General features: G+C 47.9%; 4 protein-coding genes across 10 annotated transcripts; 1 reads left to right on the top strand and 3 right to left on the bottom strand.

Moving 5' to 3' along the window:
- The first annotated feature begins 35,824 nt into the window (after window positions 1-35,824).
- CTSB (cathepsin B) lies at window positions 35,825-57,496 on the top strand. 2 transcript variants are annotated; one of them, XM_061132786.1, is made up of 10 exons: window positions 35,825-35,963; window positions 48,343-48,493; window positions 49,118-49,203; window positions 50,115-50,229; window positions 52,035-52,153; window positions 52,958-53,043; window positions 53,341-53,484; window positions 53,938-54,054; window positions 55,177-55,305; window positions 55,918-57,496. In XM_061132786.1, exons 2-10 carry the CDS (start codon window positions 48,368-48,370, stop codon window positions 56,001-56,003), a joined length of 1,008 nt encoding a protein of 335 aa, XP_060988769.1. In that variant the 5' UTR covers window positions 35,825-35,963; window positions 48,343-48,367; the 3' UTR covers window positions 56,004-57,496. The 2 variants fall into 2 exon arrangements, with proteins under 2 accessions (XP_060988769.1, XP_060988770.1); XM_061132787.1 differs by lacking the exons at window positions 35,825-35,963; window positions 48,343-48,493; window positions 49,118-49,203; window positions 52,035-52,153 and having other exon boundaries at window positions 50,156-50,229.
- Window positions 57,497-61,237: 3,741 nt separating this feature from the next.
- FDFT1 (farnesyl-diphosphate farnesyltransferase 1) lies at window positions 61,238-84,556 on the bottom strand. Of its 2 annotated transcripts, XM_061132785.1 has the most exons (8): window positions 84,372-84,556; window positions 74,889-74,986; window positions 73,685-73,868; window positions 69,867-69,995; window positions 68,897-69,088; window positions 66,874-67,050; window positions 65,418-65,570; window positions 61,238-62,109 (listed from the first exon to the last, which is right to left on the bottom strand). In XM_061132785.1, exons 1-8 carry the CDS (start codon window positions 84,468-84,470, stop codon window positions 61,888-61,890), a joined length of 1,254 nt encoding a protein of 417 aa, XP_060988768.1. In that variant the 5' UTR covers window positions 84,471-84,556; the 3' UTR covers window positions 61,238-61,887. The 2 variants fall into 2 exon arrangements, with proteins under 2 accessions (XP_060988768.1, XP_060988767.1); XM_061132784.1 differs by lacking the exon at window positions 84,372-84,556 and having other exon boundaries at window positions 74,889-75,296.
- An 8,058-nt stretch (window positions 84,557-92,614) lies between these two features.
- NEIL2 (nei like DNA glycosylase 2) lies at window positions 92,615-102,648 on the bottom strand. Of its 2 annotated transcripts, none has more exons than XM_061132788.1 (5): window positions 102,500-102,648; window positions 100,159-100,298; window positions 97,671-98,008; window positions 95,349-95,548; window positions 92,615-93,661 (listed from the first exon to the last, which is right to left on the bottom strand). In XM_061132788.1, exons 2-5 carry the CDS (start codon window positions 100,294-100,296, stop codon window positions 93,348-93,350), a joined length of 990 nt encoding a protein of 329 aa, XP_060988771.1. In that variant the 5' UTR covers window positions 100,297-100,298; window positions 102,500-102,648; the 3' UTR covers window positions 92,615-93,347. The 2 variants fall into 2 exon arrangements, with proteins under 2 accessions (XP_060988771.1, XP_060988772.1); XM_061132789.1 differs by having other exon boundaries at window positions 102,452-102,614.
- Window positions 102,649-107,573: 4,925 nt separating this feature from the next.
- Window positions 107,574-185,589, bottom strand: GATA4 (GATA binding protein 4). Of its 4 annotated transcripts, XM_061132128.1 has the most exons (8): window positions 185,440-185,525; window positions 167,225-167,274; window positions 154,328-155,421; window positions 115,921-116,090; window positions 114,836-114,961; window positions 112,441-112,528; window positions 110,516-110,664; window positions 107,574-109,277 (listed from the first exon to the last, which is right to left on the bottom strand). In XM_061132128.1, exons 3-8 carry the CDS (start codon window positions 154,941-154,943, stop codon window positions 109,095-109,097), a joined length of 1,332 nt encoding a protein of 443 aa, XP_060988111.1. In that variant the 5' UTR covers window positions 154,944-155,421; window positions 167,225-167,274; window positions 185,440-185,525; the 3' UTR covers window positions 107,574-109,094. The 4 variants fall into 4 exon arrangements, with proteins under 4 accessions (XP_060988111.1, XP_060988112.1, XP_060988109.1 ...); XM_061132129.1 differs by lacking the exon at window positions 167,225-167,274 and having other exon boundaries at window positions 115,921-116,087; window positions 185,440-185,589; XM_061132126.1 differs by lacking the exon at window positions 167,225-167,274 and having other exon boundaries at window positions 185,440-185,589.
- Window positions 185,590-276,887: the final 91,298 nt, after the last annotated feature.

A 276,887-nucleotide genomic window follows, 5' to 3' on the forward strand; every position in this document is an offset into this window, starting at 1 on the left:
CCCTCCAGTAAAGTGTGAACCCCAAAGAAGGCAGGGATCTGTTTTGATCAGTTATATTCTCTGTACTTACAATGGTATCTGTCACATAGTAAGTGCTCAATAAATGTTTGTTGAATAAATAATGGATTTGGGGAGTATGCGATATCAGAATAGAAGCCAGACTGGGGGTTCCTTGTCCTCATAAAGCTCCTCTGTTCTACAGAAGGCTTGGCAAACTCCTATTTTCAAGTTTACAGACTCTAGAGAGGAAATTACGAGTTTTGCTCTTTTAGAGGACAGCTTAAAAGATGCAGAGGTTTAATTATACGTATGCTATTGACTTCAATACATGCAAACTCAATGGACGTGTTTTGTGACCGAGACTCTCTCCTTGACCAAACTTTATAGCCAGGATCTTCTGAGCCCTCCTCCCAACTGGGTCTCCACCTTGGCCCCCATCCTGTCCTCAGTTGAGCAAGAATCCCCCCATTTTTGATAGTTGAGCACCCTGATATCTTATCACCACGAGTGTCTGATCAAGTTCCTCATGCCCCACCCTTGCTATCTAAGTCCTTGTCTATATTTTGCAAGAATCCTGTTACATCAGTTTAGCAAGAATCCCCCTAACCTTGATGTCTCCTCTTGGTCATTTTCCATTCATGACCCCCACCCTGCTCCTTGGGTAGAAATCCCCTTGTCCTTGTTGTAGTAGGAATTGAGCAACATCTCTCTCTCCTGCTGCTACAGTCATGGCCCCCTTTTGCAATAGTCTTTTTTTTTTAATATAATGTTATTTATTTTTGACTGTGCTGGGTCTTCATTGCTACACGGGCTTTTGTCTACGTGAAGGCAGCAGGGGCAGCTCTCTGTGTAATGTGCTGGGCGCCGGCTTCTCTTTTCGTGGAGCACAGTCTTAGCTGCTCGGCTTCTCTTTTCGTGGAGCACAGTCTTAGCTGCTCTGCAGCATCTGGGATCTTCTGAGACCAGGGATGGAACATATGTTTCCTGCATTGACAGGCAGATTCTTTACCACTGAGCCACCAGGGAAGCCCTGCAATAGTTTTGAATAAAGTGTGTCTTACCATATTTTTCATTTTCGTTTTTTAAAATTGAAGTATAGTTGATTTACAATGTTGGGTTAGTTTTTCTTACCCCATTTTCAAAAATTAAAGTCAAGACAGCAGAAGCAGTGGAGGTGACTCTAGCTGGCTTGTGTGTCGCCCTCAGACCTCCATGTGGGGAGGCCCCCCGGCCGGCCTGGGATGGTTTGCCACCTGATCCATCCGATCCGGACCCAAGCGGGGCGCTCCCCGCCTCTCCACGCCCAGAACATCCTTCCCTTTCTCCAGGTAGTGGCGACTGTTCCCAGGGGGACCGCTGGGTGGCGCCGTCGGCATTAATGGAGGGCGCCTTTCCAGAGGCTGGAAAGGCGGCTTGGGGCTGGGCGAGAATCCTGGAGCGACGCATGTTTTCATTATTTTGATTAATGTACCGGTTTTCATGGTGCATATTCATGGGTAAAAATTTATCAAAGTGTATACTTTAAAAACATGCAGTTTATTGTGTGCCAATTATAGCTCGATAAAAGAAGTTGTTTAACTTTGTAAAAAGAGCAAAGTATGGATACACATAATAACACGGGTAATTTTCAAAATCATTATGTTGAATGAAAGAAGCCAGACATAAAAGAGAATGCACTGTATGGCGCTTAAAAATGGAAACTAATTCTCAGTAACAGCACGTCAGTGGTTAACTGGTGACAAGTGTGAAAGTAAAGATGAATTTAATTACAAGGGGGCATAAGGAAACGTTTGGGGGAATGGAGGTATTCACTGGAAGGACTGATGCTGAAGCTGAAGCTACAATACTCTGGCCACCTGATAGAAATAACCGACTCACTGGAAAAGACCCTGATGCTGGGAAAGATTGAGGGCAGGAGAAGGGGTCAACAGAGGATAAGATGGCTGGATGGCATCACTGACTCAACGGACATGAGTTTGAGCAAACTCTGGGAGATAGTGAAGCCTGAAGTTCTGCAGTCCATGGGATCACAAAGAGACATTACTGAGAAGTGAGGAAGCTGCCGAAGAAAAGTGAAGCTAGCAGAAGTTCGTTCATAAGGCTTAAGGAAAGAAGATAAATTTTTACCCATGAATATGCACCATGAAAACCGGTACATTAATCAAAATAATGAAAACATGCGTCGCTCCAGGACTCTCATCCAGCCCCAAGCCGCCTTTCCAGCCGCTGGAAAGTGCAAAGGGAAGCAGCCCGTGCGGATGTGGAAGCTGCAGCAAGTCACCCAGGAGATCCAGTTAAGATCATTCATGAAGGTGGCTGCATAAGGAAGAACCTTGCTTTTCTGTTACAAGTCAATCACTGAAGGAATGCTGCCTATAAGCTTAAATGATGCATAATGGACCATCTCTGAAACCCTGCCTCCCAGACAGTGAGTATTAAACTAAAATACTTTGTTTGGCTCACAGGAAGCACCCTGATCAGGCACACCCATGGATGCCTACAGGAAGGAAGAAATTAACCCATCCCCTTTGAAGGCTGGCTGGAACCAGGGCTTTACCCCTTCCCCTTTGAGTACAGAGGAAGTCTGAACTCTACCTTTCAGAAGATGGCTCCTTAGGGCACAAGTCGCTCACCTTCCGAAACCAACCAGGAGCCTTGCTGCTCGTGGCCAGAGGCCCCCAGATTGGGGAATTGTCCAGCAAGGCCTGAGCAACTGCTGGGACCACTTGTCCTCAGAATCTTCCCTTCAGAATTCCCTGAAGCAGCACTGGCTGCAGCTTGGCAATTAGAGCAAGGAATTGACATCTGGGAGCCAGCCGACAGGCTCAATAAAGTCGCTCTGGTGTACAGCCAGAAACTTTATTTCCTCTCTGTTTGGGGCTTTTTCTCCAGAATAAGCCAGTTTGCTTTGTATTTGAGTGGGCTATCCTATTGGAGAGAGGAATGAGTTACTGGCCTTTTGCTTGATTTGTGAACCAGTTCATTAGTTTCTTTGCATGATGGCATGCATGTGTGCTATTTGTGTCTTTAAAAATTGAGGAATATTTTAACTGTCCCTAAAGAATGTACTCTGGGGTGCATTTTGGCTAAGTGGTCTGATTATATCTATGAACCCATGACGGAGACGAAGATATTTTATTCTAACAATATGTGGCCACAGTACCTGTAGGATCTCTGCAAGGGGTTTAGGCAGGGCTATCTTGGGACCCAGTGCACTATGTACTGTCATCCCTTCTGTGTTAATTACATCGTTTGCATCTCCTGTGTCATTGACCTGGCCAAGGACTCACATTGCATGGGGGCTGAGTGGATGGTTCTTGGGGTAGATAAAACCCCAAGACCAAACTTGAGGGTTTGCTTAGGGTTTCCTGTTTGTTCTTTGGGTTCCTCATTTCTTTTTTTTTTTTTAATTAAAGATTTTTTTCCTGTGGACCATTTTTTAAAGTCTTTATTGAATTTGTTACAACACTGCTTCTGTTTTATATTTTGGTTTTTTGGCTGCAAGGCATGTGGGATCTTACCTCCTTGAACAGGGATAGAACCCACACCCCTGCATATGAAGTCTAAGTCGTAACCACTGGACCACCAGGGAAGTCCCTCATTCATTTTGCTTCAGTACCATTTCTCCATTTACAGACTGATGTCAAATGGAGGAAAGGAAGAAAACAAACAAACAAACAAAAAAACCTTGTCTGCTCCTGTCCTAAAGTGGAGCATTTCCCGGGAGAAGAGAATGCTTCCACTTGGTTCCTACAATCACCAAAAGCCCGTCACAGAATCCAGCCCAGTTGGTTGATGCCAAGGCAAAAAGGCATCCTTTCAATGGTTAGAGATAATCAGTTGCTATTGATCATTTTACGGTGGTCTTTGAATGGTTCTATAGCTATTCTGTGAAGAAGGATGAAGAATGATGCAATCCTCTATATGAAAGCATTTGTGCCGTTACATCAGGGTGGGGAAAAGTCTGACAGTTGTCACCTTATGGTACAAGAAACCTGAAGGAAAATCTGTGACGTAGGCAGACAGAGGAACAAGGGTGAGAATACATTGCTCCAACTTCTGGCCGAGCTAGCTGTCCCAGCCGCTTCAGCCATCATGCCGGACCACCCACTCCTCCACCCCCTCCAGTTACCATCTGGCCTCCGTTCCCAGACACTGGGGCTCGGGAAGCTTTGGACCAGCTCGCCCTCCTTATATGAATCAGTTAGAAAGTCTTGTGTTAGTTCCCAGGACAGAAGGACCTGGCCTCGTACCACCATCTAGGACAGGGCAACCAATCTGGGCCAGGAGCCACTACTGTGCATGCATGCTAAGTCTCTGTAGTCGTGTCCGACTCTGTGACCCCGTGGACTGTAGCCCGCCAGGCTTCTCTGTCCGCGGGATTCTCCAGGCAAGAATACTGGAGTGGGCTGCCATGCCCTCCTCTAGGCATCTTCCCTACCCAGGGATCCAACCTATGTCTCTCATGTCTCCTGCACTAGCAGGCAGGTTCTTTACCGCTGTGCCACCCGGGAAGCCCATACAGAAGTAGAATTTCTTTTTTATTTTATCTAACTTTTTCATTTTAAATTGGAGTATAGTTGATTAACAATGTGATAGTTTCAGATGCACAGCTGAGCGACACAGCCATACATACAAATGCATCCACTCTCCCACAAATTCCCTCCTATCCCGGCTGCCACATAACATTGAGCAGAGTTCCCCGTGCTGTACAGTATAGGACCTTGCTGTTTATCCACTTTAAATAAAGCAGTGTGTACACCTTGATCCCAAACTCCCCAACGATCCCTTCCTCATACGTCCCGCTCTCTGCCAGCTATCATAATTTCCTTCTTTAAGTCTGTGAGGCTGTTTCTGTTTTGTAAATAAGTTCATTTGTATCATTTCTTTTTAGATTCACATATAAGGGATGCCATACAACATTAGCCTTTATCTGTCTGACTTGCTTCACTCAGGATGGCAATCTAGTTTATGTGAAGGGTCAGGCATGTACAAAGCACCAGTGCAGGGTGAGACCCAGGGAAGAGACTTAAAAAAATGCCAGCATCTTCTCTAACCACATTTTCCCCCACCCTATTGTCCCATTTAGCAATGGACCATCCTCTCCACCAAATGCGCTTGAAGGGTCTTCCCCTAGGGTTGCTGCGAAAGTCAGATGGGAGTGTATCTGGAGAGGCTTTGTCAGCTAACGCATCACGTGGGTGCTGTCCTAGCGGGTCAGGGCCCATCTTGGGACAATGTGCAGTGTGGCTTCCTGTAGGGAGGGTCAAATCGGGGCACCCTAGGACTCATCAAGCTCACATGGACAGATGGCAAGCAGCTGAAAGCCTTGTCCCCACTGCTGACATCACCCCCACCTTACCTACTGCCAAAGCTAGGGATTTTAAAAAGCTCAAACTTCAAAATAGAGAAAAGCATGTGATTCCACAGTCAGGAGATGCTGAGGTCATTTCATGGGCCAAAGATGCAGAGAGGAAGCAAAAATGCCACACACAAAAAAATCCTTCCTAACCACTTCTGAAGAAAACAGGGGCGTTTCGCTAGGCTGTGAGTTCTATTCCCTGCCTGGAGTCATCCAGGGACTCTGCCCTCCACCCCCCTCCTGCCCTCGGGTCCTGCTGAAATGGCCTGGGGGGCTCGGGGATGGTAAACAAGCAACCCTCTTAAATCACATCCCAGCAGCAGACAAGGAAATGCAAAAACCAGAGAAGGAAAGAGGAAAGAAAATAATGACCAAATTTGACCAAATATGATTTGGCCAAATCATACCACAAGTCTTATTTTAAAAATTTTAACTCTCTGAAAATTTTGCCTCAAAATCTGAATTTCCTCCCCCCACCCCCATTCCTGTATTCCAAAATACCTGGACAAAGCCCTGAATGAACACATTTTAAAAGCAAGGCTGTCATCAACAAAGGGCTTCCCTGGTGGCTCAGTCGATAATCTGCCTGCATTGTGGGAGACCCGGGTTCAATCCCTGGGTTGGGAAGATCCCCTGGAGAAAGGCATGGCAACCCACTCCAGGATTCTTGTCTGGAGAAGCCCATGGACAGAGGAGACTGGTGGGCTACAGTCCATGGGATCGCAGAGAGTCGGACACAACTGAGCAGCTAAGCCCAATATCCATCAAAGAAACTGAGTGAAAGACAGCTATAGAAATGGATATCGATGAATGTTAGCTGTGTAATATTGAATCAAAAAAGCATGTCACAAAACTAGTATGTACAACCATTCTAATAAACCTCATAATAAGTAGAACCAAATAATCACCATTTATAGATTTGTAATTCACAGTACTATTTTTTTAAAGGCCAAATAGTGATATATGTTCAATTCTTTAAAGATTTCCTTTGATGTGATCCCTGGTGGCTCAGAGGTTAAAGCGTCTGCCTGCAATGTGGGAGACCCAGGTTCGATCCCTGGGTTGGGAATATCCCCTGGAGAAGGAAATGGCAACCCACTCCAGTATTTTTGCCTCAAGAATCCCATGGAGGGAGGAGACTGGTGGGCTACAATCCACGGGGTTGAAAAGAGTTGGACACAACTGAGCTACTTCACTTTTCACTTTTTCACCTTTGATGTGGGCCATTTTTATAGTCTTTATTGAATTTGTTACCATATTGCTTCTGTTTGATGTTTTGGGTTTTTTGGCCACAAGTCATGTGGGATCTTGGCTCCCTGACCAGGGATGGAACGTGTATCCACTGCATTGGAAGGGGAAGTCTTAACCACTGGACCACCAGGGAAGTCCTAATATAAGTTTCATGTTGAGTGTTTGTTCCCTCTGGAAGGTAGGAGATAGAGAAAAAAATATACGGGTGATGCATGCACATTCATGCTAACAGTGTTGTTACTGACGTGGGTAGTGGTGTCACTAATTCATTTCACTAGTATGTTTCACAGCCTCTCTTAAAATCTGAATTCCTTTTACACAGTCTGCTATAATATTTTCCATAGAAGTGAATGTAAACACATCAAAGAATTCTGAGAAATTAAAAGGGAGAAAAGCCGCTGCAGTCCTACCATTTATTTGTATTTCAGCTTTCCCTCTGCAGGGGGTCTTTTTCTACTAAATCACAGTCACACTCTACATACTTTTGCTTTCTGTTCTTAATTTAGAAAACTGTTTATAACATTATCTAAAATCTTCAAAGTCATCCTTCTTCATGGATGCATAGTGACATATTGATACTTCATGGAAATCCAAGAATCTCAATGACTTCTGTATAATATTAGCTTGTTGTTCAGTCGTGTCCGACTCTTTGCATCCCCACAGACTGCAGCACACCAGGCTCCCCTGTCCTTCACGATCTCCTGGAGGTTGCTCAGATTCTTGTGGGTTGAGTCAGTGATGCTCTCTAACCATCTCATCCTCTGCTGTGCCCTTCTCCTCCTGCCCTCAATCTCTCCCAGCATCAGGATCTTTTCCAGCGAGTCAACTCTTCACATCAGGTGGTTAAAGTATTGGAGCTTCAGCATCAAGCCTTCCAATGAATATCTGAGGTTCTAGATGGACATGAATTTGGGGAGACAGTATTTGACACTCTGGCTGCTGTCTGCAAAATTCTGAAGTCAAACACTGCTTTTTAAAAAAAAAAAACAAAACCTTTTTTTAAATTCATTTATTTTTGGCTGTGCTGGGTCTTCACTGCTCTTCGGGCGTTTCCCTAGTTGTGACGAGCAGGCTTCTCATTGCTGTGACTTTTGTTGCACAACACGGGCTCCAGGACACTCGGGCTTCAGTAGCTGCAGTTCGTGGGCTCAATAGTTTGGATTCCCCAGCTCCAGAGCACAGACTCAGCCACTGTGATGCACGGGTTTAGTTGCTCCTTGGCACGTGGGATCTTCCCGGACCAGGGATCTAACCCGTGTCTCCTGCATTGGCGAGTGGATTCTCTACCACTGAACCACCTGGGAAGCGCCTCAAACACTGCTTTTTAAATGAAGCATCAGTGGGTTGCCGTAAGCCAGCCAACCCAGGTGTGCTGGCTGTGAGCTCTTAATCATGTTATAGGAAGTTGACACCAAAAGAGACCTTGGAGATCTGTCCAAACTTCTCAGCTCATTAGTGGGGAGTTTGAGAGTAGGTGAAGATGTGATTCATCCCAGGAGCCTCAAGTTTTCCAGGTACAGTTGAGGAGTCTGCCTCAGGCCAGTGCTGACTGGGCCTAGGATTAGCTCCGGTCTCCACCTCAAAGAGCTTTTTTCAGGACTGAACTAATTATTTACTGCTGAGTAACATTAGCACACAGCACTTTGAAACATGTCTATCATCAACCAGCTTCTGTGGGCCAGGAATCTGGACACAACTTAGCTATCCTCTGCTCGGGGTCTCTCACAAGGCTGTACTCAGCCAAGGCAAAGGTCTTATCAGAAGGCTCAGCTCAGGGAGGTCCACTTCCAAAGTCAATCACGGGATTGTCAGCAGGATTCAGTTCCTGTGGGGCTGCTAGGCTGAGGGCCTAGTTCCTAGCTAGCTTTTGGCTGGAAGCCACCCTCAGTTTCTTTCCATGTGAGCCTCCCCACACACTGGGTGACTTGGACAACAGAAATTCATTTTAGACAATAGAAATTAATTTTCTCACAATTCTGGACCCTAGAAGTATGAGATCAAGGTGTCAGAAACCTTGGTCTTTTTGAGACCTCTCTCCTTGGCTTACAGATGGTTACTAAATTAGGTTCCTGAACCCAGTTCTAATGGGGCGCTGGGTATTCCCCTACACCAACAGATAATCCTCGGACACCAGCAAGGTGCCTTACAATTCAACTCTGTTCTGACACTGTCTACCCAGAGAGTGCGCCAGACCCCACAGGGTAAGGGTTTGGTCCTACAAAACTGTCCCTCCTTGCCACTCCAGATGCTGTCGATTTGCTAGGGCAGCTCTCAGAACTCAGAGAAACATTTTACTTACTAGATGACTGGTTTACTACAAAAGGATGTAACGCAAGTAACAGTCAGGTGGAGGAGACGCACAGGGCAAAGAACGTGCCCTCTTCAAGCATACTGATCTCCCTGAATTTCCAAGTGATCACAAACCTGGAAGCTTTCCAAACGCCACCCCTTTGGGTTTGGGGGATGTTTCATTATATAGGTATGACTGACCAAATCATTGGCTGATAGAAATTGATCCCATCTCCAGCCCAGAGGTCCGGGGTGGGACTGAAAACTTCCAAACCTCCAGTCACTTGGTTGGTCTCCAAGGCAACCAGTCCCCATCCAAAAGTCACCACATTAACATTTATCACTCTCACTTAGGAAATTCCAAGGCTTTGGGGAGCTTTTAGCCAGGAACTGTGGACAGAGACCAACTATACATGAGGGGCTTCCCAGGTGGCACAGTGGTGAAGAATCCGCCTGCCAGCACAGGAGATGCTAGAGACACAGGTTTGATCCCTGGGTTAGGAAGACCCCCTGGAGTAGGAAGTCATACCCCACTCCAGTATTTCTGCCTGGAAAATTCCATGGACAGAGGAGCCTGGCGGGCTACAGTCCATGGGGTGCAAAGAGTGAGACGTGATATATATGAGATATATATTTTGGTCATCTACATGACCAAATATATTTTTTTATAAATCACGTTATCACAGTCACCTTCTCACCACGTTCTCATGTGCCTTCCACACGGTCTCTACAGTTCTTTTTTTATAAGGACACTGACCAGACTGGATGAAGGCCCACCCTAAAGCCCTCCACAATTAAAGAAGCACAAGGATCCTTTTAAAAGCTATGAACAATAATGTCAGCCTCCAGATGGCTTCCACCTTACTTAAAATAAAAATTCATGTCCTGAGACTTCCCAGGTGGTCCAGACTAAGACTCTGTGCTCCCAATGCAGGGGGCCCGGGTTCGATCCCTGGTCAGGGAACTAGATCCCACATGCAACAGCTAAGACCCAGCAGAGGAAAATTAATTAATTAATTATTTTTTAAAAAAGCTCAGTCACCTCTTTGAAGACCTTATCTGCAAATACAGTCACACTCTGAGATACTGGGGCTTCAACATATGAATCTAGAAAGGAATACGTGCATTCAAGCAAAGTTGCTTCAGTTGTGCCTGACTTCTTAGGACCCCATGGACAGTAGCCCGCAAGTCCCCTCCGTCCCTGGGATTCTCCAGGCAAGAATACTGCAGTAGGTTGCCAAGCCCTCCTCCAGAGCATCTTCCTGACCCGGGGATCAAACCCACGTCTCCTGCATTGGCAGGCACAGTCTTTATTGTCCGAGCCACCTGGGAAGCCTGTACTTCAAAAAAGTAGATTTTTGAAAGAAAAGAAACTATGGAGTCAAGGCAAGAAAGGTGGTACCATCTTAAGAGGAAAATCCTGCAGTTCCTGCCGGAAAGAGTGTCCCCATCACCTGCGGTAGAACCTCTGACTACAGTTTTCTTTCTCTGTGAGGAAGGTGAGAATTACTCAGGTTTATGCCAAGGATCTTCCAGAACTGAGTAAAAGTTATCCCTTTCTTTAAGGCTTACATGCTCTATTTCTCCCTATTCCTCACCACCCTCTTTGTTTCTCTCCAACACACAGGCCAGGTATTAATCACCACTGTCATAATCCCTGAGCTGTTTTTTTCTTAAGATAGAGAAATGGTTCTCTAATGGTTCTTCCCCAAAACAGGAAAAGATCCTCAGAGCCACCAATTCTAGGAAGTCTCTCATGGACTCCAATATGGCAAAGACAGGACCCAGGACCCAGGACCCTTTCTAGGGGCCCATGAGGCTATTGTGGACCTGTGTGCCATTCACCTCCTCATCTCTGCGATGGTGCCCCCTGGGGTTGTGCAGTGAACAACCCGCACAACTGTTCAGTGCATTCTGGAGGCACAAGAAAGATCCAGATGCAGCGGGCAGACGGCGGCCCCCAAATGGGACTGGGGAAGTGCACTAAGGCTGACATAGGAGGTCTTTCAGCTGTTCGAGAAGAAAGAAGAGGATCCCTTGTGATGGCAACGCAGGAAACAAAGACTTTTAACTGCTTTCAGCTTTAGTCTACACCAAAACATGTGACCCTCAGAAGGGCGGGAGCAAAGCAAACGTCAGGAAGCCTCTGACATCCAAGATGAGCAATGTGCACCTTGCACTTGCCAGAGCAGTGGCTGGACTGGGGTCTCGGAGGAGAGACCTGCTATCCATGCCTGCTGTCACAGTGAGAGGCGCTAAGAGACAGAGGCCAAATGGTTTTGTGTTCCCTTCACTTCCTGACCTCCGGGCCCTCCCTGGGCCACAGGGTGAGGTGTGACGGGTGCCCAGGCCCTGTGGTCAAGCTCTGGGGCAGCTGCCAGAGAGTAGCCTGGACCCGCTCTGTCCTGCCCCGGGACAGGAAGGGGCCCCCTGAGATGCCCTGCATCGGTAATCATGGAGGGCAGGAGTCCTGGGTGTGAGCTGTCCAGCTGAAACAGTCGACTGCCAGCATCCTTTGCAGACCCTGAGAGGCTTCCCCAAGAGGTCCCCCGCAGGAGGTGTGGCCTTCCCCTTCTCTGCCTGGCACATCTTCTGGGAAAGGGGAACACAGACCCTGGGAGTGGGGGGTTGGTCAGGACTCGACAAGGGTCACAGTTTAGCGCCATCTGCCCCCCAGAGAAGAGAAGCTGAGTGCACGGTGAGTGTTGAGGCCTCCTGGGGTCCTGGGGAGCGGCCAGTGACCCCCAGGGCAAGTCTATGGACTAATTCAAAGGAATGGCTGGGATGACCACCATGGCAGGGCCAGAAACAGGGTCTGAAAAAGGACAGAGGTGAGCAGGGCGCCATCCCTCCCTTGGGGAGCTCCCAGGCCACTGATCATGAGTGACCACAAGGCATCAGCTCCAGCACAGGGGGCGGAGAGGGCAAGGTCTCTCCTGCCACAGGTCAATAAATGCTCAGGGAAGAGATGCATTTACTCTTAGCCTGGAGCTTAAGTGGAGATGAAGAGCTGGAGGGCTTGGGAAATGGAGGGCGCTGCAAAGACAAACTCCAAACTCCAAAGGCACGGCTGGCTGGCTGGGATAGAGCCTTCAGGAGGCCTCGAAACAGAAGCCTCACTGGGTCTCCTGGTTACCCAGTCCTTCCTCTGCTCCCCTGCCACCCCACGCTCCTCCTCCTACTGAAAGGACTCTTTCCAAGTCTCACTCAGAGGTCTCTCTGGGTAAAGCCTTCCCAGATTCTCCTAATCATAGTTCTGTCCCTCTCCCCTTCTGTTCCACAAGGCATGTGTGTGTGGGATGGGTGGTGCTGGTGTGTGTTTGTGGTGTGTGTGGCATGTGTATGTGGTATGTGTGGTGTGTGTGTGGTGTGTGTGTGTGGCGTGTGATGTATGTACAGTGTATGTGTGTGTAGTGTGTGTGGTGTGTGTGTGTGGTGTGGATGTGTGTGTGGTGTGTGTGTGTGTGTGTGTGTGTGTGTGGTGTGGATGTGTGTGTGGTATGTGTGGTGTGTGTGGTTTGTGATGTGTGTATGTGTGGTGTGTATGTGTGTATGTGTGGTGTGTATGTGTGTGTGTGTGTGGTATGTGGTTGTGTGTGGCGTGTGTATGGTATGTGTGTATGGGGGGTGTGGCTGTGTGTGGAGTGTGCGTGTTGTGTGTGACATGTGTGTTTGTGCTGTGTGTGTACGCATATGTATTTGTGTGTGTTGCAGTGCAGCTCATCCAGCTCCTCAGTAAAATACCAGCCCTGGTTGCCTGGGCCCTGGGGCTCCTCTGCTTTCTGCTGACTTCATTCTCCCAGCACTTGGCTCTAAGAGAATCTCTGCCCTGAATGGCTTTGGTCACTGCTCCTGACTGATTTGCTGAATTGCAGCCAAATGAGCTGAGTTCATGTCCCAGCTGAAGTGTTGACCAGCTGTGGGTCCCTGACAGATTACCTCACTACCCTATGTCAGTTTCCTCATCTGTTAAAAGATCTTACAGGGTTGATGTAAAGACTGAATGATATTGTGCAATGAAAGTGCATGGGACAAATATTATAGTTTTTTATTTTTTTTATTTTTGGCAAAGCCAAAAGGAATGAGGGATCTTATTTCCCATCTAGGGATTAAATCTGGGCCCTCAGCAGTGAAAGACTGGAGTCCTAAGCACTGGACCACCAGGGAATTCCTTTTTATTAATATTTGTATTTACTTGTCATATATGTATAACATACATTTTAAAATCTGTCTTTGAGAATTCCAAAGTCCATTTCACTGGGATGCAGTGATAGGAATCTGCTTCAGCGACTGCAGTTGGGCACAGGGCACTGGCCTGGGGCCCACAGCGACCTGGGGCTGTTCTGGAAAGATAAAGGCATTCCTGTCATCCTCTTTGCAGCTCAAACCACAGATCAGGCTTTTAGAACCCTATAAAATATTTAAGGCACACTTTGGTACACCAGACTTTCCATAGCTGGCCAACATTACTATAAATAAATGAATATTATCATTCATAACAGCAAAAGGGGTTAGAGGCATGATTCCATTCTGTTGCCCTACCCCTGACCCCAAACTTAATGCAGCGTAGGGAGAAGTCAAGTGGCTTCATGTAGAGTCTGAACATTACAAACCTGGGAAAAAAGACTCTTGCCTTTAGAAAAACCAGCCATGACCCACTGCTCCTGGAGGAAATGGCACTTGGGTCTTGGTGGGGAGGACTGTTCCCCACGGCCACCCCAGGCACTGCACTGCTCTCCGTGGGGTCCTCTCCAGAGGCCATGCTTTCAGGAAAAGAGTGGCAGACAGGAAGAAGCCCAGCCAGGCAGGGGGAGGTCAGGTCTGGGAACTGAACCCCAAGAGCATGAGCTGGTGGAATGCAGGCCTTCGGCCCAAATCGAGGGATGTGGCAGCCTCATGTGGGCAGAAAGCGATATTTGAACGGTAGGCTGGGACAGGTAGGGCAGAGAGCTCACTCTGCATTCAGACGTCAGGGTGCCTGGTGCAGTTGCCAGTGTCCAGGAGCCCTCTCTCTAGGACCGCGGCCAGCGACCACGAGCCGGGGTTCCCATTACAGACACAAAGTGCTACTGTTTTGTCACCTTCGGTGGTGGGCGTTCGGGACACTGGAGAAGGTTGGCCTCCTGGAGAGCAAAGAGCCTGTCAAGGCCTTCTCTGTGTCAACGAAAAAGCATGCACAACTTGACAGCTGTCAGTTAAGTTTTATGTGGGGCAGAATGAGGACTGCAGCCCAGGAAGACCTCACCAGTCAGCTCTGAGAGACGGCTCCTAGAATGGAGGAGGGCAGTCAGCTGTGGACAAGCGCACAACAGAGGGAGCAGGCAATCTGAACGTCAAAGATCAGGTATCAACATTCGCGGTATGCAAAGAGGCTAGACTCTGGACTCACTGAGTTCATTCCTTTCACGTGCACCTCAGTTATCTGCGGCCAATCCAGTTTCCTCATTCACCTTAAGGAGTGGCAGAAGGATGCTTCTTGCATTCCCCCAGTTCCTCTACAATCACCTTGGGCGGTGGCGGCATCTGCTAGATGGCAATCTGGGGAGGCCTCATTCACATTTGGAGGCCAGAAACCACTGATGGCTGTGACATTTCTTGTTTATTGATATGGCAGGAGACATTTTCATTTCACATCGGTATCCTCAACACCCAGAAAAGTGCCCAGCCTTATCAGGCCCTCCATCATGTTTAGCTGCCTTTCAATTTTAAGATTACTTAGACTCTTTCAGCACTATAAAAAGAAATAATAATGCAAGACTTCCCTGGAGGTCCAGTGGTTAAGACTCTGAGCTTCCAAAGCAGGAGATGAGGGTTTGATCCCTGGTCGGGGAGCTAAGATGCCGCATGCCAACATGAGCATGTGTGCGTGGTCGCTTTAGTCGTGTCTGACTCTTTGGAATCCTCGGGACCACAGCCCACCACGTTCTTCTATCTGTGGGATTCTCTAGGCAAGACTACTGGAGTGGGTTGCTGGACTGGGTTGCTTCCTAACCCAGGGATTGAACCAGCATCTCTTATGTCTGCTGCACGGGCAGGTGGGTCCTTTTACCACTAGCACCATCTGGGAAGCCCCCACATGCCAATAGGTGTGATCAAAACACATGTTTTTTTAAATAATAATAATAATAAGATTTCTGCTGAGAGAAAACTTCTCACCGCAAAGGCTCCCCTAATATTGATATATAAATATCCACTCAACACCCTTTCTTCATCTATGCAGCAAACAACCCATCACAAAAGGCACAATAGGTGAGCTGTAATCACAGCATGTTTTTGACTTGGGAGCAATGCATCTTCCACAGATTCAGAGCCAGCAGACTATGTCTCAGTAAGACTAGCCCAAGGGAAGTCCCTGAGGATGGACTGTTGGTAAAGCAATGCTGAGCAGGCTTGTCACTGTTTCCAGTCCATCCTAAAGGAGATCAACCCTGAATATTCACTGGGAAGACTGACGCTGAAGCTGAAGCTCCAATACTTCGGCCACCTGGTGCAAAGAGCTGACTCACAGGAAAAGACCCTGATGGTGGGAAAGATTGAGGGCAAAAGGAGAGGAAGTGGCAGAGGATGAAATGGTTGGATGGCATCACCTACTCAGTTCAGTTTAGTTCAGTTTGTTATGCCCGATGTCCGAATCCCCGAGTGGGAAGAGAGAAGGCTTCCAAGACAATGCAACTCGCAAAAAAGGGAAGTTTATTGCTGACTCAAGTCAAGGCTTACTGCCTCAACCAACGCAGTGGCGCAGGGTCAGAAAGCCCTGAGCAGAGGCAGTTACCCAAATTTATAAGGTATGCATAAGCGGTTAGTAGCTGGCTTAAGCAGATTGGTTACATGTTTGCAAAGCAATTTTATTGGTACAAACTTTCGCGGGCTTTTGTTCAAACTTGGGCGTTCGCAGGCTTTTCAGCTTTCCCCTGATAGGTTCCCTTTTTCTTGCTAGGCGCATGTTGATTGGCTGGCTCCAGGTGGCCTGATAATCATGTTACCCTGGAAAACCAGGCCTACTCCTAATCTAGGCTGCCTGTCATGGTGCAGCCTCACATAGTTCAGTCGCTCAGCCGTGTCCAACTCTTTGCAACCCCACGGACAGCAGCACGCCAGGTTTCCCTGTCAATCACCAACTCCCAGAGTTTACTCAAACTCATGTCCATAGAGTCGGTGATGCCATCCAACCATCTCATCCTCTATTGTCTCCTTCTCCTTCCACCTTCAATCTTTCCCAGCATGAGTCAGTTCTTGCCAATGAGTCTTTCCAATGAGTCAGTTCTTCACATCAAGTGGCCAAAGTATTGGAGTTTCAGCTTCAGCATCAGTCCTTCCAATGAATATTCAGGACTGATTTCCTTTAGGATGAACTGGTTGGATCTCCTTGCTGTCCAAGGGACTCTCAAGAGTCTTCTCCAACACCACAGTTCAAAAGCATTAATTCTTCGGCGCTCAGATTTCTTTATAGTTCAACTCTCACATCCATACATGACTACTGAAAAAACCATAGCTTTGACTAGATGGACCTTTGTTGGCAAAGTAATGTCTCTGCTTTTTAATATGCTGTCTAGGTTGGTCATAGCTTTTCTTCCGAGAAGCAAGCATTTTTAATTTCATGGCTGCAGTCACCATCTGCAGTGATTCTGGAGCCCAAGAAAATAAAGCCTCTCACTGTTTCCATTCAGGTATGACCTATGTCAAATCCCTCACAATTATGCAGTCGAAGTTACAAGTAGATTCAAGGGATTAGATCTGATAGACAGAGTGCCTGAAGAACTATGGATGGAGGTTCGTGACATTGTACGGGAGGCAGTGATCAAGACCATCCCCAAGAAAAAGAAATGCAAAAAGGCAGAATGGTTGTCTGAGGAGGCCTTACAAATAGCTGTGAAAAGAAGAGAAGCTAAAGGCAAAGGAGAAAAGGAAAGATATATCCATTTGAATGCAGAGTTCCAAAGAATACCAAGAAGAGGTAAGAAAGCCTTCCTCAGTGATCAGTGCAAAGAAATAGAGGAAAACAATAGAATGAGAAAGACTAGAGATCTCTTCAAGAAAATTGGAGACATCAAGGGAACATTTCATGCAAAGATGGGCTCAATAAAGGACAGAAATGGTATGGACCTAACAGAAGCAGAAGATATTAAGAAGAGGTGCAAGAATATACAGAAGAGCTATACAAAAAAGATCTTCATGACCCAGATAACCATGATGGTGTAATCACTTACCTAGAGTCAGACATCCTGGAATGCGAAGTCAAGTGGGCCTTAGGAAGCAGCACTACGAACAAAGCTAGTGGAGGTGATGGAATTCCAGTTGAGTTATTTCAAATCCTCAAAGATAATGCTGTGAAAGTGCTGCACTCAATTTTCTAGCAAATTTGGAAAACTCCTCAGTGGCCACAGGACTGGAAAATGTGAGTTTTCATCCCAATCCCAAAGAAAGGCAATGTCAAAAAATGCTCAAACTACCTCACAATTGCACTCATCTCACACACTAGCAAAAGTAATGCTCAAAATTCTCCAAGCCAGGCTTAAACAGTATGTGAACTGTGAACTTCCAGATTTTCAAGCTGGCTTTAGAAAAGGCAGAGGAACCAGAGATCAAATTGCCAACATTTATTGCATCATCAAAAAAGCAAGAGAGTTCCAGAAAAACATCTACTTCTGCTTTATTGACTATGCCAAAGCCTTTGACTCTGTGGATTACAACAAACTGGAAAATTCTTCAAGAGATGGGAATACCAGACCACCTGACCTGCCTCCTGTGAAACCTGTATGCAGGTCAGGAAGCAACAGTTAGAACTGGACATGGAACAACAGACTGGTTCCAAATAGGAAAAGGAGTACGTCAAGGCTTGTCACCCTGCTTATTTAACTTATATGCAGAGTGCATCATGAGAAACGCTGGGCTGGAAGAAGCACAAGCTGGAATCAAGATTGCCAAGAGAAATATCAATAACGTCAGATATGCAAATGACACCACCCTTATGGCAGAAAGCAAAGAAGAACTAAAGAGCCTCTTGATGTAAGTGAAAGAAGAAAGTGAAAAAGTTGGCTTAAAACTCAACATTCAGAGAACTAAGATCATGGCATCCAGTCCCATCACTTCATGGCAAATAGATGGGGAGATAATGGAATCACCCACTCAATGGACATGAATTTGAGCAAACTCTGGGACATAGTGAAGGACAGGGAAGCCTGGCGTGCTGCAGTCATGGAAGTTGGACATGACTGAGTGACTGAACAACCTCTTGTCCTTCGATTAATTAGCTTTCACTATCAATTCTGTGAAAAATACTGCTATTATCCCAGCATAATTATCAGCTCCCAAACCAGGGAAACATTCTAGAATGAGGAGCAGGGAGAAAGAAGCGGGGGAAAGAAATGGCAGGGTTTCATAATAATGAGGGAGATTTCCCTGGTGGTCCAGTGGTTTAGACTCTGTGCTGCCAATGTAGGGTACATGGGTTCGACCCCTGGTCAGGGAACTAAGATCCCACGTGCTCCCATGTGCCAAGTGGCCTGCCCAAAAATAAAGTGATGATATAGAATAATGAGGATCTATGGAGGCCACTACTTGGCTAGAAGTTTCACTTAGTGTCATGGGCTGAATGTGTGTGCATGCAAACTCAGTCGTGCCTGACTTTTCGTGACCTCAGGAGTTATAGCCCGCCAGGCTTCTCTATCCATGGAATTTTCCAGGCAGGAATACTGGAGCAATATACTGCCATTTCTTTCTTCAGAGGATCTCCCCAACCCAGAGATCAATCCTTGTGTCTCCTGCACTGGCAGGGGGGGTTCTTTACCAGCTGAGCTACCAGGAAAGCCCTATGGGCTGAATTTCCACCCCAACCCCACCCCCAACATTCATATGTCAAAACCCTAAGCTCCATGCCCTCTGAATGTGACTGTTTGGAGACAGAGCCTTTAAAGATGTGATGAAGTTAAAATGAAGTCAGGCCTCCAGAGTGAGCCCTAATCCAATCTGACCTGTGTAAAGAAAGTGGAATTTGAACACAGAGAGACTGCAGTGGTGCTCAAGCAAAGAGGAGAAAGCATGTCGGGGCAGGGAGAGAGGGCAACCACCTGCAAGCCAAGGAGAGCGGTATCAGAAGAAATGAACCCTGCTGATGCCTTGAGTCAGACCTCCAGCAAATACCATCCCCATCACTCAGATGACACAGAGGATAAAACCAAGGCTCATCAAAGCCCAGTGACTTCACACACCGACTAAAGGCCAGGGGCAAATTCCAGCACCCAAAGCCTAAGCCTGTCTTTCCTCTACATTGGCTGGCCTCACCCCAAGGAAGGTCAAGGGCCACACGGGGATGCCTGTGCACCTCACATAGCTGCTCCTGGGACCCCTGGGGAGACCCCTCCCTACTGAAACACCTTCAGTGCAGGGACCACTACAAGAGCCAGAGACTCCAGGGGGGCCACCCCATTACCCGCCTGTTTACAGTGGGCACCCAGAGATGTCCCTTGTGGTCCAGTGGCTAAGACTCTGTGGTTCCAATGCAGGGGGCCCAGGTTCAAGACCTGATCAGGAAACTAGATCCCCCATGCTAACTAGATCCCCCATGCTAACGTGAACTAAGAGTTCACGTGCCACGACTAACAATCCTGCATGCCCCCAACTAAGACCCGGCGCAGCCAAGTAAATTTTTTAATTAATCAATCAGTTTAAAAGGGGGGGACCAGCTGGGAAGAGACCAAAGGCAGCTTACAGATAGCTCATTCCTGCCCAGCCGTCTCCCCGGCTCCTAGCAAATTGTTTGTTTCTCTTAGCCCCACACTCCAACCTGAAGCCAGGGGCTTGGGGAAGCAGCCGTCAGCACATTATCAGCTTGGCATTTGCTAACTCTGGCCCTGGAAACACCAGCGTGACGATGAGCCCCCGCAGGCGATGCCTGCATCACCTTTGTCGGCACCTGCGACAAGTGGTGATGTCAGTCCTGTGGGTCCTGGAGGGGCGGGCGTCACAGGGGGTGGGTCCAGGTCTGTGGTGCTTATGAAACTCAGGCTCCAATCAGCTCCAGTCCAGATGAGCTCACGTCCGTGCTATTTCTCCTCACCCTCCTCTACTCCCCACTAATGGGTTCAGCCACATCATCTCTGAAGATCATTAAAGACCAGCATTTTGGATTCCATTTGCTGGATTTCATCTCTAGCCTGGAGTGAGTGTACAGCTCACATAATCACTAGGATTCTCCAGAGAATAAACCAAGAGGTGTACATATGAACAGAGAGGGAGAGAGGAGGGGAGATTTATTCTAGGAACTGGCTCCCGTGGTAACAGAGGTCAGGAAGTCTCATAGTCTGATGTCTGCAAGCTAGAGAACTAGGAAACCCTGTGGCATAATTCAGCTCAGGTCCAAAGCCCTAAAACCAGCAGCCTGCAAACTATCCAGCACCGCCAAAAAAATTTTAAAAAAAAATAAATGTAAAAAGAACTAAAGAAACCTTCGGGACAACCTTGGTAGGAGTGTCTAGAATATGTTTCCTGAGCTGGGAGGGCTTCCGCCACACCAGCACCTCCACTGCGCCGAGGACCAAGGAGCTGTCTTCACCTCCCGCCAGCTGCAGGGCTCCCCAGGGGTGCACCCCCACTCTCCCCAGGTGCACCCAGAATTGGGAGGCCAGGATGATCCCACAGCGGCCCTCCTCTGACTCCCTTACATCAGCCGAGCAAGGTTGGAATTTCCAAATGAAACCTCTCTGGAGAAATGAAATTAAAAAGAGAAAGAATACAACTGAACCCAGAATTCCAACCAATACAGGAAGGATCTTGAGTTAGGTCAGGCTGGGGCATGTGAGACATTGTGGGATGAATGAATGTCAGCAAGGACCCCAACATCAGAGCAGGGGGGAGGCTGCTGTTCTGCCACTGAAAGGGAAGGAAAGACAGATTTGAAGAAGGAGGGAGGGGTCGGGGTAGACATGAAGTCCAGCATGGTGGGGTCGGCAAAGAACATATTCTGGAAGAAGAAACCCTATGTTCTGGGTGAGTTTCTGCAAAGTAGAGCCCTCCTTGTGGCTTCTCCGCCAGCCTCACCATCTATTCCTAAACCTGCAGGTGGGTTTACTAAACTCACCAGGTTTAGTGGGAGCTTCAAAAATCAACAAGGGTGGCAGGACTTCCCTGGTTGTCCAATGATTAGGACTCTTCTTCTACTGCAGGGGGTGCAGGTTCAATCCCTGGTCGGGGAACTGAGATCCCACATGCCATACGGTATGGCCAAATAAATAAATAAATAAAAATAATAACAGTCAAGAAATCAAACAATGGTGGAGCTTTATGTCTTCAGAAAGCAAGCACAACCTTTTCCCCCAGCATCCTCCTTTACCTGGGGATTTATAACATCTAGGGACACCTTTAACATCCAAAGATTGTCACAGTGGAAGGTTTCCATCCATTTTACCTGCATTTAAAGGGAAAGGAAGCCCCGATTGACAGCCTAAAGTGCAAAAGAATGACCAAGTATAAAAGGGATAAGTTAACAGAGCACAGATATTTTTGCCTTGATTAACTCACGCTTGTCTCAGACATAAGGACCCTGGTTCTTCTTCCACCCTGGCTTTTTTTTTTCAATTTTATCTGTGCTGGGTCTTTGTTGCAGAGCTCAGGCTTCTCTAGTTGTGCTATACAGGCTTAGTTGCCCCATGGCATATGAGATCTTAGTTCCCCAACCAGGGATCAAACCTTCGTCCCCTGCATTGGAAGGTGAATTCTTAACCACTGGACCTCCAGGAAAGTCCCTGTCCCTGGTATTGAGCTGATGTGCTGGTTCACAGCGACAGCAGGCCCCAGGCTTAAGCTCAACCCGTCCTCCTGCCCTCGATTTCCTGACCGACATCTGGCCCAATGCTATCAGCAGACTGATGGCAGCCAGAACCCTGCCTCCCACAGGTTCTGCTCCCTCTGTTGGCAGGAGGCACCACGCTTTTATGGGTTCAGGAGCCCACTACCCTAGCCAGTCTTCCATAAATCTCCTGCTCCTGGACTGAAAGCCACTCCTGACTGTGCTTATGCGTGCTTAGTTGCTCGGTCATGTCCAAGTCTTTCGCAACCCCATGAAGTGTAGCTCTCCGGGCTTTTCTCTTCATGGGATTTCCCAGGCAACAATATTGGGGTGGGTTGTTGTTTCTGATAGGGTCCACTTGGGGTCTCACTGATAAAATGGCTCATTATGTTGACCTCGCAAACAGAGAATAAATCACAGTGATCCTTGAGACTGACCAAATTGCCCAAATGGGATCCTGTTATCTCACTGGTACCTATCTTCTCAAAGCTGCGAGACCACCAGATTCCAGACCTCCAGCGAATCCCTTCAGAGAATTTTTCATTGGTGGGGTATAAGAAGGACTCCGTCAGCAAAGGAGGACACTGGTTCTCTTTAAGGGCCAGTCACCCTCTTTTCCCCCTAATAAGTTTCCCTCTTCTTGTCTGACTGCAGGGCTTGCTCTCTTTGGCTCTGCACTCGCCTTGCACTCTGGTGCCGAAACCCGGGAGGGAAGATCACCACACCTGGGTGAGCTCCTCTCCTGAGCCCACCTCCCGTGGTCCCCTCCCTGGGACCCTGCGATGGGTCCCTGAGATGAGATCCGGGACAGGACTCTGCACTTGCCTTGCTGGACTGACATCCACACCCCGGCCCACTTTTCATCCATCAGTTACAAGGGTGAGTGAAATCCCATTCCCTCCGACACTCTCTCTCTTGCTTCCTAAGTCCTAGCGCTGGCGGGAGGATTCCCACGGCCCTCGGCCTTGTGCCCCGTCTGACTTTGAAATAGGGGATGCCCATTTCAAAGCAGACTATTATTACTGTCTGGGAAAGTCCTGAGAACAGGGACGCCTTTTCTCTTGGACCTTTCTCCTCACTTTCTCTCGCCCATGTCTAACCTTCCTGCTGCTGCTGCTAAGTCGCTTCAGTCGTGTCTGACTCTGTGCGACCCCATAGATGGCAACCCACCAGGCTCCCCCGTCCCTGGGATTCTCCAGGCAAGAACACTCGAGTGGTTTGCCATTTCCTTCTCCAATGCATGAAAGTGAAAGTGAAGTCGCTCCATCGTGTCTGACTCTAACCTCCCTATTCAGCCACAAAGGGAAATTCTCTATCCCAGCCCTCAAAATCTACTCTTCTAGGATGCCTTCTCCGAAACCTGAAAGCTTCAGACTTCCAAGGGGAGATAAGACCAAAATGACTTGTTTACTATTCTAACACTGTCTGTCCACAATACAGACTTGGTAACAGGTTTCAATGGCTTCCAATGGCCAGAAAACAGAACTCTTGATTATAATACTTTACAGGACCTCGATAACTTCTGCCACCACAGTGGCAAGGGGTTAGAAATCCCTTATGTTCAGGTTTTCTTTGCTCTTCGCTCTCTGTGAATCCTGTTGTACTTCTTAAATACTCTTAGCCCTCTCTGGGCCACATCCTCCTAATACAATGTCTCCTGATCCCTGTTGAGACTCTTCTTCTTCCTTCGACCCTTCCGACCACAGCCCACCCCCTATCGCTCCCAATCCCCTTGCAGCTGCTCCAGATCCAGTTCCACAACCCCCACCTTATGTGCCCCTCCCTCTCCTTTTCAAGAGCAGGCCTCCCCCACCCCAGCTCCCAAACCCCTTCCCCAGCCTGTGCCTGAGATAAGCTCTAAGACCTCAGCCCCATCCTCTACCCCGACCTCCCTAGATCCCCTCGCCGAGGGTCCCGAACAAGTTTAAAGCAGGAAACTTCACCGCAGGGCCCCGCCCCTGCCCCTGCCCCTCTCCTCCCTTCAGGGGAAGTAACTGGAGCAGAAGGTATTGTTCGGGTTCATGTCCCATTCTCCCTCACCGATCTGTCTCAGGCTGAAAAGCATCTTGGCTCCTTCTCCTCAGACCCTGAGAATTATCTAAAAGAATTCAAGTATCTTACCCAGTCTTACGACTTAGCCTGGCATGGTATTTACATCATCCTCTCCTCCACTCTTCTCCCGGAAGAGAAGGAATGAGTAAGGCAAGCCGCTCAGGTGCCTGCTGCTGAGATACTCAGGACGGAGGACACTAAGGCGTAGGGGCCACGGCTGTCCCCCGAGAGACCCCAACTGGGGTGATCAGGCAGGGAGACCCGGATGAGCAGCTGGTAATCACATGGTTGCTTGCCTCACTGTGGGCCGTCAAAAGGCAGGGCATAAAGCCATCAGCATTGATAAGCTCCAAGAAATAACTCAAAGACTAGATGAAAACCCAGCACAATTTCTAGCCAGGTTAACAGAAGCCCTACAAAAATATACGAAATTAGACCCCACTTCAGCAGAGGGCACCATTGTTCTTAACACCCATTTTATTTCCCAGTCATCCCCAGATATCGGCAAGAAACTAAAAAAGGCAGAAGAAAGCCCTCAAACCCCTCAACGAGACCTTTTAAAGTTAGCCTTTAAGATTTTCAATAACTGGGACGAACAGGCAAAACTAGAGAAGGCCCACGGAGATCAAGCCAAGTACCACCTTTTAGTCACTGCCCTACGTGGCTCCAAGCCTCCATCAACCAACAAAGAAAGGAAGCCACCTGGGCCCTGCTTCATATGCGGCAACGAAGGCCCCTGGGCTGCTCATGCCTAAACCAAGGCCCCTCCAGGTCCGCGTTCCAGCTGTGGCAGAAAGGGACATTGGAATGTCGACTGCCCAAAACCCCCTCCAGGAATCCGGACACCCCCTCCTGGTTCCCAGCAGGAGTCCTCCGACCCAGTTCTGCCCAGCCTCCTCGGACTCGCCGCTGAAGACTGAAGGTGCCCAGGGCCCCAGGCCCCGACTCTCATCACCGCCACGGAGCCCAGGCTAACTCTTACAGTGGCAGGTAAGCCGACCTCCTTTCTCATTGACACGGGGCCACTTGCTTTGCTATGCCTGCCTACTCCAGAAAAACCAAGGTCTCCCAGGCCTCTGTTATGGGGGTTGACGGTTTAATATCTACACCACAAATAACCGAACCTCTACCTTGCACACTTCAAGATACTCCATTTTCCCATTCTTTTCTCATACTCCCAAAATGCCCCACTCCTATTCTTGGGAGAGACCTCTCTCAAAATTCAAAGCTTCTATTACTATCCCAAGACCACCCTCTGATCTAGCCTGGTTACTGCTCCTTAACACCCACCACTTCTGATGTCTACAACAGGCTTCTTTCTGTTTCTCCAGACAAAACTCCATCAACAATTCTTAACCCCAACTAGGAACTATACCGCCACACCTCTGCAATTACACTTCACACCTCTCCTTCCCTTCAGGCCGATCTGTCTATCATGTCTCAGGAACTGCAGGGCATTCTTTTGTTTCTCAGGGAGACTCACTTCCGCATATCCTGTAAATACTCCTCTTGTAGGGGCTAAATGGTGACTTCACTGTCAGTTTCAGAGACTACTAACAAGTTCCCAGAAAGACTTCTATTTGCTTTTGATTTCAGCTGTTGTCTTCTTACTCCTGGAATATTTTTCTCATGTGGAACCACTACTTATTTATGTCTTCCCACTAACTGGGCAGGAACATGTGCCCTGGTATATCTGCTCCCAGATATTTATATTGCTCCTAACAGTCAGACCCTTCCTATCCACTAACAGATGGGCAATTCAATTCATCCCTCTATTAATCGGTTTAGGAAGAGCTGCTGGGATTGGGACAAGGGCCACAGGACTCACAACCTCTTTAAATTACTATAAAAGCCTTTCTAAAGACCTCAATGACAGTCTAGAAGAAGTAGCTAATAGCCTTATCACTATCCTAAACCAGCTAGATTCCCTGGCAGCCGTGGTCCTCCAAAACTAGGCATAGGATTAGACCTCCTCACAGCAGAAAAAGGAGACCTATGCCTAGTTTTGGAGGAAGCCTGCTGTTTCTATGCCAATAAATCAGGCGTTCTAGAGGAAGCAGCAAGAAATCTGACAATCAGGGCCTCAAGAATACCCCACCACCTCAGTAATTCATGGGAAAACTGGTTAAGCAATTGGAATTGGATGTCCTGTGTCCTATCTTTTCTAGGCCCTCTCCTTCTACTTACCCTTATTCTAACTTTCAGTCCATGTTTAATGTGTCTTTTTTCAAAATTTCTTCAGGATCGTTTACAATCCTTTACCAACTGAACTATCCACAAGCTACTTCTAACTCACTCAGATTATCAAAAACTTCGACCCCACACAAATCCCCTTGACCCACATTCCAGTCTTTTCTTATCTCATCCCCATGATACCCCTGTTCCGCAGGAAGCAGTTACAGAAGATTGACCTTCGGCCCTTATCCTAAATCAAAAAGGCTGGAATGATAGGGTCCACATGGGGTCTCACTGATAAGATGGCTCATTATGTCGACCTTGCAAATAAAGAATAAATCACAGTGATCCTTGAGACTGACCAAATTGCCCAAATGGCATCCTGTTATCTCACTGGTGCCTATCTTCTCAAAGCTGCGAGACCACCAGATTTCAGACCTCCGGCTACTTGACCATCCGTTCAGAGAATCTTTCATTGGTGGGGTATAAAAAGGACTCCGTCAGAAACGGAGGGTGCTGGTCCTCTTTAAGAGCTAGTCACCCTCTCTTTTCCCTCTAATAAATTTCCCTTTTCTTGTCTGACTGCGCAGCTCACTCTCTTTTTCTCTGCACTCGCCTTACAGTTTCCTTCTCCAAGGGATCTTCCTGACCCAGGGATGGAATCCCATCTCCCGTCTCTTGCATTGCAAATGGATTCTTTACCCACTAAGCCATCAAGGAAGACTTGCTCCTGGCTGAATGGAAGGCAGAAAACTGAGCGGGGACTTGGGCTGTATATCCTGCCCCCAACAAATGTTCAAGCCCTTCTCAGCTCTTGTTCAAGCTCTTGTTCAAGCCCTTCTCAGCTCTTGTTGCAAATTCACAAAATTTGGAAAATCCTCCCTGATGACTGACCCACTATTTCCCTTCGCACACACACAAATTAGATGATTAACAATCAAAAGATACTTTATTCATCCAGTCACACACACATGTGCCAATTAGAGGAGGTTTTCTCACCTACACAGAACCCAAGATAAACAGAGGTTGGAGAGCTCACACAGGTCAACATCTGGAGGAAACAAAGGACTCTTTCTCACTGTGGATTTCTAATATCTGAAGACATTCTCAAGCAAAAGAATAATTCATGAGAAATTAAAGATCTTCTTGGGGACTTCCCTGGTGGTCTAGTGGCTAAGACGCCATGCTCCCAATGCAGAGAGCTCGAGTTTGATCCCTGGTCAGGGAACTAGATCCCACATGTCATAACTGAAGATCCTGCATGCCACAACTAAGACCTGGTGCAGCCAAATGAACAAAATATATATATATATTTTTTAAAAAAGATCTTCTTGGAAGATTAGTTGATTTTTGAAAAGTACTTATTGGGCATCTACAGCAAGCAAGCCTTCTGTAATCCATAGAAAAATTAGACCATCCTCCATGGTGATCTCACTGGCCTCTAACACCAGCCAGGGCAATGACTCTGCATTTACATGGAAACAGTTTACTCTTTACTTCCTCTTCGCAAAAAACAATCTCATACTCAGAAACGATTTCTGCTGGCGTATGGAAATAAAACTCTTCTCCCATTTGACCCCCAAATGATGGAGAACCCTAAACTTGGGTACTTCCCTGTGGTCACTCTTCTTGATGACTTCACTGACTATATGTTCCGTATTGACTGCACGGCATGGTGTTGCTTTTTCACAGAGAGTGAAGTCAACTGATTTATCTCTAGGGGAAACTTAGTACCGAGGACAGAAACAGTCTGACGCAGTCCAGGAGGCCCCCAAGTATGGGACCCCAAGAAGACTGGTCACTTCTAACTTAGACCTCTCTGTGAGCTTCTCGGCAGCCTTGGAGTGAGTCCAGGGGGCACACTGTACTAAAGTGGTGCCGGTGACCTCAGAAAAAGAGACAGGAAATGCGTGGGCTGAGTCAGGAGGCTTAACTGCTTGAGTGCATGTGACTTTGGCAAATAGCCCAGCCTCTCCTTGGCTTTCTCATCTGGAAAAAACCTACTTCACAGGGTTGCTAAAAGGCCCCCAGTGGAAGAGTTTTGAGGGTGAGGATGCGCTGTGAACCGTAAGGAGCTGTCTGAGTACTAACACACGTGTGTTGTCAGCACTTTTGAATTCGATCATGTTTCTGGTGCTGGGTGCTCAGTGTCGTCCATGTACTAACAACTCCTGCCGTGGACTGAATCGTGTCACCCCAGATCTCACAAGTTGACGCTCTAACCCCCGGTGGGATGGTATTTGGGATGGGATCCTTGGGAAGTAGTCCGGTTTAGATGGGGTCATGATGATGCCTTTATCATAAGAGAAACCAGGAGGCTTCCCTGCTGGTGCAGCGGATAAGAATTCGCCTGCCAGTGCAGGGTTCAATCCCCGGTCCAGGAAGATTTCACACGCCATGGAGCAACTAAGCCCGAGCACCTCAACTACTGAGCCCGAGGTCTAGAGCCTGTGGGTCGCAACTACTGAAGATCGTGTACCTAGAGCCTGTGATCCGCAACAAGAGAAGCCACAGCAATGAGAAGCCCGAGGACTGCAATGAAGAGAAGCCCCCCCTCTCCACAACTAGAGAAAGCCCACACAAAACAATGAAGACAAGCACAGCCAAATATAAAATAAATTTATTAAAAAATTTTTTTTAAAGAAGAGAAGCCAGAGAGCTTGCCTCCCCTCTCTCTCCACCTACCTGTGTGGAGGAGAGCCCACAAGAGGACACAGAAAGAAGGGCCATATGCAACCCTGGTGGTTCAGCTGGTGAAGAATCTGCCTGCAATGCCAGAGACCCCGGTTTGATTCCTGGGTCGGGAAGATCCCCTGGAGAAGGGATAGGCTGCCCACTCCAGTGTTCTTGGGCTTCCCTTGTAGCTCAGATGGTTAAGAATCTGCCTGCAATGCGGGAGACCTGGGTTGTATCCCTGGGTTGGGAAGATCCCCTGGAGAAGGATAAGGCAACCCACTCCAGTATTCTGGCCTGGAGAATTCCATGGACGGCCCATGGGGGTGCAAAGAGTCGGACACGACTGAGTGACTTTCACTTCACTATTTACAACCCAAGGAGAGCACTTCGCCAGATGTCAGCCCTGCAGGCACCTTGAGTTTAGACTTCCAGCCTCCGGAACAGGGAGAAATCAAGTCACTTTATTTAAGCCTCCCTATCTAGGGTATTGGGCTTCGCTGGTGGCTCAGTGGTAAACAAAGCACCCGCCAGTGAAGGAGATGCCAGAGATGAGGGTTCCATCCCGGGGTTGGGAAGATCCCCTGGAGGATGAATAGCAGCCCACTCCAATATTCTTGCCTGGAAAATCCTATGGACAGAGGAACCTGGCAGGCTACAGTCCATGGGGTCGCAAGGAGTCAGACAACACTTAGCAACTAAACACACATACATAAATAAAATGTATTAATATCTATAATGATGAAGTGTACAAACGTGAAGTGTATATTCTTCAAGTGTTGAGAAGGCAGGTCGTAAGTAGATAGGTTAGGGGCTCCTGGAGAAAGAGAAACAGGAATGGCCTTCCTGACATAAGAGAATCCATTTTGGTCTAAGTCATTTTGTGATCTAAGCCTGGCCACAATGCTTGCTTTTGAACAGGTCTCAGTAATTAAGGGAAAAAAAGGAATCCAGGAACAGAGAAATGGCAGTCAAACGACAGTGCAAGGGTAAAGCAGAGCCCTAGTTCCTCCTTAAAGGACACATAACAATGCAATGTGTTACCTATAATCAATAAGTATACATAATGATATAACATACGGATAATAGGCAATACACAATAATAAATCTTTGAGTTCTACAGGAACTAAGGCCTCCACTAAGTAGGGGTGGAATGGTAATGTTGATCCTCCTCCTGACTTCAGTCTGCTAAGACCTGGACTCTGTCAGCCTTTGCTCTGATTCTACACTAATTTACCTGGGCTCAAGCCCCTTCATGAATATGCATGTACCAGTTTTGCTGCTCTGGGAGACACACTTTGGGGAAGATCCCTTGTGTTCACCTTTGACTCAAGTAATAACACATCCTCCTCCTGATCTTTGGCTTGGTTGTGTCTATTGGCTCAACATCCATCAGGAGGTGAACCTAGTTCTCATGTAACAAGATCTCTGTGCAGGAGACTGTCGTCAACACTTCCCATCAGTCAGGGCCCTCTGGGAAGCTCAAAAGATTCTGGTTCATGGTAGAATCCAGTGCTTCTGCACTGTAGGTTTGGATGAATTGGAGACAGGGCCTAAGGGGGGAAAAGAAATCCTCCTTCAAATCCTTCCTTCTACTTGCTAGAGGTTTCAGGATTAAGCTTTCAGGCTCACAAAAGCCCTAAAGGAAGAACTTATCTGTGCTGTCAGCCTCCCAAGAAAGGGACCTCTGGTGCTAAGGATGCTGGTTGCAACACAAATTCCAATTACAGTTCTGCTTGGCTTAAATAATATGGGCTTTTTGACCCAGTGGGAGCTAATTTGCCCATTGGGAGCACCCAGATTTATTTGAGGGGTTGCATGGGGTTTGGGATGTAAATCCTAAGGGAATGAATGGATCCCCACTCACCTAGTCCTTACAATTGTATGCAGTAAATACAACCATCTTACTAGCCAAAGAGGAACCTGAAGAACAGAGGGCTTGAGTCACTTAACCAAGTAAAACAATAAGGAAGAAGCTTTGTATTCTATTATATTACAAGTTAATCACTAAAGGGATGTTGCCTATAAGCTTAAATTATAATAGCACTTCTCTGGAACCCTTCCTCCCAGGTAATGAGCATTAAGCTAAAAATAACTTTGTTTAGCTCCCAGGACACATCTTGACCAGACCCACCAGTGAACTGCTGCAGGAAGAAATTTAACACATTTAACGCATCCTCTCGGGAGGCCCTCCAGCACCAGGGCTTTACCATCTCCCCTTTTAGTATAAAAGAAACCTGATTTCCAACTCGCAGAGGATGGGTCTTTGGGACTCTAATCCACCATCTTCTGGGCCTGCAGGCTTTCTGAATAAAATTCCTATTTCTTGCCCCAACAACTCAGCTCTTGACTTACTGAATTATTGGCTTGTTGTGCAAGCAGTATGAGCTTGGACTCAGTTCCACGTGGCAGGCTCCAAACTCTGTCTCCTCCCAGCCAGAAACACTGATGCAGGGGCTCCATGATCACAGGCTCAGAGCGGCCATGCTGAGAGTGCTCCCACCCAGATGGGAGACCCTCATGCCAAGATAACTTTCTCAACAAGGCAACCTGAGCATCAACCATACCCACTCTGTGTCAAGTTGCCACCTCTGAGACAAATGCCGAAGCTCTTGGATCTGAGAAAAGAAACTTCCAAGCAGGAGGGATGAGAGCCTAAAGTAGAAGAGCTGTCCTGCAAAAGGACACATGGCAAACTTCAGAGCTACACCAGACTGACAGGAATTGTCTGTGGCTTGGGCTACTTCTCCAGGTGGTCTATTTGCATTTTAACTGCAATCTCCTGAGGACAAAATGCCTTAAGCAGAAAAAAGCCACTCTTCCTAAAACCCCACCACAGATGTGAGTTATGGTGCCTCCTATTGCCTGAGGAAGGAGGAGGGACCAGGGCTTCAGGGTCACACTACTGTTGTCCTGTTAAAACTGCTGCTCGGCCCTTAATAAGCCAGGGTAACATAGGATGTATCAGGACTTCTCTGAGTTCCTTCTTTTTTTTTTGTTTTTTCTGAGTTCCTTCTTCATGGAGGAAACTCTTCTGTATCACAAGGCTGTTGAGAATTTTCTTTAAAAGGTGTGTATTACATGATGGGTGATCCAGGGATTTCTCTGGTTGCCCAGTGGTTAGGTCTTCACCTTCCAATGCAGGAGTGTGGATTCCATCCCTGGTTGGGGAGTTAAGGTCCCACATACCTCGAAGACAAAAAGCCAATATATATATATTTTAAAAAGCAATATTGTAACAATTTTGACAAAGACTTGATTTTTTTTAAATAGATGATTGATCATTCATTTTTCGTTCTCCTTCCAACCTGAAAAAGGTGAAAGCTAGTTGCACAGTCGTGTCCAACTCTGCAATACCATGAACAATAGCCCACCAGGCTCCTCTGTCTGTGGAATTCTCCAGGCAAGAATTCTTCAGGCAAGAGTGGGTTGCCATTCCCTTCTCCAGTCAGCTACTAAAGAACCCAGTAAATATCAACAGAACATCCATTAAAAATCTCTCCACCACCAGCCTAACCCTCTGGATTTAGAAGCTGGCAGAAAGACATCCGAGAAAAACAGAATTTACTAGTGTTTACAAATAAGGGGGGGAAGATCAGGCATTTCTTTAGAAATGGAACTTTTTTTAAAGGATAGCCAAAAAAAGTAGGGGCAAAAAGGATTGCTCTTTTGCAGTACTTCCCTAATCAACCCACTTTAAAATTTTTTTTTGTAATAGGTTTATTGAGATATAACTGACATACCATAATATTTATCCATGTTAAGTGAACAAATGGTTTTTTTTTTTTTTTTCCCTATGTGTAAAAGATACATAGAAATGTATCTTGGGGCTTCCCTGGTGGCTCAGCTGGTAAAGAATCTGCCCGCAAGGCATGAGACCTGGGTTCCATCCCTGGATTGGGAAGATCCCCTGGAGAAGAGAAAGGCTACCCACTCCAGTAGTCTGGCCTGGAGAATTCCATGGACTGTATAGTCCATGGGGTTGCAAAGAGTCTGACATGACTGAGCCACTTTCACAAGATACATTCCTGGAGAATCCCCATGGACAGAGCAGCCTGGTGGGCTACAGGGGTCGCAAAGAATCGGACACCACTGAGCAACTGTGTACAGCACAGCACACTATATATCCATCACCAGAGTCAATTTTATAGCACTTTTGTAACTCAAGAAATCTCATACTTTTTTTTAAAGATTTTTTTTGGTGTGGACCATTTTTAAAGTCTTTATTGAATTTGTTACAATATTGCTTCTGTTTCTTGTTTCAGTCTTTTGGCCTCCAAGCTTCTGGGCTCTTAGCTCCCACACCCCCTGCATTGGAAGGTGAAGTCTTAACTCTTTGATCTCCAGGGAAGTCTTTCCTATATCTTTCGGAAGTCTTTCCCATATCTTTTGGCTATCACCTCCCAAATCTCCCATCTCCCTGTCTGTGTCCCCAGGCTGAGGCACTCACTAATCAACTTTCTATCTCTACAGACTTGCCTGTTCTGGACACTTCATGTAAGTGGGATCATGCAACATGTAGTACTCCTCACTGGCTTCTTTCACTTATCGTAAATGTTTTCAAGATTTTTTCCATGCTGTAACATGTACTGGTATTTCATTCCTTTTTATAATGAGTAACATGTACCAGTATTTTGTTCCTTTTTATAAATGAGTAACAGTTCATCGTATGGGCACATGGCCTATTGTGTATCAATCTGCCACACTGGGTTTATGGACACTGGGTCATTCTACTTTTCGGTTATTGTGAATAATGCTGCAATGAACATCTGAATCTGAGCTTTTGTGAGGACATGTTTACATCTCTTCTGGTGTGACCCTAGCCTCTTTTCCAGAAACTCAGAAGTCAAATAGCTTCTACACATACAGGCCAAGGCCCTCTATAAGTTCTGAGGGCTCTACCCTGGACCCAGACCTGGCAAGTTAAGCCAAAATTCTACTAATCCTTCTATTATTCATTCATTTATGAATTCACTCACTGAACACGTGTACATCCTCTGTTACATGAGCTATGATGTATTACATGAGCACACTGCTATGTGCTCAGGATGGTGAGGGAACAACACAGGCTAACTCCTTGTCCTCATGGAGCTTAACAGCCAGTGAGAGCAAAGAGAAAAGTAAAATAAATTCTGTGGTGTATTTCTCCAAGAAGCACTCTTGGATCTCCCAGGAAGGGTTCAAGTCTACTCTTGCAGTACTTGTTTATTTTTCTTTTGTTCTATTTCAAAAGGAATTTCTACCTCTTAATGAGACAGAGATGTATCACCATCATGTGTGTGTCCTCCCTATTCATGCCTCCTCTTATGAGCACTTCTACGGAATTCAAGAAGGACTGATGTCATACGAATGTGACTTGGCAAAACATTGACTTGCAGTCTGGAGCCCAAGGCTGGAGCTTCTTCATCCCCCCTGTCGCCACTAAGTTCCTTGGATACTCCACGCACTTGCGGGTATACCAACCATGGGTTCATTTCTGTTCAGTCTCTCAGTCGTGTCTCTTTGCAACCCCATGAACCACAGCATGCTAGGCCTCCCTGTCCATCATCAACTCCCGGAGTCCACCCAAACCCACGTCCATTGAGTCAGTGATGCCATCCAACCATCTCATCCTCTGTCCTCCCCTTCTCCTCCTGCCCTCAATCTTTCCCAGCATCAGGGTCTTTTCAAATGAGTCAGTTCTTTGCATTAGGTGGCCAAAGTATTGGAGTTTCAACTTCAACTTCAGTCCTTCCAATGAATACCCAGGACTGATCTCCTTTAGGATGGACTGGATCTCCTTGCAGTCCAAGAGTCTCTCAAGAGTCTTCTCCAACACCACAGTTCAAAAGCATCAATTCTTCAGCACTCAGCTTTCTTTATAGTCCATCTCTCACATCCACACGAGTCTTTTTTTCCTTCCCCTCTTATCCTTAACTGGGACCAAACAGATGAGAGCACACGTGTCCACAAAGCTGTCTGAAGGGCCGTGGAAGGCACAGGGAGAGTGTCACAGCTTATGGCCAGGCATCTGCAAGACGCAGCAGCCAGTCAAGGCCTCTTGGATTTGGTCAGACCTATAGCTCTCTTACTAAAGGAGCAGGAGGATAAAATGTCAGACTTTCCCTGAGTCCCTTGAACAAAACTGGGATGATACCAACCTGGCAAGGTTGTCATCCGCATTAGAAACATCTGTGGATTCATGGAGCAGGGTGGGATTTGACCTCTCCCCTCAAACATCTCCATCAGCCTCTGCACCACCCCCATCCTGAAGTAAACTCCAAATACAACATTGTGCTTGCTATGTACGTCCTCTTTGGGACAGGCCACCTGGCACCCTTTTTCCGAAACGGATTTTTGCCTGTCATGCCTTTATAGAAATTCTGATGCAGTTCTTGAAATTAGTACTCGGTGGTAATAACTCAGGCTTCCCTGGTAAAGAATCCATCTGCAGTGCAGGAGACCCCGGCTGCATTCCTGAGTAAGATCCCCTGGAGAAGGGATATGCTACCCACTCCAGTATTCTTGGGCTTCTCTGGGGGCTCAGGCGGTAAGTAAGAATCCACCTGTAATGTGAGACACCTGGGTTCGATCCCTGGGTTGGAAAGCTCCCCTGGAGGCGGGCATGGCAACCCACACCAGTGTTCTTGTTGGGGTTCCCTGATGGCTCAGATGGTAAAGAACCCGCCTGCAACGCGGGGCACATGGGTTTGATCCCAGGGTTGGGACGATCTCCTTAAGAAGGGAACCAGCTACCCACTCCGGTACTCTTGCCTGGAGAATTCCATGGACAGAGGACTACTTAAAAAAAAAATCTTACATATCTGATAGGGACATTCTATTAAAGCTAACAGCCTTTTAAGGCTCTTCTGGGAAGCTTGAGGTTTCGATGCCCCCATCTCTGGCAGTGGTTTCTAGATCAATGAAATAAGGAAAAACTATCCTCTCCACACAAGTAGGGATCGAGGCTTTGATACGCTGCGTCCCGTCCAGGGCGGCCCCAGGGAATTTCGCCAGGCAAGGTGAGGCCCTGAGGGCCGCCTGCAGCCCCCTTCTTCTCTGCAAGGGTCCCAGTGCGCCGGGGATAGGCAGGGGGAACTCAGAACCCCTGCTCCCGGGCCCTGCGATGAGCCGGTGCCTGCAGGGCGCCGGGTCAAAGCAGAACCCCAGCGAAACTGGGCGCGGGAGGCCACGTGACGCTCCAGGGCTTGGGGGGGGGGGCGCGAGCGCGCGCGTGGGTGGTCACGTGGTGAGTCAGCTGGTCACGGGGCGGGGCCCGGCGCTGTACTTAGCGCAGGGGCGGCTGCGGGAAGCTACGGCGGCTGCCCAGGCACCAGCATCAGCGGCTGCCCGGACACTCAGGCTGCAGGCCCAGGCCCTCTGCGGCTGCGGAGCGCGGTGAGTGCGGGCGGGCGACGGGATGAGGAACGTCCCGGGCCGTTGGAAGCGAGGACCCTCGGGGAGTCGCAGCCCAGCGAGCCGAGCGGCATCGCGCCCCCCCCCACCCCGGGACGTGGTTGTGATGAGGAAAGCAAGCTCTGCGCGCGGGCGGCCGGAATGCACTGCCAGTCTGGCCGGGAGGCTCGTGCCCCTTCTCGGGCGCTGTTCGGACCCCGGGCCGGGTCACCCGACCCCACGGTCCGCCGTCTCCAGAGCAGGAGGCGGGGAGTTTGCCGGCGCTCCCGAGGGAGGAGTCTGCGCGGAAGAGCTTGGCCTGGATCCCTGCTAGCTTTCGACCTCAGCCTGGCTCCCCAGCCCTTTGTGAGCTTCTGGTCCTGTTTCCTCAGCAGATCACTGAGTTGATAGTAAATACTATCAACATCTGTCTTACTTGTTTTCTTTTTGTCGATGATTTTCCTGGGCAACTTTCTGCACACCACCATACAATTTCAGGGGCCCCAGAAGACAGAAACTGGAAAACCGGAATCTGGAACTGGGTGGAGCGGGGTGGGAGCCACAGGAAGTTTAAATCCATAGATGGAGGAGAAGCTAAGTAGAGGGGAGGACAGGGAACTTTAGGGCACGGGGTGCCAGCCCCTTCCCTGGGAGTGTGAGGGGAGTGGAATGCCGGCCCCAACCCTGCACTGCTGAGGAAGGGAGTCAGGCTTGGGTCCAGGGTGCTGTGGGAGCGGAGAGGCAGGGCAGAGTCCCTGGGGCATCGCCTGCCCCTCAGCTGATGACTCTGGAGGTCTGGGAGAAGGAGCATTGTAGGGTGACTGTATTTGGGGGTCAGCCAGCCTGTTCTGGTAGATATGAATTGGAGTTGCTTTCTTTATGGGCCTTGGTCAACCCCTTCCCCAGGCAGTGAGGAAGCCAGTGGGCAGGCACAGAGGAAGGAGAGGCCCGTATCCTCTACCTGACTGAGACTCATACCCAGTTGGAGGGGCATGGGGTTCAAAGGGAGACCTAGCACCTTTGGTTATCTTGGAAAAACTGCCCTTCAGGCGTTTTCACTAGGAGTATATCTGCCAATGTACCTTCATCTAGTTGAATCTTTAGGTGATGCAAGGTGATAAGACAAAGAGCCTTAGGGGTGTGTCGGTTTGGTTAAAGGCTACTTTCCTTTTCCTCTCTCATAACGTTGTTAACTTCATGGAAGATTGTTTCCTGTTGGCACTGGTAGTGGTGACCCGTAAGCTTTGTGGAGAAAGAGTTTGGGCTGCCCCACCCTGTGTGGCCTTCCCGAAGAGAGTTGAAGGTGCCCTGGGTTTACTCAGACCTTCTTAGGGGCATCTGTCCTAGAGCTGGGGTACTGCCCAGTGGAAAGGTGCAGATCCCTCATCTGGGGGCGTCACAGGCCCAGGGGGAGGCAACTCGGACCAGACAAGGGCTCTGACTCCAATTACTGCCACAGCGTTAGGACAGCCCTTTTTCTGAACTGGTCAGGTAGTGAGGGTGGAAGCCCTTTGTCTCCAGGAGGCACCTGCCCGTGTGTTGCTGACTCAGCAGCTTTAGCCGAGGCCCTCCTTGTGGACTGGGTTTTTCCCCAGCTGCTGGCCCTGGGAGTTGGGAGTAGGAAGTTGCATGCATTTTAGGGCTTAAGATTTTTTTTGTTACCACTGGTAGTTGCATTTCGGGGTGAAGGAAGAGTGCTTTCAGGTGAACCTTGGAATGTCGGTTGGGTGGTTTTCTTAAATGTGGTGATGAGTTGTGGTTGTGTTGAATATCCCTGTCCTTAGGAGAGAAGGACTGAAATGTTTCAGGATGAAAACACACAATGTCTGCTGTTTGTTTTTGACAGTTTGGCAGAAGGAAAGTATTGGAAATATGAGAGGTTGAACTGTATGAAATGGTAATTTTTGTAGGTCAAGGAGCATTGAGATCAGGCACCTTGATACAGTTCAGTCTTGTGTGTAGGGTGGTCGGGGTTGACAGTAGGTTGGTGGATCTACTTGAGCCACATGCAGATGTGTGTTGGACTCACTGGGTATTAGGAGGCAGTTGTCACTCTGCCCTTGGTCCTGGGTCTTCATTTTTTTAGGTTTACACTCAGTGCCCTGGATCTTCATCTTTCTTGGGTAACACTCAGGGCCCACTCCAGGGCTGCTTAAGCCAGGTGTTTGAGAAATGACTCCTGAGTCCCTCCATGGCTGATATGTTCACCTTCCACCCTAGTTTGGGTAGGCGGGGGATCTAGGGATCAAACACCATTAAATATTTAGACTTCAGTCCCTTTTTAAAGCCCAAGCCTCATCCCCAGCTGCTTTCTGCAGCACCCACAGCTTCCTTGTCTCAGCCTTGTGTGTCTGGGTGGGAAGGAGGGTGGGTGGTGGAGTCAGAGCCTTCCCTCCTGGTCACAGACCCCCTCTGCAGGCAGCAACTTTCAGCTTCTTTTCTGCAAGTCTGTGTCTAGTTCCTAAGGGCCGTTGTAACTCCTATCTGCTTTCTCTCCTCTCTCTCTTTTTTTTTTCTTTTGATGTGGACCATTTTTAAAGTCTTTATTGAATTTGTTACAACATTGTTTCTGTTTTATGCTTTGGCTTTTGGGCCACTTAGGTATGTGGGATCTTAGCTCCCCAACCAACCAAGGATTTCAAATCCCTACCTCCTTGCATTGGAAGGCAAAGTCTTAACGATGGACTGCCAGGGATGTCCCTGCTCTTCTCTTTCTAATTTTCCTGCATGATTTTTTTTAATCCCCTTATTGTTTTTTTAATCCTTGTATCTGTATCAGTTTATGAATAGTGTTATCAAAATGCACATGACTTTAATTATATCGCATGTCTCCTTTTCCACTGGTGTCTATGAAATTGATTTACATTGATACGTACAGATCCAGTTCATTCATTTTAAATGCACAGTGTATTCCTCTCCTGAGGGACAGTTAGGTGGGTTTTGCTTTTTCACTGTCCTCACAAGGCTACAGTATCCTGTCTCTCAGACAGTTGCAAGGGTTTCTCTGGGGGAGAAGCAGAAGTCGGGAAGGTGCTCGGTCCTAAGGTGTGTGCACCATCCATTTTATAGATGTCAGTGCTGTCCACTGAGGTTTTACCAACATATTCTCAGGGCCGTGAGGGTTCTTGTTCCTCATATTTACCAACACTAGGTATTACCAGACTTTAATTTCTGCCCATCTGTTGTGTTTGAAAAGCTGTCCTTGTTTTAATTTGCATGGTTGGGAATTCCAGTTTAATTCTCTGCCCTAGGAAATTGATGATGAGGTTTTTCTATTTTTGTTGTTGATCAGTGGTAATTTGTGGGTTTTAGTATGTTTGTCAACAGCTGAAACTTAAGAAGGTTTCTTTTGATCCTAACCTAGGCATCTGGACTCGTCTTCAATTAGATAATATTCTCTGGTTTTTTTTAACTTTGAGGACACGTGTGGGTTTGGGGTACTGGCAGTCTGAATCTTCTGAGAAAACTGAGGCATCTGCAGGTTTGTGACGTGATGGGGGGGGTTGGATCACCCAGATGATGGTGGAGAAATCTCTGCAATTCCATTTCCTGGCAGTTCTGTCCCTATCCAGGTACACCATCCAGAGCTTGCCATTGGTCTTTTCTCAAGCTCCAGGTCCCCTCACCTGGGAAACAAAAGCCTTAATCAGGACCAGGGGCCCTTTTCCAGCGTTACTATGTTATGAAATGCTGGGTGCTAGGAGGGATGTGCCCGCAGTCTGACTGTGGTTACATGTCTCTTACCTGGCTGGTAAGTCACTCAGTGTGGCCATCAGGATAACCTAGAATTGCCAGCAAGGGTACGGGAAGGAGAATGGGACAAATATCTAGATAGTGAAAGGACTCCGTATAGAGCACAGTGGGAACAGCTATTCTGCCAAGAGACCCAGCGAGGCTGGGCTTCTCCATGACCTCCTGACCTGGAGTTGGGCAAGATGTGTTCATTGGAACAAACAAGTCCCATGGCTTCTGGGCTTGTGTAAGACCTGGGAAGGCGATATCAGCCTAGAGGTTGCTCCAGGGTTGAGGCCTTGTCACACATCCACTGGGAGCCTTCAGCCCCCACCTGTTCTGCATCTACTTAACTCTGCAGATATTTAGGGGGTGCTGTGTTCTGGTGGTTAAGAGCAAGATAAACCATCATTTGGGCTTACCTGGTGGTGCAGTTGTAAAGAATCCACTCGTCAATGCAGAAGACACTGGTTTGTTCCCTGGGTCAGGAAGATCTCCTGGAGAAGGAAATGGCAACCCACTCCAGTATTCTTGCTTGGAGAATCCCATGGACAGAGGAGCCGGGTGGGCTTCAGTCCACGGGGACACAGAATCGTGCACAGTTGAGCGACTGAGCATGCAGGCACACACAAACCATCATTTGAGGAAGATCTTGATCCCCCCCACCGCCCACTGGGGTGTGTTTGAGGACAGAAGGAATTACCCTGGGGAGGGAGGAGTTAACCGGCGTGTGCACAGGGAGATGTGTTCCATGAGGAACTGTCCTCACGTGGCCCCCAGGAAACTGTCTTCCTGGGTGGCTCTAGGGCTGTCTGCTCCGAGCCAGGCAGCACCCTGCTGAGGGGCAAGTGTCTTCTCAGGGCCACGGGGAAGGAAAGCAGGCCCACGTAAGAGAGGTGAGGCCCTTCTGCCGCCTGCTCTTGTACCTGCTGTCTTTCTGTGCCCCCAGTGCCCAGCCAGCAGGGAGATGTCGTCTGGCCTCGAATTAAATTAGGGAGCTGCTGCGTTCCTGCGGGCTGGAGAGGCTTGGAACACTAATTTCGTTTGAATCTTCAAGGATTTCTGAAAGCTTTTATAAAGTAGCCTCAAGGTCCTTGAGAATCTAGGCAGCATGCCCGTGTCAGTAACTGAGACCAAGTGGGGATGGAGTGACCCCTTCAGCATCTCAGAAAGTCAGCGTCTGAATCTGGGAGCAAGCTGGCAAGCAGAAGCTTCTACAGCTTTCCAGAACCTTGCCCAAATGGTCCTGCTTTTCAAAAACACAACATTTTTTGACTGCCAGGGACCTTTCTGGGGGTCCATTTTTTTAGGCCTGTTGGTTAGTGGCTCAGTCGTGTCCAGACTCTTTGCAATGCCATGGACTATAGCCCACCAGGCCCCTCTGTCCATAGGATTTCCCAGGCGAAAATAATGGGTTGGGTTGCCATTTCCTCCTCCAGAGGATCTTCCTAACCCAGGAATCGAACCTGCATCTCCTGCATTGGCGGGTGGATTCTTTAACACTGAGCCACCTGGAAAGCCCTTTTTAGCCCTAGACTAGTATTTTTCTTCTCTTTGTAGGGTATGAGCTGCTGTGACTGATCTTAACACATTATTGACTGGGGAATTTTTGCAGAAACTGATGCCTGTGACCGTAATACATCTTTGGTCTATGGTGTGTTAAGTAATGTTCCATTTGTGGGCACTGCAGCCATACCGTTTTCAGGCACCAGGGGAGAGCAGCTTGAGAAAGCCACACCATGGAACTTGGTGTGAATTAGTCACTCATTCTGGGCAGACAATTGGCAAATGGGGAGCAGAGAGAGTCCCCATGAGTGTCCTAAAGAGTTTAGGGTGGGTGAGGGTGGTGGGATCCCTCTCATGGCTCCTGGATCCCATGGAGCCTGCAGTGATGTGATAGATGCCTTTTCTGGGTCTCACAGCACTTGCTTTTAGGGGCATTCAGCTGCAGGGGGCCTGGTTCTAGGGGCCAGATAACCAGCTTGTGTCTGACTATCTGTCTCTTTAGCGCTGTGAAGATGAAGACTGGCAGCCCTTTTGGCTTGGTTTTTTTTTTTTTTAATGTATTTATTTTTAACTGAAGGATGATCGCTTTACAGTATTGTGCTGGTTTCTGTCAAACATCAGCATGAGTCAGCTGTGGGTTTACCCATGCCCCTTCCCACTTGACCCTCCATCTCACCCTTCTAGGGTGTTAGGGAGCTCCAGTTTGAATTCAAAGCAGCTAAGCGCATTTCCGTTAGAAACCAAGACATCAAACAGAAAGACCACATCAAGGCTGTTATTCAGATTCAAAGAGGAGGGGTCCCCGGTGTCGTTCAGTGCAGTCAGAGCCCCTTTGAAGTCGAGGCGCTTGAGCTGCTCCAGCGTGGAGGTGGCGGTGAGCAGCTGACATCCAGGGGCCACGAAGGGGTGCCTGGCTTTGGTGGGTGCCCTGAAATGGCCCCAGCTTTGAGGTCACAAGTGCTCATGACGAGAGCGAGAAGCAGGAGTAGCTTTTGTGGGAGAGAAAGAAACACAGGCTCTAACGTGGCCCCACTGAATGTTCACAGCCCTCCAAACCTTCCACCTTACCCCTACCTAGAGCCACTCAGCTGCATAAGAAACAGCCTCCGTTTGTAGCTGTTGGCAGAATGTAGGCACTCAATTCTTTTGAGCCGACTGTGAAAGCCAGCTGTCAACAGTATTTGAGTGGCAGCAATGGATAGGGGGCTTCCCTGGTGGCTCAGTGGTAAAGAATCCGCCTGCTAATGGAGGAGACAGGGGTTCGATCCCCGGGTTGGGAAGATCCCCTGGAGAAGGAAATGGCAACCCACTCCAGTATTCTTGCCTGGGAAATCCTGTGGACAGAGAAACCTGGCGGGCTACAGTCCTTTGGTTTACAAAGAGTCAGACATGACTCAGAGACGAAACAACAGCAGTGGATAAGGAGGAACACAGGACCAGATGAAAGACTGGTTGGACGTGCATCCATCTTTTTCTGGATTAGCCGGTGGATTGCAGGTGGCCAGTTTGGAAATTTCAGGTATATACGTCCTGTCTCCTTAGGATTTAGAATCCAGTCTGCAGAGGGCTCTTAACCACATAAGAAACCTGTTTAAAAAATCGAGCTTGGGCTCTTGTCCTAAAGGCCTGTGTTCTATCAGCATTTTTGTGCGCCTCCAACTCCACCAGCTCCCCATTCTCATGGAGGCACCCAGGGCAGAGGGTGCATCTGTAAGCCCTGGGAGGGCTGTTTGCCCAGCTGTTTGCACAGCTGTACTCATAAATAAATGACTCCATACATTTCAACACCAACAAAAATAAAACTAAATTAAAAAATAAATAAAAGATCAGGCTTGGCTGCATGTCCCTGGGATGTCAGGACTCCCGTGTGCAGTCCCTTCCTTCCTGAGTCCCGGTCCCCGGAGCCCACAGCTGGCTGCAGGGAGGTGTGGCGGGCAGCTGTGCTCTCGGGAAGCTGGACACAAAAGTGCTCTGGGGTCTGGAGCCGAAAGACATGAGACAGCCCGTATTTTTAAATGCTAGAGATTAGCTTGGAGAAGGGCCAGAGGGCGTAGAGGAGCCCATGCCCTGGCTTCCCAGGAAGTCAGCTGACCGAGGGCTGGAACTCACATCTGCCCACAGCTGCTCCTGCTCCGTCCACACCCTGACGGGGTCTGGTGACTTGCAGGTGGTGTAATCCTGCATGGGGGCCTCTTCCCTCACCGTAAGGACTTTCTGTTCTTTCTCCCTGGTTTTTAAGGGGGAGAATACCCCCACAGAATGAGAAAAGGGAAATGTTTGCCCGAAAGAGGGGAAGTGAAAACTGACTGTGTTTCGTGCTGAGGCGGTGACCCTGGCTAACAGCACAGCTTGGGCCTCCAGCTGTTTGCGCGTCGTTTGCCCCATGTTCACGATGCCCATGGAGGTCGGCACCCCCAGGAATGCAGTTGCCAGTGCCCTGGACATCGGTCTGTCCCCTTGGGAGGAGAAACTTGACTCCATATTCTCTGGGATCTCAGTAGCTTCCCGACCCTCAGAAAGGGGGGCCCATTGGGAGGTCAGCTGGAGTTAACACCTGTTTTAATTTCGGGCTCTTTGTGATGTGGCAGTAGGTAGGTGGTTTGTGCAAACTGGGCTTGTCTGGCACGGGCTGTGAATGGGGAAAGGAGAGAAGAGAAGAGGGAGGAGGCTTTGTTGCCTTCTGACTGTGGCAGGTACCCTCCTCTCACTCTGGACTTCCACTGGGGAACACGAGTGGTCATTAGCCCCATTTTACAGGTGGTGAGACTGAGGCTCAGTGAAAGCAGGTACACAGTTAGGAAGTAAGTGGAATCCAGGTCTCCGGACTACACGCCTGGAGCTCATCCTTGAACCGCAGCCCAGATGCTGTCATGTGATACTGCAGCCCCAGTGGGCGAGTTGGCGGTGGTTCGTACATTGCTGTAATCCCCAGGTTCACGTGTCTGGTTCTCACTGAGGCCGGGGCTGAGCTGGGAGAACAGTTGCTAGGAGCCATGGGGTAGGACCACAGAGCAGGAAAGCGGGGTGGGGTCCCGGGCTCAGGCTGGGAGCTGCCCGCGTTTCCTGCCACCAGGAAACCAGAGAAATCTTAGGTGTGATCAGGTTGCACGGAAGCACCCCATTCTGCGCATCAGGCAGCCGGCTAAGCCCGCAGGGTTCCTGGGGACACTCCGGTTTGACACACATGGAGCATTCACAAGGATGGCCTCTGGTTTCCTGGGGACCCAGCTGTGTTCCTGGGACCCGGACAGGCTGTGCTGAGGCCGAGGGTGGCCACCCTTCCAGCCACGGTTCTGATGGGCCTGTCGGCCCGGCCTCCAGCTGCAGGGGTGGGTCAGTATGCAGGGGGCACACCTGTCTTCTCAGGGCAGTGTTGAGATGGCAAGTGTAAGTCAGGGCATCGATAGGAGCCCTCCTCGTCTCTGCCCAGAAGCCTTTTTAAAAGAAGCCCTGGAGAGCCCCTGTGTCCCTTCCTGGCACATGCGTGTACAGTGAAATATTTCCTGACAGTTTGGAGGCTCCCTGACTCGGGGTCACGTGAGCAGCAGCCTCCCTATGAGTCACTGAACATGGGAAGGGTAAGCATTTTGAGCGGAAAGTCACTCAGAGGCGGCCTCTGACTGGAAATGCATCTCGGGCCTCCTCAGAACATGTTCTTTCAGTTGGGTGGCTTTCGGTCTTTGGTAGCACCAGTATTATTCTTCCTACAGAAACAAAACTTAGAATATAGCATGTTCACTCAAGAAAAATTAATAGGGAAAAAAAAGAGGGAAGGCTATATAGTGAACATGGGCTTCTTTGGTGGCTCAGTGGTAAAGAATCTACCTGCCAGTGCTGAAGACTTGGGAGCCGTGGGTTTGATCCCTGGGTTGGGAAGATCCCCTGGAGGAGGAAATGGCAACAGATTCAAGTATTCTTGCCTGAAGAGTCCCATGGACAGAGGAGCCTGGCAGGCTGCAGACTGTGAGGTCTCAGCGTTGGACGCGACTGAGCACGCACACATATAGCGAACGTAAGCAGTTCCCTGTGACTTGTGTATGGTTTTCTTGACGTTTTGCATGTAGTGACAGGAATAAACGTGTATGCGGGTTGAGTGCCCACACTTGCCATGACTCACCTGCTCCTTTGCTTTCTTTCACTTACTGTATGTATATATATACATACATGTATACACACACATATATGTTATTGTCAGTACGATATGGTTCACTTCCACAAGTTCATTTCTTAATGGCTGCTTTTGTATTTCATTATTTAACCATTTGCAACTTAACAGTTACTATTATAGATGCTTTTCTTTCTGGTCTTGTGTGAACACCAAGACTGTTTAGTGTACCTGTGTCTTTGCGTTTTGAGGCTTGTGGGATACATTTCAAAAGGTCAGATTGCTGAGTCAAAGGGTGTGTGGACTGAAGAGCTGATAGAGGCTGGGCGGTACCTACTGATGGGTAAGCAGCAGCAGCGCCTGGTTCCCCACCTCTAACCCCACGGAAACTGATCAAACCCTACAGCTCCTGGCAGTGTGGTGGAAGTTAAATACCTCTTTGATGAGCAACTCTAAATATCTATTGGCCCTCTGTAGCTCTTTTTCTGTACATGTACTGTGTATATCCTTTAGCTGTTTTTCTGTTATGCTGTTTCTCTTCTGATTTTGGGTCCTTTGCCTACTAGGGAAGCAAAGCCTTAAGTATGTGTAAGGGCTGTTTTTTGTCTGTCACTTTGCATTTTGTTTTTTTTCTAAAGGGAGGCTTTACTTTCATGTAATCAAACATTTTCCCCTTAAGGGCTCTGTTTGATGTCAGTCTTAGGCCTTCCTCACTCCACTATTATGTTTGTTTGTTTTAATAATCTTAAAGATTATTTTATTTTTGGCTCTGCTGGGTCTTTGCTGTGCACGGGCTTTCTCGTGTTTGGCAGACCGGGGCTGCTGTCTAGGTATGGCACATGGGGTCAGTATTTGCAGCTCCCGGGCTCTAGAGCGAAGGCTCAGTAGTTGTGGCTCACGGGCTTGGTTGCTCTGCGGCATATGGGATCCTCCCAGCTCAGGGATTGCACATGTGTCTCCTGCATTGGCAGGCAGATTCCTTATCCCTGAGCCACCAGGATAGTCCGAATATGACTTTTTTTTAAGTGTGCTTATTTTCTCATACAACTTCTGTGTTTTTATGCAAGATCTTTGTTCCACGTAGCATTTGTGTGTGTGTGTGTGTGTGTGTGTGTAAGAACTTGAGGGTAAAGATTCAGTCTTATTTTTTTTCCTTTTTCTGAATGCACAACCAGTTGTGCAAACCCCATCCACCGAGAGGTAGATGTGCGTTTCCTCCCCTGCCTCCGCCACACATAGCCTGTGCCTCCAAGTGGCCTGTTGTGTTGATGGACCCCTTCCTGAGCTGGCATTACTTGGAGTTCTTCATACCTTTCCACTCCAGGGGTTCAGGCCTCCGTCACTGCTGTTTTCCAGAACTGCCTGGCTAGCCTCACACATGGATTCTTCCCAGTGGCTTGTTACTTAAGCAACAGATAAATTTAGATTTGTTTTGCTTAAATATAATTCACTGTGTGGGAGGCAGCCTGTTCAGTGCTGTGAGCCACCTCATCTTCCTGTTCCACTCACGGCAGCCTGTGACCTGAGGAGGTGACGCAGGGACCAGCTCCTGAGGTTGGGGACAGGAGGGTCCCCAGTGCACACATGCGCGTGCATACACACGCATAGACACACTCACTGAGAGGGCATCTCCCCAGGCCTGGTGGTGCTGTGGCACTTGGATCATATTTCTTGCTTTCATCAGAGCCTCTTGCCTAAGAATGTGACTCAGAGGCCTAGCTAGAACTCGCCTGTCTCCTGAGCTGTAGGCCAGTCCAGGATCCAAGGCCGTAGTGGTAATGGGATGGCTTACCTTCTCAGGAGCCCCGTCTCTGAAGCAGAGTCCTTGTCTGACTGGAAAAACCACAGACAGTTCCAGGAGACCTGTGCCACCGGCCAAACCAGCTCTGGTTCCCAGCTCTGGTTCCCGGCTCTTGAGAAAGGCATGCGGAGCTGGAGGTGGACTTGTGTTTGCTTGTCTGGTGTTCAAAACGTGGCTCGTGAGATATATCTTCAGTTTCATTTTCTCTCTCTGACTGGTCTTCCAGTTGAGACGTGATTGTGGGGAAAGGTGTGTACTCTTTGGGAGCTCAGACTTGAGAAAAGCCCCAAACTTGTTCCAGAAGTGCATGGAGAGGCAGGGGCATCAGGGGCAGTGGACTTGACTTTGCGTGAAGATTTGGTTTCATCTGTTTGTTTGGGATGGACTTGTTGGCACGGCTTGTCGCCTGGGCCCTGGGGTGGGTTCTGACAGACAGCAGGCTGCCTTTGCACCAGCCTCATAGCTCACGAGATGGTTGGTTCACAGACCATGCAGTGACCAGCACCATTTCAGACCGTGAGCCCTTAGCTGGCCCTTCAGCAGCTTTGGAGATTAAGTGACACGGTGTCCTGCCCACGTCAGGGGGCCTTACGCGCGTGGCACAGCCCGCCCTTGGCTCGCTGTCTTGTGTTCCTGGACGGCACGGTCTCTCTTAGCCAGCCAGACAGGAGCAGCAGAGCGCCACAGGCAGTGGCTTCCAAACAAACTTACTGCTCTCAGTTCTGGAGATTGGGAGTCCAAGATCAGGGGCCAGTGTGGTCCACCCTGCCTGGTCAGACTGCCCTGTGTCCTCACATGGAGGAAGAGGCAAGGGAGCTCTGTAGGGTCTTTTTTATAATCGGGGCACTAATCCCACTCATAGGGGTTCCGCCCTCATGACGTCATCATTCCCCCGAAGGCCCCGCCTCCTGACACCATCACCTTCTGGGGTAGGATTGCTGCTTGAATTTGTGGGTGGGGGACGCACATTCAGTCCATCGTGCAGTCCTGTGTGCTGTGGGCACAGGCTGGGACTCTGAGACAAGGCATGAGAGCCCGCGGGTGCCGGGGTCCCTGCAGGCACTCTGCCGACAGCCTGGCTCCAGAAGGGGAAGCCGAGGAGCATGAGGGGGCAGGCGGCGAAGAGAGGATGGGACGAGGCCCCCAGAACAGCACATCCTGAGGTGACGCCTGGTGTGTGTCAAGCCCTTGAACCGAACGAAGAAACATACTGATGTCTTGTGTCCTTTCCTCTCCAGGTGAATCTCTAATCCAGTTTCCAAAATGTGGCAGCTCTTGGCCACCCTCAGCTGCCTGCTGGTGCTGACCAGTGCCCGGAGCAATGTGCATTTCCCTCCTCTGTCCGATGAGCTGGTCAACTTTGTTAACAAGCAAAACACCACTTGGAAGGTAGGCTGGGGGCCCCTTTTGTGCGTTCTGACTCCTGAGGGAGGGGCTGCAGCTGTGGCCCACGGGCTGGTGTGTCCTGGACAGTTGATCTGATTCATGGTCCTGGCTTGCTTAGGCCCAGCCCACTGCCCTGGCCCTTCCGTGTGTGTGTGTGTGTGTCAGTGAGAGTACGGGCAGGTGCATGGGGGGTAAACCAGCCCGTGGAGTTCACAGCTGGGCTGATGCTGAGAGCCCACCGTGATTAGGGTGCTAACGTGGCCAGGTTCTGGTGGGGGTCCTTTCCAGGTGGCAAGTGGTGACTTCTTGTGTCCTTACCTGGCCTGAGGGGCAAGCTTGATCTCTGGGGTCTCCTTACAGAAGGGCACTAGTCCCATTCTTTAGGGCTGCACCCTCATGACCTGACCATCTCTAAAGGCCCCCACTGTGTAACAGCATCACGGTGGGGTTAGGTTTCAGCATGAACTGGGGGGGAGACTCCATTCTGTAGCAGTGCCCCAGCACCCTTGCTCTCTGGGGTTGAGGGGCCCCCTGGCCTTGTCAGGCCCTGTGTGGGTGGTGTGCACATTCCACACCCCCAGCCCCCCAGGTTGGTGGGTGACTGCTCTGGGTGGGGCTCTTTTCCAGGCCGGACACAACTTCTACAACGTGGACCTGAGCTATGTGAAGAAGCTGTGTGGCACCATCCTGGGCGGGCCCAAGCTGCCCCAGAGGTGGGTACCCGCTCCCGGGTGGGGCACCCGGCTGCACCAGCACCACTGCCGTGTGAGCAAGATTCTGCCTGGCACAGGGGAAAGGGGGAGACAGGAAGGCTTCCCTGGCATCCAGAGGCCTCACCCGCCCTGCCCCGCCCCCCCCACCAGGCTGCAGGGACCCTGCCAGAGGTGCAGGGCCAGCTCCCAGCACCAGAGTTTCCTCCTCTGCTTCTCGGGTGTCCCAGCTGCAGAGGGAGAGGCCCCAGGTCTGAATGGTCTTGAATAAGGAAAATCTGAAAACAGCCATGTGATCTGCCATTAATGTTTTATTTTTCTTCATTTTATCATTAATGTTGCATTTTTCACGTAGATACTTCCCTTGAAGGAAGCATTAGAAAAGTCTGTGAGGCTGGGATAGTTAAGTGATGGGACCATTACACAGTTGTGAAGATGTTTAAAAAAAGATGAACATCTGGCAGATGTTTGATTCGGGGAAGCATGGGGAAAGCAAGAGATGTAATTATCTGGACCCTGAGGTTAAAACTCTTAAAAAATAAGCATAAAATAAGTTTAGGCAGAAGTATACAGAATGGTAAGTTATTTGGAGGAATAGAACCCAGTTTTGTTTTTATCAAGCTCCAAGTGGGAAGTTCCCTGGCAGTGCAGAGGTTAGGACTCCATGCTATCACTGCTGAGGGCATGATTTTAATTCCTGGTTGGGGAACCAGCATCCTGCATGCTGCTTGGCGCAGCAAAAAAAAAAAAAAATTCTAATGAAATTCCAAGGGGACATCCTTGCACATGGTCCTTGCACATGGCCTCCTCTGCACATCGTCATGCCTCTCCCTGCAAATGACAGCTGAGGCCACAGGGGTTGGGGGCGCGGACTATAGGGTGACGGCTTGTGATGGAGACCTTTCTTTTTTCAGAGATGCATTTGCTGCGGATATGGTTCTGCCTGAAAGCTTCGATGCCCGAGAACAGTGGCCAAACTGCCCGACCATCAAAGAGATCAGAGACCAGGGATCCTGTGGCTCCTGCTGGGTGAGGCCCTGCTGGCCAGAAGGGAGGGTTGAGGCGAGGGGCTGGGTAAGGGCGGGATCAACCAGGGATCTAAGGTTAGACAGGTTGAGTTTAGGCAAGTCACATAAACTTCTCGAGGCTCAGTCTCCCCTAGTGTAAAAGACAGACCCCTGGCGGTTGTGAATCACTGCAGGACCAGGTGGAAGAATTGACAGGCAGAGTGTCCTGTACAAGGCATGTCCCACATATGGGTTGTGAAGCAGTTTTGATTTCTGTTGAACAGTCTGTCCTGGGCCATCAGCAGACACCATTAGCTTTGACCCCTGCTCTGCCTAGCTACAGTCCAAGGTCGCACAGAGTTGGACACGACTGAAGCGACTTGGCATGCCCGCACTGCTTCATGAAGTAGCAGTGCATCTGTACCAGTGAGCTGTCTTGACTGTGTTTGTGTGGGTAAAATACGTGATATAAAAGTAACTATCTTAGTCATTCATGTGGCAGCCAGTGGCACTGGGTTCATTCCCATTGCTGTGCAACCATCACCACCTGCGTCCACAGAACCCGTCACCTTGGAGGGCTGAGACTCCATCCCCACAAAACACAAACTCCTGCTCGCCTCCACCAGTCCCCAGCGACCACTCTTCTACTTTCTGTCTCTCGTGACTTTTTTTTGTTTCTTTTAATTTTTGTTGGAGTGATGGCTCAGACAATAAAGAATCTGCCTGCAGTGTGGGAGAGCCAGGTTTGATCCCTGGGTCGGGAAGCTCCACTGGAGAAGGGAATGGCTACCCACACCAGTATTCTTGCCTAGAGAATCCCAGGATAGAGGAGCCTGGTGGGCTACAGTCTGTGGGGTCACAAGCAGTTGGACACGACTGAACACACATATACGTAATTGCTTTACAATACTGTGTTGCTTTCTCTTGTGCAGCAAAGTGAATCAGCTACATACATCCCCTGATTTTTTGATTTCCTTCTGATTTCGGTCACCACAGAGCCCTTAGTAAAGTTCCCTGTACTATGATTTTTCTGTTTTGTTTTTTTTTTAAATCAGCAAATCAGTTGATTACAGGGTGAGTCACAGGGTAGGATCAGGATGGGAGATGTGAGTGGGGACAAGAGTCCGGAACCATTTGCAGCTGTACTCCACACCGCTGAGGAGCCTCTGCATTTTTATAGCTAATCTAGGGTATGGGAAGGGGTAGTTAGGAGCTTGAAAATGGGAAGTACATTCTTAAGTCAAGATTCATGAATGGGTAACTAGGCATTATGTCAGTCAAGCCTTTCATCATTGTTTGGGGACTAACAGAACATAGAGGCTACATGGTCCTAATGATTATGAAACAAAGTGTTAAATACTAAAGCCTTTGATGACGTAGAAGTGATTTCACTGCATCATGCAGTCAAGGTATATCAGCAAAAGGACGGGAGAAGCTCTACGGGCCCAACGTGGCATCATTTATGTCAACAGTCATACACTCCACCCCTGACTTTGTTATTTTGGGTGGGGGAGCTCTTATAATACTAACTAGTCTGGGTGTCTCATATAAGTGGAATCATAACAGTATTTGTCCTTTGTGCAAGCTATACTTTTATGTTAAAAATCCCAAAACTGCCATGTTTCAGAAATAAACCAAATGCCCAGGTAGAGGTCTGGGGTGAACTGGTCTCTTGCTTTAAAGCCCAGCTTGAGCCCCGGGACCCCCAGCTGCCTTGAGAGAAACCAGCCACCAGGAGGCCCGAGGTGTCAGCTGTGGCCTCCTGGGTGCGGGCTGGAGGGACCGCAGCGTGGAGCGGGACTCACCTCGTGGGGCTTGTTCCTGCAGGCGTTCGGGGCTGTGGAAGCCATTTCTGACCGGATCTGCATCCACAGCAATGGGCGTGTTAACGTGGAGGTGTCTGCTGAGGACATGCTGACCTGCTGTGGTCTCGAGTGTGGAGAAGGGTGAGTCGGAGCCCCTGGGAGCTGCCCCAGGAGACCTGTGGGTGGACTGGACCGGAGGGCTCCCTGTAGGGGGCAGGCGTGATACTCCCTCGGGCAGGACGATGTCTCCACTGAGACACATTGGGGCCCCCGGGCATCTGGAAGCAGGCCCTGGGAGATACTGCTTTTAGGAGGCTCCTGAAACCAGGCTGGCCCCCCACAGGGCTGGACTGGGGGTTGGTCGGGGGGGAAAACAGATGTTCCTGGTTTAGTTTCTGGGTTTTATTCTGCTTCTTCTCCTTTCCTGTTCCTTGGGGAACAGCTTGGGGCCTGTCTTCTCTGTAATTGAGGTTGATGGGTTCCCAGATAAGCCACATTAGGAACACAGCTCCCTGTTTTCCGCCAGTTCTGGCCTTGGTTTGGTTCTCAGATGTGGCTGCAGATGAGAAAAATCTGGGGTTGAAAAGAAAGTAAAAAGGGAGTGCCTAGGTCTCAGCCCACAGCAGTGAAATCCCTAGAACTGGTATTTGTAACATAGCCCAGGGATTCCCATGTGCTGCCCTTTGAGAACCCCTGTCCAGACAGAAGAGACAGCCTCCTGGTGAGCACTTGATTATGAAAGTACTTCTGATTGTGAAAGTACTTGGTGGGCAGGCCTGGGAGATTCCCGGCAGGAAGTGACCATCAGGAGAAGAGTTGGGGACTTTTGGGGATCTGGGAGAACCGATGGGCCAGTTGCTGAAGGCGGTGATGGGTGCACTGGGTGGTGGTCTGGGAGCAGCCAGGACAACTCTCACACTGTTTAATGAGTGGCTCTTTTCTCAGCTGTAATGGCGGTTTCCCCTCTGGAGCCTGGAACTTCTGGACAAAGAAAGGCTTAGTGTCTGGGGGCCTCTATAACTCCCATGTAGGTGAGTGTCTGCCTTTAGCTCCCATCCAGCCAGATGGATTTTATAAGCAGGAATAATAGTGGTCTCATTTTCCCCTATAAAGTGAAGATCAGGGTTGAGGGTACATTGAACGCTGGGCTGAAAACTCAGGTAGAAGACAGGGCAGCCCTGTGTACACAGAGGCAGCAACTGGAAGAGGACAGTGTTGGCGCCACAGACTCTGGGTGACTTCTGTGCTCATGAGCTTGCGCCCTGATTCTTCTCTCGGGCCTCTGAGGGGCTTCCTGCTGACGCCCACCTTTCTCCTTGGCCCCTCAGGCTGCAGACCGTACTCCATCCCTCCTTGTGAGCACCACGTGAATGGCTCCCGGCCCCCATGCACCGGTGAGGGGGACACCCCCAAGTGCAGCAAGACCTGTGAGCCCGGCTACAGCACGTCCTACAAAGAAGACAAGCATTTTGGTAAGCGGGGTGGGCGATCCCCGGCCCTGGGCCCAGGGAAGCTGAGGGGAGGAGGCCAGGGCGCTGGAGTCACAGGTCAGGAGAAGCGCTGCGGTTAATGCCTCTGATGGGAGGGAGCAGCACACTGTTCTCTGCGCGTCTCCACCCTGGCGCCCGTGGGATTGGAGCCTTAGACCCTCAGACTCGGAAGGAAGAGACCAAACCCCTCAGTCATGGGGAGTAATCTGGCCTAGGAGCCTTCTGCTCCTTGCCTGCGAGCCTTCTGCTCCTTGCCTGCTTCTAGGGCCTCATGCTTACTGCGCACGCACACGCAGGCACGCACACGCACGCACGCACACGCACGCACGCACGCACGCACACGGCAAGGTCCCGCCTGCTGCGTCCCCACGAATCGGGAGGTGGCTGGCCCCCTGCAGGAGGCCCCCTGCACCCACTCGGCTGGTTTCTTCGCAGGATGCAGTTCCTACAGCGTCTCCAGCAGCGAGAAGGAGATCATGGCAGAGATCTACAAGAATGGCCCAGTCGAGGGGGCCTTCTCTGTGTACTCGGACTTCCTGCTGTACAAGTCTGGTGTGCATCCCCCTGACCCCACCGACGGCCCCCGGGGAGGGACGTGTGGGTTCCTGGCTGGCAGGACGTCCCGGATGGGCGCCGGGCCTCCAGCAGCGCCGCCCGCCGCTGCCCACTCTCTCGGCCCCTCGCCCGCCCTGTCCATGGCCAACTCCTGCTCCTCCCAAGCGTCCCCTCCTTTCTGCTCCTTCTGGAGCCGCCGGCCCCATCTCTCCACCTCCATCCCTTCCCCATCACGTCCGCAAGTAACTGTAGGTTTCCCGTTCTGCACCAAGTGACCTCCTCCGTCGTCTTTGTCTTGATAAAGTCTTAGCCTTGTGCCCGCCCCCAGTGGGTGAGGAAACGGGGAGCACCTTCCTATGAGGACTCAAAGGGGGACGGGGGCAGGATGGTCCCCGCCCAAGAGCTGTCTTAGAAATCCCCCAGCCCAGACAAACGGTCTGTGCTGAGGACTTCTGTCTCATTTCGTATTCTGCTTGTTCAAAAACTCAAAGCTCTCCAGTCATTTAAAAAAAAAAAAAAGACCAAGTTGCCTGGCGAGAAAAAAATTATGAACCTGGCAGTTCTTAACTTCCACCAACGTTGTATAAGAGAACACATTTCCGATTGGACAGTCATTCATCAGTAACCTGGTGGTCCTCTGAGCACCTCAGCGGGTGTCTCTTCCCGTCAGTCAGCCTTGCAGCTGCCAGCCCAGTCCTCTCCCATGGCGCCCAGCCTGCACGGTGTGCCCCAGAGTAGCACTTTAAAACTCTTAAGCCACAGAATGCCTTTGACAAGTCATTGCAGGGAGTCCCAGTATGGAAAACAAATGATCGTTGATGTTTTAATGTATCAGAATTTCTAACTTAAGAGGCAGGCAACAAGCACATTGCATTGCACTCCATCTTAGTATTTATCCCCCGTGTTTGAGTGTGCTGGGCTTTCAAAAATACATTTAAATAATTCCCGGATGTTACGGGACTCCCTGGAGTCTTCCCATGGAACACCCAGGGCTTTCCTTTGGCTGTCCTTTCCTCTGGCTCCATCTGTCCTGTGTGGAGTTGGCCAGCTGAGCGGCTGGGCTGCTTTGGGAGACCAGCGGTGCCCAGGCTGAGTCTGAAGGGCCTTGTCGTCCCCCAGGGGTGTACCAGCACGTCACGGGAGAGATGATGGGAGGCCACGCCATCCGCATTCTGGGCTGGGGAGTGGAGGATGGCACCCCCTACTGGCTGGTCGGCAACTCCTGGAACACTGATTGGGGTGACAATGGTGAGCACAGTCCCTGCTCAGAGGGCACCCAAGCCAGGGCACAGTGGGCATCGTGTCCACCCGCTGTGCTGGGGAGCTGGGGTTTCCACTTGCCACAAGGGCAGCCTCTGATCCCAAGAAGGGGTGTGGGTGGGGGCATGGCCTCGAGCCACATGTGCTCGTCCTGGTTCCTCAGGGCAACAGGTGCAGGGGGCGGGGGGCCATACCGTCCAGAAGTCTGATACAGGGCTGGGTTGGAGGGTACGTGGAAGCCCACCGAGCACCTTGTGTCCCAGTTGGTGACAGCTTTGGGGCTGGTTTGTGACTTCCACTCCCCCATCTTTCAGAGGCGGGTCTGTGGCTTCCCAGGTGGTTCAGTGGTAAAGAATTCGCCTGCTGGTGCAGGAGATACAGAAGATGTGGGTTGGATCCCTGGGTCGGGAAGATCCCTTGGAGAAGGGAATGACAACCCACTCCAGTATTCTTGCCTGGGAAATCTCATGCACAGATGAGCCTGGCAGGCTATAGTCCATGGGATCACAAAGAATCAGACACGACTGAGCATGCACGCTGGCTATGTTGGCAAAGGTCAGAATCCAAGCAGACTAAATGGGTCTTACTTCTGCTCTCCAGGCTTCTTCAAAATCCTCAGAGGACAGGATCACTGTGGAATCGAGTCGGAAATCGTGGCTGGAATGCCGTGTACTCATCGGTACTAGAAGATCTGATCTGCGTGGGGGCCTGTTTGCTGGCCCAGGGCCAGTTTTCCCCTAAATACGGCCACTTAGACTGGGGATGAGGTGGGGGGTGGGGTAGGGATGTCTTTTATTTTTTGAGTTATGATAATATATAAGGGTTTTTAGACAGGGTCTGAAGAAGACTGGGTTGGGCCAAGCTGCGTGTCTGCCATCGGGTCTGTCTTCCAAGGACACACAGCCAGGCCTGCCCAGGGACAGACTGCTGCCCCAACACGAACGTGTAGACACAAAAGCCGCTGCCGAAGCAGAGCGAACCTTTCCCTGTAGACGAGCTGTGTAGTGCCTGCTACCCCTGCTTCTGCCCTGACCACTTCTACACTGCCCCCTGCCCCCAACCCCCCACCCAGCCCCGCCTCTGCATCACCAGGGAGCAAGACCTTAAAGGGTTTGTAGATTTCTGAGAGTGGAAAGCAGAGTTCCTAGTTAGATCCCTGCACAAGCAGGCAGCTTTCTAGATCTGGAATAGGCTGAGAAGAGACGGTGGGGAAGCCCTTTGGAGAAAGCCCTGTTCTGCCAGGTCCCCTGCATCTGTCGAGCTTTGCAGCATGGCTCACCCTCTCTCGTCCCGTCCTTGCTGTGACCCTCTAAGTTTTGTTTTTGTGCACCTTGGCTAATCATGTGAGTGAGAGTCTACTGCTTGGAAGAGCTGTGCTACTTGTACGGATTGTCTCCTTCAAACTAGGCGGTTGTGACTTGACTGACCTTACTGCCCTCTAATCCACAGTGAAACTAGTTTGGCAGGAAGCCAACTTTTACCTTTTACAATCACTGCTTCACCCTGTTAAATACAAGGGATGGCTGCCAATAAAAAGCCTCTCCTTCAGTGTGAAGTCTGTGTTCTGGTGGCATCTCCAAGATTGTGTGTCACTGTCTGGACTTCGAGCTGCTGTCTCTCCTTATCCCCCAGAAAGAATCATGTTCCCATGGATCTGAGTGCCCTCGAACCTCTAACCAGGGATGTCTTGCCTCAGTTGAGTGGAACAAAATAAATACCTAATTTTAACTACATTGCTGCTGCTGTACTTTCAAACCATGGTGCCTCATCTCTTATTTTCCTGTCATTCTCATCAACCCTTTTCTGTTGATTAAGCAGCTCTGTCCCTGTTATGTTAAGGTAAGAACTCTTACCTCTTTTTTAGCAACCATACACCAGCAGTGACCTGAGGAGTCCTGCAGGCATGGTGTATTGGTGGTATAACCAGTCCTAGAAGGACTGGGGCCCTCCAGCGTTGGATCTGGGTGAGAGCAGAGTCAATCTGTGGTTTTATGAGCTCCTGGTCTCTTGGATTTACATTACTGGTTAAGAATTACTTATTTCTGGGAGTTCCCTGGTGGCCCAGTGACTAAGACTGCGTTCCCAATGCAGGGGGCCGATTCAGTCCCTGGTCAGGGAACTAGATCCCACATGCTGCAACTAAGATCCAGTGCAGCCAAATAAATTTTTTTGAAAATTACATGTTCCTTTGTATTCTTTTGCATTGTCCTAGATAGTACACAATAACAGTTCAGTCACTCAGTCATGTCCGACTCTTTGTGACCCCATGAACTGCAGCACATCAGTCCTCCCTGTCCATCACCAACTCCCGGAGTCCACTCAAACTCATGTCCATTGAGTCAGTGATACCATCCAACCATCTCATCCTCTGTCGTCTCCTTCTCCTCCTGCCCTCAATCTTTCCCAACATCGCAGGAACATACATACACGAAGGACACCAGTTCTTGAGGGATCAGGAGGCCATTAGAATTGGCAACATCCACTCCGCCCGCCATCACCGCCATCACTGGCCTGTTGATACCGCAGATCACTTCCCTTCCACGACTGGGAGCTGGACCACTGCTCTTCTGAGAAGCAGGGAGGTTGGACTTTGGATGTGCCTCAGAAGTTAGGATTAGAACTACCTCATACAAGCTCTTAAACTTCTGGTTAACATGTAAGAAAAACTGGTGGAACCCAGTACTTACGGAATGTTTACTGAGGTTTAAAGCTGTAAATATGGCTTTACATTGTTTGTGCAATTTCAACTGGGAAACATGCATAACCTTGGCTCTAACATTTTCTGCCCACTCCCAAGCTGTGTGGAATAATTCCATTTCCTACTTTCTCCCATCCATGCTATGTACCCACCGGCATCTCCATCCTCACCCAGAAGCTAGCAGAGATGCACTAAGTGGACCAAAATGGACTTTGGGGCATCTCCATGTTTGGCCTAAGGAATCGTTGCTAGGAAACAAGAATTTACGACTGGGACTGATGTCACTACTTCAGTAAAAAATTTGCCACACTGATACCACCTTGTCACCTCGGCTCATTTTTTTCTTGGGTAGCTCCAAGCAAGGGGACGGACGGTTGGAAGTGACAGTGCCTTTTCGTTCTTTAGGTGGAGGAGGGCATATTTTTGTTAGAAGTGGGAGCAAACGTTGATCAGCCTGTCCCACTCAGAGCATGCATCAGAACACTACACTTAAGAGCCCTGCTACTCAGGACTGGCCCATGGGCCCGCAGCATTGGCATCTCCAAGGTTATAAGAAATGCAGAATTTGGGACCAGATCTGAGTCTGCAGTTAAAGAAGACTGCCAGGGGACCTGTTAAAATGCAGGTTTTGAGGCACCTCCCCAGATGATCTGAGAAAGCATCAGTTCAGTTCACTCAGTCGTGTCCAACTCTGTGACCCCATGGACTGCAGCACGCCAGGCTTCCCTGTCCATCACCAACTCCTGGATCTTGCTCAAACTCTTGTCCACTGAGTTGGTGATGCCATCCAACCGTCTCATCCTCTGTCATCCCCTTCTCTTGCCTTCAATCTTTCCCAGCATCAGGGTCTTTTCCAGGGAGTCAGTTCTTCACATCAGGTGGCCAAAGTACTGGGAGTTTCAGCTTCAGCATCAGTCTTTCCAATGAATATTCAGGATTGATTTCTTTTAGGGTTTATTGGTTTGATTTCTTTTAGGGTTTATTGGTTTGATCTCCTTGCAATCCAAGGGACTCTCTAGAGTCTTCTCCAACACCACAGTTCAAAAGCATCAATTCTTTGGCACTCAGCCTTCTTTATGGTCCAACTCTCACATCCATACATGACTAGGAAAAAACTGAGAAAGCGTGGTCCTAGTAATCTGGAACCTTCAGGCAGTTCACTGAAGTTTAAGAATCAGCCTTAGAGCTCTGTTCCCAAAACTAAGAACCTAGAATGCCTGTTAATTAACAAACATCCAGCCACTCCTCCTGCTACACCCGCAGCTCCAGAGAAGGGGCCCAGTAAATAGAAGAGGGGGGCTTCGAAGCAGTTTCCAAGGGAAGGGTGGGTGTGTTTGTGGGTGCAGGTCTTAGTTACAACTCCAGAAACTGCCCAAATGGGGTTGGGCTCTGTGAGCTTCTTGAATTAAAGCCCTAGATTCAGATTTGTCAGAAACTCCTGTGAGGACAACTTAAAATTTCTCACTGGAAGTAGGAGCCAAGTAGACTATACCGAGGACATATAATCACAGTGCAGAGAAGAGGGCAGGGCAGGCAGAGTTAGACTAAAAATACAGGATGCTCAATTTGAATTCAGAAGTCCTTTTAAAAAAATCATTTATTTTTTGGCTGATGCTATGCACGTGCTTTCTGTAGTTGCAGTGAGGGCGGGCTACTCTTCTTTGAGGTGCATGGGCTTAGTTGCTCCGAGTATGTGGGATCTTCCCAGACCAGGGATTGAACCAGTGTTCTCTACACTGGCAGGCAGATTCTTTTTTTTTTTTCTTCTATGTACAATAGATAAAAGTTTTACTAGACTGCAGAGTGTTGTTTCATGGAAATTAAGATGAACATGTTTCACACATGCCATGAAGTGAAGTGAAGTCACTCAGTCATGTCTGACTCTTTGCAACCCCATGGACTGTAGCCTACTAAGCTCCTCGGTCCATGGGATTTTCCAGGCAAGAGTACTGGAGTGGGTTGCCATTTCCTTCTCCATGGCAGGCAGATTCTTAACCACTGAACCATTAGGGAAGTCCCAGAACTCCTTTTTAAAGCATAAACATGTCCTGTGTGATATTTGGGATATAATTATACTAGAAAAAAGTTTATCTGGAATTCAAGTTTAACTGGACATCCTGTGTTTACCTGGGAATTACATCAATAGTAGATAAACATTTAGAAGGGAAATGTTCTTCCAAAGAGCTTAGGAGCGTGTACCAGAGCCAAGACCCCCATAGCTTTACAGCTGGGAGGGACCCACACCACCCAGAGGTTCAGAAAGCCCCATGGCCCACGGCTGAGCAAGGAGAGAATCTTCCAGTGCATCCTCAGACCAAGGTTGTTGCCACCAGCTTGTCCCGTGTCCTGTGTGAACTTTAGCAGAACTAATAGGTTTCAACATACAATTCTTAACAACCTACCTTGGAATATCGAGACTAAGTTTTGATGCTTAAATTACACATACTTGGAAAATCTGTTGAGTCTGGCTTAGAGCCGTGCTCCCAAGTGGCAAGTAACTGAGTCAGCGTGATGACTGGTTTTAGTCTCAAGTGAACTGAGGACCTGCAGCCTCCATGAACCCCAAGTCTATCATCAAACTAACCATCAGTGTATCATCAGACGGCCAGCAGCGGCCACATGACCAGAATCAGTGTGGGTATGTGTGGAGCAGTGCGAACCCAGTTATTGCTGGAACAAACCTCTTTTGGCGACTCACTATATAAAGAACCAAAGCAAAATAGGACTATGCACTGTATACACCAAGAGCCCGGCTTCTGGAAAGTTCTATCATGCCCTCCAACAGGGATTCTCGGGCTCTGTGTTGAGACTCATGGAGTCACTGGATGGGCACGGCCCAAACTCCAGCAACGTCTGGGGGAAAAGGGAGACAGACCGTTGTGCTGGGGGAGTGGGGCTAACTGCCACTCAGCTTTCAAGCCAGTAACCAGAAAAACATCTGCCTTTCTTGAGAAACAAGAAAAGCCCAAAGCTGAAAATAACCTCTGAATTCAATAAAATGTCTGAACACAGCTAACAGAACTGGCCAGAAGCACAGCAGGCCAGTGGAGGGGACGCCTTTGCTCCCTTCCTGGCAGGAACAGTGTAGGGCTGGGCAGCCCGGTGGTTCCAGTTTTCTGGGGGCAGCAGCCTGCCACCGTTCCTCAACCACCAACTCCATACCTGAAGTCCCACGCCTGCCATGCCTGTCCAGGCTTCAAGTGAACTACCCTTGACAAACACTAAATAATTCAATTCTTTATTATAAAAATCTCAAAAACGTTAGCTTTGACTGGAAACCCACATGCTACGAAGGGACCAACGGCAATCCTGGAACCTAAACTCCCTTTAAACAAGGAAATGATGCCAACTTCACCAGAACTTGCCTCCTAGGCTTCATGTGCAGCAGACAGACTGTATTCTTAGGAATATTTCCTAGAACTCTACAAATATTCACACCTGCTACATTCAAGTCCACTGGAGGAAACAAAATGATGAAAAAAGCAAGAACCAAATGGAAAGAAAACTCACTTCACTTTCTACTTCGATAGGTATTCCAAAGTTGTTTCGAATTAAATACATTTAATTGTAACTCTAGCCTGTATTCACACTAAGTATGATCTCCTCTGCAGGCCCTGATGGCAGCCGTGAACGTTCAGCGTCAGTCACCCCGCACAGGTGAGTACAGGTGAGGTGTCCTTTCCCTTTAATCCTATCTTTTTCTCCACCACAGGTCACAGTTTCTAAAGGTCCAGGCCCACAGAACTCTTTGAGGGATTAAAACAGGAGGGGAGAAAAGAGGAGGAGCCCACATCCATCCCTGAAGAGAAGGTCAGTCTGTTTCCCAGATGGGGGCTGGGGAGGAGGGGCGCTCAGTCTCCAGACCGAGCCAGTCAGTGCTCCCCGGTCTGAACGTAGTCCTCCGTGACCTGGGACATGGTGCTCAGGTACTGCCAGCTCAGGGCCGCCAGGAGCATGACGAATGACAGGTAGATGGGTGAGTAGTGGCTCCGGGAGACCAGCTGACAGTTGGGGAGATTCTGTGTCCTGATGGTGGAGATGATTTGCCGAGTTTTAGTGGAACAGGGGTCATAGCTGGGAATTCTGTGATAAATCTGTGGAAGCAAGAGGAAAACATAATAAATCCTAGAAACCTTATAAACATCTGTGCTCACTTCTTGCGACAATCTGCAACAGCTAGGCATTTCATGCCCATTTGACCAATGAGAAAACTGAGGCTCGGAGAATACAAAAGTAACAACCCCAAACCACTTCACCAGTAAGGCAGGATATCAGCCTAGCCTGTGTGATCCCCTAGCCTTTCCCAGAGCAGCAGGGCCGCCCCATTGGGCTCTATCCCAGCACCCCGAAGAGCCAGTGGCATCCACATTCCTTGTTGAGGCTGAAGCAGAGTGACGTGGTGCAGGGAAATGCTACTGTGATGCCGCTCCTGTTCCCCTCCTTATTCACACCATTCCCTCTGCCCAGGAACGCTGCTCCCATATTCCGTCCCCAGTCTGAGCCCCACCTCCTGCCCAAGTCTCGGCTTAAGTTTTTCTAGAACACCCGCCCTGAATGCCCAGGTCTGGCCAAGGGCCTCCTCGGGTACCTTCTCAGCCATCACCCTTGCTGGGGTGGAGTAGCCAGGGAGGAGGGCAGGAGGGAAGGGGCACAAGCGTGGGGGTTGGGATGAAGAGTTCAGACGTCCAATCCCCTGCCTGCTCTTCAAACTGTGCTCACAGGCGCCACCTGGGCATCCTGCGATAGACACATTCTGACTCAAGAAGGAAAATGCTAGCCCACTTGCGGAAGACACGGGTGGGGGCCACAGGACCGCGCTCTGAGTCGAGAGGATCCACAGGGTGTGAAGAGCACGGACCACAGCCAAACAGGAAGCTCCACCTGCTAGAAAAAGCTGGTCCTTGCAAAGGAATCATCTTTAGCAGGGAAGGAAGTAAAAGTTTCTGGCTGTTTGCCCAAGCATTTGTTTTTGTCCCAAAATAGCTGGTGGAGCTTCTCACCAGCTGCCAGGTAGCCAGACTGCCTTCCAGTGGAGGCAGCTGCAGGGGACGAGGCCCTGAGGAGCAGCTGCCCTGCTCAGGGGGTCTGGGCTTCGCTCCACCTCGTCCTTCACACTTCAGACTTGCGAGAGCCCTGGATTCCCCGAATGTGCACTGCTGCTGCAACCAGGGGCCTCAGGAGTAAACGTCTTCCCGTCTTTCGTGCTCAGCCAGGAGAGACAGGATGTGAGCTAACATCCGGCCACCAGCAAAACGCCCAACAACTTGTGCACTTCATACTAAAAGTCTTCACCTGAAACTTTATTGACAAAATGTCCTTAAGGCTGACATTAAAACCATTTCACATTCCATTCCTTGAGACTCAGAAATCTTCAGTTTTTTTTTTAAGTCAAATAAACTTATGGCCATTAATATTTCCTCTAAAATACCTTAAGTTTCACTAGAGTAATTTTAAATAAAATAATCGATACCCTGGATGAAAGGTCTGCAAACTTTTTATCTTTTTTCTATTTATTTATTTGACTGCAACAGGTCTTAGTTGTGACAAGTCAACGGGTCAACATGTGGGATCTAGTTCCCTGACCAGGGATCAGATCTGAGCCCCCTTGCATTGGGAGCACAGAGTCTTAGCCCCTGGACCACCAGGAACGTCCCTGCAAACTTTTCTTAAAGGGCCTAAAAAAGTATTTTCAGCATTGTGGGCCCTGTCCGTTATAGCTGCTCAGCCCTGCTGCCGGGCAGCCCTGGAAGCCACGAACAATAACAGGAACAAATGGATGGGGCTGTGTCCTAATATCAAGTCATTTATGAGATCAGGGGGTCAGCCAGCTGCGTGCGGCCTGCCCTGCTCTGCCCTAAGTCAAACTGTGAATCCCAACTAGGCTTTAATTCCAGCAGTGATGGAAAATACCTAATAAAATATGAATTCTAATACAGCAATGGAACTGCCTACATTTTAAAAACATGGTTTTCTAAAATCAGTGATCGGAATAAAATTATAAAACTATTCTCTGAACTATAAACTACATAGCATGTTTCTAATTTATATAAAATGGGAACAGTACCTAAAATGTCACTATTTAGAAAGGGTAATTCAAGCCTTTAGAATTGTGGTGAATAGTGGCTCTGAAGTCAGCCAGACCTGGGTCCAAATTATGGCCCGAGCCATGGCGTTAGGGCCTCAAATTTCCTTGATACTAACAGTACCCACCTATTTGGCTGCTATGCCAGTTACAGAGTAAGTCCCAAGTAAGTGCTGGCTAAACAGTGAACCCCAATGTCCCAAGTCTCATCAGCAGCTATTTTTTGGTCAATGGCTGGACATGTTCATCTAGTCAGTAAAAGAATTTGGGATTTTTAAAAAAACCTGATCTCTTATACCTTATAAGTGCCTCACGCAGAAATGCAGAGGTCTAAACTTGGCAGATGGAAGACAGGGAAGAAATACAAGGAAAATGTGTAATACGCAATGGAAATCAGAGGAAATCATTGTCTTATAGAATTTTTAGATAAAACCGCTCTTATAAATCTTATCCCTATCAAAACATAACCCAGGGACTGGAAGAATCAGAAAACTAGGGGCAGTGGTGACCTGTGGGGAGGGAGGTCTTACGTTTTCATCTACTTCTGCAGTAGTTCAGCCTTCAATCAGAACAAACCGAAGCCTCTCGGGTCTCTATGCAGAGGAAGGCAGTAGCCACCCACACCCCCTGTGACAATCAAAAATGTCTCCAGACGCTACTAAATGTCCTTAGAAGAGGAGGAAACTGAATCACCTCACTTGAGAAGTAATGCTCAGGGACTGACAAGTAGAGAGCCCCAGCCTCTAAGAAAAAGTTCTTTTGAACCAATTCATATATTACACCCTCCAGTGCTGGGAGATTTGCCTAGAACAGGCATGCTCTGTTTTATGGGATGCATTGTGGCATATGAAATGAGATCGACATTACAAAATTCAGAAATAGGTGCAGCCTGACGGTTTTCCTTTGTCAAAATCCCCCACGACAGCTTTTCCACTGAGGTCCTTGCCATAACATGAAGTACTGGACGGGGTGTCAGGAAGTGTGGCCTGCAATCCTGGATCCCCTCAGAAGCTATGTCATCAGCCACAGGCCTGGCTTCACATGCCTCCGCCGTAAGAGGAGAAGCCTGGTTGGCCTCTAACTTCATGTTCCAGCTCAAATATGATTCTCCTAGGAGCCCCATCGTTAAGACCTGGCTTCCTTTATCCCCTCTGACCAGGGTACCAGGAGGCTCCCAGCTGTCGGCTCCCTGTGCATATTCTTCTGGAATAAAGACCACCAACCCAGGTCTTTGTGCCGTAACGTTGTGAGCAGCTAAGACCGTCTAGCACCCCACTGTGAAGAAAGGCTTGGGCGGTAACATTATCGCACGGAGCCCACCTCCTCCATGTACTGGTGTATGATGGCTTTCACGGCTGGCATGTTGGTGGCGTCCATCATCAGGGTGACTGCCTGCCCTTTGCGAATCTTCACCACCCCCTTGAACACCTGCTGGTTATTGTAGCAGGCAGCCAGAGTAGCAATGGCCATGACCTACGGATAATGAGAGACAGAAAACACATTCATCTCATTTCATGAATACATGTGAGAAACAGCACTGTAACCAGTCATCGTGAGACGGGAAGAGAACATGGGCAGAGAGCACCGAAGGGCCAAGATGCAGCTAACCAAGAGAAAACACCCATAAAGAAAGCATGTCAAGACGACCCCGGCTCCCACACCTCCCTTTCTCAGCAACACACAGAATCAAGCGCCCTTTGCAGTCCTGAATAATTCTATAATTTGGTCACGAAAGTTCTTTTCTATCTGAAAAAAACACGCAATCCAATGTAACATTTTCCATGCTAAGGCAATGAGTTATTAGATCTGAGAAACATATATTCCAAAATAGTATCTGAAAATTTTTCACTATTTTTTTCTATTTTTCCTACAATGAACATAATCATTATACATTAAAAAAAAAAAGTACAGGGGGTTGTGGGGGACAAAAGTAGGGTGGGAGGGGGTATGGTCTCCCATACGTAAAGGTAAATTATTTCTAGGATAGATGGAAACCTAAGTCCAGCATATGGTTTCCCAGTGGTAAAGAATCAACTTGCAATGCAGGAAACCCGGTTCGATCCCTGGGTCGGGAAGATCCCCTGGAGAAGGCAATGACAACCCATTCTGTTACTCTCGCGTGGGAAATCCAATGGACAGAGAAGCTTGGCAGGCTACAGTCCATAGCGTCGCAAAGTGTTGGACACGACTAAGCACACACACATATATAAGTCCAGCATAGAGATTTCAGTTCCATCAACTGGGCAAGACTGGTCATTAGAATAAGACTAAACCCAGTTTCCAAATCAGTTAAATCCTGTAACTTTCTTCGAGTTAAAAACTGAAACAATTGGTGAAGGGATTTAAAAATTAAGTTCCTAGGTTTCAAAGGCTCAGGTTTCATGTTCTGTTATCCCAAGATCTAGGAAAAGGACAGCAAAAGTTAAGTATTTAATTATGACTTTTTAATAACAGCTTCATCTGTGTTTCACCCAGCACTCCTCATAAAATCTGGAGTTGAAGCCCTCGATTTAAATCGTGAGGATAAGAATCAAAGTAACTAGTTTAGAGTAGCTGATGGGAAAATAGGTTCTAGAAGGTTCTGGAAAAGCACAGACTAAATTCACCTCAAGGCTGAGCTGAGTGTGGCCGTTGTGGGGCAAAGAAAGAAAATACACTAGAGTCATCTTTTAAGGAACTCTCCGTTCCTAAATACACAGACCAAAACAGTAAATGCCTTCCATTATCCCCACCCCCGGCATCCCGCCCTCTCCTCATCAGCCTCCTCGCTCCGTACCTGTGGAATAGCGCAGAAGTTAAATATACTCTGGTTCCTAAGTCGGGACAGGTAGGTGATGACGTCGGGGATGTGGTGCAGTGTGTTGGTGATGAGTTCGTTCAGACACTGCACAGCCAAGTCAATGTTCTCAGGCTTAGCAAAGTCACCCAGCTTCTTCACATACTTGCTCCAAGTCTGGACATATAAGCAGATTACAGACAAGTCAGCATATGCATAACGGAACAATGTGCAAGCCACATGAAAGGACCTGTGCGAATAAGAACTATGATATACAAAGTCCGTCTTGCCGCTGCCTCACCTTTCATCAAGACCGAATCTGTTTTAACCACCACACAACAGCTGTTATAACTACACTCAAAAGTCTAACCACAACCAAGAGTAAGTTATGTGTTTGGGAAAGTGTCCCTTTGGGACAATTAGTACAGCACAGATGGAGCAATACTTTGATGACCTCAGGCCAAAAAGACCTCCTGATTTTCGCAAGGCAATTGTCTACTCCTGAAAAAATAACCAGCTATGACAAAATCAGCTACAACGGCACTGTAAGATAAACGTTAAACATTCTCAAGGCGGCCAGGCCTCAAAATAATTAATGATTAACGTTATGTTCCCAATTCTGATAAGAATACGACTGAACAAGCATATCTCGCGGAAACGAGCCGAGCGTCTACTATAACAACATTACCCTCCTTGATCTTAGTAACTTGAAAGTGAAATAACAGCCTCAACTTGAACAAAAGGATTGGTTTGATGATCTTTAATGATATTATTTAGAGGGTTCTCTGAAGCTAGCAAATATTTTACTTTTATTCTTAGGTATTCTTAAGCTTCCTAAAGAATAACACTTACTGTAAATTTATACACTCCCCAAAAGAAATGACTGGGCCTAAAAGGACTAACAGATTTAATGGAAAGTCAAATTTGTTTTCCATTCTTAAACTTGCACCTAAACTCACTCAGATTGATGGTATTCAACTGTCCTGCAGAACCTGGAGAAAAAGGTTAATGAGCACCTATGTAACCATTCGCCAGCTTCAACAGTTACTGACACTTGGCTTCCACCGCCCCAGCCCCCAAATTATTTTAAAATCCCGATAATCATTGTATTTATCATTTTATCCTGCTATGTTATCATTTAATACTTTATTATGAATTTCTAAAAGACCAGGAACCTTTCTTGCACATATATCTTATCACAACTAAAAGTTAACTAAAGATAAATGTTCAATACAGATTATCCAGTCAGCAGCCATACTGTCCCACTGTCTGACTTTTTCCCACTTAGTTTCTTCCAGTAAGGATCTTAAACAAACAAGGTCCATGCGTTATATCTGGCTGATGTCACTTAGGTCTCTCTCAGGCCTAGCTGCTCAGTTTTTATTTCACTCCTCAATGTGGCCCAATCCGGGAAGAGAACCCTGGCTGGTCAGTGTCCATGTCCAGTTCAAGGGGGCCAGTCCACTCCGGCTCCTCCAGGCTTGGCCACGGCCCTCGTGGACTCACACCCAGTCTGACCAGGAACACCTGTCTGATCTGAGCTCTGGCTTTGTCCTCCGCAGATTCTGCCAGTTTCGTTTGTGGAGCTGGTGTTTTGTCTGCACCCATTTGCGTCTTAGAGTTCCTGGGGATGTTCTGTCACTTGTGCTTTTGGACACGTTATCCATGAGCTAGGTTTTGGGTATAGCTTGAGTTTTTCATCTTTTTTTTTTTCCCCTTTGGTGAGAACCTGGGAAAATCCAAAAACAATGACATAGGAACGAAGCCTCTGAGTGAGTCACGGGACGCTATACCCACCACAGGAGAAAGCCTGTCCAAGAGAAAGGGGACACAGCCTGAACCCCAAGATGGATGCAGCCAGTCTCCCTGAAGCAAACTAAATCCTATCCTAGTCTACACATTCTCCTGTGTTGTCTAAGGGACCTTGATTTGTGTTTCTGTCACTTGCAACCAACAGGATTTAATGGTTTGTTGTCAGACAGCGTTCAAAATTCTTTCTCCCCAAACCCCCTGAAGCTGTTACCTCTTGAGGCCAAAACTCTCTTCCTTCTCGCTGGTCTTCCAGATAATCACGGATGATGTTTGTTTTCTGCAGGAAAAGGCCCATAGAGTTGGCTCGCTCTGTGTCTTCGCCAATTAAGGGGTCTTCTAACTCTGAGGCCGAGAAGAGACGGGAGAGGCCAATTCCCACTAGCCCAGCAACATAGTGACAGTACTGTAAAAGAATTTGTAGAGTACTTTAATAATGAAGCTTTTACTAAACTGGAAACACTAGAAATCATTAGCTGTGAAAAACCAGGTTCCAAAGAGAGTGTAAAAGATCTCACTTTGCTTTAAAAACACACACACACACACACATTATATACCATGTACATGTAAGGAGTAAAAGATATTCCAAGAAGGATGAACACAAAAGACTTAACAAAAATGATCTCTGGCTCATCAGAGATCTGTGATCTCTAGCTCATGTGATAGTTCTTCTTTTTTTTTTTTTTTACTATATTTTCTATATTTATATATATATATATATATATATATATAAAACATGTATCTGTACAATGCACATGCACTGCTTCTAGAATAAGAGGTTATTGGAAAAATAACCGAGTACAGTAAACTTTCTGATATCTGAAATTGGGAGTGAAGGCCCTGAGGGAATAAGGAATATTCTAACAGAAAGTAGAATACTAAGTAGAGTTTAATCTTGAAGACATTTTAAGATCTTGCAGTGTCTCAAAATCTTCATTTTGTAGAATGTCATGGTAGTACTTTGCTTTTTGGCTTTTCTTTTTTAACATAATGAGGATGTGTTTTAAGCTCTATGTATTAAGTCCTCAGAAACAACCCAATGGTAACATAAGACTGTTAAGTGTTTTTGAGACATTACCACTGGATTGTAAAATCACCACTTCTTCTTCATCCTAAACACCATGGTGGGCACTGCCAGCTCATCGGTGCCACCCACACCGACAATGCTCCACAGGGACACGAACCTTGTCCCACTCCCGTTCAGATGTCACGTGCTTATCCAGAAACTCCGCCATCCCAAAGCCCATCTTCCGGCAAACGTCGACAATCACTATTTGATATTTCTCAGCCAGATTTCGAAACTCCAGGGAGATCTGAAATGGAGGTCATAAAAAAACAGAAAACATGAAACACGTAGTAAAACTGGGAACCAACATGGTACCTACAGATCGTAAAGCAAAGCTGTAACAGAACTTGTTAGTGAAGACTCCCAAATGATCCCGCTATAAGCCTAAATCTATGTTATGTTATGTTTCTACATACTGAATAATAAGCCCAGCAAACTTCACAAATGTTAAAATAGAAAGGTATAAAAATGCTAGTTTCTAGACTCAAAAGAAGATGCAAAGTCTTATTATAGGCTCATCTTCCCCATTAATGAGAAACGAGATGCTTCAACATAAAACTGGACCTAAGTGTAAGAATTTTAGGAAGAACACCTCATCTTCAGACAAGCCTCATTATAATGAAGATTCGTTTGTGCAGTCTTGGGTGCTCCCTATGCAACAAGCACTTGTGGGTGCTGGGGTGCACAGTCGGCAGGTGACCTGCCCTAAGAGCTTATATTCCCCTGAGGAGACCAGACAACCATTTTCCATCATCAGTTTCTGAATTCATGCCATGAAGCTATAGTGTCTTCCCCATTTTAAAGGCTACACTTTCTAATTTCTTAAACAACTCAGTTTAGTTCAATCTGAGACAGGCTATCAAATGTTTTTTTTTTTTTTCCATAGCCCAAGGTTTAATATCAAAAAGTATTATTGATGCTTTTAAAATTCATTGCTACTGCATAAGTATCTTGCTTAAGTTCAAAGAAGTGCTTGTAGGTTGTCAAAATACAAAATACCATGACACTTCTCAAATAATATACTATCCACAAAATATGAAAAGTAGTGAACAGACTTTGCTAAGGATCTGAAGAGTGAGAAATACTTGGTCTACATTTATAGAAAGGTTAGAAAAACTCCCTCAGGAAACACCTAAATATAAGGACCTGAGGGAAACTCAGCTGGTTGCAGGGCACTGAAAGAGCTCAGAAGCCTAAGATACTAAGGATTATTCTGATGAAGATTGACTGTTAAACCCCTAAAATCTGTAAAATCAATCCCATCTCTCCAGAACTGTTCTTTCCAGAACAGCTGTTCCAAGACAAAGCCCAAAGGCAATTCCCACGTGGACTGAAGCATATCAGCGACTCTACCAAAGGTCATCTGAATCCCTGAATCTCGGGAGGACCTGGTCTTTCAACAGCTAACTGGGCTGGATCAGTTCTATTTATAAAAGGGGCAAGGACAGCCAGCTGGGGGAGGGGCAGCTTAGGCTTGAAAACAAACCCTCCGAGACAAACACTTCACTGCTGAATGTGAACCAATTTCAGCTCTTTGGTACTTACTACGTCATTGTATAGAACATGAAAACAAATGTCTGGGAAGGAGTGATGATGAAGAGCTCTCCATTTTCCCAGAAATCTGAGGGAGGGACCTCTGCCCAGCGAGGTCAGCCAGGAGGTGCTTCCTCTTGTCCCTCCAGGTAATTCCGTTTCCCACCCATAGTACACTTTTTGGTCCCCAGGTTACTCTCTAGTGATGCTAAGTATGAGAAGAGAAAACACCAAAGAGAGCCCACTGTTATCATGGAGAAAGGCCAGATCCCCAGCAGGGGTAACAGGAGCATGTAAACAGAACCCTCCCTAATAATAAACCATGGGATGTTATGATAAAAACACTTCACCTATATGCAAAGTTTTACTTTCTTTAAAATTTTATTTTTAATTGGAGGATAATTACTTCACAATATTGTCATGGTTTCTGCCATACATCAACATGAATCAGCCATAGGTATACATATGGCCCCTCACACTTGAACCTCCTTCCCCAGCCTACCCCTCTAGGTTGTCATAGAGCACTGGCTTTGGGTTCCCCGCATCATACAGCAAATTCCCACTGGCCATCTATTTTATATATGGTAATGTATGTGTTTCAATGCTACTATCTCAAATCACAAAATTTTCCTCTTAACCATCTTTTAAAGGGACAGTAAAGTGTACCAGGAATTGAGTACGAGGGTTCTGGAGGCAGGCCTTCTGGATTTGAATCCTGGTCCTGCCACTTAACTTCACAGGTAATTTCAGGCAAGGGGCTTAAAACTAAAACTGTGCCTCAGTTTCTTCATATATACAAAACATGGGGAACAGTGTATCATAGAGATTACATGTTAAACTCCATTAATATAAAATAAAGAAGATGATGAATTGATAATGAAATGCATTTCATAACTCATAGCTCAATAAATGAATGCTATTGTTGCTATTATCATTTAAAAGCAAGCCTTTGTTATTCCTCAAGTTATGATTGGAGGTAGATCTCTAAGACTACAAGTCTCCACTAGCACCAGGTGAAAAAGATGCACTGTAATGTAACCCATCACACACAATGGTTGTTCTAGAAAGCCTCTGCTGCTCATCCTAAGTCACTCAATCGTGTCTGAGTCTCTGTGACCCCATGGACTGTAGCCGACCAGACTCTTCCGTCCGGAAGATTTCCCAAACAAGAATACTGAGGTGGGTTGCCATTTCTTTCTCCAGGGGATCTTCTGGACCCAGGGATCAAACCCTGCAACTCTTGCATTGGTAGATGGATTCTCTACCACTGAGCCACCTGGAAAGCCCCTACGGAACATTGAGATGTTGCCAAATCAAACCTTTATTTATCAGGTATGGAAGAATCGCTTATTTATGTGATAAGATAGGCAAATCCTAGAAAAGTAGGATCTAGGCACATGCATAAAAGCAATCTGTGGAATTTTCTAAAGCTCAAGATTTTAGTTAGTACCCACTTTACTCCAACAGAATGGACTACGTACCTAATGTTTACAGAACACTCAGTATGTACCAGACACTACTCTAAGTACTTTCCATGTCTAAACTCATTCAGGACTCACAGCTCTCACTTTACAGGGGAGGAAACTCGGGCATGAGGAAGTTAATGAGCGCACCCAAGCTCACACAGCTGCGGACGACAGAGGTCATCCTGCTTCAGTGCTCACTCAGTCCAGGCGCAAAGAGCCCCCTCCCTACTCCACAGCCGCCACCCACTGTGAGCTGCACGGTTTGCCACCAGACTCGGTGCTCCAGAGGCCAGCAGTGTGACACACCCAGGCTGCATTCGTGGGTGCACAGACTGGACAACGCATCTTTCAGGACACCGGCATTTGAGAGCTCTCTCCACGGGAAGAAAGGCTGGACTTACCAACAACATCCTGGTAACCATAGCAGCAAATAACATCTGCCTAAGAGCGCCACTTCATTAACTCTTTCCATCCTCAAAAACATACTAGGAGGCAGGGACTTTTAATCTATTTCATAGATGAAGAAATGGAATCCCAGGCAAGACTATGTGATGCTGCACCAGTCGTGAGCAAGAGTGTGCGGCCGCCAACCCAGAAAGTCTGGCTTGATGCACCATCGCCACGTTATGCTGTGCTGTCCTGAGACTGCTGGTGTGTAGTTCCCTGTAGGCTCACAGCTCAGTAGTAAAGAATACGCCTACCAATGCAGGAGGCACAGGTCTGATCCCTGGTTTGGGAAGATCCCCTGGAGGAGGAAATGGCCATCCACTCCAGCATTCTTGCCTGGAGAATCCCACGGACAGAGGAGCCTGGTGGGCTACAGTCCACGGGGTCACAAAAGCAACTTAGCAAGTAAACAGTGACAACCAGGCACACAAGCTGGCTGACAGCCACCCCACCAATCATGCACACGACTGCACCCCACTAGTCCTACTACCGTTGGAAAGTCCTCCAGGACTTGTCGGTCCTTTTCCTGGCTCTCCGTGAACCGCCAGTCAGGCTCATAAAGGTATGAGTGGAAGTTGTGTAGCAGTGGCACTTTTCTTTCTATACTGATAGTCATGTCATCTTCCAGCGTGTCCAAAGCTCGGAGAACCAGATAAAATATGCATACTGCATGGCTGTAAGAAAGGAACAACTACTAATACACTGGAACAAACATTCAAAGATACTGTTTCAAAATCACATTTCATTTTTGCCAGGCCATTTTGAAAACCTTCCTACACTCTTAACTCTAGAGACCACTGAAAGGATATCCAAAGCTTTTCCTAATTAACGCAACTTCTTAGCTTTCCTTTCTTAGATGGGAGCAATGGGCTTCTGTAATTTATAAAAATAAAAATAAAAAATGTATCAGCTGGATGTCACTACTACTCCCAGAATGAGTTACATTTAACTACTGAAGAACTGTAGAAAGACCAAATGTATAGACAGAACCATTATTCTGCAGATAAAATAAACTCAAAAGACACAATAACATCTCAAGTCTAAATACTATCATGTATGGCTGGCTGGCTCAGTAGTGTCTGACTCTCTGCAGCCTCATGGACTCCAGGCTCCTCTGCCCATGGAATTTTCCAGGCAAGAATACTGGAGTGGGTTGCCATTTCCTTCTCCAGGGGATCTTCCCCACTCAGGCACTGAACCTGAGTCTCTTGGCAGGTGGATTCTTTACCACTAGCACCACCTGGGAAGCCCAGATACTATCATACTTAAAGGCAATTGGTCTAAATCATGTATATAATCTGCACAGAGGTAATTTCAGAAGAATTAACCCAATATACTAGAAATGCAAAGTAGCCTAAGTGAAACCAAGGAAAATACATGAGTGAGCCGCTCAGAGACAGGTCCAGCGGCCAGGACTAAAAAAAGTTAATAAACATCACCCCCCCCCCACCCCCGCCCCAAAGAACTGGGCAGGGACACGATGAGATGGCCAGGTGCCTGGAAGGGCCCAAAGTAAACACAGGCGCGTTTCAACCGCCAACATTTCCTTCACCCACTGGGGCACGTTCTGGCAAAGCCACAGCACCAAGACTGCAACGCTACGAGTTCTGCCAAAAAGTAGCTTCGAATGACTCTGCAGGCCTCTGGCAAAGTTTTCCTCCCCCAAGTAAAAAACTGCAGCCTCTGCCACTCACCGCATTTCCCCATCCAGCGCCTGGATAACAGCTGCGAAACTGCGACTGGTCTGATTCAGGTACTTGTAGCAAGTTTTCAAGCTGCTGCTGAGCGAGTCCTGCGGGCAGAGGAGACACACGGCGGTGGGAGACACGGAGGTGCTGGAGTGGGGCTGGGGCGAGCGGCCGGCTGCCGCGGGGCTCCGCAGCCGGCCGCACACGCCCTCTCCCCGCGGCCGGTCCTTGGACGGCCAGGCGGCGGGAGGCAAGGGGCAGCCGCGCGAGGGGGTGCCCGCGCCCCTGGGTGCCGCGCCGGGACTCAGCACCAAGGTCCTCTTGAAGAGGGACATGGCCTTGGTGCTGCAGGCGACTGCGGCCATGGGAATCGCAGGGCCAGCGCAGTTTTTCCTCCATAGACCCGAGCCGAGCGAAGAGGCGCCCACCGCGGGGCGGGACGGGCTCTCCCTCCCCCGCAGTAGGCATGGGGCTCCCCAGCACCGAGCAGGCGCCCGCCGCCCGCCCCCTGCGCGCCCCGCCCACCCCGCGGCCAGCCCCTCTCACCCCACAACCCCGCCCGCCGCCCGCCCAGATGTAAGCCCCGCCCCGCGCCTCCGGCTCAAAACTCGGCCACCTTGCGCCTTCCTCTGAGTTCCCCTTCTCCCCAGAGCCCAGAGGCTGCTTAAGGGAACCCAGTCCTCTTTTGAGAAGTTGGCTCTTTCTCCTTCAGCGGAACCTCCCCTCGGCCAAACTTTAGCCAGGCTCCTCTGAATCCTCAACCTTTGTACTTCGGTGCTTATCTTTGCATCGCTCAGCTCTAGCAAGAACGCGGTTAAATTGGTTTAGCCAGAATCCCCCATAACCCATATATGATCACCCTCACTATCTGGCGGGGTTCCTCTTCCCCCACTTATCCTAGCGCCCCAGCCTGCCTCCAGTAAAAATCGATAGGTAGTTCAGGCAGAATGCTCTTTACCCCATAGGTTTCCTCTTAGTAATTTTCCATCCACCCGCCCCTACACTCTGTTCGGAACTGAGCCCAGTTTTATCCTGAAGTCTTCCTCTACTGCAAACGCTTTTCTGAATAAAATCTTTTCTGACCTCTTTAACGACTGTCCTGTTCTAGTTTTACTTTAACACCTGTTAAAGCTCTATTAGGGGCTTCCCAGGTGGCTTAGTGGTAAAAACTCTTGCCTGCTAATGCAGGAGACAAAAGAAACCGGTTTAATTCCTAGGTCGGGAAGATCCCCTGGAGGAGGAAATGACAACCCACTCCAGTATTATACTGTTACATTCCAGTATATTATATATTATTTATATATAATTGTATATATTATTTATATATGTGTATATTATATATATTACATATTATAATATATCTTATATTCCAGTATACTGGAAAACTTCATGGACGGAGGAGGCTGGCAGGGTACTAGTTCAAGGGATCGCAAAGAGTTGGACACGACTGAGCACGCACACACACACACACAAACCTCTATTATCCTCTGGAAAGCTAATTATTCCTTTTATAAACATTTCTAATCATCTTTCCCCTTCAAATCAATGAACTGTAATGATCTTTATGAACTTTTTATTTTTTACTCTACCCCCATGGCATCACCCACTCGATGGACATGAGTCTGAGTAAACTCCAGGAGTTGGTGATGGACAGGGAAGCCTGGCATGCTTTCATGGGGTCGCAAAGAGTCAGAGACGACTGAGCGACTGAACTGAACTGAACTGAACTAAAGGAAGACAGAAACTGTTTCTTAAAAAAAAAAAAAAAAAAAAGCCACCTTATCAGAAAGAATTGCTGTTTTGTATTTATTTTTATGGAGACTCTATTTTAGAGCAGTTTTAGGTTCAGAGAGAATTGAGTTCCCATATACCCACCCCCAACCAGTCTCCCTGCACTCTCTTTTTAAGAGAGAAACAGGAAATAATTTGCAATACCTAACAACAAGGGGATTGTTTAAAAAAAAAAAGAATATGTGTGTGTGTGTGTGTGTGTGTGTGTATAAGTAAATCCCATAGTCACTTTGGAATGTTAACAGTGAAACTTGGGACCTTGCTAGGGTCCAGGTAACCTATGTTCTTTTCATTTGTGTGTATTTCCTAAATTTACAAACATGGATACATATTCTTTTGTCAAGAGAATAAAGCTTTTTTTTTAATCATAAGAATTTCACTTTATTGTGAAATTCAATTTAAAATTGTTAGTAAAAATTAGTATTTACTAAGCACCATATATTAGTAAAATCATTTTGGACATACAGTCTGGCATATAAAAATACTCAGTGAAGGGCTGATGAGTAAATTAATTAGTTCAGAGAGTATTTTAAGAGCAATTCATCAACTCCTCTCTCAAAATGTGGAGAGGAAAGACTTCACAATAAATAAAAGGAGCTCTTTTCTGAGCTCTGAGCCAGCTCTTCACAAACAACTTGATTCCTTTCCCTGCTCTGCCAAATGTTTCCATCCTCAGCTACACCTAAGGGTTTGGGGGCTGATGTCAAAGTTAGATTGCACTCCTTCTGAAGAGCAACACTCTTTAAGAACACGCCCCTCCTTTCCAAAAACACCCTCTCCAGTTTTAAAAGCGACCCAGGTCACTAAATCACTTCTCATCTCCTTCTACCATCAGTCTTTTTCTTGGCACCTATTTGTTTCAATACATCTGTAACAATTTCCTCAAATTACCAAGAAGATACAGGGAAGATATAACTAAAAAACACACTATGGAAAAAGTCACTGTTACAAACATTTCTACTGCTTGCTTCCCATGAGCTAAGGGGGGTTGGGGGAGGGAGTGGGAAGCTGTCCCTTGAGCTTCCTGTTGTTCTCCTTTGCTGAGATGAGCATGCTCCCAAGAACTCTCCAGGGAGAGAGAAGAGGGATGAAGGGCATTGAGGGGAAGAGTGTGCAGTGGTGAGAAGTACAGGACTGTACTCCCAGGACACAAGTGGACGGTGACCAACCTTGCCCACAGCCTTCCATTCAGACTGCATGCAACAGAGGTTTCCTCAGAAGGGAGGGAAAACCCCACAAACTTGAGAACTGAAGTTACGAAACAAGTGTAGTAACTACCACTTACTGGGCAGTAACTATATGTCAATCACAATACAAACAAAATCCTTGATCCTCACACAATCCTTTAAATAAGATAACATACAGACCTGCAGTCCACCCAAGGACTTCAAGGCCAGATGTGTAGCAGAACTCAGAATCTGTAGTGTTTTAGAAGACAGGCAATAAAATGCATACATATCGTGTCTTTGTGGAGTGGCTCCCTGTAACTAGGATTATGAACATTTTTTCAACAGTGAATAATTATCCTAAGTGGGATGACTTTAAATCAAAGCACATTATACCACCAAATGACTTTGGGCCAGACTTATTAAAAACCTGTTTTTAGGCCGTTTTGGAGTTGGGAAATTGTGACTGAGAGATTGTGAGCCACTATGTCTATTTTATGGATGAAGAAACTGTTGCTGAAAGTTAAGCGACCATAAGTAATAGAGTCAGGATTTGATTTAATAGAGAAGATGTTAGTCTAAATAATAGTATTTAGACTTGATGGAAGCCAGAACTTCATGATTAGAAAACACTTTTTCCATTTTGTGCTAAGTGACGTCACACAGCATGCAGCTGGCAGTATGTCTCCAGATTTATTGGTGTGCTTCTAAAAATTCAGGATAAATCAAGTGTAGGGAACCCTGAACTCCTACAACCAAATCTATGATTAAAATAATCTCAGCCCTCCAAGTCTGCTAAGTATAAATCTTTCTCTCCAGCGTCCTTGTTACCTAAGAGAAAAACTAAGATAATGTTTAGTGAAGAAGTCATATGTGGCCCTTTTCTGAAATTATTTGCAAATATTTTGTTATTAATTTTATGGGCTTCCCTGATAGCTCAGCTGGTAAAGAATCTGCCTGCAATGCAGGAGACTCTGGCTCGATTCCTGGGTCGGGAAGATCCCCTGGAGAAGGGACAGGCTACCCACTCCAGTATTAATGGGTCTCCCTGGTGACTCAAACGGTAAAGAATCTGCCTGCAATTCGGGAGACCTGGGTTAGATCCCTGGGTTGGGAAGATCCCCTGGAGGAGGGCATGGCAACCCACTCCAATATTCTTGCCTGGAGAATCCCCATGGACAGAAGAGCCTGGTGGGCTAGAGTCCATGGGGTTGCAAAGAGTCGGACACGACTGGGCAACTAAGCAGCACACACACACGTTATTATATGTTTGTGTTTTGAGGGGGGAGAAAAATTCCGTTCCCTATTATCAGATGCTGCCAGGGATCTGTGACCCAAAACAGAAAAAGAGTCACTGCTTTACAATCCAAAATATACAGTTTCTGGAACACCTCCCAGGACAGGTAATTCACTACCTCTGGAGACTGCCCACCTCAGTTTGGTTTTTCACTGTCCCATAGGTATTCCTATGTTTTCTCTGAGGTATACTCAGCCATTTAAAAAAAAAAAAAATGCTTCATACAGATTAAAACTGGCTCAGAAAACCTACAACTAACAAAATAATCCCTGGAGAAGGAAATGGCAACTCACTCCAGTAATCTTGCCATCACTCCAGTAATCCCATGGACAGAGAAGCCTGCTGGGCTACAGTTCATGGGGCCGCAAAGAGTCGGACACAACTCAGCCACTGAGCACAGTAAAATATCGTGCTCTGTGCTCACCAGACCTTAGAGCTAGGAGAGGCAACAGTCCGGGTCTCACTTTTCAAAAAGTTAAAACCCAAATCACAACCTTATAAATGATGTCCCCTGACTTCAAACATTCAGCTCCCTTGTCCTGCTATCATTTCTTCTTTGTAGTACTTCTCTCCACATGAAATACTGTATATTTGCTTTTTTTTTCATTCTGTCTCTTCTACAAGAATGTAAGGTTTGTAAAAGCAAGGTCTTCACCTACTTTGTTCACTTTAATCTCAAGCTCCTAGAACAATATCAAGCACGCAACCAGTGGTCCCATGTCTGTTAGATGAATATAGTAAGGAAGGAAAGAAGGAAGGGAGTAAGGGAGGGAGGGACTATACAGCAGAATTGCAAAGAATTGGAAAGGGAAGAAACCAGAAATTGTTGCGTGCCTGTGATGTGTCCAGAGCACACATGACAGTGTTGGGATGTGATCCGCTGTCTGGGGCCAGTCCAGGCCTGTGCTCTTTATCCCGGGGTGACCTTCAGAGTGGAAGCAGGAAGGTCTTCAAAATTCAACCAGTTTATGTCACAGTTTTATAACCTGTAAAATGGTAGTACCAATAGCTCTTATGTCTTTAGGGTTGTTGTCAAGATCAACTAAGTGTGGTAAATTACAAAATGGCCATAAAGTTTGTGGCTCTTTCCATCAGAAGGAGTCTCTCTCCACCTCTTTGCATGTGGGCTCCCCTTTATTTGGCCAATAAGACAGTAGGAACTGTGAGTCAAGCATAAAGCTCAAGAGTGTGTGCACACGAGGGTTTGCACAATTCCAGTCAAGAACGGAGAGTTCCCAGGCTAACAGGCTGCATGTGACACAGAGTCCCCAGCCTACGTCCTGTAAATCACACATGGTCCAGCCACATGCCAACTGGCCAACTGAGCAAACCCGGGAGAAATCAACCCCAAGTTGGAACAGACCAGAACCCCCCAGCTCTCCTAGAGAACTGTGAACTAAATAACAGGTGTTATTTTAAGTCACTGAATTTGGTTTTTTAAATTATGGTGAAATACATTGTTGTTTAGTCACTAAGTCGTTTCCAACTCTTTTGCGACTCCATGGACTGTTGTCCACCAGGCTCCTCTGTCCATGGGATCTTTCAGGCACGAACACTAGAGTGGGTTACCATTTCCTTCTCCAGGGGATGGTCTAGACCCAGGGATCTAACCAATGTCTCCCACACCGGCAGGTGGATTCTTTACCACTAAGCCATCAGGCAAGCCGTGGTGAAATATACATAACATGAAATTGACCACCTTGGCCATTTGTAAGCAGGCACTTCAGCAGTGTTAAGTGTAGTCATACTATTGTGCAACCAGACTCCATAATTAAGTCACCCTGTTTTGGGGTGGCTACCCAGTGAAAGCTAACTGATAATAGACTTCAAGTCTAGCACATAGAAGAACTCAAATGCTGTCTATTATTAATTTGATTAGTTTAACTCACAGTATAATCCCCTAATCCCATTCACCTGCCAAATCACTGTTCCCAAAATACTGCTTTCATCATGTCACGGGTGCATTTGACCATTGCTTGCTTCCACGAATACAGCTCAGCTCCAGGATTCCCACATGCACCTACTGCACTTCATACTTCTTCTTTTTTTTTTAAAGTTAATTTATATTGGAGTACAGTTGCTTTACAATGTATTTCTTTTTTTAACAATTTTTTTCTAAACCCCTTTATCTATTTATTTTTTAAAGCATTTATTTATTTACTTAGCTGTGCCTGGTCTTAGCTGCAGTACATGGGATCTCTGGACCTTAATTGCAGCATGTGGGATCTAGTTCCTTGTCCAGGGCTGGAACCTGGGACCCCTGCACTGGGAGCAAGGAGTCTTAGCCACTGGACCGACACCCTTTACAATGTACTTCTAACTTGGAATCCTCAGCCCCACACACTGTGCACAGTCTTACCAAATGACTTGGCTCATACTGGCTTTATACACGGATGATCCCCACCACTAATCTAAATCTAATACTTCTTCAAGGCCCTACACATTACAAAGCATTTTTCCGTAAAACTTTTTGCTGTAAAATGGTTCTACTTCACTAAAATTTCCTGAAATCTCAATGAACTTAAAAAGACTTGGCATTTCCTAGGTTAACTTTTTTTTTTTTTTTGCCAAACTGCACGTGTGCCTGGGGTCCCAGTTCCCCGACCAGGGATCAAACTCTCAGCCCCTGCACTGGAAGCGCAGAGTCTTAACCACTGGACCACCAGGGAAGTTCCCTAGGTTAACCTTTGTAACCTGTTCTCCATCAGGGATGGACTGAGGGTACACAGTTTCCTGTCGGTGTCCATCACACAAAGTGTGTTCAGCTTTCAGCTGAATCTGCACCACCCTTTGCGTAATGTGAATCTGTTGCTCATCACCTTAATGACTGTCAGTATGATGGAATGAAAAAGTTTGTTATAGTATTTTCAGTATTTTTTTTCTTCACTTAAAATATTTTAGGGACTTCCCTGGCAGTCCAGTGGTTAAGACTTCAGGCTCCTAATGCAGGGGGCATGGGTCTGCTCCCTGGTTGGGGAACAAAGATCTCACAGGCTGCAGAACATGGCCTAAAAAAATAAATAAAATAAAACATTTTATAAATAAAGTATATTTTAAAAAATTAAAGCAATTATGAGTTATGTTAATTAGAAATACAGCATCCATAAGAAAGGAATTGAAAGTTCTGAAATAACCAGATCACACCTAAGGAATATTGTTCAGTTTTGAATACTAGACTTTATGAAGTGAGAGAGGCCAGGTTGGTTAATGACCTGGAAAAAGTAACATATAATGAATAACTACAGGCAGAACACAGAACATTTGGCTTGTTTATCAGTATTCTTGGAGAGAATGAGACTTGTCTTAAAATACTTCAAGTGGCATATTACAGAACAAGGATTAGACTCTCTTGACTCCAGAGGGTGAACAAAGAGTAAAAGTTCAACTCATTGTTAAGAAACACTTTGTAAAAACCAGAACTGTCAGTCTCCAGAGGTAGTGAATTACCTGTCCCAGGAAGTATCCAGAAACTGTACATCTTGGATTGTAAAGCAGTGGCTATTTTTCTGTTTTGGGTCACCGATCCCTGGCAGCATCTGATAATAGGGAACAGAATTTTTCTACCCCCTCAAAACACACAAATATACAATAAAATAAATATTTCCAAACAATTTCAGTAAAGGACCACCTGAGAGCTCTTAGCCAGAATCTCCTAATTAAACAAATATCAACCAAGGCATAGGGGCCGTTTAAGGCTGTATTTCCTTTAGGCATCCCTTAAAAAATTAACCCCCTTTCCCAATCAGAGGTGACTTTTCCCTTCTGTAAATTTCTTTAGGGCATGTACTATATATAATCTGCCATAGTTACTTGAGTTTCTTTTGTTTTCAAAGCTAGAGGTTTCTTGAGGGCACTGCATCAAGGTACATCAAACAAGACTCCTGTTTTCAAACAGCTTAAAATCTGGAATCAAACAGACTCTTAACTCTGAAAGGGACTTTGGGAACATAAACCTATCCACAAATAACCAGGATACAAGACTATGGGGCTGATACAAGATTAAACAGTGCTAGAGAAAATGGTTGAGGGAGGGTCAGAAGTAACATGAAAAGGCATCTCATTATGGTGCCTGCCTAAGTTTTCTATGAACAATTTTATAACATTTTATCGACCTGACAAGACAATGAGCTCTTTGGGTGTCTAATTTGTCTACACATGTTATCCTGCCTTTCTGCCCCCAGCATAAAGCCTAAAAGAGAATGTGTGTTTAATAAATGTCTGCTGAGTGGTCAACAGAGGTAGCATTCACAGAAGCTAGACTGTGAAGAAGAATTCTGAGTTACATCACCAAGGGAAAATTTTTCTGATGGAAAATTACAGTATTTTAATAAAGGACAACTACGAGTAGATTTAAACAAAGAACAGTATTTGTGATGTTTCCATTGGGGAAAAGAATTTATAACTTTTGATATAACCCCACTAATTCAGTTGAATGTGTCTATTCATTTAAAAATCACTTAATGAGTTTCTTGTTGGAATAAATACCGTATTTATTCATTGTAAATTCACTGAACAAAGGGTACAGGAGTGAGACAGATGAAATATAAACAAAACCAAGTCTGGCCTTCAAAGAGCCAACGGTGTAGCTAATCGACAGACAGACAACTAATTAGAACTTGCAAGAGTAGATAAATGTTCTAAAAAACTCAGGGGGCACAGAGGACGAAGGGACTGCTCAGACTGCAGGAAAGAGGGGGGAGAAGCGTACGGAGGTGGTGCAACTGAAAACTGTAAGAATGAGTAAGGTTTCATTCCAGAAAAGGTATTCCTGACGATATTTGCACAGTTCATTATGTTCACAAAATTCTTTCACACGTCCTCTCCCATTTAATCTACCCACATAGTCTCGGTTGTGTAACCCACGTATTAAAACACATAAAAAAATCAATCTCAGGGACAGAACGAAATGTGAAGCCAAACTACTTGAAAACCAATGCCTTGAACGAATATACACATTTTAAGCAACAAGACAACTTGGGGGTTGGGGGAATGCCTAGGAGACCAAGGGCAGCCGGGCCAAATATTGGGGTAACGGAAGATGAACCAAACTTGGCAGGTGGGGCCGCCTGACGTGATAGGGGTCTGCTCCCCGGAGAGAAGGCGGGAGCTAGAGGGGTCTGGCACTCGCTGGCCGCCACCTCTGCGCTCGATTCTGGGCCCTGCGGGTCAGACCCAGAAGTCAGCGGTCGCGCGCAGCCTCCCCACTCCGCGAGGATGCAGGGATGCTCAGCCCACCTGGTCCATTTTGGGTATCACCTTCCGCCGGCCCCCCATCTGGAAGCGCAGAAGGTTGTAAAACTCCTCGGGGTGCCCCAAGCACTTCACGAACTCCATGCTGGCGGCAGCGGACGGTCGGATCCCTGAGCTCACCTCGTCGATACCTCAGCCCGGCCCCTTCCCGCACTCTAGGAAGGATTAGGCTGCGGAGGTGTGGCGAGAAGGCGGGGTGGGGCGGAGGCGGGCCCAACGCGGCGGCGCCACGCCCATTTCCCCACCAGCTTCAACGGGCCTCCAGCTCTCGCGCCGCTCCCTGTGGGCGCGCGGGGTGGACTGACGGGTGTCGATTGGCTAGGGCCGCTCGCACCAGTAAGACGCTGGCCAATCGGCGGCGGCATGAGTCTGGCGTGAGGACCACATCCTAGACGCTAAATGGAGGATGAGAAAGGGGCGGGAGAGCGGGATTGGCGCTCGTAATAGAGGCGGGCCTTTGTTTTCCTCTGCTTGCCCACCGCGGACCTGAGGTGGTGAACCCTCGCTTTGCGAAACCCCGAGGCGGAGCTCAAGGCGTTGGAGACCGGCACCGGCCTGGCTTCATCTTAAAGCGCAGCGGGTGGGAGTCCAATATGACTGTCAATAAGCCCTCCACATGTTCGTCCTGCCGACCAGACTCGCTCTTCCCGGAAGCACTCGGCGCAGCCGCACCTCGCTGGGTGGGATCAGCCTGAGGCTGCCGAGCACACTTAAATTTAGTCCCAGAAAAAGATTTTAAGAATCTCTACACCGTATCCAAAGATGATATGGAAAGTGCTCTCACAAGCCCTAGAAGGTGCTTGCTATCCCAGCCCCGAAACCCCATATCTATTTTAACAGCAGTGATCCTTTTAAAATTTTAAGGCAGATCAGATCACTGCCTAAAAACCTGCAGTGTCTCTCCATTACACTCATAAAAGCCAAAGTTCCTATGAGAGTCTAAAAGCTATATGTATGAGTAGCGCCCCATCCTCATTACCTCTCTCACCTTTATTTTCTATCCCTCCCTCCTGTTGTCTACAGTTCATTTTTCCTGCAGTATGTCCTCCCACCCCAGATATGCAGTTGGCTAACTCCTTCAAGTCTTTGCTAACTCATTTAGGCCCACTCTGATCACCCTGTTTTACAGGGCATCTTGCCCGATTCCTCCCCCACCACTGCTGATGCCCCATTCTGCTCTAGTTTTTCCCCTGGACTCTTTAATCAATAGAATTGATAAGAGGCCAGACCAGGAATTCAGGCAAGGCTTTACTGGGACACCAGGGGGAGAAAACAAGTAGTAGGTTCCCTAGTTCATTCTCTGTAGGGGGCCGAGCTTGTTCCTTAAATGGGGTGAGGGTAGGGGCAGATCGGTGGGTGGTGAGTGGAAGGGGAGGGGGTGGCTTAGGTGGTTGGCTCACCCCTCTGATGGTGCTGTGTGCAAGGATCATTTAGTACCTGCTTTTGTTCCTGGCACCTCAGAAGTGCTAGCTGGGTTTTGGTCTTATTGTATCTTATTGTTCATGTGGAGCCCTGTACCAAGGTCACAGAATAAAAATCTCTGGAAATGACCAAACCCCATAGCAACTGTTGCCCTCAGCCTCCAGATCTAAACCAGCCAGTTCTCTGACCCCACATTATGTAAAATGCCCACCCTACTCTCCACCCTATAGCATCCTAACCAATCACCTAATGCCACCATTCCAGTAGGAATTTTCTGTCTTGAGGCTATAAAAATTGGCTGCTAACCTGCAAAGGGTTTCGGTTCTCCCTTGAGCCAGCCCACCATTCTAACAGCGTCTCCCACTCTATTAAACTTTATTCTCCTCTCATTCTGCCTCCTATCTGGAAATTCTTTTCCAACCCATGCATGGACCACAACAGTTCATAATTTGCCCAAACTGCCCAAACATGCAGTTATGTTTAGTCCCTTCTAGTCTCTCTGCATTCTGCTGCTTGGGGAGACATCTGTCCAGGTCTAAGCACTACAGTTAAGGGTCCAGGTCCCGGCCTATCTCAGTACTGATTACATTCTGATATATAATATATCATTTACTTATGTTTAGTGTCTGTTTGTTCCTCCTCGCTAAACTGTAAGTTCAACGATGACAGACCTTTGTTTAGTTCACTAACATAGCCTCAAGTCTTACAGTGCAATTCTTTGATGTCCTCTGAACACTGCAAACTTAACATTGTCCCTAACTGGAATCTCTTGCCTGTTGAAACTCCTCCTTCTCCACTAACAGCCTTCCGGTTGCCTAATTACAAAATCCACAAGTCATCCCTAAGTCCTCCTTGCTCTCCCTACACCCAGTCATTCATCAAGTCTCTGGAGTCCAAGAAACACACATCTCTTATCTTAACCTCTGCTCCATCAAAGTTCAAGCCCCATCTTCTCTCTCCAAATATTTTGAGGACAGTTTCCCATCTCTCTCTCTCCATCCAATCCCATGTGACAGTTTGGGTAATGTATCTAAAACATATATTTGATTATATTACTCTCTTGCCTACCATCTTTCATTTTATAAGGTATTATGATTTTAATTAGCTTAAGGTGAGACCTTGTGGGCTTTTAGACTTTGGTTCCATGAAATTAGTCTGGCAACACAGAAAAACAAACTGAAGGGAGTTTTCACAGAGAGCTCATGTATCCACAATTTAGTTTCGTCTTACCTGGTGTTTGGTCCTGCTTGAAACTCCTGTCCTAAAGGAAATCAACCCTGGATATTCATTGGCAGGGCTCATGCTGAAGCTGAAGTTCCAATACGTTGGTCATCTGATGCAAAGAGCCAACTCATTAGAAAAGACCCTGATGCTGGGAAAGATTGAAGGCAGGAGGAACAGGGGATGACAGAGGATGAGATGGTTGGATGGCATCACCAACTCAATGGACATGAGTTTGAGCAAACTCCAGGAGATGGTGAAGGACAACAGGGAAGCCTGGTGTGCTGCAACCCATGGGGTCACAGAGTCCGACACAAGAGCCACTGAACAAGAGTAACAAAAACTCCTGTCAACTTGTAACTTTATATCTCTACTTGCATACTGCTTTTCACCAGAAAACACAAAGCTAAGGGTTTTAGCACTCCCTCACTTCCCTGTTACAAGGATCCTATAGAAAACATTCCCTTCTTTCAATTTTAAATTCCACAAAGGAAATGTTTTCAAGATAAAATTGAGGATTCTGGCATAGAATAAAAATTCCCTCATCATTTGGCACCTAAATTCCCTTTGGATTTCAGCTTCCTATTAAGTCACTTGACTACTCTGAAACCTTTTTTGAAGCTTTTTTGAAGCTCCCTGGCCTCTCCTTTGTCTGTTCTTCAGATTTAACAAGCATCCATTGAACACCAACAACATGGCAGACACTTGGAATAATGACAAGGTGGATGAGGTTCTACCCCAAAGAGGGAGAGGCAGAAGTCCGGTCCAGAGTAAGAGACAGATGTGTCTGATGTGGTGATGTTGCTGTTCACTAGAGACACACCTGGAGCCTCATCCAGCTCCCCCAGTCTGATCCAGGTGCCCAACCAGAAACTGAGTATGGACAAATGGACAATGGCCAGAGCAAAGAAGATAAAAGAATTCTTACCCATGACCTCTGCACCAGTCGGCCTGGAATAGTCAGGACTTGATCAACTACTTCTCTATTTTCTGTCCCTGCTTCCGACTCAGGACCAACCACAGAAAGCCGAATATATTCCCCAAACCAGTCACGTAAGACACCCCCACTTCTAGTTAGCTTGCTTCCAGCATCCCATTGCCAACCTCCTCCCATCAGAGCAAAATGATGATTTCATTTGTTTGTTTGTTTGTTTTGGACTATAAAGCCTTCCCACTCCCTGCCTGCCTCTGAGTTTCAGCCACATGCCAGTGATGGGGGCTGAGGCCCTTGCTATAGCACGCTCTGAATAAAGAGCCTCATTTGCTTGTTCTTATTCCAGTGGACTTTTCTATTTCCACAGACCTCGTTACTTCAGTCATGTTTACTGGTTACTCTCATCCTGAACTTTCTGTATGCTAAGTATCCTTTGTCTGACCCTTCACCTCACCTTGAACCCCTCAGGGTCAGGGGCTGTGTCGAAACAGGGCAGCTGGCACAGTACTAGCCACATCACAAGTCTCCACTACTTTTTATGGAATACCAAGGCTTGAAATAAGAGACTGTACTGGAACTTTTACACCACGGATAGGCAGTCACTTGGCCCCCACCCTGACACATAAAGCACTTTTTCGTAACCTACTAAAATGCTTCCAACACTCTTGTAACAAGCTGGCCTCCTCCTACTAGTATAGAAGATTTCTTGTCTTGTTTATCATTGTATTTCCAGACCTAGCATTTAGGAGGCATTTACAAAATAATAACTGGGGACTCTCTATCCCTTCTCAGTGTCTATCCTGAGAGATTTGTGCTTTCCTTCTCTTTAATAAATCCTATTCACTTGCTACCATGAGTTTCTGTGTGTTCATGAAGTTCATTCTTCGGCTCTGTGAACAAGAACTCAGATTCTCATTTCATCTTTTGGGGGCTCATCTGGGATCCTTCAACACCTATGTACGATCTGAAAAGTCAAGCTGAGGCAATGGCTGATTCCACTCCTCCTTTTGGGACCACCTTATGGAACTGGGTATCAACTTCCACCTGGTGGAAACCCCTGGTCCTGAATGGAAGTCTTATTTTGCTCATATTGTTTTTCAGCCCTTGTATTCTAAATTGTCTCACTCACTTTGTAATGTCTCACGTTGAAGCTATCAAGCTTCAAATGGTTATGGAAATAGAGCCTAAGATGACATACCGAGGTTCACTAGATCATCCCAGTGGTGAAGATCTAACTGCCATCCTTCATGGTGCCCCTACACAGCTTGGAGAAGCCAGATTGGTCATTGCCCCTTTCCCCATAATGGCATTTAGAGTCTCCATCTCTAGAGGTGGGGATTGAGGTAGAAATTGCTAGGCAGTCAGTGTAGGACTCTGAGACCTTGGTCTTGTTTTCAATAACCATCTCACCCCATTAGCCTAAAGCTATACCCTCTGTCCTGAGTTCTTGGAATGTGTCCTTTTGTTGTTGTTCAGTCGCTCAGTTGTGTCTGACTCTCTGTGACCCCATGGACTGCAGCACTCCAGGCTTCCCTGTCCTTCACCATCTCCCATAGTTTGTTCAAACTCATGTCTGTGGAGTTGGTGATGCCATCCAACCATCTTGTCCTCTGTCATTCCCTTCTCCTCCTGCCTTCAGGGTCTTTTTCAGTGAGTTGGTTCTTTGCATCAGGTGGCCAAAGTACTGGATCTTCAGCTTCAGCATCAGTCCTTCCAATAAATATTCAAGGTTGATTTCCTTTAGGATTGACTGGTTTGATCTCCTTGCTGTCCAAGAGACTCTCAAGAGTCTTCTCCAGCACCACAGTTCAAAGGCATCAATTCTTCGGAACTCGGCCTTTTTTATTGTCTAGCTCCCACTTCTGGACATGACTATTGGAAAGACCATAGCTTTGACTATATGGACCTTTGTAGTAATTTCTCTGCTTTTTAATATACTGTCTAGGGTTGTCATTGCTTTTCAATGTGTCTTTGGTCTGATAAATTATCAGCAATCAGATCCAGGGAAGCAACCAAAAATGTAATAAATACTAATAAAGATATAAAACTGCTATATTTGGGGGGACTCTTTACCACCCTCAATGTCCATGCTGAGAGCTTTGTACTTTCCTTCTCTTTAACAAATCCTTACTTGCCAAAAATTTTTTTAAAAAATTAAATAATCATTGAATGGCTAAGGTCACTGAGAAGAGACTCTTGAGAGTCCCTTAGACTGCAAGGAGATCCAACCAGTCAATCCTAAAGCAAATCTGTCCTAAATATTCATTGGAAGGACTGATGCTGAAACTGAAACTCCCCATACTTTGGCCACCTGATATGAAGAACTGACTCACTGGAAAATACTGTGATGCTGGGAGAGATTGAAGGCAGGAGGAGAAGGGGACGACAGAGGATGAGACGGTTGGATGGCATCACTGACTCAAAGAACATGAGTTTGAGCAAGCTCCAGGAGTTGGTGATGGACAGGGAAGCCTGGTGTGCTGCAGTCCATGGGGTCACAAAGAGTCAGACACGACTGAGTGACTGAATTGAACTGAAGGCCACTGAAGCCTCACATTTAAATTCCAAGCTTTTTACAATGTCAAGCATCATGAAACTCCAGCTCTTAAGTAAATCTTTTCTCTAACTTCTGTGGAGTTCAAATATCTCACCTCTTACTTCTAAGTGAAACCTGGACTCCCCACCCCTCACCTGCAGCCTATCAAGCAAAGCCTTTCCTCCCATCCAACAGGCACACGGGCCACAGGAGTCATTCCCACTGTTCACCCCACCCTAGCCCTGCAGGTTCTGTAACACCATCTTCTCTCATCCTCATTCAGTCGGCCTCTACTGGCTCTTCCTTTCCTCCTCGCAGAACCTACCTCAGACTTTCGGCCAAGAACCTCCTGCCGGATGACTGATCATGATGGTGCCGGATGGAGGATGAATGATATCTCAGAGAGGGCATGGCAGCTATGTTTTCTGTGCTTCTGTTTCTTTCATGTTTCTGCTTCCCTGTCACCTCCACGTGGAATCCAGTCCATGCAGTTCTGCTGCAGAACTGACAATGTAGTCATCAACCTTCACAACTAGGTGTTACTATTTTCCTCATTACAGACTGAAGTCAGAGAAATGATGTCAGTTCCTGAGAGGACAGAGTAGACTGAGGATTCTTCTCCCATGTTTTGCTCTATGAACTTTTATATGGCTTGAATTTCAACAACTTAAATGATAAAATAAGGAATCTCCTCTGCCCTCTTGTCTTTCTACCATTCATACCCTGACAACCTTCCACTGTGGGTTCATCCAGCATAGCTCTTCTTTTTGACCCTAAGCTACTGGAGACTGCTAGACAGGTTGGGAAATGGAGCGACTACTCTGGTCTCCAGCATGGTTCTACGACCTTCCCTTGAGCTCTAACTTCCGCTCACAGCTGTTACAAAAGCTCCCTAACTCCTACTCTGTGCCTCAAAAGACCTCACCTCCAGCTGATTCTCTCTGTGTCTGTTTCTCTTTTCCTACTCAAGCCCAGGCTTCTCTACATGCTGGCACTGGTATTTCTCTTCCTCCCGTTTTCCCCCTCACCTGATCATACACACACCCTCACATCACTTATGTCTGTGACCCTCTTTCTCATTCCCTTCAAGGACCACCTTCTTGAAGAGTGGGGCTCCCTCACGGCTCACTGGGCTCCCACCCAGTCCTCCACCCCTACAGACTGGCTGCCATTCTGCACAACTGGCTCTTGAAGGTCATGACCTCAAACTTGCCCTACTGTCAAATTCAGAGGCCTCTCCTCTAGCGTGTGCACCACTGGCTGCCCCCACAGTTCTCTCCTCCTGTTCCATCTGATCTCCAGCTGGCTTCTGTCATCTCTTGCATCTTATGCAAAAGATCTTAAGGCTCTCCTGTGACCTCCATCCTTCTCATGCTGGACAAGTACCCTTGTTAACCTTCTCAAACTGACCCTCAGCTCTAAGGAAAGCTCCCAAATCCATGTCTGCAAGCCTGCACTAGCAGGGAGCTTCCTGGCTGTTGTCCCCCTGCTTAGGTACAAGTACCCCAAGCTCAGTGCACAAGGTCTGTCTCCTCATGGAACCTGCTCAGTTCCCCCAACCTTCTATCTCAAGGGCAAGGTGGGGGTGGCTTCCTCTAGCTCTCAGCTGCCAGGCCTGAGCCATCCTCAGCCCGTCCCCAGCCTTGTTTCCATGTCCGGTCAGCTGACATCCATCACCATGGTGACCCTCCCATCTCTCCTCCTTTCCACTTCCACTGCTGTTTCTAGTTCTGTGGCTTCTTTTCTCAACAACTGCCAACAGCACTTTCCCTTTTCTATTAATCTCACTGAGTGTCTACTCACATGCAGGCTGTGATGTCTGCCCAGCCCAGCCCTTCTTGTACTCCAGCCCCTCACAGACACTGACTTATAGCAAATGGCCTGTGGGTACCACCTTGGCCCCCAGCCAATGCCTGCCATCAGGTGGCTTTCCCCACCCCACCGTGGGCAACTCAATGACTTCAGAAAGACAAGAGTGAAGAGTGCATGGCTGCCCTCCTCCCAGCCCCGTTCCTTGTAAGTAGACCCATCTGACCAACTCAACACGTCTCACACGGTGCGTTCACAAAGAGCTCAGTTACGTACGGTGAAAGAATCTTTCCTGCCAAATAAAGATGACAACACAAAGTAACAAACAGCTTTATTTTCATGCCCTGGTTTCTTCGAGGTTTCACTAACAACTTTGATCCCTGTACTGGTGAGCATGTCAACAGTCACAAATACATCACCTTGAGGAGGAAACAAGCAGGTTTGTTTTGTTTTTTTCTATAACCCACTGGACACACCAGGAAGGTGGCCAGCTCCCTGATCCTGTCTCTCACCTCCTGGGGTCTCTGTCCCACAGAAAGGGTCCAATCGGGAGGCTAAATTAGAGCACTACTCTCCTGTTACTTCCTCCTCAGCCCTGGATCCCTCTTGGGGGAAAAAGGAAGATAATAATTCCCTTTTCCTGGTTCTCAAATGGAGGATCTTAACTCCAGCCAGTGTTTCAAAACCAAAACCAAACCAAATAAAACATCTGCAAAGCAGTGCTGGGCCGGGCTGTCTCCCATTTTCTCTGCCACACTGTCATTTTGTGAGGTCTCCCCTAAAATGCCATTGTGACTTGTCTCATCTTTCACAATGGGGATCAAATAGAAAGAATTAACCAAAACCAGCAGAGAACAAAATCAAACTCCGTGAAAACTGCCTTAGACTGAACTCCAGTGAGATGGACATCAACAGTACTCGCATCCCAACCACCCAATTCCTGTGCCCAGTCCCAACCTCTGCCCACAACTCTGTCTGCAGTGCTCAGGCATCACAGTCCCTTCAGGGCAAAGCTCCATGCAGAAGGAGGCTGGACGCTCTAGGAGGGCTGCACCTGCCTGGGCTCACCCGCTGACAGCCTTGGCTGGCACTGGGGGCACCACCACGTGAGCCTCTGGAAGCCCCCAGGGGGCCCCAGGGCCTCTCTCACCACCGGGTGCCCAGCAGGGCACTGCTCCTTCTGGTAGATCTGCGTGTGCTGCCGTGTGCCTTGGAATTTGCCCAGCAGCCAGTCCGCACTGAAGGCCTCCACGTGGTCCACCAGGGCCTCAAGGCGCGGAAGACCCAGCATGGAGCCTGGAGAAAGCGGGTGGATCCCGGCTCTGAACAGGACCTCGTTCTTGATGATGTTCCCTAGAAGAAGGTGGGGAGGGGACGAAGGAAGGCAAAAGTCCATAACAATAGCTGGCCACAAAATTAATAAAACAGAGCAAAGCTAGCGTAGGGAGCACCTCAGGAGCAACCATGCGTCCTTGGGAATCTCAAGGGAGTCACTGCACTGAGTCGGTCACCCCATCTGCGAAGGATTTGCTAACACTTACCTGTCCAGTGGATTACAGTCCATAGAGTTGCAGAGTTGGACACAACTGAGGCGACTTAGCATGCACACACCCCAGAGGTGGTTGTAAAGATGAAATGACATACAACTCACACGTGGCCCATGTAATAGCAAAGAGATTAACAAAAGGGGCTTGAATCTGAGTGCCTGGCTATGAATCCTGGCCCAACCAGACCCAGCTACTTGACCCTAGTGAGTTTCCTGCCATCCTTCAGCTTCTGTCTCCTTCTCTCTAAAATGGGGGTGGGTTACCTGGTTTTCGTGGGGAGTAAATGAGAATTCTCACACATACATACAAATGTTGAGCACTATGCTGGTATGTGGAGAGTAATAATAAATACTAGCTGCTATTATTATTTAAAATGTCAAGCTTAATGCCTGAAATATAGAAAGTGTTCAGAAGGTGTTATTTTTTGCATTTTAATTTTTGAAAATATTTACTTATTTTTAATTGATTGCTTTACAATACTGGCTTGATGAGAAGGTGTTATTTTATTATTTTTCTACTCCTGTCTCATTTGCTGTGAAGTCAACCTTGACCTCTCCTTTCAGAATCAATAAGTTTCTTCAAAATGTCTCAACAGTGCATTTTCTTTAACCTCCACTAGGCATTTATCACAGTCTATCTTAAGTTCCAGGAAGTTGAGTCCAGGTCTGCTGGGTTATTAACACTCTCCTCCAGGAGAGAAAGTGGGTTTGGTGGCAGGCAGGCCCTTAGTATGTGTGGAGTGATGGATGGGTGAAAAGACTGCTCTTTCCAATCACTTCAGACAAAATTTCTCTCTAATTCACTGGTGGACTACCTGATTGGTATCTCAGCTGTGCCCTTAGAGCAAAGGGTCTTCTGCTTCAATTTTTTCATCTGAATGAAGGAAAAACTGGTAAGTGGCCATCCTGCAGAAGAACAGTAAGGATAGAGCCGTGTGCCTGGCAAGGTGGAGTCAGTCACCTGAAAAAGTCAGCTGTTATGATTACTGTCTGTAATAGCAGCTAGTTATAGAGCATTTCTCTTGCTAATTTACCCCAAAGGCTGCTCCTAGAAGCCTGTGCTCCTCTGGGTGCAGGATCTGCCATGATCCTACTATATACTACAATTTAAAAAAAAAAGGATGGAGGGATGTGACCCCTGCTCTCTAGATGGTCATGCTCCAGGAGGCTGTCAGGCCAACTATGACTAACAATATAATCAGGGTAGGAGAGAGGTCAGAAATGCCTGATCAACTCCCTAATTTTAAAAACAGGGAAGGGACTTTCTGTGGTGGTCCAGTGGTTAAGACGCTGCGCTTCCAATGCAGGGGGCATGGTTTGTCTTTAATCCCTGGTCGGAGAACTAACACCCCACATGCCACAAGGCAAAAAAAAAAGAGGGAAGTAGAGCCCAGGAGCCCTGACACCTGCGGTGGGTCCCAGTGTCCCACCTCCCAGACAAGGGACTTTCTCACTAGGTCCGTCACGGGGACCACCCTCTGCCATCAGCCGTACCTAAGCCTGAGAAGTATCGCTGGTCCAACAGTGTATAGCAGACGGGCTGCTCCCGGCCCAGAGCCTCCAGGGCCTGTCCTCGGTGAAACTTTTCTGACAAGATGTCAGAGGCAGGACTGAACACAGGGGAAGAGACGCGCCATGTCATCTGACAGTTATAGAAGGCCAGGAAGCCGCTCCCGCTGAAATGTAGGACCAGCCTGGGAAGAGAGGAGAGGCCACAGTCCTCAGGGTTATGCCAGCGGCATCTGGTCCTACGTGCACACACGGCTCCCACTCCACGCAGGACAAACCTGGAGAAGCTCAGGTCCCAGAGGACAAAAGGGACGGCTCTGCCAGAACTGTCAAACTCTCACCACCAAATGGATTAATTAAAAGAAAACACATATACTCTCCTTTTTCCTGACCATAACAATACATAGAAGACAACTTGGGATGTACAGAAGAGTCTCAAGTTCAGGAGGTGTGGCTACGGCACAAAGCAGGGCTTGTTAGGAAGGAGGGCAGAGAGCCGATGCTAAGGAGACACCTCTCCCATCCTGGGCAAGATCACACTCGCTCCCCTGGGCTTCCTAAACTGCAGACACAGAGGAGAAACCTCCATGAACCCCGATAAGTGACAGGGGGTCACTCTGTGAGGGGAGAGAGGCTGCAGCTGGACTCCAAGACTCACGCACCTTATGTGGAAGTTAAGGGGCAATTTGAGAGGAACAGGACTCAGAAAAACACCTCTGCATGGCATCTGAGGTGACTACTCAAGGAAAAATACATCCCAAATGGGAATGAAAGCAGCAGGATCTCAAGGTGGAGGGAGATGGAAAGGATGGATGAAGAGGTCAGCACAGGGCCCTGTGACTCCACTGTGCGATCTGAGGTCTACAGTCATGGCAGAGCTCCTGAGAATGTAAACCAAGTATGGGGGAAGCAGGCTCCTAACAAAGGACACCCTTCATATGTTTTTAATACACTTAATTTAATTATACATAACTAACAATTTAGTTAATTAGCAATCTGGAACTAAAATTCTAAACTAGCTCAGCAGACACAGAAGATGGGGTAGAAGTGACAGAAAAGTATAGAAGTAGAAATACTAATATTTTAAAAGTCTCAACTTGGAGGGAGGGTGGCAAGAGAGTGAGTGAAACACCAGTGTTAATAATACAGGAGAAGATTATTAATTTAATGCTATCAAAAAATTGATAGTTATTAACCCAGGGTGGGGGGGACAGATATCATTTAAAGATAAGATTATTACCAACAGGATGAAGATGAATAGCAGTACTTCCAAATTAACAGGGGTTTAAAAAAAAAGGAAGAAAAGAAACATGATAAATCCTGATAAATCCAACAGAAGAAAGCAAGCGACAGTAAGACTGCAAATGAAAGAAAATCCAAATAGCCTAGTTACCCAATTTCAAAACAAGGATCTTCAGTTTGACTTTAAAGAGATACAGAAGCCTGCTATTCACTGTTGATAACAAACATACCTAAAATAAGTGAAAAAAAAAAAAATGAACCTATAACCAAGTGGAAAAAAGTCCAGAAAGTGAGCCAACCAAACATGGAACAGCGAGAAACAGAATTAGGTCTAAAGGCAGACAGAGGGCACAGGATTATTTAATAATGTAGCTGCAACGAAACTGTGAGTCAGGGACCCTGATGCCTGCGACCCAGGGCAGCAAAACAAAGCCCCTAAAGTGCTTAGAGAGACAGAGAGAAACTATAAAAACACAACTACTGTGGGGGATTTCAATGCTCCTCTTCCCGAGTTTGGCATATTAAATAAACAAAAAATAAGCAAGAATGGAGAAAATCTGAGCGATCAAAACAACTACCTGTTCTTAACATTTACAGGGTATTTTACTTTTTTTGGTTGGTTGGTTTTTATCAGGATGTTTTACTTTTAATGAACATTTTATCTTCATTTATGCATATAAAATGTAAGCAAAGATCAATTATGTTTTTGGCTGCAAACTTTGATGCCAAAAGTAGAAAATGTACAGGCTGTTGTCCTGATCATAATCCAATTAAAAACTTAATGACCCCAAACACTCAAAGAAAGTAGATATAACTCGGGCCACGTTCGTTGGGGAAATTATCCCCACTTTCCAAGCTGCCAGGTGGTTCTCGCCCCTCTCCTGGGAACCACAGTCTCCCTGCCATCACGGTGGCCAGGGTAGTGGGTTCTCTCTCCGAGAAGTGGGCTGCCAGGGCGCAGGTGGAGACGACCACGCGTGCCTGCAGAGTCTGGCCCAGGCAAACCCCTAGACCCTGCACAGCCGCAGAGAGTCACAGCCCATGGCCTACTCGATCATGCCTCACCTGGGAATAGGGTCCCTCCAGTCACCCCTCTTGTTTGCCTTCTTCGCTCTGGAGAACTCGTTCACCCAAATGCTGCCAAACAAACCAAAGCGGACCTGCAGCCACCTCTCAGCCCCTCCTGCAGGACTGTCTTCTCCCAAACACTGCAGACCATCGTCTCCACTGGGGACAGCACTGTCTCCTCCAGGGGACCGGGAGGACTGGTCAGAGGCTTCCTGGTGGTGCCTGGCCTTGTCCTTCTGCTCTCCTTTTCGTAGAGGCTCTGACAGTGGGGAATTGCCCAGGGACACAGTTTCTTCATCTGGATCAAATCTAAGGAATAATTTCTTTCCATGGACCTAGAAAAAGATGAACATGATCTAAGGCTTGGTATAGAATTACTTGTGTCTTCCCAAAATTCATGTTGAAATCTACCCTCAATATGATGGTGTCTGGAGGCGGAGCCTTCAGGAGGTGATCAGGTCATGGGGATGGTGCCCTCATACATGGGATTAATGCCCTTATAAAAGAGACTGCAGAGGGCTCCCCCACCCTTCCTCCACATGAGGACACAGCAAGAAGACAGTGGTCTACAAACCAGGAAGTTGGTCTTCACTAGACACTGAATCAGCTGGCACCTTGACCTTGGACTTCCCATGCTCCAGACTGTGAGAAATTTCTGTTGCTTATAAGCCAACTAGTGTGAGGTGTTCTGCTACTGCAGTCCACAAAGACTGAGCCTTTTAGACCCAGAAAGGGGAAGACTGGCAGAGGTGCATCCAGCCATTTATCCTAATATAAATGTCTCCCCTCCTGCCTCTTCTATGAAGCTTTCCCAACTTGAGTATTCGGGACTTGCCTTTTGCTTTTTGCTCCAGTCGTATGAGCACTTAGTATACAGTTTTCAAAATGATAGAAGCAAGTGGAACAATCATATCAGCAGTGAAAGAGATGCACGCTGGATGCAGGGACACTCTAGAATGCCCAAGAGGAATGGCTTCCAATTTTTTCATGGATTAGCCAGCCTTCTGAGTCTGTTATAAAAAAGTTACTTTCTACAAGCCAGCTCTGTGACAGCAGGTGCTAAGATGCAGGCCTCTGGGATCCAGAGACAAAGGGACATCAATCCTGTGTCCTGCAAACTTTGCAGGACAGTGTGGACAAAGAGTACAGGTGCCCTCGTGCAGACGTGGAGGTCAGAGGGCGTGGGCTCCAGTCTCTGCCCCTTGCCAGCCTATGTCAGCTTGGGCCAACCACTCTCCCTTCCCTGAGCCCCTCCTTCAAATGCAGAAAACACATGTGAAGGTCCAGCAGACCTCTCACAGACATCTTTCAGTTCTAACTGAGGTTTTATAGCCTGGGATGTATGTGTGAGACAGAGAGAGAGAAAGGAAAGAGAGACAGAAGGGCACGGCGGAAGACAGAGAACTAGTATTTACTGAGTGCCTATTATGTGCCAGGTATAAAGTCTACTTAATTCAATTTTACCTGGTAGGTGGTTTACCCCATTTTACAACTCAAGCAGACACTAGAGCTGAGAGCCTGAGTAACTTGCTTAGGAGCACACAGCTAAGCAGCAGCAGAGCTCGTTAGTTTCTCGACCACCAATTACTATAAGTCTCCTAAGCACCAGACACTCAAGTGCCAGGAATACAATAATGCTGAGGTCACAGCCCCTGTCCTGTTTGTCTCCTCCAATCAAAAGGCAGGACAAATTCAGGAATGAGGGGCCAACAGGAGGACAGATAAGGTTCCCTGGAAGCACAGCCGGGTCACTCCCCCAGCCCAGCACAGGCAGAACAGGCTTCTCAAAGGATGTGATGGCAAGGCTGAATCCAAAGGAGACTAGGAATTATCATGGTAACATGAAGGTACAGCAATGGGGGTGGAGAAGGGAGAAAAAGGAAGATCAGCATGTCAAACCATGAGCAAGAAGGGCTGAGAGAGGAGCTCCAAATAGTTCAACATGACTGGGGAGAGATCCAGGGCAGGGTGAGCTGCAGGCCAGAGGGGGAGGCATGAATCAGACTGGCAAGCAGCTATGTGAGCCCTTTAGGGAATACTGACTGACGTTCAGGGCAAAGACGAGCCAGGCTGAAACCCAGAACAAAAAAGGCTATGCTCAATTTTCCACCAATGAAAAAGTAAATTAAAAAAAAATTTTAAGACAATGCTCTTTCCTCACCTCCTTGCTGGCCCCAGAGAATTAAATACTGTTCCCAACCAAAGGTGCACAATGGACGCAGCGAGAGTCACCAGAATCACTTCAGACCCTGAATGTGAATATCCAGCTCATGCACAGTTCCACGGGCCACTGGGCCGCTGACCTGCGGCTGAGAAACGTCAGAGGAGGAGTTGCATGGACTCTCAGCGTGGCTACCCTCAGGGACAAGGGGCTAACAGCAGGGAAAGTCTTGAGAGAAACCGAGGGGAGGGGCAGGCTGTGCTGATGGAGCTGGCCCACTGGGGTGAGGTGTGGAACGAACCTGCTGGAAGTCGGTGAACTCACCTGTGTGTCCTGCAGCCAGAGGGACTGGAAGCTCGTGGGGTTTAGCTTCTTGCTGCTGCCTCCTGTCTTGACCACCTGCTGCCCCACAAAGGGGGAGACCAGATGGTGAAACTTCCTCACGGATGGCCCCTCTGGCATCCCTGCAGGCAGAAATGGGGAAAGAGACTGCTGACTTAGCTGGTTTCTCCAGCATTTCTGGTGGGTTCCAAACTTTCAAGTAGCCACTGTTTTTGCCATCAACTTTAAGAGCATATACAGCCAAAAAGGGAATGTGGTTGGGGAGGGAGGTGGTCAGTTCAAAGAGAAACCCCAGGAATTCCCTGGTGGTGCAGTGGATAAGAATCCCCCTGCCAATGCAGGGGACATGGGTTCGATCCCTGGTCTGGGAGGATCCCATATGCCACGAAGCAACTAATCTCGTGAATCACAACGACTGAGCCCAAGTGTTGCAACTACTAATGTATGAATGCCTAGAGCCTGTGCTCTGTAACAAGGGAAGCCCCGGCTCACTGCAAACAGAGAAAGCCCATGCAGAGCAAGGACCCAGCACAGCCAAAAAAATAATAAAAATAAATTAAATGTCCCCCAAAATTTTTAAAAAAGAAAGTCCAGCTGCAGCAGGGTGTAGGCCAGTTTCCCAAGGATGGTTGCCTCATCCAGACCCTCACCTTTCCCCAAGCAGCACCAACAACATGCCAGGCACCACACCACAAGCGCCCTCTGCTGTGACCCTGCAGCCTGAACAGAAGCCAGCCCTTGTTAACTTTTTTCCTGGACTGCAGCCCTAACTCATCTCCATGCTTTCTCTGTCGTCCTCCGTCTGCCTTCCCAAATCATCCCAGTCCATTGCTAGTACTTATCTCCCCTCTTTCAGTGGAGAGACGATTGGGACAGAGAAAGCTGGAAGGGACAGAGATGTCGATTTAGCCTGCCAGGACCATCCTGTTAGCAGGAGCATTCTGTAAGCAACAACCACGCAGAACTCAGGACCATGACAAGTCACGGCGTCATGTCAGGTCAGATCAGGGAGAGGCCACATCCAGCTTAACTAGAGAAAATTACCCCTGATAACTGAGAAACTGCTAGGGTTTCATTTTAACCCTGATGTAGGTCACCTGGGACCCCCATCTCTTCCTGCCCCAAATCATCGCAGTCCACTGGGGTCCTGTGTGGGGGGAATTCACATGTTTGAGTCTTAAGTGCTCAGCACCCCAGCTTCTAAGACACTGAAGGCATTCACCCCCACGCTTATACTTCTTATCCACCGATTTCCTCAACTGCAGAAACCTGCAAATGATGACGAAAACCCAAGGAACTAAGCAGCTTCCTGGCATGGTGGTAGCTACTGCATTTCAAAATCCTGAAAAGAATTTAAAAATCTCAGAAATGGAGGTGTCTCTTACAACCCATGTTTTCTCACTGTTTAATTAGCACCACATTCCATAACATTAATATGTATTTTTACTTTGATGGTGCTTTAGACTCACTAAAATGGAGTGTGGTTGCCCCTAATCAGACCTTCAAGACACTCGACAGAGTATCCTGACAAAACTGCGCGACTGCAAGGAGACCGGCCGCCGCAGTTAAGTCGACCTGAACTTCTGCCAGCTCTGCGCCCTGGTCCTCTCCCACAGAGGAAGCTTCTGGAAAAGCTTCCGTCTGAAATGCACCTGATCCTTAAGCTCTTTCGACACAAGGGCATGTGTTTTTTAGGTTTACTTATGGAGATGGGAAGCTTGGCCGCGAGCTGCCTCAGTTACAGCCTTAAGAGGCTAGAAGCCCAAGGGACGCCGGTTCCAAGGGGACACCCCGCCCACCCTCGAGCCCCTCCCCCGAACGGCGAACCGCGCGACGCTGGTTAAGGGGCTGGCTAGCGGACCACAAAGAAAAGAGGAGAGGAGGGGGCGTCGCCGGCGTCCCCTTTGCTCTGCAGACCGACCCTCCTTCCCCACCCCTCCCCCACTCCCCAGAAGTCTAAAATGGCTGCTTTTCCCAACGCCTCCTCCGGGTGACGTGCGGGAGAGGCGGAGAGTGCAGAGAGGGGGCAGACGGTCACTGCAGGAGCGTGGGGGGTTGGGCGGGGCGGTAGGCTGTGGGTTAAAAAGTGGTAAACAGCCGAAAAGAAAGAAAAATTGGACCCGGGTACAGGTTTTCATGAGGGATGCTTCTAAAATGTTCGGTAACGGAGTGTTCACGCGGCTCACAGGTGATGAGAGTAAAGCTGGGAAAGCCCTGCATTTCCAACTGGGCGTGGGGGGGCGCTACCGACGAGGACGCGACTTCCAGCCCTCACCCGCGCTGGGCGTGCGACGCCGCCGGTGGGGCTCGCGGCTGGACTCACCGGCTCTGGGCCCATAGAACCCGGGACCCCAAAGGACCGCACGCAGCCTCGAGGAGAGGCAGAGGCGAGGTGAGCTCTGCGGCCGCGTAGAGCGACGCCTGGTGAGCGTAGGCGGCGGGGCGGGGACCGCGGACGCGGACGCGTAGGGCGAAGCTCCGCCCTCGGGGTGGGGTCGCTCGGGGCTCCGCCCCCTGGTGAGCGTAGGAGGCGGGGCTCTGGGCTCCTCGGTCCAAACAGGTGCAGTGAAAGAGCTGGGGGTCCTGAACCGCGTCGTGGAGGTTTCATGTGTCTCCAGGGGAACTTGGAGGGCGGAGAGTGAGGCTCCGGGCGGGGGTCTCTTCCAGTTGTCCTCTTCTTTGGACTTGTGACTGTTGATAGTGAGCCATATTCCCCAGTGGACCTTCTCTCATCGTGTCTCAATTGGAGAATTTGGAACCAAGGATTCTCCCCAGCTTCTGAAGAGAAGTTGAAATTCGACTTCATCTTGGAGTGGGACCTAGACCCAGGTTGTGCGGGGTTTCCAGCTCCTAGGTTTCCACTCTTTGGGAGTGGCGGGGGTGGGCTATAATAAATGTTCAGATTCTGGAGACAGATTTGAATCCTGGTTCTGCCTGTACTAGTTTTGTACTAAGCAAGCTATTTAAAATCCTTGGGCTGAGGAATTCCAAGGCTGGCCGTCCAGTGGTTAGGACTTCATCTTCCAACTTATGGGGTGCAGGTTCGATCCCTGCTCAGGGAGCTAAGATCCCACATGTCTCGCGGCCAAAAAGCCGTAACAAAACAGAAACAATATATTGTCATTCAATTAAGAGTTTTTAAATGGTTCATATTAGGGAAAAAAAAAAAAAAAAACCTAAGAGAGTACATGTCTATGTTCTTCGTGTGTAAAGAGTGCTTTGAGGATTTCGGAAAACTTGAATAAGTATGTACAGCTGCTAGCGTGTCTGACGTGCAGGAGTGCTCAATAAGTGGCAGGAACTTTTTAAAGTCGAATTTCTCGGCTGGTCTCAGATGGAATGTTTGAAAATCAGGCTGTTGCATACAAGAGAGAGAACGCTGGCGCCCCCTCCATGGTGAGTGTGTTAACTGCAATGGCCGTATCTGACAACCTTTATGCCTAGTGAAGACTTCCTTGGTGGTTCAGATGGTAAAGCGTCTGCCTACAATGCGGAAGATGCGGGTTTGATCCCTGGGAGTAGTGAGGAGGTGCTCAGGAAGCACCCCTCTTCATGCCGGCTCTGTAACCTTGGGTGAGTTTTTTTTTATGATGAGTTTTTTATGGGTGAGTTGTTTTTTTTTACGATGGTGGGACAAAAGGGTTTGCACCAAATGATCCCTGAGATCCCCTCATGATCTGTAAGTGCATCAGGCATGGTCTCCCAATCCAGGTATCCTGTTTCTAGATGGGTTGTTTCCCTTCCATTTGACTCTCCCTAACCAGCTACTGGGAGGAAACCTTAGCTATACTACCCCTAATATTTAGCAGCTTGTGTCTTGTAACTCCCCTGTACTCCCGCAGACCCCAGACTCAAATCCTCCTGTAAGGAAGGGGCTACCAGGAATTCCTCACACTTATCCCTGTGTGATCTGGTAGTACTTGTCAGCAGAGATGAGCAGTTATGCTTTTTGTTCTTTAAAAATTGAAGTGTAATTTATATGTAGTTATGTTTTTGAGCTAAAGTGAGGAGAAGCCCAATAACTGTGCAGGCAAAATAATTTCAAAACATGGGCACTATTGCAGGGTGGAATGGGGAAACTAGCTGTGGTCAGGCTGGAAGCCACATTAAGGAATTCTGCAACGATGTCATTGTGGGGGGCTGGACCAGAAGACTTCCTGAAAGTGTTTCCAGGCCACATCCCTACAGCGAAGTCTGGGGATTGTTTGAATAACGAAGTGACAACTTTACCTTCTAAAGCACATTAGCTGGCATCACTCGTTGCTTTGTTCGGCAGAGAACAGCAATCCTATTTAGGATTCTGTTATTTCAGTCTTAGCATTTTTATCCCACATCCCAGCCCCAAAGTCTTAGGTAATCAAGAACCCTAGAAGTAATGAAATTTTCATTTTTAAAAAAAATTTTCATGAGTTGTAAAGCAAAAGGACAGAGGAACAAAAAATCTAAATGTATCACATCTCTAATTACAACCCATTTCATTGGACTAAATCTTTTTTTTTTGGGGGGGGGGGACTAAATCTATCTTAAAAGAAGCAGCACAAGAGACTACAATATCTTTGTTGTAAGAGGGGCCTATGTGTATTGTTCACGGGTATCATTTACTAGTATTGAACTTCATCTGGATGAACTCCTTGCTGTCAGAGATTCAGTGATTTGGAAACTGAAACCATGCAGTGATTTGAACTTCAGGTGCATCTGGTTAACAACCTCTGCGGTCATGTTTATTTCTCAGGTGAAGCAGGGCCACCACAGCTGCAGGACAGAGGGCAGTCACCGCACAGCGGGGCGGGGATACACTGTGAGTGTGTTGGGGGGGCGATGATGGTTCTCATTTATCAGCCTTCACTGGAGATGCTCCCTCTTTGGGTCCTTCTGAAGACCTCCTGACACCACAGGAGGCCTAAGTCAGGGCCTAAGAGCACCAGCAGGCACCTTACAGGATTTTTCTGTTCCCACTGTTCCTGTGAGCCCAGAACACAGCTGTGTGTGGTTGCCCCTCTCTCTGTCCAACTAAACCCACAATTTCCCAGGCTTCAGCCAGTGATCCAGCCATGCCCAGACCCAAAGAAAACTGGACTTTGAGAACCTAGGTCTGCTTTAGTGCCATCTTTGCTTGGATTATTTAGCTCTCCTTGTCACTGATGTCTTTTTGCAAATTGGACTGCCGCAGCTACTGGAGGGGAGATGATAATCGCACAGGAGCCAGGCTGGCACAGAGCAGCTGTGCCCCCAGGAGGCCACAGAAAGAGGCCCAGTCACTGAACAGAAAGGAACAGTGTCCAGGGCCCGGAGCCCCCAGGAGCACGGATTCCACTTCCCAGGCTACACGTGGAAGCTCTGAGCCTTGTCCTTGGTTCTGGGAAGATACCTATCTGTGTGGTTAAGGATGGAGGCCTGTTTGTGTTCCAGCTTCAGGCAAGGCAAGGATGTAATCTGAAGAGTTGTCTCCAGTGTCAGAAAATGCTTTAAAACTGAAAACCAGTCACCTCCACTCTGATAGCAGATTGCCAAATGACCGCATTTCTCATGCACTAGTGTGCACATCAGTAAGTTCCGGGGGCCTGGAAGAGGGGGGCATCAAATAACCCCCAGCCCTGGTCTAGTTGGTGCACGCTCAGTGAATATAAACTTGTGTTCACTACTGTCACCCCAAGCCAAACATCTGGGGTGAAGCACATAATCATGGTTAAATCTGCTACTACTTACCCTCTAAAGGTATCGAAAAGTCAGATATTAAGGACTGATGCCCCTGAATGTTAAAATGATTTGATCTGCGCTTCAAAATTTTTGTCATAGTGAGGGGTGAGCCTGAAAGGGACCATGAGGGATGTCTCAGCCTGAACAAACACCCCCTGCAGACTGCACTCACCATATTAGGGCAGGCATTTATTCTAAGGACGCCATTGCTGTGAGTCCACCTCCCACCCCCACCTCCCCATCCTTCCTCTAGCCACTTCCCAACCATCTGGGAATTGCATCCTTTCACATATCCTGATTGGTAGCAACCTGACCTCCTCTTGACCTCCTGGGGCATCCCTGGTGGCTCAGATGGTAAAAGAATCTGCCTGCAATGCAGGAGACCCAGGTTGGTAAGATCCCCTGGTGAAGGGAATGGCAACCCACTCTGGTCTTCTTGCCTGGAGAACTCTATGGACAGCGGAGCCTGGCAGGCTACAGACATTGGGGTCACAAAGAGTCGGACACAACTGAGCGACTAACATTATTATTGACCTCTTCTGAGGATACATTTGATTTGAAAAATCAACCCAGTCTGGTGAGCAAGGAGGCTGAATAAAGCTGGATTTTACCATCTGGGGTGAAGCACAAGTTATGACCATATAAGGAATGAGGTCAATCTTCTGGTACTGTGTGTGTAGGTATATATATATCCATCCTCTGAAAGCCATTCCTAAAGGGAAGTGGCAAAAATGTTTTCAGCTAAGACTTCATCATCAGAAAACACATCCTCCCCAAGGCTAATATAAATCATAGTAGCTTTTATTTTTGCTTCTGAATCTTTTCTGCTACTCTTTGCCAGAGTTATCAGCTACTCATCTTTCTGGATGGTAGATGCATTGAATAGGTTTGGCTATTTCATAACCAGTTTAAAGGCTTTTCCAATTTTATATCAAATGCTTGTTATAGTTTTTTATCCTCACTTGCTCAAAAAATAATAAGGGTGCTGTGAAAGGTCAAAGACCTTCAGTTACCCACTGGATATAAGCCATCTGAGAGGCAGGAAGCTGCTACCAACAGTTCTGAGCAGGAGCAGATGTGCCTGTCTGGGTTCTGTTCCACAAACCTTAGAGTCACCCCCTCAACCCGCCTCCACTTTTAAGATGAAGCAAGTAAGCAAGTCTGTAAGCCTACAAAAGTGAAGACAAAATGGACAAAGGAGAGGTTTTCCCCCTCCTCTCCTACTGGTATGGAGCCCTCGGGGAGCTTGTTTGGATCAAACCATAATGGAGAAGGTGGCAAACAACTCAGTGTGACCCTCCAGCACATGTTGAAAATAAGATGGACTGGAGAGGCTACTACCTCGCAGCTCTCCTTTACACTGAGCTACCAGTGTTTGCCAGCAGCTTTAAAAATGTCCCCCTTCGTGGGGGTGGCAACTTCTAAGAGGCCACAGGAACTTCAGTTAAGGGCTGGTTCAACCCGCCCTAGGAAACCAAACCTAGAGGTTGCCTGTCGAGGTCACACACTAGTCAGTAGCAGGGCTTGGATGCGTGTCCTTGTCACTAACCCCCAGCACCTACAGAGGAAGCCTCGGCCAACTGCCAAAAGGAACGGAGGGAAAAGTGATTCAGCAAAGGGGCCTCGGCGGCTCAGGATTGCCTTGCAATGGGCAGCAGTGAACCTCAGAAAATACCGCAGAGGGAGGAGGAGAAGGGAAAGAGGAATACAGATAAATTTATTAGTTAAATACTGATTTTACAGCCATTTCACCTTAAGACAACGTTAGCAGTTTTGTGGGTTAGGGAAGGGTATACAAGGGGTGAGGGGCGGCTTTCGTAGAAGAAAGCCAATGTAAATGATGATTAAAAACAGAACCTGGGTTTAAAGATAACTCTGCTACCGCCGGGAGGACTGCGGGGCGGGGGTTGGCTGTTTGGCGTAGCACAGAGGAAGGCTAGTCAGCTACACTCTGTTGGCAGCCAGGGCACGGAAGGCAACATCTTCACGAGCCCCGGGTCACGGGTAGAGAGCAGATAGCAACGCGGAGAGGAGGCCGACTGCCAAACCGAGGGAGCGGTAAGGCGCCCCCTCCCGCCCTTGTATCTTCTCTCATCGCTCGTCGTCTTTCTTCCATGAGTTGTGCTGTGTTTAAATATATATTGGAAAATCCCTAGCATTTTTGCCTCCTGGACAGACGCCTTCTGCTGGAGAAAGGACGCGGGTACAGGCAGTGCGCGCCCCTCAGACGGACTCAGCCTGCGGCCCAGGCAACAGGTGCGTTTCCAGGGAACCGCAGCGCATCCGCAAGTTCCAGGCCAACAACCCCGCCCCACGCAGCGCATCCCCAGCCGCGCTGGCGGAGGCCGTCCACCAGACATCCTGTCCAGAAGGATCTCAAGTCTCAGATGAATGCTGGTGAAATTCGCTTCAGCAGCAGAACCTTTTTTGTTCTTACTCAGGAACGCCCCTGAGCGTGATGGGGCGGAAGGAGGATTCGGGGAGTAGTTCAAACTGCAGGCAGAGCAGAATCACCGAGAACAGCGGAGGGGCGTTTCTTTTCAGAGGCCTCGCGGAGGGCGGGGGTGAAGAGAGGGAGCGATTTGAGCCTTAGGAGGAACTTGCAGGGACGCGAGGTTGCCACGTAGCGAGTTTGCGGAAGCCACTCTCCCCACGCAGCATCTGGTAACACTGGCCCTACACGCAGTGTTTCTGGAGTCAAGATTCAGTATGAGGGAGGCGGGTGCACTAGGCCCGAAGGGGAGTGTTGGCCGAGGGCAGGACCGGCCGCGGGGCGAGGCATCCCAACACACGTCCAACAGATGCCCGCTCTACCTGCCCTGGGATCCCCGGTGCCCACAGCACCGTGGAAAGGCCACCATCGTGGGTGCAGTGGTGGAAACAGGGGAGAAGGACTTCTCGTCTCTTGTCGGGGGTGATGGGGCAGAAAAATGAGAAAAGTCTGCAGCTCCATGGGAGGGGCTGAGGTGTGCTCCTAGGGAAGGGGGTGGGCTCCTTCTGATCAGAGTCTGAGCTCTCCAGTCCCCCCCCCCCCCCCCAAAAAAAAAAAGGTATGTGCGCTAAAATCCCCTAAGCAAATCACTGACTTCAAGTTTCTTCCCAGTTGTTGTCTGGAGTCATTCCCAGACAGAGCAGGCCAGCACCCCGGAGCCCAGAGCCTCATCTCTGCTGTCCCCCGTGTCCCCAAGTCCGGGCAGGATCCGAGCAGGGAAGGGGTGACATTATGCAGTGATTATGTCCCCATGATTGTCAGCTAAGGCCAGGCTGTTCCAAGGGTCCTGCTTGGAGCTGGCCTGTGGTGACTGGCTGACAGAAGCCGCATAGCCTTGCGGGGAGAGCTTCAGAGCAGAGAGGACCGGGTGGATGGAGGACCCGTGGCCAGACATCGCACTGACCGAGAACGTCTGAAAGTGAAAGGTATAAGATACCATCAGTGGGATCCTTCCTACCGGAGAGGGGAGCCCTGCTCTGTAGCTATACCCAGGCTGGCTCCCGCCCCAGGAAGGGGACCAGAGGACAGGGTCAAAAGACAAGGGCAGGAGAGGTACCATGCCGCACTGCTGGCCCCCTGACCCCTGAAGGATGAGAGGCAAGGGGTCTTCCTGACTGACCAGCTGCTTCTGAGCACTGACCCAGGAACCCTGTGACTATTCTGGTTTCTCAGACGCCTTCGATGATTGCATCAGACATTTTCTACAATCTTAGCACCATCAATCTCTGTTTTCCAAAGAGAGGCCATTCCCCCTGCCCAGAAGGGGCTCCTGGCTCTCCTGGTCCCACAGGATCAGTTTCTCTTCACTCTGACGGCAGAAAGCTCATTAGGACATGCTCACCTCAAGTACAGGAGAAGAGATGAGTTAATGGGAGACCATGACCAAGTTTGGAGGCATTCTGGTCCCAAATGGGGGAACCACAGAGGGAAGAGGGTGGAGGAGCAGGGTTGCCATCATATCTGACAGAGGGACACGAGGGTCCCGCTGGCCCATCTTCTGGACACACGTGTGAAGCTGGACCTGCAGCCAGCTCTCATTACAATAGCATCCTGCCTGTGACCCCTCACCAACCCCAAGCCTCCCACCTGCCCACTGCAGCTTCCACAGGCCAGGAGGGACCTCATCCTCCTGTTAAAATCTACCTACCGCCAAGGTCAAGCCACCCTCACTGAGGAGACAGACTTGCTTAGAAAGCCCCATTCTGCCTCCCACAGCCTGCGATGGGTTCACCACTTCCCCCAGCAAGCCCACGGTCTGATTTGGGTTGCAGTCATGCTGTGTGCCAGCCCGTCTTCACTGGTCCTGGCACAGTTGTTGCTAAGTCGTGTATGACTCTTTGCAACTCCCTGGACTATAGCCTGCCAGGCTTCTCTGTCCACAGGATTTCCCAGGCAAGAGTACCAGAGTGGGTTGCCATTTCCTTCTTCAGGGGTTCTTCCCAACCCAGGGATCAAACCTGCGTCTTCATCATTGGCAGGCATGTTCTTTACCATTAAGCTACCAGGGAAGCCTGGCACAGAGTATATCATGGTTGTATATCCAAATCGCTGTAGCTTGATCAGATATGCTGAAATAGACCCCTGTGTGGACAGCCGCTTGCCTCAGCTGGGGGCCTGGCCACCCGGAGTCTACTCCCGCAAGGGCAGTACCTGCGACAGGGAGCTGCTGGGCCCATAGTGGGACGACAGCCCCGGCTCTGTTTTGATGGGGCGCATCTCCTCACTGCTGCTGGTGGCCACACTGCTGGAGCTGCTGGAAGCACTGGTGGTGGGAGGGAGGCTCTCACTGCCTGAGGGACCTGGAACGAGGCAGAGTCAGGACACCTAGCCCAGGGGCCGGGACACACGGACGGTGGCCCTTGGAGCCAGCCAGGGCAGATCAGCGCCAATGGCTCTGTCTACACTTGCTGGGGATAGGGGAAGCAGGGCCCTTCATCAGGGCAAGGTGGCAGTTCTCATGATGAAGCAGAAGCAGCAGAATTTCAAGGGAACTTTTTCAGATGACTGGCTCATCCACCCCTTATCCCAGATCCTTGGGGCCACATATGTCTCAGGATTCAAAACTTTTGGATTTTAAATGGGGCAAGACCTGTATATGATAGAATATCTGCGGCAGGGTCTGGGACAACACCCAGTAGTTAAACACATTAATAGTTCTCCAGCAAAATGTGAATGTTCACACATGGGATAAATAAAGATTATAAATAGCCTGTGTCAGTTCAGATTGTGTCTTGCTGCCAAATCTAGCTCCCTGGGTTTGGAATTTCGGATGGGGGATCATACACCCAAACTGACCCGTGGTCCCCCAGGACTCCACCACGTAAAGAGATGAAGTTCCCAGGGGAAGGTGCTGGACATACACCCAATGTGCAAGGAGGGAGAGAGGCTGAGGACCAGATATGAGACACTGCAAGTTCTAATAACACGTGACTGCCAGAAGGGGCAAGCCACTGTGGAGCCTGGAAAAGGAGCACGTTGGCCATGTTCTCAGTAGTGGGACAGGGAAAGTCATCTGGACTCGTCGGGCCTTACATTAGAAGACGAAATTTCCATCAGATCAGCTGACATATTTTCTCTGCCCCTGCCACATTTTCCAGTAAAATCTGTGACAGTGGCCCTGACTGAAGGAAGTGCTCTTTTTTTAGACTTTTTATTTCATATTAGAGTATAGCTGATTGACAATGTGGTGATAGTTTTAGGTGGACAGCAAAGGGACTCAATCACACATATATACGTGTCCCTCCTCCCCCAGACTCCCCTCACGCCCAGGCTGCCACATGACATTGAGCAGAGTCTCCTGTGCTATACAGCGGGCCCCTGTTGGCTATCCATCTTAAATATAGCTGTGTGTACCTGTCAGTCAAACAGGCAATGCTCTTGGTAGGGGACCCAAGTCCTCACCTTGAAATCTAGAAACTGAGAGGCAGAACGGATATTTAACAGAATATCCATATTTCCTAAGTGAAAACACTGGGCTTTTAATTCCAGCTCTACCCATTCACAGCTCATTGCCCTCTCTGAGCCTCAGCTTGCTCATTAGTAAAATGGGGATCATAAATGGGATCTAGTGAGGGTCTTTAAGGATCAGCGAGACAGTACTTGGGAAGGAGGTTTGTAAAGCACAAAGGACAATGTTAATTATACACCAGCTTACAAATCAACGTCCAAATCTAACTGAACACAACTCATGGGCCCTGAGTTTCTTGACCCCATTTAGCCCAAAGCGGACCAAAAGGACTTGAGTTCTTGAGTAGCTGCAGCACTAAAGATGGAGGGACTGAATAATGTTCCTTTTTCCTCCAAGACCGAGAGGTCTAGCTGGACCTCTGCAATCTTTGCAACTGGCAAAAATCAGGCCATGACAAAAGTTGAGCCTGCTTTAAAAGTTCCCAATATGTTCCATGGCAATGTTACTTTTGCACTAAGTTGTTCATTCTGCCCTGAAAGGCAGGGAATGGACGATGCCATCATTACACCTCTGCAGCCTGGGCTGGCCCACCTGAGCATACACGATGCTCATTCACTCTGAGGGCTACTGAGTTATTCATAGAATTACACAGAGATCTTTTTCTTACCTGCTGGTGTCTTTGATTTGTTAAGGTTCTTGGGCTTCCGTTTTCTGGTTTGAATCCCCTCTTTCCGCATCGCAAGGGGCCTGGGGACCTAGGAGGTTGCAAGTCAACATACATGGTTTTCCAGGTGTACATGATCTGTGACAGTATTTACACAACACACAAATACACACTGGGAAGGCCAGATCTGTGCAATTCCTCTACAAACTTTGGGACTGAGTCTAAGTGAATCAGGCCTGGAACTCCTTTTGAGCAAGAAATCAATTCTACTAAAAAGATGAGTTGAACACTTATATTTTGGGATACTGTACTAGACCCAGGGGAAACAGACTTAAAGACACAGTTCCTTCCCTGTAGAGTTCACAGTGTGTTGGGAAAGACACAAATAGAAAATAACCAGATTTATAGGTGACGTGGGAAAACAGAAAAATGAAAACACTGAACTCTGTCTTGGGTTGGGGGAGGGAAAGGGGCAGACTGGCAGGGTCCTCTTTTTAGTATTTTAAAATAGTGTGCCTTGCCCATATCTGGCTTCTTTCAGGCCTGGCCAACCAAATCTTTTAGTTCCTGGTCTATGCTAGTCTCTCCTATGGGACTAACACAGGCCACACCTGTAAATACCGAAGGAAAAGCCACAACCACTTTTGAGATATGAACATGGAATTGTTAAAGAAGTGTAAGGAATTCCCTGACAGTCCAGTGGTTAAGACTCTGTGCTCTCACCACCAATGGCCCTGGGTTCATTCTGTGGTCAGAGAACTAAGCCACCAGAGTGGCTAAAAAATAAAAGGGGGCAGTAGCATACGTGAACTTGAACGGCCTTCCAGTCAACCTAGTCAGATGAGACAGCACCTCCACCTTTGGAGGAAAGTGTCCTTCCCTCCCAGCCCTCCTCCCCTCCGCCACCTCAAACCTTCTTGAACACCATCCTGATTTCAGAAGAATCCTGCCCTCATGTGCACCCCCACCCACATCAGCAATTTAACAACATTGTCATAAAATGCCCATCACATAAAACTTACCATCTTAACCATTATTAAATGTATAGTTCAACAGTGTCAAGCATATTCACACTTTATGCAACCATTCATCTCCAGAACACTTTCATCTTGCAAAACAACTCTCTGCTCATTAAACAAGAACTCCATTTCCCCCTCCCCTTACCTCCTGGTTTTACTTTCTTGGGGTATCTTTTTCCATATACTAATAGGAACAGGTATACAATCAAATATATCTTTCTCTTTTATGGCTTAAGAATTTTGAAAATTTGCTGAAGAAAAGTTCTCCTCCCATCCCCAAGGTTATATAACCTCTCCCTCTACATTTTCTTCTAGTATTTTTACTGTGCCTTTTAAAAGAGGTTTTACATTTCATATCTTTAATACACCCAAGTTTACTTTTGGTTTTTAGTAGGAGGCAGAGGCCAAGTGTCATTTTTGTGTTCCAGACTGTGTCAATATAAGCATTCTTAAAAAGCTATTCTTTATGCACTGAATTGTTACCTTTGTTATATATCATACTACCACATACACAGACTACTTTTGAGTCTCTTCATCTGTAAAATGGGAATTAGACTTATGTTGTGTTAAAGATGGAAGTGATGCTCCCTAGCAATGTCTCTGCTATGGTCTGAATGTGTATCCCCCTCTGATATGTTCACAAGCCTATAGTCCAAGGTGATTGTATTAGGAGGTGGGGCCTTTGGAAGGTGATGAGGTCATGAGGATGAGCCCTGATGAATGGGATTAGTGGCCTTATGCAGGAGACCCCACAGCATCCTTGCCCCTTCCACCATATAAGGACACAGTAAGAAGTATGGCACCAGACAGGGGGTTCTCCCTTGATTTGGCCTCTGATCTCAGACCTCCAGCTTCTAGAACCACAGAAATGAATTCTTGTTGGTTAAGCTGCCCAGTAGGTCTTCCCAGGTGGCTCAGACAGTAAAGAATCCACTTGGAATGCCAGAGCCCTGGGTTAGATCCCTGGGTAGGGAAGATCCCCTGAAGGAGGGAATGGCAACCCACTCCAGTATTCTTGCCTGGAGAATCCCCCATGGACAGAGGAGCCTGGTGGGCTACAGTCCATGGGGTCGCAAAGAGTCGGACATGACTGAGTGACTAACACACACACACACACACACACACACACACACGCTGCCCCGTGGGTCTCCCGGGTTGCTCAGTCAGTAAAGAATCCAGCTGCAACACAGGAGACCCAAGCTGCCCAGTCTATGGCATTGTTACAGCAGCCTTAATAGACGGCTGTAAGACAGTCTCTGGACGCTTCCAGATTTAACTATATTTAAGAAGGAGACAATGAATTATGATCTGTGGGCAAGAAGAGGGATGAGACCCGAGCTGTGGAGGAAGGTATGGGACGTGGTGCGCGGGAGCCTTACGCCGTGGAGCTTCATGTAGAGGCCGCAGGCATTACACACGGGCTCGCCCTCGGCGTTGCGGCGCCACAGCGTGGTGGTGGTGGTCTGGCAGTTGGCACAGGAGAGGCCCACTCGGCGGGAGGCAGACTGCAACACAGGAGACAGACCCTTCAGGCCCAAGGCTGCTGCCATGGCATCTGCTTCACCGCGAGTGATCGCGGGGTGGGGCCACGTGAGTCTCAGACTCGCTGCCCCCACAAGAGATGCTCTGATGCTGCGATGCCCAGATGCTGGGAATCGGGTACCCCAGCCTCTCATGGGTGCATGGGACCAAGGGCTGGGCTGCCGGAGACAGCAAATCCTGGTCGTTCCTGCTGCGTCAGCGACATTATCAGTCACTCACGTCAGGGAAAAGCTGAGCGACCACTGGGCACTGTAGGCAGAAAATCTTCTCCCCAAAGTAGAATTAACCTGGACCTCAGGGCCTGGGGTTGGCAATTACTGTATCCCAGAGACTTCAAACACTGACTTCAAGAGAGGGAAGCAAGCGCCAGGGTTTATCCCCTCTGTTCTTCCTTCCCTAATATCTGTGAAAGCTACTGGTCAAAATTAAATCATGGTAGAAATGATCAGGAAACTAGGAGCCAAAAACTTGCTTCTATCTCCTCCCCAGCTACAGGGCCCAGCACACCCTCACATAATCTCTGGGTTTGTCAATGGATCAACTGAAAACTGGGTAAGTCACAACAAAAAAAGGAAGAGTCAGCTTTCCTCATGGGGCTGACGTGAGCTCAGGAGACACACCACACAATGCAGGCAAGGCATAGTGTTTCTGAGCCTCACTTTTCACTTCTGCATAATTAAGGGGTCGAACTAAATGGGCTGGACCATCCTCACAGTTCAAACTGACTCTGAAGGGGGAAGAAATGACTTTGCCACCCACCCAATCCTTCAACCTGCACCTTCTTTGAAAGATAACTTGAAACCCCAGATTCAAAACCGGGAGCTTCCCACCGAGGCTGAGCCCGAAGCCAGGAGCTGAGAGAAGTGGAGAAGCAAGCCGCCTGCCCCCTGCCCTGGCCACGCGGCACCAGGCCCTGGCTTACCAGGCGGCGCTGGGGCTTGATGAGGGGCCGGTTGATGCCGTTCATCTTGTGGTAGAGGCCGCAGGCGTTGCACAGGTAGTGGCCTGTCCCGTCCCGCCGCCACAGAGGGGTGGACATGGCCCCACAGTTGACACACTCTCTGCCTTCCGAGAAGTCGTCAAACATATCTACTGGGTGGGAGACAACACAGACGATTAGCTCTCTGCTTAGGCCCAGAAATCTCACATCGGAGAGCCTAGAGACCACAGAAACAATGGCCTTTCCTGGCAAGGAGTGGAAGACGGGTCACCTTGGGCTGCCACGTTATTCCTCACTCTGCCCTCACCATGGAGAACCGGCTCCAAGGCCTGTCCTGGGGAGTGGACATCCTACCGCCGGCCTCACAGACGCAGCAGGGCTCTCCCTGGTTCTGAGAATGGGAAGGGGAGCGGCAGAAACCAGCAGCTCCTTCAGAGCTGGGGGTCTCACCCCATGCTGAGCTCCCCTCGAGACCTTCTTTCTCTCTTTTTTCCCTTGCAGAATTGAGATTTCAGTTCCTTTTCAGTAAAAATATAATAAATATTTACTTCAAGAAAGTTAAATGCTGACATGTGTAAAAAGAATATAGGAATCACATGTAATCCTATAACTCAAAGATCACCATGTTATTAAGTTTGTTCTATTACATCCTTTTTAATACTTTATATTTTTTATATTGACATAGCTTTGCCTACTTGAGGTCAGGCTATATCATTAAGAGCCTGTCTTTTCACTTCATATCAAAGCATTTTCCCATATTAGAAATTCTCCGGAAACCTTAGTGTATATTATCCCATCACAGAAATGCACCATCCTTTATTGTCATTGAATTTTTACTGTCATTACCCAGTTTCTGATTTTTGTAGACATAGCTCATTCTGTAAACTACTCTTAGCATTTCTGGTTATTTCTCAGGATATTCCCCTAGATATAGAATTACTGAGCCAAAGGGACTCTCTTTTTTGAAAGTTCTTGAAATTTTCAAACTTCCCTGCATGAGAAGGTTGTAATTCATTTTTCTCATTTCAATTTCTGTATGATTATGCTGTGTCATAGTTTGACATTTTTCTTGCTTATTGGAACAAAGAAATAAAGGTGCATATTATGAGCAGTGATGCCTTAGAGTGGAACCTGTCCACAGGAATGTGGCCATCCCTGCCACTCCCCTGTACTCGCTCACATGCCCCTCCCTCCCCATCACCTTTGTCTTCCATTGTCTATAGAATTTTTAAAAATATTTACTTATTGATTGATTGATTAATTGATTTGGCCATGCTGGGTCTTAGTTGTAGCATGTGGGATCTAGTTCACTGACCAGGGATCGAACTCAGGCTCCCTACATCGGGAGCTCCAAGTCTTAACCACTGGACCACCAAGGAAGTCCTAAAGTCTATAGAATGTAACAATTGACACATTTCACTCCTGTCATCCTGATAGGTTGGGAGAGATAGGTTGGGCCAGTTTTCTTATTCCCTGTTATCTATATAAAGCCTGGCTGAGAACTCCCAGAGGTCTCTCTGACTCCATGTGTATTGCTTCCTATTTTGAAAAATTTTATATTCTTTCTAATTTTCTGTCCCTAAATAGAGCCACTCTGGTGTCCAGATTGTTCTCATCCTACTACGAGAAGCAAGAGTGGATTTTTCTCTAGTTCACAGGGAGACTTGAGGAGGACGGCAACACCTTTCTCTGCCATCAGGACTTGGCCCCCTTGCCCTGGGGGTTAGGGTCTCACATTCTGCCAGTTCTGTGGCCCCACTACCTGCTCTAAGGGAACATGAGCTAAGAGAGAAAAGGATGGTGGGGGCCCTCCCCCCAACTCTGGGTACACAAACAGTCATTTGCACCTGCAAACAAGTAACTGTGAGTCAATAGTGTGCAGGTGTGAGGGGCTGTTTGCTCAGTCTGGGGAGCTGAGCACACACAGTCACAAGAGAGGCTATTTTTGCACGAGGTCACACTGAGAACCCTCCAGCAAGGTCACCTGCCTTCAGAGCCCCACATGACATGACGACTCCTGTACTCGGCTTCCTTTCCCAAACCCAGGGGAGGCGTCAACAACCGGCATGTCACCCTCCACCACCACGGCCACCCCACCCTTGCCTGGCTCCCTCAGCCCAGCCTTCTGATGAGAGGGCTGGAGAGGCCAAGGGAGCTCATAAAAGGCCCTCGGACCAAGGAAGGCGCTTGCAATGTCCTCATTTGTAGCGTGTTTGCAAGCAACACTAGATGGCGCTACAGCCTCAAAATTGATACTCGTCATTCGGGTCTAACTCTGACAGAGGACTTTCTACAGCACCTTCCCATTCCAAACCCAGCACAACTCAATTATTCTTTTTTTTTCCAGGCCCAAATGTGGCCTGAATAGGAAAACGAACTCTTATTTAATCACCATCCAGCTTTCAACATTTTGTGGCCAATCTTGTCTCATGTATACCTCCACCCACTTTCCCTACCTGATTTTTTTTTTTTTTTAAAGAAAATCTCAGACTTTCTGCCATTTCACTCATGAATATTTCAGAACGTGCCTCTCACAGATAAAGGTTCACACTCTTTTCCTTTTAAAGATAAGCAAACCAACCTCTTTCCTATGTTCCGGTTCATCTAAAGGCTGCACAAACAGAGGTCTCTCAATCCATTCCTCTTTTGTTTTGGAGGGGACGTTCCCTTTTCTCTTCACACTTACTGTTTGACATCCCAGACAGGGTCTCATCCCAGGGGCCTCCCTAGCAGTTCCGGTCTCTCTGCTGGTTACTAGCCTGACGCGTTGAGAACCCAACACCAAGGTTTGCCTTAGAAACACCTTCTCACCTGCCACACAGAATGGGTGACACAGGCAAGCAACTATTTTACAGGCTGGGGAAGGCACTGGAGGTCGGCAAGTATGTATTTGTCACTGACAAATATTTACTGAGTACCTGCTATTTAAGCACTCTGATAGAGGTCATAGGAGCTATGAACACTAATGCCCTGGTTGGGCAAACTGGGCCAGAGTATCAGTAATGAGTAACAGTATAACTGAACTCATTTGGGCCATGTATCTTTTAAAAAAATTTTTTTTTTTGGCTGTGCTGGGTCTTCATCGCTGCACAAGGGCCTTCTCTAGGTGTGGCGAGTGGGGGCTATAGTCTCTAGTTGCAGTGCACGGGCCTTGCATGGGCCTCTCGTCGCGGTGGCCTCTCGTTGCTGAGCATGAGCTCAGTCGCTGCACGGCACGTGAGATCTTCTCAGACCAGGGATGGAACCCATGTTTCCTGCACTGGCAGGCGGATTCTTTACCACGGAGCCACCCAGGAAGCCCTGGGACACATACCTCAAGCAAGGTGGGTATGATGGTGGCAGAGACTGCTTGCCTAGAAGGCACAGAAGTCTGACCCAGATTGAAGAGTCAGGCATTACAGTAGCAGCCAAAGGAAAGCTGTTAAGGACGAGCTTCCTAAAAGCATTGTAAAGGAACCACGTCTCCCTACAACCTACCACACCTCCAAATGGGTAAAGTCTCCATGTCTTCTACCAGATCTTGTCATCTGCCCTACTCAATGGGATGTTACACAATTGTAAATGATTATGACGAAGACAACCTAATGATAGAGAAAAATGCCAACCTCCCATGTTAAATAAAACATGCAGCCTGCAAAACATCCTATATACTGTGACGGCAGCCAAGACCACCTGGAAGGACCTTCTATTTGGCTAATAAATTGTGTGGCTTTTTCATTTTTAAAAGCATCATTCTGAAATGTTATAACTGCTTAGCTTTTAAATATGATAAAAAAAAAGAAGAAAACAAAAATTTTTGATCATCTGCAGCAACTCCCACTATGCCATGGGGGAAGGGACCATTTTATTTTCTTATATCTGACACAGGCAGGAACCCGCTGGACTGAAGAAAAGAAAGTTCAAACACTGCTGCTTAGCTCCCACTCTGGGGGAGGTGGGAGGCGACAGGCTGGGAGCCCCAAACCAGCACTAACATCTGTGTGAACCTTGGTAACAACCACCTCATTAGATAGCTGTGCCCTGGGTGGAACTTCCCGAGGGCAAGTGGGCATGATTTCTAATAAGAAAGGCCATGCCCATGGCCTTGACTTTCAAAAGACCCACCCACCCAGTGCTGGGCATCTTGGGATCTGGACCAACCACTTAGAAAGGGAATCCAGCTCTCCGAAATGGGTCAGTGTTACCCCACATTCAGAGGAAAGACTTGTAATAAAAGTTGTAAAGTACTTTGCAAATAAAAGGAAAAAAACAACAATGGCTGTAAAGAGGTCTGCAAACACCCAATGAGATAACAATGATGGGTTATTGTCAGGGCTGGAGGGGTTGGGGGAGAGTGGGAACAACCAGGGAGAAACTTGGGGCTGGGATTTTGGGAGAGGGAACAGATAGAAGAGCTAGATTTGGAAATCTGACCTTTTCTCAGTTGTAAAGTGTATCACTCTTAGACTTGACCCAGTTTGAGACTCAAAGGCAGAGTGAACTTGCAGGCAGGTTGACAGGTCTGGGGCTGCTCCTCATGGGGACTCTTAATTCATGATCACTTTAGCAACCAAAAGCAGAAAATGAAATCCCCATTCCTCACCCCAGGAATGGGGGTTTAACTCCTCACTTCCACCCGTGCCCAATTAAAAAAATGTTTTAAAGGAGAGGCACAAACCCAGCCTGCTTTGTTCTGCATCCAATTTATTAATAGCACAGATATTCCTAGGAATTAAGGCAGACTACGCCCACCCAAGTGCCTGCAAGAAAAATGTGGGCCAGGAGGTTGAAGGATCCCACCCTGACTTCCCCCATGGCTAGCTGACGCAAACACGGGCTGGGAGCTGACCTCTCCTGGCCGGCTCCATCAATCTTGGGGAACCCACCCACAGGCTGGCCAGCAAGTCAGGGCTGGGAGAGGGGCTGACGGGAGAGGAAGAAAGGGGAGGTGTTGGTGGAGAAGTGAGAGGACTCCGAGACCGGGATCACAGTTGGCAACGTCCACTGGGTACTGCGAGAAAGCTGCTTTGTCTCCCTACAGCCAGAGAGAGAGAGCTTGGGCTGATGAACCTGGCCACGTGAGTGCCAGCCACTGGGTCGGAGCTGCAAAGCTGGCTCTGCTCTGCTGCAAAGCTGCCCCTCATGCCTTCCCTCTTCAGGGGCGCTTCTGCTTACTGGGTCTTGAGCCAGAGCTGGGAGGGAAGAGACCCTCCTCTCCCTCAGTCCTCAGAGGCTGAGTCCATCAGGTGCTTGTGTTTCTGGCCAGAGCCCAGATGTATGCCATGTGTGTGTGTCTGCTCTGCTTGCCTTTGAAGCAAGTGCTGGACATAGAGATATATTAGGCAGAGTGTAAAACGTGGAAGTGTCCGTTGCTCAGTCGTGTCCAACTCTTTGTGACCCCAAGAACTGTAGCCCACCAGGCTCCTCTGTCCATGGAATTCTCCAGGCAAGAATACTGGAGTGGGTTGCCATGCCCTTCTCCAGAGGATCTTCTCAACCCAGGGATCAAACCCAGGTCTCTTGCATTGTAGACAGATTCTTTACTGTCTGAGCCACCAGGGAAGCCCATATTAGGCAAAATCTCTGCCCAGCGTTGTCTTGATCTAGCTGGGGATGCACAACTCAAAGTAAACAATTTTATTAAATGTTATTGACAAATTGCAATGAAGCCTGGGCTGCAGCACTAGGCCCCACCCCTCACCCCCACCCCCAGCAGATCCTCAGCTGTCCCAGGTCACTCTGCAGTCTGTCTGGGGAAGGAAGACACACAAACACAGTGGACATTCCCCATGCCCAGGGCGCCAAGTCAATGGTGCAAAATCAAGGCCAGAGTGGGTGCAAGGCCCGGCCGGAAGAAGAGAGTGGAGGGGCCGCCCAGAGACGGGACAGAGCCAAAGGGGCTTCAGGACGGCCAGTCCCACCCAGACGTCCCCTGCTGAACCCCAGTCCCAAGTCCCATCCAAAGTTCAGCGGAGATTGTGCCTGGATTTCCTGACAGGCCAGGCTTTGCCCCTGGGCTGGCGCCTCGGTTTGAGGCACGAGCAGCAAACAAATTCCGAGGTTTTTGGGCAGCGACTGAGCCTTCGGTCTTCTGGGCTTCGTCAGGCCCAACCGGTGACAGGCAGCTGGGCGGGGAGGGCAGACACAGCTCAGGCAGCGACCGGCTGGCTGGCAGGATTACAGCACCTATTTTGGAAGCTCCTGCTAAACAGAAGCGGTTCCCTGTGGGCCGGGCTGGAGCTGCCCTGCGGAGCGGGAGCTGGGGGCCCGCCTCTGAGCGCCCAGCAGGCATGCAGGAGGTGCACAGAGTACCCACTACATCCAAACCCTGACCCATGAGGGGCGGGAAAGCGTTAGAAATTTACAAACAAGGAAGCTGAGAAGAATCTGTATGAAACATGTGACCATTACATTTCTTTTTCTTTTTTTCCTTTCTGCCTACATTTTTTTTTTTTTTTTCTGCCACGCCATGTGGCTTACAGCATCTTAGCTCCTGGACCAGGGATCAAACCCATGCCCCCTGCAGTGGAAGCACAGAGTCGTAACCACTGGACCCCCAGGGAAGTCCCTGATCTACATTTCTTAATAGCCACTAATATGAGAGACCTTTAAACTTTTCTTCAGGTGAATACTGTAATTGCACTGGAAATAGATTTCCACCAACACACATACACACTCCAGTAGCATTTACCTAGGAACCTGGCTTTGGGCTTGAGGTGAAAGTTAAAGAATGAGTCAGGTTAAGAAAAAAATCACAAGTAAGCAAGGACATCCTGAAAGGAAGGAACAAAAGCACCAAAAACAGGGAGGGAGAGAGGAAGGAAAGGAGGAAAGAAAGAACAACCTCTTGCTATGATAGACTGGAGGAAAATATTTGCAGCATGTTGCCAGAGTTAATACCACCTAATATGCTGATTACAGCCATGAAATTAAGATGCTTACTCCTTGGAAGGAAAGTTATGACCAACCTAGATAGCATATTAAAAAGCAGAGACATTACTTTGCCAACAAAGGTCCGTCTAGTCAAGGCTATGGTTTTTCTGGTGGTCATGTATGGATGTGAGAGTTGGACTGTGAAGAAAGCTGAGCGCCAAAGAATTGATGCTTTTGAACTGTGGTGTTGGAGAAGACTCTTGAGAGTCCCTTGGACTGCAAGGAGACCTAACCAGTCCACCCTAAAGGAGATCAGTCCTGGGTGTTCACTGGAAGGACTGATGCTGAAGTTGAAACTCCAATACTTTGGCCACCTCATGCGAAGAGTTGACTCATTGGAAAAGACCCTGATGCTGGGAGGGATTGGGGGCAGGAGGAGAAGTGGAGGACAGAGGATGAGATAGCTGGATGGCATCACCGACTCGATGGGCATGAGTTTGAGTAAACTCCGGGAGTTGGTGATGGACAGGGAGTTCTGGCATGCTGTGGTTCATGGGGTTGCAAAGAGTCTGACACGACTGAGCGACTGAACTGAACTAAACTGAATATGCTTTGGCCACCTGATGCGAAGAACCGACTCACTGGAAAAGACCTTGATGCTGGGAAAGATTAAAGGCAGGAGGAGAGGGGGATGACAGAGGATGAGATGGCTGGATGGCATCACCGACTCGATGGACTTGAGTTTGAGGAAGCTCTGGGAGTTGGTGATGGACAGGGAAGCCTGGCGTGCTACAGTCCATGGGGTTGTAAAGAGTCAGACACAACTGAGTGACTGAACTGAACTGAATATGTTAAGAAAAATGACACATCACACAGAGAAACACAGAGAAAGACTCCATGGGGCAACCAATGATTACACTGAAGAAGCTGTGGGAAGAGACAAGCCTTTCCATTCTGTGGACCAACTGATCCTTTCCTGAAGCTCTACAAGCTCCCAAGTATCTGCCTCCATTCCTACTTGGTCTACGTTCACAGCAGGGGCAGAGTGGGAGGGAGGCCCAGAAAGAGGTATGTTAGTGGGGTTCAGAGAAGTTAAGTCTTGTCCAGTAAATAGAGGAGCTCAGATTTCAACCCAGACAGACTGGCCAGTCTCTTAACCGTGGGCCCGGAGCTCCCCCAGGTCCTGCCGCCAGATGGATGGCTTGACCATCTTGCCGGGGGCCTGATTCTCCTCCCAGTAGCAGACAGTGATTTTTGAACATGAGCAATTCAAAAATCACTATGTGAAAGACAGTCATGACATGACACGGTAGCAGCGAGGACCACAAGAAGTCCAGCACCCACGTATGCCTGTTTACCCAGCTCACCTGCATCACAAAAGCATCTCAAGGCACGTGCGTTTCAATGCCCTTCAGCACACCAGCTTGGGAAAGGCCTCCTGGCCTGCCTCTTTGTGACTCTCAAGAATCCCCAGGTATAGGGATATAATTACCGTGTAAAGATTTCCCCATGACTGAAGCGTTAGTCACTGATGAGGGAGAAGTTTCTGGGAGCTTTACAATTTTATTTATTCATTTATTTGGCCGTGTCCTTGTTGCTCCGCAGGTTTTTCTCTAGTTTTGGAGAGCAGGGGCTACTCTCTAGTTGCAGTGCTCAGGCTTCTCTTGTTGCGGAACACGGGCTCTAGGGCACAATGGCTTCAATAGTTGCGGCACAGTGGGGGCCTCAGTGGTTGCGTCTCCTGGGCTCTAGAGCACAAGCTCAACAGTTATAGTGCATGGGCTCGGTTGCTCCATGGCATGTGGGAACTTTCTGGATCAGGAAGCAAACCTGTAGCTCCTGCATTGGCAGGTGGATTCCTTACCACTGAACCACCAGGGAAGCCCTCCGGGTGCCTTAGAATTCACAGTTGATCCTTGGTGGCCATGATGTCCTGAGCCTCCTGCATTGGGTGAGGTTAAGTCCATGAAGGATACAGACCACCTCATGATTATCCGTGGTGTTAGGTTCTGAGAATACTACTTTGTTTGCTGTATCTATAAGTGGAACACATGTAGACACCTGGGAGAGGGTCACCACAGCCCCTTTCCACTTGTGATGCATGGGCTAGGAGACCGTCTTCAGAGCAGACAAATAAAGAAAGAAAGAGTCACTCAAAAGATTGTGTGATGTTATAATTTCGATTTTAAAACCCTTCCTAACGTTGATATTTTATCCTTCTAACAATAAATGTTTTACAAACACTGTTTTGCCCAGTGGTCTCCTGGTCCTCTGTGGGCTCCCCATCCCCACCTCCTGTTCATTTTTACCCAGTGGGTGAGCTGCCCGGAGTCTTCCTCAAGGGGCTGGGGGAAGAACCCTGCAGACATGAGTGAGGACTAGCCTGGGTCTCTGAAAGCTGCTGCAGCCCCCAGCCTCTAAACCTGGAACCAACGGCTCCTCCTCTTTGCCCTACCCGCCGACTCCGTTGGACTGGCTAGGATACCACATAACTCATCATTCACAGTGGAACACTTCTAAGGGAAGGGTGCCTGTTACTAATTATTCTGGGTTACTGTTTTGCTGTTGTTCAGTTGCCAGTCATGTCCAACTCTCCGCCACCCCACGGACTGCAGCACGCCAGGCCTCCCTGTCCCTCACTCTCTCCCTGAGTTTGCCCAGGTTCACGTCCATTGGATCAGTGATGCCATCCAACCATCTCATCCTCTGCCGCCCTCTTTTGTCTTCAATCTTTCCCAGCATCAGCTCCTTTTCCAATAAGTCGGCTGTTCACATCAGGTAACTGGCTTAACACCAGACTCATGGCCACGCTTGGCAGAACTCAGGTATAAGACCTACAACCCTGACACGCTCACTCCCCTGGACTCCCCCGGACACTCGTTTCTCCCCAGCGTCAGCACCTCCTAGACAAGGTGTATGCAGAATGCAAGGGAAGAGGTGCCCAGAACCGCCCTGAACGCCGGGTCCTCTAGCTGGCCACTGACATCTCCCAGCTCCCCGGGGTCAGGCTGGGTTTAGCCTTTGGCTCGGCTATAGCCACAGGAGCCCTGGGTGGGCATCAGCCATTGAAAATACTTGCTGCTTCCTGGACTCTGGGTACTGAGCCCAGAGCACACCCCCATGCCTTCTCTGCGCCTGGTCAGCTCTGAGCAGCCCCCCATCCTGGTACTCCTGTGCTGGCTCCTGGAGGGTGGGCACACAAGCCTTGGAAACTAGAAGAGATGTCTGGGTGGACATTCGGTGGAGGAAACCAAGGTCCGAAGATGGTGAGTAAGTCATCTAAGCTTCCAGAACATTCTGTGACCTGATCTTTGCCCTCCCCAGCCCCATGCTGCTCTCAGGCCAGTTCGCTTCATCTGCAGTGCTCCACACACAACAGAAACTCAACATTTTGACTGAACAGATTTTAAAACCCAGCGCCCTAGAGCATTCGATGAGGCGGCAGTCACACCAGTAGGAGAGTGCCCATCTGAAGGCTCCGCTCCTGGCCTGCCTGATTGCCTGGTCACTGAGGTCTGTGTTCCTGGACACACATCATAGTTCAGTTGAGAGAATTATCTACACGGGGCCACAGGTTCTCCTAGATATAAATCCACATATATACATAGTGTACATATACATCCATCTGTGTGTGTATATATATATATATTATACATCCATCTGGATGGATGGATGCAGGAAAGTACTCCACGAAATGCATTAAAAACCAGCCAACTATAGTGATAAAATTGCTCTAATAATTCATTAAAATACATCAAAAAGACTCCCCAATGCTCCCGGAGAGAAAGTGAGAGACAGATAGAAAGGGAGAAATATTTATATTTTAGGTGTTAATGGCAAAACACTAGCAACAACTCAAATATTCACTTATAGGGGAATGAGTAAGAAAACTAAGGTACAGTAAAAAGAAAAAAAAACAAACTTGAGTTGATTTTTTTAAATGACAATTAGTAAACTATGTTAAGAATTTCCTCTTCCTGTAACACAGTTCAAAACTCATTAAGTCAGCAGCTAATTAAGCAAGCATCTTTGTATTTGGGGGGACAGCATTGGAGGCAGAGGGAACAGCAGTGTGAAATCCCTGAGTTCAGGGGAAATGGATGGTTAAGAATAACATTAATACCGTGAAAGAAGCCGGTCACAAAGACCAGAGTGCGTGGTTCCATTCATATGAAATGTTCAGAATCCACAGGCAAATCCACAGAGAGTAGATTAGTGGTTGCCAGGGGCTGGGGGAGAAGGAATGGGAATGTCTGTTGATAGGTACAGGGCTCTTCATGAAGTGATGAAAATGTTCTCAAGTTGATTGTGAGACAGACACACAACTCTGTGAACATACTACCATCCACTGTAGTGTACACTTTGAATGAGTGAAATTTATAGCATGTACATTACATATTACTGGCAAAATGCAAATTAATAAGGCTGTTGCAAAATAACTAATATTATGTTTAATTTAATTTTCAAAAGCATCTCTGCCTAGGCACCAGGGGATTGGAGATGTCGACTTCATTCCTTCAATTTCCCAGGATCCTCCCATTCCAGTGACCAAATGCCTTCTGCACACGGACCTCGGGGCTCAGGTATGCACTAAGGCACAGGCCAGTCTTCCCACCCCACAGATGGAGAGAGGAAGGCCCTTTCCACAGTGGGCAGGACCAGCAAGTACAGGCATGTACGGGACAAGCTAGCCAAAAGCTGCCTGCCAATCTGGCTGCGGACCAAGTCTGGCACTGGTTCTGGTTCCCCAGAGTCCAGGCTTCCTGCCAGCCTGCCTCAGTCACCTAATTGTGCCCTGGGAGAGGACTGTGGGTAAATACTCAGACCAGACATTGATGGAGAGCAGGACATGGGGATAGGGAGGTGGGCAACATGAGGATACCTTGGCAAGAGTATAAACACACTTGCATTTGTCCTAGAAACTCCACTTCCACGAATTTATCCTGTGGATGCACTGGCACTTTCATAAAATGGTTCACGTACAAGCATGATTAATGTGGCTTTTTTTTTTTTCCTGCAATAGCAGAGGATTGGGAAAACAACTTATATGTTCATCAGTATGGAACTCTTATTAACTCAATGCGGGTGTACTGTGTAGCCATAAAGAATGAAAATCTTTTATACACTGATAAGGAATTCTTTACAAAATATGCTATGAAATATTAGAAGGTACAGAACAGGGCATAGAAGACTCTCTTAAAAAAAGAAGAGGCGTCTAACACTGCTATATTTAAAATGGATAACCAACAAGGACCTATGGTATGGCACAGGGAACTATGCTCAGTGTTATGTGGCAACCTGGATGGGAGAGGAATTTGGGGGAGAATGGATACATGTATATGCAAGGCTGAGGCCCTTCCCTGTTCACTTGAAACTATCACAACATTTGCTTGTATGCACACCAAGTATCTCTAGGAGGACAGACAAGAAACTGATAATGCTGACTGCGTCTAGGGAGACTATAATCTGGTGACTCAGGAGTACTTTTCAACTGTATTCCCTTGTGAAGCTTTTGAATATTGAACTATGTTAATTTATCTCCTCATTGTGATTAAATAATTCTTTTATAGGTTAAATAAAGCAATAAAACAAATAATAAGCCCCCACCAGCATCACCACTGTTTCATGTAGTGATGTTTTTAATTTAGAGCAGGAAAGATTCCTTTTTCTGATTTTCCATCAGAACATCTTATCTCCCACCATTTCCCAAGCAGGTTCTCAGTCTAATTGACCTACTGCCATCTCTCAGAGCACCCCAGTTCTTATCCCAAGGTGCCCCCAAATCCAGTCTCCTTGACCAGCTCAGGTCCCAGCCCCTGGTAAATCCCGCTTGGTTTCTAATGCTAGGCTATACCCATGCACACTGCCTGTTTAGATCCTAAAAAAAAATTAATCCTTTTATTAATTAGGAAGACTGAGAAGGCGCTACGGCCAGGCCCTTTATCAGGGCTGTTGGAGACTTGTACCAGGCCAGTCTGGGCCCCGTTGACTCTGCAACCTCTCTTCAAGTTTGTGACAGGTTGGAAGGACGGAAAGGAAATACTGAACAAATTGCCAGACCAGCTCCCTCAGGGATCCAGACAATGGGTCTGGAGGGAAAAGCCTTTTCCTTCCAGCCCAGTGGCCGTCAAAAGGAAACAACTTCCCTTTCACCTCCTGGAATGGCAGCAGCCAGCCAGCCAGCCAGCCGGGGAGATTTATGGAGATATAATGTGACCTCTTTATTGCTCTGAATGCTAGGGAGGCATTTCAGGGAGATTTACGCCTTTTAGAAGGGGAGGGGAGCTAAGGTGTAGCACTGTATACATGGGACTACTTTCCTCCTCTGGGGGCTTCTTAGGGATTATTTAATCAAACCCAGGTTAAATTCAATCACCAGCAGTTTATATTTTCTTCTCCTGCTAATCCACCTAGTTATCCTGCAAGCTTTTTGCATGAAATGTGGATTCTAAGGAGAGTCAGGAGGGCTCTGTTTAGCTTTGCGTTCACTTAACATAAAACAAAAACAAGGATGAAGATCACTTACAGCAGGGCCAGGAGACTGCGTTCCTCCCAGGCAGTGGACCCGGATAACACACATTTTATGCACCTATGTTTAGGATCTTCTTCGTAAAATGGGAGTGTTAGACCACATATCAAGGTCCTTCCTAGTTCGAAAATTATCCAGATTAATATCAGATCAAATGTATAAATGACTCTGTCAGTGATTTTTCTGCCATTTGGGGTTTTTTTAAGCTGCAGAACCCTTTTTTCAAGGAAAATTTTATTTAGGATTGTGAAATAAAAAGACAGAAGTGCAGCTGATGGGGTGAAAGGATGGCCCAGACTTTTCCCAAATCCCCCTCCATATATTTAAATTCACACAGTGGCCTTGAGGAGGTCCTCCAACCATTGAGTATGCAGAAGTGTAGCTGCAGGAGTGCTATCCAGGACTCTCTACCAATAGTGTGAAAGAGATCCATCTACTGCTTCAATACCGCAAACTACATTTACCAAACTTAAAGGCTGGAAGCAATGAGCTCCAGAAGCATTACAAGCCAAAACATTCAAAACATTCACCAACAGCAGCTTTACCTCTCTTGCTTTGATCTCCAAAACTCAAAAATAAAATATTTGGAAAAGATGATTTCTAACCCCCTAGGTTTTGTTTTTTATTTTTTAATGTGGGCCATTTTTAAAGTCTTTATTGAGTTTGTTACCATACTGCTTCTGTTTTATATTTGCTTTTTTGGCCACGAAGCATGTGGAATCTTTGCTCCCTGACCAGGCATTCAGCCTGCACCCCAAGCACCGGAAGGTGAAGCCCTAACCACTGGGCCACCAGGGAAGCCCTGTAACTCCCTGCTTTTTGAATCATCTGACTTGGCACAGTACACTGGAACTCTTTCCATTCGTTATATGTATTTTTTATTTATCTATATTTATGTTTAAAGTGTATAAATCATTATTGCTTTAAGAATACAAACAGTACAGAAAGATGGCACAGGAAAGATAAAAGTCTCCACCATTACCACTATCCTGCTCCCCAGAAGCAATGGAGGTTAACAATTTTTCTATTTCCAGACACTTTCTATGTTATTAATTATAATTTCCATATTTAGAAATTACCCAAAATACCAAAAATAATATAACAATTCCTTTTACTCTTTATCACCATCCCTTATCCAATCACTATTTTGAATTTAGTGTATATTCTTCCAATTCCTGTTTATCCTCTTACACACATAGATATGCATCTCTGAATATTATAGGCATGGCTTTGTATAAATTGAAATTTTACTTTACACGAATACCTTCATATTGTACATCATGCTTACAAATTTACTTTTTTAAAAATGTGAAATGTTTCAGTAATTGAGAAGAAAAGAATATTACACCACTTTTGAAGCCAGCACTTGGCTTGTTAAATCTTAACATTTTACCATATTTCCTTCCAATTTTTTAAAGAAATAAAGCACTGCAGATTATTGATTCCTTTCATCCCAGTCTCCTCTTTCCCTCAGTGGATCTTGAATATGTTTACAATTCATGTGAATGCTTTTACTCTGGTAAATATATGTGCACAGTTTTTCAAAAAAGTACATAGTTTTTTTGCATGTCTTAAGCTTCATTAAGCTTCATAGAAATAACATGATATTTGTATCTTTCTGTAAGCTTTATTTTTGCCTGTTAATATGTTTCTGAGTTTTAATTATGTTGATACATATGGAGCTACTTTATTTGAGTTGCTTTATAGTTTTTCTTTATATTAACATGGCGTATTTAATTTGTCAATGTCATTATTGATGTATATTTATGTAGTTTTCAATTTTTGCCACAGTAATCACTGAAGCAGAAATCCTTGTACTTATCTCTAGGATGGATTAGGCTTGTTCAAAACCTTCCATCCCCTGTAGTTATCTACTGCATGTGTCAGACCTCTAGAAACGAGCATGTTAAACTGAACCAACTTGATGGGAGTAACTTTCCATAGGACTTATTTTCCAAAGAAAAACATTGTTTAGAGTAACAAAATTATAAGCCTAACAAGGCTCATTGTAAGGCCTCTGAAAAGTAACCCAGCAAGTTTTGTGAATGGAAATGTAGTACTCAAATCACATCTGCTTTGTAAGTTATAACAATTATAGATGCATTAAAGAGAAACATATATATTCAACAAACACTTATGTTTGGCTTGGGTGCTGTTTAATAATGTATCATCTTTTGCTAGGTTATTATGCGGTAATAAACAACCCCAGAATCTCAGTGGCTTACTATGTTGCAGGGTTATTTTCTGCCGTTCATGTTACAAGTCAGTCAGTCCCAAGTTGGCTGCAGTTCTGTTCTATGTGTGTGCTTCCATTTATCCTGAGGCCCAGGCTGACGGTGCAACCTCTACCTGGGTCACGCTGGTCTCATGGCAGGGGCAAAAAAGTGATGTCAGTGCTACACAATGACTCTTAAAACCTGTGCTTGGAATCTGCGCAAGTGACTTGTAGTCACATGGCCTTGATCAAAGCGAGTCTCACAGGCAAGCCTATGTTATCAGGGTGGGAGATGCAATCCTCCTCCAGGAAGAGGCACCTGGAAGAACAGTGCCATCTGCCCTGAACACAGATGGGTCCACACCTTACAGACCTTTCTGCAGCCTAGTTTCTTCATGGAAGCACACATATTTGGACACTCCCCCCACCCTCCCCCCAAAAAAGGCCTAAAAGTATTAGGTCTTTATTGACACAGAATAGGAAAATGGACTGAAGTTCCCTTATGCCCAGGACTTTCTCTTATAATCAACAGCCTGGGGCTGATCAAACTCAGATCCCCACTCCCCCAGAGGGACAATCCCTGCTGGAACCAATCTGCCCTTGTTATCAGGGCCAATTTGAGCACTCTCTGGTCTAGATTTTGGTTATAAAACTATGACCCTGGAAAAATAAGGTTTTTGACAGTGTAGTCACAATATTCTTTAGACTCCAGAGAAAGCTTGAAAAAAATTCTCTTTAAGAATTCTTGCCCTGAGGAAATAACTCCTCCTATGCCTTAAGAGGGGCTTCCCTGGTGGCTCAGATGGTTAAAGAATCCACCTGCAATGCAGAAGACATGGGTTCGATCCCTGGGTTGGGAAGATCCCCTGCAGGAGGGCATGACAATCTACTCCAGTATTCATGCCCGCAGAGTTCCCATGGACAGAGGAGCCTGGCGGGCTACAGTCCATGGGGTTGCAAAGAGTCAGACACAACTGCCCGACTAAGCATATAACATTAACAAAGATCTATCTCACTCTTTGAAGAGGATTTATTAGTTTTACATGGTAAAAGTACATTTACATTCTAATCCATAATTCCCACAGTTGTTTAGCTGCATTTTGATATCTGAAAGGATCCATTGCTTACTGCCAGTCTTTTTATACCATGGATTCCCCTTTCCTAATGTCTTGGCTGTCTTTCAGCAAGTAATTTTTCCCTGCTACATACAGCAGGGCTATAGTGGACATCATTGCCTTAATTTCTGTGCCTGTTTATTTTAATTTTTTTGATTTCTGGCAGGACAAGTTCTCTCTTCTTACATCTTATTCATAAAAACTATCTTGGCTATTCTTGCACAATAACTCATCCATATAAATTTTATAATCATCTTGATAAGTTGTATTTAAGAAATTCTATTGAGATGTTTGCTTGGGACTGCATTAAATTTATAGATTTTCTTTGAGGGGGAATCTGGAAGAAAGAATACTGCTAAGCTTTCCAAACCAAGAACACAATATCTTTTCCCATTTATTCACGTCTTTTTTATATGTCTTTAAGTTTTATAGCTTTCTCCACAGTGATCTTACATATTTGTTTACCAAAGCTGACCATTCTCTCATCTGCAAATAATGAAAACATTGCCTCTTCCCTTCCAATCTCATTTATTTTATTACCAGGTAAATAAATTTACACCAGCCAGAGATCTGAGAGGTACGATCAGTTCTCAAAGTCTTTCCCTCAATGTGGTTTGAATTTCCATCATATTTGAGAGTATTTCTAAAGTTGGGGGAATGAGTTTTTTCCCACTTTTCACTAGAGATGAAGACATTTTGTTCCTAAACCAAGATATAAGCACATGGATATCAGAATATATTTTATATTTATTTATTGCATTAGTTTTGTTTTCTTTCTCCTTTTTTCACTCAGAGTGTCTGCTGGGCCTCAGTGCCACCACCAAACGTCACAACTTCCTCCAAATGACTCACCAACTGGACAGATTGGACATGGATGAGGATGGGGACCCAGGCTTAATATTCCTCCTCACTGCCTGGACCTCTGCTGGGCTGTTGTCCTCAGACCTAAGGAATGGGCCAAAGACCCCTGCTTTTGCCAGTAGCTGCATAAATCATCCTTCAGAGGTTCTGATTTTTTTCACTCTATTTCTATTTGTGCTAAAGCCATTAAAATCCACCCCCTCCTACACATATCCCAAGACTGTACTCTCACTGACTTTCAGAGGGTCAGAGCTGGACATGAGGCATATAGTTCCAATCCACTTGTTTTTACAAAGCAATCAGAAGCCAAGGGAAGCCCATATGGACAATGCAGTTTTCACCTCCAGGTCTGTAAGACCCTGGATCCCAATTCCAGCCCCCAAAACCAGTCAGAGGTAGGACTGTCCAGGAAGATGCATATATTGGGTTACTTAAATAAACTAAAAAAAAAAAAAACCACCAATACACAACTCCTCCTTTTCCTCATATTCTTATCCAAACCCGCTGAGAATCCAGCAGCCACCATGGGATAGGTACATTTCCTGGCAGAAATCCACCATGCAGGTGACCTGCCCCCTGCTTTCTGGCAACCACAACTTAGCACCATGATGGTGTGAACCAAGTGATGCTGGACTTGAACCCTAAGGAAGACTCCACTGAAGCAGCTCAGTGAGGAAGGGGGTCTCACTTACTGTCAGATTCCCCGAGACAGATCCTGTCTGGGCCTTCTCAGGGCATATACTCTCTTCCTTTCTCAGTGCAACCCAAAGGGTTTCTTTGTTTTTCCCTTTTTTTCAGCTCTCGATGGAGGCAGACAACTGGCTCCAACTTCCTTAGAAGGATTTTTAAAACATTCCAAACCTATGACAAAAGTCACTCTCCAAGTACCTACAACCCCAATTAACATCTGCATATGTACATGTGGCTTCCCTGATAGCTCAGTTGGTAAAGAATATGCCTGCGATGCAGGAGACCCTGGTTTGATTCCTGGGTCAGGAAGATACCCTGGAGAAGGGATAGGCTACCCACTCCAGTATTCTTGGGCTTCTCTTGTGGCTCAGTTGGTAAAAGAATTTGCCAGCAACGTGGGAGACCTGGGTTCGATCCCTGGGTTGGGAAGATCTTCTGGAGAAGGGAAAGGCTACCCACTCTAGTATTCTAGCCTGGAGAATTCCATGGACTGTATATTCATGGGGTCACAAAGAGTCGGACATAACTGAGCAACTTTCACTTCACTTCACTACATACATGTGCCCCCATATGTAGAAAAAAATCAGATGTTAAGCTGAATATATCCAACTGTGTCCCTAAATGTACACTAATACTGAGAAAGAAGGTTAACTCCTAACAAATATTTACAAAACTCCCATTTAATTCCACCTGGCAACCTAATCTTTCATTAGTAGAACTGAAAAAATCCTATTTGAAATAATATCTGCTTAGTGATAATAGTGAATATTTATTAATAGGTGACTGATGACTAACACTTAAGGATGCTATGCTTTAAGAACATTATTTCTGTTACTCTCAATAACCTGATGAAGTGGCTTCTATTCACTACAATGGACATGACCACTGGAGAACACTGCAGTGGGGAGCAGAGCTGGAATTTTAAATCAGGTGTCTTGACTCCAGACTCATGCCCTCAACCACAAGCCTCTTCTGCCGCTCTGTTATCAGCTGCCAAATAATAAAAAGATGGAGGTCCCAACACGAAATATAAGCAAGAGTTCTGAACATGCCAAAAAAAGGTCTGGCTAATGGGCTCTGCCTTCACTGGGAACAGCTGGTCAGACGGTGCATTCGGCCAGCTCTCCCTGGCCCAGCAGATCCATCCTCCCAGTCCTTCTCCCCCCACTGCCCCTTCTGCTTTGTCTTGGGAAAAGGGTCCCCTTTATTAATGCCATTCCTGGAGATGTGTTTACACAGGGCAGGAAACTTAATATCAACATTCCCTGAAGGAGAGTGTCTTGTCACTTCTGTGAAGCACTTCAGGCAGGCAGAGACCAGCCTCCCAAATCAACAGGCACTTACGCCCTTTAAACAGAGTCTGATGGGAGAGTTTGTTTCTACAGAGAATCTTTGAGTTCCTGAGCCCGTTTGTTATGATGAGGTTGAGAGGCGGTTACCCGTATACACAAAACCCTCCTGGGTGCCTTAAGAGGCTCTCTAAAAAGGATCTCAAGGAATCTATTCACAGTGAGGAGGAGGGAGAAGCACAGATTCAGACACTCAATGAATTGCAAAGGACAAATCTGCTGAGGGAAATTCTGCAAGTCTCCATACACTGGCAGGGGGAGAGTGTATGGTTCTGGCTCCAGGGCCAGAACCCTGAGAGGATTCAAAGGCTTGGTATGTGGTGGGGGGCTGTTTAGGAAGTCAAAGAGGGCACCATCAGGGCCCAGCAGAGCATCCCAAAATCAAGGGATGAGCTCGCATGAATTTTACAAGGTGAACACGGAGAGCACACAACTATCGATTTTTTTTTTTTTTTTTTTTTTTCAGCTTCCTTTCTTGGTTCCTCTTGCCAGGCATCTCTTAACCTGTTACCACTCCCACCTCCACTAGAGGCCAGTGCTGCCTAGCCACCCCACCCCCGCCCCCCGCCCTAACTCTCCCCACAACCCTGGGGGCTCTCTCCCGTTCTCAAGGCTTCAAACAGAGTGATGGTCCCAGACTCCAGACTGGCTCACCTGCCTCCTGCCACCTCCCCGTCCCTCCCCCATGCCTCAGGACCACCGTGTCCAACATGCTGACCTACCCCTAGATCCCTGTTGCCTTGTTACCTCTGAGAGCACATCACTGGAGTTTTCTACGCTCTCCTCTCTCCCCTGGCCTACTAGTTTGGTCTGCCTGAGCCTGATCCTTTTTTTTTTTTTTTTTAATCTTTATTTGGCTGCATGGGGTCTTCGTTGCAGCATGTGGGCTCTAACTCCCTGACCAGGGATCGAATCCTGGCTCCCTGCCTCAGAAGTGCAGAGTCTTAGTCACTGGACCAACAGGGAAGCCCCTGAACATGGTTCGTACAGCTCCTCAGTGTCCTCCCCCACCACACACAGTCCCCCCAGGTCCTTCTCCCTGTAACATTGATCACGCTCCTCCCTGGACCTCTGCCTCTCAGGCTCGTTTTACAAGGATGATCCCCTCCCCGCAGTCAGAGTCTTAGTGGGGCCAGACTGCAGGTCTGAAAATGTGAGCTGAAGGGGCCACAGACTCGGATGAATTCCTGATTTTACCTTTTCAGATAATGAACGCTCACGTAGTATCTTCCCTGTAATTGTATCATGGACGGCAAAGTAAGTAAGGTGGGATTCTTACCCTGCAAACACTTCCAGTCTAGTAGAACTATAATCCAAATGAAAGGACAGCACCAAGGAGAAACAGGTTGTGTACAGGCTGAGCACGCTGGTTGTGTACAGTTCTCAGGAATTCTGTCTGTGGGCGAGTCAAAGGCTGCCTGCAGAGATGAGCCCACAGCGAGACTCCCAGCACAGAGCCTACCCCAGCTCTCCTGCATTCATGACAAGATGCAGCTCTGCTCCCTCTGGGCTACTGAGAGGCGGCGTGAACCTGATTTCTTTAATGCTTCCTTGTTTGCTTCTGGGTCTTCCATGGTCAGGTGAGTGAGAAGAAACGCTGTTTGCATTAAAACACCAGTATGAAAGACTAGGGTAGAAGGAAAAATGAGGCCATGCATGCCTAGTCGCCCAGTCGTGTCCAACTCTTGCGACGCCATGAATTGCAGCCCACCAGGCTCCTCTGTCCATGGGATTCTCCAGGCAAGAATACTGGAATGGGTTGCCACGCCCTCCTCCAAGGGATCTTCCCAACCCAGGAAACAAACCCGCATCTACTGTGTCTCCTGCATTGAAGATGGATTCTTTACCACTGAGCCTACCTGGGAAGCCATACCTCTGTGTAGACGTATTCTCAATTTACTGTTTTAATCATGTTTTCCCTGCTCATAAAGCCCCAAACTCCTCTGCCTGATTTTCAAGGCCCTCCACGTGTGGTCCCATGGTATCAACCTGGGCAACCCCAAAAGGAGAACCAGGCTTCAGGAGCACCTGGAAAAGGTCCAAGATGTGTGTGGGGGGGATATCCAAGATGCCCAAGGTGGTCCTCCCGGGTGAAGAACTGTATCAAGGAGCAAGAGGCAGGGGACGTCACTGTAAGCAACCAGCTCACATACTTGCACAGGAGCCCAGAGCTGGAAACACTGGAGGTAAACCCAAAATCAAAAGGCAAAGAATGACTAAAACAGATAGAGCAGGTTTCAGTAACCAAGCATCAGCATTAGCATTGATACTGCTTTTCTCAGACTCTATGGATGGCATAAAGCAAACGAGGAATTCTGTTGGGATTTTTGAGAGTGAGATTCTTGATGTGGATGAAAGGATTTAAAAATGTAAAGATGCATGAGAGATGTAAAATGGTGCAGTTGCCATGGAAATCAGTATAGTAGTACCTCAAAAACCACACACAACTACCACGTGATCCAGCAATTTCACTTCTGGGTATATTCCCAAAAGGAGTGAAAGCAGGAACTTGCACAGATATTGGTGCATCTGTGGGCAAACAGCATAATTCACAAGTCAAAAGGCAGAATAACCCAAGTGTCCATCAACAGGTGAATGGATAAATAAAATGTGGTCTATCCATGCAATGGAATATTATTCAGTATTTAAAAAGAAGGAAAGGGACTTCATTGGTTGTCCAGTGGTTAAGACTCTATACTTCCAATGTGGAGGCATGGGTTCAGTCCCTGATCAAGGAACTAAGACCCAGTATGCCATGTGGTGCTGCCAAAAAAGGAAGGAAATTCTGACACAGGCTTACAACGTGAATGGACCCTGTGGACATATGCTACGTGAAATAATCCAGACACAAAAGGACAAACACTGTATGATTCCACTTACATGAGGTAACTAGAATGGTCAAATTCCTAGGGACAGAAAGGAGAATGGTGGTTGCCAGGGGCTGGGAGGAGGAGGAAATGTATATAGAGTTTCATTTGGGGGAGATGAAAAAGTTCTGGAGATGGAAGTGGTGATGGACGTGTGAACATGTAGACTCACTTAGTGCCACTGAAATGATAGCCAAAAATTGTTAAAAAGGTCAATCTTATGCTGTGTATATTTTACAACAGTTAATACAAAAGGGGCATAAAGGGAAGTGAAAGCCTTTCAGTCCTAAATTTGAATTGGAAGTATTAGCTTCACCACATGATGTATTTTATCTTATCTTCAGGTGGACAGGGGAAGTATTTCCTATCTCTCTATATTGAATGACTCATCCAATAGCAAAGAGTTCAACTAGCAGAGCCAACTCTAAGAGTGGTGTCCAAACACCATTTCTCATTAAAAGGAGTCAATGTTTCTTGGAGACATGACCAAACCCAGGTCTGGGAGGAGGAAGTGCATAAGAAGAACTTGGAACATTTTATAGTATGCAAATCAGGAAAGGATCAAGCCAAGATTTCGTCAAAAGAACTCAGGAGACAATTTGAACAAGTTCCCTCTGGCAAAGACGGGACACTGTAAGCATCAATTAGGATAATAAGGACATAGACTAAAACACATCAAGTATGTTTAAATCCATGAGTTCTTAATTATACTAAAAAGCTTTTATTTCACTAGTAATCTTGGAAAGGATGCTAGTGAATGAATTCATTATTTTGAATATTGAAAAGTAAAGTGAAAGAAGCAGGCATTTATCCTACCTTTCTTATATAAACTGTATCTCAGAGTAACCAAATATTTGATCAATTAAACAGTCCTTTAGCTGTTACAGATGTATTTCAGCTAATAAATGAAGAAGGAATGAGAGTATTAGATTGTTACCATTTGCAACCCCCAATGAAATAACAGATCTAGGCAATGACCATCAGCTGTTGAATGTAATCTAGCCAATTTTTCCAATCACAGATTTACACAAAAAAACCGGGACGGGGGTCCTCTCTCATGGTGCAGTGGATGAGAATCCGCCTGCCAATGCAGGGAACATGGGTTCAGTCCCTGGTCCAGGAAGATCCCACATGCCTCGGAACATCTAAGCCCAAGGGCCACAACTACTAAGCCTGCGTGCTACAACTATAGAAGCCTGTTCACTCTAGAGCCTGTGCACTGCAAAAGAGTAGCCCCCACTCTCTGCAACTAGGGAAAGCCTGCTCACTGCAATGAAGATCCAGCACAACCAAAAACAAATAAATAATTCGTTTTTAAAAAAACCAAAAACATGGGACAGAGAAACACATTAAATGAAGGGAATACAATCAACAAAATACAGGTTGTGGGGAAACCTAATGGAAAAGCCTAGTTTCTTTAGCAAACATTGCTGCTGTTCATTTGTTAAGTTGTATCCGACTTCTTGTGACCCCATGGACTCCTTTCACCATGCTCCTCAGTCTATGGGATTGCCCAGGTAAGGATACTGGAGTGGTTGCCATTTCCTTCTCCAGGGATCTTTCCAGACCAGGAATTGAACCCACATCTCCTGCGTTGGCAGGCAGATTCTTTATCACTGAGCTACCAGGGAAGCCTAGCAAATATATTCCAAGAAAAAGAAGAGTGAAAGAGGGAACTACAGGTTAAAAGAAACTTAAGAGACATATCAACAGAGGAAATGAATGGTCCGGATTTCAACAAACTGGTAAAGAAAATTAGACAAATGGGAAATCTGAACACTAATTAGATATTTAATATTAAGATGTGATGGTTAATTTGTATCAGAGTGATGCTGATCCTCAGGCTACATTTTTTTTCAGTGTCCTCATATCTTTTAGAGATATTTACAAAGTATTTCGAGATAAAACGATAAGTTGTCTAGGATTTCCTTCAAAATAACATAGTATGAGGGATGGGGGAGATACAGATGAAATCCAGCCGGTCTTGAGTCAACATCTGTTGAAGCTAGGGGATGAGTAGTTACTCTCAATTTTGCATATGTTTGGAAATCAACATATTTTTAAAAATGTGTTTAAAAGGCAAGAAGTGACCTTAAAATCTTCATCTTCACCTCTAACCCTCCTGGGAAGTAGATGCTATGGCCTCTGGTTTTGCACACCTGCATAAACAGTCATTTCCCCTGTCATTATCTGTATTCCTATTCAGGACACTCCTGGTCCCTACATTTAGAAACAGAATCACTAAGAAGGGAGTGGGGTTAAAAAGAGGGTGGGACTCCACCTCTGAGGTCAGATTAGCCACATCCCCATCTTTCCCAGGGCAGGGAATCTGGGTTTGGGAACTAGAATCAACCTGGATTTTTCCCCCTTCTTCTACCTCGGCATGGACACAAGCCACACAGTCACACTGTGCCCTACTCTAAAGCACGCATAAACACACAACAGCTCCTCGACATCCTGTACTGTGTCTCTTCCTTTCCATATGAGATCTTTCTCTAATTGGGAACAGGTGGGTGGTCAGTGGTCCAGAATCTGCCTGTCAATGCAGGAGACACAGGAAACTTGGATTGGATCCCTGGGTTGGGAAGATCTCCTGGAGGAGGGGATGGCAACCTGCCCCAGGATTCTTGCCTAGGAAATCCCATGGAGAGAGGAGACTGGCGGGCTACAGTCCATGAGGTCCCAAAGACTCAGACACGACTGAGCATGCATACACACAGAAACGCAGAGGGAAGGTTATCATCACCCTGCAAGAGTGAGGCAAAAACAAAACAAACAAGAGCCACTCATTTTAACCTTTCTACACTATAACCAAAGTGATAGGTCCAAAATGCTACCTGAATCCTGCCCCTCCACTGTCTGAGTCTTGCCTTCCCGAGGCCAAGTCTGAACTCTCCAGATGCCTCTGCTGGCCGCGTGCTCCCCACGTTTCACCCCCAACACTGCAGAAAAGCCAACTCAAGAGCCTCAGCTTACCATGTCCTTCCCCCACAGGCAGCAAACTCCTAATCTTCCTTTCAGACCCCCTGTAGGAGTCCACGCCTGCAGGAAGCGGGTCTCCACCAGTTTAAGCATCCTGGACTCTAGAGGAACCCAGCTTTACCCCGCTGAGTAAATCTGAGTAAATCTCAGTGTGCACTCCACACACTGAGACCCTCACTTTTTTTTTTTTTTTTAAAATCTCCCCTGCAAGATGGTAAGCTGTTGGGATGAAAAGACAACCTTGTTCATTTTCAATCTCCAAAGCCTAACAAGCGCTCAGCTCCCAGGAAGCAGGGGGAAAAAAAATCTGTTGGCTGGTTGGCTGATGAGACAAATGATGTGTCTGGTACTGGTGTCGGTAGCAGAGCTCTACCCTCTGCAGGTCTCCAAGAACCTCAGGTACTGAATGGGTTTCGTTAACAACAGAGAAAAAACCAAAGGGACAACACACTGAGACCCCAACACTGGAGTCATTCAACCCATGCTTTCCCACAGACGCTTTTACCTTCTCCTAAAGTATTTTATTTTGCATAAGAAAAAATAAAATTAACCCATCAAACCTGAAATTTCAGATACCATTGCTTAAAATGGGATTCTCAGGTGGCGCTAGTGGTAAAGAACCTGACTGCCAAAGCAGAACATAAGAGAATGTAAGGGAATGTTCGATCCCTGGGTCGGGAAGATACCCTGGACGTGGGTGTGGCAACCCGCTCCAGTATTCTTGCCTGGAGAATCCCACGGACAGAGGAGCCTGGCGGGTTATGGCCCATGGGGTCACAAAGAGTGGGACATGACTGAGGCTACTTAGCACACACGCATGCAGTCATGGAGACCTACGCTACCCCAACTGAATGGAATCGAGTGGAAGCCCAGCAAGCTCAGAAGATGACATGTACCACTGCTGTGAGGAAAGATAAGGCCAGCAAACCGTTGTCACGGGCGATGCCATAGGATCCTGGATTTTTTAAGTTTATTTATTTACTTCTACCACGCGGCTTGCAGGATCTTAGTTCCCTGACCAGGGTTTTTTTGTCTTTTTAATTTGGCTGTGCTGGGTCTTAGCTGTGGCACGTGGGCTGTTAGTTGCAGCATGCAGAATCTAGCTCACTGACCAGGGATCAAATCTGGGCCCCATACACTGGGAGCGTGGAGTCCGAAACACTGGACTGCCAGGGAATTCCCCAGACCCTGGATTTTTAAATACCCTTTCCTCACTATTTCTGTGCCTGGCCGGATTTCTTAACCTTGACAATGCAGATGCTCAAACTAAGAGAGGCTTTAGTAAGTTGGCCAAAGTCACACAGCAGGAGGAGGAGAGCATGAGACAGGATTGCAGGGACTCTTGGTGCCAGACCGATGTGCTTTCACCTCGATGCCCTCCCCTTCTGAAAAGTGGGTTGAAAGCAGCACCCTCACATTTCCTGCATGTCAGAGCCTCAAAAATCAACACATCCTGTAGCTGGTCACCTCACTGAAGAGGGCAACCACTTAAAACTTAGAAAAATGCCCTAGCTTTAAAATGGCTATGCATAACATACTGTAAGATTGGAAAACTATGCTCCCATTTGATTGACTATTTATTATTGCCCATTCTTTCAGTCATTTTCCAAGTTCTCCTCTATTTAAGGCAGTGGTCCCCAAACTTTTTGGCACCAGGGTCTGTTTTCATGGAAGGCAGTTTTTCCACAGACGGTGCAGGGGGATGGTTTGGGGATGATTCCATTGCATTATTACATTTATTGTGCACTTTATTTCTATTCTTACAGAAATAATCATTTCTATTATTATTATATCAGTTCCACCTTAGATCATCAGGTATTAGATCCCAGAGGTTGGGGACCCCTGATTTAAGGGATCAGTCTTTAGGAGCCAGTCTGGGTACTAATCTTATAAAAACTTTCTTCAATGTTTAAATAACTAAACAGTAACTTTTTATGACTGTTTAAATATATAGATATACACATGCCTGTATATGGTAACTAAGAAGTCAAGGATTAATGCTTAACAGTGGTTATCTTTGGACGGTAAGATTACAAACTCTGTGCATTGGTTTATAAGAGTTTTTCATTTCTCCATAGTAAATACACACTGTTTAATAAAATAAAAATAATTAAGCTTTATTGATACTATTAAAAAAAAAAAACAGTTTTTCTGAAGCCATCTTTGACCTAGAAAATATTTTCTTTTCTCAAATAAGCAGTATTTCCCTATTAAATGTACACTCGGAAAGAACCACATTCTTTATTTAGGGTCAAGTTAAGTTCTCTCTATATGCTAGCGAAAGGTTTTATTTGTTGTTTGTTTTCCCCGCCTACTCAATTTTGATGGGTAACCTGTATTATTGCCTCTCTTTACCTGGCTTGATTTATGATCTTGGAAGTCAGGTCATTCTCTGCTGGGTCGAAGAAAGAAGGGAAAAAAAAAGGTCTCCCCACCTAATACCTGATAAAATATCTGAAAAGGTCATTGCAGACCTTGACAGAAACACATACAACTTCAACCCAATCTGATAAAACAGCAACTTGAAAACTTTTATCAGAAGAAAATGTAACTTGCCATTTCCCAGCTCAATTGACTGAACTGTTTTTTAAATCTGAAATGACAGACATCATAAGATAGGAAAAGCTGCAGATAAGAAGCCAAATTGGGTTGTCTTGAATCAGATCGGATTGTCTGCCTGGGTTCAAACTCCCACACCTGCTCCGAATGTGTCAATGAGAGTCTCTTGGCATGGTCCCGGAGGGGTTTGGAAACATTGCAAAAGTGGTGAACTTTGAGACTTCAGCGTTTATTCTGCGATTATAATTAACCTGCTCACCAGTTGCTATCGATCAATACTGAATGGTGCTGATAAAGTCTGACTGGATTTCTAAAAGTAGAAATAGAGATTTAAACTAGGAAGAAAAAAGGAAGATAAAAAAAATACGTTAAGGACAGAATTCAATTTTAAGAAGCAAAACTGGATCTGTGACTGAGAACTCTCAAAGCCTGTAGCTTAATAATCCTCAAAACTTCCCACCCGATTCTGGTGGGAACTCCCTGATTTCTCATCCTCCAAAAATAAAGTCAATCTATGACGATTCAACACAGAGCGACAGCCTTATGTTCTTTGTTCATTCCACTTGCAAAGGGTGAACCAAATGGAATGGATTACCTGTCTGGATTATATGCCTCCCTTGGCAGGGAAAAAAAAAAAAAGATTATTTAAAGACATGAGGCAATTGGAGGGCTCTTGCAAAGTACTGAAGGCCAGAAAACCCAATTCCCTTCATTCAGATAAGAGGCTTGAATATCCTGGCTCAGTTCTGATTACAGAGCAGTAATAGATAAAACCCTAGGCCCCCTGCCAGAAACAAGAAAGCTTCTACTGATGGCTTCTGTGATCAGCTCAGACCAAGTCCATGGGCTTTTCCAGCCTAGGGTTTTATCCACTATCTTGATCCAGGCCTCTATTGACATGTTCACTATACAATATAATTACTGTGATTCCCCTCTTTCTTTCTCAGCTCTGACCTTCAAAGAAAAGACAATACAGAGAAGACAACTCTAGTTTTCTTTGAGGAAAACGACTTTTGTGCGAGGCATAAGGTTTTGCCCTTCCTCTGCAGCCAACGGTCCCCACGAATAAGAAGAATTTTCTAGTTTGGAGGCCCTCAATTCTGGGCACTCTCTCTTTTAATTCTCTACACACCCAAATCAGGATGCTGAAGGAAGCTTCTCTGAAGCGGGGACTCCTAGCATAATGAGTTCTGCAGCATCCAAGTGAGATGGAGAGACGTTGGTACGAAACAGGAAAACACAGAAAAGAAACCACAGTGGGGAGAAAGAGCAGGTGGAGAACAAAGTAATACACACTCCTGAAGTTGACCTGAGATCTTTGACCACTACAGACCTTCTGGATCTGAAAGGATGAGTGCCTTTAAACTTGGCAAGTGAAAGGGTGGCAAACGGGGAGAAAGCATGTTCCTGGGAATTGAGACTTACCTGGGTTCTAAGCCGGACCTATTGTTTGCTACCAGAGAGAACTGGGACAGGTTAATCTTTCTGAGCACCAGTTTCCTCTTCTGCAAAACGGAGGTCACAGTATCTAATTCTCAAGAAGAACTTACAGGTCGCTCTCACCTGACAACTTCCTCAGGGGATGATCCAGCTTACTTGCACATATGCACTACGGGCTGTGCTGTGCTTGGTCACTCGGTCGTGTCCAGCTCTTTGCAACCCCCCGGACTGTAGCCCGCCAGGCTCCTCTGTCCATGGGGATCCTCCAGACAAGAATACTGGAGTGGGTTGCCATGTCTGCTTCCAGAGGATCTTTCCAACCCAGGGATCGAACCAGGGTCTCGTGCATTACAGGCAGATTCTTTACCAGCTGAGCTACAAGGGAAGCCCCATATGCATGATACAGGCATTGTGTGTGTGTGTGTGTGTGTGTGTGTGTGTGTTAGTATAAGATATAGGTTCCTATCCCTAAAATTTTGTTAGCTGGTTTCCAAACATTAATGTACCCAAACTTGTAAACTTCTTTTGTATAAATTAAAATACTTCAGAGGTTACTCTTATTGTAACCCCATTCATATTATCTTCCCTTACTGTCTTTAGGAAGAAACAGAAGAACAGCTCTAAACAGAAGAATAGTTTTATTAGCCAATAAAACATTTAAATAATCCTGCCTGGAGAGTATTACCTGAGACCACTTCATGGGCCATGGCAGGGCAACATAACAGAGTGATACTTTCCAAGCCATGAGAGAGACTTATCACCTGCAACTTAAGCAGGATTGCAGTCAAAGAAGTCACCAGCAGACAAACACTTTCGGATGTCAAAAAGGCCCCTTCAAGATCTTAAAACAGCAGTATCCCGGGACCTGGAAGAATTGCCCACTTCTAGAGCAAAGCAATGGAAAAACTAGGGGTCCTTTCTCTTTCTTAAGCAAACAGAAGCAACAATATTTGCAACCTGCTTCAGCTCTAAGTTCAGTACACCTTAAAGGTCTTAAAAGGACAGGCTGAAAAGAAGTGGTTAAAAGACGTACCTTGCCCTGGAGGAAGGTAATTTGGTTTTCTAACACAATCCCATCACTGCCCTGGGTTATTAGTTTTTCTGGTTCTAGCCCCAATATAATCTGAGTGAGAAGTACCCACACCAAGAATGGTGGCCAGTGTATGTACCAGTGAGGGCATCTTAGGAAGTCATGTCAGTTGGGGCGGGGGGGCAGGGAGTGGCATCTGACAATTGCGGACTGAGATCTGCTTCCAGAAGACATTACTGAGGGTCGGATAAGGGTTTTTGGACCCCTCAGTAAAGCAATCACATGTTGAATAAGCAAAAACCAGCAACATTCAATAAACAACAGTTTATGCTTTAAAGTGCTTTTCCTGTGCATCCATAAGCTCTAAATATAGAACTCTATTTTTTTGAAAGAAGGGAGACTTTCAGGAAGTTAATTCATGAATACTTATGTGTCTTTAAAATTTTACCTGGCTTAGTGTTTTCTTAAACTGGTAATATAGTCATACGACTCCAAATTAAAAAGGTTCCATGTGTATACCTGTGTCCACAGCAGTACAAGTCAAGAGGAGGAGACAACTTGTGTCCCTGACAGATGAAAAAACAAAACTCAGTACAAACACTGGAATGTTGCTCAGCATTAAAAAGAAAGGAAATTATTTCACAGGCTACAACATGGGTGAAACTGGAGGACATTCCGTTGTTGCTGTTGTTAATTACTCAGGGTTCAACTCTTTGTGATCCCATGGATTTTGTAACCTGCCATGGGATTTTCCAGGCAAGAATACTGGAGTGGGTAGCCATTCCCTTCTCCAGGGATCGAACCCGCATCTCCTGCATTACAGGCAGATTCTTTACCACTGAGCCACCAGGGAAGACCATAAGTGAAATTAGCCAGTCACACCAAGATGAATACTGTTTGATTTCCACTTACATGAGGGATCTAAAGTAGTCAAAATCATGGAGACAGAAAGGCAGTTATCAAGGGCTGGTAGGAAGGTGAAATTTGGAGTTGCTGTTTAATGGGTATAGAGTTTCAGTTTTGCAAGACAAAAAAAAATCTGAAAATCTGTTTTACAACAATCTAAAAACAACTTAGGCTTTCCAGGTGGCTCAGTGGTAAAGAATCTGCCTGTCACTGTAGGAGATGGCGGTTCAACCCCGGGGTTCCAAAGATTCCCTGGAGGAAGAAATGGCAATTCACTCCAGTATTCTTGCCTGGGAACTTCCATGGACAGAGGAGCCTGGTGGGTTGAAGTCCCTGGGGTCACAAAGAGTTGGACATGACTGAGCATTCACACACAACAACACTGATGAACTGTACACTTAAAAATGGTTCAGATGGTAAAGAAAATCAACTCTGAATATTCACTGGAAGGACTGTTGCTGAAGCTGAAGCTCCAATACTTTGGCCACCTGATGTGAGGAGCTGACTCATTGGAAAAGACCCTGATGCTGGGAAAGACTGAGGGCATGAGGAGAAGGGGACGACAGAGGATGAGATGGTTAGGTAGCACCACTGACTCAATGCGCATGAATTTGAGCAGACTTTGGGAGACAGTGGAGGACAGAGGAGCCTGGCGTGCTGCAGTCAGCCCATGGTGTTGAAAATTGACGTGACTTAGCCACTGAACAACAACAAAATGGTAAAAACCAAAACAAATAAATGTTCACTTTAACCTCCCTAGATGTAAATATATTTCTTGCTATTTAATGGGTTAATAAAGAAGCACAAAAATGACAATGAAAAATGGTTAAGATGGTTAAAAACTCAAAATGTTCCAAAGCATATATGGTGAAAGTCCCTTTCCCCTCAACCCCTCCATCCCAATGGGCAAGCATTGTTACAAATTCCTTGTGAATAGTTCCACAGAGAAATTAAATATTTTCAAATGTACATAATCTTTTCTTGTCCTTTCTTTTTTTAAAAAATACAAATACACACACATCCTGCACTTATAAATATCTCAGAGAGGATTCCAAGATTATTCTAAGTTCGTTGCATAATGAACTTTCTAACTTTTTCTGGAGAGCTTTTTGCATATTCAAAGAATATCAGTTCTTTTTTTTTTTTTCTAAACAGTGTTAATTTTTTTTAACTTCCTAATTTTTTACGCTGACAAGATATCCTATTATTTGTATGCACCATATATAGGCAAACAGTCCCCTAATAATGTGCATTTAGATTATTTCCAATTTTGCTTGGAATAATTATTACCAATGACAAACGCTGCTGCAACTAACATATGCCCTTATATTTGCAGAATCAATTCCTAGAAGTTAAATTTCCAGGTCAAGGGTATCAGTTTTGTAATTTGTCAGACATCACAAAGGGCTCTCCATAAAGGTTGTACCAATTTTCACTTCCATCCACAGGTATCAGAGTTCCTGTTTCCCGACCTCAGAGTATGTTTGTTTTCTTAGCTCATTTAGGGTAAAAAAAAAAAAAAAATAGGGAGGGATACCAAAGAAAGTGTTATCTAAAACCGTCTCCCGTGCATCATTCTACCTGAGTGCTCAGAAAATACCTAGCAAATGTGGCTTGACCTTTCAATGGGACACAATTGGGCAGGTGACAAATCTTACCAGACGCAGTGACACACCCCTGGCTCCCCCCACACACCTTCCCCATTTAATTGGTTCTCAAGCCAACACCAGAGTCCAGCCCCAGCTCTGACTGACCTGCTCGGGGTGGTAACCGGAAAGTTAAACAACTTTGGTTTCTCAAAGACTGACGAATCATTCTCTAGCCAAACAAGCTACTCACGAGTCTATCTCACAAAGTTACCTACATAAATGAACTGGCTCAGAAAGCAACGGGCTTTGTTGATAAGCAGTTACCAAAAGATTCTGAGAGTTTGTTTATGGTATAGGTTTGTAGAACTCACCAATACACCATAAATAAACTCTTAGAATACAGTGAATAAGACAAAGCTTTCAAAGAAACCTCCCACTAACACTGTTATACATGCATTTTGTTGTCTTATGTTTTCTTAATCAACCCTTAAAATGATTCTAAATTATTGAGATCCTTTAAAAATATAATCACTTGTTTTTCTATTACACAAAAGAATTATTATTCCATCATAAAATATATTTCCATAGCTTTCCAGTAACATCTATCACAATGCTATTTTCTTTAAGATATATTCACATATAATTTCCTGTTTCCTTTTCAGCCTTAAGTATTTACAAGCATTAATTGGCACAAAAATCAACTTTATTGTGGTGTAATGTACACACAATAAAATGCTCCCATTTTATTTATTTTTGGCAATTTTGTTTATTTTATATACTCCCATTTTATTTAATTTTGTATTCAAGGTCTCACAGCTTGCAGGATCTCAGTTCCCCAACCAGGGACTGAAGCCACACTCTGGCAGTGAAAGTGTGGCGTCCTAACCACTGGAACACCAGGGACTTCTCAATGCTCCCATTCTATCAGTACCTGTCCACGAGTTCTGACAAACGGATGTGCCTACCTAACAGCTGTGACTGGGTCTCTACAAGGAGACAGCTCTATCACCCTGCACAGCTAACTCACACGCACACCTACGTGGACCTGAGCCCTTGAACACACCTCCACTGGCAGATAGTCACACAGTGGATCCTTAAGAACTTTCAGTGCCCACATTCCATTTCAACAGCTACAATCCCACGTGTGACAGTGTTCTTCTCAAGCCTAGTATCTGCTCACATACAGCAACACGTTAAAAGGCCACAGATTTTTCGTTTTAAACCTCTTGGCCATGTTGTGTGGCATGTGGGACCTTATTCCCTGACCAGGGATCAAACCTATGCCCTCTGCAGTGGGAGCTCAGAGTCTGAACCACTGGGCCACCAGAGAAGTTCGTAAAGGCATAGGCTGTTGCATTTTAGCTACCTGTACACAGTCACTCTCTCTCTCTCACCTTCTCTTACCCATCCTGTGACTTCTCCACCCGAAACTGTTCCAGTGGTTTCCCAAGGCTTCCAGAACCTTCTCCCACCTCACTTACTCCTCCCCATGGCCCTCTAGTTGCCTCTAGCACCCCAAGTGTGTGGTTTGACCTGGGCAGAGGATTGTGGCAACTCCCTCTTGGATCTCCACTGAAATATTTGCTAAGTGCCCAGCCTCTACCAGGCACTTAAACATGAGTGACGCTCTGTACCTGGCCTCAGTAAGGTCACATAATTCCATTAGTGCAGCCTAATTCATGAATTCAATGGTGTGTCACGCACATATTGAACCTGGAATGAATTAAAGTCTATATACATTGCAGTCAAGGCAGAGTAATTCCTTCCCCCTTAGGTCCAGAGCTCTACAAAGGCCCTTGTTTGCTTTTATTACTTTGGGTTTTCCCTTATTCCAATAACCAAAAAAAGAATTCTGGCAAGATGTGAACTATTGTTAATATTAACGCTTAATACTTCATAGAAAATAGAAGTATTTGCTTCTTTCTTCTCACTGAAATTAAAAACAGCTTCTGAGTGAAGGGTGAGTTAGTCTGTGTGGTTTTACCTATAGTGATAAATATATTACTTAAACAAAAACCAAACTGGGTTGTATTATTTCATGGTACCAGGCTATGTGACTTGTAAATGAGGGCATATGTTTTCTTAATCTTTTTTCAAATTGCAGGCACTTCTGGTAAAGTTCTATTTACCCTTCAATGCCAAGTGCAGACAGTATCACTCTGGTGAAGACTTCCAGGTTCCTAGACAGAAGGGAGGCACACCTCTGTCATCTCTCCTCTGCTATCAGTTCATGGCCACAGCTCCCTGCTGAGTCACTCACTGGCCTTCATGTGTCTTTAGAGTGATCAACCATCCTCATTTGTTGGGGCCTCTCCTAGGTTTAGCATGAAACATTCCCAATCCCAAAACAAACAAACAAACAAACAAAAAAACCCAGTCTTGAGAAAATCAGAACTGGTCACTCTGCATGATAGCGAGTGACTGTTTAATAAAATAGCCATCATTTCTGAGATGCCAAAGCCAAGTACTTCACAAACATTACAGTATTTTTCTACTTTAAGACAACATTAAAAGTAGCTACCATCATCTCATTTTACAGAAAAAGAGAGGAGACTTAGAGAGGTAAGTACCTTGCCCAAGGTCACAGAGGCACCTGGACTTGAATCTAGGTTTGCCTTTGTCACACCTAACACTGTATTGGGTCCTAGGTGTTGCGGTTATCATTTTGTTGTCTAATTCTGTGACCCCACAGACTGTAGCCCACCAAGCTCCTCTGTCCGTTGGATACCCCAGGCAAGAATACTGCAGTGGGTTGCTATTCCCTTCTCCAGGGGATCTTTTCCACCCAGGGACTGAACCTGTGTCTCCTTCACTGACAGACAGGTTCTTTACTGCCAGGCTATCAGGGAAGCCCTTCATTGGGTCCTAGGACCTGGTGCTCATTCCACACAAGCAAGCTCTCAAAAAATATAGAATCAATCTTCATCCTTCTACCACTCAGCATCAGTTAACATGCCAGTGATGGTCCTTGATAAAGCTATGAGGCATTTACAAGAAGGCTCATGTGATGGAAGGAACATATAAAAATACATGTACATATGCTGCTTTTAACTGGCTTTGATATAAGTGCCACTGGAGAACACACTGGAGATGTGAATGCCAACAAATTCAACATGCCTCCTCCCCTCACACAGATAACATGGAACCTTTTGTAACTTGACCACTTAAAACACTTGGCTGTGCCCAGAAGAGAAACTCCAACTGCTTGGCCAGACCCAACGGCTGTCTTCAGGTGGGACTTGCTGAACTAGCAGGACACAGCACAGAGCACACTTCTCAGCAACGCCAGGCTTCTCAGCAACACCAGGCTTCTCAGCAAGGATGCCATCCCTAAAGGTCAGCTTGCTGGCACTGGAACGTGGGACACTTTACTGACTCCAATACCCTCCTGCCTGGCGGGGGTCACGTTTTCTAATCTTAATACTCACTGAGTGCACTTCTCAAACGGTACTTTTTTTTTTTTTTTTAACATTGCTGCGGCTGTAACTCTCATGACCACAAAGGACCCCCCATCTTTGGATTTCAGACTTCTCTTTCTTCCTCTAACACCAAATTCTCAGTCCAGGATCACAGGAGTTTAGGAAGCAATCTCTCCAACCCACTCCCAAGTTAAAAGAAGTAAAACTACGTGAACCACTCCTATTTTAAAATGGAAGTTCTAGAGTGAGTTCTAGAGAGAACTCAGGAGAGTTCCAAGAATGGGAGTCCTCAGGGCCCCACCCCCAGTAAGCCCACCTCCAACTGCCATTGTATGGAGATGCTGACCGGCTATCTCTCAAGGTCCTCCCAGGGGCCAGCATCCTGGGGGAGGGGGGGGGTCCTCCTCCCTGGGGATGGGAGGGGTGCGTCTGGCTCCCCCATGAGGGGGAGGGGGAAACTGGGCGCCACATCCATGGTTAATCAGTTTACCTAAGATGTGTATTTGGTCCGACACCCCTAAGGACCTTCCTAGGCCACCCAGGGTCAGAGAATAATGTAAAAACCTTCAAAGCCTGGATCCTTCTTGGAGCCAGCCCAAGACTGGAAACCTGGGAGGGACAAAGCTTTTCTCTTCAAAGTGAGAACAAATGCGAAAGGATTTAGCACTTAGTAGGCAGTCAATAAATGCTAACTTTATTTCTCAAGTCTGGGCTCCCCCTCCCCCTCTAAAGCCACTTCCATCCAAACCCGATTCTGTCCCTTCCTGAAATTCCACAGCACCAAAGGACTTTAGGATTCTGAATTAGTGGTGCCACTTCCTTTTCCTCTCAGCACGGAAGCCCTTCCTGGGACTTCATTTCGTTCATCTGTCAATCAGGCCAAGGGGTACACGCATGCTGTCCTTCTCAGGTCTGACATTCAAAGGAACTATAACATTGTGCCCGTTACAATTATAACTTCTAACCCCAGCGCTGGGGACAGCAGGAGGCTGAAACGTGGATCTGCGGCACCGCCTCCACAGGTGGGCATCATAAAGAAGCACCTGTGTGCCAGGACTTCCTATGCCCGGCTTCCTGTGTGCCAGGATACCCACCTGGGGAGCGCTTCTAACGCAGCCCTGGGCACCTCAGTCTGGCCGAGCAGCCCAAGGTCACAATACGCTCTGGCCCTGATACGTCCCAGAGACACACGCCGGGCACTGACCCAATTCAATCCATCTCCATTGCTGTGCTTAGGCGCTCAGTCCTGTCTGACTCTTTGCGACCCCATGGACTGTAGCCCGCCAGGCTCCTCTGTCCATGGGGATTCTCCAGGCAAGAATACTGGAGTGGCTTGCCATGCCCTACTCCAGGGCATCTTCCCAACCCAGGGATCGAACCCAGGTCTTCCTCATTGCAGGCCACCAGGGACGCCCTCTCCATTGCTAGGGTCCCTCATTTGTTCCCGGTGTGAAATACCCAACAGGAAAATCTGCCGCCCAGAGGGATCCTCCAACTGAGCCGCCAAATGGGGGCCAGAAGACGTTGGGCCCAAGCCATGGAATGAGTTTCCTGCGGAGGGCTGAGAGGAGGTGGGAGCAGAAAGCCGGGGGTCTCGGCGCTGTACACCAGGGGCCTCCCCAGTCACCCAAAAAATGGGCGCTGCCTGGGTGCACGGCGGCCCAGACACATCCCACGCCTGGGGCCGCGCGGAGGGCTCCCTTAGCCCCAGCCACCCTGCAGTCGTCTCTCTGGCTCAGAGGAGGATGTAGAGGGCAGGCCCGATCTCACTGAACAGAATCTGGGCTCCTTGGAACTGTGACCTTCGCCGCCACCATCGCCCTGGCCGCCCGGTTCGGCCTCCCGGTGTGCTTTCCTTGGAAACTCACGCATCCCTTCTATCTTCTGCCCCCAGCCCCACATATCTGTGAAAAATTAAATGCCCCAAACAGGGGTCGGGGCTGCCTCTATTCCGGCCCCGGTACTCGCGCGGCATGCAGCACTCACCGAGATTGGGGTGTCGCGCGGCGGGGTTGGCTCGGCCGGGCAGGCTGTGCAGGACCGGGCTGTCGAAGGGTCCGGCGGAGGCGGCGGCGGCCGCGGCCCAGGACGCGCCCACGTCGGCCATGTAGGCGGGGTAGGGGCTGGAGTAGGAGCCCGCGAAGCCGGCTCGCCCGTACTGCTCGCGGCCCGCCAGGCCCGCGCCGGCAGCCCCGCCGCCACTGCTGTAGGCCGCGGCTTCCCGGGCCGCGGCGGCGGCGGCGGCGGCAGCCAGGGACCCGGTGGTGCCCGGGAAGGAGAAGCGCGGCGACACGGGCGGCGGGGTGTAGGCGGCGCCCTCGGCTCCCGCCTGGCTCCAGCCTGGGCTGCCCTGCTGCGTCCCGGGCCCCGCGCCCGACGGCGCGGCTCCCGAGCTGCCGCCCGAGGCGGCCCCGGAGGCCGCGCCCCCGCCTCCGCCCTGGAGGTAGGACAGGCCGAGCACCGAGGAGGGCACCCGCGGCGTGGGCACGTAGACCGGCGAGGACGCGGCGCCCGCCCCGTGCATGAAGGCGCCCGGGCCGCCCGCCTCGTAGGGCCCGGGAGGGGGGCCGTGGTTGGCGGCCATGGCCAGGCTCTGGTACATCGCCCCCCGCGCGCTCGCAGCGTCCGAGTCCTCGGGCCGAGGAGCAATGCGGAGAGAGAAAACAGTAACACACAAATAAAAAACAAACAAACAAAAAAACGAATAACGTACAGGGGAGGGGCTGTCAAAAAACCCGAAGATCAAAAATCAAAGGTCAAAAAAAAAAAAAAAAAATCCTTCAAAAATATATACATATTAAATCCAGCGTTGAGCAGAAAGACTCTGAGGTTCTGGTTTACTCAGGAAAATCCCAAATGGAATTTGTGGCTGTTCCCCGAGGTGGTGGAGTTGAGGGGTGGGGGGCGAGCCCACTCAGAAAGGTCCTAGAGGATCCGAAGGCGAGGGATGGCGCCCGGGCGCGGAGCTCCGGCAGGGTGACGGCCGCTCGTCAGAACACCCCGGCCGGGCACAGGGTGCGGTAGGCTGGCTCCAAGGCTGAGGGCCGGGCCGGCTCCCTTCCTCCGAGATGCAGCCGCGTCTAAACAGGGAACGACAGAGGGAAACAAGTTCATCCAGTGCTTTCAGGGCCCATTTCCCCTAAGCCTGGATGCTTCTCTCGCCCGACAAACAGAATCGCCACTCTCAGGGGCCCAGCTCCTCGGAAAGCTGACTGCAGAGGCCCGTGGGGCCTGACTGCTGCAAGGAAGCCTCAGGGAGGGGCGCCTTAGAGGCGTAGGGCTCTCCGGTTATTGGACGTGTAAATTACTGGTTGCGATCTCGATCAGCGTTTTTCTTTTTTGTATTGCTTGTCAGGAAGGACTTTAATTTTACCTTATTTCTAGCATATTCTTGTCACAGTGTTTTAAAAGACCAAGGGTTTCCGGCTTCCACGAAGAGCCTAGAAATCTAAGAAATCTCTCCCCAACTCCTTTCTTCCCCCACCTACCCCAAACTGATCCTGACTGTGAAAGAACTTTAGATTGCGCAGGGAAGACACAAACTTTATAAAATAAAAAAACCCAGCAACCTAAGAAACTTTTGTTTGCAATCTTTTTTGTTTGTTTGGTTTTTTTTTTTTTTTTTTTCGCTTTTAAACTAGAGGCAGATTCTAAATATTTATAAATGAACACAGCGTCTGGTAAATCTCAGTGAAAAGGTTTGTGAACTCTTATCTATACAATTATACAATGTGGACATCAAATTAGACAAGATACACGTTTCTTACAAATAGTTTTATTTTGGAGATTTTGCAGACTGGATATTAAGATGAGAAAAGTAAGAGAAATGTACAATCACTTTACAGAACTACAGAACTCACTGGATCTCCAATTAATTGAGTGGGTTTTTCATATGGAATCACAGGTCCACTCACGTATGGAATCAGAACACCAATGAGACTGCTTGGGGGACAAAAACAGTTTGTAGGACTTGATTATTTCCTTGCATCCTGTGTTTGATTTCACCAGGCAATTTTTCTGATAAAAACTAAGCATGCTACGTTCTGAAGCACCTGCTTGGTTCCAGGTCATTTTCTTCACAATTCCACTAAGTAGAAGTTTCTCTCCTCATTTTACAAAAGGCAGAACTGAAGCATCCAAAAGTTTTAAAACTCCTCTAAGATCAAAGTACAATTAAAAGGGGGTGGGGGACAAGATCTGAAGGACTCCAGAGTTTAAGTTTGTCCAGTCCATGCCCACTTTTCTCCTTAAGAAAACGCAGCTACTCTTAACAATGTTTTTTTTTTTTTATTGCAATAGCAAACTTATAGAGTTATTAACTGAATTATGTACTAAATCCAGGCTCTGCCACTTACTAAATGAATGACTGTAGACACATTACTTAACCCCCATGCTTCAGTTTCTTCATTTGCAAAAATTCAAATAGTAAAGGTAATTACCTTGTAGGGTCACTGTGAGGATTATAAATTCTATATACTCGGCTATTATTACTATTACAGATAAAGAAAGTGCTTCCAATGTAGTATGTACTATAATAAATGGTCATCTTTATTCTAGTAAAAAGTTTTGGAAATGGAATTTCTAATATAATGCTTTTCATCACTTTTACATCACTAGTAATAATGGGATAGCACTATATTATATAGTCATATGTTAACTCTTAAATGGTTTATTATTTGCTTTCAAAACTCCGATAAATTATTGGTTTGGTGAACATTTCCTTCCAATAAGAAGTTTAGTTAGAGGATGGATATTAAAAAATTTGACCTGAGATAATCAACTTTCCCCTTCAAAAATGAATTAAAAAAATTAGTACCTAAAGGAATACCTAGGCTTCAATAAGTAAATTACACAGGTTTACCTTAATAAAATATTCAGTATTTAATTTTAAAATCCAATAGTTGATCTATTTCATTGAATTTTCTGGAATACCCCCTCAGTTCTAAAACAAACATTATACATTTCTTTTCTCACATAGCTGCAGGAAAGGAAGATTTATAATTTTGTAATCCAACTTCCAATATACATACAGGTGCTAACTTAACAAGCTTTAAAATGTAAACGCTGAAAATGCCATAAATCCAACATTTGTCTTTACTGCATTCTCTGCCTTTTTAAAATGGCTGATACATTACCTAAGAGTTGGATTACTGAACAATAGAAGGTGGAGAAAATACCACCCTAGACCTTTCTGTTAAGACAAGAAATTAACTACTCCCTTTAAAAGAAAGTTGCTTGTTTCTGTAATTGAGACTCCCATGCAGGCCACCCGGAGAGGATACAGACAGAACTCCTGAGAATGGCAGAAAAGGTCTGGCCTCTGGAGATTGAGGCTTGTGCCCAGTTGTCCCTCTCCTCCTGATCACTCATCCCAGTTCACCCCCGATTCACAGGCCGGACAGGAATGCTTTTTTTCCTTACTGAGTTAGCGCACAGCCCTTTTCTGATAAATTCCTGCCAGCGGGGAGGATGGAGAGTGCCCTAACGTTCCCGTCCATTTACAATCACTCCTGCTCCTTCAGTTCTGCTGGCGCCTTCACCCCGCGGCCTGCTGCCTAGAAAACTGTCACACCCGAACGCACACACTAGCCGGCAATAATGAACCTGATAGCTGAGGGGGCCGTGGAGATCCAGAAGTGGGGGGTGGGGGGTGGGAATCACCCCGTCACTCCAATAAAAACTTTCTCTCTTTTAAAGCCTCTAACCTGCTCTAGGCTGCAGTTCCTTTTATGAGAAACACAGGAAATACTTCCCCGAGGCGCTTCCCCAACCTTCCCGGCAGCGCTGGCCCGGACTCCCACTAGCCCGGGGTCCCTCCCCACCCTCTGCGACCAACCCCAAGGCCCCTCGTTCTCTCAGCCTGGGGGCAGCTCACCACCTGGGCATCCTCTGCTCCCCTAGGTGACCCCCCAGCCCTAAGTAAAGCGACAGAATTTCGTGGACGGGGTGGCTAGCCATGGCCAGTTGAGGGACATCACTGCTCTCCGCCGGGTTCCCGCCCTTCCCCACCCCCCCCCACCCCAGCTAATCGCATCCAGAAGGACTGTGGGTGGGTGGGGTTGATAGCTTCGTGAGGGGCGTTTAGTTCCCTGGACCCCGGATAGGAAGACTAGGAGGCATAAAAAGAGCGGGCGCTCAGCAGCCATTCCCGACTTCTGAGCGCCTCCCCGGGGCCCCGAGGCCCAGCTGCGCCGCCTCCCACCGCCACTCTGTCGCCCATGGGCGACAGTCCTCCGTCTGAGTCTCTCTGTGTTCGAGCCGCCGGGCGGCCGGTCCCGGGTCAGTTGGTCAGGGTGATTTCTCACGGCCATCATCGCCACCAAGGCCCAGTCCTGCGAGGTGCAGACGAGGGCTGGGAAATCCGCACGAGGGGCGGGGATTAAAAACGTCCAAGTTCACACAGAAAGAATCCAGAAGCCCTTAGATGATCCCTCTCCACTTTCCCCCTAAATCTCACTTAGTTTTAAAGAAACTGCTAAGCCAAAGGAGAGCCGGCTCTGGGCAAGGTTAGGGACCGGGGATGACCGACGTCTCCTTTCCACCCGCTGGTTACCTCTCTCTAGTCCCAGGCAAGCCCGCGCGGAGGAGATCGGGGTTCCGCGACTAGGGAGAAAGAGCCGGGAGAGGGATGGGAAAAGCCGTACCTGCCCGGGCTCGAGCTTCCTGGAGGCCCGCGCGCGCTCCCCCGGGCGCCGCGGCAGCTTGGGCGGCAGCAGAGCTCCCGCAGCCTCCCTGCCGGCCGCCGCGGAGTCCCCCGGCTCGCGGAGCGGAGCCCCTGGCCCCTGCGCTCCCGCTCGCCGGCGTTGACTGGCCCGCGGGAGTCACGTGCAAGGGAAGGGGGCGGGGGGTGCGCCGAGGCGGCTGCACAGCCACCGGGCGCCGGGCTGCGGGGCTGTTCAAAAAACTCCCCCAGCAGGCAAAGTCCAGGCGCTGGGATCTCCTCGGGAAACGCCAAAGTGCTTCCGCCGGGGCGCGGGGCTTCACCCCACCGCCCTGCCTGAGGTCGATTCGGTTTTGCGGGTTTGCCCTGGGTCAGCTTTATTAATGAGACCTCCCCCGCCTTCCACCTCGTCCTTCCTCCCCACGCCTCCTGGTGGTCGGGTTCCAGCCGAGGCTAGGGACGCGGTGGGCAAGGGGCGGGGCTGATAAGGGGAAGGTGACCTCTTGGGAGCGACCCCGGCTCGGGTGTGGGGCACTAGGTCACCGGGGAGTGCCCCAGCTGGCTGCAAGGCTCCGGGTGATAGTGGGTAGTGGGGATCCTCGTAGTCCAAGATCCCGGGTAGGTGGAAGAGACACCAAACTTGGATGGTCCTCCTCAATCAGAGCGCGGAGACCTAACCCGCCCTCCCTTTCACCTTCGCAGTAGCCCAGGGAGTCCGTGAGGCTCCTGCCTACAGTTTTGGATTTATGCAAAAAGTCCACGCTTTCATGGCGAAGCTCCCAGCCCCTGCGGCCTCCTGCCTTCAGATCTTTCCGTTTTCTCTGCAGCCCGCGGCGCCGCCGCACTAATCTAAGAGACTTAGGAGGGGCTCGGGGAGCTCGGCAATCCAGCGGGGCTTCTCCGACGAGAGGACGCTTCCAGGGGCTTAGCACCCCGCCCCGAGCCGGGACGAGAAGGGTGGCAGGCCTGAGTTTGAGTCGGCGTCAGTGCCTAGAGGCCCCAGCGCAGCGGGGCTGTGAGCCGGAGAGTCCCTCAGACAGGTCTAAAGGTTAATAGAGCAATCACAGGGCCCTATTACCGCGTAAAAATAACCCATCGATTACCGCAGCCTTCAGCTCCAGATAACAGCCGGCCGATGGCTCTCAAGCTTTCGGTTAAACACTCCCCCCCACCCGCCAAAGGTCGTGTTTCTATCCCTAGCACAGGTTTCTCATGCCAGATTGGAGGGGTCGGGAGGGGGCCAGGATACCTCCCTGCAAGAAACCTGTGCGCCTCCGAAGTAAGGGTACAAGGCGAGACCCGCTTCCGCAGTCGGTAATCGGTCTTGGATTCCCGGCCTGCGCAAGGGCGATCCGGGCGCCGAGAACCAGGCTAGGATTCGGGGCTGGCTGGAAGGAAACCCCCAAAGGGCTCGTGGCCAACTCGTGGGGATTCTCAGGAAAATCCCGGAGGAAGGACTGAGCGCGGCTGCGCGGGGAAGTCTCTTCCCTGAGCGAAAGGTGCGGAGATCTAGAGGGGCTCAGGCGAAAGAGAGAAAACTGAGGTGCCCAGCAGAGGGGCGGAAGGGCTGCGCGCTGGCTGGACGGACCGACGCCGCTCCCTGGGCTGCTGCCCGCCGGGTCCCTTCGCGCCCTAGAAACTGAGGGTGGCGTGCTAGGGGGTCGGTCCTTTCTCCAGCTTCCCCCAACTCCTCGCCAGCGCCTTGCAGAGTTCGGCGCAGCATATCCCAGGCCTGGGAACTCAAGGCGGGGAGGTGTCCTGGGGATCCCCGAGGCTGGACCTGGGGAAAGGCGATTTCGCCGGGACACTCCGACCAGCGCACTTTCAGATGCAGCCGGGAAGGGTACACGGCCCCTGCGCTCTTTGAAACGGGTCCTCCTTCCCACTGGAGTGAGCGAGAAAGCCACCAAGGAAAAGGCCTGCGTCAGGGGCCTAGGAGGGCTTCCTCAGGAGTTGAAAGGCTGAGCCCAGCCGAGCAGGAAGCTACGTCGGCATCTCTCTTCTCCCTGGAAATTTGTGGCTCCAGCGATGCCCCAAGTCTCAGAGCTGCCTCCCGCGCGCGCGACCCCCAGAGGGCGAAAAGGGATGAACCTGGAGACTGGACCTTGGAGCTTAGCATCTGGTGGAGCGGCCATCTGGGAGTCCTCCCCAAAGCCAAGGACACGGCCGCTCCCACGCAGGCTACCTCCACAGTGCCGGGTCGGCCGCAGCGCCAGAGCGCGTGCTGCGGGTCGCATTAGCTGGGTAACCAGCGGCGACCCTCGCCCCACTCCCCGCACCCCCAGTCTCCCGTGCAATGGAGAGGTCACTTAGTCCCTGCTGTTATGTGGCTGTTGTGAGACCCGGATGGAAGAGCCTGCTTTTTCTAAGCGCTTCCTTTCGAGGCAGCCGGGATTCACTAGGGGGCCGCTCCAGGCAAGGCCTTCGACAGAGCTCCTTTACCACACCCCACCCCCCAACCCCCGACCCCCGGGCCGTCCTGTGTGCTGAAGCCCGGGAGTCCATGAAAGATTCCTTGCTTCTACGAAGGCTACTGGGACCGAGTATTTTGTGTCGATGTATTCTGTGTACCCCCCCCCCTCGCTTTGGGCCCAGCGCCCCAAGTTTCTTCCCAAAGGGCCCAGCTCAAGGACAGTCCAGAGGGTGGTTGGCGAGCCGCCCGCTCTTTTAGGGTGTTTCTTTTTCCCTCACTCCCTCCCTCCTTCCTTCGCTCGCCCCCTCCCTCCCTTGGGCGAGGCGGGAGCCGCCGGGGCCGGCTCGCCGTTGCCAGGAGCAGAGAGCATTTCAAGGCCTCGCTGGCCCGCGGGCTGGAGGAGGTTTATCGGCTGCCGCTAAATTCCCAGGCTTCTCCCACGTTCAGGAGGCCGCTAGGAAGGGGGGCCGGGGTGGGGGGCGGTTGTGCTTGGAGGTTCGGACTCCTGGCTATTTTTAAGGAGAAGGCTCTGAACTGGCCTGGGATATGGCCCAACCCCGTTCACGTCCTCTTTCCGCTTTTCTTTCCCATAGTCTGCAAGGAAAATATAATACTGTGAAATTCTTTGACCTCTTTTACTAGGAGTCTGGGTCTAATGAAGAGTCAAGTGGTGAGATTTTTAGAGAAATAAGAATTACTAAGATGTGCTTTACGCTTAAAAAAAAAAAATCTCTCGAGGACGCAAGAATAAGATGCGTTTTCTTGCTCCATTAAGACCTCTGGGACTTGAGCCGGTCCATACCTTAGAGACAGGTTTGTAAGCAGGACAAAGGGATCGGAACTCTAGTTCCCTGAAAAAGAAATTAATAAGCAGTGGACGATAGGATTCACAGTGGCACCAGCGAGGGTCTCTCCGTGTGGGGTTCTCCGATTTCCTGGTGGGACCGGAGCGGGCTTGCCTTAAGCTAAGCACGAGACGGTGCCACAATCTCGGTTCTGGCTGATGCAGTCGTTGGGGACCCCGAGGAGATCAGCCTCGGCGGCCGCCAGCCCTAAAAACCATCGACGCCTGAAAGAACAACTGGCCCCCAAAGTCTTCTAATCAAGAAACCCGCAAAGAGAACCAGGGCGGGGACCGGAAAAGTCACCCTCGTCCTGTGTAGCGAGTTCCTCCGAAGTGTGGACGATACTCTGCGAGTCTGTGCAGACGGACTCCGGGCAGACGGGCAAAGGGACCCGCGCTGAAGCGTTTGCCGGCTCCAGTCCCCTCGCCGCCCTCCAATTCCCCCCGCCGGGCCTGGCGCTGCGGGCGATCCCTCCTCCCTCTCCGACAGTCGGTCCTCACTTGCGGAGCCCGCACTGAGCGCAGCGCAACCCTCCGCGAGTGGAGCACCGAGGACCAGGGTGCGGAGCAGGGCCGATCCCCATGCACGGAAAAATGCAGAACGAATTAAGCTAGTAGACCTTCTTTCCCTCCTGAGCCCTGGGCCTTGGCACTGGGAATCCTTGGTGGGAGGGGAGCGTAGAGACCCCCGCCCCCTTCCTTCGGGTGCAGTGCTCTGCACCCCGGAAAGCAATCACCAGCCTGGAGGCCGGCAGGCGTGCGGGGAGAAGGCAGCTCCGCTTCTTAATTGTCAGACTTGTAAAAATACTACCCGGTGTTGCAAGGCGAAGCCATGCTCTCCCTCACAGACCACAAACGCTTCCTCCAGCTTCCGGCCCTGAGGACTAGAGTTTTTGGCACACCCTACCATATTTTAGAGTCATTTCCAGATTACAGAACACTTTCGAATTCCTTTTTTTTTTTTTTCCTTCGAGGAAACAACAGCATCGCCGTTCTAGAGGGAGAAAGATTCGCGTCCTCGAACAAACGGGAACTCAGAGACCCAGAGCGGTTAAGACCATTGTTGAAGGTGGCAAAGCCAGTGCTCTCTGAACTAGGTCTCGAATCTAGATTTGAGTCTTAATTCTTTTATCTATTCTACTTAATGGAGAAGGAAATGGCAACCCACTTCAGCATTTTTGCCTAGAGAATCCCAGGGACAGAGGAGCCTGGTGGGCTGCCGTCTATGGGGTCGCACAGAGTCGGACACGACTGAAGCGACTTAGCAGCAGCAGCATTCTGCTTAATGCTGAGTTTCTATAACGAAACACTTTTTAAAACCCTCGTTTTGCTTTTCAAATATTTCTAAATTTCATTGAATATGTCTCACATTTAAAAATTAAAATCAAGGTTAAATAAAACAGCTCCTGTCTCATAATCTAAGAGCCCGTGGGAAGGGAAAGAAAGGCTAAAAGGAGTCTCTACGTTTTCATTAATTTTGGGAAGGATGCCAAAAGTTTTTTGAATGGGGAGAGTGATCCTCAGGTCCCGGGGCAGCAGAGGCCAGAACTGAAACCCGGTCCAGGCGCCCGCAAGTCCCGGCTTCGCCGCCAGCGGGGCGCGGAGCGCGGAGCACGGGGCGCCCTGCGGCCAGGCTGACGCCCTCTCATGCCTCCTCTTCCTTCTCCCAGCCTGGCTCCCTCTCCCCTTCCTCACAGAGGACTTCGGTGGGGGCTGGGGGCGGAAGGCAGGGGAACAGTTGCTAGCGGAAGCTTCCGGCACCCACTGCCCTGGCTGCCCTGAGCCTGCAGAATCTTTGAGCTGACTGGAGGGGCCCTACTCTTTGGGACCTAAGTTGCCACCTCTGGGCTGTCTCTTGGTGATGTGGGCACCCGTCTTTCACTTGTGGACTCTCCCTCCCTCCTCCTCTATCAGGGACTATTGAAGTTGCAGCACTGACTGTGCCCAGTACAGAGGAAGGGCACAATAAATGTTCCTGGAATACAAAAAAACGTGAATTTGCTTAATCCCTAGGCCTTCTGTTCCCCAAAGTTAGAAATTCGTTTATCTGTGGTTGCTTGTACACACCCCTTCCTCCCCCACACATGCCAGAATGCAGGATGTCTGAGGGCAGCAGGGGCTGGCACATAGTAGCTGCCCAGTAAATGTTTGTTGAATGACTACAACTACAAAAGGAATTGCTAATGGAATCTCTCAGGGTTGCTGGGAATTGGAGCACAGAACACTCTCTCAAAAGGGAGTGAGTCTCCTGGCATACAGTAGGTGCTCACAGTCACCGCCATTTCTCTAAGCAGAACCCAGGCCAGACGTGGGGAGAGGAGGCCCACTCTGAGTCTCTGGGGGGTGTTATCTGTGCAGCTGCCTACAAATCTCCCACCCAAATCTAGGTTGCCTCTAAGGAGACCCAGAGACCAAGCACTCTGGGGTCTGCAGGAAGAAGAGATTTCCAGGCGCAGTCAGGATTTCAAAGGTTGAGTTCTGCTAGGAACCGGGTTGGGCGTTGAGGCTACAGTGATTGGAGACGGAAGCTGCCAGGCTCCTTGGAACTAATGCCTCCCAATAGGGAGGGTGGAGGACCTGGACCCCTACATTCTGGAAAGCTGGAGGGACCCTGTCAGTTAGTAGGACCAAGGGAAAAAAAAATGAGGGAGGAATGGAGAGAGACAGAAAGAAGAGGAACGGGGAGAGAGACAAAGAAGGCAGGCAGAAAGGACAGAGAAAAGACTGGCCTGAGAACCCAGAAGGGCTTCCCTGGAGACTCGGTGGGGGACGGGATTCGTTCTACCCTTAAACATCTCATTCATCCAGTCATTCATCCTATTTTTATTGAGCACCTACTTGGTGCCAGGAGCTTTCTGAGGTGCTGGGATTCAACATAGAACAAAATAGAGAAAAATTCTGCCTGGGAAGCTTACATTCTATAAGAGGAAGACAGAGAAGAAGTCAGTCAAATCCAGAATGTTAGACCATGTGGAGTGTTAGGGAACACACAGCAGGTAAAGGCGGAGGGCAGAGAGTAACAGAGACCCAGGAAAAGAGGGTGTGTCGACCGGAGAGGGAAACACAGACTCAGGGAAAGAAGAGATAGGAGTCAACAGACCAGGAGACAGAAATAGAGTGAGACCCCCAGGGAGAGGGGAGGCCAAGGAGAGAACCAGAACGAGAGGCCAGGGCTGCTGGATAGAGGAGAGGGGACCCTGCAGAGCGACTTCAATTCTGAATCGTGCCCCCACCGCCCCTGGCGCCCCGCTCCCAGGAGGGCAGCAGTGGTGACAGGGATCCAGAGCCTGGAGAGCTGCCAGTCCAAGACCCCGACATGCATATCGGGACCTGTGGGGCCACCGGAGACACGGTGTTCCCAGCGCCAGCCTGGGCCGGTTTCCGCACAGGCCTCCCCCTGCACCCTTCCCGGGGCCACTGAGCCTGAGGTGACCCGGAGCTGGAGAAGACGCCCAGGCAGGCGCCGCGACGTGGCGGCAGAGCGAGAGACAGGAAAGTGTCAAGGAAGCGCGAAGCTCAAGTGCAAAAACAGCATCTCCTCCCTGCCCCCCATTCCCTGGAAGCCTCTCCACCCTGGGCAGGCGGCTCCTGGAGCCAAGGCCGCAGGGCTGAGCTGAGCGGACCTGGGGGCTGGTGGCTGGAAGCCCTGCGATCCTGCACGTGGGGGAGGAGCCTCTCTGCCCAGGCCTGGGCTTCCCTGTAATGGACCCGAAGTTCGATCAGAGGCCACCACTCCTCAATGGCAGCAGGTGCCTGAAGAGTGGGCTGCCCTCTCTCACACACCCCTGGGCACTTGGAGATAATTATATATTGTTGTTGTTCAGTCACTCAGTTGTGTCCAACACTTTGCGACCGCACGGACTGCAGCTCACCAGGCTTCCCTGACCTTCATCATCTGCCAGAGTTTGCTCAAACTCATGTCCATTGAATCGGTGCTGCCATCCAACCATCTCGACCTCTGTCGTCCCCTTCTCCTCCTGCCCTCAGTCTTTCCCAGCATCAGGGTTTTTTCTAATGAGTCAGCTGTTGGCATCAGGTGGCCAAAGTATTGGTTATTTATTAATTATTTGTAAACGATTGGTTTCTTGCAACAGCAGAAGAAGGAAGTGGAAGGCGTGGAGCTTCCCACACAGCTTGACCTACCCATTTTGGTCAAAAGAGTATTTGTTGTATTTTGACCTGAGTGAAGAGAAAGACTGGAAGATCCCTGATGTTCCATTTCTCTCGACTAGTTTCAACTTCCCTGTTGTCTATTCTCCTGCATCCCCTCCTGTTTGACTGAAAGACAGGGTGCTCTACCTTTAAAGTCTGCTTTCTTCCACAGCCCGAGCCGTTTGTAGCAGAGGTGCTAATCAACAGCAAGATGCCAAAGGGCCAGGAACTAAAGGGGGGAAAATAGAGAGGCAAGGGTCTAAATGAAATGGAATAATCAGCGCCTAGATGGGGAAGAGTTGGCAGGGTTTTGCTCTGGGAGGTGGAGAGCCCAACCCCAGGAGCCTCTGCACAGGAAGCCTGTCTTCCCTCCCCAATCTCATACCACCTCTCACAGGGGCTGGAATCATTCCCCTGTGAGGGCAAGAATCTTTGCACCTCTACCCCGGGAAGTCTCTGGAGATGCCCTGTTCCCATCGCCCACACACTTCTTGGTGTGGGGTAAGGATGGGATGGAGGGTTCAAAGCAGAAAGAATAAGACACAGCCTTTCCTGACAAGAGCAATCAAATTCTCCATCACTAGGTGAGTAATTGGTCTTTATTCCTCTGCAAAAGCCCTGAACTCTCATTCTCTTTCCTCTTCTTTTCCTTCCCAATCCCCACCTCCACATACTGTGACATCCCCTCCCCAAACTCCCTGAACATGGCTGCTCAGCAGATGAATTATTTGCGACTTGCCTCAGGAAAAAACAAGCTCAATGTAAGTTGTGTTTTAACCTATAAAAGAGGTTTGCTGGCATCTTTAAACTTACAGTTTTATTCATAATTGTCCCAAACTGGAAGCCACAGAAATGATCCTCAACTGGAAAATAGATAAACAGAGGGACATCCGTGCAAGGGAATACTATTCAGGAACAAAAAAAAGAATGAACTACAAATACACCCAACAACATGAAAGAATGTCACCTGCACTAGGGTTGCATCAAAGAGGAACTCAAAAGACTAAATGAACCCATTTATCTGACATTGTCACAAAGGCAAAACCACAGGGATAGAAAAGAGAGGTTGGGAGGGGCAGGAGGGTGGAGGAGGAAATTTGGGGGTGTGTTGGAACTAGTCTATATCTTGACTGGTGGTGGTTACACCATTTGTGTGTTTGACAGAACTGTACACTAAAAAGGGTGAATGTACTGTATGTAAGTTTTACCTCAATAAATCAGAAAGAGGGGATTTGAAAAAGTATCTTTGAAAAACCAGGGGGTTGAAGAGTATTTCTGGGACAGGATAAAATTCTTCAGACCCTGTTCTCTCTGTCTCCACACACACACCTCCAGTCTTTAGTGAGACTTCACATCCCTGGTACATGTTTCACTCCCACCTAGGATACTTCAGAAAAGTGATTTATATACAGAAAACAGCCTTGCATCTCTTCTTTTGGCCCTCCTTATTTCAGGAAGGGTGGTTGTTCTCTCATCCTGACAGTCCCTGGAACCAGGTAGCAGAAGCTCAGAAATTGTTAAGTCACTTTCAGTCACACTGCTGCTCCCCAAGGCAACCAGCTGGCAGGAAATGAAGGGTGGAGAGCCCCAGTTGGCCAGAACCTAGTCAGTCAGAGGAGACTGGGTTTTCTCCAGCTGGTCCCATGAGGTAAGAGTAAGCCAAAGTGTGCCCTTGAGAGCATGAGTTTGGCCCCAAGAGTAGAACTGTATTTCCCTTAGTCCATTTGGTGAAACATGACCTTTTCTGTAAACGATCATATTCAACCTTCACAACAGTTCTGCAGGATAAGTTGTTCTGACTCTGATTCTTATATCAATTTTTGTTACACTCAGCTACAGTTCATGACCTGCCTGTGGAAGGGCTACCATGTAGGTAGATAGTAACCGGGAAAAAACTGCACATTATTCCAGATAAAATTACACTTTTTAACCTGTATCTACAGAAATCATGGTCTAGTGGACATCACAAGCCAGCCCAAAGCCACTGACTACCTGGACCATAGGATGGCTCTGATGCCTTTCCTGCTCAATAAAAGTGGTATGAGTGTGTGTGCATTCATTTCTACCCCTTCCAAGAGTTGTTGATATCACTGTTTCTAACTCCAACCAAACAAGTGCTAATATTAACAGACACCCATTGGTCTTTGGCTTTAATCTCATCCTGTTCACTCGAATTAAAAAGCCAATAGCACCAACAATCACACAACGCCACCATCTACAAAGACAGAACAAAACCCCACAAAATACCATTTCCTGTTAGAAATAAAGCCAACAGATTGGCTCTGTCGATTTCTCTTATTCTCCTCCCCACCCTTTGATAGCTTGCTAATTTGGCAGTGGAAGATCCAAAAGGTGGGAAAGAAAGGGAAGAAGTAAAAAGCGTGCAGGAAGCCACAACTGGGAGCGCCTGGGATGGTAGCTTCCTGGGGAGAAAAAAAAACTCTGGGGGCCCAGAGAGATCTGATCCTACACCCCCCCACCCCCCCACCCCCGCCCCGCAACCTTCAGTAAATCAACTCAGTCTCTTTCTCTCATGAAATGAGACAAAACACCGTAATCTGAAAGTTCTTTCAGCTTCAGTGTCCACTGAACTTGTATTACTTGGATTCCCTTACAAGTATTGCAATTTACATAGCAAACATGTATTTAATGCTTGCTGTGTGCCAGGCATCAGGCAAACTTTGAAAATCGAAGAATGAACACAAGTCTCCACCTCCAAACTGGTTCAGACCAGTGAGGAAAAAGAACCCTGCAAACAGGCAACGGGGAAAGTGCTGCAACAGAGAAATTAGAAAAGAAACCACGCTAATGCCTGGAGGGCGAGAGTGGGGGAGTAGGTGGGAAGAGGAAGTAAATAATTCAAGGGACTCTATTATTTTTATCTGTAGGTGTCCCCCCCCCCCCAACCCCACACGTTTGCCTCATTTACTCTTCTCTTTCTAGACCTCAGCACGCTCACACTCACACGCGTATACACACACACACACACAGAGGCAGGCGGCGATCTGACTTCGGGGCAAGAAATTGTGTGGACCTTGTAGAGTTCCTGCACTAGCGGGCACATCGAGAACCTACAACACGCACGACTTCGTTCATACCACATATTTGATGACAATCATGCATATGGACCGCGGGTCCCGCCCAGTGCCCAAGTGGCCTGCGCGTGTGCTGGGGATCCAGGGTCAGGAGACCTAGGCTGTCGTTTTCATCGCCACCAGGTTGCGTGACCTCAGGCATGCCCGCTCCCCACTCTGACTCAGTTTCCTCATCTGTGAAATGGGCGGGCTGTGTTAGATCATTTCTAAGCTCCCTTGTGGCTCTTTAAAAACAAATGAGCATGTCCTTAAAAGACTCTGAAATTAAGAACTGGAATAAAGTCAGATATTTGTTGATGGATAGAAAACGCTGCCTCCGAGCTGCGCGGGGCTGCTTTCGGGCCACGTGGAGTCGGTCTGGCTCCCCGGTGACCGCTGGACTTTCCTGTCCCGCTCTCCCGAGGGGCCGTCGGCTCCTGGCCCGCGCCCGCCCCCCGCGCGGGGTGCCCTGCGCCTCAGGCCGCGCGGGCGGGTGATGGATGGCCGCGGAGCCGGCGGCCTGTCAGGCCTTATTGATGAGGTGCGCGCCGACAGCCGCCGCGTAACCCGAGGCGGCGGGCGGCGAGCGCGGGGCGGCAGGCGGGCGCAGACTCTGCGGCGCTCGGGGTCAGCCCCCGGCCGGCCGCCCCCGCCCCGCGGCGCGCCCCGGACCGGCTCCGCGGAGGGGGCGGCGGGCGCTGAAGCACTTCCCCAGCCCGGCGCCCGGCGCGCGGCCTAGCTTCCTCCAGGCTGTGGCCTGGCTTCCCGCCCCCGCTCGCCCGCGCCACTTCCCCGGGACCGACGCCGCAGCCTCCTGGGCGGAGGCCCCGCGCCCGGACCTCGGCTCTTACCCGCAGCCGCGGTCCGTGCCAGGGTCCGAGCTCGGAGCCCGCCCTCTCCAGCCGCGCACCGGGGGAGAGGAGCGCCTTTCCCAGCGGAGGGGCCGCGTGGTATCCCTTGCTATACAGCTCAGGACGGGAATCGTCAGTTTCTCGGGCATCACTCACTCCCGCGCGAGCGCAGCAAAATCAGGACCCCGGCGCACATTCCATTTGAGTTCATCGAATTTTTACATGATAAAAACCAAGACAGGTAGATAAATGAAAGTCAGTGCACCTACGTGTAAAGACGGTGAGTTTCCAACTTGGAATCCCCCCCCCCTTCCATTTTTGTACATTTCTAATGTTCCAATTGCGCTTTTATAATAGCGAATACACTTTACTTGCTTGAAAAAATACGATCCACCTTAGTTCACGCGCAACCTCACGCTCACTCTCCCGTTTCCATCCTCTTCCATCTTGTTTTTGGTCAGTTTTTCTTCCCGTCGTTGCCTTTCAGACCAGAAAAGCGGGCACTCTGACCTCCTGACAGGTTTTGTAACTAGGACAAGCTGCCTTCCTCCTCTGACTTTCTCCTGAAAGCCCCCAGGGTCACCTTCTCTGCTGGTGACACTCATGTTGGGGAGGGGTCATGATCACAGCACCTGCAAAGCACTCTCGGTGAGAACTGAAGGAGTCAGTCAGCTCGGGAGACAGCAGGAAGTGCTAAAGGCTCAGATTTTTCTTTTGTCTCCCCCCACTCCGCCCCGCCCCTCACCCCAGTCTGAGTTGAGGGCTAGCTCTGACAAGTAAGGGCCTTCATTCTACGTTAGATGTGACCTAAGAACTGGGAACAGGTAGTCTTTTCTTTGGGACACTGTAGGGAGAGTGGAAGGAGGCAGTGTGGCCCAAGAGACTCACAGCCTTGGCCAGGGAGTCGGATCTAGGGGTCAGGTGTCTGGTGGAAACTCATTGATTTGGAGTTGGAAGTTTTGGGTTCTAATCCTGACTCCGCAGGACCACAGGCAAATCGCTTCTTTGTGCTTTCGTTTTCTGTCTGTAAGTAGCAGAGGCTGGATCCTTTCCTACACCAACACATTGTGACTCTAAAACTCCCCAAGTGGGCATCTCCAAATGGTGCCATTCTGTCCCTCAAAAGGTTCTATAACAAGGGGCTCACTGCTGGTCCCACACAGAGGAAGGGTAGGAACACCAGACCGCTAAGTCTGAACTCAGTTTTAGCCACAGATAATGAGTGTGTTTAGCGAGGAACCCAAAATGTCTATATCATAGACATGTCTATGATAGAAGGCTCAGACTGCAGGTAAAACTTCCATCCATTTCCTAGACAAACATTTATTGGGTAACAGCTACCGCTGGGCACTTACTATATCCAGGCATGGTGCCAACGAGGTGGGACAGATTGACTATCTCATTTATCTGGGCAATCACTTTATTCTCCCATTTTACAGATGAAGAAACTGAGGCACAGCACAATTAAGTAACTTTGCCTAGCTTACTAGCTGACAGGGCCAAGATTTACACGCAAGTAGTTTGATTCCAGAACCCAAATGCTGCTACTATGAGCAAAGCATTGGTACTGTGAGGGATGAAAAAGGGAAAAAACAAGAGCTTTATTCTCACATTGTTGTTTTTTAGTGGCTAAGTTGTGTCCAACTCTTTTGTGACCCCACGGACTGTAGCTCACCAGATTCTTCCGTCCATGGAGTTTCCCAGGCAATAATACTGGAGTGGGTTGCCATTTCTTACTCCGGGGGATCTTCCTGGGGATTGAACCTGTGTCTCCTGCATTGGCAGGTGAATTCTTTACCACTGAGCCACCTGGGAAGCCTTTCTTCTCACATGTCCTCCTTTAAATGAAAATCCACTTTTAAAGACTTCAATTCCCAGATTTGATCCCTTCCCCCCTCCTTATCCACAGATTATTACCACATTAGTTCCTTTTAATCTTTCCACATGTCTGCCTGTCTCCATAACCCTCTCTTCCAAATTTCAGCTTTCTCAAGGGCAGAAATCCTATTTGGTATCTCTGTATTTTCCATAGCTTCTAATATGTAATAGATGTTTTTAAGTTTGTTGAATTGAGCTTAGAAAATTGAAGTTTTCAGTTTGTCTTCACACCGTATAAACCTCTATCCTTTATGACTGAAGATGTAGTCCCATGTTATGTGAGAGCTAAGTCGCTTCAGTCATGTCTGCCTCTTTGTGACCCCATGGACTGTAGTCCACCAGGCTCCTCTGTCCACGGGGATTCTCCAGGGAAGAAAACAGGAGTAGTTTGCCATGTCCTCCTTCAGGGGTTCTTCCAGACCCAGGGATTGAACCGGTGTCTCCTGTGGCTCCTGCATTGCAGGCAGATTCTTCACGGTTGAGCCACTGGTGGGATACGGCAAAACATGCGCTGCGGTCCCTTCCATTGTGCAAACACAGAAAAGCTCACATGCCGAAGATGCCTAATGAGGCCTCGCAGGTATCTTAGCCTGAGTGCCCCTGTTGTGGGAGTGACTGTGACCCATGTACCTTTGGTCTCTTTTTTTGACATTGACACTGATGTGGAGAGCTGGAGTTACAAGGAGCCTTGGGGATTCTGGTCCAATCCACTCATTCAATAGATGAGGCGATTAGGACCCAGAAAGGGCTGCAGGTTTGTGCCAAGTCACATAGCTATTTAATGGCAGAGCCAGTACTAGGTGCCTTTAGAGCTGGTCATACCCTATTCTTCCATTTCAATATGCTGCGTAGGAACTGATAGCTCCCCTCTATAAATCTGAATCCAAGGCCAAGCTTTCCTCACCCTGATGCTATCACCAGGGTGAGAGGATTAGCGATAAGGCATGCTGAGCTCTGGGGTAGCCAGAGTGCATGGTGAGCCCTGCCACCCCCACCCTTTGCAGGAAGGTGGAAATGGTGACCAGGCTCAGCCTCAGTGGGGGTGGGCGGGGGAATGAGGCTGCAGTAAAGGGTCTGGGGAGTCAGAGACATTCACAACTACAGTCATTCCTTGCATCTCCTAGACAGAGGGTAAACCAAGCCAAAAGGGGCACTGGGTACATAATATGTTTCCGGACAATGGCTTTCAATTGTCCTCATAAATATTCCAGCCTTCAAAATGAAATAAGACAGCAAAGTTGTGGGCAGGTTGAGAGGTATACTAGACAGGAGTCTGGGCTTGGTCCTTGTCATGACCCTTATTGTTTCATGGGATGATCCCATGTCCCAGTTTACGCCCCCATGTCCTGCGTAATTATTTGTAATACACGATTCACTCATCATTTCACATTTATTTAATGGTCACCTTTTGTCACTTGGACTCTCTGAGCTTCGGTTCCCCATCTACAAATTAAAGTTTGTTTTTTAAAAATAAAATAAAGTTTGTTGTTGTTGTGTTCAGTTGCTCAGTCATGTCCCACTCTGAGATCCCATGGACTGTAGCCCACCAGGCTCCTCTGTCCATGGGCTTCTTCAGGCCAGAATACTGGAGTGGGTTGCCATTTCCTCCTCCAGGGGATCTTCCTGATCCAGGCATAGAACCCATGTCTCCTATGTCTCCTGCATCCGCAAGAGAATTCTTTACCACTGAACCACCAGGAAAATCCCATAAATAAAGGGTTTTTGAGTAAATATTTTGGAAAATGCTTCCATTTTATGAGGATGGGGCTCCAAGAGGAGCCTCACAGGGTCTTTTGTCTGGGCAGCTGAGAGCAAAGTCACTATGGATCTGTGACTGCCCTGTTATTGGCACTGACCTTTGGGCCTCAAGGCTCACCCTTGGGGTACTGGGATTGACTTTTAAAAAATAATAAAATAAGCCAGTCCTTCTGAAGAACAACATGAGAATTCATTAGTGCTCACCTGTTAATTTTAATCATCATCAGCATGTGTTACAAATATTCTAACATCTGTTCACATCCTAGGGGACCCCGTCCATCTCTTCACCAGTTTGTTTGTATTTAACATGGAGCTGAGTGGAGGAAACGTGGTTTTTTTTTATTCCTTCTTAACTGGGGCAGTCAATTCACAGCCTTTTTTTTTTCTGCCCGCGATGGTTCCCAGCACTGCGCGTATGATAAAGACGTGTTGGTGGGGACAAGGTTGTGGCAAGGACATCTCCTCCGTGGCTTCCCCAGCAATCAGGCAGTGTCCCTTTCCTCTGTACCCCACTAGCTGAGGTTCAAGTGTGTGTGTGTGTGTTCTGCCACTTTATTAAGCGTAAAAGGTCCTTGATGGCGGGAATAGTATTTAATCATTCTCCATACCTGCCACAGTGCCCTGCATGCAGTAGGTGCTCAATACACACTCCAAAGGATGAATTAAGATGGGATGCATCCAGAAGCCAAATATGGAAGTCTGTATGACAAAAGTGTCTACTTGTGAAATACACAAATTTCTTTCACTTTTTTCACATTTTGGGAGACCTGGGGGCCAAGCCACATTGTAAATGTATGGCTTCCTGAACCACTTTATTTTCACTGTTTTGATCTCCCATGTGTGGGGGCTCTTAAACTGCTATTTGCTTCACTTTATAACTTGCACCTTGGAGAGGCTGGATGATAAATGAGAGATGAATAATTCCTTATTGCTACTTATCTGTTGAATCTATAAACTAGTGTCAGCATTTACTCAGTTGGGTTTAAAGCTATGCCTGGTATACTTATTAACCTGCTTAAAATAAGCCATAAAAATGGGCTTGGTAGGAAATTGTTTTAACTAATTTTTAAAAATGACATTGGTCATTTCCCACCAACTTGTGGGGTGACCTTTGGCAAATCACTTAACCTCCCTGAGCGTCACCTGTAAAATGAAAGGGAGGGGGTAGCTTTAAGAGACTTGCAGCTCTGTCATTACTTGATTTCCAGATTTCCAGATGAGTTAATTAAGGGATCCTGATGAGATCTTTTACAAATCAGTTCATACAGACCATCTCAGGAGTCCTTGGCATATTCCTGGAGGGTAGAGGAGGCAGCATTTACTAAATAGAGCAGGGCATTTTGAATTTTATTCTGTTACTTATTAGCGATGTGACCTTTGGCAATGCAACATCTCCAAGTCTCAGTTTCCTCACCTATAAAACGGGCATAATACTCTATTAATATCCTCACTGATTGCCCCAGAGAGCAATCAAACGTGAGGATCAAATGTGATATGTACATGAAAGGACTCCAATAAATGCTACTCCTTGTCCCCAATTTACAAATCAGGCAATCGATTGAAGCAGTTTGTTTAATCAGTTTGTAGTGGGGTCAAGGGAAGGCTTGTTTGACCTCTCTTGTTCTATTTTGATTATATGTGGAAATTATTTTAAAATTATATAAAGGTTGAGTACTTGAGGATACTTCCCTGGGGTCAGTGTGTGTTCAAGAAAACCTTGCCTGATGAGACATTTATGAGAATGCTAAATGGCACGGTCATAAGAAAGTCAACCTGTATCTACTGGCCCACAGATCTAGGAACTCCTAGTTAATAGAAAAATAAAGCATTTTGTAAAGGCTTTGGGAATATGCACCCTTCATAACTCTGGTTGTCCTTACTTCTTATACCCCTCACTTTGGGATGCATCCTGGCCAGCTGGAGGGTAAATATGGTCTGTCCAAGGCTTAAGTTTGTTCCCTTCAGAGACAAGGAAAATCAGTGGTTGATAAGTAATTTTGTTGTAGAGAATTCATTCAGCAAAGATGTCTAGAATGTGCTCCTGTGAGATCACTCTTCAAGACATCACCTACTACCATAACTGTGCCGTGAAGGAGGCCTGCAAATGTAGCATGAAGATAAATAGGTGCCTTACTAGGGCCCTGCTTGCCTCATAGATGGAGCAGGATGGAGAGAAACTCACTCCAGTTTACAAAAAACTTAAATTCTGCAGTTCTACCAAAATTCTATTCATATGCCTTTATTACCAAACCAACCAACCAACCAACCAAGCAAGGCTGACCTCAAAGTTAAACAAACAAACAAACAAAAATAAAGTATAGAGCTTGGAGTGGTTTTTTTTTTTTGGAGTGGTATTTTAAGTCTCTATCCCCTACTGTATTCACACTCCAATTCTTAAAATGTGCTTGTTTATTATATAATTAACATCAATGAAATCAGCCTTCAGCTCCATGCTACTTTTATCTTCTGTTGACTGAATATGTTACATTAAATTAAAAATCTCAGTACAAGACCTTTGAAGGTTCCCTGAGTTTATGGTGGGATTTTGTGTCCGTTTCTTTGTGTTACCACCTTCCCCGGCAACCCCATCCGGCACTCCAGGTATAAAGTGGAAGGGAGGCAGCCTTCTTCTGTATAAACTGCTACTTAATCCTCTACAAATTAAAACTATTTCATTAATACTTGTAACATTTTGTCCTACATTGCGTTCTCAGGGGTTAACTTCCTTGGTTTCACATAGGTCTTCCCTTCTGAAAACCCTCTCGGGTTTTTGGGCCACCACTAAATGTCTGCCTTCCCTCCTCCTCTTCTCCTGGGTCTGAATAAGCAGCATTTATTTGCAGTTGGACCAGCACCTGGCCTCACATTCCAGCATATCCTTCTGCCAGCAAAGGGAGTTTTGAGAAGAGGAAAAAGTTACAAGAACTTAGGCTGTTGTTTTCAATGTCAGAAACACTCAAGGTTGCAAGTGAAATTCTGAGACAATCTGGATGACTTTGAAAAGATTTTCTAAAGCAGGAGGGGGAATCTGTGTGGAAAAATCACTCCCACCAAGTGTAAACGTCTCTAGAGTCCAGGACTGTTTTTGGAATTTGAGTCCATTGAGTTTTGGAAATTTCAAAGCTGAATTCTCTCAAATGAATAAGTGTTTGTCATAAGCACGATAGTCATGAAATCTTGGGAAGCAAGAGAATTGGTCTTGGAGGTGACCAATTATCCCCACCCCCTCAAAGAATTTCTTTTTCTAGTTTCAAGGAAACAGGAGCTCACTGTAGTTCATTTGGAAAATACAAATGAGTATAACACAGGAAAACACAACCTATCCTTAACCACATCACCTAGAAAGAAAAACAGAGAACATTAATGTTCTCCATCTATCTGATTCTCTCTCCTCTCCACCCCACCCAGCCAGTTTCACACTGTATAAAGTATTCTATAATCTGCTTTTTATTTTTTCATAATCTGCTTTTTATTTTTTAAAAGTATATTATGAGATTTCCCATGAGTTAAATATTTTAAGAAAAATAGTTTGATGGCTACATTATGGATTTTGCAGTTTATGTAACTTATTTTTCAGAATTTATATTATTTTCTATTTTTCATTAAACTAAATATATGTTTGAAGGGTCCTTGTCAAGTTCACACAAATATTGGCAAGCAAAGCATCTTGTAAACCTCTGATTATTTCCTTGCGGTAAATTGCTACTACTGGAAAAAGTGGGTCCAAAAAATATGAATATTTGTGGTGTTTTGGATACATATTGCTAAATTGTCTTCCAGAAAGGCTGCACCCAAAATTCCCACCAGCAACACTCAATTTTGGGTGAGATAATTTTAAAACATAGTTATCAGTTTTGGAGTAAATGTCTACCCCTTAGTAGACAAATTTAACTATTGAATTGTTTTGAAGTTACAGGTTCAGAAACAAAACAAACAAAACCAAACCGTGAGGGACACTGATGGTAATGAACTACATTATGGAGATTATTTTAGGGACTGGGAGAGGTCCTCTCTGCCCTCTAAGGTCTGTGAAGATTTCAAAACACAAGAAACAGAAGCACAGAAATGGTAAGTAATGTGCCCAAGACAACATAGCCAGTGGGGGCTTCCCAGGTGGTTCAGTTCTAAAGAATCTGACTGCCAATGCAGGAGACGTGGGTTCGATCCCTGAGTTGGGGAGATTCCCTGGAGAAGGAAATGCAACCTACTCCAGTATTCCTGCCTGGAGAATCCCATGGACAGAAGAACCTGGTGGGTTACAGTCTGCGAGGTCGCAAAGAGTTGAACACGACTTAGCCAGTAAGTAGTGGAGTTGGGATTCCAATCACATTATTCTAACACAGCCTAAATTCTCACACTCACCCAGTGACAGTGTGCACCTAGTTTCTCATCAGTTCTAAAGTTTCCAGAATGTTCTCTGTGATGAGGTCATTGTCCAGAAGTTGCCTTTGGTAACTTTGAAGTTTTTAAACAGCAAATGACAATAATCTCATTATTAATGAGGGGTATTTTATCTTTAAAGAAGCTAGTATCCTCCAGTACTGAGCACATTCACATATCTTATTTCTAGAATATGCCAGAAACAGAAGTGAAATAACTTGCTCCAGGTCACCCAGCTTGTAGGTAGTTGTGTTGAGACAAAAATCCAAGCTCTGAAGATTCTTTGGCTACTGCTGACCCAGCAGCAAATACCCACTATGGGAGGGGGAGGCAGGCCAGCTGGACTAAGGCCCACAGTGCCCAAACATTACCTGGGGCTTAGTACCCTGTACTTGCAGATTCCATTCCCAGGGGAAGTCTGAAAGGAAGGTAGCCCAGCTGGTTAGCAGGACACCTGGGGGCTCACGTTAGCAGGAGGGGCTCAGCATCCTGAGCTTAGGTGATGGTAGGCAGGGGCTGATTTCTCCCAGACTTTCCAATCCTGGGAGCCACATTCAAGCCCACGCAGGCCTCCTTGCCTGCCTTCTGAGGAGGGGATTCCTGCATTGAATGGTAGGCTGGACCGGATAACCCCTGAGGCCCTTGCAACTCCCTGTGTTTCTGATTTGTGTGTTTTAGGGGAAAGAAGTGAGCAGTCACAGGGCTGGAATAGTTGATTTAAGGTTCCGCCTCTGTCGCCAGCATAGCCCTCATCTTGGGCAAATAATTTAACCTGTCAGTACGAGGCACAATGCCTGGTGGAGAGAAGCTTTGTAAATGTTTGCCGAATGACTGAATGAAAGAATGGATGGATGGATTTAGGTCTCCCAGGTCCGGGGAATCCTGGTGAAAATTGGAATCTTACAGTGCTCTGCAATTGGGGTGGAGTATGAATGAGATATTGTGAAGTGTATACTGAACTGCTTAAGATAAAATGTGTAATACTCCAAACCCAAAGGGCTCCTAATTCATCCTTACACTGACAATGGGTAAAACTGTAATTTACCAGCATCGGAAGCACACCAAGCAAGGGTGAATTGTGAGTCCACACAAACTGGGTTTCACCAGTTCCCCCCACCCCCAACCCCCACCCCATCCAGGCTCCAATGGGCCAGCTCAGTGCCTCCTAGTCCTGGTGGGGCACGCCAGCCCCTGTCCCTCCTTCCTCCCCCGCCCCAGATAAATGCCGAGGTCTAATGGATTGTTCATGCTGCTGTCCAGATTAGATAGCCGGCCCCTTCGTTATCGCAGCTGGAGCAAACCCGAGCGGCCACCACGCTGAGAGCTTTCTGAGGCAGCCCGGTGCCAAGCCTGGGGAAACGACAGGGCCCGGGAGAGCTGACAAATCCTGTGGCTTCCAGGCTATTTCCTCCTAGAACTTCTTCTCAGAACTTGCCCTGAACCCTAACTCCTGCTGCTACTCCCATAGCATTTTAGGAAGCAGGTATCCGATGTGCTCAGTAGCTACTATCTGCTGAATTCTAGGGAGAAGTCCTAAGACTTGTAGATTCTGCTTGTCAAATATCCAGAAGCTAGGAACACTTTGAACACTCTTCCCATACACTCCGCTCCCCCTCCCTTTAGTTAATACTGGAGAGATACTTTTGCAGTAACACGGTGACCAGTAGGGTAGTATTTTTCCTAATTTTTGTTGTTTTTGAATCACTGCAGAGGAAGCATAGCTGATTTCTGACCTCCACTCTGAATTCCCTGTGGTCAAGTTTTATCTGTTAATGGTCTTGTTTCTTTAGAGTTTCTTTGTTAAAATTTCTTGAGGAAATAAACCTCAATACATTTTCCCCTGGTATTAGCTATCTTTTCGTGATCTCCAGTCATTTTCTGAAAATGAAAAGGATCTATTATTAATCAGCACTGTTATAGGAAACTACATTTTCAAGTAGGCTCTAACAACAAATTCGGCAGAAAACATATAATAAATGCTCAAAATAATGACTTATCTACAAGGAGAGACTAATTGTTCTATCATTATTACACTAGAACTACTCTGATATAACAGAAAGCAAACAAAATCTTAGCTGATGAACAACTGAAAGTTATCTATTTATACCATATCAGTTTCCTGCTAAATCTTTGGAGTTAGTGGAAAGCCATAATAAATCGTGTGGTAGGACAAATCAACTGGCTCCGAAGTAAATGCTTCCACAACATTAAAAAACAACAATATCAACACCACTGCATCATGATTTTGAGAGAATCAATCTTGTTAGACATCCACCTAGAAGCTGGAAAATAATTTTGTAGGGTGCTACTTAGAGGTGGGAATTTAAGAAATTCCTTAAAGGCAAGAAAAACCGCTACCATGTAGTTCAACATTCAGGAATTAAAATAAGTGGCGAACAGGAAGGCTCCTGATTCATCCAACAAGACATCATCGGGTAATTTCTGGATGCGACCTGGACACCCGAATTAATAAAAACGAATTTATCATAAGGAGTAAGGGTCTCGGGCTGGGATGGGGAAAGAGCAAGCCAGACGCAGAGGAAAATTTAAAGGCGGAGCGTCTAAGTCAAGAAGACAATATTAAACGAATAAAGAAAATCCCTAAGAACGACGATTGGGATGGATGAGGGAGACATTACACCTCTCAGTAGCTAAAGAAAAAGCAGCAGCCATTTCAACCTCAGCCCCACGCCGACCCCCGCCCACGTCGCACCCGAGCCTGGACCCCGCCCCGGGCTTTGCAGCCGCAGCCCCCAGGTTTAGAGATGGGTCGTATGGGAAGGATCTTCCAGGAGTTTTATCCAACACTAAGAGGAGGTTCGCTGGGGAACGGTCCAGTTTGGGGCGCTGGCTGAGAAGTGATTAAAACACTGCCCCCCAGAAATCCGATGCCCAGGCCCGGGAACCCTTTATCCTCTGTAAATTCCAAGTCCAGAAGCTGCGCAAAATCTACCTCCAGCCCCCGCGCGGGCAGGGAACGTGCCTGAAACACTACGGCTCTTTGAGCCGGGCTGAGAGAGACTCTCTGAACCCGGTGTCCGTGGCCACTAAGCCTGCGGCGAGCCCGGGGTGTTTGCCATTCGTTCCCTTCCCGGATTCCCATAATCCTCCAAACCCGGCCCAAGAAATGACTGATCCAGTGCCTTTCGGAGTCTGCGGAGGTTCGCTGCGACCCCCGACCCTGGGGATTGGGGCGTGTGGATGCTCCGCACGGGAGCACGGGATGTTGAGATGCAGAGCAGCCTAACTGGGGACTTGTGTGTAAGAATAACCTTTCAGATTAAACTCCTACTGTGATTCTTGGCCTGTTTAGGGACCTCACAGGGCGGTCGCGACCGGAAAGACACCGAGGGGGACGGGGCTGCACTACAAGCCTTGCTACTCCGACCGTGGGGGCATCGGCTGGGGCCGCTAGCGCTCAGCTCACAGAGGGAGGAGAGGAGAAGGCAGGCAAAGTTAGCACACCTTCTCCTGCCCGCCACCCAACCCGTACCGCGACCCCCCGCCGCCCCCGCCATCAATGCGTCCTGAATCCTGCATCCCCAGACCCCTAAAGGGGTCTCCCTTGCAGAGGGCAGCTGGGGCGGCGTTCTGATCAGCGCCAGACTCAGGCCCGAGGTCACACGACTGACCGCGCCTGCGGCCTGGGCTTTCTCGCCCACCAGCCCTACTGCGCTCAGGAAGTTCGGTTGCGCGGGTTTCCCAGGGCCTGAGACCCGACCCCGGAGACCTCGGACTCGACACCCGTTCGAGGTGGCCTGGCCTACATAGCGCCACAATAGTTGAAATAAGTTCAAACCAAACCAGCTTCGGCCGCGCCAGGAATGCGAATAAGTTGGAGCCCCGCAGCCTCGTGGGCCAAGCGCGGGAGAGTGCAAAGATCTCAAGGGGGGGTGGTGTTTATTTGCGGAAATCCGTCGGTTCTAGCTCGTCGCGCATCTGCTCTCGTCCCAGCTTTGCACTAGACGGCCCAGCAGGAGGGACCCGATTGCGGATGTTAACTACCCCAATCGCTGGCCCAGGCTTCCATGCACCGGTTTTCCTCAGGGTTGCGTACTTATCCGGGCTCTGTCCTGGGAAGACCTTCTCTGATGGCGAGGAGTGACTTAGCAACCGGTTCGAGCCCCTTTGCGGGGAACCCTGGCGACGTGCTGTAACTTTGGGCAGAATAACCACTTCCAATCTTGCTTCTCGCCTTGCGAGGAGTGGGAGAAACAAGAACTCTATGTAAAAGGAATTTGTAAACTTTTAAACGCCATACAAAAGGGATTAAAATGGGTGACTAATGATGAACACTGTCATCCTTCTCCTAGTTTCTCTCATTTTGGGACAATTCCTTGGCTCTTTCAAGCATCCCAGAAGTTTTATTGAGTGTTCCCATTATTTGAGAGTCTCCACCTCACCCCTCCTCCGTTTCTAAAAAAAAAAAAAAAAAAAAAAATTGTTTTCCCCCCCAAAACTTTTCGTTTCCTTCTTCAAACTCGGCGAAGTTACGATTGATCGCTGGGGATCCGGTTTACTTTTCAAGGTCGCCGCCGTCACGGTCAGGGGCCCGCGCCGCGGGGACCCACCCAGCCGGGCCGGCCGACTCCCTCCTGTGGGCCGCGCGCCCCGCACCGCGGCCAGTCTCGGCCCCGCGCGCCACACGCCGGCGCCCGGACCCGGACCTCCTCGGTCCAGCGTTCCTTTTCATTTCGCTGACAGCCTCAAGATTGCTGTCTTCCCTTCCCGCCCCTGTCCTTCCCGACCCTCCGCCGGAGCCTGACGCCGCCTGGTTTATTGACCTTAGATCGGTTTCGGGGCTTTATCAGAGCCGGCGGGGGCGTCCCGCGGCGCAGGCCCGGCGGGCGGGGGGCCCACCCTCCGCCTGGCCCAGTGGCGCGACGGGAGCCCCTTTTAAGCTTTTTCTGGAAAGCTTTCTTTGCCATCCCTGATTCTAATTCGGAGGATTTAAAGAAAAATCGTCAGAATTCGCGTGGTCCCGGAAAGAGCCGAAGCAGGGCCCTCCCCGCGCTGGGAGTTTTTTCCTGTGTCGCCCGCCCCTCTATCCAGACAGTTCAGGAGAAAGTGCCTCCCCACCCACCCCCCAATTATTCGGATAATTGTCTCAAATCTCCACTTGGTGCTGTGTTTAGACAGCTGGAGATTGATAGCCTGAATTTCTTAAGGCTCTGTGCTGCCCCAACCCCAAACCCCCTGCTTTCCACTGTCCCCAGCGCTAAACCATCTCTGCACTTATACATGCTGAACTACAATTTTCCGCCCCATAAATCACTTGGCAAATATAACAAAGCATTAGAAAGTCATTTGAAATGGATATTTTATTGGGCTTGAGAAATAGAACGGGATAAAGAGCAACTTATTAATATTTCCTCAGTACCAACCACAGGAAACTGAGATTCTCGCCTCCCTGCCAATTGAATTCACAAATGCAAAGTCACTTTCAGGGATGAATTCTTTAGAAGAAACAGGATATGTCTGTTTTGCTAAAAATGAACTCTAATGAATTATGTTTAAAAAGTTAATAAAGTAGGACTTTTATATATCCTTTCATGCTAGGCTTATTTATTCAAATAAGATGAACAGAAATAAACAAGCAAACAAAAACCAACACATTACTACTAATAACAAAAAAGTCAAATCAATTTTGTGATGATAAATCATGGGATTTTAGTAGCCTTTCACAGTAGGATTTTCATTCAATTCCCTTAATTCTGGAGAACACACAGAAGCCTGAGAATAACAGCCTTTGGGAGAAATGGGGAAGGTGACAGGACTCAGAGTTGGCCAGGGGAAAGAGAAGTCAGGCAGGTTTGAACCACCTGGCTGGAAGCCGTCGAGAGGGAAACACAGGAAAATTTCCATTCTCTGCTTTGCAGAGCTAATATTTGTAGTAACTGTACAGACACCAAGAGACTTTGCACTAACTCCTTCCCAATTCCTGATGAACGCTGCTTAGTCCTCGAAAGGCTACAGAGTTAAAATCTGCCATTATCTATTTCCAACCTTTGGGCCAGCGGGAAAAGCTCAACCTGCCTGGTTTCAAACCCTGCACAGAGCCTTCATTTTTAAGCACGGATTTGCCATTCTCAACCCGTGTCCTCTCAAAGCTATCCCTCTGTCTTTACCACTGTATCTCCTTTTCTTTGCGACTCAGCCCTTTTCTCAGTTACTAATAAGATCCAAAGCTCATTTGTCCAAGCAATAGGTTTATAGGGAGCAGAGGTAATTTTGATGTGTTTGCAAAAAGCATATGCAACCAAACTCTTGCAAGTACAACCTGAACTCAGAAAAGAAAAGCATGATCATTGAGGTACACCTGCAAGACCCACCCTCACCCCCTCCTTCCCATCACAAGTCTGGCTCCAGAATTAACGAAAAATTAAACTGGACACCAAGCCTGGTTGACTTTTGATCTGTTAATAGGTAAAGAAAATTATCAGATCCTGAAGGCCATGAGGCCTGTCCACTAACTCACCAATGGAACCAACGAAAAATGCCAGTGAGATTTTTTTCTGCCCCGAAAGCATCCTGGGCAGGTCTGATCTGAGTCAGGAAGGGTTCTCCTAAGCTTTCTAACCAGGTTCTCAAGACAGAGCATCCACAGCAGGAACTCCAGGGGAAAGAAAAACCATCTGAATGTGTTGGAGGAAGCAGAGGCAAGGGGCCCAGGGGCAATCGGTCAGATCGCTTGATATTTTTGCATGGTGCATATTCACTTATTATTTTTTTCTTGAGAGACAGCTCATCCCCATCAACTTCTGATTGTTCAAGCAGGAAGCCGAATCAGGAAATGGAGAAACTAAAATGCCACCCGATTGTAAGAAAGAAACCGAGAAAATGAACCACAGAGCGAAAGTGGGAAAGGAAGCCTTGCCTTTGTGACTTGGCCTGCAAAGAATCTCATCCTTCCTGTCCCCAAGGCCCAAGAGCCCCTGTGCACCCTCACTCCAGGCTGGCTGGTCCTCTCCCTGACCTCCTCCCCGCACCGACCTTCTCTCCTCCAGCCCCTCTGCTCCTGGCCCTCCCGGCATCTCCTGCTCTGCCCTGGTGAAGGGGTCACCAGGGGGGCCAGGTGGGAACTCACCCGAAGTGGAAGCGATATTTCTGCAGCTCCTCGCAGCGTCCTTCAGTCCCGGGGACTCCAGGCTGTTCTCAGCGGGTGGGAGGGAGGCGTTGTGAGCTGTCTCCCAGCTCCCTCGGAGCTCCCAGCTTTCCCCTCGGAATTAGATAACAGGAAAAATAGATAAGAGAAGTGGTTCATTAATTCAGCAAGCCTTTTTTTTTTTTTGGGTATGTGTGCAAGTAGAAGGAAATCCTCCTAGGAACTGAAGCCCTAGTTGGACATTAAAAAAAATAATAGTCAGTGTTCACACGGTTCCAGAGATGCTTTTGAAAGTTCGTCTGCTCAGAAGGACCAGAGATCAACAGGAAAGAAACGGAAGGAATCGGAAGGAATCACTGTTCTTGGGGAGAAACGCTGATTCAGAGCATGGCTCCTCTACCCCAAGTCCCTCTCAGACTCTAGTCTTGTCCTGAGCAGGGAGGGCTGCCCTGTGTTATTTGGTTGGCGCAAGCAGTCGTCCTCTGAGGGCAGGAGTAATAATTACAGCAGTACAATTCTTCCCAGCATGGCAATAAAAAAATAAGATCTTCAAAGCACTTGCTCTGTAGAATTTTCTGGGCTCCTCAGGATAGGATCAGGGAGGCAGATTACATAATAATAAGATAATTGAGACAGCTGAGCTCAGAAAGGTTAGGAACACGTCTGTGGTCCAGTCACATAGCAAGGAAAGGGGATGGAGCCCACATAAGAACAGATCAATTGACTCCTATTTGGGGGGGCTCCAAAATCACTGCAGATGGCGACTGCAGCCATGAAATTAAAAGACACTTGCTCCTTGGAAGAAAAGTTATGAGCAACCTAGACAGCATATTAAAAAGCAGAGACATTACTTTACCAACAAAGGTCTGTCTAGTCAAAGCTATGGTTTTTCCAGTAATTATGTATGGATGTGAGAGTTGGACTATAAAGAAAGCTGAGCGCCAAAGAATTGATGCTTCTGAAGTGTGGTGTTGGAGAAGACTCTTGAGAGTCACTTGGACAGCAAAGAGATCCAACCAGTCCATCCTAAAGGATATCAGTCCTGAATATTCATTGGAAGGACTGATGCTGAAGCTGAAACTCCAACACTTTGCCCACCTGATGTGAAGAGCTGACTCATTGGAAAAGACCCTGATGTGGAAAAGATTGAAGGCAGGAGGAGAAGAGGACAACAGAGGATGAGATGGTTGGATGGCATCACCGACTCAATGGACATGAGTTTGAGCAGGCTCCAGGAGTTGGTGATGGACAGAGAAGCCTGGTATGCTGCAATCCATGGTGTCACAAAGAGTTGGATACAACTGAGCGACTGAACTGAATCCAGTAATAAAGAAATCAATGGGTTCTTAAAATTGAAAGAGACCTCAGAATTCAGTCTCTTTCACAGAGCAAGAATTCCCTGTGATGTGATTAGTTGCACTCTAATTGCATTCCCTTGGTGATGGGGAGCTCATCCCTTTACATTGCATGGAGGTACAGTTCTACTGGCCACCACACTTCCCTGTCTCCCAGGTGACCCAGAATTGTGGGCTATGCCAGGCACACAGAGAGAGAAGGAAGAGGCAGCTGCAGCAGAGTTTGAGGAATCAGGCAAACCAGGTCTCCTGACAGGTCTGCTGTGGAATTCTCTCCTGTCACGTCTGGCATTGTTTAGGGCAAGTTTCTCCCGTGGAGTCAGTGTCTCCCAAAGGCAATTCTTAATAAGAAGAAACAGAATGCCTTTATATTTTTAACATATTTCCCTCTTCCCCGTCTCCAGAATTCTTACAACAATCTCTGCAAGGAAAGGAAAGAACAAGTTATAAGTAATACAAGTTATTGCTTATTTCCAAATGTAGTCCAGAAACCCAGAACAGAAAAGGTAAATGAACTGCCAGAAATCAAAGAACAAATGTTTGGTTGAAAAGCAACTAAAGAGATGAAGGCCTGGGAAAAAAGGGAAAACATAAGGGAAGATAAATACTTTTTCCTTCCAAGAATTTTTAGTTATGAATATTTTTGGAAGTGATAAATAAGGTGTCTATTATTGTTATCTGTCTCTATACTCTTCCCCTGCCAAATGACTTGTAGAAACTATGCCACAGGAAGATTTTACTGTACAGCTCCCTGTGATGTCAGATCATTAAAATTCCTAATGTGTGGGCTGAGCAGGACAAGACGGTGATGCAGAAGTAGTGTCATACCTGCTTTCACTTTGGGGGAGTCTCTTAATTTTACCAGAGGACTGCCCTTTCCCCTGTAGCCTCTCTTCATGAAGTTTAAACAATTATTATGGTAAATACATATATTTATATATATACTGTGTGTAGACACAGGCACAGTGATAAAGAATCCGCCTGTCAATGCAGGAGATGCAAGAGATGTGGGTTTGATCCCTGGGTCAGGAAGATCCCCTGGAGTAGGAAATGGCAACCCACTCCAGTATTCTTGCCTGGGAAATTCGATGGACAGAGGAGCCTGGCAGGCTACTGTACATGGGGTCGCAGAATCAGACATGACTGAGTGACTGAGCACACACATATACATATAATGTAAAATTTACCATCTTAACCATTTTTAAGAATTCAATTCAGTGACATTAATTGTATTCAGATTGCTCTACAGCTATCCCCACCATTCGCCTCCAGAACTGTTTCATCTTCTCCAACCAAAACCCTGTCCCCGTTAAATAACACTTCCCCATTCCTCCTCACTGCAGCCCCTGTTACTCATCATTCTGCTTCCTGTCTCTTTACATTTGACTACTCTAAGTACCTCATAAAAAGTGGAATCATACAGTATTTGTCCTTTGCTGACTAGCTTATTTCACTGAGCACAGCGTCGTCACGGTTCATCCATTGCTGTAACCTATGTCAGAATTTCCTTTCTTTGGAATATTACTCAGCCATAAAAAGAAATGAATTTGAGTCAGTTGTACTGAGGTGGATGAAACTAGAGCCTATTATACAGAGTGAAGTAAATCAGAAAGAAAAAACATGTATTGTATATTAACATATATATATACGGAACCTAGAAAAATAGTACAGATGAAGCTATTTGCAGGGAAGGAATGGAGATGCAGATGTAGAGAATGGACATGTGGATACAATGGAGGAAGGAGAGGGTAGGGCGGATTGAGAAAGTAGCATTGACTTATATACACTCTCATGTGCCAAATAGATAGCAAGGGAAAACTGCTGGGTAGCGCAAGGAGCCCAGCCTGCTCTGTGATGACCTAGACAGGTGGGATGGGAAGAGGGCAGGAGGCTCAGGATGGGGGCGGTGCTGCGTGCTAAATCACCTCAGTCCTCTCTGACTCTGTGCAACGCCATGGACTGTAGCCCGCCAGGCTTCTCTGTCCACGGGATTCTCCAGGCAAGAATACTGGAGTGGGTTGCCATTTCCTCCTCCAGGGGATCTTCCCGACCCAGGGTCACACCCGGGTCTCTTGTATTGCAGGCAGATTCTTTACCATCTGAGCCAATGGAGGGGATATATGTATTAATATAATTATGACTGATTTGCATTGTTGTATGGCAGAAACCAACACAACACTGTAGAGCAACTTTCTGCCAATTAAAAAATAAAAAGAAGAATTTCCTTCCTTTTTAAGGCTGTATAATATTCTATTGCACATATATAACACTTTTGTTTACCATCATCCACGGATGGTGATTCTGGCTATTGTGAATAATGCTGCTATGAACAGGGGTGTGCAAGCATCTGTTCTAGTTCTGTTTTCAGCTCTTCTGCATTATATCCACAGAAGTGGAATTGCTGGATCATATGGACCAGTGTAAGCTAAATTTTTTGATGAGCTGCCGTACTGTTCTTGTTTCATTGTTTTGTTTTCGGCCCTGCAGTATGTGGGAACTTAGCAGGGATCGAACCCGTGACTCTTGCAGTGGAAGCACAGAGCCTTAACGACAAGACTGCCAGGGAAGTCCCCGTCATGCTGTTTTTTCCCACCCCTTGTGGAGTTCTGATTTAAAATGGGTAGAGGATGTCTCCATCCCCCCAAAAAATGAAAAGCTGAGGCAGCTGCACCCACTTACTTCAGCTGGGGTTCTATTCAGGCAGGTCGATGCCTGCTCAGAGGCTCCCAACATCAGCTTTGCTGTCTACTACCTCCATCTCCCACACAGGACCACAAGCTGGGGTCCTCACAGCTTCACTGTCCAGCCAACAAGGTCAAGGAAAGAAACACAAGTCGTAGACAGCATGCATTTATGTTCAGAAATTTAAAAAGCAAAAATAATCATGGGAGCATTAGTGAAATCTCCTGTATTTTTGTTTCAGGTTACTGAACTTTTTTGTGAGGTAGAGGCAAGCCCATTTTTGTCCCTTGTGGTTTCAAACTTTCCAAAGGTTTTGTATGTTTTGGGGAACCTGAAACTCTGTTGTCCTGAGGCCTCGCCTGGGGCTCTGCATATAGCCCAGGACAGGGCCAGCCTTTCCTGGGAGGGTGGGAGCCCTCACTGCCTTACGGCCCAAGGGTGGGGAGTAGGGTGGTGAGACGTGCCCAGGAACTCAGGTTAGGAGAGGGGTAAGGAAGCCCCCTGCCAGCTGCTCCTTCGTGTACTGGTTAGACAAAGGACTTGCTGTCCTCTGCACACCCCTGCTTGTTCTGTGTTAGGGCAGAGGGTAAAACCCAGGGATGATGAAGATGATGTTAACTGCTGATGAAACCAGCCAGAACTCTCTAAAAACCACTCAAAACCCACCCCCGGGGGAGGGTCAGAGAGAGAACTTCTGAGGAACATTCATTACAGATCTGCTCTCTCTGAACGTCAAACACACACACACACACACACACACACACACTTTTTTAGTGTTTTGTTTTTTTTTTACTAGTTTTTATTATGGAAATGTGACATAGCCACTGCTAAAAATTAAAAGTTCTGTAGAAGGTGAAAAGTGACAGTCTTTCTCACCGTCGTCACCTCCCCATTCATCAGATCACTCTGAAATTCTGACTTTTCTTCTGAAGACTGCCCTTTTTCTGGGTGATTTGACATTGAACATGTGATTAAGAAATAGCCTCCAGAAATTGCATTTCTTACTTTTGTGTGAGCAATTAATGAATATTTTTTCAGCCTCAACGATCAAATGTGTGAAATGGGTATGAAAATAATTTTATCTCATAAGGTTCCTATGAACCTGAGATTCCTGAGTTGGGAATCACTTAGTATGTTGCCTGGCACATAAATGAATGAATGGATAAATAAACAAATAAATAAAATATTACCAACTGTGGACAGAAGCAGAAGCTTGAGTTCAGCCAGTGACCCTGTTCGGGCTACCTATGCTGGCCTGTGTCCAGGCAGGAGCTCTGCGGATGGCTGCTTGGCAAGTGTTGACCATCTGTGAACCCTCTGCTTGGCCCTGGAGCTCATGGCTGTGCTGTTTGGCAGGCGGCTCCCCCACATTGTTGTGACGGGACTACTGGTAAGTGTGTCCCCTGGGGCCGGGAGGTCCCTGTGATATGGGCAGAGGTAAGGACAATTTGAAGACAAGTGGCTTCTGGGCCAGGCTCTGGCTTGGCTCTGTTCTGACCTTTGTTCTCTGTCCCAGCCCGTCAAGCTTTGATTTCTTTTTTTAAACATTGAGATACATTTTGCATATCATAAAATTCATTCTTTGAATTTAAAAAATTTTAAGTATTGTTTTATTATGATAGAAGTCACATGATATAAAACATACTATTTTAACCTTATTTAACTATACAGTTCAATGGCGCTTAATACATTCACATTGTTGTGCAACTCTCAACTTTCACCATCATCCCACCTCCCCAATTTTTCACCTTCCTAATTAAAAGACGCTTACTCCTTGGAAGGAAAGTTATGAGCAATCTAGACAGCATATTAAAAAGCAGAGACATTACTTTGTCAACAAAGGTCCGTCTAGTCAAGGCTATGGTTTTTCCAGTAGTCATGTATGGATGTGAGAGTTGGACTATAAAGAAAGCTGAGCACCGAAGAATTGATGCTTTTGAACTGTGGTGTTGGAGAAGACTCTTGAGAGTCCCTTGGACTGCAAGGAGGTCCAATCAGTCCATCCTAAAGGAGATCAGTCCTGGGTGTGCATTAGAAGGACTGATGCTGAAGTTGAAACTCCAATACTTTGGCCACCTGAGGTGAAGAGCTGACTCATTGGAAAAGACCCTGATGCTGGGAAAGATTGAGGGCAGGAGGAGAAGGGGATGACAGAAGATGAGATGGTTGGATGGCATCACCGACTCAATGGACATGGGTTTGGGTGGACTCCAGGAGTTGGTGATGGACAGGGAGGCCTGGCATGCTGCGGTTCATGGGGTCACAAAGAGTCAGACATGACTGAGCGACTGAACTGAACTGAACTGGATGGAAACTTTGTCCCTCTTAATAACAACACTAACTCCCCATTCCCATCTCCCCAACTCACCTCACACCTTGCGCCCAACCCCTGGCCAATTTGAAGATGTACTCAGAATTTTCCTGAGACTTTCTAACCGGAGATGCTTGTACTTTCTGACTCTGTGAATTGGACTATTCTAGGTACCTTGTATCGGAGAAGGCAATGGCAACCCACTCCAGTACTCTTGCCTGGAAAATCCCGTGGATGGAGGAGTCTGGTAGGCTGCAGTCCATGGGGTGGCTAAGAGTGGGACACGACTGAGTGACTTCACTTTCACTTTTCACTTTCATGCATTGGAGGAGGAAATGGCAACCCACTCCAGTGTTCTTGCCTGGAGAATCCCAGGGACGGGGAAGCCTGGTGGGCTGCCATCTATGGGGTCGCACAGAGTCAGACATGACTGAAGCAACTTAGCAGCAGCAGGTACCTTGTATAAGTGGAATCAAACAGTAACACTCATCCTTTTAAAATGTACAGTTCAGGCGCTTTTAGTATATTCACGAGACTGTGCAAACCATCACCACCATGTAAACTCAGAATGTTTTCGGGTTATAATTTGATTGGATTTAGCAGGTTTATCGAAAATTTCTTAGAGGAAGTCCCAGACTCTTTAATTCTAGTGGCCCTTGGGGTTGTGTTGGTCTAACCCCACTCCAACTTCACCTTCTGGGTCTGCCCCCCACCTGCTCATACCCGGTCCTTCCTGCTCTTCATGTTGACTTGGTGAACCAGGGCCGTGGCTTTGAATGGTGGCTCTGCGCTGGGTTCTCACCATCGCCAGGTGCCACCCTGAGCTCTCCATGTTCATGTTTTCTTATCCTTTTATTTATTTTTAAGGAAAGGTATTTTTGAAGTATAGTTGCTTTACAATGCGTTATCCTTTTCTGCCGTACCACAAAGCGAACCAGCCATATATACACTAATACATATATGTGGAATCTAGAAAAAATGGTGCACATGAACCTATTTGCAAAGCAGAAATGAGACACAGGTGTAGAGAACAAACATATCCTTTTATTTTATCTAGGTTCACAGAAGTCCCTTGAACCCTGACATATTCCTCACTGTGCCGGCTGACTCTGAACTGGCTGACTCTGACACTGTGCCCTCCTCAGCTTGGGGATGTCCTCCTATCCTCTCTGCCAAATCACGCCAACAGCTAACTGTGTCACAGGTGACAGTGACCAAGTGTTCACATTGTTCTCATTGGATCTTCCCATTAATCCTGTGTGTTCAACAGGCAAAGCCCTCTTCCTGCTTTGAAACTGCTCCTGGGCATTTCCCCCCATGAGAGTCATCTGAGTCCTGCCCCTCCCACCCCAGACAATCCAGAGGCCAGCTCAGCATTTCATTATTAATGCTTTACTGGCCTTTTACTCAACCCATGTCTTCATAAAGCTGAGATTCAATGTGTTCATATTTGCAATCTTCTGCTGCTACTGCTAAGTCACTTCAGCTGTGTCCGACTCTTTTTGATCCTATGGACTGTGGCCTGCTAGACTCCTCTGTCCGTGGGATTCTCCAAGCAAGAATACTGGAGTGGGTTGCCATGTCCTCCTCCAGGGTATCTTCCTAACCCAGGGATCGAGCCCATGTCTCTTACATCTCCTACATTGGCAGGAGGATTCTTTACCGCTGGTGCCACCCAATCTCCTACCTCTCATGTTTATATGTGAATTGTGCATTTGGGTTCATCTTGTTTTTCTTTTTGGAAAGTGAAGTCTGCAGGGGTAAAGACCACTTGGTAATTCCCCTTTCAAGGGCAGAGAGGACTCCTTTGGAGGGTTGGTCCTGGGTCTTGACTTCTCTCATCCCTTCTTCAAGTGGCAGAATCCTCTTTGCTATGGGATACTTGTTCCTTGTGGCTTAGTTGGAGCAGGTATCCCAAGTTGGCCAATTTGAAGATGTACTCAGAATTTTCCTGAGACTTTCTAACCAGAGAAAGCCATCTGTCTATTCCAGCTGGGTTCCAAAGTTGGTGGAATGTATGTCTTCAGGCTGCACATTTGGAAGAGAGCCTGCTGGATCGTGAACATGCTATGACATATTTTAATCCCCTAGATTCAACTTTGCCTTTATTAAGCTAATCTGAATTATTTTAGACTCTTGGAACTGAAAAAGTCCTAGGCTGCACAAACAGAATAATCCATGGTTCTGTTGACTTGATTGGTCCTTATAAATGTGAAGACTGCGGAATCAAATAAACTAAATTTCCTTCCTTCTTATGGTTTGACAAGCACTTTATATCAAATTCTAAATGATCAAGACTTGCTCTGACATTCCATGTTTTAAAAGGAAGAAGGTGCAGTCATTGTTCTCATCCCAAACCAGCATCTATGCTTAACTGAAAGAGAGACCTGGTACTGAAGTGGGAGGAGACTCATTACAGCCCCACAGCCCTTCTGTTTACAGGGTTTTCTCATAGGAAAGTCCCTTGACTACACCACGGATTTACATACATCATAGGAAGATACAAAGACAGCACAGAGTACATGTACCCTTTACCTGTTTCCCTCAATGCTTACACCTGACATAAGGTACAATATCAAAACCAGGAAACTGACATAGTGCCATGTGTATAGTTCTATGTCATTTTATCACATGTAATTAATGGTTGATCTTGTATTCTGCAACCATATAGAACTCATTTATGCATTCCAGAGTGCTTTCTTTCATAGGTTCTTTAGGGTTTTCTGTTTATATGATCATATCATCTGCAAATAGGCATGCTTTTATTTCTCCCTGTATTCCTTTTATTTCTTTTATTTGCTTTATTATTTTTGCCAGAACTTCTGGAAACACTATGTTGAACGGAAGGGCTGGAAGTGGAAATCCTCATTTTAGTCTCAATTCTATGGAGAAACCATTCAGTCTTTCACCATTAAGTATGATGTTAGCCGTAGGTCTCTTGTAAATGCTCTCTATCAGGACGAGAAAATTTTCCTCTATTTCTGGTTTACAGAGAGTTTTCATCATGAATGGATGTCAAATTTTGTGGAAAGCTTTTTTCTGTACCGATTGATATGATCTCATGACTTACCTTTTTTTAGCCTATTAATGTGGTGAATTACACTGAATAGTTTTCAACTACTGAACCAACTTTACATCTCTGGAATAAATCTCTTAGTCATGGTATGCAATTCTTTTGATCAGTTGTTGTATTCTATTTGCTAACATTTTGTTAAGATTTTTGCATCTATGTAAATGAGAGACATTGGTCTGTTATGTTCTTTTCATGTATTTCTTAGTCTTCTTTTGGTACCACTAGCCTCATAAAATCCTTGGGAAATGTCTCTCCCATGTATATTTTCTGGAGGAGATTGTGTGGAGCTGGTGAGATTTCTTCATAACACTTGGTAGAATTCTCCAATAAAATCCTCTGGGCCTGGATATTCCTTTGGGGGGAATAAAATGATAAATTCAGCTTTCTTAAGAGTTATAGGGCTATTCAAATGGTCTATTTTATATTAAATAGGTTGTGAGGAACTGGATTTCTGGATTTATCCTGTTTGAGCTTCACTAAACTTTTTGAATTTCTAAGTTTATATCTTTTGTCAAATTTGGAAATTTTAAGTATTTTTAATTTTTATTTAAAAAAATTTTAAATTTATTTTCAGCCTTACCTGTTTCTTTTCTCTTCTGGAGCTCCAGTGACTTGAATGTTAATTCTTTTGTTATTAGACTGAAACAGAATTTGTTATTTATCTGAAATTCAAATTTAACTGGGTGTCCAGAGTTTTTACTTGCAAATGTGGCAACTCTAAGTGTGCAGAAAACTTGCAACAATTTTGGGGTCAGTGGATGGAGGGGTGTGTTGATGGGAATGGTACGTGTATGCATGCCTGTGTGCTAGGTCACTTCAGTTGTGTCTGACTCTTTGCAAACCCATGGACCATAGCCCGCCAGGCTCCCCTGTGCATGGAATTCTCCAGGCAAGAATACTGGGGTGGGTTTCCATGCCCTTCTCCAGGGGATCTTCCAGACCCAGGATCAAACCCGTATCTCTTCTGTCTCCTGCATTTCAGGTGGGTTCTTTACCATTAGTGCCGCCTGGGAAGCCCTGTGTGTGAATGAGGGGTGGGTTCCTTACACTTGGGGGCCACTGGGGCACCCGCTCGTGAAAGAAACCTGTTCCAAGGTTTGGATTAGTCCATTAAGAGCACCGAGAGCTCAGCATAAATGCATGTGCTATGAAGGTGGTGTTTGAATTGGGTCCTGGTAGCTTTCCCAGGAAGATAATCCACATACAGACCACATGGTGCTTGCTCGTTCCACCTGCTGTCCTCAGGGTTCTTGTTTTATGATTTGTTTTTCTCAGGTCACTCACGCACACTGACTTACTGCTGCCTCCGAGCCTCCCTCCGTCAAGCTGGCCTCTGACTCATCAGTGGCGGCTGGGTCCACAGGCCAGCACACTTGGGTGTTTTGGGGCTAAAGGGGAAGAAGCCGCGCCAGGAGGGGCCAGGCTGAGTCAGTGCTTTTCTGGGAGTAAAGTCTCCCCTTAGGAAGGTGAATGAACTGTTCTCACCTCGGTCCACAGTCACATTTTCCTGGTCTGAGTGGAGAGTACATCCTCCCCCATCCTCCACGCTCTGTTGTGTCCCAGGACAGGTTGTTCCTGGGCGTTGAGTAGTGAGACTTGAGAATCTCACCCCTTCTCAATGAAAAAAAAAAATCACTACAAACATTCAGAGTCAGGTTTGTAGCTAGGAAGGTCTGGAAATACATGTGTAACTTAAAGCTAGTTCACCGGGGAGAGCAAGGTAAGAGACTGGGGGGTCACGGTGGGGTACACTTTCACACTTCTGTATAAAAACACATTGGCAAAGAGAGTGTCACAATTTAAGAGACCAGTACCAATGCAGTAACATTAGAGACTAAAATTTAAACTAAAACACACCCTCAAGCACAATTACTTCCACTCGTTTTGAAATACTGCTTTCCCAGGCACACACTCAGCACGACTGCAATTGTAGTAAATACACTGCTTTTTTGTTTAATTTTTACTGGAGTATAGTTGCTTTACCATTTTGTATTAGTTTCTGTTGTATTGCAAAGTGAATCAGCTATACATATGCCTATATCCCTTCTTTTTTGCATTTCCTTCCCATTGAGGTCACCACAGAGCATTGAGTAGAGTTCCCTGTGTCTTACAGTAGATTCCTACTAGCCATCCATTTTATACATAGTAGTGTATATACGTCAATCCGCATTGTATTCTGCTAGGTTGCCTAACACTGTATCCTTGCTGCTTCTCTGCCTTGCTGAAAATTCTAAGTATCACTCTTCAGGATAGAAGGATGGACTTTGAGCTACCAGTGACTTGTAGCTCGAACTTATCTTCCCTGGATACTGACCTGACCAGCAGAGGGAAAGTAGGGAGGGGAGTATGTGTGTTTTTCTTTTTTTTCCATTTGGAAAATGAGCCCCTGGAAGTAGGTTCTCTCTGGCGATCTCTCCAGGCATCATCTATCACCGTCCTGAAGCACATCATACATAATGACCATTTAGACATAATTCTTTGTAAATCTTTATTTAATCCACCAGTCTTCCTGTTTTAAGATCACTTGGTGAAACACAGCTCATTTATCCTGATGATAGCTACATGGTGGTACATACAGTTTTCCCTCTCATAGGTGGAGAAACTGAGTCTGGAGGTGTGGGTGATTTACCCCAGCATCAGCCTCTTATCAGGGCAGCCCTGAGTTTGGCTTCCCCATGTTATGGGTGATGAATTGCAGATAGCTTCATGGAGCAGACAATACGGGAAGGCTTAGGTATGATTATTAAATAGATTCATCATCTTCCTGCCACCTTCCTTTTTTTCCCCCTCTTTGGATTCCAATCACTAATTCTCTGATGTATTTCTCTGGGACATATTCATGAACAGGCCCTTGGAACACACACACACACACACACACACACACACACACACACACACACACACACACATGATAATTTGGTCGCACCTACAAAGCAGATAAAGCCAAAGGGAGCCTGCAAAAGAATCTATAGATAAAAAGTCTGGTATCTGAGCAGGTAACACCCAATTACAACAGAGCTGTGTTGACTTACACTTTTCCTTATCGGGGGAATCAGGGATTCATGTAAATCAGAAAAGGATTTGATGGATGCTACTTCATTGGGGTTTCCAGCCAAAGGACAGGTCTGGTTAAACAAAATATATATCCTCCTTATCTACAGTGGCAAGTCTCATGCAACTCCCGGCCTCTCTTCCACTCCTCCAAGCCTTATAAAGACCAGGGCCTTATCTAGAGTTTGTAAGAGCCCCATGTCTAGCAGAGTCTGTGCTAAAATCACTCTGACAATGCCGCAACTCTGGCCCAACCCAAGCTGTTTGGGCAGACAGACAATCTTTTCTTATCTTCAATTGTCTAGGCAATAAATGTCTTTTTCTTCAGATGAATGTTTAGACTACCCCAGGGGAGAGGACAGGTAACGTCTCGCTTGATGGAAGAAGACTTGTAGATTTGAGGGACTTAAAAATTGGTCCGTGAGGTTAAAGGGCCCTGGTGGGAAAGAACAGGCTTGAAGGGGGAAGTTGCTGCCTCATGCCAGCAACAAATTGGTGCAGAAGGGAGAACACCCCTGACAATCAAGGAGATGGCTCCTTTGGGGAGCAGGAAGCCTAAGTTTTGGAAATAAAGAAATAGGGATGGATTGAAGCAGAGAGGTGAAGGTGGTGAGGGAGGGTGGCTGAAATTAGATGTGATGGGGTGGCTGAGATTTTGCTGACCTCTAAAGTCTGTTGGTGTCAGGAAGGCGGTTGCGGGTGATGAGTGGACACGGGAGGTAGAGTCAGAGACCTGGGCAGGGCTTCGCCTTCCACCAGCAGGGAGGCCTGGCCCAAGCCCCTCCCTCCCCGGCTCCTAAGCTGGTCCTTGGTGAGTGTGCCCAGGGATGCAGGAGGGCAGCAAGAGCGCCAGCTTTGCCTGAGCTCAAGTTCATGGCCCAGGAGCTCGCACAGAGTGAGCAGGGAGTCTCATCTCATGCTTCAAACACCGCAGTGAAACAGCCTCACTCTTCCTGGATAAAGCACTTCAAAATGGCATGGGTCTGCTGGCATTTTTTCACCAGCTGTTTAATGTAAATTTATTTTCCTTTTTTAGTTCTGATTCGCATGTCCTTAATGATTCGTGACATCACTTTGTCAACAAAGGTCCATCTAGTCAAGGCTATGGTTTTTCCAGTAGTCATGTATGGATGTGAGAGTTGGACTATAAAGAAAGCTGAGCGCCAAAGAATTGATGCTTTTGAGTTGTGGTGTTGGAGAAGACTCTTGAGAGTCCCTTTTGACTGCAAGGAGATCCAACCAGTCCATCCTAAAGGAGATCAGTCCTGGGTATGCATTAGAAGGACTGATGCTGAAGTTGAAACTCCAATACTTTGGCCACCTGAGGTGAAGAGCTGACTCATTGGAAAAGACCCTGATGCTGGGAAAGATTGAGGGCAGGAGGAGAAGGGGATGACAGAGGATGAGATGGTTGGATGGCATCACCGACTCAATGGACATGAGTTTGAGTAAACTCCGGGAGTTGGCAATGGACAGGGAGGCCTGGCATGCTGTAGTCCAAGGGGTTGCAAAGAGTCGGACACGACTGAGCGACTGAACTGAACTGAACTGAGTTGTAAGAATTCTTGGCATAGTCTGAATGTTAACTCCTAATTGGGAATAGAATTGGCAAATATTTGATGCCATTCTGGAAGATGCTTTTTCACTTCATTGATAGTATCTTAAAACTTTTATTTTATTTTTTGGCCACTCCCCACATGGCTTTGCAGGATCTCAGTTCCCCCACCAGAGATGGAACCTGGGCCCCGGCAGTAAAAACCTAGAATCCTAGTCTTTAGATGCACCTAGGTCTGATGTAGTCCAGTGGATATTTTGTTTTTCTTGTCTGTGCTTCAGTGTCACCCTGTCTTAGTTTTAAGCCATCCTTGTCTGTGAGGCAACTAGGGCTTGTAACATGAGACTAGCTTGGAGAGAGGCGTTTTGTTATGTGCCTTTGAGGTGTTTGCTGCCTTTTCCCTTCAACTGACTCTAGTTTAAGATCCTCCTAAGTTACTTTCTAAGGTGACCATTTTGTCTACTTCAGATGCCAGCCTGTAATTAATTTTATTTTTGTTGATAAGAATTATATTTTAACTGTAAAATTAATTCACACTCACTGGATATGTTTTGGAAAAAACAGATATATGCAAAGAAGAAAGCAGGAACCCCTCATAAAACACGTGTTCAGATAGAGCCTCACATCACCTTCTGAAGTATTTCTCTCCAGGCTTCATAGGGGGCGAGGGGGCTGGCATGTAGACAGAGAAACAGAGCTACACAGATGTAGTTATATATTTTCATAGTTGCTGTCATCCTGTATTTCATTCCTTCTCTCTTCCTAGGCCTCCAACATCCACCCACTCTGTCTCAGCTTCTTATGTCACTGAGGGAACAGGAGCCACCCACGGGCCGCCAGCCCCTGCCCCTGTCTCTGGGCTTGTCCGCCCCTCCTCGTCTGGGCATGGCCACTGTCCTTGCTCTCATATGAGCCACTCTTCCCCTGTCTTGTGGGATGGCTTCACTCCTTCCGCATGTTCAAGGACGTGGCTCTAGCAAACCTCCCTTCTCTCTTTAGGGTCACCTGTTCTTTCCTGGATTGTCCCCACCACCATCAGACACGGTATGGTAACTCCCTTCTTTAAAACTGAATTCTTTCTTCTTTAAGTCCATATTCCCCTGAAAAAAGTGAAGAGCATACACCCATTCTCTGAAGGATGAGCAGGTGCTCTTGATTGTAGCGTGAGGTACTTATACCGAGGCCACGGAGGAAGTTTTGGAAGGGACAGCTGGGGTCAGTGTGCTCAGGGCTTCGAGTGTTCCATTCTGTGTAAGGTGGGGGATCATTTAGGACTTCTGGGCATGAAGCCCTGGAGGCTCCTGATGTTGTCCAGTGAGGTTACTATGGCAGCAGTGAGGAGGGTGGGGAGGACGGTGCCCCAGCCCAGACAGGAGGGGATGACAGCAGCATGTCTGACTATCTATGAAAAGAGGGTTTTCTCACTTTTTACAAATGGGCCAGAGAGTAAGATGCAAAGGCAGATGGTTTCTACAATGCAGAGTTGGGACATTGTCCTGGAAGTGAGCCTTCCACCACTGAGAGAGGTGATGAGGTTTGTCACCTGGGTCTTCCAGAGAGTTAGCTGGGATAACTGATGAGGGGTGTGAGAGGTCCAGGGCTCCCTGGGAACAAGGAAAGGCTGGTCCTGCTGCTCCCGCCAAACCCCCTGGGGCGAGTGGTCCACAGTGCCCCACCACCGGGCTTGGAAGGAGATGAGGAGGGTGCTTCTGGGGATGGCCTTTTGGTTTTATTCTCCACCAGTTATTAACAGCAACAAGGTGAGAGAGGCTCCGTAGAATGGATTTCTCAGGAAAGCAGGAAAAGGGAAGACTTTAGCAGTCTGGGATCCAGGAAGGAAAATGGGGTGGTGATGAAGGCTTGGGGTGAAGCCCAGAGCTGCCCCCACCCCCTTGTTACAAGTAACAAGACCGCGGGATACAGATAGGCTGGGAGATAGGGTGAGGCAGGAGAAGCAGAGGGGTCATGAAGGCGACTTGGCTTGGGGAGAAGGGCCTTTTGGAAACAGACAGGACCGGGCTCAGAGGGGACCTGGTGAGCTTCGCAAGGTCTCCTGGGCTCCTCACCTTGTTGAGGTGAAAGGTGACATTTTCACTTCTGGACTTGGAAAGGAGGACCCTCCCAACCTCTCCCCTGTTAAAGGAGCACCAACGGCCAATTGGTTATTTATTTCTTTCTAATCCTGTCGTTTTATGGGGCCGTAAACGAGGGCAGCAGGGAATTAATGAAAAAGGTGTAGCCAAGACAAATAGCAGAGTCCTTGCCCATGTGGCACTGGCAGTCTAAAGGTGTGCGTGATGCAATCCCAGGCCTGTGCTCCCAGGAGGGCAGGGTGGAGCTGCCCGGGAAGTCTGCGCAGCCAGTGGGTGGGCAGGACGGACGAGTGACCTTGACCCTCAAGGGATGGCTGACGGAGAGTCTTTTCCAGAGCAGTGAGGTGGGCACAGGCAGATTGCCAGGCAGCGGGGCTGCTGGTGTGAGGTGGGTAGGGGTGGGGAGGTCCCAGGAGTCATCTTCATTCTGGAAAAGTGAAGCGAGGGATGTGTATTTGAGTGGATGGCTCAAGCAGGCAGAAGACGAGAATAAGGGCTGCAACCGTCCAGCTCTACAGAAAGCGACCAAGAACCTCCAGATCCAGGAGTTGCTAATTAAGGATGCTTGCCCCAAGGGAACCCTACCCCTCCTCCCTATGGTGGTGGTGGTGGTTTAGTTGCTAAGTTGCTTCTGACTCTTTAGTGACCCCATGGACAGTAGCCCAACAGGCTCCTCTGTCCATGGGATTTCCCAGGCTAGCGTACGGGAGTGAGTTGCCATTTCCTTCTCCAGGGGATCTTCCCCACCCAGGGATGGAGCCTCAGTCTCCTGCATGGCAGGCAGCTTTTTTACCACTGAGTCACCTGGGAAGCCCCCTGTGGTTGGGGATGTATTTAGTTCTGATGAGATTAAGGGCCCCATGAAGCTCTCATGGGAAGCATCCTCCAAAGCAAGTTAGTGAAGAGTAATCTGGGGGAATTCCCTGGTGGTGCAGTGGTTAAGACTGTGCTTCCATTGCAGGGGTCACGGGTTCAAGCCCTGGTCAGGGAAATAAGATCCTGCATGCTGTGAGGTGTGGCCAAACATTAATAATAATAATTTTTAGAAGTGCTTAAAAAATAGAAAAGTAATCTGGACACCTGGGGGCTTTAGCAAGGCCTGGAAGGGTGCAGACACGAAGAGGAGAGGTGCTGTCATGGCACGGCTCTCTTGGAGGTGTGGTCCACAGGGAGAGGCCAGTGTGGGCTCCTGGGTGGTTATCTAGTGCAGGCCAATTGGTGTGGGATCCCTCAGCAGAGAGGGTGACTCACCAGGCTGAAGCACTTGACGCAAAGGATTCTTAAAATTCCTAAGTTCAATCTTGAACACGTTATGTTAAGTGAAATAAGCCAGCCACAAAGGGATGAATGCTGGATGATTCCGCATCCACGAAGTTCCTAGAGTAGTCGGATTCACAGTGACAGAAAGTAGAAGGATGGGTTCCTGGGGGCTGAGGAGAAGGGGGAGGGGGAGTTAGGGTTTAATGGGGATGGAGTTTCAGTTTGGGAAGATGAAAACCGCCTGGAGATGGCTGGTGGCGGCGGTGGCTTAGCAGTGTGTCCTTAACACCACTGAGCTCTGTACTTGAAAAGAGTTAGGATGGCCCGTCTTAGGTGTACTTTATCACAGCAGAAAATCCTGATTTTGAGCTTTCCTGGTAGCTCAGTGGTAAAGAATTTGCCTGCCAACATAGGGGACACGGATCAGAGATCCGGGAAGATCCCACATGCCATGGCGGCTGCTGAGCCTGTGCTCTAGGGCCCAGAAGCCGCAACTACTGATGCCCACTCACCCTAGAAATGTGCTCCACAGCAAGAGACGTTGCCACAATGAGAACGCAACTAGACAGCAGCCCCTACTCTTGCAACTAGAGAGAAGCCCACGCGGCAATGAAGACCCAGCACAGTCAGAAATAAATAAATAAACAATTTTTAAAATGCTGATTTCACTTTGCATGGACTCTCTGCATGTCAGTCTGACTCTGACCTTGATTTCACTTCCTGACCCAGGAGATGGTGACTGATTGGAAGCCAGGCATCCTGTCACCATCTGGTCATAATAAATGTATAAACACCACCCTGCTTTCAAGTCAGTCTCCTCTCAGTGGAGATCAGACCTCCAGAGACTGCTCGCTTGGAGGGGAAGGTGAATGTCAGCCCTGGGCCTGCGAAGCACTGGTCCCTGGTCTGAAGTCTCAGCACCCAAACCTTCCCCCCACCCCCCGCTTCACCATCACAGCAGAGAGGCGGGGAAACAGAAGTCGGCTGCAGCTGGCTGTTTGGAAGAAGCAGGATTTTTGGTTATGGCTGCATCTGAGCTTACATCCCCATCATTAACGAGCAAGCTGCTAACTCCTTGTAAACCTTGGCTTCCTGATCTGTAGAAGGGCTAATATTGCATATTCTTCAGGAGTGTGAGAGTTCTATGCTGTAGAATATATTAAACATAGAGCACAGTGCTTGCCCAGAGGAACTATTCAACAGGTGCTAATTACCTTTCCCTAGCCTCCCACCACCCACACTTTTTGTTTTCCAGAGGTAGGTGTCTTTTTGTTTTTGAAGTATAGTTGATTTACACTGTTGTGCCAATTTCTGTTGTGCAGCAAAGTGACTCAGTTCTATACACATATGCATTTTTAAAATATTCTTTTCCAGTATCGCGGTATCATAGGAAATTGAATATAGTTCCCTCCAGGAAAGAGTGGAGGACAAGGGAGCCTGGCAAGCCACAACATACGGGGTTGCAAAGAGTCAGACATGACTTACCGACTAAACCACTACCACCTAAGTAAAACACTGGGCACACAGGACCCTGCAGAAATTGGGAGTTCTGGAGGAAAAATACATCAGAAGAGTGAATATTTCCACTTATCACTTCTGCAGTAAGTCGAGAGAGGTTGAGACCTGTAGTGAGGAAGAAATAGCTGAGCAGGGGACTTCCTGGTGGTCTGAGGACTAAGACTCTGTGTTCCCAATGCAGAGGGCCTGGTTCAAGCCCTGGCCAGGGATCTAGATCCTGCATGCTGCAATGAAAACCCAGCTCAGCTAAATAAATAAATACTTTTTAAAAAGAGCTGAGGAAACAGAAAGTAACAAGTGTGGGGAAGATGTGGAGAAATTGGAACCCTTGTGTACGGCCCGTGGGACTGTAAAATGGGGCAGCTGCTGTGACAGACAGTATGGTGGTTCTTCAAGAAATTAAAGAGAATTGCCAGATGACCCAGCAATTGCACTTTGGAGTATAAATCCAAAAGAACTGGAAGCAAGATTTTGAAAAAAATACTTTGACATCCTTGTTCATAGCCGCATTATTCACAGAAGCCAAAAAGTGAAAACAACTCAAGTGTCCATCAGTGGATGAACAGATAAACCAAATATGGTCCATCCATACAGTGGAATACTATCCAGCCTTAAAAAGGAAGGAAATTCTGATACAGGCTACAGCATGGAGGAAGCTTGAGAACATTATGGTCATTGAAGAATCTGGTCACAGTCGGACAAATACTGTAGATTTCACTTATACGAGGTATCCAGAGTGGCCAAACTCATAGAGACAGAAAGTAAAATAGGGGATTGCCCGGGGCTGCAAGGAGGGGAAATGGGGACTTAGTGTTTAGTGGGTACAGAGTTTCAGTTTCAATTACTGCAGTTAATTTTGAAAAAGAGCTGAGGACATGGATCCAGGCAGAATTGATTCAGGCATTTGGGAGAGATGGGTGGCCCCTACTTTCCAGTAATGACTGACAGAAGGGTCTTCTCTCAAACTTGCTGGATGACACTCCTCTTGTTTCATGTCCCAAAGCATCAAACATGGACCACATTTGGGTGAGGTTGACTTTTGCTAAAGGCCTGGGTAATAGGAAAAGAGTGTCACCTCTCAGGGCAAAACACAGCAAACACATTTAAATGCAACATTGGAAAAGGAATGCTAATTAAAAGTAATAAAAATATTATAATATAGTTAATATACAGAGGAAGAATAAAGTTTTGATTTACTTTGTTATTGAAAAAATGCAACGTTAGGGGCCATCCCTAGTGGGTCACTGGTTAAGACTGCCTCTCCCAATGCAGGGGGTTTGTGTTTCATCCCTGGTCAGGGAACTAAGATCCCATGTGCCTCAGGGCCAAAAATCCCCCAAATATAAAACAGAAGCAATACTGTAACAAATTCCATGCTTTAAAAAAAACTGTATACATTTTAAAAATACATGTGGGACTTTCCCGGTGCTTCAGTGGCTGAGACTCCGTGCTCCCAATGCAGGGGGCCTAGGTTCGATACCTGGTCAGGGAACTAGACCCCTCTTGCCAAAGCTAAGACCCGGCACAGTCAAACAAATAAATATTAACAAATCTCTGAGATAAATGCGACATTGGGCATACTGTCCGGGGCTCTGTGGCCTGGACGGGAGGGTTTTGTGTTGGCAGCTTGCCTGTGCAGGGCACCAGCCGCCATGCTCTTCCCTCTCCCCGACCCTCCTCCTGGTCTCACCTTCCTCCTTCCCAGACTCTTTGTTTCCTTCTTGTCTGGTTGCCCAGAAACTCAAAATTCCTTTCAGTTTATTACGCAGGACAAGGCAGCTCCGTGCCTGGCTTCTCGGAGTGGTGGGAGGCACCTTTCTCTTCCGAGACTACTGGGTCAGGCGTCTCCCGCAAACGAGAGAATGTTGGTGTGGCCGAATGTGAGCAGATGAGGACTCAGCCACCGCCACACCCCATCACTTACCCTGACCTGCGGGTCGGCTCCTGTGATGAGGGAGTCCAGCAGGCTGTGGCCGTCTGGCCTCAGCTCTGCCGCAGCACAGGACACAGGTCTGTCCAAAAGCCTTGGGCATGGTGTTCCCAGACTGGAGGCGGACGCCCCAGATGGGAGCTCCATCATCAAGTGTGCGGATGAATTCTGCATTTTTTCCATGCTGGTTCTGGGATTCCAGCGGAGGGAAGCTCTCGGGTCAGACCACGAATCCTGGCTCTGCCCCACCTTAGTTGGGTGACTGGACAAATGGGTCCCTCTGTGCCTTCTATGAAGAGCCATCACGGCTCATCTCATGGGGTTGTTGCAAGGAGTCAGTGAGATACTGTGTGCAGAAGAGTTTTGTACATAGCAAGTACTCGACAGAACTCAGCTGCCGGTGTGGTGGTTATCCTGGTGGCTGTGTCAAAGCAGTCATGGTAATATTAATCGTAATAAGAGTAGCAGCAGAGAGGGAAGTGGCAACCCACTCCAGTGTTCTTGCCTGGGAAATCCCATGGACAGAGGAGCCTGGTGGGCTACAGTCCATGGGGTTGCAAAGAATTGGACACAACTGCCTGCCTAACACACACACACATACAAGAGTATGTAATACTACATACTCAGTTAATAGCAGCTATGGTAGTCGTGATAACCACTGGTAGTAACAGTAGTGGCAATGTTAATGGTGGTACTGGTAATAGCGTTGTTGAGTGGTCGTACTCTTAATGGCAGTAATACCTAACATTTACGGAGTACTTAATCCACCCAAGCCACTGTTTCAAGAGCTCCACACGTGTTATTTCAATGGTTAAAAGCAAGTTCTTGCAGTTAGATGTTTGGGTGTGAACTTCACCCTGCCAGTACTGGTGAACATGTGGAGAAATTGGAACCTTAATGCACTGTTGGTGGGAATAAAGCAGCTTCTGTGGAAATCAGTACAGGCAGACCTCATTTTATTGTACTTCCTTCACTACGTTTTTGTGGTTTTTTGGGGGGGATTACTATTATTTTTTCTTTTTACAAATTGAAATGTTGTGGCGACTCTGCATTGTCAGATGATGGTTAGCATTCTTTAGCTATAAAGTGTTTCTTAATTAAGATATATTTATTTTTTAGACATAATACTATTGCACGCTTAATGGACTCATCAAGAAAAAAAGGGAGAGAGCTTAAATCAATAAAATCAGAAATGAGAAAGCTGAGAAGTTACAACCAATACCACAGAAACACAAAAAATCATAAATGACTACTATGAAAAACTCTATGCCAATAAAATGGACAACCTAGAAGAAAGGGACAAATTCTTAGAAACATACAACTTTCCAAGACTGAACCGGAAAGAAATAGAAAACATAAACAGACCTATTCTGAGTCATGAAATTGAATCAATAATTTAAAAACTTACAACAAACAAAGTTCAAGACTGGGTGGCTCCATAGGTGAATTCTACCAAACCAGCATTTCTTATGTCTGCTGTATTGGCAGGGGGGTTCTTTACCACTATACTATAGTTGAAAAAAAGAGGGAGGGAAAAAAACCCCTCAGTTTCAGTTTCCTTACTTCTAAAACGGGGGGAAACCTCTTGTACTTCTGAGGTTGTCAGGGTTGAGTGTGTGAACAGAGCCGTCCCCTGAGAGAAGTGGCCAGTCCAGAGTGGCGGCCAGAGATGCTGGCAGTTACCGGTGTCATTCTGCTGGGCCTTTCTGTGTGGCCCCGGGCACACCCCTGCACCTCTCTGGGCCGCAGAAAAGAAGGACTGGCACCACTGCCAAGTCCCCTCTCACTCCCCAGCTGTGATGCTCCATGCCGGCAGCCTGCTGGCACCTCCTTGCCTGGAATGGACATCTTGGGGGTGGGGGGGACCTGACATGTCTATTCTGCCAGCACTGAGGGCTGAGCCTGCTGCTAGGACAGTCCATGCTGGGGTGACCTGTGGGGTGAGCCAGGGCAAGTGACTCATGCCCCATCACCCAGAAAACTTGTCTCCTATGGGTTTAGGACAGAAGGTCCCGGCATGTACCTGTGTGTGCCTGACTGTGGGTCTGCACGTGGAAGTAAATGCTTGTGTCCGCCTGGAGTCGGCTGGAGGTGAGAATGTGCAGAAGAGGGAGTGGTGTGTTGTGCTGAGTGTCACGCCCCTTGGGGACAGGGACAGTAAATCTCTCCACCACATGTGTAGATGGCTGCATCCCTTTGGCCTTGGCTGCCCACCAGGGAGCCTTATAAGAATCTCAGATTCTTATAAGAACCTCAGAGAGCCTGAGGTTTGAGTCCCACTCCTGAGGCTCTGATTTCGCTGATCTGTGGTGGCCTGAGCACCAAGATTTTTCAAAGCTCCCCTGGGGGTTTCCACTGTGCCCCCAGGACTGAGGAGGGGAGGCCCCGGCCCAGACTTGCCAGGGCTGGGCCCAGTCCAAGGGCCGAGGAAGTTTGTGTGGTGTGTGACGGAGGCTACCTGTAAGCTGTTTATTGCCTGCTTGAATTACTGGGTAAATATTGACCCGAGGCTCCGGTGGCCCGGGAGCTACCTGTTGTTTCCACGGGCACATCTCTGGCAAAAGTGGGGGCTCTGCCAAGCAAGAGATGGGTGATGCTGTGGCAAAAGGTCCCCCCGAGGGACACGGTGCCAGGCCTTGAGCAGACACCGGGCTTGGTGGGCAGCCAGGCAGATGTGCAGGAGAAGGCAAGGAGCGCCGCTTCTGAACTCGCTGCTGTGAGCTGTGAGAACATGGGCAAGTGTTTTGAGCTCTCTGGACTTCCGTTTCCTAGTCTCCTAGTCTCTACAACAAGGATGAGAGCAGCTGCCTGCATCCTCCTGTGAGGAGGAAATGGCACCACACATAACATACCCATCCCTCAGCAGTGGCTCAATGTATGGCATGCCTTGTTTTCTGGACTGGAGAGCCTGCTGGCTGCGTGGTCCATGGGACATCACTACAGTTCTCCTGCTGCTAAGTCAGCATCTCTGAACCAGTGGGACCCTGACCGCTTCCAGGGAAATGTTGGAGGAGACAGCTCAGTCCCTTCCCAGTGGGGGCTGATGTCCTCTCAGCCCCCAGGTTCTGACCTCCCAGGACCTTAAAATGGGACTGTATTTAAAGATCTTTAAAGAAGCATTAAATAAAAATGAGGTAATTGGGATGGATACTAATCTAGTGTGTTGTTATCATTGTTCATCACTCAGTCGTGTCTGATTTTTGTGACCCCATGGACTGCAGCACGCCAGGCTTCCCTGTCCTTCACCATCTCCTGGAGTTTGCTCAAACTCATGTCCATTGAGTCAGTGATGCCATCCAACCATCTCATCTTCTGTCGTCCCCTTCTCCTCCTGCCCTCAATCTTTCCCAGCATCAGGGTCTTTTCCAATGAGTTGGCTCTTCACATCAGGTGGCCAAATTATTGAAGTTTCAACTTCAGCATCAGTCCTTCCAATGAACATCCAGGACTGCTCTCCTTTAGGATGGACTGGTTGGATCTCCTTGCAGTCCAACGGACTCTCAAGAGTCTTCTCTAACACCACAATTCAAAAGCATCAGTGCTCAGACTTCTTTATGGTCCAACTATCCCATCCATCCATGACTACTGTAAAAACCACAGCTTTGACTGTATGGACCTTTGTTAGCAAAGTGATGTCTCTGCTTTTTAATATGCTGTCTAGCTTGGTCACAAATTTTCTTCCAGGGAACAGGCATCTTTTAATTTAATTTAATAATTAACTTAATAAGTTAATCTTTTAATGAGTTAATTGGGGTGGACCCTGATCCAGTATGGCTGGTGCCCTAAGAAGAGGGGATGAAGACACAGACATGCAGAGGGACAACTACATGGGGACACAGGGAGGTGTCCCCTCTCCCTCGACAAGCCGGGGAGAGAGGCCTCAGGAGAAACCAACCCTGCCGACACCTCCAGAGCTGTAGGACGATGCATTTCTGCCTTTGAAGCCCCCCGTCTGTGGGGCTTTGCTACTGCAGCCCTAGCAGACGTGCAAGTCCCCACTCCAGACCCCACTCCATGTCAACCGCATTGGCATGTTCCCTTCTCCCGCAATTTCTAAATCTTGACCTCTGCCTCCCCGCCTCCCCTGACAGAATCAGTCGCTAAGTTCTAAAATATCCCAGATTTTCCCATCACTGTCATAGCCCCTCAGCCAGCTTCACCCTCTGCTTTCTTGCTATTGCATCCTTTCTCACGGGCTGCCTGCTCCAGACCATCCTCCACACACAGTTCATTTTCCAAGTTCAAATGTGACCATGTGTCTGGGTTCCTCCCCATCTGCCCAGCCCCTCGTGTCTCCTTCACGACAGGCCGCGCTCTCGCTGCACAGACACTTCACAGTTTCTGGAATTTGCAGTGTTACTCATATACCCCCAGGTCTCTGAGCCTCTGACCCACTGCCTGAGTCCTCTTCCTCTCTTCCCTGCTATCAAACTCATACTCATCTGTCTCAGCCCTTTTCTAATGGTCCTTCCTTGGAAGCCTGCTTGGACCTTCTTGGGGGCAGAATCACCCTTCTCTCTGCCCACGTGGACTTGTGTGCAACCCCCATTAACAGGCAGTTTTGAGAGCTCTGTCTCTAGGTCTTTTTTCCTCACCCAGAGTGTGAGTGGATGAGATCAAAGACCAGGCCTGATTTATCTCACATTCCAAGCATCTAGTTCAGCGTCTGGCCTGGTTGGTGTCCAGTAGCTGCCTCTCAAATGCAAGGGTTAGTTGAGTAGTTTAGGCCAGGGTTTGGGGCCAGATAATTCCATTTGGGAGGAGTCTTGCACACTGTAGGACATTTAGCAGCCCCCGTGGCCTCTGCCCACTGGAGGTTGTAGACCCACTGCTCTCGAGTTGTAACAACCCATTTACCTCCATGGGATTCTCCAGGCCAGAATACTGGTGTAGAGTGGGTTGCCATTCCCTTCTCCAGGGGATCATCCTGAACCAGGGATTGAACTCAGGTCTCCTGCATTGCAGGCAGATTCTTTACCATCTGAGCCATCAGGGAAGCCTATTTACCTACAGTCACATCCAATCGTCCCTGGGCCCAGAATCGCCCCAGTTGAGAACCACTGGGAGGCCTGCAACGATATTTGAACCTCTCAAGAGTAGCATTGTTGGCACATCCAAGGTTGGAATGACGCTGACCTAGATTTTCTTAGTACACTAATCAGAGAAAAATAGCAATTTTTGGAGGCTCTATGTATGAGAAACTTGTAGCCAGGCAGGGGCACTTTCCTAGGAATAAAGCTGATGAAACTCTTATTTTCTGAAATTTTGGCTGGAGTTTCCTATTGTATTGGGTACAAAACCAGTGGGAGTGGACATACATGCCGCAAGCAGAGGCTCTGATGGCAGGTGGGATGATGATTTTCAGAAATTGGATCCATACTCATTCCACTTCCTTCCAAATTTGACCTTCTCTTCTCCTTTATGGATTTGCCCCCAAATCACTTTGGTTCTGAAGCTTCATCAGTCTCCCCAGTAAGTATCAATGCCCTCTGAGCATTCTGCATAGAGCCCATTTTATTAGATTTGTCCACTAAGCGTCTGGTCACCCCTCTGCATCCCTGTCTACCTCTGTCCCTTGCAGGCCCAGCCTGGTGACTTAAGGGAGAGCAGGTTCCTTCTCAAGATGACCCAGCCTGGCTCTGGGGGCCTGTGTCTTGGTGGAGAACTGGGGCCTGTATTCTGGTCTCCCTGCCCTCCATTTCCTCTTTTGTGAAAATGGGGTCAGAACACCTGCCTCGCCTCGAATGTCGAGTGCCAGGTGCTCAGGAACGGCAGCTTTTACCCATCCCGGGGGCCAAGGTGCAGAGTTCGCTTACTCAGCCACACAGCGGAGGACAGGGGACAAAGCTGCTCTTTCTGAATCAAAGCAAGTTCTTGGGCCACAAACACCTCTTGGCTGGTACGCCAGCACAGGCCTACAGAAGTTCCCTTCTAACCCCGTTACTGTCTACTCTTGTCCTCTTAAAAAGCAAATGCCCTTGAAAAGTAGCATAGTGGGCCTTACCAAGTAGAGTGGCAAGATAAAACTCAGGACACCCAATTAAATTTGAATTTCAGATCAACAACAAAAAACTTTCGGCATAAGTGGGTCTGGATACCGCACAGGACAGACATACTCAAAATTATTCACAGTTCATCTGGAATTCAAATCTAACTGGACATGACATGTTTTTAAAGAAAATTTTTGTTTTATTTCTTGGCCACATGTGGAATCTTAGTTCCTTGACCAGGAATTGAACCCTCGCCCCATGCATTAGAAGTATGAAGTCTTAACCACTGGACCACCAGGGAAGTCCCAGGATGTTCTGCATTTTTTATGTGCTCAATCTGACCACCCTACTTAAGAGCCATTTATGTCTTGGGTAAATTCATTTGCTAGGCCCTTTTTAGGAAGCTAGTTTGGATAGGAAGAGAGCATGGAGCTCATGGAATGGCCTCTTGGTGGTAACCGGTGACAAAGACTGCCTGACCAAACTATAGTCAGGCTCCTGAGCCTTCTCCCAGGCCCATCTGTGTGCTTCCTTGTAAAATCTACTTTTAGCAAGAACCCTGCTAAGTCAGTTTAACCCCCCAACTTTAATATCTGATCACCTTTGATATCTGATCAGGTTCCTCATTCCACACCATACCCCAGTGCTGTCTGATCGTCCTGTCTCCCCTTCATCAAGAATCCTGGCGCTTCCCTGGTGGTCCAGTGGTTGGGAGTCTGTCTGACAATGCAGAGGACACAGGTTCAATCCCTGGTCTGGGAAGATCCCACATTCCTCAGAGCAACGAAGCCCATACTTCCACAACAAGAAAAGTCACTGAGTGAGAAGCCTGTGTACTGCAGTAAAAGAGTAGGTTCCCCCTCCCCCCACCTCCCGACTGCCCCCACCTCCCCCCCCGCCCCCCTCCCTGAAACCCCACCACTGCAACTAGAGGAAACCTGTGCACAGCAACGAAGATCCAGGGCAGCCTAAATAAATAAGTAAATGAAAATTTAAAAAGAATCCTGTTATGTCAATTTATGAAGGAACTTCCTCAGTCCTGATGTTTCCTCCCAGAAATTTTCCAGCCACTGGTCCCCACCACCCTCCTCAGCTATAAATCCCCACTTGTCACTGATATGTTCAGAGTTGATCCCATCTCTCTCTCTCCCACTGTAAAATCCCATTGCAGTGGTCCCTACACCTGTCCTGAATGTCCTGAATAAAGTCAGCATCCCCACCTTTAACAAGCGGCTTTGTTTTTTTTTTTTCTCTTTGCTCGCAGTATGGTAGCCCTGATGGATCATTTTGTATGGATGGGTTCACCACCAGCTGAGTTTTATCTGTCACGAAACAGCTTAAAAAATAAAGAAGCCTAGTTCCCAATGATTTTGTGGCTTTTACATGAAACATGCATGTAAGGCTTCTGTGCTGGCCCCTTTTCTCAACATTTTTGGCAAAGATGACCAAAAAATAGCTTCTGTGGAAATTATTTATTTAGTATTAATGGGCAAAGTTAGATCTTGGCTAGACATTTCAAGTAAACAGGATCACTCCACATGAAGTTGTTTGAAACCAGAGATTTCCTGTGACCCCAAGTTTTAACAGGAGCCAGAGAAGTTATATTTATAGAAATCCCGTTAATTTTACCCCACCCCCTCCCACATTTAATCCCAAATACAACAAATCCCGGAACGTCTGCAGACAGTGGCCTGTTTGATGGATGAGACCAGGAGGTGATCCCTTGATGCAGTTGTGTTGATAAATGGAGGGCTGGACTGAGGCTGTTACAGTGGGACCGGGGGTGGATGCCAGTGAGTCGACAATATTTTCAAGAAGCTGCAAACACAACCAATTAGTAAAAACATTAACTCCCAGCACAGAGCGTCATTCGGTCAAGTTTCTTGGAGGGCTTTGCAAATTGCTTCTGACCTCAGCAGCTTAAAAGGGTTCCCAGGCAGAGCTGGAAGCACTTTTGCCTTCCCATATTTCTTCTTGAGCAACCCACTATTTCCATATGTGTGTGTGCATGCTTAGTCACTCAGTAGTGGCTGATCTTTCGTAACCCTATGGACCATAGCCCACCAGGCTCCTCTGTCCATGGGATGCTCCAGGCAAGAATACCAGAGTGGATTGCCTTGCACTCCTCCAGGGGATCTTCCCAACCCAGGGATCAAACTTGTGTCTCTTAGGTCTCCTGCATTGGTGGCAAGCAGGTTCTTTAGCATTAGTGCCACCTGGGAAGCCCCTACTGTCTCTGTATAAATCCTCAATATTTGCTCAAGGGCTTAGTGGAAGCCCCTATTGCAGGCTAACAGTTGGATAGACTGCTGCAAGATGATTATTAGAAATTTCTCCTCCTCAAGGACCTCTCCAGTCTAGTCAGAGCTTAAGAACTGGGAGAGATTTCCCAAGGAAGAGAGAAGATTCCCCGAGTCCCAACACAGAACCATCAAAATGTTGGGGAAGGGTCGTGGTGGAAAGAGCATCGGAAGACTCAGGTCTCAGCCCTGGCCATAGGTGACCATGGGCAAGTCACCTGGGCAGTCTGATTTCTACTTTTCTCATTGGTTAAACAAAGGAAAAACATCACCTATTCTGCTGGGTTGTTCTGAGGGATTTCTAGTGAGAAAATGTGAGTGAAGTATAAATTGTTACTGTAATCAAAGACTGTGCAGGCATCTGAGCTGAGGCATGTCCTTGGACCTAGGGCAGTGAGAGGACCCACGGAGGCCGTGGGGACCTCTTGGGGTCAGAACTCCAGCTTCCTGATAAGGACGTTCAGCCACACCTGAGCACAGCCTCACTGCTTACCTGACATTTCTTCCAGGTCCCTCAGGTCACCCCAGTCCTCCCTTCAGCTGGTGTTTGTCTGACTGCAAGTAGCTTTACTTTTAAATGCTGGAGAAAAGAAGACACCAAATGAGAAAACACTAGAATGCTTTGCAGATAGGATTAGTATCCGTTTGTGTGACTTTTGTTTCAGATATTTTATACACCTCCACGTGTATATGTGCATTGGACTGCAGTGAAAAAGATGCTTCTCACCATGAATTGTGCTTTAAAAAAACAAAAAACTAAAGTGCTGCTTTGTGTGTGCACACTCAGTTGCTCAGTCGTGTCCAACTCTTTGTGACCCCATGGAATGTAGCCGGCCAGACTCCACTGTCCATGGAATTTTCCAGGCAAGAATACAGCGCTGCTTTAGGCAAAGACAAATATGATTTCATCACTTGGGCAGCTTTGAGTCCAAAATAAAGCCAAGGAAGTGAGTGCTGATGGAGTCACCAAGGTGACCAGTCCAGAAATACCTTCTTGAGTCACAGGATGGGTGTCATGACACCAATGTTGTGACTGCAGACAGGTTCAAATCCCAGCTCTTGACTTAGTATCTCTGAGCCTTTCTAATGCCCAATGCAGTGGGCTGGCTCCCCTGAGCTCCAAGTGTGAATATTTTGAGGTTTGTTGCCTCTTTGCCTGTTCTCAGGGAACTGTTTGGTGAGAATCTCCTGCTCTCCGTATGCCCTCTTTTCTTTTCTTTTTGAAAATAATTTAAATTTTTTATTTATTTTTGGCTGTGCTGTTGCTGCAAGGGCTCTTTCTCTAGTTGTGGGGATTGGGGGCTACTCTCTAGCTGCAGTGCCCAGGCTTCTACCATGGTGGTTTCTCTTGTTGCAAAGCACAGGCTCTAGGGTGCAAGGGCTTCAATAGTTGCAGCACGTGGCCTCAATAGTTGTGGTGAACAGGCTTAGTTGCTCCGTGGCATGTGAGGTCTTCCCAGATCAGGGGCCAAACCTGTCCTTTGTTGGTAGATGGATTCTTTAGCACCAAGGGAAGAATCCACCCTTTTCCCTTAAAGATGCTTTTGCAGGGGCAGAACTTTCTGTTTCGTCGCTAGCTACTAGCTGCAGAATCCACAGATCAGTTGTGCTGCTTCCACCACACAGCACATGGACCTCCGTCAGTTTGGTTGCCAGCTTCGGGTGGTCGGAAAAGCCAACAGCACCGGGAATGGCTGTGAGTGAGTCAGGAATTATCGACTTCCAAGGGGCTGACTCGCCGGTGCCCCATTGATCATCCTGAGGCCATTCTTAGCTATATGTTCTCAAGGGAGATTCGGTGACCCCTTGTGAGGATGTATGCACATTTTCGGTGCCATACTGCCTGAGAGGGGAGCCCAGCCCTTGGGACCTCTCTGTTGTTGTTCAGTCGCTAGGCCGTGTCTGACTTTTTCGACCCCGTGGACCGTAGCCCATCAGGTTCCTCTGTCCATGGGATTTTTCCCGGCAAGAATTCTGGAGTGGGTTGCCATTTCCTTCTCCATCTGCCCCTTAGCAATTTAGGTACATTTGTCTCCCCTCCTGTTTCACAGCCTCGGTAAGCCCTGAGGCCTCCCGAGATTTCTGTGAATGACAGGCCTCACTTCCTTATGGACCGTGGTCTCTGTCCTTGCATTCTGGTATACCAGCTCTGTTCACCCTCCTGCCAGCTGGCACCACTTTGGGCCCTGAACTTACATGAGAAATCTAATCACGCTTGTATTTCATAAGGTTAGTAAATTGGCTGAGACTCTAGGTTTCATGGAGAGGGGTCACCACATGGACATCCTTCCACCATCTTTCTTCCCCTCCCCCCTCACTTCACATCCTTTCCCCAAACGTGTGTTTTCTGCAGCATCTGGGCCCGTGAGGTCAAACTCAGGTCCTCTGGGGAGGGTAGCCTCCTGAACTCTGCGCTCCTCTCCTGGGTGCTTCCTTACCATAAGACTGTCTTCTCCTGGACCCCTGGGTTCTGGTGAGGAAGATGATTCTCCATCTCTTTGTAGTTGTTTTTCTGTAGACCTTTTTTTTTCCCTCTTAGAATAATTTTAAACTTACAAAAGAGTTGCAAAAATAGTACAAAGAACTCCCACATACCCAGATTTCCCAAATATTAACATCTTACAGAACCACAGTACAATGATCAAAATGAAAAAACTGACATGGATGCACTTTCTTATCTAATCTGCAGGTCTTATTCAAATTTTCCAGCTATTTCACTAACGCCCTTTTTCTGGTCCAGGATCCAATTCAACAAAGGCTCACGAGCTATATTTAGTGGCTATGTGGCCTTAGTCTCTTTTCATCCAAACTCAAGGTCAGGGGTGAGCAAATATTTTCTGTAAAGGATCAGAGTAGATATTTTAGTCTTTGCAGGTCATGTGCCCTCTCTTACAATTATTTTTATTTGTTCTAAGGGAGTAGCTGTCAAATCAAGTTCAATGAATTCGGTAGATGGAAATAAATAATCCCCCCATTCACACTGCCTGCTAACCATCTGCATTTAGTCACTGTCTTTTTTTATGTTTATTTATTTTTATTTTTTGTTTATTTATTTTTAATTGAAGAATAATTTCTTTACAATATTGTGTTGGTTTCTGCCATACATCAACACAAAAAAGCCATAGGTATACATATTTCTTCTCCCTCTTGAACCTCCCTCTGTATTTATTTTTTATGTATTTTTTATTTGTTTATTTGGCTGTACCAGGTCTTAGTTTTGGCATGTGGGATCTAGTTCCCCAACCAGGGGTTGAACCCAGGCCCCCTGCATTTGGAACACGAAGTCTTCAGGCATTGAATCACCAGGGAAGTCCCTATTCAGTGGCTTTTAAGCAAACTCTTCCAGGGAATGATCTATCCATGGGAGATGCCTGAGTTCTTGCCATCCCTGTTTCTCAGGCCAGGAGGAGGAAGTGTTTTTTCAGACTGACAGCCTCAGTTTAGTTCAGTTCAGTCGCTCAGTCGTGTCCAGCTCTTTGTGACCCCATGCACTGCAGCACACCAGGCTTCCCTGTCCATCACCAACTCCCAGAGCTTGCTCAAACTCACCACCAAGTTGGTGATGCTATCCAACCATCTCATCCTCTGTCGTCCCCTTCTCCTTCTACCTTCAGTCTTTCCCAGCATCAGGGTCTTTTCCAATGAGTCAGCCCTTCGCATCAGGTGGCCAAAGTGTGACAGCCTAGGCAGGCACTGTCAAGCAGGTGCTGAGTCTAGACTGTCTGTTCTCCCTGTAATTTAGACACAGGCTCTGTCCCCAAGTGTCCCACTCCCCTCTACATGTCCCACCATCAGAATGCCTGGGGAGCAAGCTGTTCTTCAAGTTTCGCCGGCACACTCAGCCTGACTCTTTGTGACCCCATGGACTGTAGCCCACCAGGCTCCTCTGTCCATGGAATTCTCCAGGCAAGAATACTGGAATATGCTGCCTTTCCCTTCTCCAGGGGATCTTCCCAACCCAGGGATTGAACCAGGGTCTCCTAAGTCTTCTGGAAAGGCAGTCGGATTCTTTATCATTGAGCCACCTGGGAAGCCCGTTCTCCAAGTTTCCTCTTCCTCAAAGTGAGACCTTTGGAATCCCAGACAGGCGGAGTCAGCTGAGGATGGTGGGAGAGGGCAAGGGGGGTAGGGGGGAGGGCTGGAGGGGAGCCCTGCGTCTCCCTGGCAATCAAAGCCGTCATTGTTCTCAAAGAGTTAACGGCATACCAGGCTCGCAATTAGCAAGGAATAATGGGGTGTGATGGGTGGCGAACAACGGCTGGAACTGATTTTCAGTCCTAGAGTGAGAAACTGCCCCGCTGATTCCCCTTCCTTACTTCCTGGTAACTGGCAGGCAGCGGGCTCAGTGGAGCAGAAATCCTTGGGGTGGGGGAGGGGACGGCAGGGCAGCAATCTGTCTTGGAATACTTTAAACAATGCAGCCCAACCAAGCTAAATGGAGCTTATCAAATGTTACACCTCTTAAAGCTGCAATCAGAGGCGGCAGTATATTAACTGTAAAGCCCTCCTTCTGAGCAGAGGGAAACCAAGGAACGGTGAGCTTGCTACCCACTGGAAATAAAGGGGAGTTTGAGGCCCAGAAGGAGAGAGAATTGGGTCCGTTCTGAAGGCCAGATCAATAGCTCAAAGCAGATATTTGAGGACTGGAGAGGACAGCATTTACTGGGCACCTACTGTATGCAAGGGTGGCAGCCTCTTATATTCAGGATATTTTCTTTAAACTTTGTTCTGGTTCTAAAAGTCACATTCTCTTATTCATTGTTGTTCAGTCACTCAGTTGTATATGACTCTTTGTGACCCCATGGACTGCAGCACGCCGGGCTTCCGTGTTCTTCACTGTCTCCTGGAGCTTGATCAAACTCATGGCCACTGAGTCAATGATGCCATCCAACCATCTCATCCTCTGTCCCCTGCTTCACCTCCTGCCCTCAATCTTTCCCAGCTTCAGGGTCTTTTCCAATAAGTTGGCTCTTCACATCAGGTGGCCAAAGTATTGGAGCTACAGCTTCAGCATCAGTCCTTTCAATGAATGTTCAGGGTTGATCTCCTTTAGGATTCACTGGTTTGATCTCCTTGCAGTCCAAGGGACTCTCAAGAGTCTTCTCCAGCACCACAGTTCAAAAGCATCAATTCTTGGGTGCTCAGCCTTCTTTATGGTCCAACTCACATATCCGTACATGACTACTGGAAAAACCATGGCCTGTACTACACGGACCTTTGTCAGCAAAGTGATATCTTTGCTTTTTAATATGCTGTCTAGGTTTGTCATAGCTTTTCTTCCAAGGAGCAAGCGTCTTTTAATTTCATGGCTGCAGTAACTGTCTGCAGTGATTTTGGAGCCCAAGAAAATAAAATCTGTCACGGTTTCCACTTTCTTCCCATCTATTTGCCATGAAGTGATGGGACCATATGCCATGATCTTAGTTTTCTGAATGTTGAGTTTTAAGCCAGGTTTTTCACTCTCCTCTTTCACCTTCATCAAGAGGCTCTTTAGTTCCTCTTGGCTTTCTGCTGTCAGAGTGGCATCATCTGAATATCTGAGGTTGTTGGTACTTCCCCAGGCATCTTGATTCCAGCTTGTAACTCATCCAGCCCTGCTGTGCAGAAGGAGGGCTAGACATTAGTTTTGTGAGACTGGGAGTCTGTTTTTTCTGTACATCTGTAACTGTGACTGTGGCAGCCATCTTTCCCACCTCATCCTCTCTGTGATATTAGAGCCCAGAAAGGTGCTTTGCTGAGAAAGAAGAGTGAACTAGACTTACTCAGAAAAACTCAGTGGTGAGATGGAGAAAGCACCAGGGCCTTTCTGAAGCTTGGCTATGTTTTTCCTGCATTTCTGCCCTAAGATCTTAGGAGAGACACTGCGCCCTTCTCATAAATTCTCCAATGGCTTAAGTTAACTTTAGCTATCCTTGTAACGTGCAACCTAAAGTCACAACTTTCTTAGAAGTCAAGCTAGGATACAGGTGGACGTCCAGGAAGATGCATCACACCATTACCTAGAGAAGAAGTGTTAAACATGGAGTTGCCAATCCAGAAAGGACAGCTTTCCGATGTATCAGTTGCTTGCAGGATGGATACAAAAGCTCATTCAGGAGAATGAGATAGATAGCTTCCTATCTTCCCACACTCTTTATTCTAAGAATAACATGGATAATAGACACATATGCTCTTTGCAAGAAAAGTACACTTCAGTCCATACACACAAGTGACTTTTCAAATGTGTCTCTTGGTGGTTCTTTTGGATGTTGACTAAATACACCTCTAAGGACTTAAGTAGTTCTTAATAATTTTTGATAATGATTAGAACATTTCTTCATGCTTTTCCTGGTTCCTTTGCACCCAAGAATTGTTGAGTTTTTGAAATGCAGAAAAATAAACAAAATATATATCTTAACAGCTTTGATTTACCCTGGGAATAAACTCATTCAGGCTGTTCTATTAGAGTCACCTTCAGTTATGTATCATTTGTTTGTAAAACATGGGCTTCCCTGGTTGCTCAGTGGTAAAGAATCTGCCTGCCAATGCAGGAGACACTAGTTTGATCTCTGATCCGAGAAGATTCCACATGCCACAGGGCAACAAGGCCTGCACACTGCAACTACCTAAGCTTGTGCTCTAGAGCCCAGGAGCTGCAACTACTGAGCCTGTGAGCCCTAAAGCCTGTGCTCCACAACAAGAGAAGTCACCGCAATGAGAAGCCTGTGCACCGTACCTAGAGAAAAGCCCCAGCACAGCCAAAATAAAATAATAAACCCATTACAGGCAGCATTTATTTTCACTTCTAATTCAAGATAGATTATATTGTTTATATTTTAAAACCAACATATCTTTACTTTCTGCCTTTTTCTAATTCAAAGATTTACTTTCATTTTAATAAGTGAAAGCCAGGTGGTATGATTTGCTTCTTTAATCACTTTGCTTTTTTTCATACTGCTTAAGAGTGAAGACATCAAAAATAGTGGGACTATTACAAGTTTTTGTGTTTTACAGATATTCAAGAGCAATTTACCTTTTATTTTAAAATTTATTTTATTTTTAATAATAAATAATTTTATAATTTAAATAATTAATTTTAATCATTTTAAAATTTAAATTTTATAGTTGATTTACAGTGTGTTACTCTCTGCTATGCAGCATAGTGACTCAGTTATATACATATATACATTCTTTTTTATATTCTTTTCCATTATGATTTATCCCAAGATACTATATATGGCTCCCTATGATATACAGTAGGACATGGTTGTTTATTTTATTTATATAAATAAATATATAAATAATTTTTTACATAAATGTATTTAAATTTTATTTCCTTTATTTATAAACATTTTTATTTCATTAATTTTTATTTTACTTATTTTATTTTTTATTTTTACAGTTTTATTTTTATTTTTGGCCACGCCCAGGTGGCTTGTGGAATCTTAGCTCCCCAACCAGGGATTGAACCCACGCTCAGTGAAAGCATGGAGTCCTAACCATTGGATTGTCAGGTAATTGCCCCCTCCTTTTTTTTGGTACCTAAGTCTCCTTGAAGGGCAAGAGGACCCAGGTGAAATGCAGTTCCAGGGAGCAGAGGCAAGTCTATCTGACTCTAAACCTGCCTAGTCACCTACCTCAGGGAATCCCACCTGATTTCAGAAGATTTTCTCAGAGAAAGAAGGCAAGTGCTCATGGTTGAACGTGATCACCTATCCTTCGGCCTCTGTACCAGGCTCCACTCTGCCCTCCTTACCCACCAGGCACCCCTCTTTCTAAAGCCTCCTGCAGTTTTACTGAAAGGTATGGGGTTTCCACTAGGTACCCGGCGTGGTAAGAGATGACAGGGCTATAAAATTGCCCTTTTAGCCCAGAGACCAGTGGGGAAGATGTTCCTGTAATCAGATAACATCCATTTGGTGCAGAAAATGTTTTTCACTTTTAGTTGTGGTCAGTTATACATAATGTAAAATTTACATCTTAACCGTTTTTAAGTGTATTGTACAGTAGTGTTAAGCACATTCACGTGGTTGGGAGTGGTTCTGTGTGGGGTCCCTCAGGGCACAGAGGATAGTTTGTTCAGTCAGGGATCAGTAAGTTTTATTGTTTTCGTTCTGCTTTTTAATTCTACATCGACAATGCAGGGAACTAGAGAAACGTGGAGAGAGGCGCTCACATGTGATCGTACATTCAGGCCACTTTCAGATTTGCCAGCTGAGAGGCTAGCTCACCGGCATCACACAGCCGGGGATGGGATGGCCTGGAGTCAGGACTCTCAATGAACATTACATCCCCCTCTTTCCCAGTGGCTTTGAGGGTTAGACCCTTAACCCAGGAAAGTGATGACACCTTTGACAGCAACAGGGGAGCGGAAATTTCTGTAGAGGATGAAGATGGCTCACAGTGAAAGATTTCAGAGGAACCGAGGGCTCTGCCAGTGGCCACATCCAATGAGTAGTTAGAGACAGAATTGAAGCCACTTTACCCTGGCTTCCCAGCCTGGGAGAGGGTTCTGGACAAAATGTTTCCATACATCCAGCCTTGCGATCAAAGGAAATAGCTTCTCTGCACCCCTGTGAACACATAGGCACATGCATGTACGTTAACACAGGCACAGCACACACATTGGCACATGCTTACACACACACACACATTGATACGTTGACATACAAACCAGCGCCCTCATGCAGGTGACGTCCGCAGCCCACGGCTGCAAAGGTGTTTCGTGGTGCTTTTCCTTCTTGTCCTCGCCTGGCGTTTACAGCACTTGGAAAATGTCAAGCGTGGGAGGCCTCTTAGTCCTGGGTTAGGTGAAAACTCCCTCTACATATTTGGAGGGCGTCCAGGCCCTGCGAGTGCGCTCGCAGAGGAGATAACGGTGACCTTGCTGGCAAGGGAGGACAGCCCCGCTGAGGCCAAGGAGCCGCGCTGGCTGGGCTGAGGTCACTTCCCCTCCCCCGCGGCACCTGGGTTGGCTCTGATGGCAAAGACTCTGCTTCAGCGTTGGGAGGGAAGACTGCTCTCAAGGAGGCCCTGCAGGTTTGGGGGGAGCAGACTCCTTCTCTGCCCCTGGGGACCCACAACGAAGTGTGTTAGTCACTTAGTTGCACCCGATGACTCTTTGCGACCCCATGGACTGTAGCCCACCAGGCTCCTCTGTCCAGGGGATCATCCAGGCAAGAAAACTGGAGTAAGTTGTTGCCATGCCCTTCTCCAGGGGATCTTCCCGACCCCGGGGTTGAACCCAGGTATCCCACGTCGCAGGCAGATTCTTTACCAGCTGAGCCAGCAGGGAAGCCCTCGGGGAGGAGAGTTTGGGGGAGGAGACTCTACCTTTCCCCCTGGAGGCCACAGGCTGATGGTCGAATGTCCGCCAACCTCCTTGTCTTCCCAAAGGCACCCAGCGTGCCTCTGCAGAATGGTGACAGGTTCTGGGTCCTAGCAGGGCTGCCTCTGGCTCCTCAATAGCTCGGAGGCTCAGCCTGGCTGGGCCTGACTGGGGCAGCTCAAGTCTCAGCATGACTGGTGCGTAACCGGAAGCCGTGGAGGTTTTCTTATCTGAATGTAATCCCCTCTGTGGTCATCCCTTTAAGGGGCCAGCCTGTCATGTTCAGTGACCACAGGTGACAGGGTGCTCACTGACTCCAGGAGCAGCCTGTGGCAGACGGGAGGCCCACCGGGTTCCGGCCTCTCTGTCACGTCCACGCACTCGTCCTGACTGTGGCACTTGGGTTAGGACGAGCGCTTCTTCCCCAAGACAGCCTTGTGATATTGGAAAAGAGCTGGCATTCATGCGCTGGCAAATACTGAGAGGGTTCCCTCTGGGTGTCGGGCCAGGGCTGAGAGCTGAGGGCAGACAGTTGCTTGGTGGTCTGGTGAAGGGGAGGACAGGAAGAGAGCTGGCCCTGTAGGGTGATAGTCTGCAGGCTGGGAGAACCCCTGGGTGCTGGGCACTGCCCGGAGGAGAGGAAGCCACGTGCTGGAGGGCACATGACGGCTACTCAGGTGAGGTGTCAGAGCTCTATGTGCTCCAGACAGAGGGGCTGGGACACGGGAGTCCAGGGTGCAGCCTGGCGCCTGCGCTGCAAGTGATTCAGGAAGTGTGTGGAGACCGACAGCTTACCCCAGGCAGGGCACCAGCTGGACCTGATTCTGAGACCCTAGCAGGGGCAAGGGTGGGCACAGACCAGGGAGTTTTGATAGGGGAAAGGCAGGATCAGGTGTGGAATTTAGCAAGGTCACGCCAGCTGCCAGATGGAGAAGGCATTTCCAGGGTGTCCTCTAGCCAGAGCAGAGAGCCCAGGGGAGGTGGCTGCAGGCAACTTGGCCAGAGGCACTGGGTGTCTGGGCTAAGGCGGCAGCCGTGGGTGGAGGGCAATGGGTGGGGTTGAGAGGCGGTAACGTGTGGTCCAAGGGGAGTTGGCAAACTTCTCTGGACGTGCAACTTCAGGTCTGCACGTACTCACTGGACATAACCTTGGAGTGCTTCACCAGCCAACTCAGCCCCTTGGGTTGGGCTCCTGTTTACAATTTAAGGTAACTTCAAGTGTGGTGCCCAGAGCAGAACAAAGGATTTCAGCTACTGTCTGGATGGCGTGGATTATCTCAGTCTTTTATCTCTCTCCTTCCAGTCTCTGCCCTTTCTGCCACCAAGCTTGACATCTGAGGTCTGGTAACTGGAGCCCACAGTTTTGCATAGAAGCACACTGTCTTCTCAAGGCCATGAACCTTCACTCTGGATGGCTCCAAGCCACGTGCCCCTGTCTGGAACCTGGGCAGCTGGTTTTTAGAACCTATTAACAGGAACTCGCATTTATTATTTTTCTTTGTATTTTTTGTAAGAAATTCACTTTTCTTTAGATTCAGTGCTTCCACCTCCAGCCCTTTACCCTGAAGACACAGCAACCTTGGGTTAGAAGCTGTGATGCTTGGCCTCTGGGTTGATATGTGACGTTCCACTGTAGTTTCATTTCCACTGTGTAAAAGGAATTTTATGTTTTCTTAAAAAAAAAAAATGTTTTGTCCAGAAAGCTTACTACTTAAAACTTTAAAAAACTTTAAAAAGTTACTTCCCAGGATATTTTTCTTTCCATCTGGAGGAAACAATGAGATGCCATTTGTACAGAGAAGAGAGGCAGCAAGGTGGTGTTCTGGCTTCTTCTCCTCCATGGCCCCCCAGGAAAACTAGGGGAAAGACACAGCATGCAGACCAGCCCAGCCTGAGGTGTTTCAGGCTCAGCAGCCATCTGGGCTTGGCCTTCCAAGACACCATATAAAAGTGCATTGGCAGAGTGTGCGTATGTGAGTGTGAGTGTGTATGTGTGTGTGGAGTGGGGGCCAGGTTATTGGGGTGGAGGGAAGGGAACTGTTTGATTAATGGGTGTCCTGTGAACCTGCACATTTGGCCAAGGCTGCATTCCTGGGCTTTCAAACCCGGGGCAGTTTGATAAGCTGAGACCAAAGTCCTCTTTCCTCCCAGCAGTGAGAGCAAACAGGGCCACTTGCTAATCCCAGCCCTGGCCTCTGGGGCCGTCTCTCGGCAACCAGCCCACCAAGTGGCCTTTCACAGGCCAATCAATGGGGCAGCTCTGGGGTCGGGAGACCGATAGCCAGCCTGTCTGAGTGGGGTGGGAGGGAGGCAGGACACACCGACCCCCAGCACGCAGTCTGAAGGGCCACGCTTGGCCAACGAGGCCCACCGCAGTCACAGCTCCTCCGGGCTGGACTTCTCCTCTCCTTCCCACCACCCCCTTCCCCAGCCTTTATTCCCACATGGGTAGCTTAACAGTAGGACTCTCTCCATTCCTCTAGTGCCTGCCTAGAATGTTCTTCCCCATCCCCACCGTCTTCAAAAGCCTGCCCGGTTCTTCCTCCTCTAGGAAGCTTTCTCTGATCACTCCAGTCTACACGGATCGTTCATTCCCTTCTCTGGATCCCTGGAGCCCTCAGGGTCACGACTCATGGTTTAGTACCAGACACTTCTTCAGCTGGTTTGCGTGTGTTGTCTTGCTGTCATCAGCTAGATTGTCAGCACCTTGGGTGTAGGGCTCACACTTTGGGATCATCCCTAACCCACCCAGTGGAGGGCACACTGGAAGCTTTGGGGGGATCATACCAGTGCAGATGGAATGGGGGAACAGGGGACAGATTGAGGTGGAGGTAGGAGCTGAAGGACTTCACCCCAGGAAGATGTGGAGGGCAGACTTTGAGATGAAAGGCAGTATGGGGGTCGGTCTGGAGAGAATGTTTATTTCTGGGGAGCCACGGTAGAGAGCTGAGGGGTGTTTGTGCATCCTGTCACCGGCATCCACCCTTCTCTCTGAGAACTGTTTCTTTACTTGGCAGGAGCTGAGGGTATGGAGCTGCATCTGCATTTGCATCACTGGGTCCCTCACTTCTGACTGGAGGGGATTACAGTTGTGATGGAACCTGGAGGGTCCTTCCAGATTCTCTTCTCCAGAAACTTGGATGAATCCATGAGACTTGAGCGAGATATGCCTCCGTGCCTGAAGTGTTGCCTCTGAAAAGACGTAAACCAGCTACGAGATGGCTGTACGTAGGGAGGAGCTCTGGAAGCAAGGCTGAAAGAAAGCAGGAAAGAAGAGAGTGAACAGGAACTGGAGCCCATGTCCAGCATCCAGCTGCCTTTGCTGCCCACGCTAAGTCAGAGCTCACCGTAGTCCCAAGAGCAGGTACTATTGGGATCCCGTTTTACTTATGGGACAAGTCAGGCCTGGAGATCCAGTAGCTTCCCCAACCACACTTAGCCAGTAAGGGGCAGACTTGAACCCTGTCCTGCCAGGTTACCAAGTCCAAGCATAGCCCCCTATCTGCCTTTGCTCTGAACTGTTTCATGGATCCAGGCCCTGTCTTTCATGAGACACTTCTCTACATCCTGCACTTCAATTTTGGGAGATACCAGAGCTGAATTGGTAAGGTTTGTTTCTATCATTTATCTACCTCCCTATCTATCTACCTGGGTAGATATTTCTCTGGTAGCTCAGCTGGTAAAGAATCCACCTGCAATGCAGGAGACCTCAGTTCAATTCCTGGGTCAGGAAGATCCCTTGGAGAAGGGATAAACTACCCACTCCAGTATTCACGGGCTTCCCTTGTGGCTCAGATGGTAAAGAATCTGCTTGCAATGCTGAAGACCTGGGTTTGATCCCTGGGTTGGGAAGATCCCCTGGAGGAGGGCATAGCAACTCACTCTAGTATTCTTGCCTGGAGAATCTCCATGGACAGAGGAGTCTGGTGGGCTACAGTCCATGGGGTCACAAAGAGTTGGACACAACTGAGCAACTAAGCACATCTATTTATTTACCCATCTGTCAAATCATATCAATCCATCCATCACCTATCTGTCCATCATCTCCCTACCTATCTACCCAGCATCCATCTATCTATCTATCATCTATCTAAATGCAATTAAATCCTATATGGAGAGAACAGGTAAGAACCTTGGAGACCCAGGTTGGATGAGGACTAAGAAAGGATCCCCACCACCATTAACACTATCGATTGTTCACATGCTTTCCTCTAAATGGGCCCTCTTCACTCCTCAAGCAGCCCCATTTTACAGAGGGGTCCCTAGACAGAGAGTCACCCAGTAACCCGCCAGGGCAATGGGCGTGGAGCTCGCGCATGCGCTTAGGCTGCCTCTTGTCTTGGCTTCTCCCTGCAGATGGATGCGCAGCCTCTAAACTACCCCAGGGAGTGCACGTTGTCTTCCTCCCCAGCTTCCCGCGAGGACCAGGTCTTGAGCTGTCTCTCTTGGACGGACCTTGGTCCGAGTCACTCTACCGCCAGCTTCTCCCGCCAAGCAGCCACCAACGGACAGGGCCTCTGCAGGGCCCTCCCCCGCCCCCACCCCAAGGTTTTCCAGCTGCCAAGTCAGCGCCCTTCATCTGCATCCCCCGCCTCGCTCCCCTCCGTCGCCGACAAAACCAAGCACCCTGCCTCTGCCTGCCCTTGGAGGCCCAGTTTCTCCCACTCCTTCCTTATTAGTGAGTAAAAAGAAAAGGAATTCCTTTAGCAATTGGAACAGCCTCCGAATGGAGTTGATGGACACGCTTCGAAGTGTGAAAAAAACAAGGCCTGAACTTGCCAAGCTGACCAAGTGGTTATTTTAATCATGTGGAACAGTCCCCTTTTCATGGAAAATTTTCTACTCCAACACCTGTGGCCATTAAAGGAACCCTCACTCTTTTCTCCCCTGGGGTCCCAAGGGTCCACCTAGCCAGCCGCTGCCAGCCCAAGTAATTATTCCTGTTGCCCTTCCTCTCTGGCTCCTCATCCCTGCCTGGCCCAGCCCCTGCTCGCCCTCAGGCATAAGTGGATGCAGGGGAGCAGTTCTGAACCTTCTGGGAAGAATAAAGTGACCCAGAGACCAGGATCACCCGCCGCTTTCTTCTGGAATCAGGTGTGACTCTGTCCTCATCTAGACACTGGAGGTAGTTCAGGCCCTCCGCTCCCTAAAGTGCCCCATGCCCATCTCAAGGAGGCATTGTGGCTCACCATCTACAATTTGGACTGTATCTCTGCAAGAAAATAATTCAGGGAAATTACATCAAGTTAAGAATGCCAACGGTGGTGTGTACCCTGATCTCAGCCATGTAACACAGATTGCACTACATTGCTTGGTGTGGAAAGTGGCTTCAGATGTGTTGTAGTTGATCTTTTCTGCACGAGACTTTTCTTCTTTGGTGGCTCAGATGGTAAAGAATCTGCCTGCATGCAGGAGAACTGAGCTCAATCCCTTGGTTGGTAAGATCCCCTGGAGTAGGAAATGGCAACCCACTCCAGTATTCTTGCTTGGAGCATCCCGTGGACTGAGGAGCCTGGAGGGCTACAGTCCATGGGGTTGCAAAGAGTTGGACATGACTGAGCGACTAACACTTTTCCTTTTCCTTTTGTGCTCATTAACAGGGCTTCCCAAGTGGTGATAGTTAGTGGTAAAGAACCAGCCTGCCAGTGCAGGAGACATAACAGACACATGTTCAATCCCTGGGTCAGGAAGATCCTCTAGAGGAGGACACCGCAACCTACTCCAGCATTCTTGCCTGGATAATCCCGTGGACAGAGGAGTCTGATGGACTGCAGCTCGTGGGGTCGCAAAGAGTTGAACACGAAAAGCAATTTAGCAAGCATACACTCAAAGTCATTAACATATGCAGCAGCAATTTAAAAAATTGAAGCAATACACAAGTCAACGAGAAAATTAGGGACTTTCAAAACAATGAAAATTCCCCTTAATATTAGTCAAATGTGAAACCAGAGGTGAGACTCATACCTAATCTATCCTTGTATGGCCCATAATACCCACCGAACATGCCTAGCACATAATAGTTACCTATAAATGTTTTTGGATAAATGAGTGAATTGTGCCATCTAAAATATATGAGACTTCCATTTTTATACTCATTAGTCAAGTTCTAGAATATATCAAGCATAATTTCAATGACAATCAGAGGAGGTACTAAAGGTAACTTAATCTCTTAACTTTCTCCTTGACCCAAACTTTTCTCTCCTCTGCCAGTTTAGTGCTTGCTAGAATTTCACTGCTCTGCCAGATCAGTACTTGCTAGAATAAGTTCTTTATTGATGAGTCAGGAAGGAGCAAACTGACGGTATAGAAGCAGTCCAGGTAGCTATAGTTGTGGGGTTTGGGGGGAGGGGCTGTCTGACCGTAACTTCTCTGGTACCTGGGTCCTCAATCTGAGAATTCCAAACATTTTCCAGGATGAGCCTATTAAAAAGCTTCAAGTCCCACTTCAAGGGGAAATGTAAGTTGGAGACGCCTTGTCTCCATTTTGCAAAAGAGTAAAGACCTAAAGAGGAGGTGTGATTCACAAAGGACACCTAGAGAGTTGGCTGTTGTTGTGTTCAGTTTCTTCCGTCTTTCCCAGCTTCAGGGTCTTTTCCAAAGAGTTGGCTCTTTGCATCAGGTGGCCAAAGTACTGGAGCTTCAGTTTCAACATCAGTCCTTCCAATAAATATTCAGGGTTGATTTCCTCTAGGATTGACTGGTTTGATCTCCTTGCTGTCCAAGGGACTCTCAAGAGTCTTCTCCAGTACCATGGGAGGAAAGCCAGAATCAGAACTCAGGTCTCCAAGGATCCCTCTACTATAACAAGTTGCTGCCTGGGATGACTTGGGTGAGTCTGACTAAACACAGAAGTCCTTTCTGTAATTGGCATTCATTTTAATTCACCAAAGCAATACTGAAATAGAAAAACAAAACTGGAGAGCTCACACTTCCTAACTGTAAAACTTACTCAAAGCCTACGGTAATCAAAACAGAATGGTACTGGTATAAGGATAAACATACAAACCAATGTAATAGAATTTAACTAAAATAACCCAGAAATAAACTTATACATCCACGGCCAATTGATTTGATTAATCAACAACATGAAAAGATGCTCTACATCATTATTACTTAGGGAAATGCAAATAAAAACCATAATGAGATACCACTTCATACCAACTAGGATGGCTATAAAAAAACACTCTGAAGATAAATGTTGAAGAGGATGTGGAAAAATTGGATCTATTGTATATCACTGGTGGAAATGTAAAATGGTTCAGATGCTGTGGAAGATAGCACAGTGGTTTCTCAAAAAATTAAACAGAGAATTACCATGTGGTCCAGAAATTCCACTTCTAGGTATATGCCCAAAATAATAGAAAACAAGTATGTGAACACACATGAATGTTCTCAGCAGCATATCACAACAGATAAAAGGTAGGAACAACCCAAAAATCCATCAACAGAATGGATAAATAAATGTGGTTATACTTACAATTGAATATAATTCAGTCATATAAAAATAATGATGTATTGATACATATTACAGTGTGGATGAACCCTGAAAACATTATGCTGAGTGAAACAAGCTAGGCACAAAAAATGATGTATTGTACAATTCCCTTTATATGAAACATTCAGAATAGGTAAATCTATAAAGACAAAAAGCAGGTTGGTAGTTGCCAGGGATTTAGGCAAGGGGGCAGGGGGGAATAACTGCTTAATGGGTAAGAGATTTTCTTTTAGGGTGATGAACATATTTTAGAACTTGATAGTGGAGAGAGTCGTGGTTGCAGAACATTGTGAATGTACTAAATGGCACTGAATATACACCTTAAAACAGTTAATTTTATGTTATGTGAATTTTACCTCAATTTTTTAAAAAAGGCGTTAATTCACTCAGAGAGTCATTAAAAAAGGAAAATATGTAAGCCCGCTGTGTGCTTCTTATGGAGCAAATAACTATTTGACTGACAACTTTTCACATTCTTACCAGTGTGTGTAGGGAAAAGTCACAAGTATTTTCTGAACATGCAGAGTTGGGAAACCAATGCCCTGAGTAAACTGAAATTATTAACTGATGGAGCCCCAGAGGCCAGTCTAGCTAGCTAGCTTAGAGTTCCCTTCTAACCAGATGTGGCCCTGCCTCCAGGCATTGTCCCTTTCCATCTAGCCACAAACAGTTTCCCTCTTTTACAAAAGTTCAACTTTCCAGTGGGATCCTGGGTGGGGGATATGATGGGATGACAGGGGGGATATTCTAGAGACTGAGCTTCACCACATGGCAGGCTGTTGGTGACTGGAGAGTTTTTCCAACAGACTGAAATCACTTAGAAGTCCAGGGGTAGGAGGCTGAAGCATTTGCTTGAAGAGACACTTAGAACAAAGTCTGAGGCCAAATCTGATCTGAAGCCCATCACCAGTCAGGCGCTTTAATGGAGTTCAGAAATCAGAAGTAGAAATGTCTGTGATGATGCTGGCAGGAAGCAGGTAACTGCTGGATGGACCAGCCTGGCAGAGGATAAAGGGAGGAATCAGGGTCCTGATGTGAGCTAGGTAAATCAGGGATGCTGAGTAGAAGAATTCGAGGTTGGACCTGAAAGAAAACAGCACTGTGGATGCCTGGAAAGACTTCAGGAAGTCATGCTCAGGCATCAAGCCTGCTCTGGGTAAACAAGACTCACGCTCCCTCACCTTGGTGGTTCCATCCAACAAACAACAAAGTTTGTGGGATTATTCTTCTGCACTGGTTCCCACAGGTGACCCTTCAGATAGCTCCCTTCTTTGGCATCTAAGATTACAGTCTGTGCCTTTAGGGCCCAACTGCAAGCTGTTATGGGCTTCCCGGGTGGCGCTAGTGGTAAAGAACTCGTCTGCCAATGCAGGAGACATGAGAGACTCGGGTTCAATCCCTGAGTCCAGAAGATCCCCTGGAGGAGGGCACGGCAACCCACTCTAGTATTCTTGCATGGAAAATCCCATGGAGAGACGAGCTTAGAGGGCTACAGTCCATACGGTCACAAAGAGTTGGACATGACTAAACAGACTTAGCATGCAGGCAGGCTGTTATAGATAATTATGGACATAACTAAATCTCTTGCTTGCTCTAAGCCCCCTTTGGCCAGATGAGTCTGATTAATCTTTGTTTTCCTCCACAAAGCTGAATATAATGCCTTTTTCTGAGAGGGCACTGATACAATGTCTATTGATGATTCTAAGGGACAGGTTTTGTCTTCCAGCAAGCTTTCACTGGGAAAGCATGACATGAACCACATATGAGTCTGAAGGGGTATCCGAGCAGAACCAATCAGAATCCTCCCATGAGCTTTGACACATGATCTCTGGAAGATATCTCAAAAAGACTGCAAATCCTCCAATTAGGCTTTATTCTCTAATCATGCTGTTTTCAAAACTAAAGGCCACTAGCCGGGTTAATTCAACACGCTTACAGCCTAAGATTGGCCACTCTGGCAGCTTCTTGTCTCATCCAATTTAAATTCCTGTGATCTAACCCTTCTTATTGCTAGTATCACACTTTTATTTTGTTGTCCATTTAGTTAGATAACAATGAAAGAAAATATACAAGACAAATAATTTCATTAATATGCACTACTAAACACAAAGATGGCAACATGGCCCTAAGCCATCTGTTTGTAGATGGGCAACACCATCACGAGAGAGTTCAAAAAGCGCTTCCAAGAAATGGTTAGAGAAGTTCAAGACAGGCCCATTAAAGCAACTGCCTAAGTGCTTCTGTATAAAAGTATGGGGTATATGAGGGTCACGTGTTTAAAACTGAGGACCACCTGATTGAATTGACATTTATTTACATAGTTTTTCTTCTATTTTCTCACCTGAAAATGATGCATAGAAAAAAATTATGCATAGACTATTCAGTGCTCTCTTTTGTGCAACGTGTGCAATTCATACTAAACGTCCTCACCCTATTGTGATCCTTCAGCGGAGGTGGACAGGAAAACAGAGGGAGGACAGGAAGTGACAACGGGGAGGTGAGTGGGAAGGGAGACCTGGCCACCCATCAGCCCTGTCCTCTGCTGGAGGCTGAGGTCATGGGCTGGGCTTGCCTGACCCTGCAATCCAGCACTGCTTCTATCTCCCGTAGGACATAGGGCAAGTCATTTCTCACTGAGTTCACCATCCTTCACTACCAGAGAAAGAATTCATGAGCTCTCCAGCGTAATTCTAGGGTTTGGTGGGATGGAAGGTACTAAATAAAGTGTTTTCTGATGGAACCTGAACTGGAGAGGCTCCTGATGCAGGGGCATCTGGCAGAATGGAGGGCAGGGCTGAGGCATGACCCTGACCATGAGGATAAGGAGCAGTTGGCAATCTGAACCATCCTTCCCCACATACACCTTCCCCTCCCTTGATTCCAGAATGCAGGGGCCTTGGGCTGGTCACTGAGATGGAAGCTGCAGAAACCAACCAAGTAAATGACCAAGGTCTTCTTTCAGTCACCACTAAAATTAAAATATAACAGAAAAAAAAGAGGATTTTGTAGGAGAGTATGAAAAACTCAAAGACATCTTCCCAAAAGTAGAACAAAAAGGTAAATAGAAAATAAAAGGTAAGAGATATTTAGACTATCAATTTAGGATGTTTAATATCCAGTTAATAGAAGTTCTAGAGGGAGGGAATAGAGAAAATGGGAACGGGTAGAAATTAGTCAAGAAATAAATACATGCATTTTCCACAAAAGTAAAGGAGATGAGTTTCTGGATTGACAGCTTATTGATTGATTGTCCAGAACAATGAATGAAAAGACATACTAAGAAATATAACCATGAAGAGTTCCATCAATGGATATAGAGATTCCTAATAGCTCCCAGAGAGGAAGCAAGAAAAGGTCCCATTCAAAGACTCAGGAATCAGATTGATATCTTGAGAGGTCTGACAGCTTCCCTAAACTAGAAGACAAAGGAGCAATCTCTTTCAAGTTCTTATGGAGGACACAGGATCTAGGAAACAGGGTAACAAATGCAATATTTTTATTGTCAGAATAATCCCTGATTTGTTTCACTCAAATATTGCAATTCTATTGTAAGAATGAAAGAGAAAAAGTAAAAGGGAGAGTAGTGTAAAGTTACTAAGTTCTCATTTGCCATATGAAGAAACCATTAGATGATGTCTACAATTGATAAACAAAGACATAGCAACATAAACACATTATTCAGAAACAGAGAGGCAAATACCAGAAGCAGCACCAGGGGTTAGCAGTCGTTGGGAAGCAGAACTGGACAGGGGACAGGATGGGAAGGAGAATGGGGAGGCCGATTGCAGGAAAATAGTTTTGTTGTCAAACATGCTTTTATAACTAATTGACTTAAAATACAAAACCTGTGCACATATTACTTTGATAAAAAAAAAAAAAAAAAAAAACTTTAAAAATAAATTCTGAGACTCAAAGCGCCAAGTTCACGTGTGAGCTATGAACACAGCCAAGCAAGGCAGTCCCAGGGGCGTGGAGAGAAGTGTGGTTCTTCCCTTTCTACCCAATCCCCGGGTGTCTGGCTGCTGCGGGAATCCGGGCTTGGGAATAGCAGGCTCCACGTCGCTGTCGCTGTCGCTGGGCGGGGGAGACACTTTCTCCAACAGACTAAGCGGGGACAGCAGGGAGCATCCTCCGTTTACCACGCCCAGAGCACCCTGAGCAGGACATTCCGGAGCCTCCGAGAACCCTCGCCGCCCCCCCGCCCCCCGCCCCGACTCTCCGCGGCGCCCTCCCCGAGCTCCACGGGCCGCCGCCCCTCCCCCGGCGGCTGCTTGTGGCCGCTGGAATCCCTGTCGCCCCGGGACTCAGCTGACAGCGGACAGACAATGGTATTTCCCATCAGCCTGGGTATCAGGAGCCGGCCTTATCCAGCGGTGTTTTTCTATTAGTCTAACACCCCATTGTCCACCGCTTATCGCAGAAATGTTGATGTCATGCCTGGCTTGGAAGTGGTTTCTGCATCTCCGCTGGGAGGGCTTCGCTTTAATTGGAGGGAGGGGGCGGGGCGGAGGAGCCCATTTATCAGAATTCTCACGAGAATTCACCCCTTGTCCCCCCTCAGCCGGGCCTCCGAGGGCGCCACGGTGGTGGGGGGTTCGCGGACACCATTCCTGGCCTTTCTCTCGGCCCCTGGCTCAGACCCTGCCAGTCACCCTCACAGCTGAAGTGCTGGGGAGGGTGGCGGCTGCTGGGGGTGCTCTCATGCCCCTCACCCCAACCCCGGGCTGTGGGTGTTTGGAGACCGGTTTTCCCTCTGCTGAGCTCCAGGTGGGGAGGGGTCCTCCTGCTCTTCCTCCTCCGAAGCTCCTTCAGGCCCCACCAGAGCCTGTTCTTGGTAGGAGCTTGGTAAGCATAAATGACGGAACCAAAGCGTAGGCATCTGGGAAGGTCCAGCCTGAGGGAAGGTAGAAAACTCAAGACTCGCCTTCATTTCTGTCACACCCCACTCCCCAACCCTCCAGCCCGAGTCGTGCCAACTCCTAAGGGAAGTCTTGATAATACGGTCTCTCCTCTCCCCATGATATTCAGTCTTCCAGATCCTGTGTTTGCTCATAGTGGAGGTCTGAGCACAGGAGACCCCATGTGTGTGTGTGTGCGTGTGTGTGTGTGTGTGTGTGCGCACGCACGAGTGTGTTAGAGCTGCCTTTGTTATAAAGCCCCTCAGAGAATGTGGTTAAGAAAGAAAATGGTGCACTGCCCTGCTACCTTTTGCAGGGGTGAATTAACCTTTCCAAGACTCAGCTTCTTCCTCCATTAAACAGGAGCGTCTCAACGGATTGGCCGGAGGCCAGAATTGAAACAGGTAAGGTGTGTGGCTAGGTTTTCAGCTGGCTGCGTGGCATGTAGTCACACGCAGTAAGTTGGTGGCTGCTATGCGTATAGCTGTTTGAGGCTTTGGCACAAAGCCTGGTCTCTGGACAGCCAGAGGAGAGCTGCCAGTGAGGGTTAGAGGGCATCGCCTTGATCCCCTCCTTGGAGAGCTGGGGCAGAGAGGAGGTGTGCCTGGGTGGGCTAGGTCAGCCTGTGTTGGCTGCCAGAGGGAAAATGAGACCATTGGGCATCAAGTTTTTGCCTCACCTTTAAAAAGAACATGAATGCATACGGTAAGCATTTGGAGACTTCTCTGTGGAGTCAAACTTTGTATCTAATGGGTCTGTTTTGAGGTGCTTCTAGGGAAACTTAATTTGGAACGTGATTGGCAAGCTCCGTTTGAATGCAGTTTTTACTTTGCAGAGTGTCATAGTGAACCTCATTTAATGCACAAACCCTGCAGGAGGGCACTGCTACTGCAAGAAAGTGAGGGCTCAACACCAGGAATGGTGGAGACCCTTCCCGTCCATCTGCCCCACCCCCCAGGGCTCCAGACCCATAGGCTGATAATAAGCACAGCCCCTAAAGGCCAGAGTCCTCGCAGTAACCCCATCCTGTTAGGTTCTCACCAGGTCTGGTGAGGCCTGCTGGCTAATCTCCACCACCACATTAGACCAAGGACACAGGGCTTACCTAGAGCTGGATGTCAAACCTGGGTCCTTTGAGTCCACATCCAGGCCTTTCCCAAGACCTCAAGTGGCACTTGGCTTTGTCTCTTAAACACACACTCCTGGGACAAAAAGAAGCTTAGAGAAGCAGGCACTGTGTTTTGTCATTGTGTTTGCTGGGTGATCTTCCTTCATCAGGGGCTTGCCATATCCTCTGTCATCCCAGAGGCCAGGGCTGAGGGGGCTAAGGCGACCAGACATCCGAAACAGATGTGCCCTTCCCCAATTCCAGGCCACATTGGATACACCTCCTTCCTGAAAGACTGTCTTTTGGAAGTTCCAAAAGTGGAATATTAGAATGACAGAGGCAGAAATACAGTGCTGCATAGTGGTTTGGAGATGGTGTTTTCAAGGGTAAGTTGTTTTTTAAAAAATATTAAACTAACTTTATAATTAAGTTGTGTGTAAATTCTTTTTTCAAAACTGTTTTGTCTTGTATTGGGGGTACAGCTGATTGACAGTGTTGTGATAGCTTCAGCTGAGCAGCTGAGTGACTCAGCCACACATATACGTATATCCATTCTCCCCCAAACTCCCCTGCCATCCAGGCTGCCATATAACATTGAGAAGATTTCCGTGTGCTATACAGTAGGTCCTTGTTGGCTATCCATTTTAAGTATATCTGTGTTTTCATGTCCATCCCAAGCTCCCTAACTATCTCTTCCTTCAAGGGCACCTTTAAGCAAAGTCAATTCTCTTCCCCTGAGGGATTTGAAGGATTCCTACAGGTCTCAAATCTCTTCTCCGTGGTTTGGGTGTAATTGAATCAGTGATCCTTCTGTCTGTCCCATTTTAAGGTGCAGGTATTTCTGGGTGGACCACATGCAAGTCATGAACACCTTAACATGAATAGGTATTCACATGTTCTCTTCTGTGAGTGCTGAGTGCCCGTGGAAAACACCACAGGGGAAAGGGTCAGTGCAAGAGGAAGGGGGCGTGCGACAGAAGACAAGCATTTGCTGCCCAGTTTGTCCAGACTTGGCTTTTTAAAATTATCATTATCATTTTGCACGGTGTAGGTTACCTTTTCCTTTCCAGTTTCACATTTGGAACACGTGTTCCTTTGGCCCAAGGCAGCATTTCCTGGGTGTCTCTTTGCTCAGCCGAGCACTTATGCTCCTTAAGCTTTGATGATCTCAGAGCATAATTTTCTAGAAGTCGGAAGGCCTGACTGGGCTTCTTGGAAGATTCTTACATACAGTGAAGTGCCTCCTCCCTGCCCAGATAAACAATCACATTTAGGGAGTTATCAGAGCTTTACAGATACCATGTTAGCACACAATGCCTGGCTCATCTCTGTAAGCTGGTCCCTTTCTCCTTTCTGCCTTCTGTCTCAGCCCTTCACCTTTCCCCTTTCTCCTGTGAGATCTGCAATTGAAATACCAGCTCATGCAAGAAGTCTGTGGCCTTGATGAGGATGTGATGTATTCTTCCTTGGCTTGTACCCCCTTCCCAGTATGTATGTCTCACAGAACCCTTAATAGCACCTCCTGTGCTTGGTAATGATCATTCATTTGATTCTTGTCATCACCTGTCAATCCAGAGCCCCAGTGGGGCAGAAGCGGGTTGTTCTTGTCCCCACCGTGTCCACACCATGTCCCCGTATCTCAGCCTGGGGCTGGCACACAGAAGCTGTTCAGAAAACATGGGCTGAGTGAATGAATGAGCTGATGAGGGGGTGCTGTGCAGAAAGCAAGATTCTGGGAGATGGGCTATGACCTGAGCTCTTACGGCAGGGCATCCATGTGGCCCTGTGATGGCAAGGCCACCCCACACTTCGGCCTCCTGCAGCAGGAGCCAGAAGTGACACTGGAGGCTGAGGACAGAGCAGGAAGCGGAGGTTCGGAGAGAAGCTGACGATGGTCTAGGGTCAGCCACGGGGAGAGGGGCAGCTGCCTCTGGGCGCTTCCTGACACTGGCTCCGTGCTGTCTCTCGGCCTATGCCTTGCTTAGCTCTGCGAGGAAGCAGTGGTGAGCGTGTCACCCTGTGGGGGTGCCAGGTCAGGAAGCCCAGGCGTCTATGGGATGCTTGTGCCCTGCGTGGATGGCAGCTCCAGGCTGCATCTCAGGAGGTGGGGGGCGGTGTGTGCGGAGTTGTGGACACATGCACAGAAGCGCTGCTCACACAGGCTCCCCCACGTGCCCTCTGATGCCCGAAGTCGGAGAAGGCACTGAAACCAAGTGGGTACAGCCCAAGCTGCTGCTCTGGTCACCAGAGACCACCCAGGGCTTCCAGAGATCAAGGGTCACAGGGAGGAAATGAAGCCTCCTGGAAGCCACTCTCAGGGAAGGTGAGGAATCAGCCCTTTGGTAGAGCCTCCACTTGAACCAGCCACCTATCCTGCAGCAAACACCCTTAGAGGAAGCTGGGCTGCTAACAGGCCACCCTGTACAGCCCCAGAACTCAGGACAGGTAGGAACTCCTGGAGAAAGTGGGGTTTCCCCTGAGTCTGAGCAATAGCACGTCTCATCCCTGGACAGAGGCCCCAGCCAGTTGGGAGCTTCTGCTGGGTCCGTCTTGATGAGGCCTTCCTCCCAGCTTCCTCACCTCTTCCTCTCCCCTCCCGCGCCTCCCAGGCTCCTGCTCTGGCTCCAGGGGTCTGCTGCCTGTGTGCCGCCCCTTTATCTTGTCTCCCCGTTTCCACCACTATCAGCCACTATCTGGCGCAATTCCACCCGGCGGTGGGCAGGGCAGGAAGCCGGCATGACTCTCCTCTTTGCTCTCCATCCTCTTCCTTCTCCAGAGACAAAAGCAAAAACAGCCTGTTAACAGATCTGCCGTTTCCCTCGGTTCCTTGATTTCATTTCCCACTCATTTTTTTCACAGCCTCCACTTTTCCACCACAGGGCCCAGAGCCATCACTTCCTCCCGCCTGTCTGCCGGGCCGCCCCCTCCCAAAGCCGCCTGCTCCCCTTATCCTTTCTGAGGTCAGCCCGACCCGAGGTAGCCGACTGGTCGTCTGCAAGGATGGGGCAGGATGGCGCTCTGGCCTGCCTCATGGACCGCTAGGCTGTGACTTCGATTGTAACCACAGGAGGATTTTTGTTTTGTTTTTGGTCAGAGAGCATCATGCATCCGTTTATTATGTCACCATTCACTCAGACATTCACTGTGCACTTCCTTCTCTACTGCTGGACACCCAGAGAGGAACGAGATGAGACTTTGGCCTCTAATAGCTTGGGGAGTTGGCAAGTTGCTGGGCCAAGTTAAGTGCTCCATCCAGTGCTTGGTAGGGGTTACTAAGTGCAACCAAGCACTCTGAAAACTCAGACGGGGAAAGATGGATGCTCACAAGGAGAGTGGGTGCTCGTCAGCACCTCGTCTGTACCAGGAGCTGTTAAGCTCTTGTGTTGTTGCCTCATTGCGTCCTGGTCTTCTTGGCAAACCTTTGGGCAGGTGTGATGATCATCACCAATTTGCAGATGAGAGACTGAGGCTAAGTTATGGCTGGTGAGTTCAGCATTTGGCTTCATAGCTGGAGCCCCGTTTTACTTGAAGACCCAGCTCAGGGCTCCTTTGCACAGTCTTCAGCCCGCCCCTCATGCCACTTGGTCTACGTCGCATGCTGGTGGAAGAGTGAGTGCCAGAGAAATCTCTGGCTTGAGATATTTAATTGCAAAAATAATAGATGCTGAATTGCATTGGGTCTCAGTTTTCCTCATGTGCAAAAGGAATGATAACAGTACCTCTTAGGTTTGTTGTGAGTTTTAGGTGAACAGTGTGCATGGCGTGCTTATTATAGGGACTGGCATGCAGTAAATATTAGCCATGAGTATTTTTGTAATTCTTATAGTAGACAGAATACACAGGAGATGACTTAGGAAGTGGACTGTCAGGGTTGATATGAATTTTGTATCTGTTTTCCAAGGGCAGATGCCCTGGGCCTTGTCATCTTGGACCAAGAGGATCTGCCCTGGACAGGCCCCAGAGGCTGGCTGTATTTCCATTTTCTCTTGAGTTTACTCTGAGTCTCCCCTGGGCTCAAACACCTAGTTACTTTCAAAGCCCTTGGGTCCTTCAAAAGCCTGAGCCCCTTCTCTTGTGTTTATTGACATTCAATTTTTTCCTTTTTTCCTTGTGGCAAAATACCCGGTGGCTCAGTGATAAAGAATTTGCCTGTAATGCAGGAGACCTGGGTTTGATCCCTGGGTTGGGAAAATCCCCTGGAGGAGGCCATGGCAGCCCGCTCCAGTACTTTCACCTGGAAAATCCAATGGACAGAGGAGCCTCACGGGCTACAGTCTGTGGGGTCATAAAGCGTCGGACGTGATGGAAGCGACAGAGGACACGAGCAGGCACGCATATATCACATAAAATTGACCACTTTAACCATTTTAAGTGTACTGTTCAGCGGCATTTTGTACATTTGCATTGCTGCACCACCATCGCCACCTTCCATCTCCAGAACTTTCTCATCATCACAAACTGCAACTGTGTCCCCATAAACAATGACTCCTCCTGCCTCCGGCCCCCAGCCCCTGGCACTCTCCTCTCTGTCTCTATGAATTTGACAGCTTTAGGTGCCTCATATAAGTGGGATCTTGTAGTATTTATCCTTTATGTCTGGTTTATTTCACTCAGCATAAAGTTCTCAAGGTTCAACCTCAAGGTTGTCATATGTATCAGGATTCACTTCCTTTAAAAAAAATTTTTTTTTTAAATTTTTATTTATTTGGCTGCACCGGATCTTGTTGTGGTATGTGAGATCTTTAGTTCCCCAACCAGGGATCGAGCCCAGGCTCCCTGGGTTTGAGAGCCTGGAGTCTTAGCCACTGGACTACCAAAGAAGCCCCTTCTTTCCTTTTTAAGATTGAGTACTATTCCACTTAGGAACTTCCCTGTGGTTCATACAGGCAAGCAGATAAAGAATCTGCTTGCAATGCAGGAGACCCAGGTTTGATCCCTGGGTTGGAAAGATCCTCTGGAAAAGGGAATGGCAACCCACTCCAGTATTCTTGCTTGGAGAATCCCATGGACAGAGGAGCCTGGTGGGTTACAGTCCACGGGCTCGCAAAGAGTCAGACACAACTGAGCGACTAAGCCCACACTATCCCACTGTATGGATAAGCCACATTCTTGTTTTTCCGTGCATCTCTTGATGGACACTTAGGTTGTTTACACCTTTTGGCATCTGTGATTATTGCTGCTATGAACATGGTGTAAAATATCTGTTGCTAGATCAAATGGTAATTTTATGTTTAATTTTTTGAGGAACCATCATACTGGTTTCCACCATTTCACACTCTAGCAGCAATGCACAGGAGTCTTTTTTAAAAAATTAATTTATTTTTTAATTGAAGGTTTAATAATTGGTTTACAGAATTTTGTTGTTTTCTGTCAAACCTCAACATGAATCAGCCATAGATATACACATATCCCCTCCCTTTTGAACCACCCTCCCATCTCCCTCCCCGTCCCACCCGTCTAGGTTGATGCAGAGCCCCCGTTTGAGTTTCCTGAGACATACAGCAAATTCCCGTTGGCTATCTATTTTGTGTATGGTAATATAAATTTCCATCTCACCTTCTCTTCCGCTCTCCCCGTGTCCATGACTCTATTCTCAATGTCTGTTTCTCCATTACTGCCCTGCAAATAAATTCTTGATTTCTCCATAACCCTCACCAGCCACCTCAGGACACAGTTTACTCTTTACAGGTGGGAGTGTACATCTGATTGTTGGGAAATTGTTTTTGTCCCAAATTTGAATCCTCTAGTACCCTTTTTGCTGGCCTGGTGACTCAGTGGTAAAGAATTCTCCTGCCAATGCAGAAAACGAGGGTTCAATCCCTGGGTCAGGAAGATCACTTGGAGGAGGAAATGGCAACCCAGTTCAGTGTTCTTGTCTGGGAAATCCTATGGAGAGAGGAGCCTGGCAGGCCACAGTCTGTAAGGTTGTACAGAGCTGAGCAGGACTTAGAGGGTAAACAGCAATAAGAACCCTTTACACCTGTCCTGGGCTGGCCTTGGTTCCCAGCCAATCTGACTGCTCCTTCCTCCCCTGGGCATCCCTTCGGCAGCCTGGGGCAGCCCCTGCCTAGCGGTCAGTACGCTGACCTGCCCCGTGCCTGCTGGCTCCCGGCCCACCCTGCCGGATGCTGACACGGGGTTCCCGTGCTGACTGCTCCTGGGCCCCGCCTGCCCCTGAGTGGGCACAGACGCCAACAGGACCGGGGGACGCCACTCCCTTTCTCAAGGAGGGTGAGTTATTGGAGGGAACGCTGGCTCCCTGAGGAGTTAAATCATCCCTTGACTCAGACAACAGCCCTTTGCCCCCCTGGAGAGCATCACTCATCCCGGCACCCGCGGGACCAGGCTCTGTGTCAGAGGAAAGTGCCGCTCCCTTTCCCCTCGCCCAGAAGCTCATCCATCATCCCTATTAGAATTTCGGCTCCTCAGATTAGACACGGAACAGCTGGCCGAGCTGGGGCTCCCCAGGGCTCCGGGAGTTTGCTCTGGGAAGCTGGAGGGGATGCCTCAGAGGACGGGGGACCCCGGATGCCAGGACTCATCCCTCCAGGCCAGCAACTCTGCCACGGCTGGACCCTGTGAGACAGAAGGACTTCAGGCTTGGTGTCCCCGAGGACTTGAATGGCCGTGGGGAGGGGACCTGGGGAGCCCGAGAGTGGGCTGTGGCCACCATGGTCTGTGTGTGATGGGGCCACCCTGCCCCTGGGCCTGCATTGGTTATGCCCAGGTTCAGTAGCTCTTGTATAAATGTTGTTGCAAAACTCTGCCCTGGCAGGAACTGTAGAAATGTTTTCTCACTTACTTTTCACCAGCTTTTTGATGGAGGTGTTAGTTGCCCATTTCACAGATGAGAAAGCCAAGGATTGTGAGGTTATATGACTTGCTCAAGGCCTCAGAGTCTGTGAGAGCCAGACAGAGGGTTTGAGCTGGATGATCCAGCCCTGGCTTCTCTTTCTTGTCACAAATAACCCAACCAGTATTTTTATGTTCCTCAGAAGTAGTGCAGTGGTCTAATTCTGGGGGCAGAAAAGTCTCCCCAGGCTGGGCTGACATTGAGTTCATCTTCAGCCATTCTCCAGGTTGTGCTGTCCAAATATGTTACATTTTATTAGTGTGTGAAGCTATTCTTAAGTTTCTAAGTTCTTCTGCTGACTTTAGAAAATCCTCCTCCCGTCTCCTGGCTGGCTGTTTCTACCATGTCTTCGATCCTGCTGGGGGACTTCCCTGGTGGCACCATGGTTAAGAATCTGCCTTGCAATGCAGGGGACGCTGGTTTGATCCCTGGTCAGGGGAACTCAGATCCCACATGCCACAGGTGAGCTAAATTTGTGTGCCACACTGCTGAAGCCCACGTGCCATGACTGCCGGAGCCTGCGCAGCACCAACAGAGACCCTGCATGCTGCCAGTGAGGCTCACTGAGGTCAAACGGATACATACTTAAAACAAAAGATCCTGCCTGGACTCAAGCTTCAAACTTGAATGGGATGTGGCAGGGGATTAAGAACTCTGGGAAGACAGACAATGCCACTTCTGAGGGGTGTGCCCTAGAAGTGACCTTAAGGAGGACAAGGAGAGGTCTCAATTCTAATAACAGCGATCACTCACCGAACCCCCACTGCGTGCTGGGTGCTTTGTGTAGCTTGACCAGTCCTTACAATCATTCTGAAAGATATTCTTGTCCCCACTTTACAGGTGACAAAGTAGAGGCTCAAAGAAACTAACTTGTTGAGCTGTTAAATGCCTCCGAAGTGCACACTTGTTCTGACACATCACAGGTGTTCTTGCATGACCTGGGGATGCCTACATGGATGAAGATTGCCCCCGGCCAAAAGACCCTGATGCTGGGAAAGATTGAAGGCAGGAGAAGAAGGGGACGACAGAGGATGAGATGGTTGGATGGCATCACCAACTCAACGACGTGAGTTTGGGTAAACTCTGGGAGTTGGTGATGGACAGGGAGGCCTGGCATGTTGCAGTCCTTGGGCTCGCAAAGAGTCAGACACGACTGAGCGACTGAACTGAACCGCATAGCGAGGCTGAATTGCTGCACCAGCTGGAGCAGGCAAGTCAGATCAGGGGCGGGGTCTGCACTGGGGCTGGAAGATCTTGAGCTATGGCTCTCCTTGACCACTCATCTCTCGTGCTTCCTTGTGGCTTTGACAACCATCAGTCATGTCAACACAACACCTTACATGTTCTGGAAAAGTCGCTACTTCGGGAAAATGTGCTCAGAGTGTAGAAGCCCTTTTGTTCTTCACAACCAAAAGGGTCAGAGCCACTGTGATTACAAGGGGTCCCTTAAATCTCAGAGTTTCGTTGGAGAGGTTGATCCAGCTGTTCACCCTTGGGACTTGGAGCGGGAAAGACCCTCCTCAGTCCCCTCGCAGAGCTTCCTGTGGAGCTATCCAAGGTCCTGCAAGTGCTTTGACTGGTGCTGCCTGTAATCAATTGACCTCCGATCTTTCTGTCTGGGTCCCTGGCCTCTGGCCTTACCTGACTTTGGAACCCACCAAACTTTACAGCACCTCGCCCTTTCACTCACTTTCTAGGTCCTGCTGATCTGAGCTCACTGGACCCGGTCCACCATGGCCTTGAGGCCCAGCCTCGAAGCCAGTCCAGGTCTCCCTCTTCACTGCTGCTGTCCTTGCTGGTAATCGGCTGAGCCCACTGCCCGGCGCTGTGTGTCACTCTGTCCCTGACCCCCTCCCAGGGCACTCGCTTGCTTGTGTGGTTGTTTGTTGGAATCTGGTCGATTTTCAAGATGCTCAATTTATTACTCAATTTCAATACTCAGTTTATTGATTTTGTCCTTTCTACTTCCTTGGTCACATAAGCAGACATTTATGAAAAGTTTCCTGGCTTTAGAGCAGTGGGGATATTCTTATTTAAGAATAAGAATATTTAATATTCTTAATATTTAAGAATATTTAAGCCCATGACTTGAGGAGGCCTGTGTCTCAGTCCTATAATGTGATTACATCTACTCTATGTATCTTGATACAAGAAATTGATTCTTCAAAGAGAATTGACTAGAAAATGAGTTTCCATTGAAAAGCTGCTTTGCTTTCTCGTGAGCATCGGAGCTCTGGTGTTCTGGTCTCAGCATTGCTCCTGACCAGGAGTGTGACCTTGGGCAAGTCATTTAAGCCATACATCCCTTCATATCTCCTGTCATTCACTCACTTTCTTGTAAAATACTCATCATGCATCATGCACTTGGCGAGGTGCTGCGGATGCCGCAAGGAGAAAGATACAGTTTCTATCTTCAGGGAGCTTGCAGTGTAACCAAGGAGACCAATATGTACTTGGTTAAAATATAAATAGTGTCAAAAATTATTACAACAATAGAAGCAAAGTGCAGAGGGTACATGGAGGCCAGACCCACCCTTGCTGTCGCATCTGCTTGGAAGGCTTTCACCCAGACGCTCGTGTGACTCACATCCTCACTTCTGCAGCTCTTGGTCAATGTCTTATCATCGGAGAGGCCGTCTCTGACCACCCTATTTGAAGCAGGAACCCTGCCCCTGGCCTGGCGCCTCCCTGGTCTCTCTTCTGCTTTTTTCCCCATAGCACTTATCACCCCTGACAGGGAAGAATCCATCCATCTGTGAAGTGGGGGCTTGCACTCATGATCCCAGTAGTGAGTTGAATGGTGGCCCTAAAACATACTTATATCTTAACCCCAGAAGTTGTGGATGTGACCTTATTTGGAAAAAGTGTCTTTACAGATGTAATTAAGGATCTTGAGGTCATTCTGGATTTACCTGGGTGGAGTCTAAATTTAATGACAAGTGTCCTTATAAGAGACAGAAAAGAAGACTCAGACAGAGGACAAGGCCACTTGAAGACAGGGGCAGAGACTGGAGTGATGTGGACACCAGCCAAGGAAGCCAGAGAGGTTGGGAAGGATGCTCCCCTGGAAGCTTTGGAGGGAGCATGGCCCTGCAGACAGCTTGACTTCAGACTTCCGGCCTCCACGACCATAGGAGAATAAGTTTCTGCTGCTTTAAGCCACCAGGTTTGTGATCATCTGTTATGGCAGCCACAGAACACAATACCATCTCTATATTGTTCCTATGGTCATCTTCATGGCAAATAGTCTGAAACCTAAAGAAGAGTCAGGACTGAGAACATCATTCAACAATGCCAACGTTTTCAAAGATTCACCAGCTATCTTCGTGGAAATAGACACAACTTGGGGAGGGGTGCATGAGTCACCCCTTATGCACCATGCAGGGGAAACGTGCAGAGCAAGAGGCTTTCTTTCTCTTGCTGTTTCCAGGGTGAAGAGAGAGACGCGTGGTTATCTGGCCCCAATGGGGATATGGTCATCCACCAGCTTCGCCTACAAAATGAAAGAGGGGTCACATTTTAATTACAGCATGGTTTGTAACAGAAAACAATGAGAAGGGGTCCAAACTTCTGTCAGTAAATCATTATATGAACCTTCCTACATCCTTACTGTGGAAAGTGAAAGTGTTAGTCGCTCAGTCGTGTCTGACTCTCTGCGACCCCAAGGACTGTTGCCTGCCAGGCTCTTCTCCAGGGAAGAATACTGGAGTGGGTTGCCATTCCTTTCTCCAGGGCAATCTTCCCAACCCAGGGATTGAACCCAGGTCTCCTGCATTGTAAGTGGATTCTTTACTGTCTGAGCCATAAAGGAATTCCTTACTGCAGAAACACCCATGTAAAGTCTGCATTCTATCTCTAGTCTATGAGGATGGTATGCGGGCCCATCCAGTATTAGTGTAGTATATTAGAACATATGCTGTACCTATTTATTGTTTTTTAACATCTGAAAATGACTTATTGGTTACTAAATTACTGATCAAATGACAGTGTACATTTGATGAATTGGACCTATAGATGGCAGAATGGGACCATTCAGTTCACATTCTTTAAGGAAAAGACTTAGAGGAATTGTCTCTTTCAGCTACTCAAGAACATTCCCTGTTTCCAAACGTACTCATTGTTGTTTAGTTGATAAACAAAGAATCCATGGGATTCTCCAGGCAAGAATACTGGAGTGGGTTGCCATTTCCTCCTCCAGGGGATCTTCCCAACCCAGGGATTGAATCCATGTGTCCCAAATTGGCAGGCAGATTCTTTACCACTGAGCCACCTTGGAAGCGCTAGAGGCCTGTGAAGCCACTGAAAAGGCCTCTGAGGACACACGCTCAGCTGCTGGCCTTGGGGAGGGCCCTGGACTGAGACGTGTTTCCAGGGGATTTTCACTTCATCTGCTTGTTTCATTCTTTTTACAATGACTTGAACCATTTTTAAAAGTTCTGTTATTTAAATAAAAAAGAATGAGAGGGAAGGTGCTCAGCTGAGGGTGTGACTTTGGGGTCACTTGGCCCTGTAGCTGCAGGGGGTGGGGAGCGGGTGGGAGGTGGGGTCTGTGGTTCTCTGCCACTCCAGGCTCACAAATGCAGCTTTGACTGCTGCTGCTGCTTTCCGGTTCCCCGTCATCCTGACGGGGCCTGGATGTGAGATCCATGAACAGACACAGTCCTAGAACCTAGTGTTCCAGACAGAGAGCGCTGTGCAGGCAGACTCCTGGGACGTGTCCTTTCATGAGGAGCAGCCGGTAACAGACCACCCAGCCCGGACCATCCCAGCCCACCTCTGAGGCCACCCAGGTTCAGAGTGGAAGCATCCCCAACCAATTGTGGAGTGGTGGGAGTAGACCCAGTGGCCACGGCAGGTGTCTTGGGAGAGAAGGATGCCTCTAGGCTTGTACCACCCTGTTCCCCTTCCCCATCCCCCATCCCCAGGGTCAGGGAAGGAGGCAGCCTTTCACCTCTCAGAGAGGCAGGGGTTAATTCCAAAAGCACAGGACACCTGGGACCAGAAAAGGTCTCCAGGGAAGGAAGAAAGAACCCAGACTGTCCTATGGAGGAGAATCCTAAAATGGTATGTAAATTAGTTATTATTTTTCAGTGCAAAGGGTAAAATAAACTGTGAGGATAACCAGCACAGACATTTTAGGGCTGCTTCAGGGAACAGATGAGTCTCATTTGTAACTAATGCTGTTAAGCCAAATGATACAATGCTGAAAAAAAAATACATTTGCCTCCCTTCCTACTTCTGTGCCTTAGTACTTTTCCTGGCAAATGCTGCACCTTCAGAATTAAAAAAGCAATCGGGCCAGCACTGTCACAGTCAAGAGGAGTCTAAGGAAACTTGATGAATAAACGTAACATGGCATCTTCAATGGGATCCTAGCACAGAAAAAGGACATTAGGTGAAAACTAAGAAAATCTGAATAACTGTGGGCTTCAGTGAATAATAATAATGCACGAATATTAGTTCTTTAATTGTACCAAGTGTATCATATCATGTAAGATGTTACCAAAGGGTAGACGAGGGCGTATGTGGGAACTGTCTGTACTGTCTTAGCAACCTGTTTGCACATCATTTAGATTCTAAATTTAAATTCTAATTTTAGACATCCTAAAATTTTAATTTTTGTTGTTGTTAAAATAAATCAGGCCTGGCCTGGTTTAATTGGTGTTCATGCCAAATGAAGTTTGCAAGTGATAGTAAGGGTGAGTGGAATTCAAAGTTTAGGGGAGTTATGTAGATTTGTTGAAACTCATCAAGACATACATTTAAAATTCATCAGTTTTGCTGCATTTTAATTACATTTTAATAAACTGATTTTTTAAAGGGGAAAAAGCCACGAAGTTTAAGGGGTTTACAATGAGTTTATTTGAAGTAAGAGTTGTGAATGATTTGCCATAGAATTTCTTCCCCACTGTCGCAGTTGACCCTTAGTTCAACTGTATGAGATACTATTATTCCCATTTCACAGAGGGGCAAACCGCGCTCAGAGAGGTTACATGGCTTTTCGACATCACCCCTCCCGACTCCAGCTGGTGCTTTATTTACTCCTGTAATCTGGATAATTTCCCAAACTTGCCTTGTCTCTTCGTGTGTCAGTGTCTTTGCCAGGCGCTCACTCCCTCTTCTTTTCTGCCCACCAAATTGTCCAGTCTCTTCCGTCCTCTGAGAATGTACTCAGACTTCACCTCCTTTGAGAAGCCTTCATGGATGTTCCCATGTAATTAATCACTCCATACTCAGTGCTCTCTCTGACCTCCCCCCAAATGAATTCTGTCCCCGACTTATCTGACCTCTCATTGGACTGGGAGCAACTTGATGGCTGGGACGGTGCTTTTTTCTCTTTGAATCTACCGTCTGCCCAGGGCCTGGCCAGCCCCGGCTGGGGAATCACTTGCATTAAACTGAAGCCAATATGAAACAGTGTTGATCTGCTCAGACTGCTGTAGCAGCAGAAACGTTTCCTCTCACACTTCTGGAGACAGGGAGTCCAGGAGCAAGCTGTGGGCAGGGTCGGTTCCTCCTAAGGCCTCTCTCCTTGGCATGCAGATGGCCGTCTTCTCTGTGCATCTGCACGCGGTCCCTCTGTGCGTTTGTGGCCTAATCTCCTCTCCTTATAAGGACACTGGTCATAGTGGATTAGGACCCACCCTAATGACCTCACTTAATTACATTGTTAAAGGCCCCATCTCCAAATCCAGTCATATCCTGGGGTTCTGGAGTCAGTACTTCACCATAGGAACTTGGAGGGGACACAGCTCCATCTACAAGGAAACCAGGGCATGTTGTGGGGTTGGAGCTTGGTGGGGAAGCCACCACTACGGTCCACCATTTAAAAGATGCACTTCAGGGACTTCCCTGGGGATCCTGTGGTTGAATCGCCTTCTGGTGCAGGGGATGTGGGTTTGATTCCTGGTTAAGGAACTAAGAGCCCACATGCCTTGGGGCCACTAAGACAAGATGCAACTAAATAAATATTTTTTTGAATTAAAAAAAGTTTTTTTTGGCCATGCCTCTTGGCATGTGGGATCTTAGTTATGGGACCAGGGATCGAACCCGTGCTTCCTACATTGGGAAGCCCAGAGTCTTAACCACTGGACTGCCAGGGAAGGCCCCCCAAAATTAAAAAAAAAGAAAGATGCAGGTGACATGTGGGCAAAGGCCTGAACATTTCTAGGTTAGAGTTACAAGGGCATTGCTGCTATTACAGGGCAAAGGATTCGGGAAAGACTTGTATTTGGAAAATGACATGAGGTCTTGAGATGAAGGAGCTGTGAAGACGCTTAATTTTATGTATCTCCACTAATGACTGCCTCAGCCGGAAGAGGATCCCAGAAGCCTTTGGTCTGCGCTGTGTTTTCTGGCCTTGACCCCGATATCACTGTGCTCACAGTCTCCCTCTCACTCCTCTTTCTCTCCCCGTTACTTTTGCCTGTCCAGCCCACACAGCCCGTAACATCTTCAAGGCCTTGCGCTCGGGGCAGGGGGAGGACCGGAATGGAATTTCAGACTAAACTTGAACTGGCCAACTACCTTCTCAAGGGCATGGTGACGTCTCAGGCAGCAGCTGCAGCTGTCGAGGACAGCCAGGAAGCCCCAGTGGCTTCTTTTGCAAAGAAGGGGGAGGTCTTGACAGACTGCCCACTCCAGCGAGGGTTCTGTGAGCCCCTTCCCCAAGGGCCCAGTCATCTAAGACCCTAGGAATTCACAAAGACAGGGGAAGCTGGCAACATTTCATAACTGCTGGTTTGTGCCATCAACACTGCTACTTTGGGAGTCAGGGTTTGTTTTGTCAGCATCAGTCCTTACAGTGAATATTCAGGGGGTTGATTGCCTTTGGGATTGACTGTTTTGATCTCCTTGCAGTCCAAGGGACTCTCAAGAGTCTTCTCCATCACCATAGTTTGAAAGCATCAATTCTTCGATGATCAGCCTTCTTCACGGTCCAGCTCTCATATCCTTGGTGGCTCTTTACTATTTGGCATTGTACTTGCTAGTCCACAGAGTGGCCTCGCACAGAGTCCCGCATTTGATCCACACACATCCAACCATCCACGTCCCCATCTTGCAAGAGAGGAAACTGAGGCTCTGCAAAGTGGCGTGACTCACCCAGGGTTGCCCAGCTGGTATGGGGTGGCGATCACATCTGGGCACAAGCCCCCTGGCTTCTGGGACTGGGCTCTGTGCCTGTGTGAGCTCATTTGAGCCCCTCACCAGCCTCCACTGGAGGGGCCGGGGCTCCTCATTTCCCAGGTGGAGATGAGTCCCTGAGGTTACATGAGTCCCGGAGGTCATGGAGCCAGTACCAGCTCTGATGACTTCTGATCTCGGGTGCTTTCTTCTCCACCACACCACCATACCTGGACAGGTGGGACCCAGTAGCTTTGGGACTGAGTCCTGTCTTCCATGCCGTCTGGCTGCTTGAGACAAATGGTGGCTGGAAGCATGGGGGTGAGAGTGGCAGCGTACCCACTGGCGAGGGGACCGGGTCTTGCACCTCTGAGTCAGGTGCCACATCTCCCGGTAAGCCTGGGACCGTGCTGGCTGGAGCTCTGGCCTGCAAACATAGAGCATCTTGCCTTCTACCAGCACCTCTGGGGGCAAGGCTTGGTGTCATGGAAAAAGAGAGCATGGACTCAGGAGACAGACCACCTGAGTTCAAATGCTCATGCTGCCATAGCCTTGCATGCATTAATTAATTTCCCTGAGCCTCAGTTATCCCACCTGTATGATGAAGGCTTCCTTGGTGGCTCAGATGGTAAAGAATCCGCCTGCCAATGCAGGAGACCTGGGTTCGATCCCTGGGTAGGGAAGACCCCCTAGAGAAGGAAATGGTAACCCACTCCAGTATTCTTGCCTGGGAAATCCCACGGACAGAGGAGCCTGAAAATCCCATGGGCAGAGCAGCCTGGTAGGCTATAGTCCATGGGGTTGCAAAAGTGTTGGACACGACTTAGCGATTACACAACAGCAAAATGATGAAGGCAGTGATGCCTACTTTGTAAGACTGTTTTGGAGGTGAAAACGAGATAATGCGTGCCAATCGTCCAGCACCATCCCTGAAGTGTGGCAGACGCTTAGTAAGGGCAGCTAATGTGATGATGACTACCACATAGGGCCCAGCACCCGATGTGCAGTCCTGAGAGCTGTGTAGGTGCTTGGGGCCCAGAACAAACTCTCGGGATGATGTGTGTGTGTGTTTGCACACCTGGCTTCCCTGCTTGCAGCCCGTGGGCCCAGGCTGGCAAGCATGAGGGTCACCAGCTGTGAAACCTTAGACAAGTTACTTCAGCTAAGTCTCCTCTGCTTGTCTGCAAGATAGGAATAATAACAGAAGCACTTTCCAGGAAGGGTTGTGAGCATCAAATGAGGCCATGCATGTAGAGACTCAGCACAAAACAAGCTTTGTATATACAGGTATTTGAATATATATATATATATACAGATACATGGGCTTCCCTGGTGGCTCAGTGGTAAAGAATATGCCTGTAATGCCGGAGACCTGGGTTCGAGCCCTGTTCGGGAAGATACCCTGGAGGAGGGCATGGCACCCACTCCAGTACTCTTGCCTAGAGAATCCCAGGGACAGAGAAGCCTGGCAGGCTGCAGTCCACAGGGTCGCACAGAGTCAGACACAACTGAAGCGAATAAGCAGCAGCAGCAGCAGCATGCAGATATCCATGTGAAAGATCATTATCATCTTCATTGTTTCATGTATCAGCTCAGCCATCTCTGCCTAGACGTCCATGTTGGAAGGACTAGGGACCTTGTCTCAGTTAGAGGAGAAGGAAAGGGCCATTACTGATCAGTGACGTGTGCTGAAAGTGGATGAGGAGCATAAAATCCACGAGTTTCCTCTCTGGAAGTGGACGATCTCCAAGGTCCTGTTGGAGAAAAGCATGACTCTTTCCTACTTGGAGTGTTGGTTGTCTTCTCCATCCATGAGGGACTTGGGCTGGCTGATCTCGGAATTCCTTTTTAGCACCATTGCTCTAGGACCCCAGTGACCCCGAACGTCATCCACAGTGCTCCTCTCCAGGGAGTTGGCTGTAGTGGGGAACAGGAAAGAAGTCAGCTCCTGCTGGTCCCTGACTCTGGGGGTGGGGCGGTGGGGAGGGTTTCAGGGGCAGCTCCACAACGCAGCGGGCGGTGCCTGGTCAATAGCCGGGCTTCCCCCAGCCTGCACGCACAGCCTTCCTCCCTGGTCCCAGCCTGGTGGGGACGGGCCGGTCCAAACTCTCTGCTGTGCCCTCTGGCTCGGAGCAGTGCGTCTGGGAAACTCTGTCCATGCCAGGTGGCTGTTGAGTCTGCTGGTGTGGCCATGAAACGCGGCTCTCAGGGCTGCTCAGACCTGAGGAGCAGATGGACCTTGACCGCCAAAGGGGCCTGCAAACAGACCTTCATCAGCTTCCCAGAGGAAAGAGACGTTGAAAATGAAGCTGGAGGAGAGAACGAACATCTGCCGAGCTTCCTACTCTGTTGGCGCCACGCAGTTTCTCAGGATACAAAGAAGACAACAAGGGGTCCATTATATAGGAAATAAGACAAAATAAGACAAATTGCTTATTTTTTAGAATTGTTTAAAAAATGTCTGTTTCTTCTAACTTGACTATAAGCTGATAGACAGTGAGGATATCCTTCATGCTGTTAACCAAAGTATCCCAGCATCTGGCAATGTGCCTCACCTGTGGCAGACTCTCAGTAAATACTCATTAACTTAGTGGAGCAATTACAATATTGCTGAGTAAGAATGGAAGTGTGAGCAAGGTGCTGGGAGAAGGTAGAGAAGGTCAAAGCCAGAGAGGTGACAATTAGACTGGGTTTTGAAGAATGAATAGGAGCTCATCAGGGAGAGACAGTATCAAAGATTTTTTTTTTTCTTCAGTTAGATTTCAGGATAAACTTTCTGTTGGTGATACTTATGAGACCCTTAAATAAGCTGTGATAGGAGGTAAAGGTGTGAGCCATAGAGAAAGGATAAATATCTTGAGGTTTCCACAACGGGGAAGAGAATTGATGGATATTAATGGCTTGCCTTGTATGTACCCAGTGCTGTGCCAGGCACTTACTGCATGATATCTTATTCCTTCTAACCCTCCTATGAGATAGGCATTTGATAAATGGAGGTGCAGGCTTAGAGGCTTCCGTAACTTGCTCTGGGTCTGGGAGCTTGAAGGTTGGACTAGACCTAGTGTTTTCCACACCCAAAACTCCTGTTCTTTCATGGGCAGGCTGGCCTTCCTTCAAGGCGGGGGACCTAGTCACCTTAACCATAAACTGAATGAATTAAACACCCCTCTAGAAATAGAGCCTTCTGTTAAAGCTCCAGGCTCCAAGGCCAGAGTTTGAAAATAAGTTCTATATCTTTCTCTTCCAAAAGAGGAAAAAAACAAAAATCATCTGTGCCTGTAGTTTTTCTGCTTTACTTTCTCCCAGTTCACTCCTGTGCCCTGACTGTCCATTCTCTGGCTTGAGGACACTCAGAAGCTCCAGGAGGAGGCCTGAGCTGTTTCATCCATCAAGACCTTGAAAGGACCAGGGCAAGTTTGGGGAGCAGGACTGTGGGGGAGCCTGGTTGTTCCAGAAGGGAATCACGGCCTGGAGGTCTCTAGCTCCATTCCCTAGAGGGGAGGAGGTGGTGGGGGTGGGAAGGGATGGAGGGGCAGAGAAGGGAAGATAAGCCAGTGGTCATTTGTCTTTTTAATTGGCTCAGATGCTCGGAGGAGAGAGGCGTGATTATCCTGGCTCTGAGCCTGGACAGGGTCCAAGCTCCAGGCCATGCAGTATGGGGCTGCAGAGGGGGCCTGTGCTCTGCCCTTCACCCGGGAGGGACCCCTGGGGAGGGAGGGGGGCTCTGGAGATGGGCCGGGAGGCAGCAAAACGTGGTCAGAGGCGGCTTTTGCTCTCCGGCATTTAAGAAATTTTAAAACAGTAATTCAGTGACTGAAATAGACATATTTTAAAGCATCCGTGGCATCTGAAGGCCCCTCCTCATTCATTCCTGTGCTTGTGGATGGAGCCTGGCAACCAGCTAGACCCAGAGGTGTCTGTAGGGAGGGAGAGTGGGGGAGGTGTTTGTGTGGAACTTGAACTTCCCTTTAATAAGGACAGAACAGACAGTGCTCAAGCACCAAGGATCGTAAGGTATGCCCTCCTATTTGCTAGCCCATTTATAGTCAGCAATGAATGAATGTTAGTAGCTCAGTCGTGTCCGACTCTTTGTGACCCCATGGACTGTAGCCTGACAGGCTCCTCTGTCCATGGGATTGCCCAGGCAAGAATACTGGAGTGGGTTGCTATTTCCTTCTCCAGAGGATCTTCTTGACCCAGAGATTGAACCTGGATCTCCTACATTGCCTCAGACTTCTTCAGCTGGTGAGCGGCAGCTCCTGGCCCCTGGGAGCCCCATGCCTCACCCTCTAGCCCTGCAGCCCTGCTGGCCTGTCCTCACCTGAGCCCTCCCTCTTCTGGAGTCCTTGGAGTCCTTCCTCCAAGCTCAGCTTGGATAGCGTCTCCTGGGTCATGGCTCACCTGTGGAAACTCTTCCTGACTTCAGTTCCCTTACCCATCATCTGGTTTCTGCACCCCCCCCCCCCAACCAAGACCCCAGGCTGCAGGAAGGGGAGGCAGATGCCAGCGCAGGGGAATGTGACCCAGTGGAGAGTCCTGGTGGCACAGAGAGGAAGCAAATGCTGCCACGTCCAGGCTCTGGGAGATTGAAGGAGGGGCAGGGGCAGGTGGAAGGGCACTGCCCAGCGTCCCTCCCCACTGCGAAGTCTGCTTGCTGCCGTCTCCCTACCTTGAGGCAGCTCCTGGAGGGACTGGCAAGCTGGGAGGGTGCAGGGGACCAGGGGGGCCTCCTGCGGGCCTTGTTCTGCCGCCCTGGGTGCTGTGGGAGGGACTCTCCATTTCCTCCCCCCGACCCCAACCCCACTCTACCCCCATTCTACTTTCTGTCTCTGAATTTGATTCCTTAGGTATCTCCTGTAAGTGGGATCATACAGAATTTGTCCTCCTGTGACTGGCTTCTTACACTTAGGAGAGTGTCCTCAAGGTTCCTGCACTGTGACCTGTGTCAGCGCTCCCTTCCCTGTGAAGGCCGAACAGTACCCCACGGTATGGACACGCCACATTTTGTTTACCCGTCATCAGTCGCTGGACACTTCGGCTGTTTCCACCTTTACAAATCTCTCCACCTGTTGCGACTCAGCTCAGGCGTTACCTTCTCCGCAAACCCAAACTGCACACAGTTGCTGAACGCGTCCAGGGCTGGAGAGCTGTCTGGGGACTTGCACGGTGGAGGCAGCCCTTCCCCCATACCCGCATTCCCGGTGCCTTGAGCAGGAGGGAGAGCAAAGGCTGCTTGCTGCCTACGCCTGTGCTAGTTGGAGGCCTGGCATTGTGTTCTTGACACCAAAAGTCACTTGATGACTGAAGACATCAGACTCATAGGGTGGCCTCTTCTCCCAAGAGGGAGGTGTCTCTCAAGTCCAGGTCGGATAACTCTGCTGGCTGGAAGCTCCTGGAGGATGGGGCAGGGCCTCTTGCCCCGAGGTGGGCCCCAGCTCAGCCCTCAGACCTGAAGGGACTTAGGGTGGTTGAGCTTCAGCTCTGAGAGCTGCTGGGGCTCCGGGTGGGAGGTGTGTAAAACTGCTTTATTCTTTAATGGGAGTCCACAGTTTACTACTGCAGACCCTCTTCATCTATTCCTGAACCAGTTAGCCAGGATGAGGGTCCTGGGAATGACACATCAATGCAAGAGAGAAAATGAAAGAAGTGTCAAGGAGAGGAAGAGAGTCAAGAACAGAGGCTGAAAGCCTCTGGGAGTGTGAAATGCTTTCTGAAATTTTAGAGAAGGACTGGTCTAGATGGTTAAGAATTTTTTGCTTGTTCTTTAGTAAAACACTAAATTTACTAAAATTCTAAAAAATCACTTTGGATTTAGGACTTCCCTGGTGGTGCAGTGATTAAGACTCTGCCCATTCACTGCAGGGGGAATGAGTGAGAACCCTGGCTGGGAAACTAAGATCCCACAGATCTTGCGGCACAGCCAAAAAAAAAAAAAAAATCACTTTTGATTTATATTGCACATCACAGACTCCTTCCACATTTGAAGGAAAAGAGAACCACCATGGGGGTGGCGGTGACCGCGGGCAGGGGGCGCACAGGAAGTGATGCACTGCAGCGATTTGCCAGCAGGTGGCGATAATGTGTCTCAGGGAAAGACATGTTTGTTTCATTTGCCAAAGGTCCTGGATGAGTTAGTGGGTGGCCTAGGGCTAGGTGAGGGGTGTGACTTAGAACCTAATTTTCTTTGCCTTTGGTCAGATGTGAAGTATGATCTACCAGTGGGTTAGACACTACTCCACCCAAGATCTATGGAGGTAAGTTACACTCATTCTACTCTGCCCAGAGACAAGGAGTAAGAGCCAGGGTGAGCTTTACAATAATAAAAGATGTCAAAGATTTATGGTAGTGAGGTCCTCGTCACCAGAGGTATTCAAGCTCAGGCAGATGATTCTTCCTTAGTAATACTGTTAAAGATCCTCAAACATTAGATGAGTTTGGGTTAGGCAGCCTTTCCACCCCCAGAGAGCCTTTCCTGTTATTTTCCTAAGAGGAAAATGATGAATAAGTTCTTGGCTCATGGAAGGAAGCAGTGTGCCTTATCTACCAGTGACTCGCCTGTCCCTAGGACATATAGGCTCATGTGATAAACATGTCAGTAGATACAGCAGCCTTATTAGCTAATTAGGGATCAGCGCTGTTGTTAGCTCACTGGAGCAACTTATAGGACCCCCTCAGTGGCTGATGGTTAACAAAAACCCTTCCCACTTCCATGATGGCATCTGCCACCCTACCCACCCCCACCCCCCCATCTCTGGACAGGTTGCCAAGTCTGTGCTGCCACTTTGAAACTTCAGGTTAGCTTTCAAGGAACCCCACCTCCAAACACCAGCCCTTAGCATTCATTGGACATAAGATGGTGAGGACGATGTGTATGCATGCTAAGTCGCATCAGTCGCGTCTGACTCTTTGTGACCCAATGGACTGTAGCCCGCCAGGCTCCTCTGTCCATGGGATTCTCCAGGCAACAATACTAGAGTGGCTTGCCATGCCCTCCTCCAGGGGATCTTCTGACCCAGGGATCGAACCCACGCCCCCTGCATTGGCAGGCAGGTTCTTTACCTCTGGCACCACCTGGGAAGCCCCTAATGAGGGCAATAATCACTTCCATTTCTTCTGTCTCTCTCAGGAGGTGGAGCCAGGCAGGAGTGACACTGCTGCTCCGTAACCATCTTGGAGAGCTGGCCTAAATCCAGTTGAGAACTCCAAGTGTCCTAAAAATACCAGTCCCCACCCCAGTGTCCGATCCCAGCCCCCACATCCAGAAATCCCTGACAGTAACCATATGCCACCAACGAGTCAGTCCAGGCCGCCTTGGCAAATGTCAGCCACAGTTGCTTGTAATCTTTAAGGAGGAAGGGCGGTGCCAGAAGCGACCGGTTTCTTTATCCACATCACCCAGATATAAACAATATCGGGGAGCTGTGACAGGGAGTGCCTCCTCGACCAGTCCCCCTGATCCATCTCTCCTGAGCTGAGTTACCCTCAAGCTCAAGGCCCTAATGGTTCCCGGGATTTCGGCTTATGACTCTTATCTGCTGGAGGCAAAAGCACCTCAGTGAAAGACATTTTTGGTGCCCTGTTCTGGATGGCTCAGTAATCCTCTCATTTATGTACCCAGACAAGGAGATCAAAGCCCCCGGGGATGCATAAAACATGTCAGGGCTGGGAGTCATACATCCATTAAAGCTGACAAATGCTTTGTCCAGCTGACGGGTGGCCAGATAGCCACTCTGGGGGACTAGAGAGCTGCGAGGAGCCAAGCAGAGGAGGGTAGACCTGCGCTGGGCCGAAGGCTGGAGAGGCAGGGCTGAGCACGGAGCCAGAGAGGGTCATGCAGGGTGGCCACGGCACCCAGGCCCCAGCCTCCAGCAGCACCCAGTCTTCCATGAGGACATTCAATGTTTTCTCAGGACAGTGCAGAAAAGCAGGTTCAAGATGCCCTCCGCATTTGCCGTCATATCCTCGAGTTCTCTGGCTCAGGTAGGCGTGTGCTCTCCAGGGTCCACGGAGGAGAAAGTCCTCCTGAGAGTTCCTGCTCGAGTGACATCATCAGTTTCCCTCCACTTTCAGGGGAGTCACTCTGCAGATGGAGCAAAGTGTCCCGGAGGGGGCCTGATGCTCTCCTGGCCTGTGGGAGAACATAGGCTGCTGTTTTTCCCCAAATAAGGAGAGGTCTTAGGTCAGAATGTGCTTGGATCTCTGTGTGTGTGTATGAGAGAGACAGGAGGCGGAGAGAGAGCGAGACAGAGGCGCTGAGACCTGGACCAGGAGCTCTGGCTGCTGCAGGCAACCACAGTTGGAGGTGCTGAACTATTCCAGTCCCTGCAAACATCATACAAGTCAGTGTGCTTCCAGGGGAGCCTCATGATAACCGCACAGCCTGGGCTGGCTTCACAGAGGAAGTCTCCCTTCAAAGCTGCAGCTGGTGGGGGCTGCCCAGGAACTGCCAGGGAAGCCTTGTCTCTAGTTTTGAGAGATGCTGCGCTCGGAGTGTGAAGACAGCATGGTTGCTAGGGGACAAGCTGGTTCTCACAGCTGCTCTGGCTTTGCTCCTCTGGGTATCTTTGTCCAGTGCTAAGCTCATGGAAGCAGATCGAGAATAAGACGTGCAGTCGGTGAGCCTTCTCCTTCTTCATGCCAGGATCTGCTGTCCCCATTACACCTCCACCTCTCCCCGCAGACCTTGTCTCAACCTCAAGGCTAAGGAAGCAATCCTCCGGGCAGCCCCTACTTACAAATGGCCTCTTTCGGAAATAGTAACACAGGTTCCTATGGAGACAATGCAATAGTTCCAATCCTCCAGACAAAGCAACAGATTTGATAAAGCAATCATTTTCCTCTCCTAAATGCTAGTTCTTGAGAAGACATAGATTTGGTTTTTAATGTTGGTAATTCTTATCAGTCTTTTATTTATTTATTTTTTCAATTATTTGGCCTCAAGGCATGTGGGATCTTAGTTCCCCAACCAGGGTTCAACCTCTTGCTCCCTGTACTCACAGCACGGAGTCTTAACCACTGGACCACCATGGAAGTCTCGGGAGACATAGATTTTTTTAATCAGAGGAAGGTGGAGAAATAGATGGCAATTTACCCACCCGAGGGGACTCCTGAGTATCTATGAGTGCTGTTTTGTAGAGATTGAGGACATTGTTCTTCTTTTTTCTAAATAGAAGATGACAAGTCTTTTAAAAGATATTTATTTATTTATTCCGCTTCATCAGGTCTTTATTGTGGCATGCAGGATCTTTGCTGTGATGCACATAATTCTACTTTAAAAATTGTACTTAGCTTCAGATCTGTGTTCCTTCCATTCATACCGACCCTTTGCTATCCTTCACTAATTGTGACTGGGGTCATTTAAGGTGACTTCTTCAAGCGAAATTCAAGAAAAAGCAAGATGGGAAAGGAGAGAAGTTTCCCCTGAGAAAACTGGGTATGAGCTAAGGCAGAGATGCAGGAGTTAAGAGGGGATGTGTGTATATGTGAGCAAGTGTCTGATCTGAAGGGAGCTAAATTTTGGACAGAGTACTACTGCACGTTCTAAAGAGATGAGGGGGGAGGGTATGTGATTCCTTCAAAGAAAAATGGGAGTTGGCCCACATGCAGATGTCTCTTGGTTTTTATTATGCCACTAGAGGGCAGCACTAGCCCAGAACAGTTTGGTTGCTTTGGGCGGAGAGGCTGGTGGGTGAGACCCACCCAGGCAGCTCTCCGGCCAGGACTTGCCTGGTTCTCAGCTTTCCTGAAGCTCCCCCACCTCACAGCTCAGGCCGCTCAATTCCCACCCTTATTCCAAGTTCTGACGAAGTCTGACAAGAATCTTGACAAATGTGGTTTTCATCACTAAAGCTTTTGACTTTTATCCTTGGCCCCAAGTTTTCACTTGTACCCCAATTCTCACCATCCCCTTTTACCTCCTAACTGCTACTTATTCTTTAAAAAAAAACACAACCTTCCCTGGATCTCTGTACCTCAATCTCCTCTCTTCCTTGAGTCCCCCTCCCTCACACCCCGGGGACAAAATTTCCTGACTACGCAGAGACTGGCATCCGCTGCTGACATCTCTGATAAAGATGCTGCCTTTGCCCATTGTGGTAGGTCCTGCCTGAAGTCTGTCCTGTCCCATGTGCTGGGGCTGTCTCTTCAGCTCCTGCCCCTCCTGAACTTCCCCCAGACTTCTGCAGTTAAGCCTCTTGACCAGCAATATCAGGAGGAAAGACAGCCACACGTATAGACCCTCCATGGTGCCGCATGGTTTAGGATGAAGCCCACTAGCCTTAAGATGAGAGATGCCTGGCTCTTCTTCAGTCTTTGTCTCCAGCCTCCCCTCTCCCCGTCCCTTTAGGCATACCCTTTGCCCTAGTCATCCCCTTGCTTGCCTGTGCGCTCAGTCTGACTCTTTGTGACCCCAGGGTCTGTAGCCTGCCAGGCTCCTCTGTCCATGGGATTCTTCAGGCAAGAATACTGGACTGGGTTGCCATTTCCTTCTCCAGGGGATCTTCCTGACCCAGGGGTCTAACCTGCATCTCCTGCATTGGCAGACTGATCCTTTACTGCTGAGCCACTGAGGAAGCCCCAGTCATTCCTACTTGGGTTCTTTTTGTTGATGTTTGGAAGTCCCTCACAAGCTTATCCTTCTTTCTAGAACAACCTTCTCCTACATGAGCTTGGCTAACTCCTCTTCTTGATTTAAGGCTCCGCTCAAGCTGTGTGTCCAATGGGAAGCCCTCCCTGATGCCTGACTTGGGGTGGGAGCCCTCTCCTGGGCATCTCCATATCCTGTTCTGCCCGCTGTTGCAACTCTGGTTCAGTGTTTTGCTGAATCACACAGCCCCTGCAAAGCTGCCTGATGCTGGAGTTCCCCCACGGTGTGTGTCTGGTGGACGGGGGCTGCGACTCACGCCTTCTGTGTTCCTAGTGCCTGGACAACACAGCCTGTCTTTGTGCGTGAACACTGACTGTTCAATGAATCATGAGTCAAGGGTATCTGAATGATATACTTAAGCATTTTCCTAAGTACGTTCCAAGAAATACTATTTCCACTGAATGATAGATGTTAGTAGACTAAGGTTTTCGTAGAAAATCAATTTGGAGAAATGCTAGATTAAACAAAGTGAAACAGATGTCTTTTTTGAAGTATTTTCCACAGTTTCAAGTATGTAGTATGTATTACTGTCTTAAGAAGCCTCTGATTTTGTAGGGCTGTCTGGCACATCCTTTGGGAAACTCTGTTATAATTCCTATATCCACTCTCACATGAAGCACAGGAAGAGAGAAGTGTGATTGCTTCTGTGGGAATAAGGCCACCATGGCCATGGTGACACACACCTTGTTTGTGTGTTTACGTGTCCACTACGTTTGTCGTTGTTGTTGTCTAGTCACTACGTTGTGTCCAACACTTTTGCAACCCTGTGTACTGTAGCCTGCCAGCCTCCTCTGTCTATGGATTTCCCAGGCAGTAATACTGGAGTGGGTTGCCATTTCTTTCTCCAGGGGATTTTCCCAACCCAGGGATCAAACTCAATACAGGGATCAAACCCTGTATTGGCAGGTGGATTCTTTACCACTGAGCCACCAGGGAAGCCCATCCATCACGTTTACTGTCTTCTTACACCAGTAATACTAGTGTTTCGTAATCCTTAAGATCTATGGAAAACTGATTGAACTTCACCATTTCATCCCAGGCATACTGGGAAGTAAGGCCATTTCATCATTTCCTAATATTTTCAACCCAGACATTCTTTTAGTCAGGGACCTTCTTCCTTCTCCTTACCAGATGGAATTCACTTGCCTAATTTGTGGGTTTTGACACTATTTGTGCCCTTTTGCTGCACAATTACTTCCCAGGGTTTCCATGGGGCCCGGCAATCGTGAGGCCACTGTTGGCCTCTTAGAAACCCCCTCGTCAGAGAGAGGTTCCAAGATGGCGGCCCCTCAGCCTGGGCTGAGAGAGGTTCCAAGATGGCGGCCCCTCAGCCTGGGCTGAGAGAGGTTCCAAGATGGCGGCCCCTCAGCCTGGGCTGAGAGAGGTTCCAAGATGGCGGCCCTTCAGCCTGGGCTCCTGAGCGCCGCCTGCCCTTGGCTTCACAGACTCTGAGAATTCCGAGACTTGGTAAAGGGACCCCCTTGGGGCATATTCTCCATCTCCAGCTCCAGGAAAGGCCTCATTAATCCTCATAACGTTTTGTCTGGGCGGTTAGGGGCCGAGTCTTACTCTTACCTGCGCGCCCCCTCCTTCAGTCCTGCGAGGCACCCTCCCACCTGTCTTCAGGGCCCCCTCACACTTCTCAGGGAAAAGAATTGGGTGGGTGGGTGTGGGAGGTATACATCAGGGCAGAAAAGACAGAATAATGTCCCATCAATCACAGAGCATTAAATACATGACCCAGGTGGGATTAGCGGGACCCGTTCCGTAGCGGCCTTTAAGAACTTAGACATCGGGACTTCCCTGGCGGTTCCAGTGGTTAAGACTTCACCTACCCATGCAGGGCTTGCAGGTTCAATCCCTGGTGGTGGAGCTAAGATACCACCTGCCTTGAGACCAAAAAAACTAAAACGTGGTAAAGACTTAAAAACGGTCCACAACAACCACCAAAGAACTTAGAGATCGATTGCCTGGAACAGTGATCCCTAGGATGAAGAGCTTGAAGGAAATGACTCTCAAAGGTCCCTACCACAGAGGGCATCAGAACCAAATCAGTTGACCACTCTCTCTGATGAGGATGGAGAAGGGAAGATGGTGGGTGGAGTGGGAGGTAAGAAGGGCAAGAAGGATTTCCACTGTGGCCTTCTCAATTCATGCCTTCGTCAGCCCAAAGGACACAGCAGTGAACAATGGGGCTGACACTCTCCAAGTATCTGCAGAACTGTCCCAAACTCTGAAACAAAGACTTGTTCAACGAACAATTTTTAAGTCTACTCTGTGCCAAGTCAGTTGCCAACTTTATGTTTCATTTTCCTATTGTGGCAAAATATCCATAACATTAAATCTTAACCATTGTTGACTATACAGACCTTCGTTAGCAAAGTAAGTCTCTGCTTTTCTAGACAGCATATTAAAAAGCAGAAACATTACTTTGCCAACAAAGGTCCATACAGTTAAAGCTATGGTATTTCCAGTAGTCATGTATGGATGTGAGAGTTGGACCATTGAGAAGGCTGAGTGTCGAAGAGCTAATGCTTTTGAACTGTGGTGCTGGAAAAGACTCTTGAGAGTCCTTTGAACAGCAAGGAGATCAAACCAGCCAATCCTAAAAGAAGTCAACCCTGAATATTCATTGGAAGGGCTGATACTGAAGCTGAAGCTCCAATACTTTGGCCACTTGATGTGAAGAGCTGACTCATTAGAATAGACCCTGATGCTGGGAAAGATTGAAGGCAGGAGGAGAAGGGGGCGACAGAGAATGAGATGGTTGGATGGCATCACTGACTCAAGGAATGTGAATTTGAACAAACTCCAGGAGATGGTGAAGGACAGGGAAGCCTGGCAGGCTGCAGTCCATTGGACGCAAAAAGTTGGACATGACTGAGCAACTAAACAACAACAAACCATTGTTGAGCATGCAGTTCCATCAGTGGCATCAAGTGCATTCACGGTGGTGTGCAACCACCACCATCACCATCCATCTCCAGAACTTATCTTCCTAAACTCAGACCCTGTACCCATTAAACACTGATTCCAGTGCCTGGAAACTGTCATCCTACTTGCTGTCTCTGTGAACTTGACTACTCTGGTGGAATCATACAGTGTCTGTCCTTATGTGATTGGCCGGTTTCACTTAGCAGAATGTCCTCATTTTATCCATGTGTCATTTTCCTTCTTTTTTAATGCTGAATAATATCCTAGTATAAACACCGCATTTTGTTTATCTGTTCATCTGTTGATGAACATCTGGGTGATTTCCACCTTTTGGCTATTGTGAATAACGCTGCTATGAACTTGGATGGGGGGCCTCCCTGGTGATTGAGTGGTAAAGTATCCGCCTGCCAATGCAGGAGACTTGGGTTCAATCCCTGGGTCGGGAAGATCCCCTGGAGAAAGAAATGGCAACCCACTTCAGGATTCTTGCCTGGGAAATCCCATGGACAGAGGAGCCCAGCGGGCTGAAGTCCTTGGGGTGGCAAAAGTGACAAACATGATGTAGTGACAAAACAAAACAATGAGAACTTGGATGGGCAGCCAGCTTTCATTTTACTTTAATGGTGTAGGCAAGCATTATTCCTGGGAAGAGAAAGGGGAGGTGGGGACATCCCTTAATTGCATCACTTGAGTTCAGATGTCATGAATCTAAGGTGCTCAACTACAGAAGTGTTTTGTGGTTGTAACCTCGTTCCAACTGGTCCAAGAGGCAGGAAATAGAAGGTTAAGTGTCCAAGGCAGATTTGAACTCATCTGGGGTGGATCTTGCAAGTTCAAGAGGAAGAATTGAGATGACCTCGGGGCTCTCTGCCTCCTCTCAAGGAGGATTCCTCTTGATTCTTCACAGAATCAAGAACATGAGCTAGTGGGCAGGTGCTAGACTTCCTAAAGAGACCACGCTGTGAGTGGACAGACAGTTGATGAATCGGAAATGTGGGGGTCTCACTGGCTCCAGAATTCTTACACTGAGCAGTCCCCACCCACCCTCTAGCCTGCCTAAGGCAGGTACCGGAAATTCAGTCCTGATTTTTAGCTGGAAATTTTCCAGTCTCCTTGTTTTCCCCTCCTGGCATGTCTTGCCACCTTTTATTTGCAACTTACTTAAAATAACACACACAGAGTGAAAGTGAGTTGATTTGAGAATACGCAGAGGAATTGCAGTTTGGAAGCATGAACTATGGAGGCCCATGGGCAAATCTAGAGAATAAGGAAGGGAAACTTAATTTTACAGAGTAAAAGGAAGGGTAGGGAGGGGCTGCAGAAACCACAGAATCTGCAGGAGGAAGCTGATCTAAAGTAGTTTTTGGCTTATTTTAAGGCATGTACGGAGAAAAAGAGTGAAAAGTAAATGTAGGTCTTTAAACAGATGCTTATGAACAGTCCTGACCAAGGAGAGGAGATCAAAATCAAAGTGATCAAATGAGTTTTCAGATTAGCGAACGAATTTGTGGTTGTTGGGGGGAAGGATCGGGGGGAAGGGATAGTTAGGGAGTTTGAGATTGACTTGTACACACTGCTGCATTTTAAGTGGATAACCAACAAGGACCTACTGTACCGGGAACTCTGCCCAGAGTCATGTGGCAGCCTGGATGGGAGGGGACTTTGAGGGAGGATGGATACCTGTATATGTGTGGCTGAGTCTCTCCACTGTCCACCTGAGACTGTCACAACACTGTTAATAGGCTATACTCCAGTATAAAATAAAAACTTCTAAGAAATTAAAGTTTTAAGTATCTGAAGATGCCAATGTATTGATCACTCACTAGGCAATTACTTCCTGACTCTCCAACCCTCTCAGGCAGGTGGAGGCTGGGGCAATGGGGCCAGGATCCTGAGTATGGGGGTGGTGGGGAGAATGAGGCTGTATGAGGGACCCTGGGAAGCCAGATGGGGTGATGGGGAGGGGAGAGGAGCCAGAGAGACCAGAGCAAACAGAAAGAACAACAATAATTTAAGATGCTGAGCACTAACTGTATGCCAAGCCCTGTTCTAGGCCAGGGACATTGCAGGAAACAAACTGACTGCTCTCAGGGAGCTTCCACTCATTCTTGTGGTTTGCAGATGTTCCAGACACCTCCTGGCAATTTCTACCAGTCAAGATGGGTTCCCTCAGGCCTAATGGGTCAGAATCTTCCACTTCCTTCCTCCCTCTCCTTCTTTTCTTTCGTGTATTAATTAATCAATCAACTGATTAATTATGGGATTGCTAACTGGTTAGGTCAGGGCAATGCTGTAGACATGGATTCCCCACTTGGTGTCATGGATTTCGAGTGGGAATTGGAGGGAGAGGCCAGAAATGGAAGAGGTACAGCCCTTAGGGGAAGGACGCTCACCAGAGGGCTGCAAGTTGACTTTCTCTGTCACCATTGTGACTCAGATCTGGGTCACCTGGGGCCTGGCTGACACCTGAGTCAGAAGCTGGCAGGACTGTTCAGAGGGAAATCGAGGCCGCCCTACCCTGGAGAACTGTTCAGCGTTGGTGGTGAAAAGCTTACCTGTAGGAAACAAGGCAGTATTTTACAGGGACCAAATGGACCAGCTCCAGTTTTTAGAGTTACAAGAGGTTGGAAGGTGTGCTTGGAGTAGGGATTTAATCCACAAGACTAATGGGGAGGATATTTAGGAAGAATGGTAAGAACAAGAGCAAAAATTTTGGTGTCAGAAGGACCCATGTTGTGATCCAGCCTCAGCTGGTGATTTGTCCTCAGTTTTCTCATCCATAAAATGGACACAAGAATAGGACCCACTTCATAAGGACAGACTTAATAGAATCAAATTCCAAAGGTGTAGTAAGTACTTGGACATAGGAAGCACTTAATAGACAATAGTCCCCATTACTTTGAAGTTTTGACTATAATTTAGTCATATTCCCCTCATAGGCAGGGGCCGTGACTGACTGTGTGTATCCCTTGAGCTTGGATCGTGCCTGGCACGTGCTGCCCATGGGAAGACTGAAAAGGTGAGTTGGGGCCTCTATACTCTGGGCTTCTATACTCTGGGGACGAATGTAGAGGGCATGGCCCACAGCGGGCAGATCCCACTCAACAGCTACTGCTAAGTCACTTCAGTCGTATCCGACTCTTCGCGACCCCATGGACCGAAGCCTACCAGGCTCCTCCGTCCATGGGATTTCCCAGGCAAGAGTACTGGAGTGGGGTGCCATTGCCTTCTCCGCACTCAACAGCTACTAGTATTGAATTAGGACTTGCAGTGCTGGAGCCTGGCTTCAGCCCTGGGTTGCTAGGTCTAGACCCCGGACTGGCTGCTTCCCTGGACCAGGGAAGGGAGGATGTGTGGGGGGTCAGGCTAGGTGAGTCTGGTCCCCCGCTAACTTGGGGAAATATTCAGCTACTTGAGCTTCTGAAAGCAGTGCAAATAATTAGAAATTTTCTCCTACCTCACCTGTTTTTAGAAAAAAAAAAAAATGACATTTTTTAAAAGATCTTTTTAAATGTCTTTATTGAATTTGTCACATTGTTTCAGTTTTATGTTTCAGTTTTTTGGCCCTGAGGCATATAGGATCTTAGCTATCTTATCAGGGCTTGAACCCGCACTCCCTGCTTTAGGAGGCAAAGTCTTAACCACTGGACTGCCAGGGAAGTCCCTTGTATCTTACCTTATGAATGGGGGGTCAGGGGAGCAGATGTCCTTATCACCTGCACATTAAGACCTGGATGCTGTGGTTCAGGAGGTTGAGAGCCTGCTCTAGGCGCGCACACTTGGTGAATGGGGGTCCCGAATGACCCTGCTGACCACAAGCCCTGCAGCCTTTTTAAGGGAATTGTGACTGGGCTTGCCCAGATCGGCAGAGGCCTTTTGGCTTCAGAGTTCTGTAATTCTGTCTTCATTGTTCCTCCACCGACAGATGTCATAGACCAGCCTGCCTCTATCCCAGGGATCTTAGCATCTTAGGAAAGGGCTTTTGGAGAGGGGAGAGCTCAAGGTGGGAAGGTGCTAACTGGTCCTGAGTGCTTTTCTGTGTCTAGGCCCTGCGTTGGGCACTGCAAAGTCTAGTGTTCGCAAACATTCCAGGCCAAGCAAGAGGGGGCATTATCCTCCATTTGCGGAAGAGACCAAAGTTCACAGTGGTCCCGTGATTACAAAGACCTATATGGGGATTATCAGGAGTAAGTGAGCCCGAGGGGCAGTGTTTCAGGAAAGGAGGCCTGAGAGATGGCTTACCCCTTACTCTACCATCTGCACATGGTACCTGCAGCACTGGGTCCCTAGGTCAGGTCCTCCTAGGCTCAGGTGATGCTTTCCAGGCTTGTGGAAGGATTCCCGTCCCCCAGGCCTGTGGCTCCCCCAGCAGAGAGAAGGATGCTTCCCAGCTCATCCAGATTTGCTACGGATGCTGTCGTGTCCATCTCAGTGTTTACACCAACTTCTCAGAGATTCTCGAGCCTCCAGTTCAGCCCCCAATCAGCAGGGAGCGTGGAGAGATCCGGAGGCCTGAGCAGCTGCTGGCCGCAGGCTGACCCCTGTGACCCCGGAGTTATCGCAGGGATTCAGTGCTGCGGTGGGCCCAGGACCACCAACGATGCAGCCAGGACAAGGGCGGGGTGGAGTGAAGAGGAAAGCTAAGGGAGGCTGCCTCAGGCCCCTGGACCAGTTCTGGCTCTTCACGGGGTGTGTAATGAAAGCCCGCTGCCTGCAGGGACAATAATGCAAGTACTGCTAGCATCTCCCAGGCACGTTACAGACACGGCCGCCCTCCCCCAGCCCTGGAGGCAGGCACGGGCACTGTCCAGATTCTGTGGCTGGGGAAACCGAGGTATGGAGCAGAGAGGGGTAAATGCTATACATGGGGCGCCGGCCGGGATGTTAATCCAGGCGAGTCAGCTCCAGAGCCCCGCCTTACTCCGCAGTCCTAGATTGAAGCCCACTGGAATTCCCACCAAGCCTTCACATGAGCCTGGGAGCAGGAATCCTTGTGGGGCTCCAGGAACTCAGAGAGAAGATGGAAGAGAGGGCTGAGGGTTTCTGTGTCAGTGGGTAGACTGCCCACCACCGGTCCCACCCCAGCCCCACTCCCAGGGAACGAGCACATCAGCGTTAGGACTCACCAGCCACAGCGGGGAGGGACTTGTCCAAGACCACTTGTCTGTCACCTCTCGTGAGTGTAGGAACTATCAGGTCACAGCCATTGTCCCAGCAAGGCTGATCACACTTTCAGTTAAACTCAAGGGACAAATCATAGTCTCCTGAGCCAGACAAAGGTCATTTCCTCCAGCCCCCTGTCTCCAGATTTTTTTTCCCCCTCAAATACTCTTAGGATAAACCACCCAAAATTGCTAATATTCAATTATTTTGATCAAGAAAAATGGCAGTTTCATATGGTCCAGTCTAATATTGAGAAGATCACACTGACTCAAGAAAATTTGCTGGGAAAACCCAGATTGGAACTCTGATACCTTTCTTGCTGAGGTCCTTTCTCATCCAGCTGCCTGTTCTCGGCACAGTTTATCCAGGGCCAGTTGTGTTGCAAGCAGCTAGGTCTGCCGTCCTGCAAATGTCACCAGCTGAGAAGTAGTGGAGGGGGTCTGGGCTGGAAGTCTAAACCACGGAAATCTGAGCAAGTCACCCACTTCCTTGAGCCTCCGTTTCCTCACCTGTGTCTTCTTACTGTGTTTCCACCATTAGACAGAATGATACGTGCCAAGGACCTAGCTCCAGGCACCCAGTCAGTGCTCATGCTATATGTGCTGGGTGAATCTGAGTCAGCAAGATCAATGTTCAGCTCAGAAAGAGTCCTCACAGAGATGAAGCCCCACTTGGCCATCGACCACCCCCACCCCAACTCCACTGTGGAAAACGCTGTGCAGGCGCCTCCAGCCATTGGCAGCTGCCACCTGTGTCCCCATCAGGCTCTCTGCATCCACCTCCCCCATCTGCTCTGTCTCTTCTGGCCATCCACCTGGGTGCTGTTTTGCCTGGAGTCTCAGGGGTTCAGAGAGGCCTGCCAGGTGGGGATGTGATCCCATGAAGTGCACCTTCCACCTCACTCAGTCCCTCAAAAAGCCAGGAGACACAGGTCTCAGTTAGCGGGGCTCAAGTGTAATGGCATTCACATGAGTCACCCCCAGTGGAGAGGGTCCCTCTCCCGCTGACAAAGCTAAGGGGAGCCACTGCTAGGGTTCCAGGCACTTGGGGGAGACCCAGGGCTGGAGCTGATGAGATCCACTGGGACCCCCTGCATTCCCCGCTGATGTCCATTCAGTGGCCTGCATTCAGATCCTGGTTCTGCCTTGTATTTGTTAGAAACCTTGGTCACTTAATATCTCAAGAGCTTCCTCCCTATTGGGTAGAAAGATTAAGAAGCAAAAAAGCAGACCCACCACCAGCACAGCAGCAGGCCCGTGGAGGGTGTGCAATCCATTCCGGTGACCTTACTGTTGCTATAGAAACAGATGGGAACTTCCCTGGTGGTCCAGTGGTTCAGACTCCGCCTACCAGTGCAGGGGTGCAGGTTTGATCCCTGGTCGGGGAGCTAAGATCCCACATGCCTTGAGACCAAAACACCAAAACATAAAACAGAAGCAATCTTGTAACAAATTCAATAAAGACTTAAAAAAAAAAAGTCTACATCAAAAAAAAAAAAACAAAGAGGGCTCCTGAGGCTTGAAGACTGTCATGGGGATGTCGGAGCTGTGGAGGGAGGAGACGCTGGTGGTGGGAAGTTCAGCTCCCAACCCCCACCCCATTAGGATGCCGGCCTGCGCGAGGGGAGGGGTTTGGTCCCGATCCACCAGCCCAGGCTGGTTCCTGGACCTCCCGCTGGCCTCCCTCCGGGCAGGGATGATAAGCCTGCTGACGGCGCATTAAAGGTGTGGTGCAGGGCTGGCCTCCCCGAGAGGCAGCCGCTGATAACCTGGTTGGGGTGCCGCTATCTGGAGAGGAAATGGGCTGAAATGGGGGGCGGCAAATGAGGCCGGGCATCAGGAGGCTGATTGGAGCCCCAGGGCGGGACCCAGCCCCGGGGTCACGTCATCCCTTCTCTGCCACCAGGCACAATTGCATCGTGCAATCCATCACTGACGCTGCCTGGCTTTTTTCCTTCAAGTGCATTACTGCATTCTCATTCTAAAAGATTCCAGCCAAGGACAGTCAACTGTGAGCCCCTCCCTTATCTGCCTCTGTCCCCTGAGTCCCCACCCCCAGCCCAGGTCAGGCTGGGCGCTTTGGTCCCTTTGCTGCACATTTACATACATGTAAGAGTGGGTGTGAGAAATACCAAAACTGTGTGTGTAAATTCACGCCATACCTGTCTTTCTGCACCTTCCCCATCCTGAAGCCTTGACATGTCTTGGGCATGTTTTCACATCATAAGGAAGTGCCCCATTCATTTTAATGACAGAATTCTAGTCCACAAAATACATTTCCTTAATTTACTTATATCTTCCTCTTCGCTGTACCTTCGAGTTGCTTTTTTTTTTTTTAATTTTTAAAATATTTATTTGGCTGCCTTGGTCTTAGTTGCAGCATGCGGGTTTCTCTGATTGTGGCCGTCTGGCTTATTATCCTGAGGCCTGTGGGATCATAGTTCCTTAACCAGGGATGGAATTTGCGTCCCCTGCATTGGAAGCTCAGAGTCTTAACCACTGGACAACTAGGAAAATCCCTCAAGTTGTTTTCGATGTTTGCTGTTGCTATGACAGAATGTGGCCGTGAATGGTAACCTTCACATATCTTTGAGAAGGAGGGTGTGTCTTAGTGTACCATTGTTTTCTAGAAGTGCAATTACTCCACCGCTGAGTATAATCATCCCAGATTTTGCATGATGCTGCCAACAATGCTCCCCAGAACATTTTTTATCAACACTCTAGTCAACACTAGATGAGGGTAACTAGTTTCCTACATCATCATTAGAAATGAGCAATATTGTCATTTTTGCCATTCTGATGGCAAAAATATTGCATACCTATTTAATTTTCACTTTTCCACTTATTGCTGTGACCAGGCAACCTTGCTTATGTTATTAGCTGTTTGTAGTCGTCTTTCTGTCCAGTACTCATGTGCACTATTTGTCCACTTGTCTTTTGGTTGTTTGGAAACAGGGAAGTGTTAGTCGCTCAGTCGTGTCCAAGTCTTTATGACCCCGTGGACTGTAGCCCACCAGGCTCCTCTGTCTGTGGAATTTTCAGGCAAGAACATTGGAGTGACCAGCCATTTCCTTCTCCAGGGGATCTTCCCGACCCAGGGATCGAAACCAGGCCTCCTGCACTGGAGGCAGATTCTTTACCATCCAAGCCACCAGGGAAACCCTAGAAATAGGAAGGACTCAAGTTTTCTTTCCTTTGTTATACAACTACTGCAACAATTTCCCCTTGTCTGACACTCTTAACTCATTCATGTCCTTCCTGAGGCTTTCATGTCCTTTGCAGGATTTTTCAAAAATTATTTATTTTTATTGATATTTGCTGCCCTGGGTCTTCATTGCTTCCCATGGGCTTTCTCTAGTTGTGGCGAGTAGGGGCTGCTCTTGCTGAGGGCTCAGTAATTGTGGCACATGGGCTTAGTTGCTCCTCAGCATATTGAATCTTCCCAGAGCAGGGGTCAAGCCCCTGTTCCCTGCATTGGCAGGCGGATGCTTATCCACCCTTTGCAGGATTAGCAGCAACCCACCCCATCCTTTGATTCTGGAAGTTTAGCCCACCTTTCTTTTGTAGATATCTGGTACTAGTATTAACAGTTACTCTTATTGAATGCCTGCCATGTGCCAGGCTTTCCGTGAGGGGCAGGAGAGGTACTGACTATCTCATCTGCTGCAGGCAAGGAAGCACTTAGTGGGTGCACCTGATTGATGAGACAGGACTCAGGCTCAAGGAGTCAGTTGACTTGCAAAGGCCTCCTGGCTGAGCAGGACTCCAGCCCCCAGAGCCACGACCACTGGCTCTTTTCTTCCCAGCTTCAGCCCCTTCCTGATGTGGGTCAAACCATCCTTGCCTGAGCCCCAGTTGGGTGCATCATTTTGACTTTAACATGTTACTATCTCTGGGATGTGGGCAAAGAGCAAAATAGCAACTTGTCCCCGTTCACTCATGGATTTGACAAATCTCCACTGAGGACTTTCTATGCTTCCAGCTCTGTGCCAAGGGCTGGAGAGGCAGTGGGAAAAAGACACAGCCCGGCTCAACAGAAGGGACCGTCTGGCCAAAGCTTTCTGCATTTTGCTTTATCATTTGTTCACTCACTTAATAAGTATCCGTGGATCATCTGGGATTCAAGAGGCACTGCTTGTTTTTCTTAATCTTGTGTGTGGTGCATGGGGATGCAGTAGGTCAACTGTTCAAATCTAGGGGCTAGAAATGAGTAAGAAAGAAACAACACAATCAAGAAACAATGCCGATGGCAAGAAGCTTGTACAGTTCTGTACTTATGTCTCTTCCCCAGGTGCCCTGTTTCCCAAGTGGCACTAGTGGTAAAGAACCTGGCTGCCAATGTAGCCAGGTTAAAAGACACAGGTTCGGTCCCTGGGTCAGGAAGATTCCCTGGAGGAGGGCATGACAAGCCACTCCATTATTCTGGCCTGGAGAATCCCATGGACAGAGCAGCCTGGTGGGCTATGGTCCACAGGGTTGCACACAGTTGGACACCAATGAAGCAACTTAGCACATACTGCGTGCCCTGGCCTGGTTAGTTACCATGCATGCAGGCCAGCCCGCGTGTGCATATGAGCAGCTTCATGTGCACACGCCCCACCCCTCTTGTCCAGTCTCCAGAACAGAGGCCACAGATTCCATTTCTCTCTGGAGAGCGGAGGGCACACAGCCCAGCTCATCCATGAAAGGCCAGGTCCCGGCGGCTCATGGAAAAGGCCGTTCAGTCCAGAGCAATGAGCAAGAGGTTAATTTTAACCAAGAGCCCGCAGAGTGACCTTGGCCTAGAAGGAAATGCTCCAGCAGAGGCACCCCCAGAGGGGACCCTCCTCCTTCCAGGAGACATCAGGCCGAGATTAGGGGCCCCCCTGCCCTCCTGCCCTCCTTCCTCACAGCGATGCTGTCAGCTCATGGGCAGTTGTCCCCTTCACCTCATCAGTCCTCCGTAATCTGCCTTCAGACCCCTTGGGACTGGCTCCCATCAGCTCTGTCAGCCTCTGCTACCCATGGGAACCTGGTGGCCCAGGGGCCAAACTGATTTGAAATGGAGGCGGAGGGGCTGGGGGTGAGCAGGCTGGGCTCCCACACTAACTCCCACATGACCCCAGGAAGATGCTGTCTGGCCTGGGCCCCCGGCAGGGGAGGGAGCGATTGTGTGCTGACCTCCTACTGCACGCACAACCCATACCTGAAGCTTTATGCACGTTATCTCAGCTTACCCTTGGCTTCCCTGTGAGCTGGTAAGTTTGTGTCCATTTTAAAGACAGTGAAACTGAGGCCAAGAGAGGTTAAGTGACTGGCCGGGAATTTGGCAGCCAGTAAGAGGCAGAGCCAAGAGGTGGAGTGAACACTTCCTGGTTCCTGCAAAGCTGTCCTTCCACGGCACAATGGACAAGTGGCCCGGGAATGAGGCCATAGGGGTCTGGGCCCAGCCTATGGATGGGTCTGGGGCAGCGCCAGCTCTGCCTCCAGCAAAGCCTAACCTCCTCGTTCTCCCAGGAACTCCCCACTGGAGTGGGCTCTGCACTGAGGCTCACCTGAGCTTGCATCCCCGATGCCCGAGCTAGGAAGGTGACCTCACCTCTCACAGACGAGGTTTTCTCATCTACAAAGGGGCCTAGCAACAGAATCGGTTCTGAGGTTGTCATGTGGCATAAACTCGGTGTGTAGCTGAAGTAGGAGCGTGGCGCTGGGCAGGGAACAAAGGTGAGCAGCACTGCTCCAGCATCCTCGCTTGGGATCACAGCAATGGATGTGAGACGCACACTCCCACCAGTGAAGTATTTAAG

Source organism: Dama dama, chromosome 29, assembly GCF_033118175.1.
Source record: "Dama dama isolate Ldn47 chromosome 29, ASM3311817v1, whole genome shotgun sequence".
Lineage (NCBI taxonomy): Eukaryota > Metazoa > Chordata > Mammalia > Artiodactyla > Cervidae > Dama > Dama dama.

Excerpts from the sequence above, each read along its gene's own strand:
- CTSB (XM_061132786.1), top strand. The coding sequence starts at position 48,368 with ATGTGGCAGCTCTTGGCCACCCTCAGCTGCCTGCTGGTGCTGACCAGT. Across the intron at positions 48,494-49,117 it reads AGCAAAACACCACTTGGAAG|GCCGGACACAACTTCTACAA; the intron begins GTAGGCTGGGGG and ends GCTCTTTTCCAG. Across the intron at positions 53,485-53,937 it reads CAAAGAAGACAAGCATTTTG|GATGCAGTTCCTACAGCGTC; the intron begins GTAAGCGGGGTG and ends GTTTCTTCGCAG.
- FDFT1 (XM_061132784.1), bottom strand. The coding sequence starts at position 75,247 with ATGGCCGCAGTCGCCTGCAGCACCAAGGCCATGTCCCTCTTCAAGAGG. Across the intron at positions 69,996-73,684 it reads TCCTGGAGGACTTTCCAACG|ATCTCCCTGGAGTTTCGAAA; the intron begins GTAGTAGGACTA and ends CCTCCATTTCAG. Across the intron at positions 67,051-68,896 it reads GAGAGTTTTGGCCTCAAGAG|ACTTGGAGCAAGTATGTGAA; the intron begins GTAACAGCTTCA and ends TTATATGTCCAG.
- NEIL2 (XM_061132788.1), bottom strand. The coding sequence starts at position 100,296 with ATGCCAGAGGGGCCATCCGTGAGGAAGTTTCACCATCTGGTCTCCCCC. Across the intron at positions 95,549-97,670 it reads TGGAGGGACCCTATTCCCAG|GCTGGTCCTACATTTCAGCG; the intron begins GTGAGGCATGAT and ends CTCTCTTCCCAG. Across the intron at positions 93,662-95,348 it reads GCGATACTTCTCAGGCTTAG|GGAACATCATCAAGAACGAG; the intron begins GTACGGCTGATG and ends ACCTTCTTCTAG.
- GATA4 (XM_061132126.1), bottom strand. The coding sequence starts at position 154,943 with ATGTACCAGAGCCTGGCCATGGCCGCCAACCACGGCCCCCCTCCCGGG. Across the intron at positions 114,962-115,920 it reads TCAAGCCCCAGCGCCGCCTG|TCTGCCTCCCGCCGAGTGGG; the intron begins GTAAGCCAGGGC and ends CCTGTGTTGCAG. Across the intron at positions 112,529-114,835 it reads TCTACATGAAGCTCCACGGC|GTCCCCAGGCCCCTTGCGAT; the intron begins GTAAGGCTCCCG and ends GCAACCTCCTAG.